Genomic DNA, 238,177 nt, shown 5'->3' with positions numbered 1-238,177 from the left:
AAACAAACATATTTGCAAGGAAAGGATACAGCAAAAAATTGAATGTATCATTATCTCTTTAACATCTCCATATTATGAAAAAAACTAAAATCTCTAATTATGGAAAAGATATTTGTTACACAAGATTGTGGTGTCATTACAGGATTTTGTTGAGAAAAATTCTAGCAGCAATATTTGCATTTAACTAATAACACACTAAGATAACTCTTGCATTTAATTTCGTTGATTAGAGTTTTCAAAATTAAATAATAAATAATTAAAAGCAATATGCCATACCAAAAATATCACCATGATGCTCCCTTACTAATTAGTGTGTTGGAAGGAATCAGTAAAAGCATGATTAAAGTAAGTACTATTTAGTTGCTATGTGATTAAGTTGGAGGCCACCTTTGTTTTATGAATTATCATTGAGTTCATCCGTTTGATCAAACTGTTGTTTTGTTTGATCCCAGGAAGTTTAGCGGCGAGACGCCATCTTGTAGTTCTTCTTCCGTAATTTTGTTTAATCTCTTCTCTCTGCGGATTTTATATAGACTCTAGTACTCGCTCGGATTTCCCTGTAGTGTCTAACATCCACACTCACGCCAGATATTCACGTTCCAGGATAACAGTTCATTAGTTCAAACGCTGTAAAGAAACATGGACTACAAATCCCGTATGCCCCTAGTCGGATTGGGTCATAAATCCCCTCCGCTACAGCTTCGCCTCGTCTGCATCCTCTCTACCTCGTCCTCCTACATTCCATCTTTCTGGTTATTGTTGTCCTCCTACTTTAAATCATTGTGAGTTTTCCTGCTTTGTTAAAATTTATTTTAAAGAATAAATTGTTTTTCGCCACATCAGCTGCAACCACAGTTTCATCATATTCTTGTTTATTTATTCAATTACTTAATTTATTACTTATTATTGAATTAACTATTTATGCAACTATGTAGATGTTTCTTTCTTTTTTTGTTCTGTCCAGCAGTTTAGCAAGCAGCATATCTTATGCTGAATGCCATATTGTGATGGACAGCTTTGCTTTAACAAGAGGAGTATATATATTCTATATATACTCTTCGTGATTTATGGTTTATTTAATGGTTTATTTAGCTAATCCAAAATATGTGTGATGTTGCTGTGTTGGTGGACAGGTTAAGTTTCTGCTTTAGGGTGTGTATGCGGGAGGGTGGGGGGTTAAGGGGTGCAACCAGCTGCTGAAACCAAGCAGATCTGTTAAGTAAACAATCGGAGCAAAGTAAAAAAGCAGGGATGTACCTTAGGCTAACACATTCATAACTAAAGAACTTTTGTACTGTGTTTTACCTTGGAGATTAATACGAATACCAATAATCGTGTTAAGGTATGTGCACATACTCATACAAACATATACATATCATATACATATACATATGTGCATTGTTATACATATCCCATACTACTTAATAAAAGTCATGACATACAACACCACAATTTCCATATTCACACATTATTGATATTGATAGTGATAAGTCTCAGTAATACTTACAGTTGGATTTGGAGCCTGCCAGGAGATGCCTCCGCGCCCAGAGTGGGGCCTGCCCCCAGTCCACCACCCCTACACGAGCAGAGCGGGGCCTACCCCATCGGCCCGACCTCATCCCCTGGCACCACACCGGCCTGCAGCACAAGGCCAGCAATTGGTGGGGGTCAGCAGAAAAGAGACCACCCAGGCAGACGATCATCGTACCCCGGGCGGAAAACCGGACCCCCCACACTCCAACCGCACCACACGCATACAAACTCACACAAACACAGATGCATACACCCACTCACATGTACAACACACCATAAAGTCTCTCACAACAAACTTGTCAATCATACGTGAACCAATGCACTCTCAGATACATTCTCGCACCCACACCATTCGCTTGATCACATTCGTGGGGAGAGTAGGTCTCCGGCCTGCTGCCCATGTGGCCCCAGGCAGGGACCGCAGCTCCTCCCGAGCCCCGCCCAACTCCCCCAACCCGGGGGAGGCAGAGGGCAGCGGAAAAGGTATCCCAGAACCCTGCAACCCAGCTTGGACGTGAGTGTGTGGAACTAAAGTGCACTGAAGGTGGGTGACACCTCCAGGAGCACAACCGCCGGCTGACGGTGTGTCCCCTGGACAGTGCCCCCCCTCACCTTAAATGTCTTTTTGCAGTTAAAACTGGGTGGTGATCTCTCCACCATGGCCAGTGGGCGAGGCCACAACTGGCCTCAGCCCCAGGCCCCAGTGAAAGAGCCCACCCCCGGCCCTAAATGTATGTGTATGTGGCTAAGTATGAGGAACTTTGGGAGATAGCCAATTCTCCGAGGGGTCCAGCAGACAGAGGCATCAATGGGAAGGCTCCGTCTACTGGCCCCCCCGGAAGGAGCCCCCAGATTCCTGGACGAGTGTGTATGACTAATGCAATTAAAACTGCAGAGCATCCCACATGGAAGGGACGGAACCACTTCCCGGTATCCCTCGTCCCTCCATCAGCAGGACGCCCTTTGCAGACCTAAGTGGATGAATGTGGAGAAATGTAGTTGGGAAGCAGAGCACCAGGGTCCGCAGAGCCAGGTTTCCGACTGGCTCTGCTACCCATCCCACCAACCCCCACAACCCCCAGCCAGGAAGAGAAAGCCGAGACCAAGGGACCGCAGTACTACTGCCCAGGCGCCACACGCAGCACAGCCAGAGCCATCCTCATCCTTCTTTCACACTTACCCATTCTCTCGCGCAAGTATGCCCATGCTTGTCTCGTGTAGTGCTACACTCAAACCCACACACTTACTCTGCGGTTGTGCATTGAGGGCCAACCTCCGCCCAGGGCCCAATGAAGGTTGTAGCCTGAGTAGTCCACCAACCCCCCCCCCCCCCCTGCAACAGGCCCGAGCTGTTACCAGAGGACATCGGACCGCCAGGGCAGGCAGCGCCCCACCCGAGCAGGGGCAGCGCCCCAGGGGAGAGACACCCCTCCGGGCACAGGCAGGCACCCCCGTAGGGAGTCCCCCGGACGCAGATCACCCAGGTCTCCACTCCCAGGTCTGCCCTCCGCACACCGGCAGGGAGGCCCGCCTCCGCTCCCCGGAGACAGGCACACGCCAACCCCTTTAAAATGGCCCTACTCCGGCACAGGACCGCCGGTCTCAGCAGCCACCACACCCCCACTGCAGGGCACCCATGCAGCCAGCCCAGAGTTCACCAGTCCCGTTGTACTGGTTTCTTAGGTAGGCAGGCACCCCCAACCACCAGTCACCCCCCCACTTCTGTGCCAGACATGACGCAGCACCCGAGCCCCACGCATCCTTACCTGGAAATGGAATCAATCAGAATATAGTTTTGGTCATTGATTTGATGAAGCAGACAATGTGTCTAAGGTGGTATAATCTAACAAGCTGTTCAGGTACTGAGTAATGCTTAATTTTTTTTAGTTTTCCAGTTCATAAGGATGATTTTCTTTGCGACACAGAGGGCAGAAAGAAGTGTGTGTGATGAGGTTTTCTCTAGATCAAGCCCACTTAGATCTCCTAGAAGACAAAGTGCAGGGGCCGCTGGGATTGGACAGCTTAACTGACAGGTGTTCACATACTCTTTGCCAAAATTGCTGCACAGGTGAACATGACCAGAATGCATGTAGGAATCTATCTGCTGTGTTATCTGTACAGTGAGGGCAAATATTTGAGTTTGTGAGACCCATTTGGAACATCCTTTGTGCTGTATAATGAGTTCTATGAAGAATTTTGTATTGTATTAGTTGTAAATTTGTATTTTTTGTCATTCTGAATAAATTAGAACATATATTATTCCAGAACGTGTAATTAGTGGTGATGTTGAGATCATCTTCCCATTTAGAGATCGGAAGGCTCACTGTCTGGTCTACATTGGAAATTAAGATATAGATTTTGGATACTGTCCTTTTCCCTGATATATCAATAAATCGCTCTATTACTGGTGGTGGTTGCATGTGGATGGGAGTTTTCTTACTTTTTGCATTAAGTAATGACTTTAGTTGTTGGTATTCTAAGAAATTGGCACTAGTGGTTTCATAGTGGGACACTAATTCTTCAAAAGAGGTAAACTGGTCTCTTGTGAAAACATGTTTCAGATGTGTTATCCCTTTGATATGCCAAGTTGGAAAGTGTATTGCCTTTTTGTTTTGTATGATGTCTGGATTGTTCCAGAGAGGTGTGTTTTGGCAAAGAGTAAGCAAAGACCCATTAATTTTAAGAAAATCCCACCGGGCTGTCAGAGATGCTTTTATGCTAATGCTCTGGTAACAACTATGATGTTTGATTTTGGTGCTGATAAAGGGCAAATCTGCGACTTTAATATTTCCACAAAATGTTTGTTCAATGTCTATCTAGGAGGAGTCTGCTGGCATGGGTTTTATTCATTTGTGGACATGGTTCAGTCTATTGGCAAGAAAATAGTGGTGGAAGTTAGGTAGTTCTAGGCCATCGCAGCATCTGGATTTTTGAAGAGTTTCTAAACTAATTCGTGGTGGTATGTAATTAATTTTTGGCAGGATCATCATTTTTATGGTGGCAATTCTTCCCATAAGTGAAATGGGTAAGGACTGCCATCTTTTGAGGTTGGCCTCTATTTGTTTTAATAATGGATTGTAGTTTAGATCAATAAGCTCTGATAGCCTAGACGACAATTCAATGCCAAAGTATTTAATGTTCCCTGATTGGAGTGTTGTAGAAGAGATGTTAGTCACCTTAAGGTTAAGTGGTAGCACTATAGATTTGGCCCAGTTAATAGAGTATTCTGAAAGTCCTGAAAATTCATCTATGAGGCTGATAGTTGTAGGAAGAGGCGTCTGTGGCTCCAGGAGAAACAGTAACACATCGTCAGCATATAAACTTTTTTTATGATTTACTGATTTGGTCGATATTCCAGTAATTCCTTCATGCTGTCTTATAGCTGCGGCTAGAGGTTCAATAAATATTGCAAATAGTGATGGGGAAAGTGGGCAGCCCTGTCTTGTCCCTCTATGCAGAATAAACCTTGGTGATATCTGGTTGTTTGTTCTGACTGTGGCGTTTGCTGAGCTTTATAATATTTGGATCCAGTCTATGAATGTTTCCCCAATGCCGAATTTGTGCAGAGTGGCTGAAAGAAACTTCCAGTTTACTCTATCGAAAGCTTTTTCTGCATCTAAGGAGACGATGGCTGACTCTAGTTTATGGGTGGTGACATAATCAATTAAGTTGATTAATCTGTTCATATTGTTTGTTGACTGTCTACCTTTAATGAAGCCTGTTTGATCAGAGTGAATTATATATGGAGTGATTTTTTCTAATCTTCTAGCAAGTGCTTTACACACTATTTTTAGATCTACATTTATTAGTGAAATTGGTCTATAACTTGATGGGAGTGTAGGGTCTTTTCCTGGTTTTTGGAGCAGGCTTATGAAGCCAGAATTCATATTTGTGGGTAATGAATGCTGTTGTTTATTTTCAGCTACCATTTTGTAAAAGCTGGGTGCTAGCATGGACCAGAACTATTCAGTTGGGAATCTATCTGGTCCTGGAGCTTTTTTATTGGGCATCTCCTGCAGAGCTTCATGTAGTTCTGCCAAAGATAACAATGAGTCTAGAGTTGTGGATTGTTCTTCCTTTAGCTTTGGCAGTTCTAGTTTATTCAGAAATGCCTCTATGGCTGAGGTGGATGGATCTATTTGGGACGTATATAACTCTTGGTAAAAGTTTTTAAAGGTATCGTTTATTTCATGGGGATCACGAGTAATATTCCCTTTCTTATTAGTTATTGAATGTATGATTTGTTTCTCTTTATTATTTTTTAATTGGTTAGCTAGAAATTTACCACATTTGTTAGCATGGTCAAAGTTCTCCCAGCGTAATTGATCTATCTGAAACTGAGTTTTGCAATCAATTATATTATTTAATTTCAGCTTTAGATTCCTTAGGTCTTCTAGGATTCTATCATTGGTTCCATCTATGTAGATGTTTCTAATAAATGTATCTAATACACCGCAAGTGTATAGAAAACGGAAATACAAATAAATCAACACTTCATCAAGTATTTTACTGCAAAGTTTTAGTATGCAGTATTCTAAATCTAAATAGCAGAGGGCACCAGTGGCTGTGACAATCCCAGTAATAGCCCACACAATGATGGCTCTGCTGAAATGGCATTCTCCAAGACCCCTGTAGGACTAACAAAATTTTCTGATCAAACAAATATATGACAAATATAAAAAGATACTAATACTATTTTCCAGACTTTGGCAGAGTAAATTAGAGTAGATATGCACTGTGGTCAAAAATATTGATGAATTCTTGTAGTTTGCTAAAGGAATGGTAAAATTAGAAACCATATCCCAGCATTAATAATTTAAGGTCTTGCACCGTAAACAGCCTAAAAATGTTTGTTTAGCCCTTGTGGTGTTGTGCATAGAAAACTAAGAGAAAACTACAGGACAACATGGAGACACTTAGAAAGAAAGATTACAACAAAGATTCAAGATGTATTCTTGATTTCTCAAGATAAGAGAAACTGCAGATATTTTTGATATTATTTCAGTCAATTAATTAACAAATTGATATATCGTTTGTTGTGGCTTCATTGTTAAAATGCCACACATTGCAAAAACTGAATGCATTCAGTGCATTAATTTGGCACTAAAACACAAACCTATGTTCAATGTCTCTTAACTGTAAACTCGAATCATTACGCATGTGACTGAAGTACTTTATTTGTGGAACTGGTGTTTTATATGTTTTAAACTACAGACTTCAGATTAGTTATTATCAATAATTAGTCTAAGTCAACAATTATATTCTCAGAAATAAACCTACCACTGCTGTCTCAGATTTTAGGCAGGAAAAATTTTATCATACCTTTAATTGCATATATTAGGAGTCAATTGTACTGACCATAAAGACCATTTATGAACTAATTTGTTGAAGTAATGTCACAAATATATTCCAGACTTCATGGTCTCCTTTTCTGTTGACTTCTGATAAACAAATATCTTCCACCATTAGTCGACAGACTCCAGAGAGAGAAAGCTGGTTCCTACCTACTTGACTTAGTCTTATCCTTATTATTTATTGATGAAAGCAATCATGTTCTAGTGTGACTGCTCCTTGACAGGATTTATACAATATGTATTCAAAACATATTTCAATTAGCAATCACACTAAATAGTGAGGGTAACAATAAAGTAGTGCATAAGTGAAGTACTGATGGTTTGGTAAGAAGCAGGACTATGGAAGTTAAATAATGACTTGTTTTGCTCTAAAAAAATAAAACAACGAATAAGCGTGGATTTGAAAACTGTTAGACATGCTCTTTGTGGCAACCTTCTCCATATACTGAAAAGTTACATGATGTGACCGTTCATTAGAATTTACTGTATTCGATAAGCTACCTGTAGAGTAGGTTTAGAAACTGCAGGAGGTAACTGAGAAATTGACAGCTAACATATTTACCATGGGCCATGTCAAAAACATACTGAAGCTGACCCCTTCTGGAGATATTTTTGATCAAGATACAGGTCAGTTCAACCAGAAAACAAAGTAGAGCAAAATCTCATCCTTAAGATGAGAAAGACATACCAGACATATAAAGAGGTGCAATTTAACTGCATCTCAAAATCTTCAAACATTGAAGGTTCTGTGAATTAAAATGGTTCAGCACCTGAAGCTGAGTAATTACAATTATTAGTAATTAGTTAGTTTTCAGTAAACACAATATTCAAATTTTCTTTCGGAAAAGGAGCATACTGAGTGTGCTTACAATGGTAATGTAGTGTTTGGGGGACTGAAGATGGTTATAGGCAGCGTGGCATTATCTGCACTTACATAAGAGCCACAAATACTGAACTAAGAAACATTCGAGTCATTTTGTTTAACTAGCCTGAAGCAAGGATAATGCAGAGGACAGGTGAACGATGTTAAATCACAGAGACCATCATGTCGGCATCGCATAAAACTCTACAGAAGCTGGTAAATCGGACAGTACTTGGCTTGATAACTTGTTTTGTTGTTGTCTGTCAGACATTTTACCTTATATAACGTACACTAACTTCACAGGAAAGATTGTGCATGGTCCTCTTGTCAACCATTGGTGACATCTACTGGACAAATTGAACTAACAGCTTACGATGCAACTGATACAAAACACAACAATACTATAGAGAACATTACAGTGTTGTTTTTAATTGGCATGGTTCAACAATACAGAAACTTAAAAACAAACAAACAAACAAACAAAAAAAAAACAGTATGAAGAAGAGTCCCGAAAAACAATGTGCTACTCACATACAAAGAAGGTTGTTTTTCCAGTATGGAATGTGTGTTTGATAAGGCATAGGTTGTGTTTGAATGACTTTGTGCCAGAGCATTAGTGGGAACCACACACGTATTGAGCTGTTTAAATGAATCTTGACTACAAAGAAAGAAAGGAAAAAAAACCAAAAAAACAAAAACATTTGCAGGCGAGAGTCTGCTGAACCGGAATTATAAGCAAGTCCTGAACAAAGTCTGATTTATTGAATCGTCTTTTTCCATCTTCAGTGCTAACATCCGTTCTCTACAACCCTCACCTTGCTGACTTTAAGTGCTAACAACACATATTCATCTTTTAACTATGCAAAAACAAAGTCCGCCTCTTCGTCACCTGCTTTGAGAAATGCAAGCGCCTGCCTGTCGATAGGCGTGACACAAAGCATCTTTACAGGCCAATGGTATAGGAGCGTCCTGCAGGGTTGTGGATGGCAGAGCACGTGGGCTCAGTCACAGCCCATTCATACCAAACTTTCTTCCCATTGTTGCATCGCCAGAATCGAACTGTGATATCTTCATCCCGGGAAACAGCGATGGGTTGCTTGGAAGGATAAGAGGAAGAATAATCTGAGTACAGTGTTTTTTTAATTCATTAAATTTGGCTTCTCTATTCAATTTTTATTCTATTATTATTATTCTATTCTCACTTACTTTGAGAGGGAACAAGATGGGGAACCAGGAAAACATTCCAGGGGAATGCGTGTCTGGTTTTATACCTGTGCGCGCACACACACAGACACACAGAGTATAAATATAACAAAATGTGCTTTCCATGATTTCCCCTTGAAGAGGCCGACTTACTAAGTGTGACATCTTTGTACAGCGTGGTCTCAAAGTAGCCAGCAAAACCGTGAAGCACAGAGTTACAACCCACAGGGAATCTGAGGCACTGATACCGATTGTTGTTCATATCTGTGGAACAGTGGAAAACAAATTCACAAAACACATCTTGTTATGGTGATGTTTTAGATATCATGTCAACCTGTTTACCCTTTGTAGGATGTGTGAAGGTAAAGCAAGGTTTGGGATCAGCCAACTGGTGGAAGTTATGGAGGCGCACTACATATGGTGTCTCAAAATGGCACTCGGGGTCCTTGTCACGTTCCCTGCACCCTCGCACTTCATTGTAAAGCTTGGAAGACGACAACGGCGCAACAAAAGACGTGTAGGAACAGGGAATGCTCACTCCGTCATCTGAGAGAAGAGAGAAAGTGAATTCAGAAGCAAGGGTGCATGAAAGGCAATTGCCTTTGTCAAAACTTGTCAAACGAAGATTATGGGGCATGTCGTAGCTCAGCAGCTACAGTGTGGGCTTATTTTTGTTTCCCAGACAACATCAGTGTGATGTACCTTTCAGAAAGTGCTGTGCTCCATCTAAGCACTCAGGAGAGAGTTCATTGTCGCCAAATGATCCGAGGAGCTCGCTGATGATGATGTCTGCTTTCTCAGGTGCTACCCACTCTCGCATGTCACATGACACCACTGTCACCTGATCACCCCACTCTTCAAAGCGCCAATTCTCCAGCCTGGATAAGTCGCAGTGAAACATTGGCACAACAGTGCAGTAACATAAGCATGTACTAAAAAGAGCATAACATCCAGTCTAAAAGGGCATTCATGATGTTTTCAGGCATTATGGACCCCTGACCATATTAAAAATGCTAATTATCAACAGACTTCAAACATCCCACGACCAACTCATGTTCCGCTGGGACAACTCATTTTTATTACATTTCTCTAAGCTTACATAGGAGGCAGAATTCTACTTACGTGACTACAGCATTGGGATTTTTCTCCACTGCATATACCCTCAGCTTCCGGTCTGCCTGTCTGGCAGCACGGAGAGATGCATTGACCAGGGGGCCCCTACCTGCTCCTAACACCATCAATACCCTAAGAGACAAAAAACACGATGATGCTGAGATCACTTTTCTGAGAGACACTGAACGTTACACAGAGAAGCTCAATCTATCACAAGGGGGGTAGAGTGCGGTGGTTGGGCAACTTGGTCTAAAACAGGGGTGTCCAAACTACGGCCTGTGGGCCAACTGAGCCCGGTGATCCATTTATAATTGACTTGCAGCAAATTCCAAAAATATACCAGAATATGGCCCTCGCACGAAACCTGCCGTTATTGCATCATTCAAAGTGACGTGGGTGTTGAATACGGGACCTGTTCTACCATTCAGAAGTGCATTGACTAAGTTGCGGCTAAGTTCAGGGGTTTTATTCTCCGAGATCAGAGGTCGAACAGCTTTTCAAGGAAAAGGGCCGACCACTTCACGAGTGATCCTCCATGGTTGGCAGACCTGGCGTTTGGAGGTGATCTCACTGAACACTGCAATTAAAACATCCCACAAGGCAAAGACCAACCCGTACAGCAGCTTTATGCAGTGTGAAGCTCGACAGTTTGAGCCAGAGTTGTGTTCCTTAAATGTTGAACTGTCCGAAATCTGTGTGTTTAAAGGCTGATCTACTGATAAAAGGGGAAATACAATTCTATAATTACATCTCTCAATTTTCTCAGCGGTTCCAAGATTTTTCTACCATTGGGAACGCTATCAAGTTGTTGGCGACTTCCCTTCCATTTTCTCTGATGACACAACAAAAGCAGATTAAGAACCAAAACGACCAACGATCATTTGTGCATCCTTTGCCTCTCAACCACAAATCTAACTCCAGGCCAAGGCGCAACTTCATTGTTCCCACTGTTCAAAATATATTAGATGTATTTGTTATTAGGCCCTATTAGTGCAATAAATGTAATCCTTTTATGTTGAAGCACCCACCCCCTCCAGGACTGTCAAGAAGAGGCAGAATGAACTGCAAAACTTTTTTTGTTCTAAAGAAAAAAAAATTGCGTTGTAGGCTGATTGATTTAGTTTACTTAAGTACATCAAGTGAGGCAATACGTACTTCACCTGGAGTGAGTGGCTTACCACATATGGCCCTTTGTGAAAAAGGTTTGAACACCCCTGGTCGACAATGATGATTTGTTTTAATTGTGATGTTTTATTAAACTTGTGAACAGGTACTTACTGGACATTGGTGTCTTTCTGCTCCTCTGGAACTCTGTCAAGTAGACATTTATACACAGCCTGTGGACCACAAGGCAGCAATTGTCTTGGTGTTATTTGAAAAATTTGTATCCAATTACAAATTTACCAAATCAATACGTGAGCTACAAATTAGGATATTTTACATTTTATAAGACTGTAGAATTGACCAATTGTAACATACACTGACAATGTGTTTATGATATACTCCAGCGTTTGTGTGATTATGCGATGTTGAGTACATAGTGCATGTTCAAAGTAGTGCAACAGACAGAAAATAAATGGTATTAGGTACATAAGTGGGCTTTATAATGTCAGTTTATATATTTTTTAAAACCACCTGTTACAGCTGTGTTGGTCTCACCTGTTGGTACTGTGAATATTTAACAGGATCCTTCTCAAACACTTCATATGTCTGAGACTCCAGGTTGTCCATGAGAGGCTGAGACGTTGGAGGGGGAAAAAAAAACCCAACACATTTAATTACCACCATCATAACAATACAATGTAGAGAACTATAAAAAAGGAACTCCCTTACCTGGAGAGGGGACTGCAGGTAGTCTTCATAGCCTTTAGCAAACAGTTCATAGGAATTGGGAGCAGGGCGATTTTGGTTAAGGTATTCCAGGTACTGCAGGTATGATCGAAAGTCCTTCTCAGTGTGCCGACTGGTGCCTGTGAAGATGAACTGAGCTTCCAGCTATGTAAAGAGATTGTTTTTTTATTAAAATAGGATTTCTACATTTGGCCAATAGTTAACTTTTAATGTTAATAATAATTTCATACCTTAAAAAGCCGGAAAACTATTCGCTGATGGGCCTTTGACAAAACTGGGAAGCCCTTCTTATTAGTAAGGAAGATGCTAGTAGGAAGTATGGCTGCTTTGATAGGTTCTCCAAGCCACTTATCCATCACCACGTCAGACGGTATGTCTGCTCCAACTTCAATAGCTTGAAGCATGCAGAAACTCATTTTAAGTAAGAGACGTAGACATAATTACTCCTTTATGCACTAACTTTGCCCCATACTGATGCTAAGCTGCATGCTTTCTCACCTAGATAAATCCTCTTGTTGTAATCACAAAGGGTTCTAAATGAGTGCCACCTGAAAGAAAACAGGCAAGTAAACAGAGTGAGTAACAATTTTAATAGTTGGTGACAATAGATTTATCTGTGGTTAGTATTTGATTGTTGAGGAAGTGGACCAGAATTAAACTAACCAGCTCCAGGTCTTCTCATCAACACTAGAGTCATCATCGCATGTGTTGGGCTCATTCTCAATCAGATCATCCTGCATGTCTTCTAATGCCATCAATGGGACACGTATCCAGAACTAATTACACACAGGACAACAGAAATTTACTGAAGACTCTGGCTATGTTTCTAAAAGTGTTTTGCATGTTAACTCTATAACACTGTCTTACATTTGAGGTGTGGTGTCCAGTGTGGATGTGGTTTAGCAGCAAGCGGGCTAAGTTGGCATTATGAGCTCCACGCAGTGGGATCATAAAGACAGGTAGACCCAAGTAGGCTGAAAAGTTAAGTTCCTGTGCCAGAGCCTGGAAGAAACACATTTAAAAAAACAAAAAAGATGATCATATAAAAGGGGGTGGTACATAGGTGAAGGAATATGCAGAGGCTGGACAAGACCACTTTGACTTTAGGACTTACAGCTTCAGAGTTTCTGCGTTTCGTCTCAATTTCTGAGTCTGCATCTATCCATGGAGAGAGCTTTCCAACAATGAGAGTATTCCAGTCTACACAAACACAAACCTTATTAGAGATAGCAAGATAGACAAAACAAAAAGGGCAGTCACATTAATAATTTATGTAAAAGGTTATTTTTGTATCATGTTAATTCTGTATTCATGTTTTAAGTAAAAAAAATCTATTACAATGTATATGTATTTTTTATCTTAAAGCATGAAACAACAGTTATACACCTCCAACATTTGTAGACAATGAATACACATCTAAAAGAAACTAACTCAGCCTTCTTTCGTATCAAAGGTTTAGTTTTGGTACCATATATTAAGTGCTTAACATAAACAGTGTCAAGTAAAACGCCAAACTATCATATTTTAAAACAACATTAGCTTTATTGTAATGACTTGCTACTAAGTCGATAAATTGGGAAACAGGAGTAAACGTTTCCTCAACTAGAATGTCTCATATTTAAACATGCAAGTTTACATGAAATCCATTATAACGCACACGTTAATTGTTCCTTTAATGGGACCACTAGCTTGTCTCATTTTAAACCACGGCGTTGACGACAATAAGCGGCAGAGGGACTAACCTCTTCCACACAGCAGCAGATCTGACCGGGTCTGGGCACCGGCTCGGGATTTGGCGGGTTCCAACTCATACTCTCTTGTGAACCTCGGGTGGAACAGGGGCATACATAGGAAGTCGAATCTAGACAGCGGAGAAAGAAATCACTTTAGACTTGCAGTTTCTAACGTCGTCTCAGCAAGAAACACAAACCCTTACATTTTATTTAAGCCCTCCACAGTCAGAATAATCAGTAGAGACGTATGTAGACAAGTATAAATACAGATCACCACTATCAAGCATCGTTGCTATAAGGCACGTGCTGGTAATTCACCGGCTAGCTTAGTTTCACGCAGTAACGTTAGCATTGTGATTGCAAACCACCGCGTTCTCCTGGAAAACAAATGTGTACAAAACGCCATTTCGCAATATGCTGCATTATCCTTACCCAAGTTTGGCAACCGCGGCTAGCGTGTCGGCAACCTCCGGTACGTTATTCATATCTCTCCCGCAGGACACCCTGCTCCCCGTACTGGCAGACGCCATGATTTTAGCTGACGGAATGGGTTGACAAGGACCACCTCAACGAGCTGTCTTATTGAAGAAATGGACGCCATCTTGGATCTAAAGTAGCGCGCACACTGCTTTTAAGAGCGGTTTAATGTAGATCCATAATGGCAGTTGGTCTACGTGATCTCGTCGCCAGTTGCATGTCTCGTTGACTATCGCGATAACTGCCAATTGAGAACATCAATTTATAAATTTTAAGCTGAACTGTTAGATTTTTATTATAAAGAAACGCATTATAAAATACATAACATACATTATAAAATGAAAAAATGGGAAAACATTATTTAAAAACCGGGACCCTTGTTTCCTATGATTAGACAATTAGAGGCTACTCTTTTGAGTCCTCCTTAATGATTTCATTGAACATACTGTCCACTGGCCCATTGACGAGTGAATGTGAAAACATCTGAGGTTTGCATAAAGTGGCGTCCATGTGTATCACTTTCACAGTATTGGGCTACACGCGTGGCTTAAGGTGTCATAGTTGCAATGCCTATAAAAGCAAAACGAGAATGTGAGGTGACTGTGGTCCCAAAACACAGTGGATGTGCACGGCTTCTGATACCTGATGGACCTAGTTCAACCTGTTTTTGAATGGTACTTTTTGTCTTCTGGATTGATTTTGATTTTCTGACCAAGGGACAGCTGTCTGTTTAACGCAATTGAACGAAATGGCCTTAGAAGATGTTTGCAATATTGGGGTCACTCCAGGACATCACAAGTGGTTTTGTACTTCACCCTTTGAAGATACAGCTGCATCTCTTTACATGACTCGCTATCACAACTTTGGATTGCAAACAAATTGTCGAGTTCCATTAAATTTTTTCTTACCAGCTTTACCTGACATCGTTTCCTCCAACCACAGACTTTCATTGCCTTATTCCCAAGCCATCCGTTCAGGAACAGTTCACATGCCTTTCCCTCTCACCCATGGAACCACAACTCTTGGTTTCATCTTCCAAGGTGGGGTCATTGCAGCTGCAGACACCCGGGCCAGTGCCGGAGGTTTGGTTGCCTGCCCAGCTGTTCATAAGATTACACCTATTCATTCACACCTGGTGGTCACCTCTTCTGGAAGCGGTGCAGACTGCATGTTGTGGGAGCGAATTCTGGCCAGAGAGATCAGACTCTACCAACTGCGACACAGAAGGCGACTGCCAATACATGGTGCAGCTAAGCTCCTATCATTTATGTTGCATCCCTTCAAAGGGACAAATGTGTGTGTGGCTCTTACACTGTGTGGTTGGGATAATGAAGCAGGTAGCATTGAGTGTACAAAGAGGTCAGAATACTCTTCACTTGGCTCCTCAGCTGGTGTCAGTATGGCTAATGCTACTGCAACAGCATGTTCTGCATCCCCTAACAAAGGTCCTAAGCTGATTTATGTGTGTAGTGATGGCGCTCGACTACAAGGGGATCTCTTTTCTGTGGGATCAGGTTCTCCCTATGCTTACGGAATCCTAGATAGAGGACTGAGATGGAACATGAGTAAAGATGAGGCCATTTCCTTGGCAAGAGAGGCTGTATTCAGAGCCACTCACAGGGATGCTTATTCAGGAAACAATGTGGACCTCTTCCACATCACAGACCAGGGATGGCAACAAAGACAAAGAGAGAACCTAAAGGAGGAGTATTATCAAGAAATGGAAAGAAGAAAAATTAAATGACTGAAAATAAGAGGGTTACAGAATATAATGTCTCTGGATAAAGTGATTCATTTATGTGTACAAAATTCTGATTTTAGTCATACTGTGTGGTATGAAGTCAAAGGAAGAGCCTGTGACCTAAAAAATAAAAATTAAATAAAATATTAAGATGATGAATATGACAAATAATAATAATAATAAAAATAGACTACAGACAATATAAAAATGTTCTTTGAAATGTAAACAATGACCAGTGATGTGCAGAACAGTGTGCCAAATGTAGACCATATGCAAATGAGTGTAAAAAGGGCTTGAATGGCACTTACCGGACGTCTTTAGAACATCATCAAGTGTTTTTCAATTTATCCTACCTGAAGTAGAAACCTGAATGTGCTACTCTATTACGCCATGTATTCTAAGATAATGCAGCACCGCGGTAAGGCGGTGCACCGCCGAGGTCATAGGGGGCGCTGTGCGTTTTTTGAATTACTCAATAAACAGTCTTTTCTTCTGCGGCGGGAGTTGCTTCCTGACCTCATTCTAAGATGGCTCTTGCTAGTGTGTTGAAGAGTGATTGTGCGGATTTTTTTGTTAACAATTGTCACCCTTTTGCATTTGCTCCTGAATCCGACCTGGCCGATGTGGGTTTTGATGCGAAGCCTAGAGACAGTCTCAGTTTTTCTATCAAGAACCAGCTGTGTCCATCGAACGAAGATGGCGTCGAGAGGAAAATAGAGTTTCTGCATGGAACCACCACTCTGGCATTTAAAGTAAGTTTACGTGTACTGCAATGTAGCCAGTCGGGGGCTATTTAAAGACCTGTTTAGTCGTCAAGTCAGGATTTGATTACTGAGGTTTCCATCACCACGAATAGATTATGTTGTTTTAAAGCTTTCTTCAATTAGCTAACATGCTAGCGCGACCAGAAAACGCTTCATCATCGTAGATGATGAACTGTTTCTCATATTTAATATTTCTGGCTGCAAAACTAATTTAGTAATTGTTAAGATTATCTCTAGTAGTAGTACATTTTGGACGTTAACACGCATCTTTGCCTTTAAATTATTTCTGCCATCACATAAATACATCAGTTGTTGAATTCATGCTCTGGAATTATATCTTGGCACATAATAATAATGCCATATTTGATAAGTAATGGCCATTGTCACGAGTAAGATTCTGATGGAGAATAATTCTGTCTGAAGGAGAATAATGTAAGTGTAAGAAAAGAAACTGCAAAATATTTCAATTTAGTCGTAATAACGGTTAAAGTGCTTTTCGTTCCATTCCGCTTAAACAATGGTACAAGCTGCCCTGGTAAAATAATGAACGAACGGTCCATTTTGGGTTACAAATTAATTATACCGTAAAATGAATTTTGTTTGTTTATCACAGAAACCCATTGTTCTTTAATAACACTGGGTGACATCTTGCTGTTTACAGTGAACAGTCAGTTTAGTTTTTTACTTTGGCAGTTTGAAGCACAGCATTGAATAGTAAACAATATTCTTGCAGGTTCATATTTTTCAAATCATTTGTTGATATAAAGAAAAGATGAAATTCATTAAACCCTGATTATGGTAGTAGGCGCTGCTCTGATGAAAATCCACCTTTTGAGGTCTATTGTCTTAATTTTAGCACTACTCATTTCCATTAAGTACAAGAATAGGAATTAACTTATTAGTCACTTATTTTTTGACTTAGTCCTGAATGTTCTTCCTCTGCTATTGCCTTCAGTTTCAGCATGGGGTTATTGTTGCGGTGGACTCCCGGGCCACAGCTGGTTCCTACATTGCCTCACAGACGGTGAAGAAGGTTATTGAAATTAACCCCTACCTCCTTGGTACCATGGCTGGTGGAGCTGCGGACTGTAGCTTCTGGGAGCGCCTGCTGGCACGCCAGTGCCGCATTTATGAGCTTCGGAACAAGGAACGCATCTCTGTGGCAGCTGCCTCCAAGCTTCTTGCTAACATGGTATACCAGTACAAGGGCATGGGACTGAGCATGGGAACCATGGTGTGTGGCTGGGACAAAAGAGGCCCAGGTAAATACATCTTGTCTGCCATAATATGTTAATATAGTTGTGCATTTAACCATGTTTATAATCTGAAAACTCGTTAAAGTAACTCACATTCAATGAGCAAGTTTCCCTTGTCTCAATGTCTAATGTGAAATTATATAATGTCTATTCGAAAGATATTAAATTGCTTACAAAATACATAAATTAATAATAAATTGATAGCCGAGGGTTTCTCAATTAATATTCAAATTGATTTTTTTAGAATATTAGTAAAATATTTTCTATTTAAGGATTTTCCTCCTATGTTTTAAAATATTTTTATGTTTTGTCTTTGAGTTTCAACTGTAAGAAAAACCTCTTGCCTCTTCAACCATTGTAAGGTTTGAAAAGCTTAGATTTGTGCTTTGAAAATGCTTGAAAGTAATGTAACATTTTTGAATCATAATTTTCACAGTTCCACAAGTCACGAAAGCAGTATGACTGAGTGTACCACAGTCAATGATTCGGATTCATGCCAGTCCCGCCCCCATACAATAGAATAGTGGCGCATGCATAGCAGCAGCCGGGTACTCTCCCCTGCCTTGCTTTGTTTAGTTCATATGGTTTATGTCTGTGGCTGACATAAGCTCCTTTTGAAATAGAAATTAAGTGCAAACAGACTGTTACAGCCAACGTTCTCTGGTCCCGCAACATACCCTTGGACATATCCAGGATGGATGACCCTAATGAGGCTGCAAAAGAATAAGCTATCGCTTCCCGATATTTTCTTTGCCAATACATATGAACAAGAGATGTGTGTACACTGTGTACTGCTCTGCCCCGAATGTAGACCACACAGACAAACACACAGACACTGTCGTTGTGGACAAAAGCCTCTGGGTTTATACTAACTAAAAATCCTAGAGGACCATGAATATACAACACCTGCTGCAAGAGAGGGATGGCATTCGGGTGTGGTGATAGGGTACTATACAGTAGTAGAAGATCCTCATTGTGACAAGGCATAAATATAAAAACCCAACATCATCACTCAATGATTTGAAACCTGTGGCAAAAACTCAAATTACCGTAATTTCCTGAATATAAGTTACCATGTATTTAACACACTTTGAACCCTGCGAATCTTACCTGGAGCAATAACACCGTAATGCTAGTCAAGAAGGCCCAGCAGACTCTTCAACAAACATTAGGGAGGTGCTTACTCCTTGCTACTCCTAGCTTGTGTATTGGTTAAATGCAGAGAAAACTATTTGACCAAGGGGATTAATAAAGTCTGACTTATCTTATACTGAAAAATCAAAATTTATAATTCTCCTACACAATGTGAGTGGGAAAAAAATTGAATCTTTTGTAGTTTGGTTGTTTTATTGTAGTATTTCAAATGTTTCTAATTGTTGTTTGCAATTTTCTTCCACATAGGAAGATAAAATGGCAAACAGATGATTTGGCTTCATAGAGATGTCAGTTTTTGTTAGCCTGTCGGTCTACTTTAGCGACTTGTGCTAACATTTCAATCAAAGCCAGAGATGGTAAGTCAAAAAAAGGTTAGCAGTTGCTGTTCCTGCTAATTTCATTCATCCTTTTTGTCTGGATCAGAAATGAAATATATTGTTTATTGGGTAAAGCCCTTTAGAAAGGGCTGAGAGCTTTTTGCTTAATGGAGACTGATGAGAGCTGAAGCAATGAACATTTTAATTTATATAGTATCATACCAAAACCTGTAGAGCTTTTGTCGAGTGATCTACTTCATTTATTTATGGTTATGGACAACCAGACCTATTGATTTGAGCTCTTTCTATCATATATTGACATCTGCTTGAGCAAGAGTGTGTGCACGAGTGACTGAGAAACAGCGTGAAATGTGAGGAGTACAGATAAAGTGTTATAACTCGTGGACAATAAAGATCATTTATTTAGTTTCCTGGTTTTGTAACATGGACACAGATTCTAGATTTACCCACTAGGTGATGCTGCAACCTCTCTTATGCTCAGTCTGTGTTTGTACTGTAAGCTGTGGTTTTTTGGATGCCATGCAGAGCAAGGCCATACATCACAGAAGGAGTGCTTAAAGAGTCTACCACTGTGACACAGTAATAGGAAATCAATGAAGCTGGGACTGCGAGCCAGTGAGAGCATGGCAGAATGATGGACGTTGGGTCTCACCCCTGGACAATTGGGTCACTTGCATAATGTCTGTACACAGTCTGGCATCAACGCCAGGTTTGTCACGAAAGTGGAGAAGTCTGTTTAAACAACAGTGGCCAACAAATGTAAATGACGTATCTTAAATCCCAGGCAATCAATTGTAAAGTAATGACACGTGTATAAGTTAATCACGGTAGCTTTGACGTAGGCCTGACAATACTAGTGATTGAATGCAGAGGTAAATGTCATGCAAATGAAATCGATTGCAAAGGTGGGAAGCTCATTAACTGACTACAGAAAAGTCAACTTACTAATTGTCCTGATGTAGTCAAGCCACATGCCAGAGAAAACAAACAAAAATGTTGAGCAGCTTGACAAATATGCCTTGGTGTTTTGACATATGTGGCAAGCAACACATTTTTAGTGCTTTTTTGAAGGTGTGAAGAGTAAATTAGTTGACTGAGAAAAGACTTTCTGTGCTGCTGCCTATGATGAACATCTGATACATCATGACTATTGATCTGGTACCTGGGCTAGGAGGACTCGTATTTGGTTAGTTTCACTGTCACTGCTATGAAACTGATCCAGTGGTTCCCCCACTTGCCCAGTTAATGTTAGTTTTACTCTCCTAAACCCACTGAATTTTACTAAAGGGAGGTTGATGGACAGATGCTGGCCTGCTGAATGCACCAACCTCCTCCTAAACACCGCCATTCCAGCAGCTGCCTATACTGCCTTTTTAAAACATCCCTCTTTCTATACACCTGTCTCTTGATTACAGCAATGACAGCCAGCTGAGGCTCCTTCCACACCAGTGTTCCTCAATCTAGGCAGTGTGCCTTCTGCTTTAAAAATGGTTCCTTATGTATTTCAACTTTTTTCTCCCCTAAAAGCACCATTTGTCTCCTGCATTTCTTGCATCACTGTTTAATGTGCAGAAACTGTTTAGTGAAAAAGCATTGCTGTACAAAAAAAACCCAGGAATAGATGTGGGTATCTTATAGTGCTGTTCTGTTTCTATACTTGGACCTCCAAGAGTCTTCATCCACCTCCGATAACTAGGCTACTTAACACAAGAGGCAGCCTTTCCAGCTCTGACGCCGCCTATTATGTTTTCAACTAGTCCCTTACAGTTTTTAAGAGGGACAGGCATAATTCAGAATGGCAAATTACCCTCATGCATAGGCAGACACAGGGTGATTATAATGGCACGCTAATGACAAACTGAGGAAATTGCAATTTATCAGTTGAAAGCAATGCTAACCTGCTTTTTAGTTCATAAAGTGGCCCTCTATTCCTAATAGACTGTCACTAGTTTAGGTGAGGCTCTGCAAGTGAGGATATGCAATCTGAGGGCATTTTGAAGTGTGCTCTAATGTGGGAGATTAGTGCTAGTGGATATTAGAAAATTTTCTATGCCTGTGTTTCACTGTGCAGTGTAATTTTCACAGTTTTGCTTTGTAAAGAGCTATGAAAAACATGCCTTTTCTTTATCATCTGCAGGCTGGGAGTGGGCGAGTGCACAGGCTGGAGCCACACGTCACTGTGGCCTAACAAATGTGTCATAGTACAGAACAAAATGTTTTTTTTGTGTCCCTCACGAGCAACATGGATTCCATGTTTTCCTCATAATTTAAGTACTTGAAGGTGAAGTATGCGTCTGCAGGAGTTTGTGTGGAAGGAGATGAATATACAGTGCTGATGTCCTTATGAACACACATGACCAAACTGTTTGTCGTCCCCTCTCTTAAGCGGCAAGGTACCTGTACCTGTACTGCTTGGGTTGTGGGTCGATAGTTAATTTTTGGTGTGTGTGCTGAGATCAATAAGGCCCTGACAAGGGCCCCTGGGCACACCCAGGCCTGCCTCGTCAGCAGGTCCTGCGACGGACTTTGTTTTACTTGAAGAGGATGCAGCTGTTCATATCTGCCAGCCTTGGAGAGGTTGCAGCTGTTCATATTCTCTCTCGAGGATGTGGTGTGGGTGTGCCCTTACATCTTAGTGTTTTTATTTATGAGCAAGGTAGTGGTGTTGGATGTTGGATGTACACCTTATTTTTCATTACAGCTTCATCAATTAATCAATGTTACAAAAATCGATAATGAAATTTGTTGTTAAGGACTGCCGTTATCGATTAGTTGGGCTGCCTATATTATGGAGCATTGTGATTGCAAGATGATACAACTGCTTGTGAAATGGTGGAAAGCACAAATCTACCTTCAGTAGTAGGTTTACTTCCCCAATCCCCAAGGAAGGGGAGGACTTTATATTAAACACAACAAAGAAGACTATAACCTACAATTTAGAAAAAAAACCACTGGTGAAACAGCCTAGTAACGATAGCTGTATGTGATCGTGAAGGTGATGGTGTTTATTTACAGTGGGTACAGAAAGTATTCAGACCCCCTTAAATCTTTCACTGTTAAAGGGCAGCCATTTGCTAAAATCAAAATTCCTCAATGTACACACAGCACCTCGTATTGACAGAAAAACACAGAATTGTTGACATTGACACAGACTGAAGTGTGTGTGTGTGTGTGTGTGGGGGGGTTGGTTTTCAGTTAGGATTTCACTTACTATTTCATCCAGCCTGTTAGTTTGCTGCATCCAACTGGAAAAACCTCATTGCTTGTTTTGTGTTCTCTTATATATTAAAGGTTTATTTTAAAAATTGTTTTTCATTTTTAAAAGCACACTTTTACACAGATACCCTGAATTGATGATTCTATTGAGTTATAATAAAACAAAAATTAATTGTGTGTTGCAGCCATAATTTCATTTTGTGTTTAAGCCATGAGATGGGTGGTTACTTTCATGCCTCCTTGCCCTTTACCCTTAACCATACATGTGTCCTTGCTTCTCAGGGCTGTACTACGTGGACTCCGAGGGGAACAGGGTGTGTGGTGATCTCTTTGCGGTCGGCTCTGGCTCCATGTACGCCTATGGTGTGATGGACAGCGGACTTCGACATGACCTGACCGTGGACGAAGCCTGCGAGCTGGGCCGCCGTGCCATTTACCAGGCCACATACCGAGACGCCTACAGCGGTGGGCAGGTCAACCTGTACCATGTTCACAGCAACGGCTGGACCAGGGTGTCCCAAGATGACGTACTCTTGCTGCACCAGCAGTACAAGGATCAGGCATAGATATAAATGGGGTTTATTGTAGTATGTGATGTTTGAGATGTTCTGAAATGTCAGTAGGGCTGACACATCAATAAACAGACTCGGCTACACATTGATTTATCTTGTATCGCTTCTGTAACCTACTTAGACTTGTTGCTAGCTTAATGCTTTATATAGTTCATTTTTAAAATGAGCTCCACACGCCTGCACAGAGTATTTAAGGGTCTTCGGAAGAGGGCGAGATGACTCAAACATGCTCTAATACAGTGTGGGAGAAGTGGAGTGCCTGCCCTACATACATTTTATTTAAATCTCACCCTGGAAACCACATCTTTCTTAATAAAACCTGTTAAGTACTCGCATTAACTCATCCTTCTTTATTGTCCTTCTTTGTTCATTCTTTATTTCAGTCTTCTGCTCCACAAGCTGTCTGAATTGGGATGTACATCCGGTCTGTTGTCTGCTGTATTTGTGCCGCAGTTGTTAGCACCAAGTAGCACTGTCTAAACAAGACTATTTTATTGCACACTGCCAGCCTCAATAATTATGCCTGAGTTGTAACCGTGTTTTCCTCTCCTTGATAATGTTTATTTCTTCCACATTGCACAAACACGTCTTTGGAAGAAGGAAATTTATTCCTTAATTCCTCCCTGACACACTTAGCTTCTCACGGTGCAGCGCTGTGTGCCACTGTGCCATGGTGTTTTATAATGTAACGGCCCGAGCTGGCAGTGTGTGCCCTCCAGTGGGTTTTATGGCTGGGCATAAACACTAATAAAGGGCACGGGGTAGACATGTGAAGCCAGCGCACTTTCAAACTGTGGTTAAAAACTAGTTTCACGGGTGATAAGTTACAAGATGGATTAGAAAAGGGATATCAATGAATGGAAATGAGAAGTTTTGTCTGAGATGGTGCCCCTGGTAAATGGAGTGACTGTGTATAGGAGCAGGTGACCATGACTGTGTGCCCATTGAGATCTGCTAATTATAAAATGCTAGGTGGGGTGGGGGGGGTTCACGAAAACTCTCCTCCAACCTCTGGTTTCAGGATGTAAACATTGCCCTGTCCTCCCCATCTCCAAAAGGCTGCAACACCATTAACTTACCAACATGCTGCTGCCGTTTAAGTTCAACCTTTTAGAGCTTTTGATTCACGTGTAGTAGGCTGAGTGTATAAAGAGAAGACTTGACCAGACAGCTCAAAACAAAATGCCTTGATTACACCGCATATTGCTGGGGACCACGCTACAATCTAAAGGTGGGGAGTAAGGGCAATAAGCCAAATAACAGCTTTGTTAAGCTAGTGTTTTTCAAATGCATGATTGCACTACAAATAAACACGACACATTTGTAGACACAGATGGCGTCTAACTAGTTAATGTTTGTGCGCTAGTGAGCAAAGGTGTTGAGGAATTGCAACTTTTGCTTCTAGATGTGTTCAGAAAAGACAGTTTGTACTAAGCTGAAACATGCACTTAGCTCATATTTGGGTTGCCATGTTTTGTTTGCAGGTCAAGGCTTGTAAATGTTTATTTACTGGTCTCCTTCTGGTATTCTGATCTATCCACTCATCCAAAGATGGACCAATGTCCAGCTGTGGCTGTTACCCTGGTTAGTCTGTGTGCGTGACCTTGGCCGTGGGCAGCGCACCGTTTGTAGATGCTTGAATGTGTCTGGCGTTGAGATTGTGGGTTGTCAACAGGTATTTTTAGAATAGCACGTATTGTCAGTAGTAGCTTTCAGAATATTTTCACAAAGCTTTTGCACTCAGGGCGAGGTGCTGGCACCCCAAGAAGGCATTACAAAATAAAGAAGATTGCTTTCCTTTTTCTCCTAAATTGGGTGGAATGCTATGAAAACTACCAACTGGTGAAACTAAAAGGTGCCAGCACATTGATTTTCACACTAGAAAATAACCCTTATGTCCACATCATACCATCTGCCTGATGGTCACGTGTGACTTGGCTCCCAGACACCAGATGATATCTGATTGTAATCCTACAAGGTTCACATACACTATATAAGAATTTTAAATAAATCTTCAAAAGGTAAGGCAGACACTTTACAGGTTTTTGTTTTTGATGACTGATGATCCAACAGCCACAGTTTATTCCTGTTTGCTTGATGGACAAAAACAAATGAGCAGTATGTTTGATTTGTGTGATGAATCCTGGCTGGCTGCCTCTTGTCCACCTGAAGTCTCTCCAGGTGTCATATTATCAGTAAACCCAAGTCTATACACGTGTGCCAGCTCTGACAAACTCACGGTAATTGCGTTTGTTCTCCATGTGCATCCTTTTCCTCACTGGTTCAGGAGGCAGCCACTGTGTTGCCATGTCTAGGTGTAGATTTTCTGTTCTTTGTGATGACAGCCACACTCTTGTCATTACCTCAGTGTTGCTGCACTCCAGACAGCTTTTCTCTTTCCAGGACTCTTCTCTACCACCGATGCTTTTGGCAATCGCTAAAGTTAGTGTCACGAATGAATACAAGCTCACAGAGTAAGCAGTGCATTGAGAGATCCTGTCCAGGCTCAGCCAGTACTTTTCTCTCTCTCCACTACTTACGGCGATGCTTCTGCCAACATTGCTTTTGCTGATGATGATCATAAGGATGATGTTATGGTGAGGATGATGATCTCTCCTGTTATTATTGTGGACTGTGGCTCAAGGGGCTTGAGGTGGTTGGCTGTTTACCCCTTGTCATGACACCTGACTGTAAAAATGGGGCCTGTCTGTTTGTTTTATTGTCAACAGTGCCAGACTTTGCCTTCCAGGGTCAGGGAGATGACAACTAAACACATGGTGGTATGAGTGAAGGTGGCTGCCGTGGTCACTCCACTGACTCCTACTGTATGTGGTTCCTAGCTTTTTTTTATTCTCAATACCTACGTTCAACATGTAGTGTTCCTGTTATTTCACAGTATCAGTGCAAAATGTTTTTCTTTTCACTGACATTTCACAGTGGCTGAAAATGTATACTTTGCTTCTCTAGCCTTCCTTGTTGAAATTGTGTCCTCATCAATGAGACTTGCCTCATTAGCTGTGTCAAATGCAGACTCCCTATCACTTTAATTCTAATACAGGACTACAGTGCGTCTTGTTTTTGGCAGTATCACTTAAAGCTGCAGGCTTTTTGATAGAAGAGCTGACCCCAGCTGCAAACCCACCTCACGAGCAACAACGCTGCCAGACACAGAGGAACGCAGCCCTTTTCCTTTCATTACTCCCTCCACTTCACCTTCATCCATCCATTTTACTATTATACATTTTGACTGGAGTCCCCTGTGGTGCTAGTGTTGCCCCCTGGACAATACTAACAGGGAAATAGAGGTATTGATTCTCCACCCCAGACATCGTTATTCAGGCTGTTCGCTCAGTGTCCTGACTCTTCACTGACTTTCAATTTTTGTAATTCAGTTGCTGTCCCAGGGATAGAAGGTAATGACAGATGATGCCCATCCAAACAGACGATCATCCACTGATAGATGGTTGGCCGGGCTGACGTGAAGAAGCTGGGAGTGGCTCAGAAGTGACTGACACATAGCTTTGGCATAAGTATTAGTTGTGAGAGAAATAATTTGTTACTTTCTCTTCTGTAGCAGAGGAGAATGCCAGAAATGAGTAATGATCTCCTGGAAGTTCAGCTTCTGCGATTGGAAAGAAAGAGTGTTGTGGAAACGAGAGAATTCGTAGTGTTATCAAAAGAAGCTAATGGACTAAAGTGTGGAAGTGGTTGTTTAATTACACATCACGACCCTGCTGTGAACAACATTTTATGCTCTCGCTGAACAGTATTATATACAGTTGTGATAATATCTGATGAAGATCAGTCTGTTTAATCACTTCCTGCTTCCTTTTTCGCTGACAGTTTGAGTGCTAGGTTGAGTGTCTATAAAGACAAATTGTGTTTTGTCAGTTGGAAAGGTAAAATTGAAAATGAAATGTTCTCGTGTGGGAGGCGGGACTAACTATCAAAATTGTTTTGTTGCTTATGTATGAATCAGATATTAAGCTGCCTTGTTAAAACACTATGAAAGCTAGTGCTTGTGAAGCTACAACTTCACAAGCCAGCCTCTACACTAACCAGCTGGGTCCATCAACCAGCTGTGTCTGCATCAGGACACTAATAGATTGCCTTCATTCTTCATACCAGCAACAAGCAAAATGCAATGTAGTCTGAGCAGAAAGTAGCTTAGATGATGTTTGTTTGATATAATAATCAACACCTCATATGGTTGTGTACATGTGTGATATCACATGCTGCTTTAAATCACTGTCCAGGGCGTACAATGAACTTATTGTAGTATCCAATATTGTTGAAATAGAATCACTACAATATTATTACTATGAAACGTACATAACAAATTATGTATAACAAATTCAAATAAAAATCTAGAAATGTATGTACTGTACATGCAATAATTATAACAAGCAGTTATTGAGCATTTTTTGTCAGAACTGGCACAAATTTATAGGCTTGGGTTTACTGAGGTTTGGGTTTACTAAGCTAATAACCAAATAATGATGAACAAAAAAGTGACCAACCTCCCTGAAACCGGTTTCTTCCAATAAAAGGAGTTTTCCCTCTGTTGCCTTGTGCTTGTTCAAGTGGGATTTGATGAGTTCTCTGTATAATCCGATAGTTATGGTTAGTTGTATTTTGAAATTCCTTAAACTCTCGATGACATTTTATGTGAATTGGCAGTTTTTAAAGAAACTTTTTAAATAGGCTAATTCTATGACCTATGGGAGAAAAGCGGCGTCCAGTGTCCTGGACATCACAACCATAATAATTGGCATAATAAATAATCTGTAAGTGGATGTAGGGATGCTGGCGGAAAAATAATAGGTTTGATGTTTGAATCATTAAGATAAGATTTTATTTGTCATTACAACAATGTACAATGGAATTAAGATGCCTAACATCCTATTCAACATACATTAATGGATTAATTGACAGCTTGGGAAAGAAGTCTACTTGGCTACATTGTATAACCTACGGAAAAATAGTAGGAATATGAGAGAGGAGAGTTTTTAGCTAAAGTTAGGGGTTGAATTCTCAGAGTTAGGAACATCCAGAATGGAAAGAATAACAAAAGCAGCCAAATAATGATTAGTTAGTTAGTTTAGAGCACTAAGTAACTAAGCACTGAGTAAAGTCCCCAAATGCATGTAGGAAATTACCATTTTCAGCCACAACACACATTACTTCAGTTTTCCCTGTTTTCTGGACATAGACCATCAATGTTAAATGTTGTTGCAAATTTTTGCTGATAAAATGTAAAATATTTATAACACAACTTGCTTTTGAGCAGTGAAGAATTGGTTTACTTAACTGAATTAACTGCATGAATTTTCTGCGATTAATCACAATTAACGCAATAATATCAGAACCATTCAGTAACAATTTCAAAAGTATTGCGCATTTTTAATATAAAACTACTAGAGCAACGTTCGGTGCATGTTGTAATGGAATAAACGTGCATTGTTGACGTTAACAAAATCTTGCGTTAACGTGCCCATCACTATTTAAAAATAAACTAAACACTACTAATACCTTAAATTCAGCTGCTATTACTGATAATTACAACACGATATCATCCTCCTAAAATCCCAGCTTGAGCAGTGATTTGGCCCCTATATGAGCCTAACACACCAAAACGTCCAGCCTGCACAAATGTCTCACGAAGCTGCTCGACTGGTAATGTGACGTAACAAAACCTCATGTTTGTTCTGTAATCTTGAACGTGATCGAGACGCTACTCAGCGAAACAGCTACAAAAGATGCTGAGTTGAGCTAGACCTTTCTAACCCCACCTCATCCATTCACCATGCTGCCATTCTGAGAGAGGCCCAGCAGCCTCAACCTTTAATCAACCTTTGATATCAACCTTTTTTTACTAAGCATTTATGTTAAATTAACTGATTAATTGATTTTGAAAGATGAAAAACGTTGAAATTGCAACAAAACTTGTTAAAAAATGGCTGTGTACCAAACTGTGAGTAAGCAGACTTAGACCTAGAGACTAGTTGCAGAACAGGCAATATTTATTGCTGGAGCTCAGAGGTGAAACGGCATCTATGGAAGCTCAGATCAGGAGCTAAAGAGTCCAAAGAGGAGAGGAGCTGCCAGGAGTCTGAGGCAGGTGTCTGAGCCGATGGAGAGGTGGAGGAGGCAGAGATGTCGTCAGGGGGTTAATCCGTTAGTGGCTGCAGGTGGATCTAAACGAGGAATGAGATGGAATTAGTAATTGAGAAATCACCAAATTAAAGCCTATAGTGTATTTACTGACTGGTCAGGTAACACGACGATGTGGATGCTCTGGTGTCCATGTGCCGCCTGATTGATGAGCCGTGCTTGTTACTCCTTATTTTCTTTTGTCATCCACCAAAATCCACCAATGTCCACCGTCAGATAACACACTAAGCATTTATCATGTGAAAAAAAACAAGTATATAAATTAATAAGCAACAGGAAACAAAGAACAAATCTTTAAAAACAATTCGTTTTTATAGAAGGCAAAGCTGGGGGGACATCTCTGTAGTCTGTTTTTGTGTATAAAGAACTTAGCTAAACACAGTACAGTATTAATACATAAATCATGTACTTTGTTGTTTAATCTTACACCAAATAATATGTCATCTTTAGAGAAGAAACTCATAATGGGCAGGAATTTATTTTTTAACCATTTGTGAACATCCAAGCAGAAAATTTGTACAGCATTACATAGGAGAAATGCATTTTGGGGGAATATGAAGTTTAGTATATTTGGTTCTTAATTTAATAACTGTGTTGTGGTTTTATAATTTGGTGTGTCATTATGTTCCTTGTTAGGAACACAAATTCTCGAGGAAGAGCATTATGTATTTTTAAAAATTCTGAGATGGGAGGATTGAAACAGAATTCGTCATAATCTAACAGATTACGGCTATATTATTCATCAGATCAGTCACCATATATTTTTCCCAAACCATCCAGCATAAAATAAGGACTTTTTGCGAAGCAGTACATATCTGTTGTTCCATATTATATTTCAGTGTGGTGAGAAATTATGTACATACAACAATTTGCAATATAACAAAACCTGCTAGTGAAACTCTGACAATGCTATAGGGAGCTTAATAATATCAAAATCACTAATTAGCAAAAACCACAATTGTAAGCCACCCATTTTGCTAAATAAGTAATTTGGGATACAGAACAAAAAGGAATAGCTGTGTCTGATCCATGATTTTAGCCAGTTTACTTTCAGGGTTCCAGTAAGGCAGTCAAAATCAATAACTCTGAGACACCATCTTTAATTTGACCATATAGTTCTTTTTCATATAATGAGGCCTGTTTCTCCAAATAAAGTTCAAGTTCATTTGGTTGATGGATTTTATTACTTTAGTTGGGATGGCATTAGAATAAGATGGGTAAATACATCTTGAATGTAAATACACAGGTATTGGATTTCGGATTTAACCGGGATGTGGTTGATTTGTTTCAGAGCTGTGTCATGGATAGCCAGGAGTTTTACCCTGTTTAGTCAGTTTAACCCTGAAACTTTGGAGTGTTTTATTTTTTTCGATAACTGCTGGGACTTGATGCTCATCTTTTGAAAACAGTGTTGTATCATCTGCTAGTTGGCTGATAATGACTTCTGTGCCCAGATGTTGAACTTTTTGATGTCATTATAATTGTTGACATGAATGGCGAACATCTCAGTAGCTGATATGAACATGTATGGTGAAATAGGACATCCTTGAGGAATTCCTACATCAACTTTGAAACTTGGGGTGGTGCCATTTGAAAGAATAACACAACTGTTAAATGTTTTGATATAGACCGTAAACCAGGTTTCTAAATTTACTACCAAAACCAAATTTTTCCAGTACTGTGATAATAAACATATGCCCCACAGAGTCAAATGCTTTGTAGAAGTCCAGGAAGAGAATGAAGCCGTTGTCTTCTATAAGGTGCTGGTATTCAATAATGTCCATAACTAGTCTTATATTATTATGAAATAAACGCCCCTTTAAAAAAACAGATTGTTTTTCTGCAACAAGCTCTTACAGTCCTGTCTGGAAACGAGAGGCAAAGATGTATGCTAATAATTTGTAGACGGAATTCTTTGATGCAATAGGCCTTCTGTTTTCTATAGATCTAGGATCTTTATTAGGTTTTGGGATGGAAATTATAACCCAATGTCTCATTGTAGGTGGCAGGGTGCAAAATTTCCAAAAAGACTTGATACAGCAAGTTTCTGATATCCTCCAAAAAGTGTCTGTAAAAGTCCCCTGTGAGCCCGTCTTAACCAGGAATTTTTTTAAGAGAGAGTCTGCTCATCACTGCGTCAAAGATTAAAGTTGATTATCACATGTTTGTTTAAATTTGTCATCTACTTTGGGGACGTTTTGTGCAATTTCTTTTATAAAAATGTCACAGTCTATTCTAGAAAATGTATAGCTGTAGAGTTGACTATGAAAACTAAAGCTTTCTGAGGATATGGCTTTTTCATCTGTAATTTCTACATTGTCCACAAGAAGAGACTTGATTTATATGACTTATTTCTTTTTTGTCTTCTCTTTTCGAGGCTGCAAAAATATGCTGAATTTCTTTCCCTATCTTTATCCATCTGGCTTTGGACCTGATATATGCTCCTTAGGCTCTGAGTGTAAAGTTCGTCTAATTTAGTTTGCAATTTAAAAATCTGTTGCCTGTCACTGTCCGAGGAGTTAGGCCTACCACAGTAATCTTTCAGCTGTTTTACAATGTCCAGCTCATTTCTTTTAAGATCTTTCTTTAATTTTTTACTGAATGACATCGAGAATTTGCAAATTTTGTACTGAAGGTATTTCCATTTTTTGACTGGGGAATCAAGTTCCTCAGATGTCCGGACCAGCATTGAACATTAAATAAATACAGACACAATAAATATGCAAATAAAAATATAAAGATAACATTTATGTCTTCACCAATATTAAAACTCACACTATCATTAAAATTGACATTCAAACTGACCATAAGTAAGCATGAATCAAACCAAACTAATGCCACATGTGAAACAAGTTACCGCCATTACAAATGAGAACCAAACAAGGAAATCACGTGACACCACAAACAGGGCAAACACTGCCACCTGGCTGCTGGAAAACAAAGTGGAACAGAAACACTTAAAGTTCTATCTTTGTTCCACCATCACCCTACCTCTCTGGTGCATATGTGTTCATTGTTTTCCATACTTTCGATGATGTAGTATCACCATTTAAAATAGTTTACCACACTTATCCTCTCACATGTCTGATTTTCAAGGATGCAGTGGTGACAATTACTGCACCCACAATGGCCCCAGCAGACTAGGCTGCAGTTTAATAGTGATGTGCATGTATGGGACATGTGCATGCGTTGATATATATAAGTATAATCATAAGAATAATAATAAAGGCATGATGAATACTAAAGTCTGGCATCATCTAATCACAACATACAGTACTGTTGAGTTGGTCCCTCTGACCCGGCCAGACTCCACTGATGGTGTGCTGTGGAATCTGGCACCATGTTGGCAACGGATCATTTCCATCCTTGTTAAAGTTGTGTTTCCCTTTAGCTCTTTGTGCTTTGTTTCGTTCATGTCCCTGATGCGTCTTCTAAGCCATCGCTTCTGCTTTCTTCCCCATTTCCTCCTTGTTAAAACATATCAAAGTAAGCCTTGCTGTTCTGAGCGCCTTCCTCTAATCCCTACAGCGCGCGTTACTACAATACCCTTCATCTGACTATGCAGTAGTGGGCCGTCTCATTGCTTCGGATGGTCTTCCAGTATTCTTGCATGTTGTGGTATTTACTGCTGCTCCACATTGTTGTTCAGCACAACCTTGTAAAGCTGTATTTATACAGTGTCTACTCCATAGAAGCTGCGCTGCTCTTGGCCCAGCACATAAAACATTTACCTGTTTTTTCTCACCTCAGAACACGGCAACACTTCCTGTTTCATAAATACATTTTTCAGGACCTTACTCATTATCTGTTGTCAAAATGGTCATAAGCCATTTGATGCTCAGTCTTCATAATAACTTTGGCTTTTTTACAGTTAATTTCCATTAATAACATTTTTCAGTCTGCATAAAAAAATTCAGAGTCATTTACAGACCTAAATTAAGTTTGTTTTTATGCCTGCTTTGTTCCATCCTGAATCTAGATAACCTCTCCTCTGCCTGTGATCTGGCAGCCCAAGTGCTGCATGCTCTTTCATCTTGCCTGATTCATTCTGATGGCCTTTGTAGGAATTTCAGGAGAGAGATACTGCAATACTTGGCAGGTGCAGGCCACAAAGGGGTTAAAGTGCACTGTGTGGGATTAATGGAGGGTTAAAGCGGCAGATAAGAGGAGAGGGTGGGAGGTCTGACTAGCTCGGCTCTGTAACCAAGCTGCTCCCCCTCTCCTGTCTGCTGCCAAGACCGCAGGCTCTGACTGTGCATTAAGATGCTTGTTAACATGGGACATGCTTTCTGATCACTTGCCTCCTTTTTGTTATGATTTCCATAATTTCTTTGTATCTGTGGATGTTGTGTAGGCATGTACATGTACAATATTTAATATTGTTTGTGTGTCCAAACACAATACATAATACAATTTAGTTATTAATGACAACGATATAGTCACATTACAAAATCTGAATTAGTAACAAGTGAGAGTGAATTTGGAACTCTGAAATCAACTGATGAAGCAAAACTGCACTCAAACAATAACAGACAAAAACTACAACATATATATATATATATATATATATATATATATATATATATATATATATATATATATATATATATATATATATATATATATATATATTATATATAATAATATAAACTATAACAAACTTTATTTATAACTCAGTCAGTGGATAATAATCAGCAGCACTTCAACAATCAGCTCTAATAATAAAAACAGTCCAACCATTAACTCTTTATGTGGCTGTGCCCTGGGATAGGTGTTAACTGTTAAAATGGTGTGCTATGACCCCCTACTGAGTGCGAGGCAGACATAATGATTGATAAACATGACTTGGACACATGGTCTTCCACCAGACGTGCTACGTAAAACAGCAGCACTGTGTGATGTGTGTGCATGTGTGCAAATAAACTGGCTACCACACTGTGTTTCATGCAGACAGAAAGGCTGTAACTAAACGAGTTGAGTTGGGACCCTTGTATGAAATGGTAGCAGCAGTTGTCATAGTTCGGTCAATTGTCATTGCTGCAGCAACAGATTTGAGATGTCATTTCGTCTCTGAAAATGGCCCTTTTGTACAAGTCTTTCAGTTTTGGTTTAAGCTTAGTGTGGGACATCATCATGACAGGCTGTGGGTTCAGGAATCGGCTGGCTATGCTGGTGCAGCTACAGCTAACAGCTATTGTAGCAGTGCAGTAGCTGCATTACAACAAGGCGAGGGGTGAGTGCACCCGGGTCTTAATCTCTGCAAGACTTCAGGCCGGTAGCAGCACCGTGCTAAGCGACAGGAGCTGTATCTGGTCTTGCTGCTTCCTTTTTTATACACACTCGTGGAGTGTGTACACCATCTGCAGCCAGTGGTTCAATCTTATCATTTACATGCACTTCAAATAGATTCAACTCAATATTTGAACAGTTCTGTCTGACTCTATCTAGCTAAGTATCAATGGCTGCGGATTTCGTAGGCGCATGTGTATTTTTATGTTTTTAAAAATGGTTGATTTTCATTTTGTGCTTTTCCTTGTTTGTGTTGTTATTGATAGCAGGGTGGGGCAGCATAAGAACTGTCTGGTGGTCAGTCTGTTATTTCCTATCTTTGCATCTGCGTCAATGTCCAGCATTTCTGTCAGACTTGCTGTTTTACCATTTTCCCCTCTTTGTTATTCTCTAAGCTGACTCTTGCCATATGTGTCTGAAGCAATCACTCCCCTCCTCAGGCTTATGCAGTTTATCTCCCTCTGTGCCTGATTGTGTCTTATGGCTTGTGTGTGTGCTTACATTTGTTGGTGTCTGTCCATTCACATGTGGCCTCGGGATGTGTGTGTGTGTGTGTGTGTGTGTGTGTTTGCGTGTCAATCTCTGTTTGTATACGGCTGCTGCATGCCCACCTGTCACTCAGACCTCTCTCGACAGGGTATTAGCTATCTTTAAAGACAAGGTCAGGGTGACTCTGACACGTAGACACAGGTAGAGCCACCACTGAGCCTTTAAGTCAACGGCGTAATGGAGGCAGCCTTGGAAGAGATACCCTTTCTTATTACAGCTTGAATCTGACTTGTGTAGTTTTCCCATGCAAGATGTTAATAATGAAATTGTATTTACTAATGTCATTTCAAAAAATGGGAATATTCTATCATATTTACTCATTTCACAAACTTCATTTAATGTACAAATACTGCATGTGACTCTATCCAGAACTTGCCATTATTCATTTCATTTTTGTGCTTTAGTTTTATGTATGGAAGATGTGGTTAAATAAAAAAATTAAAAATAATCACTTGGTGGTGGTGGTGTTATATTTCATATATTAGGTACATTCCCTTTTGCAGTTATTATTATTAGTTGAAGGTACAGGTAAGTAAACATGGTGATGGTATAGACTGTAATCACATATACACTTTCACTCAAGGAAATCACTTGAGTCCATAATCAGAGAACACCATCGAAATGCAGAAACAGATGGTGGATGTGCTGCATATAGATATATTTGGCTACCTAAGCAGATGTGTGTCCAAACACAAAAGCACATACACAAGAAAGCACATTAGTGTCAAGAAGATCAGTCACCTCAAACCATTACCCTACAAACACAAAAGAGAGAGCCACCTCAGTACCGTCAGAGGGAACTGGGGTTCCTCTGTGCACAGCACTTGGATCTTGACCACATGAGGCACAGAGCAGTGGGGGAATGAGACAGAGGAGAAAGAGGAAGATGGAGAGAGGCACGGAGAGGGGGAGCAGATGGGTCAGCCATCTGGTGGATGGAGCAAAAGCAAGGGAGATGGGAAAGAGAGAGCGAGGTGTGTTAGAGAGAGAGCTGGATGTGTGTGGAGAGGGGGGGTGAGTGGGGGGTTATCATGGATAATATTGGCGTGTGAATGGAGGAACGTGCTTTGTGTTCCTGTAGGAGTGTGGATGCACACAGGAGACCTGGTCAGCCAGCACCCAGGTGCCAGCTGATAATGTGGTTGAATAACTCTGGATTTTTTGTTACATACATTTGTGGCATCCGTGCACACACCAACACACACAAATTCACAAACTCACATAATGATCAGTTGTTTGGACTTTGTTTGTCGTGCCGGGGTTTGTTAATGTAAGCGTATTGTTTTATAGGTGTCACTTCTGGTTACTGAGCCTTTTGCTGCTATTTTCTGGTCTACCGTACATTTCTACACTTTCATCTATGCGTTTCTACCAGATTAACTAATTCAAGGTTCCCAACCTGCTCCTGTGACACTCAAACATTTTTCTTCTTATGAAAAATTTGTATGTTTAGCTCTGCTGACTTAACATCTAGCTGGACTCTTTCTCCTACTTTGCATGCTTGGCATGATGTGTTTATCTGATAATAATATTAAAATATAGTTGAAGTTGATTGAGTTTGAATCCTGGATCAAACTCAGTAAACTCTGAATATGGAATCGAAAACCGAGGATTCCAGTCTCCAGAACACTCACCATTGCTGAAGCGTGTGTGTGTGTGTGTATTATTATTATCCGTTCGGCTGTTTCCACCTCCACCTGACGAGTGAGTGACCAGTGAAGGTTCCCACTATCATGCAGCCGAATTGGTGGCTCATTCTTTCAGAGTTCACTAGAGTCTTGTTGTAAAATGTGACACTGACACTTACAGAACTGATACAGTCAATTTGTGGCTAATAATCTCTCTGCAGACTGCAGTCTGTCAATTACTGTATGTACATGTGATACATTTCTATTTCAGCTTTTAAATTGTAATTTTTCAAGCGTTCCTGTACTGTATCTTATCGTATCTTATATTATCTCAGCTCAGCTCAGCTCAGGCCATTAATAAACCTTTGCATCCTCTAAATATCCCTGGGCAGTGCTGGATGATGGATTTCATTGAGGTAAACATGGGTTAGGTCCATTAGAAATAACATATGGCAGAATGCCTCCAACAGGCCTCAAGCAAGTGAAGAGTGCTCTAACTACAGCTCTGTAAGCTCTCTCTGTCTGTCTCCCAGCTATTCATTCACAGTTTAAAGCTGCACGTCCAGTGCCTGCATCAGAGTCTTACACAATCTGAATCCAGGGGATTTAAAGCTCATTAAGAACCACAGGTGTAAGAACACGAGTCAGAGAAGGTTCACCACCACATAGTTTAGCACCTGCCATGTTCTCTACCATGAAATCACTGTTTGCTTGGCCAGAAGTTTTGTTGACTGGTGTGGACAAAACCACCTCCCCCTGATCATCAATAAAACTAAGGAGCTGATGATAGACTTCAGGAAATCTGGGAGTGCTGTTACTCCTCTCACTATTAAAAGGGAAGAGGTGGAGGTGGTAACCAAGTACAATCACCTGGGAGTGTACTTGGACAATAAACTGGACTGGAAAAAGAACTCCTCAACTGTGAACAAGAAGGCTTAGAGCAGGATGTACTTCCTGAGGAGGCTCAGGTCCTTTAACGTCAGCAGCTCCATGCTGAGGATGTTCTATGAGTTTCTGGTGGCCAGTGTAGTGTTTTACGCTGTGGTCTGCTAGGGCAGCAGCATGAATGTAGCAGATAGTAAAGGACTAGAGGTCTGGTTCTGTTCAGGGGGTGGAGTTCAGGGTTGTGCAGAGACATTTTCAATGGCAGTGGCAAAAAAGGGCAGATGCATCCATCTTGTAATCCGCTTTCATATCTGTCATATTTTTCAAGTTATTAAGCTTTTTTCAATTATTTTTCCTTATTGAAATGAATGGAAAACCTTTTTCAAATACTCTTCAGCTTTGTCTTCTTTCAGCTTTAACTACTTCAGCATACAGTACTTTAAGGTACAGACACCGTTAAACTTTAAAACAATCTTCTATTCACCTATGTATCTTCTGTTCAGCTTTTTGACATCTTTATGAGTTTCTGATTTATAGCAGTTTAAATATTGTGTGGTTTTTTGTAAATTTTTGCTTTTCATTTAGTGTGTATTGCGCAAGCTAGAGTGAGTGATGTCACAGCTAGAGTGCGAGGGCATGCTTTTTTAAGACAGAAATTATGTCTAATTTAATACACATAAATCTACTTACTGTATAGCAATTACCTGCACAGGCTTCCTCCATCCTCCATATCCTTTCAAAATAAAAGCACCAATCCAGATCTTTAGCTAAAAACACAATATTTCTGCTTTCAACTGATTTATTATGAGTAGTTAATAAGACTATTTTAACAATTACTTACACACTTCTACACAATTACCTGCACACATTTCCTCCAAAGCTGCAACTTTTTCCTCTGCAGCTTTTTTCAGGTATATTAAATGTTTCCATAACTTTATGCTATTCTTTTATCTCTTGAGCTTAAAACTATTTATTTATAAGATTTAGCTGTTTTTGTTACATTTACGTATTTTGTTTCTTCCTGTATTTTTACCAGTTCTGCTGCTTCAGGTTCTTCTACAACCATTCAGCTATGTTTAAACAACGCATTCTCTTTAAATACATTCATCTGTTCTTTACATGCTTCAGCTATTTTCAGATTTTCAGCTGTCTTAAGTCTTTACTTAAGAGAGCTACTTTCAGCAATTCTCCAGGAATACATTCCGCATGGCAGCATTCACTGTGCATTTAACTATGGAAATGCTTTATCTAGTTAGATATGAATGTGTGTAGATGTGTTAGCATTCTTATTTTTACCTCTGGGATTAATAAAGTTTTTCAATCTTTAATCTCTTAAACCCAGAAGAAATTCATTATGACATATTGTCAAAAAGAAGATGAGTGACAGTAGAACCAAGAATGTAGATGAGCTGGGCATCCATAACCCCTCAGCTTTGCCACAGGCTGATCGCCTCCATGCCACACCATGCATAGGTTCACAATCAGAATAAGAATTAGCTTTATTGCCCAGTTTGTATAGGACAAGCAAGGAGTCTGATTGGTCCTACTCTGTCTGTACTTGAGATTCAAGTATTGGATGCATATACTGTATGTTGCATACTTTTTAGCCAACATTTCACCAATAAAAATTTGTTTTCATTGGTCCTACGTATTATTATATAACCATTATTATGAGATGAATGAATTTGAATTTGGGGTTTTCATTAGCTGTAAGCCATAATCATCCAATTTAAGAAATAGATGGTGTGTGCAGTGAGTCTATATAATACACAAGATTTTAAATATATTCCAATTTTTACCAGATGGACCTATATGTACATGGTCTGCAACAATGCTTAGGTGGTTGGCCACATCCGAGATTCTCATCAGAACATTGTCGCTTGCCTTCATCCCATAGTACATCCTGGTGCCATATGTTCCCCAAGTACATACACCTTTATGATAGATACCGACCATCGCATTGACCAAGTATTACAAATGCACAGATTACCAGACAGACCACACTGTACATCTCAACAAGGATTCAGTGTTTTTGGTTTAGTCATTCCATTTGACTTCAGGTAGAAATACACATTGAACACAATGTCCTCTTCGTGGTGTCTGAATACCATGAGTCTGATGGTTTTAGTGAGGTGTCAGATCCAGTGGATCTTTTGATTGTAAAAGGCTTGAACCTCTACTGAATAATGCAGATCCAACACACCAAGTCTCTTAACACGTTCTTTATCCAAAAGGTTTTGCTCACACCTAGAGTCAAGCACGCCTTCAGGGACTGTGAACCCACAGGTCCAGCTGCTACCCTAGGTGCCCAGGCGAACTCGCTCTCGAGGGAGAAAGCAATGTCCTCAGCCCCAGGCTCCATTCCGTTGACCACACCTGTTAACAGCGATCGATAGCCGAAGGCAAGGTACTAATCTCCTTCAAAAGAAGCTCTGATCAAAACAGATCATCTTTGGCTTGATGAGAGCACTTTATATTCTTTCTAACACTGAATCTATGGCTGGGACACACTCCAGTGTGTTCTCCAACATGGAACCGTAGACAGAAAAGCTTGGCGGCAAACTTCTTCAAAAATCTTTTGCATGTAGAACAACACTGCATCTCTGTTCCAGTTCGCCATGCCCCACTCTAGCGCGCATACCTCCAGCACAGATATAATGAAAACCACCTTTTTACGAAGCCTGACTATACTGTAACTGTAAGCATCCCTCTTAGCTGCCTCCCTAACTTTCTGTAAGACATCCGAGTTTGCCTGCTGGTGCAAATTAAAGGTGGCACACTAAGCTTACTGACCAAGGTGAACAGAAGCACTTGGCTTTTTATATATTTTTTAATTGTGCCAGCTTTCGTATCATTTTGCCACTGGTTGCTGATCAGCAATGTAAAGAAGGCAAACTCTCAATCAAGGAGTGGAACCTGCGAAGAAAATTACAAGGGCCAGAGTAAAGGTGTGCTCTGGGCTTTGCTGTCCCAAAGGCTCAAATAAGGTTAACATGGAAATATGTAGTGAGAAAACATAATCTTAACAGCAACACTCATACGACAGGACACTTTCTTGCAACATGTCATGAGGACTGCAGCTAAAATTTACATTTTGACTGGTGTAATATGTGTAATATGAAATGGACCTGACCATCAGAAGTCAGAATAATGTTGCTTCATCTCGCCTTGGAGCCAGTTCCACTTCCACTGAAGCACATGAACCTGCAGAATGAAGAAAGCGTTTGCCTGGAACCTCTAAACATGACGGATCATAAACAAATTAATTTTAGTGGCTTAACTTGCAATTGCTCAGCCCAGTTTTCTTATAGTGGACAAAATCTGGGTTCATCATTAAGCATCCTACAAGTGTGATCATGTCCTTTTTTAATGAGTAGTGAAGTGGACTTCTATTGTTAACATGATAGTTTAAAGTATATCGTGTGTTACTGATTATTAACAGCCTTACGTTAAGACATTTTTACTTTTAATTGTCCACACTGAATGATTTATATTTGTAGCTCCCAGTAGGCCGTAGACTCATAGGGTTGGCCATCCCATTGAAGTAAGCGTTTGCTTCTGCCTTGGCAGTGTGCAAGGCATGCTCCAGTCCACCGTGACCCTGAGTGGTCTGTACTGTAACCTGGGAGCTGGTGGGTGTCACAGATGCCCAGGATTTGTGGTGAATGATGATGTTTTGCTTGATCACTTATGAAAAGGTTGCTTTTGTTGTATCTGCTCGTAGTGTAGCATAGCTGTCTAGCGTTGGGTGTATGTCTTTGATCATGCTTCATTTTGTTGTTGTACTGTTTGTTAGCCTTGTGCTTTGCTTTCATTTATATTAATGTTACCAATGGTATTGTTATTGTTGTAGGTTATTAATGTTATTGCATCTGTGTTTTTTGGCTGTTGGTTGATTTTCTTGTTGGTTGAAAACACAGTAGACAAATGCACAAAACTTGTTTGCAATAAAACCAAAGGCACAATTTACACTACGCTTTACACTAAATGACAAAAGTGAGAGACATGTAAGAAAGGTGGAAAAGGAAACATAGGTCAAAGCAATGTAAAGAAAAAGGATGACAGAATTTATTAAGACGATAAGAACAAAGACAGAGTCAGAGGTTTGCAGGGCGGTGATGTAAAATGGAAAACCAGAAAAACAGTGGTGCTGAAAAGATCAAAGAAATCATACCTCCAAAAAGTCTAGATGTCACAAAATGGAAATCAATTTATTGTGGATGGCAGGAAGCCTGGCTCCACCTGTAAATTACACTTTGTCAGCCGGAGCCGGAGTGGGGCAATATGGGCCCCTGTTGAAAGAGAAAACAACCATGATGGCAAATGACTTTACAGGAAGGACAGAGACTCCACATGCCAGCTCCAGTTGTGTTTGGCTAATGGAGTCCACCTTCATCACTATGCTCAACAAAACTCTGCTGTAATTGTTGTTTATGTGTTTGCTGGTATAACCAATTTAACATTGTTAGCTGCTTAGTCACTGCCAATTCACATCTTAGCAAGCGCTCGGTGAGGTGTGGGAATTAACGAGATGTCATATGAACTTGGATGGCTGCTGATGATCGTCATTACTGTTATAACCACTCACATGGCCCACATTATTGTTTATTACATGCTGTCTTGACTGTTTGTATTGGATGCGTCACAACTATCTTATGACTCTTTTCTATTTATGCAGCATGTCTGTTCTTTGTCATCTTAGTATTCCGGTGTGATCCTGTTTCTTTAAAACATGCTGATGCCATTTTCTTTTCTATTCTTTGAGAACATAGTGACTAGAAAGAGGAAATGCCTTCTATCAGTTGGCAGCTTGACATTGAGGCTGTACTCTTAAAGATGAAAGATGACAGCACACACACAGAAATACACACTGGATACATTGGCAGACATTTCATACATTAACAATGCATCATGAAAAAACACTACAAAATTCAGTTTGAAATTTGGGGAACTGCTCATTTATTTATAGTAGATGAAAGAGATGCTCTAAAGGTTCTCGCTTTCCTTGTTTTTGCTAAAGTGTAAAATATATTTAACAAGAGAAACACAAAGTTCTCTGCTGTGGAGAAAGTTAATTTGGTTTAGATGACGTAAAGATTTGGATAACACACCAACAAGATCACCTGAAACACTTCGCAACCACATATGAGCTAGAATTGCAAAACCCAGAACATTTTTTTAACATTTAACAATATTGGGTCAGTGGTTTTATTTTACATTATACTTATACTCTATATTGATAAAAGCTTAAACATCAGCTTTGATTTTGTGCCATTACATTGTTATCCTGAAGTCACAATTTACTATATATACAAACATTGTGGTATTTATATTTTATTTGACTTTTTTAAATTCAGTATTTAATGTTACTTTTATTCCATTACATACATTTTATTGGTCAGTTGTTACTTTTTGCAGGTTAAAGACTAACGATTTTCTTGTAACTGAAGTACAACTTTATTTTATTATTATTTATTATAATGAATTTGTTTATAGGTGTATATTCACTAAAGCACATGAAGTTTTGACTTTTATTTTGACTGTAATATGGACATTTGGCTTATGGCCCTGTTCTTAAATTCTTAAATCTTTGTCCTGTAGTAAAGGTTGTGTGTCTTCTGTCCCATAGTTGTGCCTTCCAACATCTGTCTCCCAGTCTGTACCCTTGTGTACCTGTCTGTACCTGTATGTACCTCTCTGTACACATCTGTACCCCTCTGTACCTATCTACACCAGTCTGTACCTGTCTGTACCCATCTGTACCCTTCTGTACCTGTCTGTACCTGTGTGTACTTGTCTACGGGCATAAACAGACTCTGAGCTTCTGTCTCCAGCTGCCTCTGTTGTGTTGAAGTCTGTTGTTGTTGCTCTTTTGTCTCCTGTTGTTCTTTTCTCTCTTCTCTATGCTGTCACCACAACTATCCGAGGCAGGTGGACGCCCACCCTGCACCTGGTTCTGCTGGAGGTTTCCTCCTCTAGAATGAGTTTACGCTCTACAGTTGCTATTAAATTACATGTATTTATGGATTGAATTGATGCTTGCTCAGGTGGAGTTTTAGATTTTTTATATAGGCATATTAGATCTTACTTGTATACCACCTTGAGATGAATTGGTGCTATATAAATAAACTGCACTGAATTGAATTGCATTGAAATTTAAAGCCTGCCTTTTTACCTATGTAAAAATGGAAGGGTACTTCTTCTCTAAACTTCTCTCTCTTACTCTAAAGTGAGTTATAATGTACCTTCCTCTGCAAACCTCCTAAAACCGTCTTAACTGTTTTATAACAATAAATCAAAATTTACAAAAAATGAACCAATGGAAATCAGACATTGTTTTTAAATTATGGCTCACAAAATAATAATGATTATTATTATTAATCTTGTCAATTTTAAGGTATTCCCATGATCATTGTGGGGTTTTACGACATTAACATTAACAAAGGGCTACCAACACTTTAGTATTCACCGTTCAGCTGCATCCCCACAACCCATTAAAATGCTCCTGTTGGAGCTGTGGCTGTGTAGGCTTCCTCTGTCATGGATCCAGTATTCTGATCATGTTTTGTGCTTTGCCTGATCCCTGTACAGTACCGTCACCACCAACTGAATCAACCTGTGTACTGACCTCAGCCTGTTTGACCATGAGCTGTATCAAACCTCCACGAAGACTAAATCTGTGTGTGCTGTGCGTTTAGGTCCTTCACCTTGATTCGTGACATCCTCTCTATGGGGCTGGTGATATGTAGCTAGAGCAGAAGCACCAGCAGCCCCGGCTGCTAACCTGCACAGGTGCTGACGTGGAGCTGCTGTAATGTACAGGAACCAAACTGAGAAGTCAAGACAGTTCCAGGGACAAGTCCAGGAAAGTGTGTTGCAATAAATCCTGAGATGACAAAAATAGGTTTCTGGAATCTACTTGCAACAACCTAATTCACCAAATACATAATACAGGTAATTATTTATTCATATCCAGAGGTTTAGGTTTACATGCATTATGACACTATTTTTTTTTTTATCCCAATGTGGTGTCCTGAAGAGAATGTTCCAGCCAGTAGGTTGTACAGTACATATTGCTTCTAGAAAATGTAACAACCTTGACTCATCACCGAACTGGGATCGGTAAGGATTAATTAACAGATTCAGTGTAAAACGAACAATTGGTAATAGACATAAAAACATGGATTTAGCCAGTAGGGTCTAACACAAGACCTGACTATGTTCCAGTCTAGGATCTAACAAAAGTGTTGCCAATTACAAGTCATGAGTTTAAAGACAAAATGGATGAATGAGATGAGTTCAATGCATTATCAACAAAAGAGGATATTTAAAAGAAAACTTAACCAAAATGATGTCGGGTAATATTTAAGGATGAAGGGACACTGAGATTGTTCCATGCTTTCTATGTAGTTATCATGTATTGTTCTGGTAAGCCGCATTGGCAGATGGTTTTTGGTGAGCTCACAAACTACAACTAGTGCTTCCTGGTTTCCTCTGTACCTGCCCCAGCAACGTTCAGGCTGAGAGGGGGTGGAGCCAGCCTGCTGGAGTGCAACTGCTCAGTCCGCAATTGTTCTTTCATCGCATACACCTACAGCACTATACAGCAATATTCAATTGCCGGATTACCTGCTTTGGATTATTAAGAACACAGTGAGTTCTATAGTGTTAGAACAGTAATGTGTCTTTTGTTCTTCATGGTATGTTCAGCACGTAAGGTTTACATTTGCTAAATGACCATCTAAATCAATCCAATTTCTTTCACATGAACAAAGCTAGCAAAGGGAAATCAATAAAGTTAAATCCAGAAGTTAATCTTGGCGTCAGAATACAGAAATGCTAAAATCTAAATTAAATTCTCATTAAATTAAATCTAGTGTAAATTACTTGGTCTTAAAGTATATTTGATCATTTCACATTTCCTTCTGACACCTGGTTTAAAGACATGACAATACATGACAGTAGCCATAAATTAGCCATAAAAAGCCATGAATTAACATGGCAAAAAAGCTTTATACAAGAAAAAGGGTGCGGGAGATGGCTCAGTGCAGCTGAGATCAGCAATTAAGATAAGCAATTGAGATTAAGAGCAATTGAGATACTCAACCTGAGAGAAGGTGATAGAGGTGAAAGGAAACCAGGTGAGTTGAGTAAAACCAGAGGTAACCCTTTGAAAACAACATGACCACAATAGTAAAGTAGGCTTAGCCTTAAGAGGCTATGTAGGCTAATAAACGGAATGTTGGACTGGGCTATTTCTAAGAAGAAACTGAACACACTGACTGTTTTTGGCATTTTCTGTGTGATTCTGAAGGTTAAATTATATACCTTGTTTCTTAATATTCTTGGCAGAATTATGTAATCCTTAACAAAGTTAGGATGCCTTTAATGCCACGCTGCTACTGAACCCCGTTATCATGATTGAGATGACAAATGTTGCTCTCAAGAGATTATGTCACTTCCAAAACAATGTTCTATTTCTATACTTAAGCACATTCCACCAGCAAATATTTTCAGGCATGTGAATGTTTGGTTTCTTGCAGAAATATGCATTTACCAATGAACCCAACAAATGTCAAACCATCTGGGCTGATAAAACCTGCTATATCAGACACACTGCAATGCTAGTCTATGAATACTTTCCACATGGGCCTGCGTGAACGATGATGTCCAGATATTGCGTAACAGAGCAGCGTCTTCATCTACACCTCCGTCTCCTCTTTCTTTTTCTCCCCAGTCCATGTCTTTCTCTGTCTCACTTTTTGTCAATAGCCATTTAAAGGCTGAATAATTTGCTAAAGGACTCTTTGCCAGTTGGATGTGTGTCAGAGAACAATGGGAGGTAGAAGTAGAAGCCAAATAACAATGCAGCCATATATGGTCATTTGAATTCAGACAATTGCTCTTGAACCCTCTCTACCACAAAGCTCCTGACATATTCACACATGGACTCATGCCACCAATGTGCACAATCCACATTGAAGGTAGCAGCAATTTCAATAGTAAATGCCAAAGACAAATAGGAAGAAAAGAGAACGGTAGAAAAGAAAAGGATCGGGAAGGAGATGAGGATGAGGACGGGAGAAAAAGAGAAGATGACAGTGCCTGAGGGAACAAACATCACCTCCCGTCTGGCTGCTTGACAGCAACGAGCAGACAGGTGGAGAAAGGAGGAGGATGAGCAGAGCAGAGTGTGTGTGTGTATGTGTGTGTGTTTGTGCACGCAGAGGTGCACAGGAGAAGGGCATCTGTCCGTCTCAAAATACGACATGTGGCAGCTGCCTGCATCTGCCCCAGTGTCCTGCTGTGTGCTGTACCTGGCTAGCATCTCAGTGGAGATCTGCGATACCTTTATGCATCTGTCCAGCTGTCGCTTCCCCTTATGCTATCTGTCTATCTGTCTGTCGGTCTACAAAGCTGTGTGCTCCGACTGTGGTGAGCACACTTTGTGTCCGTATGTCCACCTACTGTCTGTGTGTCCTCCTGTCACGCTGGCATTCTGTGCACATGGCAACACAGCCTGCCCATACTGCATTCTACCCACGCATCCTATGCACCAGGGGATGTACATGTACTGTACTAGGATGCAACGATTGCACCCCCTCTCTCCATTACAGCAAGCTAATGCTGCATGCTATTAAGCTGTGCACATACATGATGTACACCAACACACTGGTCACTGGACTGGATAGTAAGTGGATCAACTGTGGCCAACAGTGATTGTGACCTCATGCCATATTTTAGAGTTTTAGGTAAATTGACTCTTAATAAATACTATGACTATGACTGTATTCATTGTATTTATATAACCAAAGCCTGTACATACTGTACACGTCTGCAGCTCTAAAATAAATGCACCACATAGGTTGGCAAAATAGTACATGATAATTTTTGTCTGAATTTATTGATTTTATCTGTTTATGTCATTGCAATATTTTTATTTACATGTTCATATGATTGTTTTACAAGTTTTGATTTTGGAAACCACCTTTTACATTAGTGTCAGTTTAGTTATTATAATAGTGACATAGAGGAAAATAGGTGAACCTAAGGAACCTCGTTATGATGCTCTACTGAGGTCCAGCATGTGTCAGTCAAACAATTAAGTTATGTCCAGTCAAACGTTACCTCTGACTTCGCTGTTGTTCACCTAGTTGCTCAACATGGGAGCTGGGAAAATACAGTACTGATAATTCAAAAATGTGCAATTGGTGCGTTTTCATGTTTAATGGTCAGGTGTCCCCGAAACCTGCATGTTTTCTTCAGACTGCTCTGAAAATGAGGGTTGATTTCAAAACCTCCAACTTGAGTTTGAAGTCTATAAATATGTTACAATCTCCACCTTTTTCTGGGTTTAAAAGCCCTTGTAATATTGTCATATATATCATATATCATATTGGTGAATTCAAAGATGTATGTCTGCTTACTAAAATAAAACCTGTGAGTTCCTTGTTACTAAGAAGATCTGACTCTTTTTAAAATGTTTTTGGAGACTTTATAGTAAACCCTGGAGGAGCCCTAGATGCAGAGCAGAGAGGAGACCACTGTGGCTGTGAGCCAGTTGACCTGCTCAAGCACAAAGTCTACCTTGGCTCACATGGTAGATTGTAATTATCATCATTTCTTCACTGTCATTGTAGAATCAGTATCAGCACGTGACTCTCTGTAAGACAGTCAAACTGTGCACCCTGGCAATCAAGCCCTCAGTACAAAAACAGGTTGAAGCCGTGCAGTAATGAATGTACTGGGGAGGTTTTACTTTGGTTGATTTTACCCTAAACTATTTAATATAAAAATGGAGGAATTTGAGTGTCCCTTTATTCCTAAATACTGCCTGACATTGTTTGGGTCAACACCCATTGAAAGTTGGTGAAGTTTTCCTTTAATAAGTTATAATATAAATAATAAATACACAAGAGGGTAAATGCTCAGGGTAATGAGGAAAAGGAGACCCACCTGGCCAGGGAAGACAGGGGACAGGAAACACAAGATGAAACAGGTAGAGACCCTACCACAATATGAAAGCAAAGTCAAACAACGCCAGGAAGAAAAGAGCATCCTGAAGCAACAGTTCTCTGTAGCACATGGTGTTTTCTCAGTGATGGCCCAGAAAGCTTACTAAGCCTTAATGTGTTGGTTCTGATGTAGCTGCAGTCAGGGGCGCCACTGTCATCTATGGACCTATTGAAATAAGTTTGCGGTCAGAGCATACGGTTTATTAAGAACTGACCCCTATTTCCAACATTGCCTGGTTGGTGCAGCTAATTAGATTGCAAAGGTGGTGATTCATTATTTTTTGTTTAGACAATAACATATCAGTATTCCGTCAAAATTACATTAATTTCAATGTGAAAACCTTACACTAGTGAATTAGAGTGTGACGCCTTTCAGGTGAGGAGGGAAGTTCTTCAAATACAGATTCTGTAAACCTGTCAGAGTGAGCGCTCTGCATTTGGATCTTGGAAAGTAGTTTGAGTGAGCACTCTTACCGCTCTCGACTAATAGTGCACCACCAGGAGAAACGGTCAAAGCTTATGTTTTACAATTTGTAACATAATCCAATAAACGAATGCCTTGTGTGGACATTTTTCATTCTGTTCGCTGGCTGTCTCGCAGCACATAGTGCACGGGCTGCGAGGACAGTATGTAGAGGTTTGACTATAAAAGTAGTGCTAACATTATACTGCAAGCAAGCTTCATTAATAAACAAACCTTTCTTTTATAAAAATGAAAGTTATTGTGGGCCCTTCTCTTTCTGCTTTGTTAAACCTCTCTTTTTATGCCTGCTTTTTGCTGCTATGATTCATGCTTCTTTGACTGCAAGGACATTGCTGCTCTAACCGTTGACAATCTGACTATCTCACTCAGTAGCATCTATAGCATGGGTGTCAAATTCATTTTAGCTCAGGGAGCCACATGGAGAAAAATCTAGTCCCAAATGGACAGGACCGGTTAAATCATGGTGTATATGTATAGTACATGTACATCTATGTCATGGTGTAAAAACTTTAAATTGTTTGCTTTGTTTTAGTATGATCAATATAAAGATTAAGCTGGAGCCTGAGGATAGTGTGTCCAATATGGGGTGCCAAATGTAAAAGTAGAACCTATAACTAGTTTTCTCACATTTAACTAAATGACACAACGTGTTTTCTCACATTTAGTTAAATGTGCAAAAGTCTAAATGTAAATGTAAATGTTAAATATAAATGTAAATGTTAAATATAAATGTAAATGTAAATGTTAAATGTTAAATGTAAATGTTAAATGTTAAATGTAAATGTTAAATGTTGGCCGAGTGTAAAACTGAATATTCATGAATGGGCAAGTAGACTCTACCCCTACCCTCAAACAGCGCTGGTCTCAGATCAGAGACGCGAACTCAAATACGTCAAACAGTACGCATAGCTCCGCCCACATCTGACTCTGGATCGGTGCACGAAAATACTGGAGAGAAGCCTGAAGTCGAAGCCATCATGGCCGCCAAGTGGGTTTAAAAAGAATATTTCTGTGGCGCCGGTGGAGAATTAGTTGGCTAACTATACTAGCTAGCCGAAGTTACGTCCAGGCTAAAAACAAAAGTTTCCAGATCAGATGTGGGCGGGGTTTGCGCGCACTGTTTGAGGTGATTGAGTTCGCGTCTCTGATCTGAGACCAGCGCTGTTTGAGGGTAGGGATGGAGTCTACTTGCCCATTCATGAATATTCAGTTTTACACTCGGCCAACATTTAACATTTACATTTAACATTTACATTAAACATTTACATTTAACATTTAGCATTTAGCATTTAGCATTTAACATTTAACATTTACATTTAACATTTACATTTAACATTTAGCATTTAACATTTACATTTAACATTTACATTTAACATTTAGCATTTAACATTTAACATTTACATTTAACATTTAACATTTACATTTAGACTTTTGCACATTTAACTAGATGTGACAAAACATGTTGTGTCATTTAGTTAAATGTGAGAAAACTAGTTATTGTTACGGACAAGGGTCAAACTGGACTGAACAATATTCTAACACACACTCACCACGAGTGGGAAACAGGCTACAATGGCCACCAAACTGAACTGGGAGAGAAGACCCAAATGCAACGACCCACAGACAGGACTGACGACAAATGGTTTAATAATAAAACATACAGAAAGGACAATACAAACTAAGGACGCTGCGTATGCAGGATAAACCAGAAAACAAAACATGCAAACTAACACATAAAACTCACAGGTAAACTAAAGATCGCTGCAGAGCAGGAAACTAAATAACTATCCTAAAACACAAAACATGCAAACAACAGTATCAAACGTAATCAGCGAACAAACACACAAACCTGGACAGAGCACGATGGCACGGTAACAAGTAACACATAATGTGACAAGTAACGAGTAATAAGTAACAAGTAATGCACCAACAAAGACTGTGCACAAACTGAGACCTTAAATACAAGACAAGACAGGTAAACCCAATCAAACTAATAAAGGAAACACAAGACAGGAAACAAGGACACAAAACCAAAAGGGTGAAACCAGGCTGCCCCTGGTGGCGTGGTAGCCGAGTCCCAACAGTTATAGGTGCTCCTTTTACATTTGGCACCCCATATTTTTATACCTGGTTTTTGCTGCTATGATTCATGCTTCTTTGACCGCAAGGACATTGCTGCTCTAACCGTTGACAATCTGACTATCTCACTCAGTAGCATCTATAGCATGGGTGTCAAATTCATTTTAGCTCAGGGAGCCACATGGAGGAAAATCTAGTCCCAAATGGACCAGACCGTTTAAATCATGGTGTATATGTACAGTACATGTACATCTATGTCATGGTGTAAAAACTTTAAATTGTTCCCTTTGTTTTAATACGATCAATATAAAGATTAAGCTGGAGCCTGAGGATAGTTTGTCCAAAAGCACAACATCACTATTAATCATAAAACATCTCAAGTTTTTTGAAAATTCTGAGGACAAAGAACACACAACCACAAAATGCCTCAGTGATTAATAGATGCATATCATATACTGTATCACTGAACTACAGTATATCTCATGCAGCACTTTACACTAATTTGACTGCTGATTCCTGGCATCTTTGGAGCTTTCACAAGCGCATCAATATCAGGCATCACATCCTGAGTGGCACCCAAACTGCATCATGTAATTCAAGCTTTGTTTTATTTATGCTCATTACAGAGAACATTTGCTCCCAAAGATATGTGGTTCCGAACACGCACAACAGTTTTGCAGCGAGGACTGTCAAGTTGGAGTAACCTGGCAAGAGATTCTGATAAAACCTGCTCAAGCCAGCTGTGGTAAATGTGTGTTCAAATCACACTGTCACACTGCAAGTCTATTATTTCAAGTTGGATGCTGAGGGTAGATCAAAGGGATTAACAGTGAATGGCAATCAATAAACTTTGAAGTCTTTCTCCAGTTCACCAAAAACCTAAAAGGATTGCTTACACTCTCGTTACAGTCCCATTATTTTACCTTTGGACCGCTTCATGTCTGCCACATGTGAACTGCATCACCACCGGTGAGTTGTCACAATGACCATTTTAACGTGAAAGAGCGTATGCTGTCATAAAACTGTGTGAAAAAAAGCATCTATAGCCAGGCTGACAGCGCAGGACCAGTCCACTTCGACCATGTCCACGAGCCAACGAGTGTGGTGAAAATATCAGCTGCTGTCGTATCTGTCATCAGCACCAACTCCACAAACTCTTTGGTGACAGTAAATGTGTCATCAACTCTGCAGATGAAAATGACCAGTTGTGCCAGATCTGTAATGCCCATGCTTTCCAACTCCACTGAAAGATCGGGAATCCTGTCTGCAACTGTTTCGTGACAGGCTGATATTTGCAAAAGCCTGGTGCTTTTCAGGGCACACAATGTCCACTGCCTTTATTCTGCATGTTTTTACAAATGCACCCTCACTAAATGGTTTTGAAGCCAGTGCGATTTCATTAGCAATGAAATAGCTGGATTTCTCTGGTCTTTCTCTCAGCGTCACTGATGTAAGAGTAAACACAGACCTGCCAACAGTTCATTCACCTTCTGTCTTCTCCGCTGTCCTTGAAAATTGTCAAACAGTATTTATTGGCATGAAGACTCACATAATGGTGACGACAGTTATATTCCGATGGGGTGGACGAACAAAACCATGCAGTAAATGGGAGGGGGTGGAATTTGACTGGAGAAGCAGATATAAGTCAATTTAGACTTATTTGCAATTCTTTCATAGATAAATTCTTGATATCCCATATATTACTGCTAATAATGTTATTATTAATAAAGCTGTTTCAAAAACATATTTACTGCATTTCATTTTGTTTTTGCCCAAACAAATTGATTTTGCAGTTTAACATCCACTTCTACTTTCTAATTAAAAAAAAGGAAAATAATAATGTATTGTAGTAATTGAGTGATCATGCTACAAAAAGTCAGGGTTTTTTACAGACACATTAAAAACTGGGGCCTGGGAGGAGTTCGGGGAGGCCATGGAGGAGGACTATCGCTCGGCCTTAAAGAGATTCTGGCAAACCGTTCAACACCTAAGGAGGGGGAAGCAGTCCTTCACCAACTCAGTTTACAGTGGAGGAGGGGAGCTGTTGACCTTAACTAACTAACTATAGGAGGATCACACTCCTCAGCCTCCCTGAGAAAGTCTATGCCAGGGTACTGGAGAGGAGAATTTGGCCAATAGTCTAACCTTGTACACGGGACGAACAATGTGGTTTTTGGCCTGGTCGTGGAACGCTGGACCAGCTTTATACCCTCAGCTAGGTGCTTGAGGGTTTGTGGGAGTTTGCCCAACCAGTCTACATGTGTTTTGTGTACCTGGAAAAGGCATTCGACCACGTCCCTCGTGACAACCTGTGGTGGGTGCTCCTGGAGTGTAGAGTCCAAGGCTCTTTGCTGTTCGGTCTCTGAACAACCGGAGCAGGAGCTTGGTTTGCATTGCCAGCAGTAAGTCAGACCTGTTTCCAGTGCATGTTGGACTTTGATAGGGTTGCTATTTTTCACCGGTTCTGTTCATTATTTCCATGGACATAATTTCTAGGCGCAGCCTGGCGCCGGATGGGGTCTGGTTTTGGGACCACAGAATAGCTTCTCTGCTTTTTGCAGGTTGTCCTGTTGGCTTCATCGGGCCAGGACCTTCAGTGTGCGCTGAGTGTGAAGCGGCTGGGATGAGAATCAGTTCCTCCAAATCTGAGGCCATGGTTCTCGAACGGAAAAAGGTGGTTTGCTCTCTCCAGGTTGGAGGAGAGTTTTGCCCCAAGTGGAGGAGTTAAAGTACAGTATCTTGGGGTCTTGTTCACGAGTGAGGGAAGGAAGGAGCGTGAGATTGACAGACAGATCGGTGCGGCGGCTGCAGTAATGCGGTAATTCAGTGTACCGTTCCATCGTGGTGAAGAGGGAGATTAGCCGAAAGACAAAGCTCTCAATTTACCATTCAATCTACGTTCCTACCCTCACCTATGGTCATGAGCTTTTGGTCATGACCGGAAGGGCAAGATCACGGATACAAGCGGACGAAATGAGCTTCCTCTGTAGGGTGGATGGGAGCTCCCTTAGGGATAAGGTGAGGCGTTCTGTCACCCAGGAGGAGCTAAGAGTAGAGTCACTGCTCCTCCACATCGAGGGGAGCCGGTTGAGGTGGCTCGGGCATCTGGTTCGGATTCTTCCTGACCTAGGACATGCTGGAGAGACTATGTTTCTTGGCTGGCCTGGGAACGTCTTGTGGTCCCATTGGAAGCCCTGGAGAAGGTGTCCATGAAGAGGGAAGTCTGGAACTCTTTGCTCAGACTGCTGCCCCCGTGACCCGGCCCCGGATAAGTGGATGAAAATGGATGGATGGATGGATTTTTTTTAAACTGGACCCATCCCATCCATCTACCTATCTTCCACCGCTTAGTCCAATGCGGGGTTGCGGGGGTACTGGAGCCTATCCCTGCTATCTATGGGCGAAAGGCAGGGTACACCCTGGACAGGTCGCCAGTCCATCACAGGGCAACGCACATAGACAGACAACCACTCACACACACACACTCACACCTATGGGCAATTTAGAGAGAATGCATGTTTTTGGACCGTGGGATGACAGAGAACCTGGAGAGAACCCACGCAAACACGGGGAGAACATGCAAACTGTGAGGCAACAGTGCTACCCACTGTATCACCGTGCCGCCCAAAACTGGACCCTTTATAGGTGAATCTAAACAACAAAAAAAAATTTCAAATATCAATTTCCGTTTATGAGTTTTAATTTGTTTCAATTTGTATCATGTGTGATACATTGGTTCACAATGTTAAAACATCTTTTCCTTGGAAAGCCCCTTGGTTTATTATTTGTTGCACACTTGTCATTTCCCACTAATGCTGTAGAAGGGTCAAAATCATCATATATGATACATTTGGAGTTATAGGGTTAAGAGGGACTTAGTGGATTTCTTAAGGTCATGTGTGATTGAAATTTCCCATGAACAAGCAGATGACAGAGTTGTCTTTGTGTGATTTATTATAAAAAAATAAAGGAAAATAAATATAATGGGGAAAGCAAATCAAAAACATGGATGTTGGTTGTGCACGTCATGCCTCAACAGACAGAGGGAAACAACTCCTCAGCCTTGGGTTTGGGAGGTAGAGTCCAGAGTCTATCAGGCAGAGACAACCACTCAACAATATAAAAAACGCATAGAATAAGGAGGAAACAATTTTTTCATTACACATGAATTAAATGGTTTATATGAGAATTTGAATGTTTCTATCCATGAATCCATTGTCATGAAGACCAATCAAAGAGAGACAGTTAGTTTGATTATCAGAAGAATAACCTGGAGAAAGACAGGTGTGAGAAATGACCAACAACCAGACTGTTACAGCTTGTTGGATGTTCTGTTACTCACCTCAGCTACTTGAACTTCCTGTTCCTCTGCTTCGGACAGTCATTGACCATTACTTGCACCTACAGCCATACTGTATCTACTATAGAACATCCGATTTCGCATGTGCTTATATGAGTTGGTTCATGATTTGTTTGCTTTTGTAAGTTAATATATTATTAATTAGTGTGTTAGTTTATGTAATGAGTTTTATTTTGTATTTTTGTGTTATGAACTATTGTCCTGACTTACAGTACACTGAGTTTATTTTTGAATACTTTGACTCTTTAGTGGTTTGTTGCCATCATTTTTAGTGGTTTGTTGCCATCATTCAGTTTAGTTTTCTATTTTTGAGTTTGTGAACTATTCATCTTCTTAACAATGGTTTCGTGTCTAGGCTTATTTTGATACTTTGTTTTTAAATGTTCCTTCCATATTACGTTTCTTGTTTTCTATCAGTTGGTCTGAGTCTGTGAGATCAGGTCCAGGCCCCCCCTTGTAAGTGTAACGCAGACAACACCAGCTAGGCTATTCTGAGTCTATAGGCATCTTAGCCTGGGACTCATAACCCGAGGCTAACAGGCTAACAAGCAGTTTACATTTACTGTGTTACGAGAACAAATCTGCTGAGCCCTGAAGCTGCAGTTTGGGAGGGAGCTGGTGTTGGCTGAGACAAGTTTGACCGGCTTGTTATACTCACAGTAACAGTCTAAGTAACATGGAGCACACAGCCAGATCAGATCACGTCTACTGCAGCTGGACTTTGTCACATAGTACCTCAGAGATTTGTTGAGTAGGTATTAATCATGCACCAGAAAAGGATCAACAAAATCCAGCTGTGAACTGTTTATGTCTATGAACACAAATGAAACATTATAAAATATTACAGTAACTGAAACCTGAGAAATATATTTAAATTAAAGTTTAGATAGAGATCAACTTAAAACACATGGAAAATAGCTCCTTCAATTTAATAACACGCCATTAACTAGAACCTAAAGAATTGCATGAATTTGAACCTGTGACGTTGTGGGAACATAAGTTGTGGCTTTGCACAGAGAAAGCATCTTTTGTGTTACCGGTGTCAGACTCATCCCAGACATGTTTGGCTCTCCATCCAGCTGATTTCTGTCTGACTCTGAAGTGTGCCACATGTGGGCAGATGTGCACCTTGGCCAGTGAGAGGGAAGAAATAGGAAGCCCACACAGAGATCTACATGTTCTATTTAATTAGGTAGTGTGAGCATACACTCCATCATTCAGTAATAACGTGTGCAAAATCTCTAAGTATACACCTGTCCCTGCATTTTTTCTCTGTTGTATACACCAAGTCCCTCCCTGGTGGATGAATCAGGTCTTTCATGCCCTGTCATCTGACTGGCCCTGTTCTGCTCTGTATCTATAATAAAGAAGGAGCAGTCTGTGTCTTTTACTGTTCTAATGGTCACAAATACATCTTCCTCCTCCTTCTCCCTCTCTCTGTTCTTCAGAGGGCTTCTGCTGGAGTCGATCTACAAGTACTGTGCAGATGACAGGCTTGTGTGCATGTGTAATCACTGATGAGGATATATGACCCTAATGAAATGTGTGTGATATGTGTGTCCTAGGATGACGCAGTGTAATTTGTGCTTAAGTGATGGAGGTAATAGCTTTTTGAAATAGGACCACAGCGATGATGAAGATGCTCTGATTAGCAGGACTATAATATGTTATCACTGGCCTGTAATCATATATCGTGTTGATAATATTGAAGCTGGTGGCTCTTTTGAAAACCAGCTGTAATGATTCAAATGCTGACATCTCCAAGGCTTCATGTCTAAAACCTGGGCATCAACAAACCTGTGGGACAGTGTTTATCTACAGACAAATGTATGTTAAAGTTTGGGATTTATTGGGAAAACACATCCTCAATTCAATCAAGCGTGCGTAATTCCCTTCAGTCTTATAAAACATGGATAATATTTGTATCCATGCTGACTGGCTGTCAGTTTGTCACTGCATATATTAGCCAGCATGATTGATGATTGGTTAGCACACACACCATAAATCAGGAAGGTCATGGGTCAGATTTTTGGTGGTGCCGGTTAAGTGGCGATTGAATGCTAACTACAATAAAAATCTGAGCTGTCTCAGATGTCACAGTCATTATGAAAAACATTGGTGTGTAGCCTGAAAGCCTGATCTAAATTTTAAATAATTTTAAGTATGACGGACTAAAGCGTGTTTTAATGCCGATAAGCACAGTCGAACTGTCCAGTAGTGATTGAATAGCACTGGCAGCGGTGCAGACGTTTGGGGATGGACTCGTCCTTCCACCATGTAGAGATTTCAGACTGTTTCTGTCCTGTTAGTTTGTTTTTGCTTGTAAATCCTCATAATGTAGAATGACAATTAGCTGAAGCACTGGGCAAAGAATCTGAAGAGCCTAGCAGAGCAGGAAGAGTTAGGGCTGGTGGCAGAGTGCTCTGATGCTGCGTAGCGTACCTTTGTATAGCAGATAAAGAGACAGCAGCCAAATTAGGATGATAACTGTTACATAATTATACCGTTACAGCATTTCCTCCTATTAAGATATGAAGTCGTAACGTGAATATTTAGTGATGGTGATAAAGTACTTGGCGTTGTTTTTCTTAAGATGATAAAAAATGCATGACTATTGATATGTGGCAGCGCAAACTCATTATCTTAGTAAAAGAGAAACCCAATAATGTGAGTCCTGACTAATTAAGCCTTATAACTGATCAATACAGCATTAACTAATGACTACTTAACATTATTTAAAGTACCAATCACCAATACCATCTTTTAAAATGTCTAGTATTGTTATACAGAGATTTACATATGGTGACCCCCTTTAAGGACAAAAAAGATAATGCCACGATAATGATGGTGATGATGATCATGGTGATGACGGTGGTTGAGGAGGTGGTGATGATGACTGATGATCGACATAATAGCAGTGATAATCGCTTCAGAGAGACAGAGAGAGAGAGGGGGGGAGAGAGAGCAGTGATAAAGAGATTAAGAGAGGAAAACGAGACAAAGTCGTGTAAATTTGAGCGAGTAAACGTTCCGAGAGTCACGCTATCTTTGAAGAGCGAGAGAGAAGGAGAGCAAGAGAGAGAGGCGATAACACCGTTTGTTCTTCTTGGACTCAGTTTGTGAGCGGCTGACGGGCAGTGCGGACGGAGAGACACAATCAGTCCCTTATCCGACGTTCAGAGGTAAATCCACACTGTATTAGGCTAAAACCACATAATCCTGTCATTGTGGGCATGTGTGATTTCTTTATGCCGCGGTCGGACTGAGTGAAGATCAGATCGCTTTTCCAATCGCTTGGTATTTGGCTTTTGCGTCTCTCGGTCTGTTTGCTCTTTGGCATCACAGCTTGACATTCACCGGTGATTCACATTTTACATTACGGTACGTTAATATTTCTTTTCCAGTGTGTGTTTCCTTGTAATTGTAGTCTTTCATCTGAATGTGGCTTATTCTCAAGGTGCGGACCGAGTCCGTGCGTATTTGTGACATCCCAGAGGGATTTTTTGGATTCAGATCGGAGTCTATAGAATATCTCTTACATCTCTGCGTTAACATTACTCGTGAACTGTAGTTAGACCATAACAAATGTTGTAGTCGAGCCAATTTCATAAATAACTACGGTAAAACACTTAGTTGTAATTAGGACCTCTTAGGCAGAGACCTGTCGGCTGGCGCACACTGATGTGTATTTTACGTGGAGGAATTTCGCCACCAAGTGTAGCCTGTTTAATTTGATTAATTCCTTTATAATAATTTTAGTTCGTGTTTTATTTCAACTAGAAGGCGCGAAACAGGGGCTGTCACCTGTTTGTGCAAACTGAACTGGCGCAGCGCTTTTACGCTTGCGAGCGGATTTTTGACTACGTGCACGTGCGCAGTGCTGTGTGTCTGCAAGCAGCCGTTACCGGAGGACAGCCCGGGGCAGCGGCTGGCAGACTGTCACACATCGAGCAGACGCAGGAGGAAATGTTTCACCTGCATTCCGAGCGTATGCACAGTTTCCCGCGGTTCAGCGAGTCTCTAATAGGGCAGATCGGCTGGAAGCCGCTTAATTGTATCCGTTTATTACGAGACCGCGCGAGTCGGCGATAATAAGTATTTGGCGATTTCATGTTCATTTCGTTGATGCGTCGCGCCTTCTGCTGTGCACGAGCGTGATAATGTTTGTGCCAGACTTTGAACGTCTACTGCCTACACACACCTGCTTTATTTATGACCTGCCGTTTCAGGTTCTATTGGTTATTGCAACCTGCTGTGTGCCATAGTTTTGTAGAAGTAAAGTTTGAAAGAAAATATATTTTTAAATTTCTAGCGGTTGTAGAAAGCGCAGTCATCTCATGGGTTCTCTTGCATTTGTTAAAAGTAACACAAACATGACAAACACATGCCTGCACAGTCACATGATGTAATGGCTCTGATCAATCATGTCCGTGTTTGTGTAAATGGGAAGCTTTTGCATCACTGTTGTATGTCACAGGGCTGCAGTCAGTATATATGTTTGTGTCTGTGACTCTTGATGATGTTCCGAACTGTTTGCATATTTTTAGGAACGTTGTTTGCATGAGAACCTTTTTGAAAATTTCACCTAACCATCACTGACATTGCAAGATTTTTGGGTAGACACTCTCTCACTTTTTAGTCTATTAGTCATTATTTACACCATTTAGCACCTTTGATGTAGAACAAGGAGCAGGAGAGGGAGGTTCGGGGACATCAAGGGCAGAGAGGAATGAGTGAGCAGATGAAAGGTTGACAGAGGCAGAGATCGAACTAAATATGAGGAGAGATTAGAAGAAAAGCTATAAAATGAATGAGAGTGGGAGGATAAAGAGAGGAGAAAAATGAGCAGAGGTGAATGAGTGAATGAGAGAGACAAAACGCTTTAGTGAGTGAACCTGCATAAAACATGGCGTGGCTGGGACGGAGAGGAAAACGCCGAATTCCACTTTCACCCACTGCTTTTACATATTTCGCTGGCTCTCCTGCCAGGAGCGCCTCGGAAAGGTTTGACAGTAAGACAGATCACTCGCTAATGCTGTTCCAGAGTCTGCGCTGGACTGTTTCCTTTTAAAGGCTCCATCAAACAGCATCAGTGATGGCAACGATCTTAAAGAGAACTCCAGTCGTGAAAGAAATAATCGTGTCACGTGTGACCAGCCCAATGAGAAACACACACGTGTGACAAGGTAAGCGATCAGTAAGACTACAGAATGGCAGAAGCCCCACGATGAGCCCCCCCGGGGCTGCTCTCCTCTGGCAGAGTGGCAGTCGATGGACACGTATCATTCGTTAGCTGACAATTCAGTGAAATGACTCAGACAACCGGGCCTCCCAGGGATCCTCACGGAGAACAAGGAAATAAACGTTTACCGCTTAAGACACAAGGATTCCCCAGGGCCCTTGTGCACAAAGATAATTTAATGGCTGAACTCCCTCTCTGGCTGTTTCAAACAGGAAAGGAAACAAGACGCTCACAAGATCTAATGTGACTTCAGATCCTGCTTGTACTACCCACTTCTGGATCCCAGGCAAATGGAAAGTGTAACGAAAGGCGTAAAACCTTTGGCAGAGCGTTTCCCTTTGGTGTCAGTCTTCTGAAGGGGGCGTGAAAAGCCTGTATCTCTGCAGTGAACTGAATCTCTATGTTCTAATTGGAGCTTCCTCCATGTCATTGCGCTCTACGACACCATCTCCACTCACTTACTCGCTGAGTGGCTGAGAACGAGTTTTTCATCCATCCCCGGTGCTCCCTTTAAAAATGTGAGGGGTGATATGCTATAGCTTCCTTCAGGGCCCTTTGATGGTGATCATGCCTCAAAAGAGTTGAAGGCATGTGATTGCTCATAGTGAGTCGGGTTAGGAATAAGGATTCACAGCAAGCATCTCCTGGAGAAAAAGGGTGAGCTTCAGCCTCCGCTGCACCCTCTATCTCCCCTTGATGCTGCACCACGTCCCCAGTGTCCCCAGCAGAGATTGAGCTCGACACGACGACCCCAGCCTGAGCTGTGCAGTGTGGAGACATGAAGTCATTCTCTCCCCGGTGGTGATGGAAAGATGGGAGGCGAGTGGCCATTTAGAGGAAATGGCCGTGTCTATCAGTGCGGTGTTGTTCCTCGGTGGAGGCCTGTGGGATGCTGCTGCAGACACTGTCATGGTCTGATTGCTCTCTCACCAACTTCACATGCATGTGGAAATGCGCACACAGTATGAATGCACATGCTCAGGAGAAGCACCCAAAAAACAGACATCACCGTTATCTTTATACTGTTTAGAACCTGCACACATCTACAGTCATTATTGTGTGTTCAGGCAGCGGTTCTCTGTGCTGCCAGCAGGAGGTCTGCATTGCTGCAGCAGTGGACTAAAGTTTGCAGTGGGATGCTGGAGTATGAAGGCAGCGGATGGCTGTTTGAATGGATGGGCCTCTGGTCAAAAAGTACAGCAGCTCGCTCCACTGGAGACCTTATTATACAGAGAGACAGAAGACTGCCCTGGGCTGAATGTGCATGTAGGCCTGTGTACTTAAAGTCACACCCTACTGTGTAGAAACGAGAATGAGCGAGTCGGGAAGTGGCAGAAGCGGAAAGCAATTCTGACTGGTGCTTGTGTGTATGTGAGCTGGTCATGGGCTTGTTGTACTGGTGAACTGACATGAATCCTGCTTCCAACCCTGAATCAGGGCCAAGAACTGAACAAAGTTTATGTTTAGAGTTTACAGGATGAGGCTTTGTGTGTCTCTGGACCTTTGGGTCTCTGGACCGGTATGCGATGTCTTTATGTTGATTTTTGTCTGTTGTTGCAACAGCGACAGGCTTCTAAAAGCAGATGCACACACGTGTGTAGTTATTAAGAAGGTATTAAAACCAGCTCTCACACAGCATGTCTGCTCAAGGTCATCTCATAAACATATATAATTGGAAATACTTGAAATTCAATTCTCAATTTTAATACTTATTCAAATATAATATTGAATTGTAATATGTAGAAATATGTACATTCTGAGCTTGGTTATATTACATTTTTATTTTGTTATTTATGGCTTTAATGCCTTTTGCCTTTTCATTTTGGTTCTCTCAGCATCACCTTACAGAGTAATATGTGTTAGGGTCACAGATGAGCTTCATTGGGTAACAGAGTTTTTGTTGGAAATCATGTTTCAGATGAAAAATTCTTTGGTCCCAGTGGTTTCAGACTAACTATTACTGTGCATGGGCAGAATAGCAGCCACACACGGGTCCTAACAAAGGCTGCAAAGATGCAGAGCTTTTCCACAGAGTCATTTAATATGATAAAGTGCAGTGGCGTGCAGTCAGGGGAGGCACTGAAAAACATGATATGATTATGATAACGTCAAGCAGAAGTCTGTAATATCCCAGTCGTAATATGGGGAGAAACTCGATGTAAGGCAGCAACGAGCCCCCGTCTGATACTCAGACCTTCACTAAACAGGCTGACACGTGATGCGATTTCTTGTTATTGTCATGAGGAGCAAACCTGTATTAAACTCAACAACTTAAAACTTAAATAAAATTGATAGTTTTGTTTAGAATGAGTATAAATTGTAATCAACACATAGAGGATACAAATCAAATATGTTCCATTGTCTCTATAAAAACCCTTTCCTTCTAGACCAAACATTTTCCTGTGAGTGAGAGGAAGCTCATACGACATAAAACAGTAATCAATACAATTCCTGCCAGCTGAACAGTGAAAATGATTCTCTGTTTTAACAATATAAGTGTAAATCTACATTCAGGAGGAGTCAGTGCCTCAGCAGAACCACACCACACATCACTGATAAAGTAGGACTATACCCATGAACTCAAATAACTGGTGAACTGGGTACTGGGAGGCGAAGTGTTTAAAAACAAGACTATAGCAGAGATTAAACTAACAAGAACAGCGCAATAAACATACACACATTAGAATCAGACTTCCAGGTCACGCCTGAATCCATATTTGCTCAGAGTCATTGGACGGACTAAGAACAAGTGTATCAGGCACAGAGCTCAGCTTACATCACTTCCATGTGCAAGGATCAGGAGGCAGGAATCTATGAGCAGGGTCAAATCTCTGCTCATAGAGGAAGCTATACTTAGAACAGAAACATGTGGAATCAGTAATCACTACAGTTTGTCAGTGGTGACCTCACATTGAGGCTGCAGTACAATACAAATGTTTAATACTCACTGTAGAATTCCACTTTTTCAGCTTCCACTGGTTCTGACTGACGCCCTTATCCAGTTCGTACAGAATCGTACTAAATAGCTTGACCGGTTTAATGCAGTTTGGAGTAAGATGACTTTAATACGGAGCTGATGACTCCAACCAGCCTGTTGAAATTCAATTAACCATTTTCAGGAAAATAACTATTTTCTAAACAATTTCTTTTGAATATGAAACTGATCCTGGCATAACTCATTATATTTTACATTGTTTATTACTCGCTCATTTTTATCATATGTGATTACTGAACAACGCTGCTATGCTTGCGGGACAGTAACAGCATCTGTGGAGGTGTTTCCTTGGCCGATGTTCATGTCCAGGTCGCATAAACTGCACGTGTGTGGGTGACAATAAATGACCTAGCGTTTAATCTGCTGGCCCTAACGCAGGGGGTCCTGCAGGATCGGAGTAAAGCCTGTTGTAAATTGGCGACTCCATGACGATAATTGGCTTATTCCTGTGTTAAATAGCCGGTCCTACAGGGCGCCGCCTGGGCTTAGCTCGCTCTGTGTAGACACGGTGTCTTCTCCTCAGCCTCTGAGGGACTTAGTGGCACATTACATCCTGAATTAGTGTATGACATTGATGAACAGATAGCTGTAGCACCTGGTCCACAGCTCTTGAGCGTCTGCAAGGACATGGATTCAATCCCCACAAAGTGCTGCTCTTACAGTACAGTATATGACACTGAACAGTGGTTCCACAGACAGGCAACTTTAGGAACAGTCTGCACTTCCAAGACTTCTGAGCTACATTTCTCATGCTTCGTAAAGCTCACAATTTCACAATTTCTGCTTTTCATTTTCAAGTCTTCAAAACAGTTCCAGGCTTCTATTCAGCCTGCACGCAGAAATAAAAAAAAAAAAAACGCTGCATATCCTTACCTAAACCATTATCCACACATCAAACATCATCCGAGGTTCACTGTGTTACTTTGAACATTTCTTTCTCATCAACCCTGTGCCTAAGGGGAACGCAGATATATATGCACGTGTGTGCGAACATGCAGACGAGTCTACTCGTAGCCCTATTTTTTGGCTGTTTTAACCCGTATCTGCTCTGTTATTACACTACCAGCGGTCGCCTCTCTGTTTCTTGGCCTCTGGGCAACTGCTTAGTGAGGAGCGGGGCCCCAGCTGATCCCGCAGCTCTGAAGGGGGGAAAAATACTCAAACCAGAAAATGAGAGATTCAGAGATGGATGAATTGTCAATGGCTGTGCAGCTGTTTGCGTCTGTTTGGCACGTGTGTGTGTGTGTGTGTGTGTGTGTGTGTGTGCGCGAAGCAAAACAACCCTCATGATTCTGGGACGTGACCGAAAACTGTCTAGTTAGAGTGCATCAGGAAACGGATGAAAGAGAGAATTCCCTGCACGTGTTGAGCTCCGAAAGCTTCATCTGTGTGTGTCCTGACGATGACTACAGTGAAAAAAAGACAAACGAGACAGAGTGACTACAATATCCTTTCAAACCAGAGCTGAGACGACACGCTGGACATGCTGTGAAGTGAAATGGTTGAAAGCCTCTTTTTGAAGCTTGACGGACGATATTGAGCCGAGGAAATGGCAGCACCTCAGGGACAGGATTTAGAAGCTAAAAAGAAAGAAGCAAAGTGAATGTTTGCTCAGTGTATAATTGATAGACGAGTATAGATCCGTGCCGTGATTAAACATTCATCACCTGTTACGTGTTGCTGCTCTCGGGGACTGAGCTCCAGGTGTGTGTTTTTCAGCCTCTGCAGAATCACGAGGGAGCGGCTGCAGAGCGTGAGCTTCGTCAGTAGTGTAATTAATGTAGTTAAGTTTTCATTCTTGATATTTCTGCACTGCAATCTACTTGAGAAGGCTTTTTGATGAATGGCCAATTAGAAGCAGACTTCTCATGCCTGGTGGCTGACTGATCTCCTGCTTCTTTGATAAAATGCAAAATGAATCATCGACGCCCGGGCTCCAGGCTGCGCAGGATTTAATTGTAATAGGGGCACGTCGGCACTTTAGGGTTGAGGGTTGTGTCTTTAAAAGTGTGAGGGCACGTCTGCGACAATTGTAGATAGGTCCAATCGTACACGGCTGCCTTCCATCGTACACGGCTGCCTTCCAAAGCATTCTACATAATTCATTGGTTCTGTGCATTAATATTTATCTACATTGATATAGTAGAAGTAATTATCATGCAGTGTCTGTGAGAGCAGAGTGGTTCCAGCATTGTTCTTACAGAACCAAGCAAAAGTCACCTTAAGTTTATTTTTGAGTTTGATTGCTGTTAAAGTCTTAGAACATTTTTTTCTTCACATATGCCTGCACAAACTGAGCTGCTATGTTGTTGCTGCTTTAATCCAAAAAATTCATTTAATGTGCTTAATTAATGCAGACAAAATGTCCCGAAGTGTTCAAAGAAGTCTTAAAGAAGTCCAGCAGGAAGGTCTAGACTCTCAACAGACACAGAATGATCCATGTTTGAATTATTGTCTCAGTGTTATTCTCTAAGCAGTTTGGTGATTGGAGCCGTCCGCGTGTCACTGCTGTGCTGCTGATGTTATGTATGATAATAACGCAGCAGAACTGGCCTGGTGCTCTGGCCTCGGGTCGAAGCTCGGTCGGGCACCGACCCCAACTTGAAGGAACCTTAAATGGCAGTGCACGCAGCCTTTGGGGCACATGTGCAATGGAAGGGTTGGATCAACCCCCAGTTTGAACCGCGCTGACTTACCTTTGCAGCCCTGTTTGTGTGGAGACTAAACTGTGCAGAGCAGCACACTCTTAGAATACTAATCTGTTCCTGAGTGCATGACAAACGGCCCTTTATGTATTATGAGGCTTCTCTTTTCAAACATATCATCTTGAGACTAATTAACACAAATCTTTTATTATTGCTTTGACATCACGGTTGTTTCGGGCTTGGCCGACAGGGCAGCAACTTCAGATCACTACAATAGTGCAATCGTGTCTGGGGTTTGACAGAACGTGCCTCGGATAGCGGCTCTGGCACAGCGATGGCTAAAAAGGTTGTCTCTGCACTTGTCTCACTGCAGGTGGACTGTGACTTCTTTCTTCTTGTATGTGCAGGACAGCTAAGCATTAAATGGAGTTTGGAGTTAATTAATTAGCATCACAAAAGATTGACTGGGAATAAACATAATTCTACTTAACTGAGCACGCGTTTGCAGAGTCACTGTGATGCTGGGGAGGCTTCTTGGGACTTCTCGGTGCGCAAAGGTCAACAGTAGAAGCCACTGCTGAATGTTTGTGATCTTTTAGCCTCAGGTGACTTCTACGAGACACCGCTGTGTTGGCTGATGAATAAATCATCGTCCCTGAACACGGCTTGTTGTTGAATCCAAGAACTCAGTCTGAAGTCGTGTGCGAGGCCTGAGTTCTCTGGACACCATCATCACGTCGAAGCCCAGTGAAAGCACCTCTCTTCCTGTTCAAACCATCAAATCATCACACGCTACCACAAGCATCAGGTCTAAACTCGCTCCACACCAACAGATTGTCCCTGTCGCTGGGTAAATACATCACAGGTGCATCCAAATGTAGGAATGACACCTTACCTTGTGCTTCACGTACTCCAGTGTTTGCTGAGATTATGTGACGACATCGCTGATGTTCAGTTCACTTCCACAGTTCATTTTGCTGGATGTTTTTCTAACATTTTCCACATGACATCTTTGGGAATATGATTGGACACGTGGCATTCCTCCTGTCAGACGCGGCTGCTGATGCCTCCCTATTACTAGAATCAGGCATGAGCTCTGCTCTTCTTTGCTGTCTGGAGTCATTCACACTGTTTTGAAAATACATACAAAGAGTAAAATAAAAGTAAATGTCATTTGATAATGTCATAATGAATAATTCTTAATATTGGTTCAGTAGGTGCACACACGTACACACTGTGTGTAAGGCGGCGTGGGGGGTTCCTGAAAGACGGGGGTGAGTGGGAGCCTCCATCATGCTGCTCACGCCGTTTGCATAACGCTCCTGATGATGGCGTGTTGGACTCTCATCCGGCCGAATGCTCCAGCACCAGTCCACTGTGGCCTTGGAAACGTGCATGACACAACACGAGGTGCCACAAAAGATGGATAGTGAGAAATTAAAAGGACACAGCAGAGTGTGAAGGAGAGGGATGGAAGCCGCTTTATGTGCAGGCATGACTGAACGTTCACGTGATGAATGAAAGCATCAGTGTCATCAGTTCATCGATGTGCAACCACAGCGAGGCCTCGGCGAACAAAGCTCCTCCGTCTGCCGTTAGCTTCAGTTTCTCTGCTTTCTTTGCCACCACATTCCTCAAAGCTGGCTCATTTGTTAGGCTTCACATGTGCGTGTACTGAAACCATGTTGGTGAGCTGCGTAAAGCGGGGATTGGCTTTCGATCGGTCAAGCCTGACAGATAGCAGCCCACCCCACTCCTCGCACATTATGGAGGCCACTGGACATTGATCAGCTGCAGCGCTGTGCATCCCTGCTTCTCCTCTCGCTGCTCCCACTCCTTCCTGTGTGTCCTCCATCGCAGCCGTCCCTCTGTGGGACCCCCTGCTGCTCCCAGCCTCCCTCCCAGCCTGACGCCCTGCACCTTCTCCATTTGAGCAGCAGGCTGGTGCAGGAAGCCGAGGCGCCTTCGTTTCATAATTAGCGCTCGCATTATTCCACTCTTCTGCCACGCTCTTGTTCTGTCGAAGTTGTTGTTCCACAGTGTGTCAACACACCTGACTCCTCTTCCCCCTCAGCCTGCACAAGAGACTAAAAGCCGTTTTTCACCCCGCTCCTCTCATCACCTAAAAATCCTGACTCCGGCTCACCTTTGATCGATCTCCCTGGGAACTCTTCATTGCAGAAAGGCAAGTGTTTCATCTTTGTTCTTGCAAAGATCCAGCTTGGGAACAGGCCACGTGCTGCCAGCCAACACAGACTTCTGCACCCATACATGCAGCGCAGGGAAGAAGAAAGCATAATTTGACTTCAATTCATCGCGGAAAGATTGCCCTGCATTTATTGATAATTGCTTTTTCTGTTTAAAGGGATGTCGTTTAAAGCGTCAGTCGTGTAAACATGAGAGATGCAGCTGTTGCCGCAATTAACTTCTCACTTTCTCTAATGAAAGGACTAATCCACCAGCAAATCTCTTGGCTTCCTTTCAAATGCCGAGGCTCCATTCAGCTCGCTGCCTGGGGAAGAAAGGCAGCCCGTACTGAACAACATGCTACTATCTATAACACGAGTCAAAAGTCCCATTCGTCGGCTCAGCCTGGTCTCCTATCATCAGGCTCCTTTTACGGCCGCTGGGAAACAAAAGACGCCCTCAACCGACCGCTGTTTGATGGTTTCCTAAACACAGCTTCTGTAAATGTCTGTTTTCTCAGCCGGGCCTCTTAACAGCGCCACCTCCGCCTCTCCACCCTCTCTCTCCACCTGATCGAGAGTTCCGATCTGTGCTCGGCCCCCCTGAAAACACCTTGTCGCTTCTTGTCAGAATCTTTTAGAATGGACAACAGGGACTGCTTTGCTTCTGCAGACAGTTGAAAGCAGAAAGTGAATAGCTGTCTCCTGCTGGAATAAGACGTGTCTGGGCAGCCGGCGGTGAATGACAGCCTGTTGAGACCGCAGGAGCTCTGACTGAATCTTTGAAGCCATCGATTAGATGTATTGATCATTGTGCTGTAGCTCAGAGACAGAACAGGTTTGGAGATGACCGATTATTCAGGTCAATTATAAGGTGCCATTTATCCCTGTGAGAATGTCTGGCGACGCGTCAGGACCGAGCTCCTTGTCAACATTTACTCAAGCTTGTTCTTTAGATACATAAAAACTATTTCACACCTTTTTCTGATGTTTCCCCTTTATGATCTTTTTCTCAGACACTATGAGCTCATTGATATAAACTCTTACGATAAAGATAATCTAGACCCCGTCACGGGTGGCACCATCGCCTCACACTGAGAACAGTGTTTTTTTACAGTGTGGAGTTTCTCCCTGTTTGTGTGGGCTCTCTTTGGGTTCTCCAGTTTCCTCCCACAGTCCAAAGACATGTGGTCAGGTTGACTGGTCACTTTCCATTCTATTTCCACACTGTAGGTGTGAGTGTGTGTGTGAATGGCTGTCTGTCTCTATGCGTAGCCCTGTGATGGGTAGTTAGGCGCCAGCACCCCTGTGACCCCTATGGGGACCAAGCGGTAGAAGATGGATGAATGGATGAACTCCCTTCATGTCAGAAGTGATTCCTGAGACATATCATACGATACAAACTAATTAGTGTACATTGTTCTGCTTTTGAATGTGGTTTTACCTGCTGTCAATGCATCTTTTAATGGTTTGACAAGCATTATTGGTCATGATTCAACTTATCATTAAGTTGCTACAAATTGTTTTTCATCTGTTTTTTATTTACATTTCTGTACATTTGACTCTTGTGCATGGTTTATTGTGCTCAGACGCAGCATATGAAGTGATGTTTACAGTCTGCAGACCCATAAGCAATCACCGTCCTGCTCCCCAGCTCGTGGAACCCTTTATCCCTGTCTTTGTTAGTGTCTGTATCTCTGTCTATCCGTCCCACAATCCCTTGGATATAATCTCAATTTAGAACTCCTCGTCTGACACCAGCGGTAGCCGACTCATTTTATACCCTGAGATTACACAACCGCCCTTCTCCGTATCTTAACGTCTCCCTCTTTCACTCGCTAATCCACGTATCTTATCACTCAGCTTTGACTGTCTCCCAACTGTCCACCTAATTCCTTCTCCCCCCCCCCTCCCCTGCCTCCCCACCTGGCTTGCCTGACTTTGCCTTTGTGCTCTCCACTCTGAGCCCATGTCTTCCCCTGTTTTCACTTTCAGGCCTTCAAACTGAGTTCATGGGCATGACAGGCGATCATCAGCAGAAGCTACAAAGCGTAATGCGTGCAAGCAAGCGCTCACACATGCAGACCAACATTCGTGGTTGAGAAAAAAGGAAGGCGGGCAGTGGATGATGATCTCGGTCACAGCTGAGTGAGCATCCACTCTCTTTCCCCTGTCTGGAAAAGAAGAAAGAGTCCGGAAAAGTGTCTGGCTCTGATGTCAGCAAATAGAAACTAATGACCGTCTGATTAATAAATTACCCAAACTGAACTGCTTATCTGCAGGAGTCATAGCTGTTTCCTTTTTTATTAGAAAGCCATGCTCCATAAACACTGTTCCCTGCTCTCCATCTTTCTCTCTCTTCCATTTCGTTCCAAAGCTGAAAAAATAAAAGCTAAAATCATGCTGTTCTGAGTACACCAGACCACGATGATAGGGTGCTGGAGTGCTCTTGAGCTGGCTTTAGTATTTTCAAATGTTCCTCAGATGTCTCACAGACAGTCTCTGGTCTCAACTGGCCACCTGGTAAGTCTTTGGGCTGGACCCACTGCGTCGCAGCGTTGGTGAATTCGTTTGCCGATTGGCGATTAGCGTCATTCCATCCTTAGTTTAACCCGGAAAACAAGGTACTTTTCTAAGCACTTTGCTCTGATAAGGAGTTTCAAGAGTGGCAGGAAAGAGCGAGCGGCTGTCAGATGGGCCCTCAATCATAACGCTAGCTAACTTGGCACCAAAACGAGGAGAGCAAATGGATTTGAAGAGTCAAAAAATGAATGGGCTGAGCAAAGTGGAGGGAGATGGAATGGAGCAGTCCTAAATAAGAACAGTAACCTGTGGCGAGTGATAAGAGCTGGCAGATGGATGGAGCGATAAACAGACAGATGGGTAGTTAGATAGATGGAGGAGGCTGATTTGCCAAGATGGAGAGGTTGGGAGAGATGACGGGCAGACGGGGAACAGAGATACCGAAAAACTTTGAGGCTCTGAGGCTCGGGCTGCGTTTCCTCATCCTCCTATATATACATCCTCCCCCCCCCCCCCCCCCCCCCCTTGCCGTCTTCATCTCAGCCACCACTGCACTCACGGGATATTTTTAATAGAATTAGGCTACTCTTATTATCAGCGGAGCGGGTTGCCATGGAGTGAAGCGAGATTGAAACAGCGATTTCCAATTTGAGATTGTGTCACACACGTCCTCCTGTGCCCAGATAGCATCATCGAAGCGCCGCCACCGTCCCTCCTGCTCACTCCGTCCCACCTTCCTCCCGCCCTCTCACCCTTTTAGACGACTCATGCTGGATATTTTAGCCTCGTTCGTGCCTCCTGCACATGCAACACTAACATCTTAATGCACACATGCTCTGTCTTTTCTTGACACTTTGTCTCCTCGTCTCCTTGGCTCTCGTGCACAGCTCATATAGAAGCGCAGCTCTTTCTCCTCTCGAGCCTCTCGAGCTCAGACTCACTTAGTGCCTCTACTTTCGCACTAATGTTTTTTTTGTATCTTTCTCACTCTTCCCACACTTCTACGTTCCACATACCTCAACCTCTCCCTAGCTATCGCTACGCTCGTGTTTTTTGCATTGCTCCTACACCGCCTACGCGTCCTCCTCCCACTTCTATCACGTTCTGTGTCACTTTTTCTTTTTATCTCATTTAGTGTCACTCTCTCTATCCACCATGAATACTTCTCCTCCCTGCCGTCTTCATCTTCTTGTTCCCTCTCTTCATCCCCTCTTCTCTCCTGCCTCAAGGTGCTGGGTCTCTGACTTGTCTTGTCAGGTCTTTGGATTTCTGTCTAACCTCCAGAGTTATAGTGTGTGTGTGTGTTTAAGCAGTACAGTTCTTTTTGCTCATGGCAGTGTGTGCATGTGTCTATGAGCCTGTGTTTGAGAGATGAGACTGAAGTCAGTGCTGCGTATGTGCGTGTGTGGATGTTTGTCGGGTCCTTTACGGGTTCCTGTGGCCAGAGGGTCCTTACTTTCTGCCACAATGCCACAACTGTGCCTTTCGAAACAGCCTTAACACACAGCCGCTCTTTAACATCCTCTTCCATTAGCCAAGCCATCCGTACAGCCTTGGTTCTCAACTCCATTTTTTTTCAAATTCTTCATGTCAGCTTTTTTCTCATTACAATCATTTTCAAATTTTCAGTGTGACCACTTGCTCTTACAGAGCCTCTCCATGACTTTGTTGAAGAACCGTAGTTTAGTACTTATTTTACTAATTAATCAGCAAAGATTGAGATCTGCACAGAAAATGTGTGTTTGCCCTTTTCTGCACCTTTTCTGCACCTTCTAACATGCACATGAATATCCATGAGGTAAAGTAGTAGTAGTAGTATGCTTAAGATGAAAAATGCATGCGTTTGATGAGTGGAAGAAGGGCTAGCCGTTAGCCAGTAGCCAGCAGTATCTGATGAGGTGATAAACGAAACAAGTCATCTATTACATTTCAAACACATTGTTCCAGACTGGTTCATGTATCTGAATTTTTATCTGTATCAATGTGCCCTTAATGTGGCTCTACATGAACACACAAACACTTCATGTGATCAAGTGTAGGCTCTGATAACTTGATTTGCTTATGCCAGTCAAAGCCCTTTTTCTACACTTCCCTGTGTCTTTCAATTCATTTCCCTCTGACAGCGGTTTCGAGTTCCAGCAGTTCAGATCAATGGTAGGTGGCGCATGGCGTCATGCTACTACATGTGTCTTAAGATATCAGCAAAACAAATCAATATAGGTTTTGTTGCCAGCAGATGATCCCCTGGTCCCTGTAGACAGGAAATGAAACACCAGTGGCATGTTTCAGCTAGCCAGTAGAAAAGGTGAATATAAAAGTTTCTGCAGTTATTTAGTTCAACATTTACGACTCAACATACGACTGACTATTTCTGTTTTTTGGCCAGGGAAATTCCTCTTCCTCAGTGTTTTTATAGCTATAAAGTTCTTCCAACAAACTTTATTTTGCAATCAGAGCTTTCTCTACCTCCTTTGTTCTGCTCATTGTCCTTGAACAAAGTTGCACTGAAAATGGGCTCTATTTTATTTTGACAATTGCTGCTGAGGTGTGCGGCTGATTGCAACAAGCTGAAGATGAGGCCGATATGCAGGAAAAGTCTCGCTGTGCTCAGCCTAAAATCTGTGTGTCTCTTAGCAACCCTGTTGTTACTAGTTATCTATCTGTGTCCAGTTGATCTCCCGCTGAGCCCCTAAGTGTAGGACCCCCAGCCCTCTCCTGCTCGGCTCTCAAAAAGCTGCCTGGGCTCAGAGCTCCGCATGGATGGATAACTATCCAGGAGCAAAGCCCGCCTTGAGGTGCAGTGAGCAGCATGGGGAAGGGGGACCACATGCCTCCTGGAGGTTTTGGAAGAGGAGAGCAGCCAGAGCAGCCTGCCAAGCTGGTTTACACACTGGCTCCACACACCCCTGGGCCTTTCACACGATCAAACCGTGGAATCAGACACAAGTAGCGGGGACAGACACAAACATTTCCACATTAGAGACAGTGTTTTCAGCCCTACAACTTTATTCTCCCATTCACATGTAGAGTATCAGCAGCGGTGTGAAATGGCAGAGCTGGGATTGGGCTGAGTGTGAACAGCATAAATATTCATCAGTCAGTGAGCAGCGGCGTGAAGGAGAGGAAGCGAAAAATCTCAGAGGGGAAACTGAGATTTCCTATATTCTCACTGCTGTGAAACAGAGTATTATTGTGTTGGAACACTTGCTCCTATTGCTGTTGGAAATGTTATCCTCGTAACTGTAGGTTAAATCTATAACCACCTCTTACCACGAGAGCTCCCCTGGACTCTTAAAAACTGTACTCCTGGCTCTGTGAAGCCCCTTCTTTCTCTGCTTCTGATAGGCCCACAACATGAAAACACAGGCTTTTAGTCCACTTTCACAAATCTCTGACGCGGTGCCTCCTGCTGATGGCCCCCTGCAGGCACTGGATTGCAACCCAGCACGCTGGATCTCTTTTTGTTTCTTTGAGCGTGCTCTTATCATATCTCTCCATCTTCTTGAGTCTTTATCACACAAACACAGCACACCACGTCTTAATCATGCCCCCGAATATAATTTCAAATTAATGGAACTGCCTCCGTGATGCACTGTGGCTCTGTGAATCCGCAATGTGCAGTGGCTCCAATAAACCGCCACCGCCGCTTGATGTATGACCGCCTCACGAGTTTAGAATGTGCAAAAGATGGTTTTTGAAATAGAGAAATTTGTGCTGAATGAAAGCCTGGGCCTGAAAGAGGGGAAAGTGATGGAGTAATGCTCCAGTGAAGATGCTGAGTGGATGTCTGTGGTCCTACTGGACAGGCTCTCAGGCATGAATGTATGGGACTGTATGAATGTGAAGCGGGGTGTTACTAAAAGGAGCATGCATGCTCAGCAAAAACGTGGCCCGGATAAATAAGAAAGGGTCACAAACCCTCGTGATCACTTACATTGTGTCATATAAAATTAGATCTATTGATGGGTCACTCAGTCACAGCCAAGGGCCCATGTTATCCTTCCCTGACAGGCACTGAGTTCTTTTTAATGAGTCAGTGACTTTAAAGAGAGTTCCTTCGCTTAGCATCATAAACAGTGAATGGAGGCTTAGCAGTAAATGGAAGTGTGGCAGAGTTTGACTTGCTCCTGTACCGGAGCTTTATTTCAGGGATATCTCTCCCAGCATGTATTTATAACTCTTTTCATTCCAGCCTATACAGGAATCTATCACTTTCCCCAGCATCAAAGACCACAAACACTCAGCAGCGGGGGAGACACGGTGCGTGTGATTATATTTGGTGAGAAGACATTTATACCTGAGCCTGTGTATGTGTATGTGTGTGCTGGTCTACGTCTGACTCAGACATGGGCTTCTTTGTGGATTCATATACTGTATTGACTTGCTCTCCCACTTGATCGGTGAGTTAGACAACGATCATCAGAAACCAGTTCATGAATGTGTGTGAAGTGAAGCACTTCACTTGGTTCTTCTCAAAGAGTATAAATTGTAATAATTCTGTGAATGTTTTTGCCATTGTGATATTGTGAACATGGCTTGAGTCATCAAGATTATTACTGGCCCCATCCCAACAAGCATTTTCTGGAGTCACCACTGAGCATTGGGACTGACCTGAGCTCTGCTACGGTCCGGTCCTTCAGCAAGGAGAAGTGGAGCTGGTCAACAAATATTAGGTGAAGGGCCTGTAAGACTGACGTGGGTAAACTTAGTTCATTGCTATTTGTCATGAATGACAGGTGGAGAGCCACAAACCCAGCACCTTTCTGCATGAGCAATGGCGCTGTTGCCACAGTTAGCCCAGCGGGCTCACACTGAGACACTGTTGCAGGTCGTAGTGTTGTTCCAAGCAGGCGTCTCAGGCTTTCTGGATGTGAAAATTAAAGTTTTCTGTTCTCCAATTGGTGAAAGCATAAGACTGTGAATTAGAACAGGAGTGTGAAGTACGGTTCTCCGATTAAAGGGATATTGTCTTGCACATCAGTAGCTTCAGTAAAACACTGAGCAAAATCAACAAGACGAATGAACGGGAAGAAGGGGGAAAGTGGATGAAGGCAGCGTGGGACAGAAAGAGATAAACAAAGACAGAGTAAGAGAGACAGGTGGTAAGAGGACTGCGAGGTCTCCATTTCCACCGAGCCACATCCCAAGCTAGTTTCTACCAATTACATTCATGTCAGTGCGCATCCGGGATTTAAAATGCACCAATAGCCTCCAGCGGCCATCACTCTCCTGATACACACTCGCGTCTCCATGCCTGCCCGCCTGCCACTCCAGCGCTGTCTACACACATGCACACGCAGGCCTCCACGTGTGCACGTCACGCTCAGATGCATAATAATCTCATCACTCCAACAATCTAGCTTTGTCTCCTTTGTCCCACACACACCCACACAGACAGTCACATAGTCACACACACCCATCCACCAACCACCCAAACACATTCCCACCCAACATCCATTGATGCAAATGCTTACTTAGTCACGCACTAATCTCCCCTGTCACACACCTCCACTGCCTCGCAGTGTCATTTCTCTCTCTTTTTCTCGGGTTCTCCATCCATCCATTCACCCCTGACTTGTCTCATTCTGTTTACACATTCATGTCTACACACAGCTGCATGGGTTTGTGTGTACCCTCCTCTGCTCTCTCAGGTGACTGCCAGAGATGGAGATGAGAGATGAGTCTATTGATAACTGTGCTTCTGAGTGCCTGGCAAGCTGGACACAGGGTATCCATATTAACATGTGGGCTTGAATTGAATGAGTATGACCTTTGGCTTATGATTTGGGGGTGGGTGGTTGACTTGGTAAAAGCTAGATGGACAGGGCTGGGGGTGATGGTGAGGTATTGAGGAAGACAGATGATGACAGAAGCTGGAAAAGGAAAAGAGGGAGAAGCAGAGGGCATGAATAGAGAGAGAGAAGTATCCAAATGGGGACGTGAGGTGAAGTGGAAAGTGTGAAAGGCAGTAGTGCAGAGAGGCTGAGAAAGCTGCACAAAAACGAGCTTTTGGGACATGTGAACACAATTAGGGCCGTTTTGGGCAGATTGATAAATAAATAAATGACAGCACTGTTTTTGAGTGGAGGGAGGACAAATGAGGGACAGGAAAGCCATGCTACCTTTTTGTGATAAAAACATTTGACGTTGTACAGAAGCAGTAATAGTTTCTCTACCTGGGATGATTCCCTGAATTTGCATCCTTTAATCTGTGTAGCAGCGTGTCCTGCCTTTTATTTAACTTCTCCTCAGAAGGTACAAACAAAAGCACGTTTTATGGTGTTTTGTAGGTGACATTGAAATTCAAAAGCTACTCACAGTTCATGGTCTTTCATATTTCAAACAGTAATTAAAAGACCTTGTGACTTTTAAGTGACTGAGTAATAAAGCAGATTTTTTTCAGCATTTAGGAAGTTTTAAAAGCAAACTAAGAATCAGGTGTCTTTAATGTGTTCACCACATTAACTCACTGAGCTTCTTTCTTGATTTTCTTTTTAGTTGCAAAACACAAATTACACCATTTAGTTTTTACTTTCCTCATTTTCCTTCTTCCTTTAAACCCCTGGCTAATATTTTAGTGGCATCAACCTTAGCATTAGCATGTTCTATGCTAATGCCTGAAACAGTAGCTAGTTCATTAGCATATAAAAGCAGTCCACTGTGAGTTATTCTTGTTTTTCTTTTTCTTCTTCTTACTACTACTGTTACTACTACTACTACCAAAATAATAATAATGATAATAATAACTATTATGATTTATTTAGCATGTGATATGTTGATCAGTGTGTTGATACCTTTTTTCATCATTGTGACTTTGTGTCACAGCCAGTCTGTGCTTTGCCCTCTGTGACAGACTTGATTTAGCAGTTCAACATTGCCACATTGAAAAGATGATTCACACACATGCTAACATGTGAACACCGTGATGAGACAGGTGTGAGGATCACATTAACAACATCATCACTCATGTTAATACCACTGAGGTTTTCCTGATGCCCTTTGTCTCTAAAAAGAGAAGAAAACCACAAGTGAGAAAAAAATCTATTTTTGCATCTCTTTCTGCTTCAGTGTGGGAGAAATACATTAATCACACTCTGCCTGACATACGAGTATGGAAAAAAATAGAAGGGAGAAAAAACGAGGAATGATTGGGAAATAGGGTTGAAAAAAGGTCAGAGTAAAGAGAGCAGCGATCTGATGAGGTGAACCTGGTGAGTATGAACCAGGACAAAGGTGGGGGTTGAATATTGATAATGTAGTCATAATGCGGACCTGTGGTGGAGAGATGGGAGATGAGAGATGAGGAAGCAGGCAGACAGGTGCATCAGGCTGCACCTGAGGTGGCTCAAAAACAAAGAAAAGCTCTCTGGTGGAGACAGCGGCACATGTCTTGAATATTTTATGTCCAGCTCCACGGTTAGTTGACTGAGAAACACAGTGCCACAGTGCCTCACCCATGTTCCTTTGAGAGAGCCTTTCATTAACTGCCCCCAACCCTAGGTGAGAGCGATGGAGCTTCGGAGGCAGGAGGAAATGAAAGGCCACATTTATTTGCAATTTTTGCGAAAGGATGTAACTGCACTATGCTTTGTGAGTGTATGATCCTAAAAAAAGCCCCAAGCATTCAGTCAGTGCTGTAGGTTTGATGGATGAGTCTGGCCAGCGGTAGAGTCTGAGTGGACAGTGGGAATGAATCCCCACACTGATATCTGCCCACCATGAATCTCATGCTTCTGGCTCTAAGCTCAGTTTATACCCTCTAGTTGTTTAGGTGCCATACTGAATACCTCAAGATGTTTTATAAGCACTATAAGACAACTGCAAACCCCAAGAGGCAAAACCACAGGGGAGCATCTGAAATCACTTTCCCAGTGATCTCAAGCATCCAGAAGATCCCTTTGGTTCCTTCAAAGACAGCAATGAGGCTAATATCTCCACTCCCCTATAAACATTGCCGTTAGGATCAATTAACCAGCGGCTAATGAGCAAAGTGGGGTCTGCCTCAGTATTGCACCATTGTTCATTGGCAATTTTTAATTAATGGGTTTTGAAGTAAAAATTGCAAAAGTTTTTAATTGTTTTCCTTTTAGAGTGAGGTGGGGATAGGAGAGGGTGGGGACAAGATCACAGCACTAATTATAAAGTAGGGGCTTTAAAGTGAGTAGGATTTTGGACTTCTAATTAAAGAGGAATTTGACGCCACACAATCCTCTGTTATTCTCGCTCGCCCCCCGTCCTCTTTGTTTTGCAACCTTCCATCTTCTGCCACTCATCTTGCTCTGCCCCTCTACAGTGTTGATGTCTGCCTCCTTGCACGGTCTCACTATCAGAAGCCGCATTAGAGCGCTGCTCTCAAATGGTGAAGGAGAAGGGGGGGGGGGGGGGGGGGGGGGGGGGTCACTCGATCGGATTTCCAAGATTGAATTAGTGAGCCTTAGACAAATCAGTCTTTTTGGACAATTACAATGTTTCTTCCTCCATTCCTCTCCTTTCTTCCCTCTCGGTCTCTGACAGGTTTGCCTCCTCTGCCTCCTTCTCCATCTGTATCCTCCCTTTCCTCCTCTGCTCTTCCTTAATAGGGTGTACGATTGTTTTCAAAGCAGTGATAAATTCAACTGAAGTGATTAGTGTGGTGTGTAACATGATTACATACTGTAGTTTTGCTGATTGTTGAACAGATGTCCTCTACCAATGAGACCTTGCTAAACTCACCGGCCCCCTGCAGCTGCAGATCCCTGCAGACGCCTGCAGGTTAATTGCCTTGATTGTGGATATAGCTCCGTCGTACCACTGGGAATGCAACCTGCAGACCAGTTGTTATTGTGTACACTTACAGTTGTACACTCCTGTTACGCCTACACAGATGAACACACTCACTCGCACAAAATCCTGTTTGCAATGCATAAAATAGGGTGGACTGAAAAATAGCACCAGCAGAGACTTGACATGATTCACTGTTAAAACCAAAGAAAGAGTTGTTCAAATTAAAATATAAGACCACACTACTGTCTGGTGACAAACTTTCCTTCAGGAAAATGCAAACGAAAGGTGCACTTATCAGCCACATCAGTAGGGGTGGCATAACATGAAAGATTAATAAGTAGAGGAATGGCTGACCTCCTATTGTCTCACCCTTTCCGCCCGTGTTGTTGTGATTATGCCAATCACTGTCATTAGCATTCCCTGCGATTAATGTGATTTCTCATGCTTTGTTGCATGCATGCTAATGACTAGTATCCCGCTCCTGTCTCTTCAGCAGCACAATCCAGCCACAGCTCTCTTTCAAAACACTAATCTGGCACTGAATTAACCCAAGCTGCACTGTATTAATACGCAGCTGGCCAATCCTCTCCTGATTAAGACAGCGCCATGACCTAGAATTCATCATCAATTTTTGTGATTCTCATCTCCCGTATATATTTCTCTCTCTCTCTCTCTCTCTCTCTCTCTCTCTCTCTCTCTCTCTAACTTTCCCTGTTTTTGCTCGATATTAGAAGAACGGGAGGTGGGATTACCAGGCATCAGTTTGTCCACTCATCCGCTGCTTCTCAGATCTAATGATTGTATCTATCTCTTGCTAATTTTGTATTTGCCATTCTACTATTAGCTCAGAGTTTGCAATAATGCCTGCAGATGATGTTATCTGACTCTACACCTGCGTTTTCTGCTTTGACTTGAGGACACTCCTTACAGTAGGGTACAGTTTTTTTTTTACAAAATGACTGCATATAACTGGTGGAATACATTACTGGACGGAATGATATTTTGTAGGAGCTGGTAACGTCAGGGTGAAAATCACAAATGATCAATCATATAGTTTCCGCTCAAAAGCCAGGATGAGGGAAATCATCTTTAAAGACTCAAATTCAAAACATTAACAAATATACATATTTTCCGTCATTGATATGAATCGTCACACTTATTCCATTACAGACAGTAATGCTAGAGCTTCTGAAATGTCGGTAAGTTGGTTTTAATCAATACTGTAGGTTATACGACCAATTATTTTATATTTTAAATTACTGCTTCATGTAAACAGGCATTTATAAAACAGTATAACAGCCAGATGAGTGCAACTATATAATAAATGGGGCGATATTTCTGCTATATAGCGCTATATAGTTGTTGTCTAATCTAATAGACGTGTTGTACCATCAGTGCATAAAGTCTCTAGAAATCTGGAGAAAAGCTCATTCTGAACAGAAGGAAAACCAAATGAACTGATATTATGGATTTGTATTGGCCTCTGTGCTATCAGTGTGATTTTATATTATTTAAGGATTTATTACCTAATTTCATTGTTCATCCTAGCAATATCCTGCTCTCTGAGATATTTATTGGCTCATGTTGGGTTAAGTCACTGTAATATTGAATTAGACGTAATTGTAGGTAATAGGTTTTCTGGTTTACAAAGAGATGTGCGTGTGACCTGAATACATGGAGGATTTGGGCTCTATTAGCTCTCTATAAGTACTGTAGCTTCAGTTTTATGTAAAAAGCAGCAGCTCACAGTTAAGCTATCAATAATAACCTGCACATACATTGTTAACAAACAACATTTCTATTCTTAACACAGGATAGCCTCTATCACCATAACAATGAATATGAGCCTGAAAATGAAAAGCATTCTTTTGTTGGTCTTCATCAACTACAGTATTACTACAGTATAAAATGTAAATGAGTGCACTCTATTTAAGGTGAAAATGCATGGCTCTACTTTTTATTTTGACCTACTCAACTGTGCAGCAGTTGTTAACAAGCTTAGAAGGCAGATATTGTGCATCACTGTGGTGATAACCCAACACAGGGAGCGTTTAATGCAAAGGGATGAAGGGATGCTGTTTTCCCTCTGTACCATTTGTGTTCAAGGCATTTTGCTAATTAAGTGGAGTAGTGTTTTACAGACACAGACACAGATGAGTTTTACTGGCACAACCTGAAAGAAAGGAAGCAGCATTTAAAGTAGCTAATTATAATGGTGGTTGCTCATGTGTTGCATTTGTTGCTGTGTTCCCCAGTTTGTGTTTTAAGTAACATGTTCCACAGGAAATTTCAAGGTGAAAATAACGTCAGTTTCCCAGTGGACGAAATGAGAAAAGGCATGAACTCAAACCTGAAGAGTTTCTAAACAAGTTGTTGTTGTAAATAAGAAGCAGTTGTTGTGTTTCTAGTTGTTGGCTTGTCTAAGTTCTTCCTTTTAGACTTTGTCCCCATGAAGGGCAGTAAGCCGGTTAATAACATAACTTCGGGGCTTCGGGTTGGTCCACAGCATATGCAAAATAGTAAGAGTGACGGCAAAAACATCTCAAAGGTGAAAATGAAAAGAGAAGGCAATGAAGAGAGAGGGAGACGTGAGTGCAAAGCAGAAATGACCTCTGCGGTTTCTGATGACATGAAACAGAATGAGAAGAGAAACCAGGGAAGAAACTGAGCAAGGAGGATTAAGAGAGCAGCTGGAGAGGATGATCCAGAGGAGACTGAGAGGAAAGGCGGCAGAGACGGAGAGGGAGGATGAGGTAGATAGCAAGACGTACAAGACGGGGAGGTGCAGGAGATTGATGAGGGAAAGTGAGAAACTAATTCTCACTTCACTCTAGGCTGGAAGATTAAGGAAGATTAGAGAGATAGAGTAAGAGAGGGAGGGAGATGGGGTGATAACTTTTACCACATGCCACAGAAAGATCTTTGAATGCCTAATACTGTACCACAAAAGAGAGACAGAGACGAGAGGGAGAGAGAGAGAGCTAAAGAAGAGAGAGAGAAATTACTGAGAATGAAAGAGGGGAATGTATGGAGAAGGAGGAAAGAGACAAAAGCTGGGGCGACAGGAGAATGGACAGAGGACAGGAGCCAATAATAGTGATTGGTGAGGTGAGCATGTCTTTTATATTAGAGGCAGTTTCTACTGTAGTGTATAATCTATGCTATGGGAGTGTGCTTACAAAATCCAGGTCATCCATATACCTCTACAGAACCCACTGGGATTCAGTCGCTCGCACGGTGCACGGCTGCGTGAAGATTCCTTTTATATTCTGCTCTCTGAAACCTATTTTACATTCACTGCCATTGACATCAATTTATTTCTTCCTTTGACTGCTAATGCAAAATTTCAACAGACACAGCTTTGGGCAAGCTTTGGGTTCTTTTTTAGCAAGGGCACACACGCACACACGCACACACACACACACACACACACACACACACACACACACACACACACACACACACACACACACACACACCTAGACAAACATTAGGCCTCCGTGATGAAGGTGTGTGTGCACGTGCCCCCGCTGCCACAGACGAGCGTAGAAGGAGGAAAATGAGAGGAAGCGGCTGCAGTGGCAGTCTCAATCCGTCATGCAGGATTACAGCGTAAGCTTCTCCACGGCCATATATGTGCTTTTTATGGGTGGAATACAGGGCTTTTCTAAATTCAGCAGCCGCTACTGTCCCTGCTTCATATTACAGACAAAGGCGGAGGGGTGGAGGGGATTCTCCCCCTGCCACCTCCATGGAAAAGCGGTTCCTAGGTAACAAGAGGACGACCTTGACTCCCACCCGTGTGGCCTCACACTCAGGGTGGCATCATTACGGCACTCACATCAGAAAGAGCTGACCTTGGAAGGTGACTGGACTTCTCTTTCTGATAGAAAGTAAAAAAACGTGCTTGCCACGTTGTTTCAGCTGATGAATAAAAAAAAACACTGCTGATGCTTAGCTACATAGGGTACAGTATACTCCTTGTTTTGACCTTTAACCTGCTAGAGATGGTGACCTATAGGCGGCTGGACAGTATAACAACAAACTGACCCAAAACAAGACAGACAACAGCAAAAGTAATTTCACACAGGTTTGATATAACCTGAATTATAAAAATAGGCTGGCAGTTGTGGTTCAGAAGCAGGAAAAGACCTATCTGAAGGGGTGGGGGTGCTAACAATGGACAAGGAACGTTCAGGATAAGGATTAAAAGCTGCGACATTAGGCTTCCAGGCGCAGCACAGACAGCGCAGCACAGGCGTGAATGCAGCAGGCTTCGATAAGGTAAAGGACACAATAACTGGGAACGATGGCTCTGACAGAGATAACAAACTGTGTCATGTTTGATTGGATGGAAAGTTGCTTCAGCAAGAGTGGGCCAGGAGCCTCCGGCAGTCTGCAGACCAGGCGATATAGGCGACAATAATAACTATGAGTCACGTGTGTATGTGTCATACGTAGGCTTTGTACACGCGGAAAGCAGAATATGCTGTAGTGTCAAATTTTTAACCATTTAAGTATGGGTCTGATAATAAGTATTGTCGTTTCATATTTTGCTAGATTTTACTGTACCTACAGTACTGTCTAGAAACAACAGTGATCCTGGGAGTTCGTCAGGGTTGTGCTGTATATGTACGATGGGATCTTTACAGATGGTGAAGGGGTGATGTCTTCACACGTCAGTAAAGAACCAGGAGTTGGTTGATTGGAGTCATTTTGTCTGTCCGTCCATCTAAACTGCTTAACGGTCACTTACTGAGTTACTTAAGCCATATTTTTAGAGATATATTATATAGTCATAATTTTTTTAACTTTAACTTAAACACACGATCACTCAATCTCCCATTCATACCTTAACAGCAGACTTTAGCATGTGGGAAACCTGAATACAGGCAAACGGTGAACACCGCACAGAGAGGCACCTGGGTGAAATAACTGAGCACAGTCACGTTTATTGCAGCGTGAACATTTAAATGTCCTCGTTAGCCGCTAGGGCGCCGCCTCACAATTTAGTATTCTGCCCGGTATCGGCTGTGCTGCTTCATGTTCAGTGGGATTAGCGAGTCCATCTCAAAAGCAAACAAATGAGTGAATAGCAACGAGAACATTGATTGTTTCATTATCCGTTTTATTGGCATAACCGAACCCCAGCGGAGCAGCTAACCCTGACCTGGGCGTGCGTCTGCGGCGGCTGCAGATGCTCTCACCTCCGTCTACATGTTGTTTATCTGATTGCAGAGAACTGTGCTTGATTTTATTGGCCTAACACCACTATTAGCAATAGCCCAGAAAATATGTTGCTTGTAATAGAGTTTTCTTTTTCCTGTGTTGGATCCTGAGACGTGCAGACACAGGTCACAGTGGATGAGAATCCAAATTCTGTACATTAAGCTGGCTGCCAGCATCTTCCAGGGATAATGCACCATAGCCATTACTGGAGAGAGACCACACTTCTGCTGCTTTACTCACCTCTGAGTGGGCCACGGAGCTTCCAGAGTTTCATTCATTCATCATTTCTAAAATGAAGCCTGTTACCAGACAAACCTTTTGATTTTCTCTGACCCATGGAAAAAATCAAGGTGCAGTCCAGGTAGCAACATACAAGCGTTGCAGATAAAGCCCCAATAGAGATGAATATACTAAACATAATGCATTTATTGCTCATTCTTCCTCTCTAAGGGCTCAGGTCCAACAGAGTACATCCGCTGTGAACACAGCTGCAGCTGCTCTGGCTGGCTGTGCTAGCGGCGGCTGAGTGTTTCACCCAGTGCTCAACAATCACAAGCGTAATATGTCGCAGCTGATTACAGCCAGAGCTCAGGCCACGGCCACCACATCATGGCAGAAATGTATCAGTGTAAATGGAGTTGAGTCAACCACAGCCATTAATCGAATTATTACTCGTGTTTTCATACTGCAACTTACTCTGCTGAAAATATTAGTACAAAGCAAAACTCATTCAGAGAAAATCTTCAGCCCACTGCATTTTTCCTATTGATCCCATCAGACAGTTATTGAAGTTAAAGCTCAGTCTTTTCATCACGTGGCTTCCTGCATGTGTGTAAAACATAAAAACAGGTTTGTGCCACATTAGGATGGCCTTTTCGTCATTATTCATCCTTCTTAGCCAAAAGCCTTGGTGCTATTGTAGAACGTACCATCTCCACCCAGGACATGGATCACATGCAGGGCTATCACACACAACCTTGGGCACACTGTGTTTATTCATCTCTGGAAAGACCCTCTCATACTTCACCTTGTCAGCCCATCATCTCTTTGTCCGGCTTCTCGAAAGGGATGCCCTTGAAAGGTAAACACGGCGAGTGGAGGCAAAGGGTGTCATGAACTAAAGCTCAGCTAATACATACATATGTTAACTTTATCCATCAGACATATGAGGCAATATAATAGATATTGGTTAATTTTCTTTCAAACCTCCCTAACAGCTTCAATAAATAAAGAATTCTCCCACACCCAGCTTTGATTAGACAAAGCACATGTGTGGTTTCTGAGGACTTTTGCTCAAATGTCAGGGTGTGCGCTGAAAGGATCAGATTGCTTTTTGATGTTGACAATGCAGCGAGGCGGAAGCAGAGGAGAGGCAGGCTTGATAGGCGTCAGGTGTAATTTTGGTAACTGCTTTGGCAGCAGATGAATCACTGTTGAGAAAGGACAGGCTGAGCGCCTCTGAGAAAAACGTGGAATCAAACCAGACGCGCTGTCTGGAACAAAAACATCCAGTGACCTTTGTGCGTGAAGATCATTGAAGCTGATCAGCTCCTTCAACTTCTCAGTGGTAAGAAAGCGACAATTGTAATCATTCATCACCGGTACTGTCTTTTTCCAAATAAGCTTATGGTGCATGTGCCAATGTACAGTACATCATAGAAAGGAACTGAGTAATCAGACCAGATCACATTTTTCTCACAGGGGTCTGACTGGTCCACTAAACCCAATACACATCACATAATACTGATGCGTCTTGATCATGGGCAGCATTAGCTTCATTAAAGCCCACAGGGAACCGTTCAGTCCCATGAATCTGTTGTTCCTTTCTCATCACACTCTTGGTCTAGTTATATTCAGACATATATATTCAGACAACATCCCAGCGATGTTCTCTGTTCATTAACCTCTAAGCATCACCACCAAGAACTGACCCTTCACCAGCAGCCTGACATGTCCTGCCTGCCATTCTTTCATTCAGTTGACTTGTTGGTAATTTAATGACTGAAAAGTAGCTAGAAGTGTGATCGTTTCAAAAAGGTATGTGGCTCCACTTCAGTGCTGATGTTGAAGAGGGAAGGAAATGAGATCAAATCAGCCTTTTTAAATAAAAAACTTCACTGCTACTTAAAAGCAGACAGGACCACCACCAAATTGAATTTCTGATATTTGTTTACTGAGATGAATCTTGATAAATGTCTTATTTCCACTGCTGAAATCAAGTGGCTTCCCATGACTTGTTAGTTTTAGATGCAGAGTTCTGTATGGCTGAAGATCAGAAGAGCAAAGCATTTGATTAATGAAGGTGGGGATGCGTGTTACAACCACTGGGCTCATTATGTTTCTCCTAATTATTTAGTTATAAGAGATGGGACTAAGTCGGCCTGTTTGGGTCTGGGTTGGTTAGTGTTGATGGACAGGTTAAATCATCTGGAGTGGGCTGATGGAGAGTTCAGAGAGGATAATTATTTGGACTCCAGCTCATAACTTTTGCTTTTATGAAAATCACAGTGCCCAGTCCCTGCAGACTTCAGATTCCATGACTCATGTTACCCATCAACCCTTCCTGACTCATTTATCACAAACATTATAAAAGATGTTTTGGTACTGTAACTTCACCCACAGCATCCTATTCTGACCCGACCCTGGTCATAGACTAACAGGAGTGTGTCTGTCACGTGCTCTGCATTTAAAGATTTTTTTCTGTAATTAATTATTTGTATTTATTAAACATTGAGCACGAAAGAAGAGACGTTATTAGCATATCAGACTTCGACATTAATGGTGTACTGTAGGAAATGACTCAAAGCCTCTGAAGGACTCACCCGGACTTGTAATAATGTAATGATTTCTGCCGCTCTACCAATAATGGACACACTCTGCAATGCATGCATATTTTATTGTCTTGGCCTCAGGCCTGTGTAAGGAGCAGTAAATCACAGCTGTTCAGTGGGTCAGTGTTGTTGGAGCTGCAATATCTAATACTCTCCATCCAGCACTTTACCTTCCAACTAGACAATCTAACGGAGGACCGCTTCAACTGTGGCCAAGGAAGTAAAATAGGAGCCGCCACTGCTCTCCCTGTCGCGACTTACTGGCATATTGTGATTTTCTCAACTGTCCTCCGTCAAGATTTATTGCATTTATATGGCACCTCTCATAGTTTATATACTGTGGACTAAGGCAAAGCCGCAGACTCCAGGAGCCTGCATGGTCTGAGATCTGCTGGTGGCATCAGGTCTGCAGTCCTAAGTAAGTAATGAGTGACATTTCCAAACCGCTAAGTAAAAGCCGGTGGGAGCCACATCAAGCTGCAGTGCATTATGGGGATTTGTTGCTGTTTCAGCTGCATCTTCTAAGCTAAGATTTCCTGTATAGGACACAGTGAACACTCGCAGGAGGTAATGGCAAAGCTTGACAGTACAGATTTCACATTTTGAAATTTGGCTTATGAACATTTTTACTATAAAGTTTTAACAGGATTCAGTTTCTCTTTTTGATTTTTGATCTTAAAAAGCAGAGCTGATGCATGTTCCACAAGCTGACTGGTGCCATTTAATAAAACCCAACTGATATAACTGGAAGGCAAACAAATCCACAGCCCACTGTCGATGCTCTGTTACAGCCTTTCAGTGTTAATCTGAGCTCCTGGCAAACAGCCACCTTTAACTGGACTCTGGTCCACAGCACCTACTGTACAACATGCACAGCTGGAAACTCATGCTCTGCTCTTCTCTGAGCTGCTGCTCCCTTGTTTACGTTCACACACCTCCAGCTCACGTCCATAGGATGGTGTAGACGACTTCCTAAGGGACTTTGGGACATTCTGGCAGTTTATCAGTGGAGCAGCGATAGAGAAGAGGCTGAGGACATTAGCAGATTCATACATTAGCAGAGGACAGCTCCAACTGCTTTCTCTCTCCTCAGTCATTGAAAGGTTGGCTTTTATCTGCGAAGGTTAAGACAACGGCCAATCTGCTTCACGGTAGTTTGCACTTAAAAACTACTGGCTCAGTCTCCTGAGGGCGGCCTGTTGCTCCTCGGCACCTCCCTTCTTCTCGTGCTCACGCACCCACAGTAATTCCTTTTCCGGCTCAGTTTTGTTACACCGTGCATAATTTTCTAGGCGTACTAACCTTTTCTGTTCTCTCTGGGTGTGAGGAAGTGCTTGCTTTCTTTTCTTTGACTTCGGTGTGTCCAGAGAGTCAATCCCCAAAGCTTTATTCTCATTATTTATTTATTTTTTACCAGCAGAGAAACACTATAAGTGATGGAGGAGAATTCTGTGTTTGGGGATGTTGAGTAAATCTTTGTGTGACGGTGGATAAATGTGGGTTTGACTACACACTTTTTTTGGATGTGTGTAAATAAATGTTTTTTGTGGGGGCTGTTTTGTCAACAGGGCTTGAAGTCACTTTACACTGAATTGTGTGCATGTGGGTGTGCTGCTACTCTAGTGGCGTGTCCCTCTTCAACAGAGGAGAATAAGGAGGTAGAAAGCAAGCAGGTGAATCACCCAAATCACCCAAGTTTAACCTTGTTGGTAAAGTAATTAGAAACTAATCATCAAATAATTTGAAGGTTTCAGGTTTGTATGTTTTGTATGTGAATTTCTAAGCTTAGTTACATTCACATTTAGGGAAATTGGATACTTATAAAAAGTTATAAAAAGTAATAAAATAGCAGGTATATATATATATATATATATATATATACACCAACTCCTGGTAGACAGAACAGTCGCCCAAGACTGCAGAATGCGACACACCAACCTGTGCACAGCCTGGATCAACTACAAGAAAGCCTATGACTCAATGCCACACACATGGATCACTGAATGCTTGGAGCTGTACAACATCAACAGAACTCTAAGGGCCTTCATTGCAAACTCGATGAGGTTGTGGAGAACCACCCTTGAAGCCAATGGGAAGCCACTTGCCCAAGTATCCATCAAATGTGGCATATACCAAGGAGATGCACTGTCCCCACTGCTGTTCTGCATAGGTCTGAACCCCCTCAGCCAAATAATAAACAAGACTGGCTATGGATACCGACTCCGGAACGGGGCCACCATAAGTCACCTCCTCTACATGGATGACATCAAGCTGTACGCCAAGAGTGAGCGAGACATCGACTCGCTGATCCACACCACCAGGATCTACAGCTCGGACATCGGGATGTCATTCGGACTCGAGAAATGTGGGAGGATGGTGACGAAGAGAGGCAAGGTAATCCACACAGAAGGGGTCTCACTCCCAGAAGGAACAATAGCGGACATTGAGGACAATTACAAGTACCTTGGAATACCACAGGCAAACGGCAACCTTGAACAGGCAACAAGGAATGCGGCAACAGCCAAATACCTCCAACGAGTAAGGCAAGTCCTAAGAAGCCAGCTCAATGGCAAGAACAAATCCCGGGCAATAAACAGCTACGCTCTGCCAGTGATCAGATACCCTGCGGGAATAATAAGGTGGCCAAAGGAAGAGATACAGACCACAGATGTTAAGACACGAAAGCTCCTCACCATGCATGGAGGGTTCCACCCCAAATCCAGCACCCTGGACTAGTGAGCGTGAGAGCCACTATCCAGGATGAAACATCCAAGATCCATAAGTACATCAAGGATAAGGCCCCAACAGATGACGTGCTGAGTGAATGTCTCAGGCAGTGGAGAACAGAGGATGAGATGCTGGAAGAGGGACCATCATGGGAGGACAAGCCCTTGCACGGGATGTACCACCGGAACATAACTGAAGTGGCTGATCTCAACAAATCCTACCAATGGCTTGAAAGGGCTGGGCTGAAGGACAGCACAGAGGCACTCATCCTGGCTGCACAGGAGCAGGCCCTGAGCACCAGAGCCATAGAGGCCCAGATCTACCACACCAGACAAGACCCAAGGTGTAGACTGTGCAAAGAGGCCCCAGAGACGGTCCAGCACATAACTGCAGGGTGTAAGATGCTGGCAGGCAAAGCATACATGGAACGCCATAACCAAGTGGCTGGCATAGTATACAGGAACATCTGCGCGGAGTATGGACTGGAAACCCCAAGGTCAAAGTGGGAAACACCTCCCAAGGTGGTAGAGAACGAGCGAGCCAAGATCCTGTGGGACTTCCAGATCCAGACTGACATTATGGTAATGGCGAACCAACCAGACATTGTGGTGGTGGATAAAGAGCAGAGGAAAGCCGTAGTGGTGGATGTGGCAATACCAAGCGATGGCAACATCAGGAAAAAGGAACATGAGAAACTAGAGAAATACCAAGGGCTCAGAGAAGAACTGGAGAAGGCTTGGAAGGTGAAGGCCACAGTGGTGCCTGTGGTGATCGGAGCACTAGGGGCTGTGACCCCCAAACTGGAGGAGTGGCTACGACAGATCCCTGGAAAAACATATATATATAATATATATATAAATATATAATTATATATATATAAATATATATAAATATATAAATATAAATATAAATATAAATATATATATATATATATAGATATATATATATATATATATATATATATATATATATATATATATATATATATATATATATATATATATATAAACTGTATATAACAACAATCTTAATCCATAAAGCCCAAAAGAAATGAGGTAAATGAAGTACTTCATATTGTAACAGCGTGAGTAAAAGAAAGGAATGGAATCCTTGTGGCTGATAATGAGTTAACTGTATTACAGTATACAACACTCTAATGAGGCAAAGTGATCTTCGAGCTCTTCACTGACTGCATCACTGCATTGGTGCACACAGGGTAACAGCATTACAACAACCCCCCCCCCCCCCCCCCCCCCCCCCACACACACACACACACACACACACACCCCCAAAGATGCACAGGATGTGGACAACTGTGACAAAATCAATAGATTGACAAAACGCCTTAACTCTGTTCTGAGAGAAAATCTGGCCTTGAAACTGATGTGTGAGACAAAGGAGATGCGCTATTGACAGAACCTCAAACCACAAGAATACTATCAATGTCTTCTTATCTGGGCTCCATGCCATGTTTCTATTCCTGCCTGCATTGGTCCACCTGCTACAGGCTGGTAACAAGGTTCCTGTTTCAATGACTGCTGGACTTTCTATCAGGGAGGTCTGGAAGAGGGCATGCCAGAGTTGGGGTGGGGACTTGATCCAGGATAGCATGAATCTTTTCAGCTGGGGCCCATCACCTTTGCACCATGTTGCACCGCTGGGATAGAATAGCCCCCACTCCTGCGTCGGATGCATCCACTTGCACCTGTTTAGCAGGATCAGAAAATGTCAGGACAGCAGCTTTAATGAAGCTTCCTTGGATCACAAGAACTTCACCTTTCATTAGGTTAGATGATGTAAGAGTCTAGCAATGCCTCGTCTTTAATAAACCAGCCCAGCAACCTTTGCAGTCTACAGCCATTTATAGCAGTACGTTAGTCTCTGAAACCTTCTACTTTGGGAAGATCCGTGCAAATTCCAGAATAAAACAAAAGAAGCAGTCGCCGTTGAGTACAGATGAGCAGTCAGGGTCTATCAATGTCACTGTGGTCTCATCGTGGTGCCATTCTGAGCCGATTCTATTCTAAAAATAATCAGAATTTATGTTTCATTCATCATTCATACACTTTTTAGTCGTGAATAGTTTAGTTGTGGTATTTAGAGTATTTCAGCTTTTAGATTAAATGTGTATCTTTTATTTGTAATTTTATCTTCCAAACTCACAAAATGTGACCTTGATTTTAATTCTCCTTCCCAAACACAGCCGTACTGATCAAAAGAAAGATGATGTAAGTTTATCTAGACAACACAAACTTGTCGAGTTACAGTGTGTTTTTAGTAGTATCAGATTCATTGTTGTTGTTGATGCAACAGGCTGGTGACCTGTTAAGGGAGGACCCTGCCTCCCGCCCTCAGCCTGCTGTGATAGCCTCCAGCCCCCCCCCCGCGAACCCGCACAGGATTCAGCGTTAGAAAATGGATGCATGGATATTTCTTGTTGCTGGCCTAGATATGGTCCCCATCAGAATCGTGGCTAACAAAGTCAGTTACGTATCTGTTGTTCTGAGGTAGGAATGAGTGTTACCAAGCGCCACAGGAAGAGCTCACAGGTGGTATCCAGCCTGAGAGAGTTAGAAGGCAGAGACCACCACCACCGCCTCCACGTGCACACAACCTTATATGCGGCACATATAGACCCCTGCACCAGTTACCCCTCACAAAAGCTGCAGTGTGATTGGGTCAATTCACCAATGAGATCCAAACCAAGATTGGTAATTTTGTTTTCAGTTTTGTTTTTTAAACTCAATGGGAAATTCCGCCAGCGCACATATTTTGAATACAAAAAAATATACAAATTACATTTCTTCTTTGGCTTCCTATTAATTTGTGAAATCTATCAAGGAAGGTGCCCCTAGTCTTATGTAACCACTGGATTTGCAGTATCCAGTTTGCAGCATCTTCCTCATCCTCTGGTGACTAGATTCATACGTGCGGTTATGGTGTTGTACCCTCCTGTCAAAAAGGTAACCACCAAGACACCTGTCACTTCCAATGCTGCAAAAAGGAGGAAGTGACTGTCTGCATGATTGAAGTTTCACAGTGCATAGAGGGTGATGGATGCGGTGACAGGTCTGTGATTGACACAGATGAAAGTGAGGAAAAGAGTATAGAAGCAAGTAGAGGAGAGGACACGGCAGTACAGCAAGAGCAAGTAAAAGAGAGAGGCTAGGAGCAGTTCTAGGGAGAAATATAGGCCAAAAACACGACAGGTGGTGAGTGGGAGAGGTGGGAAAAGAGGGCGCGGAGAAGGGGGAGGGATGAATAATCGGTTTCTTCTTCTCTGTTCATTTAAAAGCTTTGCTTATAGAAAGACAGGCTGAGACAGGGAGGAAGGTGAAGGCACCGGGGAAAGATTAGAGAAGAAGGTGAAAGGTACAGATTCCAGCAGGAATGTGCCCACTTCAGTCATGCCCCGGTGAATGTGCTGACAGGTTCTGCACGCCACAGCAAGGGACAAGTGTCATGAACCCAGACACAGCGCTTATGCTGCATTGGACCAGACGGAACCGCCCTAAAACATATACAAACATGGGTTTACACAGGTTACTATTAGCTCCACAAGAAAACTAATTTCAAAACAAATCATTACAATACTGTAATACTTGCCTCTGCCTTCCCTGACATGTTATGTAGAAACTGAAGGACTCAGCAAAACAGTCAACGGCACCGTTTATGTGGTATAACATTTTCATGAGGATATTGGTGACGTATTTATGTGTCAGATGTGTATCTGACTCACTGAAGAACTGAAGTATGCCTGCTCTTACCTGAACACACCCTCACTGACTGATATCTGACATTTGGGTTGGATTTCCATTTGAAATCCAACGTAAGACACACTCCAATGTCTCCGTAGAGAAGCGGCAAGAGGAACCGTTTAGACTCGAAGCGTTGTGTACAACAAAGCACTGCAGCTTGTGTGTCTATTGACGTTCTAACTGATCAAAGCCCCATATTAATACAGCTGATTAATGATGCATCAACATGATATGAAGCCGGTCCCTCTTCACAGCTGCTTCCTTCTACAGTTCAGTCACAAATCTTTGACGGTGGTTCCTGTTAACGAACGCTCAGAGTGCGTTATCCAATCTTTCTCCGAGTAGAATAGGATAATGATAGCTTTGTCCCCAGCTGTCTGATACATGTCATTAGGACGGTGTGGTGGATATGTGTTGGCCTGACAAGCCCTCTGTGCTGTTAAAAGACTGCTCTCTTTTACCTGTCTGTGCTGCTCCACTTTTAATTAATTAACGCTGTACAACAATTAAATCTTTACCTAATTACCTTTATCTTTTCTTTTAAGGTGTTCAACCCTCTGTGGGAAACTGAATGAGACGCTTCGCAGGGAAACTGGGAACGAATCAGCAGCGAGAGAGCAAGAACAAGGAAGATATTAAGCTGCGCGAGGAATAAAAAAAGAGGAGTGAGTGACACCTGCCCTCCAGCTCAGTGTGAAGGGCGCGGAGTGGAGGAGAGAGAGGAGGAGCATGAAAAGAGGGAGAACACAAGTAAGAATGAAGCCAACTGGAAAACAAGTTCTGCCTTACAGCAAACCTCGCTGAAATTAGGATATCTTGCAAGTAGACACGATGATTACAAGAAATCTGCTCCTATTAGTCTCCCTGTGCCTGTGGGAGCGGCTTGTGGGGGCCTCGGCCAGTAAGGCTGTCCGAAGCAGAGCAGTGGGCAGTTTGCACATGTTGAAACTAGGGAACAGCCGAGCGGTGGACCAATGGGACGTGAGCGTGGATGCAAATGCGGTGCCTGTGGTGACTCTAAGAAACCTGATTAGTCATGAGCAGGCTGGCGATACCGGATCGGTTCATCACTCCAAAATGCAGCAGAATCACGCAGGACCATCTGCCGACAACAAGAACAGGCAAGTTTTCAAGCCTAAGCGTGAGGTTGACTCTGTCAACAAGAAAGAACTGCCCCCACACGTAATATCTAGCAACAATGACGTAAACCAGGACGTGAGGAAAGTCAACAACACGAAGTTTCCCGCCAAAACAGAAAGGTCAGACAAAACACTGTCCATCCATCACAAGCCAGAGCTACATTCCAATAAAACCCGGTCCAAATCGGGCTCTGGATCCAGGAACAGAGCGGATTCAGGCGCCCGTTCTTCGGCTATGTCGGGAAAAGGAGCTGGCGCAGAGTCCAACCGAAAGCTCAACCTCACTGGCAGCTACGAGGTTTTGAAGCTGCTGTCGAAGGAGAACCTGGTCAGGATCGTCAATTCCCAAATGCAGAGCGTTCCCAGTCTGAGCTTCCAGAGTAAGGGCAGCCGGAGCAGGAAGAGGGATTTGATTGACGTTAATCGTGGACAGTTAGAGGCCCAGAAAGGCGCCAGACAAGATGTGGCTGTCACTCAGCTCCACACAGGACTGGATAATCAGACCGCATTTCCTTATGTAAGCCCCGTCACCACTAGAGATCTTTATCGAGACCAGCGTGCTGACACTCGTATTAATCCTCTAAGTGGAGTCAAGTCGGCTCTAAGCAAAGGGCAGGACAAAGTGGGGATGCAGGGTTCAAACAGCAGCGATAACAAGAGCAAACACCTTGTCCACGTACTGTCAACACCTGGCAGCGAGCTAAGCCTCAGCCCCGACAAACAAGCAATGATCAGCCAAACAGAACCAGCATTTACATTGACAAAACGCCTCCCACTGCATGTTTCCTCTGAGACAAATGATTCCCCCTCGTCTGTGCTGACAACGCAACCCCTGGGAGTAAGAGCAGCGAGCAGAGGAGCAGATTCCCACGGAGACCCATTAACGGAGTGGGTTCACGCCGCTCACACAGAACCCAGCACAGCTCAGTACTCAGCAGATGAAGACAACAGGCTTGTCAACAGCAGTCATGTCCTGAGGCTCCACCCGGCGCTCCAATGGAGCCACGATGCAAAACAGGCCGAGATGCGAGCTGTGGATGCAGAGGACGGGAAGGGCCTGGTGTTTGAGGAAGCAGAGGGTGAGGTGGAAGAAGACGGGCGTGAGCGTATGGAGGGCAGAGGCTCCCGCTCCCGCAGCAGGAGGAGCTGGATCTGGAACCAGTTCTTTGTGATTGAAGAGTATGCTGGACCAGAACCTGTGCTCATCGGACGGGTAAGGACAAAGCTTTAGACACCTCAAGTCCTCCCATCTCCTGCAGGAAGTCCTTCACCCTGTAGTCACGCCTCCCGTGCTTTATGTGCATTGTGCTGATTGCATTGATTTACGTTTCTTCTGTTACGTGGTGGTTTCCAGGTAGCTGTAAAAATCTCAATGAATCAGTGGTGAAGCGAGGCAGGAAAAGCCGCGGTGGCTGGCTCAAGGGGCCAGTCATGATCACTACCAATCTGCACCCGCCGATGGAAATTGACATATCCAACAGAATTAATGGCTTTGCTCTTTTCTTCCACCATTGATTCTCGCCCTGAGGATAAAGCGCACTCTGAGTGTTCCCTCGTTTTTTTGTAGGTCAGACTTGTCGGCTCTACTCCGTCATGGTCAGAGGTCTCACTAATGCTGTCTCGTTTGGCCTGGACTGGGTTTGATAGGAGTTTCCCAGTGAACCCACTGGAAACACGCTCAGCTGTGGTGCTTCGCAGTGCTTTAGTGGAATCATGCAGGAGGTCGTGTTGGCTGGGCTCTTTTGGACTCCTGCATTGTAATGGCTGCTCTCGGTACTCAGCATGCGCCGAATGTCTCAGTACTCAGCTGCAGTAGATGAGCTAATTTATAAGCCTGTGTGGCCAGTTCACTGAGCAAATGAATAGTAATGATCCCTGTGTGACTGCTGCCGGCTGTTGGAGGTCGGAGTGTGTGTGTGTGTAGGAAGCGCCTCCAGTTCGTGTATGTTGTAAGATTCTCACATTCAGACGCACACAGGTGGACACGGCCCTGCAGCCTTCAAGCACAGTCTCCCTGAGTATGTCGCTGACCAGCCAACATTTAATTGGGCTGTTTTTGCCTTTGTGCTATGACGGATGACGCTCTCAACTGAATGCTGTGAAGCTCTGTTAGTGGCAATAGAGAAGATGCAAGAGCTAATGTCCCACTTACAGACGGCACAGTGTGTAAGGCCATTAGTGACAATCTGCTGTGTCAAGCAGGTATTTATGCCAGCACACTGTATTGCACACACACACACACACACACACACACACACACACACACACACACACACACACACACACACACACACACACACACACATACACACAATAGGATTTTGGGTGCACTCCAAGTGTCAGTATGCCGTGTGTGTGTGTGTGTGTGTGTGTGTGTGTGTGTGTGTGTGTGTGTGTGTGTGTGTGTGTGTGTGTGTGTGTGTGTGTGTTGGATTGGAGATGTGTATGATTAGTACCCTACTGTATTAGACAGCGATGGCACACATGAATAATGCTCTTATAGATTTTAATATGCTTATAAATTTTAATCCCACGCTTTGCTCCAGTGTAGGCTGCTGCTTGTCTAGGTAGAGATCAGTTCACCTTCTATCCCTAACTGGGCCTTGACTTTGCTGCAGTGGAGAGAGCTGACTCTGACTGTACAGGCCGGAGCAGCCCAGCCCAAGTTAAGGTTCCATTATTTGTTGTCTTTGCTTTTCTGTCAGTTAGCTATACCGTGGTTTATCTGAGCACCTTAGCCTCAATAGGTTGTTTGCCACAAAGAAATGATTCACACAGGGCTTTTTGTGATCTCTGTGACAAATCTCTGCTAAAACTAATACAAGAGCCAAGACTTGACTCTGTGATGTCAGTGGGGGGCGGATGACGCTCTGATGATGAATTGATTGTTAATTAGAGGCCAACTTCGTGGGCACAGTGGCAGCACCACCTGTCATCGTCTGTGCGTATTTATAGGCAGTGATTCAAACTGTTGTAAGAAAAAAAAAAACTCATTTAAAATCTATAGGCAGCAGTTGATAACGCACGCAGGCTGTGCTACTATAATTTCTCATGCTGGGGTGTCTCTGTCCCATGATAATTGTGATTTTAATTGATGCTGTCACATGGTCTATAATGGTGTTTCAAGTGATTGCTGAGGCAGTGCGAAGGGAACACAGATTTTTCTAGAGGAGAAAAGGCGCCTCAGCAGCGCTGGGATTAAGAAAAAAACACCCCTTTCTGATTAGCAGACATGCACGCACGCATGCATGCACGCACGCATGCGCGCACACTGACACACACTCCTCCCAAAATGCAAACTTGCCAACACCTCATGTGGAGGCAAAATGTGACATTTCTTATTCTGCCAGAAAGATTCAACCTCCACCATTTTGGCTGGTTTTGCATTTATGAAAACATAAGCACAAGAACTTCCTGACAAGTCAGAGAGCAAGCGGTTAATGGGCCATCATTATCATTAGCTAAGAATTTTCATCAGTATCAACATAACAATATTCATAATCAGTAAAATATGCTCGTCAGACACAATTAACAATATTGTTATAGCCAAATATGACGTACAGTATATATTCATTATTTCATTATATGACAATATGACACTTTGAAGACAGACCAGTTCAAAAATTTCTTCTTATAAACATGAAACATTCATTAACATTCAAAGATGAAAACGGCTCTGAATCTGCTGAATTATCCGCCGCCTGAGGCTGTGAGGATACATAAACGACACAGTTATTGACCGCTCTGATATTGATAGATCTCACATCTCTGCAGCGCCGCTGGCTGCAAAGTGTGCACACATGATATGGGGAGAGGCTGCACTGAGCCCTGGTGTCTCTAAGTCGCATTCTGGCTAAACCTCACCGTCATTATGCTACAAGGCATCAGCGCAAAGTCACAAACATAGTTGTTTATATGCAGCTTTTGCATTGTGCCCACTTAATGTTTAGATTTCACTTTGTAAATCTGCTTCACTGACATCATTGCAAAAACTACCAAACCATGGTACATGTACTGTCAACAAATGCATTCACAGTGCAATTCACCCTAACTCTTTATTTCACACCAGAAGCTGCCCGGTGAGTATAAAGAGGCTGGGACATGTGTAGTATATGTAGTATATGTATATATACTAGAGAGTTAGTATTGTATATTATATATATATATTCCTTCAGCTGTCATCTGATCCACTTTAGTATGTTCAGGTTTGGACGTATTTATTTATCTGTCATTTAGATTTAAGTTCCTGCTTGACAAGAATGAATCTGTTTCATACTTTACACACACAGGAGAGATTTGTGTCTAACTGGAAAAAAATCCATGTTGTGTCTGCAAACAAACCCGCTATCACACAGAAAACCTCTATGTCCTGCTTCAAAGCCATAAATATCACTACTGCAGATAAAAAGGAGAGAGCTGGAGGAATGGAGAGGAAAACATCAGAAGAACGTGTGATGATGCAACACTTTGTGTAAACACAAACTACTCCTGACAAGGAGCTCATCAATAATTATAAAATAAAGTGTTCCTTCACAAACAGCTCTGATTTTTTCATGTGCTTTGACTTTTACTCTCCCTGTAGAAATCATTTAGCCTCCGGGGTCCCAACACAGCAGGGGTGAGACAGCAATTAGAGAGTGACTACAGTGCTGTATGAAGGGAGGGATGGATAGCAAGACAGTACCCTGCAGGATGAAGAAGGGATGATGGCGAAACCAGACCGAGGTTCACACAGAAAAGGCATGTGTAGCTTTGCAGAGCAGCTAAAACGGGAGAGTGATGAAAAGTAAGGGAAGGTTAATGGCTTACAATAGCAGAGAGCGGATGTGTGAGGCAGTTAAAGGAAAAGGACAAGAGTGGAAGTGAGAGATCACACACATTTCAAAGCTGACCTCACAGCCTATAAAGGCTTGAAACAAAGCAAATTATGAAGGGAAAGAGAGACTATCTCTCTTTTCTTTCATAATTCGTGGAGCTTATAAAAAAGGTGGTTGAGAATCCAGGACACGAGCGCGGGGGAAGGTAGTAAACTCGACGAGCGAAGAGGAGATAGTAAAAGAATAAAGAAAGTAGTTAAATAGCATTTTACTGCAAGGCCCAATGTGGAGTCCACATTTAAATGTGTCTTTGTGACAAGTGGGTGCAGAGGAAAATAATAGAGGGAACAAGGCTGGGGTGTAGGAAAGTAGGAGGAAAGAGAGAAAGTAACATTTCAAAGAAATGCCTTTCTCTCTTTACTCCTTTTTCTTGTCTGTAGTTTTGTCTCTGGCTTTTAGAAAACATCAACAGAACGTTAGTGTGGAGATAACCCTCTGGACTAGTGTACTTAACCATAACAAACTGAGGTAATGCTGGTTCATAGCCTGAGGTCAACGATGATGAATGTAGTGTGTTTAAGCCACTGTGTAGTCAGAATATGTAAAGTGAAGCTACTCTGGGTTAGGAGCTCATGTTTCTGTATGGGCCTGAACCGTGTGCTCTACTGTACGTCTTCCTGTGAGTCATCTGGGTGAGAAGGGGAACAGTGGAGGAACCAGGCATGTGACAAAAATGTCCAGTAATAAAATAAATAAAAACACAGATAATTCTTTTTTTTTTCATCAGAAAACCACAACCAATGTCCGCATATACAGGACATGAAACATTTTGTGCTCCTTGTGTATGATTTGTCAAGTCAGAGCCTGAGCCACAGTGTCGCCTCAACAGAATTATTACATAGACACATGTTCATTTATGTGACGAGTTGAGAAGCAACCATTTGCATTCAGAGCAAACCTTTTCCCAACTCTGTCCCATTTTGCCTCTGGGTCTGCGGAGCCGACTGTCCTCCCCCACTGACATCTGAGTTTACAGCAACTTCCAGTGAAGCCTTGACAGAAAATGTTGACGTGATGAATTATTGCTCACCTGGTGAAATGCTTAGAAACGTAGACGTGACCAATGTTGCCCACTTTGCATTTCTTTCTAAGCACAAAAGGTTCTCTGAACTATGTGTGTGTGCAAAAACGTCCATCTAATAAGGAAAAGACAGACAAGTCAAAAGATAACAGATAAATAGGGAAGAGGAAACAGTGAGGCCTATTGGGTGGTAGTGGCTCAAGCGGTTGAGCTGTTGTCTACCAACCATAGGGTTGGTGGTTCGATTCCTGGCTTCCCTGAGTCAAAGTGCCCTTGAGCAAGACACTGAACCCCAAACCCCAAGTTGCCCTTTGTGTTAGTGTGCATGTAAGCTGTATAGGAGCTCTGTCACTGGTGTGTAAATGCATGAACGCTCAAGCGCTTTGAGTAACAAAGAGTAGGACCGTTTACCATTTCACTGTAGCACCTTCATCTGTTTAGTAGTTGTACACTCCAAAAAATAATCAGGCCTAAAACGTGGACTTCATGTAATTTAAATACATGTCAATTTTCCACGTAATTTTATCACTTACATACCAGAAGTAACATGTAAAGTCTTTCGGTCAGGTCAGGTAATACTTAAAAATTACAAATATGTTTTATTAGGTATGTATCTGCTCTCCTTAGAGTTGTTTATGCGGTTAAAAATGTTTACTTTCATCAAAGAGATTAAAACCAACTGGTTTAATAGGTGTTTTCCAGCAGATTTGATGGATTTGTCCATGTCAGGAAGAATTTCCTCCACAGAGTACAGGTCTGCATTTCTGTCAGAGCACTCACCAACAGACCGGGTCTCTGACAGGAGTCAAACTCATCTTCCATCACTGACATCTTAGTGAAACCATCTAAATTTGTGTAACTGTATTGAAATCAGTGAGGCTGCGGCTCCTCCTCTTTGTCAGACTGACTCTCTTTGCCTAGTTTCCATACAGTCATGGGCTTCTTTGGCCTCAGAAGGCACAGGGCCACCGCATCAACAGCTGCACCTGCCAACAGATGTTTGTGCTGTGAACACAAGGAGAGAATAATCACTCTCATCACATCAAACAAAAGGAGGCACCGATTATGTAAAGGTTCACAATGGTGCTTATTAGCCATTAACAATGATAATGATGCAGCAATGATAACACAACAATCATGACACAGTGGTGAGAGCTAATGGTTATCAGCATTAAGCTCCTCCTTCTTTCGCTGCCAGATGACGTCGCCTTTTACTGTACTTGTTGCTGCTAGTCTTTTGTTGAGATTAGTGGTTTTTACTTGAGGTGTTTGAACAAAAGTCACAGCTTGAGCGGCTTTTCTCACACTGTGGGAGTGGGGCTCTCTGAAATCTGGGAACAGCATGTGTCCAGCATTCCCACTTTCAAAGCAATTGTCAACTACATACAGTATACTACATATACTACATGTATGTGACAGAAACAAGGAGACAAAGATGACAAAGATACAGGTCACATAAAACAACCTGTGTATTTTGGTCTAAATTAAATGCACTCAATATCAATTGTGCCAAAATACTTAATTCAATTCAGTTTGTCCGTTCAGTTTTAGAGAAAAATCTCACAGCAAAGAGGTTTAAGACGTACGACTGCATGAAAAGCCAACAACAACAACACATCAATTAGCATGTAATTCAAAATCAAAAATAATAATGCTCTGCTTTCTGTAGATGTACTCAAACACAGATTTCTGGCTACTGCGAGTCAAAGCCGCTCCTCCGTGGTACGTGGTGACATATATGTGGGCAAGTTGCCCTTTAAATGTACGGCAGTGACTAAAGCCTCCAGTGGCCTTTTCCAAGCTTGTCTCCCTCAGCTATAAATATGACGTGATGTATTCACCACCAGTGCAATACGACTGGAGCAACAAAATACAAGCAGTCAGTCAACAAACCACCGCCGTTCACACGTGTTGTCATCATAAGCTGAACGTCAAAACCCAAAGTATTCTACAGCACAGTTTAGTCCTGAATACGTGTTGGTGAGAGAGGGAACACTAGTGAGGCGCACTGAGCAGCTTATGGAGTTAAAGTAGAAGCTGAATAATGAATGTTCTGTGAGGTCTACTGTACACGAGTGTGAGGAAGTGTCTGAGTGTGACAGAGGGATTTGGTGACGTGGAACACACAATGTCTCGCCAGACTGAGAACACACAAGAGCACACCAGCATGTTCACACCATGATTGTTGCAAAACAATTAACTGTGCTCCTCATGTCATATTTAAGGCGTGACACGATGAAGCCAAACAGACAGAGAGTGAAATCAGACGTTTAGTATGTACAACACACACACACACACACACACACACACACACACAGAAAATGGATTTGACTGAAAGTTTAAAAGGAAAACTTGTCACAGTACAAAAGGGCCGTCTTCTTAAGTCACAAGTGCTACTAAGAGGCTGGCTGCTTTCTGAAGGAGCTTTACGTTTGAGTGCCTCTGCATAATTGAAAGGTTTTCATTATGTGTGTGACAGTGGTGATCTGCATGCTTGTAGTAGACACCTGGGTGGCTCTCGGTTAGCATACGGTCAGTGCTACAGTGGTTTGGCTTAGCGTGGCTGCTTGGCGCTGGATGTAGTCAAATGATTTAAGGGTTAAGGGTGAGTTACAGTGTGGAGCAGCTGGTTGAGGCTCGGGCGACGGGATTGCAGTGCCCTGATGGTAAACATTGTTCTTGGTCAGAGAATTTTTATGTGCGAGAGTGGTGTGTTTTTTAGGAACTAGAGCTGGGCAGCAATTAAAATCCTTAATCGCGTTAACTGTATAAGTTTTTTGTGAATAATCGTGATCAACGCATTAATATGAGAAGCATTCAGTAACAAATTCAAAAGTAGTATATTGTGCATTTCTATTTAAAACTACTACTCTCCAGTGAGAGCAACAGTTGGCACACGTTGTAACGCCGTTGTCCTCTTCTTTTCACACAACTCGTGTATTCTTCCTGTGATGGTGTGTCTGGAGGGAGGTTCACAAGTGCCGTCATTTGTTGTGATTCTATTAACATTCCTCAGACCGACATCTTCCAACACTGATCGACCTGCAGTTTACCTGCAGCTAACCACTTAGCTATGGCATTTGTTAGCTTGCCTTGCTTTTGTTTATTTTTTTCTCACACGCTACATCTAATGTAGTCTGCTGAAGTCTCCCTCCGTTGTTTGTTTGCATTGGTGATTTGAGGCCATGAACTGTGTCTATTGCATTTAAGTGGTACGTCATACTCAAAGTACCACGGTGATTCAGTTGATTCAGATTCACCTTTGCCATGAATGACTTGTTTCCACAAACTTCGCTATTCGTAAGAAATGTGTGTGAAAATTAAAATGTGTGTGAAATTTAAGCTATGCTCTGTAAGACATCTTTATTCTATTCAGTTCCAGTTTACTGAGTGCTGAAGCTGGCGTAGGCCCCGCCCCCAAAGGCTCTGATTGGTTAAAAAGCGTATCTCAGGCTAGTACTGATCAACAGCCCATTTGTCTGTATGGGTATTTAGAGCCAGTGAGCAATGGACTTTCCGAAAATTTATAATGAAAATAAACTGCGTTAACGCGCATTGTCGGCGTTAACCAAGTATTGTGTTAACGTCAGATTAGTGTGCCCAGTGTGTGTTAATGTGCCCAGCCCTAGTAGAACATAAACATTTGGGAGATTTTATTTAATAATCATACATCAAAAAGAAATCTAAATCCAACTACAGTAAAGACTCCTAAACAATTCTGAGTTAAAACAGAAGACAATAAAAAATACAACAATGTACTATTTTGTATAATCAGAGAACCCAAGATGGTGTCCTGCCACAAGGCATTCTGGGAACAAACAAATCTAAGCACATGGCCTATACAAATAAACTTGAACACACAATAGACCTCCACCTCATAAAAACGTCTCATTCAATACGCCTCGAGAGATTTAAAACAACATGAACTGAAATGGCCAGACACGAATATATAAAACTCAGAAAACAGGAGCCAAAGGTTCGGACATGAAGTGAGGAAGTGAGCCTTTCAGACAGAACACCAAGCCACCGCCACTGTGACAGTGCTGAGTTGTATTGTTGTGTTCTGGCTGTGGATCTACCCTGTGGTCAGAAGTTTGAAGTCCACCACGGTCTCCAACAAGTCCAGCCTCTAAATAATGGAGGCTTCATTCAGAACGTAGCACGTGTGCATGTTGCCGACAGCATGGACACAGTTGCACTTTAATAGGACTCATAGTTTCTAATAAAGAATTATTGTATAAATATATCTACCTGAGGTAAAATTAAGCTTTTCCTCTAGTAGAGACCTACAGTATTTTTACCCAGAGCCCATACCAAATTATTATCCCAGAAAGTAACAACACTTATAATAATAATAATAATAATTGTGAGCTCATAAATTAAAGAACCCTTAATGCAGGTTTGTATGTGTGGGACATTTATTTTAGTGGAAAATGGAGTGTATATTATAAAACCATTAATACACTCTCTTCCCTAATCATTCAGATCGATTGTCATGAACTGTTGTTGTGACACTCTAGTCAGATCTTTTACAGAAGTTTTTAAAGCCGTGTCACATCTTCTTTCGAGTCCAGATGGGATGTGCTTCTATACATACGGGACAGAGTGAAGAACTGTGCTGATGGCAGCCAGATCACAGAGCACTGAGCTGTCTGACTGACTGTAATTATTAGCTGCTGTGTAGACGACAGCCTCAGCTTGATGCTGCTCTCTATTAACTGCTGTGCACACTGGCCTGCTCCTCTCTCTCCAGGTCAGGACACACACACACACACACACACACACACACACACACACACACACACACACACACACACACACACACACACACACACGGATTCTTAGTCACGCCTTGGCTCCTTTTACGTTCTGTGCCATGACTGTGCCAAGTGGAGATTCAGCCAGGAAGGAGACTCAGAGTCATGACACCTAACACACACACACACACACACACACACACACACACACACACACACACACACACACACACACACACACACACACACACACACACACACACGCAGTGGGAAAGACTACTTGTTAAAACTATCACGTATAAAACAGTCATGCGCTCACACAAATATTTACACACACCTTCAAGCAACAATAATGATATCTTGGTAGCACGTAATCCAGCCACGGGGCAGGTTTAATTTCAAATGGGCCAAATTAATGTTGCTGCCCGTTTCTTTAGACACCTCCCTGAATTAGTGGGCCTGATTCAAATCGATCGACCGGCCCCTGTTGGACGCTCCCTCGCTGATATGCAAGCGCCCGCTCCGTCCCAGGCGATAGATGGAGCCAGCTTTGTTGTGGAGTCTGAGGTGGAGGGACCTGCAGTTGTCCTGTAGCCATTTGATTCTTTTGAAGTCGCCTCACAGTAGATAAATAGCTTTGCCTCCTCCAGAGGAAACTGGGGGATATTCCTCCACCGGCCCGTCTGACATTGCAAACTGTTCTCATGTGCTCCGGGAATTAAACCTGCTGCTAATCGCAGGGCTCAGCGGTGCCCTGCACGGATGCTACACACCTACCGGCATTTCATGTGCGCTGCCAGATGATTCCTCACCCCTTTCAGCCTCACATGAGCACAGAGACCACACGCACATGCTGAATATGTAAGTTGATAAGGCTAATGCAACGCTGTGGAAATAAAACTAATTTTCCTGGTGCTTTTATGATTTACTGTGTGGCAGAAAGGTGAAATTGTGTGTATGGGCTATTAGTTATTTAAGTGATTTAGAGGTTGGCAGAGAGTGCTTTTCCTCCTCGCTATATGATTTATAGTTATTGCAAAAATGTGAAAGTGAGTATATGAGTATAAGCATATTAGCTTATGATAATATAAGTAATTGAGGAGATTTAGGTGTCTGGGAGGGCTGGGGCCTTATCAGGCTGGAATCACTCTCCAAGCGCGGTGACACATCAGCGAGTCTGGCTTTTGTGGCCAGTGGCTCCATGTTGTTTGACTCTTGATATATTTGATGTGTATCAGGGGGATATGAAATGCAGGAGTTATGAGATGTCACATTATTCACTTTAAGGGGATGTGAATTATGGTGATAGTGAGTTGTTTTATAATATTACATATTACTGTATTGCAAACTGAATATATTTGCACGCTGAAAGGTGGCTGAAGGATGGTTCAGATCTGTGGCAGCCTCCGGAGGCATAAACCATCCACACACATTATACATCACATTATATGTGTTTATGTGCGTTTCCTTTTCCAAGGACCTACAGCATTTATCCTGGTGGGGGAGATAAGTGTGAGAGGTCAGTCTTAAATGGATTTGGTCTCCTCAGGCTGGAGTCCTGCATCAGAATGACTCTCAGCAGCTATTTCAATCAGCCCCTCTACTACTCACTGTGGTAATGATGGTCAGAGCTTCATTAAGATGCTCCTTAAGTCCTCTCATTAGGTTGCAGGGCCATTAAGACTCTGATTGTTAATAGCGCTTTGTTAAGGATAGTGAGAGTCCTGCTCCCATGTTGGTCTTGGCCGGCCTGGTGCTTTGGTGCTGTGGCCACGTAAAGTAGCCTCCTTAAAGGACGAGAGGCCTCAAGACAGTGTAGCAGCTGCAACCATAATGTTTATTTTCATAGACAATCCAGTAGGTGTAAGTGTCGGTGAGGATTCCTATTCATGCTGGTTATTTGAAAGTTGAGTCGTCTTAGCTGGACTAAACACTTCAGTACACATTTAAACAGCTTCTAAAGTCGTACAGAGAACAAATGCTCCAAAATAATAAAACATCACCTGCACTGGTTCTCACAACAAAACAGTAGACATAGTTGTTGCTCCTTTAACCTAGGGACCCTATTTTATTATTATTTTTATCTTTAAAACAGAGTTTTTGGCAACTTAAATAATCACTGACACAAAACAACTGCAAGGCACCAGCTGTAAACAAAGCCCACGATATAGGAATTTTATTTTTAGTAGCGCAGAGGAACGTGTGTTTTTGCGCCTCTGAGCTGCTTTAGTTATATTTGCTATGATATGGTGATGAATTGTGAAAAAATGTGCTTTTTAAATCGTGAACCATGAGCGTGAAGAGAAATAGACAGAGAAACGTTGTGGTCTGTTGTTTGTATACAGACACAGCCGCTGATGACTTGGTCAAGAGGAATATAGGGTTTAGTCCATACATAATGCTTTAAGTACTGCATACATGGAATGGGACAGACACATACCATACAATACAGTAACAGTAACCAGTCACAGTAAAAGGCTTAAGGTTAGTTAGACTATAGTATCATCATCATGAGGTTCATTCTCACATGGTCACGTTCAAACCTTCCTTGGAGTTGGAGGAACCGGTGTGTGTGTGTGTGTGTGTGTGTGTGTGTGTGTGTGTGTGTGTGTGTGTGTGTGTGTGTGCTTGTGTGTGTGTGTGTGTGTGTTTGTTTCAGCTAATTGTCGCTGATTGAAAAAACAGCTTTCTTCATTCAAATTACAGCAAACATGTAGTAGAAGGTGCTTTTCTACACAGCAGAGCCTTTGTTAGCAGTTCTTTCATTATCATATTAATTAAGAATAATGATTTTTGAAGGTGAAGTGTTTCATTTTTGGGTTTGTACAGTTTCAGGTTTTAACTTTGAGATGCTCGTTTTTAGCTACAAACAAGCTTGTGGATGTTTTCTCATCGCCGGTGCATTCATGCCTCTAGAAAAACGACGATTCTCATTGCACATTAACATTTCAACACTATCCATTCTCATTTCATTTAGCAAATGTGCTTCTCTGTTGCCACGCAACGATGCTTTGCTTAGCTAAAGCCCTGCCCGGCCCCCAGCCAGCGCTCCGCTCTCTTGTATCTGTCGAAAGTCACAGTGTCACACTTTCTGGTGAGTGGAGGATAATTTAACCCTCTTTATTGTCACAGTTGCTATTCAGTCCACGTAGGCGGAGGTAATGAGATTGAATCTTGATGCGCTGGGCGCGTCTCTCTCACTAGGACGCAGGGCCGCGCCGAGTCTTCCCTGATATTACTTCTCCCAGCATGAGAGGACACTGGTCTTTCTGCTGCTCTGCCTTCCCGCCAGGCGCTGATCCAATAAAGCTCAACGCAGGGCTGTGATCAATACCGCATGTCCCACTGTCATGCAGCCCTCCTCTCTCATACACACACATAGTTAGGGAATAATTGATCGGCCTGCAGTTCATTATTCCTTTGATTTGGTGCTTTCATTAAACAGCCTTGGCTCTGCATGTGGCAGCTGGGAGGTGAATAGAGGCTTTAAGAGTGAGCAGAATGGCACAGCGTCTGCTTCATAGCTGTTCATGCTGCAGAAACAGAGCAATGACACCAGGCCATGCAGTTGGTGGAAACTTCATGTGTGAAAGGCAGACGTTGGGAGTATTTCTTGTGTTTGCACAGGATTATCTGCTTGTTTTGTCTCTGAAAAGACAGCCTAACTCTTCTGTCTCTCTTTCCCATCATCTTCTTCTCTCCTCCTTTTCCTACTTCCCACAATCCTCCACCCATTTCTCCTCTTTTTCTTGTTACACTTCTTCTCCTCACCCTTGATCACCTAGCTCCACACTGACATGGACAACAATGACGGACGCACAAAATATGTCCTGAAAGGTGATGGGGCGGGCTCAGTATTTGTGATAGATGAGAAGACGGGTAACATCCATGTGACCAAGCCACTGGACCGCGAGGAGAAGGATGAGTACCGACTCATCGCCACAGCCACCGACCGGCAGACCAACAACGCCCTGGAGCCCTCATCACAGTTCATAATTCGGGTGCAGGACATCAACGACAACCCTCCGGTCTTTGAAGACGGCCCGTACAGTGCCACTGTGCCCGAGATGGCCAATATAGGTACTAGACCCTGGGTGGGCGATGGGAAGGAGAGTTTACACTGTGGTGAAAGTATCATTCCATTCATTATGGTGAAAACTACACAGATTTTATTTACACTTTAGTTACTGAGAAAGGAGAATTATGCAATCTTTTTTTTTTATATTCTTCTCATCTGGCTCCAAAGGGACACAGATCCAGACACACTGTGTTTAAATGCTGCACATTTTGCATGATGTTATATTTACGCCCACAGACCTGTGAAAGAGAACACAAGTCACTAATTACACCACCACAAATCCAGTCAAATCCAGCCAGTGTTGTCCACTGTGTTTCCACTGGGTGTTTACAGTATTCATTCCGTGTCTACTCTGTGTTGACTAGGTGTCCACTGTGTGTTGTCCCCTGGGTTGTCACTGTGTGTCCATTTGATGTCCACTCTGTGTCCTCTGGGTGTCTACTAAATGCCCCTTGGTGCCCACTGTGTTGTCCACTGTGTGTCTACTGTGTGTCCACTGTGTGTTATCTACTGGGTGTTCACTGTGCGTCCATTTCGTCTCCAATCTGTGTCCACTGGGTGTCTGCTGTCTGTCCACTGTGTGTTGTCCACTGGGTGTCTACTGAATGTGTCTGGGTGCCCACTAAGGCAGGCTCGCCTCCATTGGCCTGTCTGATAATGTGCACTTCAAGCCCTTTGACATTTTTAGGACTGAGTCATGGTCTATACTAAGATAGAATTTCTTATATCTATACACAAAAGGCTGCCAACACGTTTTTGTATTTTCACTTAACACAAAACACCACACAAATCCAGACCAAGGAAACAAGACTGAGAAGCAGGAAAATCTGTTCCATTTACTGAAAGTAAAAAATAGCTGCCAGCCAAAGAACCCAAACACTTTTGACATTTCAAGAGTTAATGGGGTGTATTGTACTTTACTGTATGTAGACACACTCAAAGTAGAAGTGTAGTCACTCCCTTCTTGAATGAACCAGCCTACAAATAGTGTAGAACACAGCAGTGTATACTTCTTTAATAGCTAGTCTGGCCACACCTCCTCAGGAAGATCTAAATTCTCTTCATACAAGTGGTGGTTTGATTTTCACCATCCACCCTTCATTTAAGAGTGAAACATCCTTTCCACATCATCCATTCCTGCTTTAGATTCAACTCCTGGCACTGAATGTTATGTAGGAAACTTGTTTCATTCGTTCAACCTTCTCTAGTGCCGGTTTATGTCTTAATGTGTTTATTTAACCAAATCTATAGTGGTGATTCAATCAGCATACGTCAATTCATCCTATATTTAATATGTCCTACTTCAGAAATAACTTGTCTGGTCAATGAGCTAAAGAAAGTCCTGGAAAGCTGCTTAGTAACAAGAATGTACAAAATGAACCTGGTGCAGGAGTGTGGCCAAAAAGGCAGCAAAGGTATCCCACCTCCTCATCTGTCCTCAGAAAAAAAATCTTCATATTAGCTTAAATCGATTTTGTGCAACTGAGGCTGTGGCTGAGCTACTAAAGGCTACACAATCACACAACAGGCAACGCTAGATAAATCTCTACAAAATTTGCTACACTAAAAATGACACAAAAACTTGTTTTGTGAGTTCTGGGTGACAGGGATGCGGTGTGGTGTAGGACCTCGTGGTCAGGCAGGCAAAGTTCGGTACACGGAGTAGCAGGATGAAGGCAACCGTACAGACAGGGATCAGGCAAGACACGGTCAAAAATAAGATCCAGGTCGGTACACAAATGGACTTATTTAAATTAATGCTGGCGAGTAGACACAGGGACATGCGCTAACCATCTGGCAACAAGTGTGGTGAGTGCTGGGGTTTAAATGAGTGACTTGATTACAGATTGACAATAGCTGATGAATCATGTGACTGGAGAGTGAAACAGGAGGAAACCAGAGCAGACCAGGAACTAAACAGGAAGTAGACAAAATAAAACAGGAAACCAGACAACGATGCTGAGACTGTGACACTGGGGAAAATCACCAGCTCGTTGGGCGCTCCTATGAGTAGACCTGTCTTATGCTTGTCACAATACTTTACAGTAAGAAGAGGAAGAAATAAGAAGAACAGACCTCAGCTTATTGACTCTCAACAAAACAAAAGCGATAAAACATGACACTGCTTGTTTTCTTGTTAGTGGTAATTCAATATGACTCATGTTTATTACTGTTCTGTTGATATAACTAATATGTTCCACTTTGCATAGAAGATAAAATGTAAAAACTAATAGTGATATCAGGAAGTGGGTGTAACCACCTGCTGCTGGCCAAACATATTGATAACATCATGGACGGTGAACCCTGCAGTACGTGTTCTGTAGGGTTTCAGTTCCAGGCAAGGCTTTGGGACCTAGTTAGAACTGTCGTGTGATGACTGGTTTCTGACCCAGGTGCATCGTACTATTGCTATGCACATCGGCCTCCTTCAAAATAAAACCAAAACAAACAATGTTTTTTTTACCACTGCTTAAACTTCAGCACGTGGGAGGATTCAGTTAAAAGCTAGTGAGGATTCTGACTGAATATGAGGTCATTTCTCATGACTGCTTTTCTATATGTCTGTTTTCACTCGTATACCCTGTATTTATACAGTACATAATGCTACAGTACATATGTTTATTTTCATTTGCTGTTGCCAGTTTACCAAGGAAAGACACAAACTAAAAATAAATATAAACCCACGCATGTACCCAAACAAAATGGTTCAATGCTACTGTTTGCAGCCAACACTGCATTGTATATTGCATTATCTACTAATAAGTCAGATTTACAGCACAGCTTTAGCACTATTGCTTCATACTAAAGTAAATTACAAAATAATATTTCAACACTCAATATTTGTTTCAATGTCATGGAACAACAGTGATGTTTTATTCAAAACAGGCAATAGCTTTTGCCTTGAGCAGTTGCCAAATTATACCGCTTAATATAGTGAGATATAATTGAGTGAAAAACAGAGATTAAGTTGCTCTAGGCTGCATAAATTAAAATAAAAAAAAATCATTGATGCGTGCCCAAACTATATCTTACTATAAGGCCTATTTGATCCTCTGCATTGTTTCTGTTCAGGTCTGGCAGGACTAAGCAAAGTGTAAGTGTCAAAGGAGCTGTGTGCCTCTGTAGAATATGAGGATAGGAATATGGGCACACTTAGTGTAGCTGCAGTCATGTGCAGGCCACCCCCCACACCTCTCACTTGCTCTCACCTCATGCACCCCTGTTTACCTTTATTACTTCTTTTGGCACGAAATTGCATCTCTGTCTCTATCCACTCTGAGCTAACGGAGGAAATGTAATGGGCAGAGTTGATATTCATATGCGCAGACAGGTTCAAAACCTGAAAATAGAATGCAAGCCTGAGCAGTTTAATGCAATGCAAGCAGAACCTGTGATGGCTTGGATTAATGGATGCTCTTTATTGGTAATGTCACCAGTTGTTTGCAGGATATAGACACTTCTCTACAGCCATCACACACTAATCTGAAACTGTAGATGTTGTAATTAGGCACAGGTCAAACAGTGCAGGTTTTTAAAACATGGTTATTATAATTATATGAAACTCCTGCACTATGTAATTATGTAAATGACTTAAATACGCTTGTTTGTATCTCACTACTTAGAGGTGTAGCTTGATCATCTGCATGTGAATTTATAATAAATGCCTATATTCTTTAACCAACTTAACATTATATGTTTTTAGGTTGAGCGCAACACATTTCTTTATGGAAATAGAACCATATGCATATATACTGTACAGTAATGCATATTGTACTATATTAAGACAGAATCTGCACTATACTTTGCTCCTAATTTGTGCACTTCTAGTGACCGGTGAGCTCAGCTCATTAGGAACATGAAACCAACTGAGTCCACCTGATAAATGTCTACATAATAACAATGTATGTAACTTCCTCTATCATCTCTTTTCCACACTGCACTAACCGACATTCATAGTCCTGCCCACCTGTTTTCATCTGTGTTGCTTCCAGACTTCTTCTTCTTCTTTGTGAAGCAGTATTTTGTAGATGAAATTTATTATTCAACATGAATAAATTAATCATCATAACATTAATAGAGGATGAAAGTGTGTTTTCACTGCAAACACCTTAAAATCAAAAATCATTTTATGATGCTTCAATTGTTTTTTGTCATTTGCAAGTTGTCAGTTGCAGCTGAAGGTGAAACATGGTATTTGTGCAAATGTGAGCCAGGAAATGGTGTTTGAGACATTTCCAAGGTGGTGACAGAGCCCATGTTACAGTCACAGTGACCTGATAATATTTCTGTGACCACAGAAAGATCATGTTCAGTGTAATAAGGCTGCTTGGAACATCAATGAAATCGAGCTAAAGGCAGCGATTGGAGGATCATGTTGCAGCAAGATGCTGGAGTGACAATTACCGTGTGAGATTGTAATTCAGAGTTTGGCTGCAAAGTGCCTTTAAGAAGCAGTTTGTATACTCTAATCTCAATTCAAACTCACCCGTTGGTGCTGAAAATGGCTCATTTCTGAGAAGCACTCTAGTCTTTTAAAAGCAAGGAGAATTGCTTTCAAGGAACCATGCAATTTGCCAGAAAAGAGGGTTTTACTTTTAATATTGCACCACTAAACTGGGCAGTATATTTGGCCTGAAGCCATTGGCATGTGCCTCTTAAATACTTACCCAAACATCAAGGTCCTTCTTGAGCTGAATTGTTTAATTCAAATCAGAATAATGACCATGCCAGCAGCCCAAGGAGAGGGGATGATGGAGACCACTATTTAGTAATCCTATCAGCCTGCCCTCATGGCAGCTCATACAGGATTCTGTTTACTTGATGTTTCAATATTTACTGAGGCGCTTTGCAGTATGTGTGATTAAGTAGATGAGAGGGTGCTGCAGTGAGAGTCCCATCAAAGACTTGTTACATGATACATTAGAGGGTGAAGGGTTGAGGGAGATGAAACGTCACTGCCTCATTGACGGGATGACGGCGGTGATGCACTAACACGAGGTTCACTGGAAGTGAGCCAGGAAAAGTATAGGTTTTTAGTATGAATATTAAAATCCTTTGTTTCAATATTTGTGTTTTTGCAGCATATGTTGGAGAATCATTGCTTTTCCCTGGAGCACACATTCCCTTTTTACTGGTGTCAAAAACAAACTAAAAACATGTCTGCATTTATTTAATGTGCAAAAAAGAATAAAACATAAGGACGCTCAAAGGCTTTGCAGTGTGCAAATTTGGTGAGAAGACCCAATAAAGAGTTGTTATTCCAGCAGGTTAGACCCTAACTCACATCTGAACCCTGCCCCGTCTCATTCCATGTGGTCTGACTAGCTACAGTTCAAACATATACAACGCCTCAGCACCATTAAACACATTATAACCCGTTTTATTTGTAAGGACTGGATCAGACTGGTTTGCTTTATGAGGCAAACTGGTCAGTTAGTCGTTAGTTGTGTTAGTTTGTGTTTGTTTAGAACCAAAGCAGGTCTTATACAGTACTTACATCCATCTTATTAATTGTCTGATTTTAAGTAAGTATTTTGGATAGGCAGCCACACAATGCCCTGCCCCACTCATGATTTACTTGCACATGCACATATCGTCATATTGTTGAATTTATATTTTATGTTTCATCGCAGACCAAATGACAGCAGCTCCATCAACTTTTCTGTTTTGAGAACTGCTACAGTGCTGCACTTATACATCAAGTCATAGATAAATACATGTGAATAGCGTTTACTGTGTTTTGTATTTCCACCATTTGGAAAGATTTGACACTCCATCAGACAATAGAAAATAGATTCAAATGAAGAGAGAGGATCGATGAAGAGACGTTCCGATTGAGAAACGAAGCAAAAGAGAATTGTAGATGGAGATGAAAAGCAATGAAGTGAGACTGAGTCAATCGAGAGGAGAGAGGAGGAAGGCAAGCACAGCAGGATGCATGAGGGAGGTGGTGGGGGTGCAGGTGGAGAGGAGGGGGCGCAAATAAAGTATTTGTCACAGTGCTGTCGCAAAGAGATTGAAAAAGAAGCAGTGGAAGAGGAGAGAGGAGGTTGTCTTTATACAAAGCTGTCTCATATTCTTAGCTCCTCTTTTGTTTTTCTGACCTTTTTGCTTATTTCCTTCGTTTATTGACTTTCTTCTCTTCGTTATTTCTCTCCTCTTTTCCTGTCTTCCCTGCAGGTACATCTATAATCCAGGTGACAGCGACAGATGCTGATGACCCGACTTATGGGAACAGCGCCAAGCTAGTCTACACACTGGTGCAGGGCCAGCAGTACTTCTCAGTGGATCCACAGACAGGTGAGAGAGTTTATATATAGGTGTACTTCAGAATGTAAACACACACGCACACACACAGCACAGAGCAAATATACCCAAGATGTGGAAAGGCGAATGTTGGAGTCCATGATGACTCATGGATGAAACACATCACTGCTCAATCCACACACACACACACACACACACACACACACACACACACACACACACACACACACACACACACACACACACACACACACACACACACACACACACACACACACAGTGTTTCCGTTGCTTAGTGTGTTTCATACAGTATGTAGTGTTCATAATAATAATCACCTGGAGGAGACATTTACAGACTGAGATGTATTGGACTAAGCACAGAACCCTGTGGGACACCAAAACTGATTGTTTTGCATCTGGAAGATTCACTGGTAGCATGAACAAATTGGAGCCCGTTCAATAAAAAAATGTAAACGGTGCAGTGGTGTTCCTTTAATCCTGATGCTCCAGCTTTTCTAATAAGATGTTGTGAACTACTGTACAGTGTTAAAAGCAGTGCTAACAGTGTGTGGCTACTGTATATACAGTAGTGTTGATACCGTAGGCGTGCTGTACTCTACTGTACAGGGTCTTAACCCTCCCTGGTTCAGTATAAGCTGTCAGGACTGTATTCATGTTGCTAGTTTAATACACAGCGGCAGCAAAGTGTTATTTTTGGATGAAGCGTGTTGAAAGAGAGACGTCAGTGCAGGTTTGTGAATCACTACACAGGACAAATTACAGAGGGCTCAAAGGACCTGTCTGCTGTGTGTTCGCTTAGTGCGGGTGATGTGTCACACACATCACCCGAGGGCGAGAAGTTCTGTTGAAGGTGGGGAGTGTGGAGGTGTTTTGTTTATTTATTTATTTATTTATTGACTCATACCTTCGAGGGGAATCATCACTCAGTAAACAGAGTTCCAACTTTTGATGCTTTAGATGCTCTTTTGATTGACAGTTCACAAACAAACGCTTTATCTAACAATGAGGGTATAGAAGATGCCTGACTGAATGGCAGTGTTTAACAATTGACTGCTTTGACATGCAAAAGCATATACAACTTTACCCTTTGTGCATTATGACCATGATAATGAGACAGAGGGATGCAATTATGCTCCTTGTGGTTTTGACATGGACCCAGGAAGCCAGGCAGCAGTATTGGTTCGGCGTTTTTACTTAACCACCAGCTATTTGGGAAAAAATAAGGAATAAGGACAGGGTTCAAACCGTGTAACACCTGAAGTGGACGCTTAAGGTAAGTAGCGGAAAGACTACTGTAAAGAAGTGAACTGAAGAATAATCAGGAGAGTGTTGTAGGAGGCTTGAATCCACAATAACAGGGCAAGAGCATTATTCTCCGACCTTGGCCACCAAACAATGGATAAAACCCTCAATGTGGTCAACGTCCAGTCGGAGTTCAACATGCATGATGTAACCAGCAGTGCCAAGCCTCAGAGCATGAATAAAGTCCAACAGGGCCAGCTTTCGCATGGCGCTGCAGCGCCTAAGACAGATGCCACGCTCTCGCTATCATGGAGGCTTTGTGACTTTGCATCAGCTGGAAAATGGGTTTCCTATCCATAATTAGAATGAAATAAAAGCCAGGCATATGCTGGTGCGGTTGAGGCTAAACAATCATTCAGAATGCTCGTGTAGTTAGCGTGAAACAGGCATCTACAGCCCACACACAGGTGGCAGGCTTGTCAGAGAGAGGACAGAGAATGAAGGGAGACATCTGCTGTAGCTGGATGGGAATCTCCAAAAACAGCCCTTGACAAGTGTGACACGGTCATGATGAGCACAGACTAAGTCGTCGCATAGACCAGTATCTGCCTAATCTTCTACTAAGCCAAACAGAGACGTCCAATATGTAATTAAGAATTAAACATCTTTCATGTCCTTCTCTGTTGATCAGCATTAATCTCAAAGCTTCAACCCAAACAACGTACAGACTTCACGCCTGGACATCTGTAAGGATTAAACCTCCATCACTGAGTTCATGGAGTTAGTTAGTGAGTTACAGTAAGGTAAAGCAGCACTAACCATACAGTATGACCAGTGGTAGCCTGTGTGACTAACCAGTCATCATCATCATTACTGGGGCTCTAACTATTCTTCCTTCCAGAAAACAGGTAACTGATGCAGTGGAGGGGAAAAGAAACACAAACAGCAGAAACTGTTCTTAGTTGAAAAACAATTAGAAAAAGTTTTATTATATGTGAGGAAAACAAACGTTTCTAAGCTATATATATATATATATATATATATATATATATATATATATATATATATATATATATATATATATATATATTTGTCACTAATCACCAGCAAAAATGCTACCTTTATATTTTGAAATTCGAATAAGTCAGTTCCACAAATCAATCTTTCAATTACTAAAGACTATGCTGGGAGTCCCCATGCTGCAGGACATAATGAAAATGCTTCTCACAGAAACTTTTAATAAATGAGATTTGACTGAGCTCATTTATCGAATCACATCATAATTTGTTGCTATTCTCTGTGCATTCGACCTTCTTTCATGATCAACACTTTGCCTTAAAGTGATCCATGATGTCGCACATCCATCACATGTTCTGTCCCATAATTGTCAATCGGTCTGGTTCTGTGTAGAATCTTTAGGTCACCTTTTGTCCTTCTTCTGTTTGGGACTGGTGGACAATCACATGTCTTCTTCAGGCTTGAACAGAAGCAACTTCCATCTTCTCCTTCACTATGGGACGGGGTGGTTTCTCTGCTGGTTTTCCAACTCTGCTGATAACCTAAATCAGGTGTGTTCAGTCAATCAGCAGCTGGAAAACCAATTGACACACCTGATCGGGGTAATCAGTGGTAGCTGGGGCAGGGGGGAGTTGGAACAACCTGCTAAAGCAGTGGCTGTGATTGATATTGTGCTTTACTGCCTCACATATGATTTAGTTACTTCCCCTTCACAAACTGCTTCTTTTCCCATCATTCTCCTTTCTCCTGAATTCCATCGTCCTTAGGTTGTTTCTTCGAAGCAATTAACACCAGCAAATGAGCAAGTCTACATATTTTTGCCCCGAAAACATAAACAGACAAACAGAAAAACATACTGCAGGAGTCATATGACACAAACAGCAAGTTTCCTCAAATTTGATTTATGTATTTTTCCGTTCTTGCGTTCTGTCCAGCAGCTCAGTGTGCAGCTGCTGAGGTGGACAGCTTGTTTTCTAGGGAAGGATGGGCAGAGATAGATGAACACCACCAACATCCAAAAGAATAGTAACACAATGACAATGACAATAATATTGTTATGCAAAGCAAAAACCTACCTAGTCAAACATCTTTCTAATTGCAAACATAAAACATATGCAGTACCTACAAGCCTCATGGGTATTAGAGAAAACACAGGTTAGGAAATCATAGACCGCCAAGGTGAAACTTGCTTTTAGTAGTGTTTGTGTGCTGCCCATGGGTTAGGTCATCGTCCTACATTACTGTAGGTCCTTCAGTGCAAGAACAGACCCACACAGACCCCCACCCCAGAGCACAGAGGTCACATACTGAGTGGCAGAAGGACCAGCAACAGTAACTACGTTGGAGGCAGGAGCAGACCCTGTAAGACTCAAACGCTCCACAGATGAAGGTGTGGTTATAGTTGAACCCCGAATATATTACATGAAATGTTTGAAAATACATACAGTGCACTCAGTTATATAAACCACCTTCACAAACTTGAGTCTAAGTGAAGGTGGATCCTCAAAACTACTGCTGGTACACTACTTCTCTCTTGCAGGAAGTAAATTTATTTGTTTTTCAAAAGTAACAAAGGGCATATATTTTGTTTATAGTGTGTCAGATGTTTATGCTGTCAGGGGCTGAAACGTCTCTGCAGGTGCTAGTTATGAATCTGTAACAAATCTGTCACTGCAGGAGAGAGTGACAATAAAATCAGCCTTTCTGATCAGTCAACAATACTTCCGTAATAAATAAAAATATGAACTAATAAAAACATTTTTGAAAAAAACGAGGAAGTACAGGAGTCATAAATCCTCTTTGGAAACCTGCGTATTTGTCAGGATTCCGACCGACACTGAACGGGACACACCTTGAGCTGCTGTCCGTTCAGGCTGGTGTTCTGCTTCGTGTAAACGCGAATGCAGGCAGCGCTTGATGTGCGACATCCAATCATACGGAGCAGAATGAGGTCATTTGCGCAGAGTAGCTGATCAGTGTTGAATGCGTGTAAGTGATGCGTCCTGGTGGGCTGGGAAAGAGAGTGAGATCCAGAATGAGATTTTACGCTCTGTCAGCACGTCTGGCTGCTGGTGATTCATCATTTCCATACGAACCTCTTCACATATCTGTGTTAATATACGTGTGGGTGTCTCTGTGAGTTTCTGTGTGACTTTAACGGGACATTAACTCCTAAATTGTTGCTGTCAAATGGATCCTGAGTCCGACATGTCTGAAAGGCTGTAACATTATCCACAACAGTAGCCAGGACTTCACCGTGATGCTGTTTAACTATGTCCAATAGATTTAAAAACGCCTTCAAACACTCATAAGATGTAAGAAGGACTTTCATGTGTCAATTAGAGAAAAATACATTTGAATTATTGAAAATGAAAGTTCAGCAACATCTTGATGGCTTATTACTTTATATCATGATCAAACAACTGCTGCGTTCACTGGCACTTTCTTTCTTAGTTTACAGCCTAATTGTATAAATTAAATTAAATAACCAAATACACAGGCCTCATGTAACCAAAGCCCATATACCTTATTAGGCATTCTAGGATTTACTGTTACTTACTAAAATATTTATCATTGCATCATGACTGGTAGCTATAACCCAATGGTTGTGTGTTTCCTTGGACCCATTGCCTCATGTCTGCTGGTCGGTTTTGTCTTTTACAGTACATTTGCATTTTGTTAGTTGTCTGGTTAGTGAGTTTTGTTTCTATTTTGTTCCTGCAGTGATTTTTGTTCAGCAGAAGTTTAGCAGTGGTTTTGTGTCTGAGCTCCTTTGTTTGTGTTTCCAAGTTTGATTTTATACTTTGTCTAGTTTAGTTTCCTTATTCAGTTGTCACTTCTTGTTTATTTGAAGCGTCTTAACAAATGGGTCCAGCCACAGTGTATCTTAAGCCATTAGCAGCCGTTTCTGTTACTTGGTGGGTTTTTGAGTGAGCGTCTGTAACAATTCCTCGGCTGATATGTTATTCAGGTTAGACAATAAAGGGGATGATTTATAGTTAAATTTATATAACACATTTTTATATTAGACTGTAGAATAAGTATTTATTAAATTGATGTCTTACAATGCACATACAAATACAAATACAAATACAGTAATCTCACTTTGTACTCACTTTGTTTGGTGCAGTCACCTTACATCATTGTTATGTGTACATAATGTTGATAACCTGTGGAGTTCTAAGTTCTAATTTCTAATTTCTTAAAATAACTGTGTTATTATTATTATTGTGCTATTTCTACTGTTTATATGTCTATATGTCTCTGTGCTGTTTCAACAGGGTAATTTCCCCATCGTGGGACAATAAGGGTATTCTATACTACAGTATACTATACTATACTATACTGTAATATTACTTGCTAGGGCCAAGAAACACAACATAGTGTATGGACGTCTGTGGAAAACAGACACTGATGAAAACCTGCAGAGCTGGATGAGGTCCTAAAACGCATGAAGCTTTGTTCCAAAACACAGCAAAGGCCAGAAAGAGTATTTTAGAACCTGCTCAGTTCATCTTTTCTCCTTTGACTCTGTATTTTCTCCAGGTATTCTGCGCACCGCTATACCTGACATGGACCGGGAGACCCAGGACCAGTACCTGGTGGTGCTTCAGGCCAAAGACATGGGGGGCCACCTGGGCGGCCTATCAGGCACCACCACTGTCACCGTGAGGCTCTCTGACGTCAACGACAACCCTCCTCGCTTCACCCAGAGTGAGTTAGTCAGCTCCCACATCCACCCACAGACAATGAATAGCTCCCAGGAATAGAATGCAGGGAAGTGCTGCACCTGTCGAATGGTCCCAGCAGCAAACAGTCAGGGCTTTACACATGAGAGCAACAGTGAGTTGGCTGCTAATCACTAAACGCTGACTGTATTCAGTTACTTTGCTGCTCGTGTTAACTTTCTACACTTTCCTCACTTTCTCAAAAACAAAGAGTAAGGCAGTATCAGAGCTCCAACTGATAGACTTTCTATTGTGCACCTGAAGGCACAGCAGTGTTCAGACCTTTTCAACCCAAAGGTCCTGTCAGGATTCCCACAACAGCGGTCTCCTGCAGGGTGCAGAGCGGCTCATCAAACATTCAGCAGCAGAGTTCACGCATCTGTGTCTCCGTAGTCCCAAATTATGGAGTTCAGGTGCACAGGACATACAACAACAGAACACATGGGGCAAACAAAAATAGTGGTGAGGAGCAGAGAAGGTATACAAAGGTGGGGAAGTCACCGTGTGGGGCTGAATGCATCATACAGTGTATGAATATGCAACACATAAACACAGTGTTGGGGAGGTGCCAGGACTGAACAATATACAGTAGAGCACAGAAGGGAGGAGAGAAGGGCACATGTGGTAATCATAATAACAATAATAGCATTTAGATCAACCGTCTACACCCATAAGTGACAAATGTGTCTGGAGGAGCAGTTTGTCACATACAATAAAGGAGCAGAGTGTTGGCAGAATGAGGTGCTATTGTTTATGGCTTATCGGAGCTATACAAAGCTAAAAAATGCAACTTCATTGGACAGTCCATACGTCCTGTCAAGAGACTGTAAACAATAACAACATTACCTATTAAGAGCATAAATCAACCAAACTTCAACTCTGGGGTGAATTTACAGTATTTTTAGAACACACACGGTTAAAGTGTGGAGTGAAAACACTGGTGACATGTGCAGGGTTTTTGATTTAGAACTCATCAGCTGTAAATCTACATGCAGCTAATTACCAGCTACAAACGCTGAAATCACTGTCTGATACAGACAAGTCGCACCAAATGATTTCCTGTGTTGACAGTGAAAGTCTCAGGGAGATTGTTCTCTTGTATTCTGAAGGCAAACGGCGAAGTTGTTATGTAACACTCCTACATGCGCCTAACAACAATACAGCAGCACAATGTTCCACGATGCATGATCCCAGCCTGCACAGAAACAGCACCCATCACTTCCTGCTAATGTTTTTGATTAGACCGGGATTTGATTCCAGTCTCGTTAAAGTCACAGTTACATCTCAGCTGTTAGTCTCCTGTCGTGTTATTAGTGGTAATGATTACAGAAGTTGTGTCAAACCAATGCTCCCAATGGCTATTGTTGCGGTGAGACGTGGACAAACTGAAATTTACCACAGTACTTTTATTCTGATCAGTAACTGGGTACAGTTAATACCTGTGAATGAAACTACAGGCACAGAGGAGCTCTACTGTACCTTCAAAGATGTGAGCCAGGACGACATCCTGTGATGGTTTTCAGTCTGTCCAGTGGGCAAAGACACCACCCGCCCAGTAACATATACATGTCTGTCTTCCACTGGGGACTGTCATGTATTAAATGGCCCCACTACAAAGCCATTGAACTGAAACAGTGTGTAATACAGCCCCAAACCCCTGTTGTGAAGCAGCGTGCTTCACTGCAGCTGCCTCTGTCTTGATAGGTCACTCTTGTTACGTCCAAACCTGATGTATAGCTTTCTGAAGACAGAGGGGAATGCATTAATTAAAGGTTCCAGTACAGAACTATTCTATACTTATTCTACAGTTCTTACATTTCTACTGTACATGGCTGTAGTGAAGACACAGTACTGACGCTATAATCATTAGCTGCTGGTGCTGCTTTTCAGTGACTACAGATATTCTCCATAGTCTCCACTTTGTAGTGCTGCTTCTAGTGTTGTACAGTACAGTATAATGTATTATGGTTTTTTATCCAATCACATACCAGTAGCTTGTGTTGTCAGGTCATGTAGATCTGCCAGAGGCTTCAGAAACAACAGAACGGGTTCCCTTGGTTTTTAAGACTGGCCTCTCATGAAAATCATCACGACTTTGTCCAACCTGTGCTACTGTAGCAATGCACAGTTTATTGGACAAATCTGTTTATGCTCACATACAGTACTGTAGTTTAATTATGGTGGACATATTTAAACATTGTTGACTAATTGTCTGAAAATCAGCCTTTATGGTTGAGGTTTGACAGCATCCGTGTCTTAGTAATCTACTTGTGACTTGTGACCACTAAGCACATTCACATAGTGAATGTGCTTAGTGGTTTTAAATGCTCAGGAAAAGTGTTGCTTGATTATGAGGTAAATTATTATACATTTTTACACTGACTCAATGAATTGATTTTTAGTGATTTTTTGTGTGTTTTAGTGTTTACTGTGCACACTATATTTAATTAATGCTGAACTACTGGGCAGCACACAAGACATTAGATCCCACTTCAAGTTCCATGTGAAATAGCATAAGCACAATGCGAATGTGAAAGCAAACTAATCAAACCCAGTGATCAAGGGTCTGAAGAAGCTGGGAAGCAGTTTTCTGTTCAACAGTGCCCAGTTAGGGTCAGGCTTAGTTCAGTAACCCCATCCAAGCAGCAGTTATCCTGCAGGGAGTGAGGCTCTAGTGTGGGTATATGGAATAGGCAGTTCTGATGATTGTGGAGCGCAGCTGAGTGGGACTGAGGGCTGTAACCAAGGGAGGACAAGACTAATGCAGGGCAGGTGCATCTGTGGAAGGAGAGGGAGGCAGCAGGAGTGACATATACATGTGTAATCAACTTAGATTATTATTATCCTAACTGGGGATAATACAGGGAATGATATTGATTTTCATATCCATCTGTTATTCACCTGTTCTATCCAGTGGGGGCAAGGCAGCAGGGGGATCTTCTAACATAATATAGAGAGATAATGCTGTAACACGTCTGAAAGTTTAAGCCTGATTGGTTTTTCTAATTCTATAAATCACTAGTGCTAATCACATTAGCAGCTACAGTTAGCTTTACTCATGTTATCAACAAGAAACAGCCAGAAGTCATTTTTTATGTGCTCTACATTTATTTTCCTGGCATAGATGAAAATGCATTTACTGCTGAACTGAAAAGATTAGATCAATTTATTAACGACTATTATTAATGATGATTATTATTAACGATTGTATTTTGGGTTAATTCTGAATTGTATTCTATATATTTTCATCATCATATATAGTTTATTTACCATCCGTGCCTGATCATATCATCACATCATGATCTAAGTTCATTTCATCAAGCGCAGGTTTGAAAATTTTCAGTTAAACATTTAAATGGCTTAGACAAGGTCAAGGCAGTAATAGATATATTAATAGTGTCTATAAATTACCCTTATAGTCATTTCTTTGATAACTAGAAGGAGCTTCCTTTCCTGTGACACAGAGCTCAGTAATGCAGCTTTCACGACTTAGCAGATACGACCATTTAAAGTCGGGTATGTCTTTTATGAAGCTATGCACCAAAAGGAGAGAGACATGTCTCATGTGTATTTCAAAGAAACACAGGGTGTAACTAGTGCTTATGCATAAACTAGTGGTGCACAAAATTATGTCTGCAAACCGCAACAGACTAACAAGCCATATATAGTCTAATAACTACACTCTATAATTATAAGGAATATTTTGACTTGCATTTTAGATTTGCAGCATTAAACAGATGATTACAAGATAACGCAGGCTGCAGCGGGAGCAGACTTGTCAGGAGTTGGAGGGGCAATAAGGCTTTATATCCAGTAGACCACTGGCTTTAGTGCCAAAATTGAACTAATGATGTCCTGGGGTGGGAGGTTTGTTGCTTGACTTGAACCCCTATCAAAGCTATTGTTTTGGACTGAGCTGTGTTCTGGACTGGAGGGCATCTGGGAAAAAACTGGACTTATTCTGTTGTGTCTCGGTGATGAGGAGACTCCCAGCGCCAGCAGCTGCATGGAAAGCGAGCAGACTACCAGACCTCCGGGCTGTTTGCTCCACGAGCCTGCGATCGCTGCCTGCATACAGCACGTGCTTTATAGTGGGCATTAACCTGCAGTCATATGTGTGGTTATACTCTCTCTCTCTCTATGAGCAACCCACATACATTACTCCCACATGTAAAATATACTGTAGTGTTCACCCTCTGCTTGACCTCTGTGCTTTGCATGTGTTTCCTCATGCTCTTGCTCCCTTGTGCATGAACACACGATCAAGGTCAGCAACCTCACAGCTCTAGTCAATTACACAACCAGCCTCAATGACAAGTCAAGACATCAAATCCTGTCCCTGCGTCCGCCCGTCCGCCAAGGTCAGCGCTGCTTATCCTTCACACTGCACCTCGTAGCAGGTATTAGCTGAACATGTTGACCTTTAACACTTCAACTTTATTGGTTTGTCTTTTCACAACATTCCTAGAATTTCTTCTTAACCAAATCACGATACCACAAACTAAGTGGGTTTTCTTTGTCTACGGTTGGAATGCTGTCAGGGGATTTCTTAAGCTCGGAGATGGCAGCGCAGCAGCGTGAAAGTAGGTTACCTCACATGCTGTAGTTGTTCTCTGGTTAAGTACAGAGAACGTGGGATATTTTCAGACGTTTCATTGGCAAACACCACTAACCACACTTTCCTTTGGGTCTAATTATCAAACAGCAGACACTGCTCCAAATGTATTTGGACAGCAAAACGGTTTTTGATGTTTCGGCTCTGCATTCTTCGCTGCGACAAAAACTAATTTGACTTTTTGTCCAAATTAAATGAAATAAATGAGGTAGCATGTGTTTTAATGTGACAATTATCTAAATGCACAGTTGGCAAAGTAATCGTTTTCTGCATTTTGCTGATGAATATTCAAAGATAGTTTGTAGTTTCATTCCAAAAAAAGTCCTGGACATTTCTCTGCGTTTTGCATCAATGCTCACTTTTATTAGTGGAATACATGGTTGTGTATTTATCTGTGTGTAAACAGGAATGTTGGATATAAAATCACTACTAATCAAAGTTGCAAAGCATCAGGACATATAGGACATACAGAGTAGATGACTAAAATATAGAAATGAAGATGATGTGACTTCCTCAGCATCATACTGTACAGCTTTGGAATAGGACATAGTGTTGCTGTTGGGCTGATGGGAAATTCTATACGCTTGTTTCCATGTAGTCATTTACTTCAACATGTTTTCTAACGTTGTAGCTGAATAATTGAAGAATCTGTGTGAATTCTCTCTGGTATATACTGTAAGTCAAAACAGAGGCTAGAAGCTCTAGCTGGCTAAGAGAAGATGATCACTTTATTTAAAAAGTGTCAATTATTAAGAAGGACAACATTTGTTGACTACTAATAAGTGTATTAGGGAGGCAGAACATAACAACAGCAAACCCGCAGGAAAGGCAAAGCAGAATCAGAGGTCAGAGAGCAGCTCATAGCTTCTGTGCATGTCTGACACGTTTCACAGACAGGTGACAGGTAGGAAGGATGGAAGGGGCTGAACTGGTGGCTGAGGTGAAGTGAATATGTGAAACTACTTAGACTAGGATCAGAAATGACTGGGGAGGGAGGGGAGGGCCTATGTGTGGTTAAAAAGAGCAGAGGGCAGATGCAGTAATGAGGCAGAGTGATGGGTGAGGGGCATCGTGGCGGAAGTCAAATTTTTAAATTTTTTTATTGCAGCGTTTCTGACTTGGCGATTGCTAAACTCGACCCATCAATGTTTTATTCTTCCTGTGTTACCGGAACCTGTCAAAAACCCGTAGCCCTGCTGTGTTTGGAGCTCCGTCAGGGTGTAGCTGTTATTCATGGCTTGTGTATTGTATAGTGATGAGTCTGGAGACCGTAGCTTGCTCCTGAACTTGGTTTCTGTTGCTCCGCTCACAAAAACAGTTTGATTAAAAAGTTCGCAGACAGAGGCACAGGTGCCACTTTCCTTCTTTTTGTAGTTTCCAAACAACCTTGCCTTTGCCAGTGGTGCCACATAAAAACGTTGAGGGAGCCATCGCTCTCCCAGAGGTTTGATGGGTGGAGAGATAGACGACTACACAGCTAGCAGTGATAAGATCAGTCAGTGTACGCGCCGGGGAGGAGAGGGAGAGAGCTTCATCACAGATATTACTAATGGAACGATGGAACGAGGGAGGATGATCATGGCACATGTGCCCTTAGTGGCACGGAGGCAGACATGGTGAGTGAAGCCATAAAATAGACAACACACAGTAAAGACAACTGAGGCCGACGAGCACTCACTGATTGGGAGAACGGTTTAACCTTGAGTTCTTTATTGCACACATATACACACACACACACACGCACGCACGCACGCACACACACACACACACACACACACACACACACGCGCACACGCACGCACACACACACACACACACACACACACACACACACACACACACACACACACACACACACACACACACATCCTTGCACTTTGATCCGTCAGGAGACAGAAAGGTGACAGACGTTGCCATCTAATGTCGGACCCAGTGACACAAACACACTCCCACACACACGTCCCTGACTCTCGCTCTTTCAGTGTGTGCTCTTCACACACCCGGTCCCCTCATGTCCCTTATCACACTCCCTCCCATCTGTTACTGTTTTTAAACACCCTCGGTGCATAATCATTTTAGTCAGTGTGGCAGAAAGTGTCTGTGCTTAGAAATCCCACTCAGACCGGCCGCTTTCACAGCTTCATCGCGAACCACCGATGCTTTTGCTGATGAACATCTCTGTTCAGTGTTTGTAGTTTCTTTAAATCATTGGTTTTAATAATTAACAATGAATAATTATTTTAATAGAACGTGGGTAGACACAGCAGGGATAAAATGGCCTGTATGCTGGCATCAGACTCCATCATTTGCTATTCCAGCCTGTTTAACAGTCCCATCACATTCAGTGAAACCTTATGCATATTGAAAATAGCTTGTGTCCTCTTCAACAAGGCATCGATAATGAATTTAGTCAAATGGCATGACTAATGTGCATTTGCGGACTAGTAATGGGCTCATGGAAGTTAAGAGACACATACGTCGGCCAATCTGGTCCAACGCAGCCTCCCACGTCTGGCCGTCCTGTCCAATGACGCTCACCCACATACTGACGTCTCCCATTGTGTGAACTGGCACGATAAACACAACAAGACGGCGCTCTTTAGAATGCATGAAAGCAAGTCCCGGGGGCAAATTCACCAAAGCGTGAAGGAGGTAGGAGGGAGACAACATGACGGAGAGACGGAGTTGGGGCAATAAAGCAACGGACTAAAGCTAATGGCTAGATGATGACAGTGATAATCAGTCCAGCTGAAAATCACTTCGTCTCCCGCCGCGCTGAAGGGTGCAGGGAAGTGGAATGACGAGGTTTCCAGGTCAAGACATATGTGCGTCTGCTCTGCGTGGCGGCATGTGTGCTTAACATGAGCATGCGTACGTTCAGGGCTGGTGCAGTATATGAACGTCAGCTCCAGCTTGGATCAAAACAACCTCCCCTGGGAATTCACACACAATACGTATGCAGAGCCCTGGAAATGCGGCCGGCTCGAGGGCAGAGAGAGGCATGAACGGCTCCCTCGTATCACAACGCACAATTGGGCCTCTCCCATTGCAGCTGCTGTGCCCCGGAGTCAGCGGCGGCAGCGTAGAGCCCTGCTCATAAGAACTCCTCCAGGCGTTGTGGGTCCGAACGCGGAACCCCTCCACCGACTCCTGTGTGTCCAGCATGGAGGGTCAGCCAGCTGTTGGTTTCTTCTTCTCATACCCACACGTGCGCACACGGGGCTCTACTCTGACGTTATGGGCGCATCAAATCGGCGGCTCCTGTGAGAAATCTGCAGGCACAGCTCTCCATGATGAGCTTCTCTTGCACGATCCAAAAGAGTCTGCGAGGGGAGATTCATGGTGCGGTAATCGCCCTACACAGCACAAGGCTTCCAACAGACCTACATGCAGGCGATGCAGCCTCACGGACGCCCACGAGGCTCTTAAATACTCCACACTGAGACAGTTTCCACTCTCACAACGGCCCCTGCAATTACAAAGGGAGAATGGAAAATTTAAACCTTCATTAAAGCCAGTCTCCCAAATGAGGCCATTCCTTCCTGCTTTTTTATTTTTTGTGACTCCATCACACTTTCTTCAATACTGCTAGAAGAGAACACATAGTAAAGGCAGGCGACCTGCCCTGACTATTGTTCAGTTTCTCTGTGTTACCGTTTCATCTGACCTGGCAGTCTGCTCCCTTATGCAGAATAATGGGAGCTAAAGCTGTTCTCTCTTTGCGAGCCATCAGGAGCCATGAAGAGCCAGGGAAGGGGAAGTGATTTCCATGTTAATGGGAATCTTCCCGACAGCCTCTAAACCTCTCTCTCTTCGTTCTCCAGCTTTGCCTCCTCCCTGTCTGTTCTGTGCTTTCCCCACCTTTACCTGCTGTCGACCCGCGTTCTTCATCTCGCCACTGTTGTCTTGCAACATTACTTTTCACCTCTCCGCCTCCGTTTGCTTCTGCTTTCCTTTTCTCGCCTCTCTCGCGCTCTCATTCTCTGTCAGGCTTGATGAATGGAGGCGCTCGGCTGTGAGCGGCACATCCTCAATGGCGTGTGGCGGGCAATTGCTAGCTGTCTCGCATTAGTGTGTGTTTGGTTTTCACAAATGTAATTGCTTCAAAGTCAGGCCTGTGAAAACGAATTCTTAGGAAGACGTTGGACAGAGAAGAATGCCCTGAAATCCCACATGGAACACAGAGGAAGTCCACTGATGTCCACTCAGCTGAGCATGTTTAATCTTCACCCAGCCCTCTGAAGATCCCTGAGCAGCCACATAAATATGCTCTCTGGTGTCTTTGCCCACTTCTCCTGGTGTCCTTGTACTGCTGACCTTCAAAACACCAGCATGTCATCTCCACCGATACGTTAACCATCTCCATCCATAACTGACCACTGGCAGTTAAACAGCGGTGGGTGAGCTGCTTTCCTGCAGGATCGATCCACTCAGCTCTCTTAAGTTTCATAACATTTGTAATAATCGTAATGTAGCTCGCCATATTGTGTAAACAGATGTTCATCCTACAGAATGTTACTGACAATGACATGATGCAAAGATGGAACCTGCTGAGCCTCGTGGGATATCATGGCTCCGAGCTGTTTAAAAACTTTCTTTGGAATAAAAACTCTGTAGAGTGGACAGAGGGCAATGCAAAAACATGAGGAAGCAGACTGAAGCAGACAGACAGACCGCCCTGGACTCAAGCAGAAGTAAACAAAGTGTCACTGCAGCTCTGGACTTTTCATTGTTGCTACAACTTGAAGCAGCAAACAAAGCTTTCACACGTGTTTCAAATGAAAATGTCCTTTCACGTGTTTTTTCTCCTGCAAATATTGAGGTTGTGCACCTGCTCTGTCATTGTTCAGTACCAGCATTCCCGTGTGGCTTAGCACTTTGCTGCACTTGCATTTACACGTTGCGTTTTCACCAGGCTCGAAATCACTGCAGTGCATGAGTGTAGCGTGTTCTGCTTTTCATAGAACATGCTAAACAACAGAACTGTCAGGGATCGTTCGGAAGAGGACCCACATGCACAGCACAATACACGATTTTCTGGCGTTAAAGAGTGTGGTTAATTCCAGTATGCGGAGTAAAGTCCAGGCAGGGTCATACACAGGTGATCAGACGGGTTACATGGGATTAGGCAGCGACGTAGTCAGGAGCAGGCACAGATCATAACCGGGAGGAGAGTACAATACCAAACGTCAGGCGGTGAAGCGTGTTCAGGCAGGCAAACAAGGTCGAGCATCGAAAAAACCAGGAAACACGAAGACACGGCAGGAACAATGAACTGGGGAAACCACAATGACACACGAACAACGATCTGGCAAGGGACCTTGGCAACAGGTGGTGGCTAAATACAAAGTGACTTAATTACTGATAAAGTGCAGGTGTGGGTAATGACCAGGACAGCTCTGACAAGACGTAAACCGGGAGTGAAGCTAAAACAGGAACAGAAACAGGAGACTACCAAAATAAAACAGGAAACAACTAGACCCAAGACCCAGATCGTGACAAGAACGTTTGCAAAAGGAATCTGGTACAAAATAATATATATATATATATATATATATATATATAATATACATACTGTAGGTGGAGCAGTAATCTGTTATCATATCCGTTATCTGCTGAATGAAGAAGCCACAGCAGATCTCTGAGGTATGGTGTGTTACTGTAGATGAACAAAATGCATATGGAGAATATCACACAGCTCATCACTGGGGACTCAGTAAACTCACCATGAAAAACACCAGCAATAACAGGAAGAGAACCGTGGAAGCGGAAACTAAGCACAGCTCCTCCTCAGGCTGGAGGGCTGAACTGTAGTAACTGTGGGGCTTGTTGTTGGGAAGACTTTGGTAACTTGAGTTACAAGCTGAAGCAACTTGACAGCAGCTCTGTGCTCATTTTAAAGTACTACACGTCCTCTGATGGATAGAGGCACATGGGAGCCACAGCCAGCGTCTTTTCTGTTAAACGTACTGTGGCTGCAGAAAATGAGTAACCCAGTGGTCAGAGAGGTCATGCGTTAGTGTCTAACACACATCACCAGGGGTCAGTGCCCTGTAACACCCAAAAAGTCATTTGGAGCTGTTTTTCACGAACCCCCCCGCTAAAAGAGAATGAGTTCTCATTCTCTTTTAGCTACTTCCGTAACTAGAACGATAAGAGCAAAGATCAAACTGCGTCAGATTGCGCCTTGTAAAACTGTGGTGACTGTTTAGATCGCATACAGTACAGACGACAGAACATTGTCAAAGCATCGGCGAGGACCGCTAACTTGCTTTTCTTTGCTTCAAACAGCTACCGTAACTACAGTAAGAGCAACCAGTGCATCACCAGTCATTCTGGAAACACGTTCATCTTTAACACCAGCAGCGGTGAGGACACTTTAGGAGGAGCGCAACAGCGGCAGCTACTGTACTGCGATGCGATTTTGAGACAAAAATTTCAATTTGACATAAATTTGAATTTTTTTCCCTCTGGCCGCGTTTGCCAACCAGGGGCCATTCCTTTTCAGATCATTGGTTTATGTGTGTTGTTTGTATACAGTAGCTTGTCTGTTCATTGTCCAGCTGGTTCTGTACCAGTCAAAACACTTTGATCAATAGATCAGCGGGGAATAAAAACACAAATTAGAGTCTTAGTGTTAACATGAAGCAGACAAAAGGTATAGAGGAAGACAGTGAAAGATTTAATGATTCATGGGAAAGTCATTTTATTGCTAGAACCCACATTAGTTCGGATTGATGCTTGTTTCACTTCAGTCCCTGTTACTGTAGTTTTCTGCCTCAGCAGTCTCCCAGTTTATCCACTGGGTTGTACAGTAGCTCTTCTCTTTAAAGCCTTCACCTTTTGTCACACTGCTACTTTTCTTGTTTTTGAGTTCTGATTTTGGTTCTTGTCCAAGCATTTTTATTTCTTGCCATGTATGTTAAGTTGTAGGCAACTGGTCCAGTCCCTGGTCACAGACTGATTATGGCTCTAGTCCACCAGAGGTGAAACTGGGGTAATCAGGACAAATGGTGAGTCTGTAAATAGTTCTCCTGGGTCAGTGATCACCTGATGCTCTCTGTCAAACTGAAACCTCAGGACCAGAAATCAAATCGGGTGTCCTGGAGTCAGTTTGTGCCGCTGTTTATTTTTAAGGTAGTACTGAAGTTCCTGACTGACCCACTCTTCAGGCTTCTTTGGTGCTTCTTCAGATCAGTCTGCATGCTCCCTGGGTCTACATGGGCCCAGGCTCCACTACGTCACAGGTTATTGACTGAGCGATTTGTCAGCCATTAAAACCAAACCATGACCCCCAAAGCAGCCAAACAATGTTCAGATCACACACACAGCAAGTAAACGCACACTGTTCCCCACAGAGCGTTTGTTAGACACTGCAAAAAATAATCTAGGACACAGCATCCAGGGCTTTGGTTAGAAAAAAGGAAGTGTATTTAGGTAAATGCCATTTACAGACTACACTCTATCAGTGTTTCCTAGAGTTCCATGGATTATTGAGCAGCATCGCAGCAATGACGTTTTGCAGCAGGAAGCAACTTCCTGTTCTCGGCTGAATGTCCTGATGATGTTGCCCACAAAGAACCTGCTTAAATTGGATTGGACTCTCTGTCCTGCCTCCTGAACAGGAACACACTGTCCAGATGACTCCAGTGGCGATTGCCGTTGGTTTGCCTCATCCTCTTCCTCCTGGTCCACTGACTCTCTCCCAGACTCTTCCTCCTCTGCTTGTCTGTGTGTACATGAAACCTTTACACGACAAATGCTTGTTTTATCAGCTGAACTCTTTGGTCACGTTTCACCTCAACCTTATTCCACGCTTCCTGGTTCATCTGCTCTCATCAAGGGCAGTCACTTACCCCTGGACTGTGTTTGACATATTTCCTCACCATTAGCACCTTGTCGGTTCATCTCCCACATGTGCTTGGTTTGTCTGTTTTTCCAAGGTTCGATAACCTTTAGGTTTTGTAGCGTAGCTTTGTTAGATTCCATTACATTAATTATTGGCATGTTTTTAGCTCTGCTACTGTTTGTTTGACGATTTGTATGAGGTCTAGTGTTTCAGAGAAGGGCTGTATATGACTGTAGGTCACAGAGTCTGTGCTGAGAAAGGCTCCAGCTTTCTGCTACACTACTAATCTCTATAATTTTATATCACTTAAGTTATAAGAATTCTGTATTCTGTCCATATTCCTTTTCACTATTTGATATTTCAAACTGTAATTCACAGGGAAACTATTATGATAATTTGCATTAATGTGAGTCTTGCAAAACTATGGCAAGGCTCTCTCACCAACTGCAACTGTTTTAGCTCCGGGTTCTTCATGTAGACGCTTTGATTGCATTCCTCACCCCTGTGGTACTGTATAATATATGCAATCAACATGAATCACTTTGCACAAACAAACCTGCAGAAATATTTCATTTTGTTCCGGTTGGATTGGTGTTCGGTTCTTGCTGTGACGATTGTTTCCCCCCAGCTTTGTCACAAAGCTCCTGCTTGGAGTCTTAATTTCATCCATGTCCAGCGTTCCGTCGGCCTCTGGGCTGGACGGCACCTTGCCTTAATTACAGCTGGCTTCAGGCTCTGTCTGTGCTGCACCAGTGCATCGTCAGGGGAAATGCAGCTCTTGATTCCTGAAACCAGCTTTATCACCTGTCTCTGGTTTGGGTGGCAGCTAAGCAATAATGGTGTGATGATAAGCTAAACAACTCGGTAACGTGCAATTATTTGTAATGATTGTTAGAGCAGTTTAGACCTTCAGAGCTCGAATAGAAAATGAAGGAAAGGGACTGAAAGAATAAATTAATTTGAAATCAGGTGGCTCATACCAACATGTTTCTATTTCTCTGTTCCCTTTACTCTATATTAGTTTTGTGCCCACAGTTCGGTGAGTTCTGTGTCAGCAGACAGTAGAACCACAGCTGTCTTCATCTCTCTTCACTTTCTGCCCCACATCGTATTTAGCCTTTATCGTTCCACAGGTGGAGGCGAACGTCAGCGGTGAGTTGAGCTCCACTTGCCTTTCTTCTGCTCACATCAGTCAGTGGTTCAGTCAAGCAGGCAGGCTGTGGGATGTCACTGTGAAGCTGTTAGTCACCCGGCATCATGCGTGTGTCGGGCCGATGTTTGCAGTTTTTTTACAATTATGGATTCAAGGAAGAGACGCATAGCACATTTTTCATAACACATGTGTTAAAAGCTTTACAGATCTACAGATCTTGGTGTTTAGTGTTTATCTTGACCCTGATAGGTGTGTGAACACCCAATCAGAAGCGAGTGTCAGGTTCTAAAATGTACGACAAGCTTTTAGCGTCACAGTAACAAAAATGATCAGAACTAGAACGTGGCAGATTCCTGCAGTGAGGAAAGTGCAGCTTTGTGAGAAGAGGAGATAACTGTGTGACGCAGGGGATGAGGATGAGCCAAATGAGAGGAGGCCGTGACTATAGGCTGGCGCGTGACTCAGTGACTAAGAGGCCGCTGTTGTTTCCAAAGGCTGCTGCAGAACGTTCCATTATGGGACTCACATTCCTGCTTTTCTTTGGGCGCGTCTGGGAGGAGCTGCTTCAGAGCCCATGCAGTGTGCTGGAGTCGGACCATTGTGTAGCAGGGCTGCCCACCCCAGCGTATAAGCTGGGCATTGACACACACTGCTAATGGACTAATGGATGAACGCTCTCAGGCACACCCTGCCTTTCTGTCCCACTTCATACGGCATTAGGAACGGACTGCGTAATGGCTAATGGCCTACATCTCTGCACAAGGCCAGTAAAAGTACGACATGAAGGGCTTTACGCTACTTGCCCTGGAGCATGTAAAAGATCGACACTGCTTCACAAGCACCGGGAAACAAGGCTTCACCTCCACTTATACATGCGCCATGTGCGGGCTAATTTAACCTCGTAATGCCTCTGGAAGCTTAACCAGTTTTGCTTTGCCAGCAGCTTTGTTTTCATCCCATCACTTCATCGCTCACGTTCTCCTCTGCCTCCTCTACCTCTAACCCTCTCGGATACGAGTGTCGGCGGATGGACTTCCCCTAAACAGATGCAGATTTTATTCAGGCTATTTTCAAAACCAGTGCGTCTGTTTTAGCCAGCTCGGCATTCTGGTAATGACTCCTCTAACGCGGGACCTTCCACCGCTACCAGACACACTCAGTCTCTGCTTCAGATAAGCTGTGGCCCATATTTATTTTTCTTTATCCCCTTCAGCCTCCCCTTTTTCGCCTGCTCTGCCTCTCCAGCTGCGTTAGCAGCACCGGCCTCAAAAGGTGATTCCCGCTGGTTTCTCACTCTCATGTCCGTCTGTGATTTCACAGTTATCTGTTCTATAATGCTTCTTAGCCACCCTCCCTGTTCCATTTATTTCCATAAATTCTTCTTTATTAACACTGACCACCTGCCATTCCTCTTTATTATCACCTTTATCTGATGGCTGCGGTCCCCAGCCACTGCTGGCATCCCTTAGAGGGCCTGTTTGAAATAGGTGAGACATGAAGCAAGTCCTGTGGGCTCTGAAGCCGTGGCCAAGTGCAACACAGGAGGGCTTTCACTCTCCTCTCTCTGGCGCCATCACAGCAGCTCAGCGGGCAGCAGCCACATTAGCGAGACATGAAGCATCGGAGCAGCCGTGCTCTTTCTTCATGGCTCGCTGTGCATTTTACCTGTTCAAACACAGAAGACAGAGCCCGTCTATTTCCATCCAGTGTGTGAGATGAGACTCTCTCCCTGTTATTTACCTTTTCACTATCCTTTTCTCCTGTTCCCCTGTCGGCTCTTAGGCTTTTTTTCTCCTAGTCCATCACAGGTGGAAATGATGTCTAACCTGTTGCCAGCTGCTCTCCTGTGGGGCCGGGGAGATGATAATGACTATGCTATCCTATGACGCACCTCACCCCCTTTGTCACTCTCTTCACGAGCGTCTGACACGTGTGTGTGTGAGTGTTAGTGTTCGTGTGAGTGCGTGTGTTTGCATTTACTTACACTTTAGCACGTCTCGTCTGTTTCTCTGCCTTCCAGTCATAGAGACTCGCACAGCCCTGTCTGCAACACAACCCTGTCTGCAGCACAGCCCTGTCTCCATCGCAGCCTGTCTGCAGCACAGCCCTGTCTGAAAACAGCCTGTCTGCAAAACAGCCTGTCTGCAGAACAGCCTGTCTGCATCGCAGCCTGTCTGCAGCACAGCCCTGTCTGAAAACAGCCTGTCTGCAAAACAGCCTGTCTGCAGAACAGCCTGTCTGCAGCACAGTCCTCTTAATTTACAGATTCCTCTGTGACACTAAATGTTTGTGTAATTAGCCATTTGATTGAATAATTTGCCAGGCCCACATTGGTCATCAACATGGACCTCTCTGATCTATCTCGTTGTGTAACTGCCTTCTTCTTCATTCAATCGAGCGAGTGAGGTCAGGCGCTGAGGGTTTGTGATAAGGCCAAGCTCGCAGTCAGTGCTGTGAGGTTTGGGCACTGTACATGACGCTTCCTCCAAAATAGCTTCCCCGTATGCTTCTCTAACACAGCCAGCATCACGTGTGCCCTTTGAATAGACGGATGTGTGTTTGCTTTGTTCTTTTAACCCAGACAACAGCCACTGTCTGACCCAGAGTACAGTAGCTTCAGTCGTAGCCAGAGCCGATCCTACCACAGAAAACATCACATCTGCTCTAATTTAGAGATTTGGGGATTGTAGACGCCTGGAGGTGTTTATATTCCAGACTCTCACATGGAGGGTATTTGTTTTGCTGATGCTTGTATTTTTAGAGTCAATACAGTTTGTATGAAGATGATTTTTATGTTAGTATAGGATTCTATTTGTGGCAAAAACATCACTGAGACCTTGTGGTTCTGCAGTGACCCCTCTGTGGGTTTACAGTAAAAGCTAAATTATATTTTTGACATCAACAAACTTTGAAAGGCAACATTCAAACACTGACTGATACATTTGGTTGCCGACGCCACTTTGATGTTTAAACTACAATCTCGATCCACAAAGTGAAATAAACCGGCTGTGATGTTGTCAGTTATACAGAATTCATCTCACTGTGTGTTGGCCTAGATACTATACGGGTGAAACGCTGCCCATCTTTTTTTCTGTCAGCTCATGTTGTTCTCGTACACATTTACAGGTCTATCTGCTCCCTTTGCTTTAACTGGCCAGATAACAGCTCTGCCTGTTCTACGTGTGGGAGCCAAACACTGATATCTTACCTTTCTCTCTTTCCTTTCCGCTGTTGCATCTGTGTTAGAATGAAACTAAGTGCTATAGTAGGTGGTTGCTATTTGTTCTGCATTAATACGAGTCCATAGACGTTCCACTTTGCGTCTGATCTTTCATTTCAATCTGATAGGTGCATCAGGTGAATTTTACTGTACGTCTCTATGATATAAACTGCAGCGCCAGCAGAACGGAATGGTGCTGCTTTGATTGGAGCACCTCTAAAAGTAAAGGAAGCATATTTAAAAATAATGGAAGCATGGCCTGAATGTGTGTTAGCTTGATATTTTTCAGAAGGATGTGATGGATGAGTCAGAAGCTAAATAGACAATATCTGTAAATGCTGCAATGGACACATGTACTGTAATCTTTACTCTGCCACCACTGGCGCCTCTGTATTTAACCATCCATCTTTCATCTCTGCTTCCTGCTCTCAGCTCTGTTGGATTAAAGGCTGTCTTATCTGACAATGAGTTATTATAAATATTGAAATAGCACAGGTGGAGGACAGAGATGTGAAACATTTGAAAAGACAAAATGAAATCTTTAACTGACAAATGCTGCATATCAGCACTAATGAAAGAATGAATACCACTAATGGGTGCCACTGTGTGTGTGTCCAGGCACGTGGTCCTTCTCTGTGTCTGAGCTGGCCATCCCTGGTGCTGAGATCGGGCGAATCTCGGCATCGGACGCCGACCTCGGTGAGAACGCCAGGCTGGAGTACACGATACTGGAGGGGGAGAGCGGGGAGACGTTCAACATCACTGGAGTAAACCAGGAGGCAGTCATCACGCTCAACAAGGTGAGGACGGAGGGAAGCAGGAGCTGAAGGTATAGAATGTACTGAACAAGTACTAATGTTGGCTTGTTTAGGTGAATTTGATTGGTCAGTGGTCCCCCAGCCACAGAACCTGTGTCCCCTTGTTCCAACAGCACTGCAGAGGTGCAGTGACATGTTATAGACTATATTGCATTTTTATATTTCCACATTCAGACTGTTGCGTATTATATCAGGTTTACAGGCAGTCCCTGACATTTGAAGCCTTTCTACTGGCAGCTTACTTGTGGAACGTTAAACTATAGGGTGGATTATGTAGCCACAACCCTAGTAAACGGAAGCAGTGATGAATGATCATGAATGAAGTTGTGCAGGCAGCCTGTGGGTTTGCAGTCTGTAGCCAACTCTCCAAAGGTGATTTGCAGTACAACATTAAAGCACATTAATATTTGACTTAAGTTATGAAATATGAATAACTTCTCTCACCTTCACCACAAATCAAGTCATGGTTTGAACTGATCGATAAGACGACACATTGAAATGAACATCTGGAATCACTCATTGTCAAATCTGTGCCCTGCATTATACTGTTGATCTTTATTCCCAGTGTGTTTCACTAGAGAAATCTGAGCTACACTGTTACATTCTGTTTACCAGTTAACAGGAAATTTTATCAAAATTGAAGAAAAACTGTATGCTTCTAAGTATTTTTCAATATTCTTTGTAGTACCGTCCACATACTGTTCATGTGAGCTGATCTTAGACCTTTGCAGTAGCTGCTCTCCCTACTTCATGCCAGTTGATTTGCTTCATACTTTGGATCTTCAAAATATTGCAACCCTAGAATACAATTCAGTTAAACTAAACCAAATGTAGTATAGCATCTACAGTGGACCCAAAGAAGAAAGGCTTGTATTAGTCTTGGATATAACAATTGTTTATTTATTACTTTATTTGGGTGTATACTCTATTAGTCATTTTCTAAAGCACTGAATGCAAATGCGAGCAGACTTGTTGTGTTTCAGCTGTTCCACATCATTAGTCTGGTTAAGAGGCTTTTAACACTTCCATGTCAAATTCAATCCAAGACACAGCACAAGGCATAGATGCATTCTGTTCCTAAGCCCTAATGTTCTCGTATTCAAAAAAGCTTCTGCTGTTTTTTACAAAGTACTGTAAATCCTGTAGTGAAGCGTTAGCTCCCAGCTCGATTCATGGCCCACAGACCTGCGCGTGGTGAAAACCAGGGTCACACCACCAGCAACAGAAATCACAGACTGATTGTCCTGATGCTCGTCAAATGCTGTGTATGGCAGTAAAAATCGGGTTTGATTGGTGAAGTGACTACCTTTTTTGAGGTACCACCTGGTGTCACATCTGCTGCACAAAATGAAATCAAAACTGTGTCTACACATTCCCATTCCGAGTACCTGCCCATCATCCTGAATGATCACAGTGTTTTGAAAGTGTGTATACATGGTGTCTGCAGGCAGCCACTCTAATTTTTTTGCACTCGTGTGGAATATTGTGCAGAAGCGGTGCCATATATTTATTGTGCAGGTGTCTGTGTGCACGTGTCTCTGAGCATTCCTTCTTGGTTCTACTTTGAATCACTTGGGTCCTTTGATAGTCTTTAGGTACATGACGCTACCACATTTTGGAGCCTCAGTGAGGCTAAAGTTGCATCTTACTGTAGATGCTCGCACCGAGGCTAAATAAACTTATAGTGACGTTAACTGTCATGTCAGGGCCCTCAGTCGCTTCCCAGCCGCTGTCTCAGTCTGTAATGAAATTAATTTGCTGCACTTTACCTCATACTAACATACATCGCCCATGAGCAGCAGTGGGCAGAGTGTTCGCTCTTTAAGCCTCTAGCTCTCTGACTGTTTGGGCACATCATTATTCAAACTATTACAAATTATCTGCACACTTTGTTGTGTGAAATGCGGCATATTCGTACGTACGTCATTGAGTAGAATTATCTACCTCTTGGCTAGTAGCAGGAACATTTCTGAGCACATAGAAGATTGTGCTTGGATGATAATAAAAGGGTTCTGTGGATTGTGAATGATATATTTAGATACTCATTAGCAAGAACCAACTCACAGATTAGCAGCGTTGTCAAGGTCTGCTCACCTGCTGAATCCTGCTCATAGAACAAGTCAAGCGAGAAGAGATCATTTCTTACTAAGTTATACGTAATTAGTTACTCATCAAGGCTTTCGAGGAACAGATTCTATGGGATGTGATGTGTTTGTGACGTATCGTGTGCTTAATCATTACATAAAGGTGGGTGCAAATGCTTTAAAGAAAGTAATTTATCATCTGAGAATCCCTCCTACAATCTGCATATCTGCTGTTTAGTGTGAGCACAACAAGCTCCTTAGAAATGGCTGACTCCAACCTAATAGACGACTGTGCACACTAACAGACTTGAAGAAAGGTATCCTAATTTTTACATTTTTGGAATAACTTGCTGTTGTAGAGGCTCCTTGTTGACAGTGTGCATAGCATTTACAATTGCATGTCTATACTGTACTTGTGGACACAGGTGCACAACTCTAGATTTGTTGCAGCTACAGTGTGTATCATGAATGTGAGCAGTGTGTGTGAGTAGGTTCTCACCTGGGGGTGCTACTGTATGGAGAGCAGGGTTTTCTAGCCTGCTACAGGGCGAGTGCCTTTGAAGAGGCACATGGACAAGAAGAGGACGAGACACTGTGAGAGATGAAGAAGAAAGAAATTGGAGGTGAAGACCCAGGAATGAGGGGAAGGAGCAGGGATGAAGAACGGGGAGAAGAGGGCAGTGTTCAAAAAAGGGCCTGAGAGGTAGTGACAGAAGCAAGTAGAGTATAACAAGGCAGTGAGAATATGAAGGAGGCAGAAGGAGGAGGAGACATGAGCAATGCAGAGACAGCGTAGAATCAGTGACAGCTGCAGAGCAGCACAGCTAGAGGTTGGGACGAGAAGCAGAGAAATAAACAACAATAAAAAGAGAGGTAGAAATAAAAAGGAAGCTTGGAGACGGGAGGCATGGAAACAACAAGCCGAGTGAGAGAAGAAGCTACATGTAATGGGAGGATCCATTAGTTAGTGAGGGACGAGAGGCCAGATGGGCGACCCCCCCTCACCCACTGGACCAGCAGAGACAGTGGTACTGTACTGTATGCCCCCACATTGCACATCTACTAGGACAGAGCAGGATTCCATGATTCCATGATGGGAATCTCACACAAAATCACAGGTTGTTACAGTAGTGCACCCTGTGAGGTTGCAGCAGCTGCAGCCTCAGCTCTGTTGGCTCTGTTTCCAGGTGTGTGTGCTCAAATAAACCCGTAAGACAACAGACTGGAATGGGTTAAATGGGATTCAGCCCTTCAGGGAAACCGTGCACAACTAATGAAAAACATGTAAGAGAGGCTGTAACGTAAATAGACTTAAAGAAAGCAGAACATGAGCGTTAAGCTTCCCCTGGAACCTACAGGAAACACAGTCTGTCATGGCTGTGCCTGCTCGCGTATGTTAAGGTCCATGACCCATTCTCCATCTCCATGAGTCAGACAGATTTCAACCCGTGAAGAATTTTAACAGGAGATGGAAACGATCCGTGCCCCTGGAGCAGGAAGGATTTCCGAGCTGAACAATTTGTCTTGGCCACAGAGTTGGCCTTGACCTCACAGGTCATCTCACTGCTGCAGGCTGCATCTCTTTAGCTGTTGATCTGAGATGCATAGTCTCACACACACACATGCACGCATGCACACACACGCGCAAATGCACACACATGCACACACGTGCGCACACACACACATGCATGCACACAAACGCACACACATAAACTTCCCAGAGACACACACATCGATAGCACTTGACCTTGCAGCTCCGTGTTTAAACTGTATGGAACTGCACAGAGGCGCCTCCTGTGTGCGGAGGGATGCTGCGTGCTGATGCTCATCACATGGGAAATGGGTACGACAGAGAGAGAGGAGAACTTTAGCAGAAGAAATAGGTAGAAACAGGGTCAGGAGGGGCAGCGTGGAAGGATTTGAGAGGCTGAGTTAAATGAAGGCAGGGTGAGTTGGAGGGAGGATGAGATGAAGACATTGAGGATGTGCCTGAGAGCAGAGGGGGAGAACGCAGCATGGGCCACAGGTTAGACAGGGACACAGGAAAGCTGGGTCATTAACAGCCTGCAAGACTGGGTGCTGCCTGCTGCTTATCACTGCTTATTTACTGTCAGTCCCACGGAGACCCCCAGCAACAGAAAGAACTCTGGGCGTCTCCATTATCCTTCCTCTATCAGCCTGCCAACCCGACATTACCCTCCTCCTCATCATCAAGCTCTGCCTCGCTGCAGTTTCTGCTCTCTCTCTCTCTCCCTCTGATCTCCCCACACATACAAATATGCAGGGCAGTTTGACACAGCGCGCTAAACTGTGAGTAAATGCACACACACACACACACACACACACACACACACACACACACACACACACACACACACACACACACACACACACACACACACACACACACACAGCCTCTAATAGCTTACTCGCTCGCCCCGCCCGTCCTCACTCTGTTTTGCCTCTGGAGGCCGTGTCAGTGTGTTGTTGGTCTGATTCAGGTCAGCTCTCTCCCGCTCACACACACACACACACACACACACACACACACACACACACACACACACACACACACACACACACACACACACACACACACAAACACACACACACACACACACACACACACACACACACACACACACGCAGGCAGACAGATGGAAACAAACAGTGACTCCAAGTGACTTTTATGATCTCTGACTTGTTCTATTTGTCTTTGAACTCTGACCAGTCAGCTTAGCTCCAGTCCAATTATTTTCTTTTGGCATATTGCTGCTAATGGATGTGCACGTTGCTGCTAATAGATTTTTGATGCAGCATGTGAACAAGGCCACAGCGTAAGTAGCAGGTAATTGAAGAATTTGCATAACACACCTTGGGTGCAGTGACTTCTTGACATTGCTCTGCAGCAGTGCCCCCTAATGGCCAGAGGTTAACATCTGTCCCAGGGGATGGCCGAGGCCTGGGTCTGCACAAATCAACTAATCAAAATCTAATTATAGCCTGAGTATTTATATCTCTAAATCAATCAGAAGAAAAGGAAAAAACACTCACCAGCTGACAGATACAGATATTATAAATGCTAATCAGACAAGTGATGGTTTAATAAAAGCTCGATATGTTTTGATTGTAAGAACATTTTTAGCCACTGATGCAGCAAACAAAACAAAACAAAACAAAACAAAACAAACTGGGACAATGTCTCATTTTTGCAGCACCTCTTTAATGTTACTGTATTTAGGAGCTTACATATAACAAAGTGGATCAGTGGCATGTCAGAACACCATTAATATGGATCCGCCAGTGTCCTGATTCAGGAGGTTCCCTTTTGAGGTGTGTGTTTGGGCTGCTGTGATCACTGTAAGCCTGCTATTTGTGTGCCTTTCATTCCTGGGGGACAAGCGAGCTCGCACATGTGTCAGTTTGCTCTTATTATTTCCATATGCTCTCACTTAAAACGACTCGCTAATCCTCGTCACATGCCAGCAGCGTGCTCAGGATTATCTGTGTTTGTTTTCTCACGCCGGGGAGAGATTGTGTTAATCTCCTCAGAGGGGAGAGAGAGGAAGAGGGAGAGAGAGAGAGGGAGAGAGAGAGAGAGAGAGAGAGAGAGAGAGAGAGAGAGAGAGAGAGAGAGAGAGAGAGAGAGAGAGAGAGAGAGACGAAGACCAACCTCTTGTTCATAAGTTGAAAAAGAGAAAAAGGAGAGGATGGGAGGACGGGACATCTGATGGTGAAGACAGAATATAAGTGACACGTAACAGAGGAAAGGGAAGAACAAAGTCTAAAGGGAGATTCAAGAGTCTTTGTTCTCTCAACTTGCAGGTGTAGTTGGCAGAAGTGTCCAAAGTTGCGTTTGTCATGATCTAGAAGTAATATATGAGTATTGTATGTATAATGTATTCTGGGTTTAGAATACTGGAGGGTAAGAAGCACCAATCACCCATGTAATGCGTTTGCTCTTTCTCAGTCGGGTGCTTTTCCCTAAATACTCACCGTCCAGAATCAGATGCTAACGCATCGTCATCAGACGAAGTGGGCAAAGTGCAGTTTTCACAGTCTTCTTAATGTTGCTTTGCTGTTTGCATTTCTGTCCCAGCACAATACTGTAAGGAAGTCGCCAGTCTCCTGGCTGGACGTTCAGTCGGTTGGTGTAGGTGCAGTAGTTACAGGGGAACAGGAGCAGGGTGGCGTTTGCCTCAGTTGTGTGTGATCCCCAGAACAGCTGTGTCTGCAAAGGAAATCATTTTCACAACTCACACTGAATATGAGACAGAACAGTGCAGACTAATGGGGGAACCGTTGTGGGCTCTGCGTGATAAGTGCTTCCTGTATGGGCTGCAATGAGGAAAAAGGCTGCTGCCGTTTGTCAGAGGTGGCGGTCGGTTGCACACACTAGGAAAAAAGATGGGTGCTGGGTGGGGAGCCAGCGATAGGACGCGCAGTGTGGAGGCGAGAGGGGACAAGAGTGATGGGGAGAAGAAAGGAGGGAGGGTGGTCGGGTGATGAGTGTGTGCTCACAGTGTAAGTGACACCTCTCCTCCTCAGACAGATTGTCTCACTCTCCCCGTAATAGGAGAACGTCAGCAACACACACACACACACACACACACACACACACACACACACACACACACACACACACACACACACACACACACACACACACACACACACACACACACACTCCTTCTTGCCCTCTTGTTTACTTACAGATGCTCCACAGATTGCCCACATTTTGTAGTTCATCCATTTTGTTCGTGTTCTGTAATAAATTATGACTTATTTCTGAACAAGTGACACATGTGCTTTGTAAAGCAGTTTACTGTGGCTTACAGCTCAAAGACGAAGAAAAAAGAGTGAGGAAAAAAGATCAGAGAGGGGTAGAGAGCATGAGCAGGGGAATCTGAATCCTCCCTGCGCTGCTGGCGTCCTCAGAATGAGTTTTCTCCCGCTCAAATCTGACAGCGAATACTCTGCGTGGCCGGGGAGCCTATTTATCCTCTGTCCAACACGGTTCTCTGTGCCAATCACACTGAGACGATGCATGTGCACACAGACCGGCAGAGGATCTGAGGACTTGGACTTGATCCTGCACGTGAACCCACACGACTCACTAATACCTGCTTTTATGAAGCGGGCCTAAAATGTGATAAACTGCAGGCGTGCATTAGTGTGTGATTACCTGTCTGAGCCTCTGCCCTCACTTACTGTAACAACCAACTCCACAAACCCAGGCTCCACTGCAGCACACAGCCCCACGGACGCTTTAGACAAGTGTGCTTCATAAGTTCTGCTTAACAAACGATCCGCGATGCCAAATGAAATCTGTACTGCCTGCGTGGATGCAGGCAGACAAGGGACCAGGTACAGGTCTTCATCGCCATGGTGATGGAGGTGGACTTCTACTGAAATGCATGGATTTCTGTTTCAACAGAAAATCAAAAATCTATTGAGGATTGTGTAAACAGTGTTATTCAGTGGAGTCTGCAGCTCAGCAGAGGTTCTGCAGGGAAGTGTCAACTCAACATTCATAATGTAAGAAAACAAGTTTGACTCCCACTGAGTTGTTCAACTACAACCATTTTATGTTAGTAACATCATAGTCGACACAAAGATTTTGCACAGGTTCTCAATAATGCAACTTCAGTGGCTTTTTTCACACGCTGGGCGTCAAAGCCCTGATCCTGAGTCACTCCATGCTACAACACCAGCACGGGCAGCAGAACTCCACCAGATACGTCGTAGTGTAGTATTAACACTTCAAATAAACTCACAACATCCAAGTGATCTTACAAAAATGTCCCAAAATACTTACTTCAGTCTTGTAGCACTCACAATATCAACTCTTTCAGTGCGCATCTGTTCCTACTTCACACAAACCCACAACTCCAGCATCCACCCACAACAAACGTCAAGTTATCATTTCAAAGAGCATCCAACCGTGACAACATGGGGTTTTATACTTGAATCCATGTGCAGCCGACTCTGGGTGCGACCATTCAGGAGCTCCTTTGAGCCGCTACCTGTTGGATTGATTCCTTATTCTTATTTGAAATGGAGTTCAGTGGTCAAAGAATGAATTTCTTGCCAATAATATGTGAGAGTTCATCCTTGAATGCTCTCACCAAGTGTTTCTACTCTGGTCCCCAGGCTGTAGACTACGAGAGCCGGAGCTCCTACTCATTCTCCGTGGAGGTCCTCAACCCCATAGTCGACCCGCGCTTCCTGCGCCGAGGCCCATTCAAGGACCGGGCCTCCATCAGAGTAGCGGTGCTGGATGCGGACGAGCCACCGAGGTTCTCCCGCTCCCGATATCACATGGACGTGTCAGAGAACTGTCCGCCAGCCTGCACCGTTGGCCGAGTCAGCGCCGTGGATCCGGACACTGGCCTGACCAACAACATCAAGTAAGTTCCTTCTCTTCCTCCTAAAAATGTGCTTATCTCTAACGTTAGTATAGTTTTGTTGGAAATGATAATGATTCACAGCAGAATGGAGGAACCGTTAAAATTAATATTGGAAAAGAGTCCAAAGGGGTTAGCGGCTGAATGAGGCCTGCAAAATACCCAAAAGTTTCTAAAATCTCTACTGCTGTAAATTCATCTGATTCCTGATTATTAGATCCCTTATTTTACCGTTCACCTTGTTTGGTACAGGTTAAACAAACTTTGCTCCTATGAGCCCTACTGTAACTCGTTTTAAATGCAGGCAGACGTGACAAAATAATATGAATAATCTCATCAAATATTCAGTGAAGTTCTGTTGTTTTGTTTGTCATGAGTTTCCAATCAGTTTTCCTTTGTAATGTTGAAGTGAAATCTCAGGCACAAACGTACAAACATCTTTGAGACGCCGTGGGATAAAAGCGTCTTTGCATTGAAATGCAGGCTTGGCTCCGTAGCTGAAAGGAACGACAAAGGAGCGCTAACCAAACACGTCTAAGCCAACCAAATGCCCACTCACGGCGCTCGGTGCCAGGCAGTAACCACGGAGCTCGCTGCTTCCATGCCTTTGTCTTTGTTTAAGTTGGGGGTGGTGAGTAAGAACCACAGAAGACTGTGTCCTAATTAGCACAGCCTATAAGTGTAAGTGTTAAGAGTAAGTGTGTGGGGAAATGATAGTTGCTACATTCATAGAGATATGGTGATAATGGGTGGCACTTCAAAAGAGCCCCTATCAGCTGTGATAATCTCCCTATATTAATTCTTTGGCCATTTTAATGCCAGCCTCCTTATCGTGGGCTCACACACTCGCCCTGGCTGCTTCCTTCACTCTCCACCCTGCTGCTGGCTCCGCTTGCCTCCTCCCTCCGCTCTGTGCTCCTTCACTTATGTTCACCTTTCTCCTTCAAGCGTATTTATCCATCTCCGTCTACTCTATTTTCTCTGCTTTAGATTCTCCATTGATCCTCAGTCAGATCCTGAGACTCTGTTCCGTATCACCCCAGACACCGGCCTTATCACCACAGCCATGGAACTGGACCGTGAGCGGGAGCACTGGCACAACATTACTGTCATTGCCACTCAGAGAGGTCAGATATTATGCTCAACCCTGTCACATCATTACACATTGTTTTCTATTGTATTTAGAGCTAAAAGTGGTCCGTAAACCACCTTTACCTCTAACACCTGCACACACTGATGAGCTTTAGAGGTTTAGGGGAGTGTATATTGTATGGTGTCTGAAAAGCAGAGTATCCAGTGTGTGATGCAGTTTACTAAGCGGCTTAGCTCCGCTCAGGTCCCCAAGCTCAAGCCGAGGCCTTGTGGTTGTGTGCGCCACCACAATAATGCTCCTCAAAACCAATTGATCATGAATTAGAAGATGATCTGTTCTCAAGGGTTCATCAAATAGAACAAAAGCAACTTTTAAAGCACAACATTACAACAAACGACAAACAGTGCCTTTAATTCAAAAGAAAAAATAAAACCTTCCTAAATTAAAAAGCTCTAAAACCTCTTTGGCAAAGAAATGGAACACGTCAACTTACATAGTTGTTGTAAAGGACGTCACCTGAAAACAAAGCATTGCCTCAAATCAAAAGGCTGGAAGCTAACGTGGCTTTAGCTACAATCCTTGGATTTACTTTGGGTCCGGATCAAATTAATGTCGTTCTGCTACAATGTTTAAGGTCAAATGTTTACTTTGACTCTCTAAGACATTATATTAATAATAAAAGACAACCAGGCACTGACCCTGTCAAGCGGATGCATTTACAGAGGAAAAGATGTGGAGTTCCCCCATGGGAGCTGCTGTACAGTGCAGCTGCAGCCTTGATGCTGAATGTGGGGATGGTGGTGCTATAGTCAGCAAAGACACAAGACAAACATCAAAAGAGTTCTGTGGATCTTTTTATGCAGCATGTGATGAGAGAAGCTGTCATCTGGTATACAAACGTATTAGTGACAGATGTGCTCTTCATGAAGCGTCCTATAGTCAGTGAGACCAAAGTTCTGAGCTGGTTGTTCAGCAGCTGAGAACAGTCTGTGGTACCTTGACATAGTACAATGATGTTTTAGTATCAATTAAGATCACACTGATCGAATCCTGTGTCCTTGTCAATGCAATCCATAATCCAGCACCAGTTGGTCCACACCCTGATGCTCCAATAGCGCTTCAATAGAAAACGCATTAGAATATAATTTTCATTTTCATGTCGTTCAAAAAGCTGCAGCATTCTGCCAGGTTGTAAGCAAGTATTTGGATATTCCTTTTAGCCGTGAAGCTCAGTCAAGCCGGGTGGTGGACGTACTGTACAAGCATGGCTGGACAACGCTGTCCAGCGGCTACGGTGAGCGGAGGAGAAGTCGATCTGCTGGCAACGGCTGCTCTGGACAAACTTAATCTCTGCTTCCAATCTGCTCCGGGCTTCTCACGGTAGCAGTGTCGGTGGAACTGTGGAGGCAGCTCAGCGAGAGCCTGTCTCGAATAATGAGCTCTGCCTAATAAACAGGCAGTTGTAGGCAGTGTTGACAGTAAGAACAGTGGGACCCCTGCCATGGCTACGGGCAGGCCAGCTCACCCGGCGCCATTACTGCAGGAGCTCATTTTCAGCTTTGCAGTGACGGCACCCAGTCGCTGTCATCTATGACACAGAGTTACTGCACCGAGCTCGGGAACACTGTGTGGGAGTATGTACCTGTGTGTGTGTGTGTGTGTGTGTGTGTGTGTGTGTGTGTAGTGAGTGAGTAAATATGGCTGCCTGCTCACATAAGTGAGTGGAGGTGTGTGTGTGGTGCTACTTCGTGACTGAGCAGGCTAACTGTTCAGCTTAGGAGCACGTCGCCGTGCATTTCAAGCACAGCTGTGACGACTTCATGTTCAAACGTGTGTGTGTGTGTCCAAGTGAATGGTGTGTGAGACCCTGGGCCAATCCATTTACTGTACAAAGCAGAGCCACTGCTTCCTACATCCCTCCGTTTACTCCCCACTTCTAGACACTCACACGCTTTTCTCTGTGAGATGCTTTGGCTAAAAACGGAACAGATGATGTCAAACTCTGTGACTGCGATGGAGGCATCAGTTGTGCTCCAGCTGGGAGCTCGTGAGCTGTAGCACGAGCCAAATGAAACCAAATGTACTACTGTATACTCTTTCAACCGTGTGCTGCTAATGTGATGGGAAGGCTGTTGAAGTTTTTGGACAAAGACTCAAATGTTTGAAGTCGGCTTTGAGGAAAAAGAAATCTAATTAATGGAGTGTTGTGCCCAGTTTAAAATCCATACGACTTCTTCATTAGATACATCAGCTCCTAGAAATCTGGTCAGAGACGTCGGCAGAAGCTTCACCGATGCTTAAAGGCTCTGTTCACGCAGCTGCACACGACTGGATTTAATCCTCTTGGATTCACTAACATGTGCCTTTAACATGTTCACCCAGGAACCAGGCAGTCACAACCACTGACATGTACATGCTCTGCAGCACCTTCATACGACACACCAAAGTTATTGAGACATGACTGGAACAGACAGAAAGATGACCAGCATGGGCGTGATGCAGAACTGGTCCATCTATATGACTCTATGTTAATGTTTACACACCAAGAAGTGCAGGTGCAACATACTGTACACCTCAATTTCATTTTCACTCAAACATGAATGTTTCCATCCAAATTCCCAATGCTCTTTATCTTGAGAAGCCTGAAAGGATGTGTAGGAGCTTCTCTTAGTCCAGTGTTGTTCGTGTGTAGTGTGCTGTTGTCTGTGTCTGTGGATGAGACAGATGGACTTCCTTTGTATCCGTTAAAGTATGGTGTGCATTGTTTACTACTATTACTACTATTACTATTACTACTATTATTATCTTATCCATCTGTAAACTTTCTCTTGTCCACCCTATTGTTTTAGTTTTACAGTACTGTACTTTATTTTTTGTGTTTTTTTCAGGTTGTGGTTTCTAGAGCAGCTGTCTGATGGATTATATGAAAATATTAAAACATTTTAATGATAAATCTACTGTAAAGTTTCCTCTTTGTGTGGGTGTTTATCAACATTTTGTCACAAAGATTTTCATACAGTAATTAGTAGAAATAAGAAGCTTAATTAAGCTTAATATTGACTTCTGGTATGTAATTAAATGTTGCCATTAACAACCTAACTAGTAAATGTCGTACGTCTTTCCATCAAACACTAAAAATACTCTGAACCCAAGATCTTCTATTTTTGTTTTCAATATTGATTGATATATATATATCATTTATAATATAAACATTTGAACTGGGGTATTCTGAAAATGACATCTGTCTACATTATAGAGCCTCCCTTACTGTATACAGTAGTTGTAATGCAATCTTTGACTCCATATAGTGGCGTTATAGTAAACACTTTGGCTAGAAACCATACTGTACATTCTTGGAAAATGAGAAAAAATAGTCATAGCTGGTATGAGCTGAGTACTGTATGAGTAGTTTGACATTTGAAGTGGCCAGCAGGTAATCTGCAGGATGGATGATAGGTGGGTCATAGACTGATGATGGATGGATGCATGGATGGATGGGTGTGTCTGAGGCCTCTACAGTATCTTTGTAGATGGACTGGTGTTTATTTACATATGCCAAGCAAGTCTCATCGCTCTTTTCTTGTCTTCATTTTCAAAATGTGAACATTCGGACATTCGTACAACTCATGGTCAAGCGCCATGACACAACACAACTTGTGAGAAGTACACTGAAATTTGCAGCTTATTGTTCCCAATAATTGTTTTGGGTTTGAATGCGAGAGAAAAGGGACGTGAGAGAAAACGGGTGAATGCATGAGCGTGGGAGTTGGCAGCTTCAGCCCGGAACAAGTTGCTAAAGAAACAATCGCAGATTAACCAATTTTAAATCATCCCAGAGCCTCTCAACACATTCTGTACACATTCCGATGCTCAGTTGCTGTCTTCTTCCTTCCTTTTCAGACAATCACAGCCAGGTGTCCAGAGTTTTGGTTGCAGTCGAAACGTTGGACCTAAACGACAATGCACCCGAGCTGGACAGGCAGTACACAACGGCTCTGTGCGACTCAACCTCTGTGGGGCAGGTCAGTGTGTGTTTAAGTGGCTTTTCTTCAAGTGGACTGTTTAGTGCTTAGTACAGCATCTGTAGATGCTGAGAGTGTGGACACGCCCAAAGGAGCTGAGTCTACGTTGTGGGGAGAGACGTTTTATACACTGTCATTTATATTATCTCTAAATTTCTAATAGACACCTTGTAACATTTGTGTGTAGTGTAACACAGGCAGATGATGTATGTAGTAATTGTTGGCCATCATCTCTGTTTAACCCTTGTTCCATTAAAATCAGGTCTGAACACACTGAGAGATTGAGATGAAAGCTGTTCTTCAACCCTTTGGAGCATACACACTCACTGTAGATCTAAATGGTAAATAATTATACACTGTAGAAGAGAGAGAAAGAATTAATCTGGAGTTTTCCCTTCTACTGTAAATACAGGCAAATATATCAGGTGTATGGGTAAACACGCTAAATGACAAAAGGGATCCAAATAATGACGGAGAAATGAATCAAATAGTGTTAAATACGCTGTAACGTTGGAGAAGCCATTCTGGGCTCTCTCAGAATTTCTGGTTCTGAAACGAAACCTAAGCCTTACGACCTTCATCTTGAATCCTCACGGATATAGCGTGTGTTTCGGACTGAAACGCTTCATTTGATTCGCTGGGTCGTAACGGACAGAATGAGACCACACACGATGTGATTCAACAATGTTTGGGTCATGGAGATTTTTGGATTATGGTTATTGTTATCGAGTGACAATTTGGTGACTGCGCTGTGATGGTTGTTGCCGGAAATTGTTTATACGGTCGGAAGGACTGGAGTCTAAGCTTTCGGGTGATATGCAGCATATGCCGGCGTAAACACAAACGTTTCTGTCGACTCTCAAAACCCGCGGGCCCTCGGAACATCATCAGAACATATTATTCTATACCTTGTGCGGTTACGAGCCAGTATTTTGTGCTAAGGTACGTCATATCCATGTGTCGCCTGGATGAGGGCTGCTATTATTATGTGGTTTGTGTCCAGAATAAATGTAGTACAACAAACACATAAGGAATTAGACAGTTTCACGCTGGCAGACGTCAGCGTTGGATTCATTCATCTCAAACCAAGAAGCCTCCTGTAAAGACACAGGAAGCACATCAAAGCGGTTTCCTTTCAAATCAGAAAGCATGCTGTATGATAGGGAGCGAAGCCGTGGAGCAGCATAATAGCAGGCAGCGAGCATTGAGAGCGAGCAGCCTGCAGCTCCAACACGCCCCAGCACCAGGAACGCAGGTGAATCCTCCACGGCCTGTTATCACAACACCGCAGCTATTCATATTGTAATTAAACTGGTCTCATCTCCTCCTCTGCCTCATTCCCACCGTCTTTTGTGATTTTTTTGTGTTCCTCTGTATTTTTCCACATCACGGTGTTCTTACAGGATCCTATCTCAATTATAGAAATCATCTCTGGTCTCGTCAGTCTCTCGCTGGAAGCCTCGCTCCACGCTCGTTCCTCCCTCGTTGTTCCACGCTGACTCCATCGTTCGGAGTCGTGGCCCATCTGTTGTTGTTGCGGGTTTTTCTCATTCCGCTGCTGTGTTTTTGTTGTTTTGCCGCTAAAATCTGTGATTGTGCGGCACAGCCGACGACGGTGGTGAGGCCGCTGCTTCCTGAGCAGGCGAGTGTGGATGGAGGAGAGATCATGATATCCTTTAATGTGTCGTGCTGGTGTGTGCGGACTGAATAGTCACACACGGCGACTGATGGTTTAGTGAGGCTGTGTAACAAACCTCAAGGCCCAGAGACACTCAGTGAACCACAGAACACGCTGCTGCCTGGCACTCGAAGCCATTGTGCGAAGGACGGCTCGTACAATGACGAGCGGAGCTTTTCATCAAACAGAAATCTCCCATCGGCTTCGTAGGTTTCTTTTATATTCATTTAGATACAAAAGACTCGTGCGCACGCTTTTAGCAGATTGAAAGCCACCCTGCGCTACGTAAGAAGCGCTTCACCACAGACGCGCTTATTTATTGTGTGTGAGTATCACACACAGTTTGCTTATGCCTCCAAACTAATTGCTGGGCTAGTTTTGATTCCTGCTGACACCGGTTAATGGTTTGTAGCTCAAAGCGCTTTCTGTGTAAATGTTTCTCCCATTACCTTATTTTTCTCCTCTTCCTGTGCTCACGCACACACACACGCAGCCTCCTCTCACTCAATCTTCTCTGCTCTCTCTATCTCTGTGTTTCAGGTGGTGCAGGTGTTGCGGGCGATTGATAGAGATGAGGGAGGGAATGACAGCACTGTGTATTTTAGCATCCCTCCGGAGTCCAGCGCCGCCCTCAACTTCAGCGTCAGGGACAGTGGAGGTGTGCTCTCCGTCTTTCCTCCCTGTCTTACTCTTAATGCATTTTTCCCTTAGCAGACAATCATACACACATCATGTTCCGTTTTTCATTCTTTTCTTTTTCATCTACCTCCTTGTCCTTTTTCTGGCTCAGATTTGAGCCCCATCCGTCTGCCAGCTCTGGTGACCCCGTTGATTTGCATTGTCATGCTCCTCTCTGTGTCTGTCCCTCTTGTTTGACAATCATCATCTGCATCCATCTGCTCCTCTACTTCATTCCTTTTGAAACAATCAAAGCTGCTTTATTTATTCAATGGGTTCCACTCAATTGATTTTAGTGACATTGTTATTTTCTTGACCTTCTTCTTCTGCATACTGTGAATAGACAGGGGTGTGTCTACATAATGTGAAGTATACACTAAGTACACACTAACATACACTACAGTAGTCAGTGTAGGACAGGTACTGTACATGGCAGCTTAATGTATCGTTTCACACATGTCTTCTTCTTTAACCTTTAGGCCTTCTTGGCCTCTACTAGCACAATAAGCCAAAAAGACCAACCCTGAGCTTTGAGTCGGTCTGAACCTGACTGGTTAAACTTGAATCAGGCAAGGAGCCAAGTGGAGTCAGTGAAATGACTTACTGTCAGTCTGAGTCTAGAAGCTGTTCACCATTTGTTACTATTGTCTTGTTTATCACCGTGTTAGCAGTGACAAACCCACTAAGTTTTGAACTCGGCCAAAGCACACAGAGCCAACCTGCTATAACTGGATCATGTGTAATCACGTGTATTCAAAGGGCTCTTTGATGTGTTCTCCAGCACCAGAACAGAGGATGACAAGGACGTGTTCTTTCGTCACACGGACAGCTTGTCTGACAAAGACATGCTTTGTTAAGAAGACAGCTAATGACTTGGTCTGTGATCTGCATCACAGGACAGAGGTCTGACAATTAAATCACAGCAACACATCAAATGGGTTCCTCTCTGGAGCTCTGTTGCACAGTACCTTTGTTCATTCTCATAAAACTGAGATGGGTGGATGATTTCATCCATCATTCTGTACACAAGATGTGAGTGTTTGTTCTTTATGCTGATGGATACAGTACACTGTTCTTTCATTCACTCAGAGAGTAAATCAGACTTTATGTTTTGTTTTTGTAACCAATAGGAGCCATAAATCATAAAACATGCCCACACTGAGAGCACACTATCTGGTGTAAGTGAGACACAAGCTCAGAGTGGCATCGTTGTGGTTTGAGCCACAGTAGCTCTAGTGGTGATAAAGGTTCTCAAATCACAGTGTCATCCTGCCTTATTTTTGGCATAATTAATCTAAAGTTGAGTGGAATCACACATTTTGTCCCTCTTTGGTCCTTCCAGGCCCCACAGCCAGCATCGTGCTGCTGTCCCAGCTTCAGCCTCTGTCTCGCTCCCTGTCCTCCATCCAGACGCTCTACGTGCCGCTCGTCCTGAGGGACGGGACATCAGGCCTCACCAGCACCGGGACGGTCACCGTGTCTGTGTGTCCCTGCCTCAGAGGAGGGGCGCGGGCCGGGGACAAAGAGAAGGACAAGCCGACGGAGGGGGAGTGGGACTGGGGGAGAGAGGCTGTGTGTGTCCCTCAGCAGTCCACCCTGCCTTCGCCTGGACTCAGCACCGCCGCCCTGCTGGCCATCCTTGCCTGCGTCGCCACGCTGCTCGGTAAATATGCAGAGTGACAGATACAGAACTGAACACAGAAAGCATGTTTTACTACAGCACTTACTGTTGCATATACAGTGATCATTAAATTTAGTGCCTGTAAATAAAAAATACAAAAACAAATAAAAAGTGAAGTAGTTCAGGTGTCTGCTTAACCTGCCTCTCAGCTGCTCAGTCATGTGAATTAGTTTTCCTTCTAATGCTGATCCTTTTATCTCCTCTGGCAAGGTCAAGTGTAATCACCACTAAACAAACAGTTATTATCTGGGCCTCTGTTCCTTATATTCACTCAATAAAGTGCTGTTGCCTTTGGAGAAACTTTCAAATGCTCGATTGGATATTGTCTCGCTGCTGAGAAGTTGTTGGCTCACATCAAGCCTCACGTCAACTTTGTTCAGCCGTTGGATCACTACTTAGGCCTTGCTGATGGGGACATTATCATGCTGGAAAAGACCAGTTCAATCAAAACAGAAAGCCAACGTAGCGTGAAGGTGATCATGCAGAGTGTGCTTTGATGCAATTTAAAATTTAATTCCCTTGGAGTCAAAAGATTCGCCTCAACTTTCTAGCTTTAAAAAAAAGGGGTTAACAAATCGTAGATAGTTTTATTTTGTATGAATTAGTTTTTCTTCTCTATATCAGGTTATAGTTAATCTTTCATAGTAAAACTGAGCAATCTATAAAAATGTTGATTGTTTATAGAGAAGCTCAGGCAACGGCTCCATCGGGATCCCATGATCACACTGGTAACTCCCCTCTGGGCAGACGACAGAAATACATGTACATCATGATATTGTTAAGGACAGATTAGAGTGTTCTCACTCCTTTCAAGCATCACTGGATCCATCCGTGGCACTAATACAATGCCACAGTATTAAGACTGTGGATGTGCTTATTGTAGCAGTTTAGCCTCCTACGCAGCTTCCATATACTGTACAGTACATACACACACTTGTGTGAGATGAAAGTAGTTCTTTCACAGTGTATTTGGCCAAAGCTCACATCCACTCTCATTGTTCAGTCATAGCTTAGCAACCACAAATAGGCACCAAGAACCTGTCAAGGTTTAAACGTTTCCACTTACATTACAAACAACTTGAACAAAATTCTAATCAGATTTGGAATCTTTGTTGTTTGGATGATAGTGTTTTTTGATTAGATAAAAGAAAAACAAAGAAGTGAGAAGGACTGAAAAAGAGACAGTCTGTTATTCAGCTGCAAAAACCAACACATGCTAACGATCACAACCATGAGAGTAGAGAGACATCAGAGCAACAAAATGGAAATAAACTGGTCACTAGATTGTGCATGAAGTCACTTATTGTATTAAAAACTGAACATTAATTATCTCAACATTAAAGACTTTAGCTTTTATTTATCGCATGGCTGGCAGAAGGTAAACGTTGTTTAGATTCATACATCTTCTAAGAAGGAATAACAGTATAAAGGATATTTGCATTGCATTAAAACTCTTTATTTTTATTATTATTCCCATTTTTGAATATTCAATATTAAGTTTAGCTTTAGCTTTAACAAAGCTCGTTACCGGTTGAATAGAATAGTGTGGTGCTACAGTATCTCTGATTTAGTAATGTGGAGTAAGATCTGTGGAGTCATGGCAGAATGAAGCGGCTGCAGCTCGTCGTCCATTACACAGTGGAGGCATGCACCCGACTGGTATCATAGATCGTCCTTTTAACCCAGGGCCTCCTTTGGATTCATTTGTCTCTGCGTGTGTCACCTTTTTGTCTGTCTGGATTTTTCTCCCTTGCTCACTTTCTGTTCCTTCCTCCTTTATTTCCCCTGTGACATTTGCCCCTTTCCTTCCTGTTCATCATTCTTTTTTCCAATTTCTCTCCAATGCCTCAATAACCTTTGTTCCCATCACCACCCCTGTGCAGCCGTGAGCGCCTTGTCATTGTCACTGCGCCGTCAGAAGCGTAACTCCCTGTCGACGCTGGAGGAGGACGACGTACGCGAGAACATCATAACGTACGACGACGAGGGCGGGGGCGAAGCCGACACGGCCGCCTTTGACATCGCTGCACTTCAGAGCGCGCCTCACAGCTCCCGCTCCCGAGGCTACCGCACACTGGACAGCAGGAATATGTAAGTGGGCAGAAAGAGCGTGGTGAAACATGTAGAGACACACTCCAGCAGTCCTCCGCAGGAGAGCTCCAACTTTAAAATCAGTGGCCAATCAAAAAATGGTGACGAAGATCATCAAGTCTCAGTCTCGGGAGTTAATGCTCATTTTGTTCGCTCATTTACGTTCGGCTGCATCAGAGACTTGTTTACACCCTCCTTTGATGTCTGACAGAAACACTGTTTTTGCCTTTGGACTAATAATTAAATCCAAAGGCTTCATGTAAGCCATATGCAGCCGCCCTGTGGAGAAAGGCTGGCGTTATCAGAATTAGCTTCACGCAATTTATGGAAGTAGACAAAACAAAACAGCATAAATGTAAGATAATCCAAATGCAATAATCCTACAACTATTTATACCTTTGTAAAGCTCCCATTTTGTTGCAGATGCTGAATCTGTATGAAAGCTTTGTAGCTTTTGGTTTCTATTCAATTCAGTTATTTTTATATTATATATTTTTATTTAAATACTGTACAACTTCAAACAGTTATTATTTTATATATAGGGACTGTGAGGCAGAAGAGACAACGTTAATAACGTGCAGAACAAGGTCAAATCATTGGATGGAGGGGTTGAACGTATCAGGGAGCTCGCCCAGCAGCTTAACTCAAAGATGCTTCAGATGATTTCATTACAACCTACAAATGAACTTTATTCAGCGTCGCTTTGGGAACGGATGCCTCTAATGTTACTGTAATGAGCTTTCGGGTGGGGAAACGAGTCATGTCTGACTTTCTATGTATTGTGCTGCTGTGGTAAATGAGTGATCAGCAAATCCATACATTTTGCCAAGCATCCAGTCTTTGGTACTTAAATGGTGACTTTGCTTACAGACGTTACGCTCATCGCAGCCAAGACAAAGGTCGCACTTACAGCTGGGCTCAGAATCCTGGAGTGGACATCAACTACTCTGGACCGGGAGGACCTCTCTACGGCCGTCTCTGCTACAGCAGTCACACACTCCCTGTTCTCCGCCGCACACCAGCTGGAGCGTTTGAGTCAGGCCTGGCAGAACTGGGGTATCGCTTCCCTGAAGGCCAGCCAGACCACTCTCTGGTCATCCAGAACCAGGGGGCCATGGTGGGGCCCATGGAGTCCGGGGCCGTGTACATAGCTCCTATAGACCTTAGCACCGGGAGCCGCGCAGGCAGCCGCGCAGGCAGCCGCGACGGAACGGCACCGCAGAGCGGGGTGAGCACCTCGGACGGGGGGACGCCAAGGACGAGTGGCAGCCAAGAGAGAGGGGGAGGCACAGGGACCGCCAGCAACTGCACCGAGGCCAGCAGCGAGGAGAAGGTGAACCACAGTCAAGATGGGGATTGGGTAAGTGAAGGTTTACACATGCTGTGCATTGAAGTGGGAATTTGTCTCTCTGTGATGGGATGCTGTCACTTTCTCTGCACAGAAAAACAAAAGAGAAATGATTTCATAACTCAAAGATTCCAAGACAAGAGAATAAGATCAGCAAATGATGTGTTTGCCTAAAAGCATGTGAACCAGCTCCAGCACAGCAGCACAACTGATTATACTACGGTAATTGGTAGTAAATGCTTAAGGCTGATGGGAAACTGCTGGATTGATTGATTATTCAATTAAATATACACTACCGTTCAAATGTTTGGGGTCACCCAGACACACAGACTGGGATTTCCATGAAAAGTCACACTTTTATTAACACCATAAGTTGTGAAATGAATAGAAAATATAGTCAAGACATTCCCAAGTTTAGAAATAATGATTTGTATTTAAAAAAAAAATTTCCTTCAAACTTTGGTCTCGTCAAACAGACATTTTAAAGTGATCCCAAACCTTTGAATGGTAGTGTATAAACAAGTTAGCAAGAAATCATAAATGACGTAGTCTGATATCGTGCAGTACATCACTGACCCTAAAACAAGCACTGTAATAATCAGAGCTACTGTACTGTAGCAACACAAAGATTAAAATTCAGACGTATCAGAACCTTTATCCTGCTCTTCATTATCTTGTATTTATTAAGCCACAGCAGCTCTCTGGTCTTCCCTTATTTAATTTTCAAATATTTTATCTCTCCATCACCCTCTCCCTCCACTGCCCCCCTCACAGTGCAGTGTTAGCTCATTTTAGTGTTGAATTAATATCTATGACTTCTTCCAACTCTGCTTTCTCTGTTCTGCCTTTTCTTCTTCTGAATCATTTTATCGTCCTCATTATCTGATTTTCCTCCATTTGGGCATTTTGTCATCACACTCCCAAATCTTTCTGCCTTTCTGCCTCCAATTATCTTGTTCTTCCTATTTGGTCAATTTGTTCTCATGTCATGTTGCGTTGTTGTAACCAAACCTAACACTATCCCACCCTTCAGCCCCGAACTGAAACCCCTGGTCCTCACCTACGTTCCTTCCAGGTGCAGTCGGAGACTTTACCCAGAGACCACAAGCTGGTCATGACCCGATCGGGCTCCATGGTTGGCCAAGGTCACGGAGGAGGAGGATGGGTGTGCGACTCAGCCACCCTTCCCATGGCAGGACACAGGGCCACCCGCGCTAGCTTGTCACCAAAACGCATTAGTTCCAGCCAGACTGAGACTGAATCCAGAGGAGCAGGTGCTGCGGGAGCAGGTAATGAAGGTGCAAATGGAGGTGGGGGAACCACCGCGGAGGGACACCGGCCAGCTGCCAGTGCACGCAGCTTTGCCACAGCACTGCAGGGGGAGGTGTCTGGACCGAGGGACTACCCTGGCAGCCTGGGGAGAGGGGGGCTGGAGATGGGGAGCAACTTTGTGGTGGTCAGACCAGACAGGGAGAGTGGAGCTATAACATTGACTGGACCGTCATCCGTCTACCCAGAAACTGGCTTCATCGGGGACTGGCGTGATCGCGTGGACCTTGGGGGATACATTGTGGGTAGACGGGATATGACCCCACAACTTTTGCCCTTTCCTGGCCAGCCTCGAGGAGCGTATGCTGGAGTGATGGGATTTGGAGCTGGCTGGGTACCAGGGATGGAGGCAGCCAGAGGGGCATCAGGGCCTGGTCCCTCTTTGGCACTAAGGGTGGGTGAGTTCCTACGTCTGCGTCTAGCACAGGTTACGTTTGACCCCTCACAGCCACCGTACGACTCGGTGCAGGTGTATGGCCTGGAAGGCACAGGGTCCAGGGCTGGCTCCCTCAGCTCCCTGGAAAGTGAAGGAGAGAAGGATGCAGAGAAGGAGGATTGGGGGGAAGGGCTGGAAGAGTGGGGTCCCCAATTCCAGAAATTATCTCAACTTTTCAAAGAGAAAAAGAAGGAACGAGAGGAGAAGGATAAAGCTGAAGATGGCACCAAGACAAAGATAGAAAAGAAAGAAGAAGCAGTGAATAAAGAAACGGAGGAGAGCGTTTTGGAGAGGAAGTGACTGAGGAAGGATAAAAGTGAAACTAATAGGGGCAAAGGGGGTAAGAAACGAAGGAAGGGAATAGGGTGATGATGAAAAGGCAACCAGAGCTAGAATAATATGAAGGGAAGTTAAAGGGGAGAAAGATGAAGAGGCAAAGTAATAAAAAGAGACAGAGAAAAATGAGCCTGGGGAGGACGGAGAATGTGAAAGCAGGGGAGGGAGTGATTGATGTAATTTAAAGCAATAAGTGTTGAAACGCTGATATGGTTGAGCACAGATACTGAGACAATGCAGGGGCTGCTTCTGCCCGGGGCAGCAACCATTTGTTAAACGCTTTGGACAAAGAAAAACAACCCAAACATCCAAGACCCAGTTTAATTCAACTCCCGTGCACGGAATAAGAAACAGGAGGCGAGGAGGAAGACGTTGCCTGTCACGTGTCTGCTCGTTCTCTGGGTTTGCATGTCTGTTCTGTGCCTGGGAGGGAATATGAATATGGATGTTCAAGCATACAGTAGTGCACACACACACACACACACACACACACACACACACACACACACACACACACACACACACACACACACACACACACACACACACACACGTGAGTGCATATTAACAAAGTCTGAGGTAGAGAGGCAGAGAGACACACAACAAGAAATAACAGGTGTGAGAGTAAAACTGGACATCAGGCACAGTTGAGTACATAAGGATGAGAAGGATGTACAGACGTAGACTGCAATAAGAGAAATGACTGTATAGAAAATGTATAGAAAACTTTTTATTCCATCCAGGTAGAAAAGGGACTGACTCAGCTCTTTGAATAACTTCAACACTGTCCAACCAGGAGCAGAAGAAAATATTGTGAAAACGTTGTGAGACAATTTAGGCATGTGACCCCCAGACCCCACAACCAGACCCGAGATCCCAGACCCCCGACTCCAGACCCCAGACCCCAGATCCCAGACCCTAGAACCTAGAACCAGACCCCAGATCCCAGACCCCAGACTCCAGACCCCAGACTCCAGACTCCAGACCCCAGATCCCAGACCCCAGACTCCAGACCCCAGATCCCAGATCCTGACCCCAAAGCAAAAACCCCATGGCCAAGACCCTGACGCCAGAACACCAGCCCAAGGACCAAATTCCAGACCTCAGGCCGCAGGCCCAGACCTTGACCCCAGGCCCCAGACCCAAGGTCCCAGATCCCGGACCCTCCCTCTCAGCGCTACAGTAGTTTTTAGTTTAGAGACTCACAGAAAAGCTTAACACCACAAAGCTTTGATTGTACAACAGTTCATGCTAAAAGTAAAACATGATGACTTGTATTATTTATACATTTTATGAACATCTTTATTTCTATTTTTTAAGCACAACATGCACCTTCCCCGCCTCCCACAACCTGTGTTAGGGACAATGTATGCATGATTTTTGAAAAACAACAAATGAGCATAAGACGGCAATCGGTTCCCACTTTGAAAATGTATCTGATTAAAGTTGCCACAGACCTGTTCCAAGAGTGAACAGCACCAGAGACGTCTCTAGTGTAGGGAGGATGTCTTGTTGTTGCTAAAGGTCAGGAAGCAAATGAGCTGGAGTTTTCAGCTGGAATGCACTTTTATACTGTGTGATGTCCAATAATAGCTAATGAACAATGTGAAAGATTACAGATGTTTTATAAGATGTCAATGGTTTGACTTACAATGTTTGACTGTATGTAAAAGCATTTCAGATGTAAATACCACTGAATATTATTGCTAAAAGAGAGTATATAAAATGAAAATGAGTAAAAAAACATCCAAATGTTCAAATGGAGCACTGTTAGAACTATCTGTATGTACTGTAGATTAGAAATGGATTAACTGAGCTGGACTAACAGCAAAAAAACAAGACCGTGTTTTCAGCATCTGTGTACTATGTGAACAGGTCCGGGTTCGTTTTGTGACAGCTCTTATCTGAGACAGACACACCGAGGGTTCACTTACACATGTTGGCCTGTGGCACATGCGTGTTGTGCTAAATATTGGTTTCACCAAAGCCCAGCAGCTAAACTGCCCCAGTGAGGAGGCCGGTTGATGAAAATCCACTGGAGTGAGCAGAAATTTCCCCAATGGGCACACAACAGAAATCTAGATTATTATTCTGCAGAACTACAGCAACATGTTATTAATCTGGAAGTGGTTTCTCTCATTATGTTCACAGCCTGGGTAATACTGACTGTAAAAATATCTTTTATTCATAATATAATATACTTTCTAACGTAAACATGGACAATCATCTTCTCTGTCATCGTGGTAAAATACGCCTGGTCTTCTGGACCATTCTCATGTTGCTAATTTTGCGGAATAATAACTAGAATTTAATTGAAAAGCGGATGTGAATGCCTTGAGTGTGCTGTTGCAGAGTGTCAGCCTTTGTCACGAGTTCACTGTAAAATCACCACATACAGTACGTCAAGCTGCCAGCTTTTGCTCGTAATCATAACGTTGTTGAGGTGAGTCCACCATTCAGGAGGCTGAAGAATGAACCCATACACGCTTCTGTTCTCTCTGCTGTACCTGAGCCACAGGCTTGTTGATACAGTGGTGATCGGACCAATGTACAAATACAGCACAACAGGTGGTGACAGCTTTGGGACGGGGGGTGCAGAACCTTGGTGGGACTGGAGCTATAATACATACTACTGATGGTTAATACCTCAATACAATAAAAGCAGTAAATGCCTCCATTAAATTTGTAAGTGTAGCCCAAAACCCCAACAGCGAAGGAGTTTACCTAACATAATTCGATTACAGTTGTTGATGATGTGTCAGAGCACCAAGTAAAAAGCCCAGCTAAGATGCACATTATTCGTCTCTGTCTAACCTACAGTAAGACTTGTATGTGTCATCAGATTACTGTTACTCTGCCAAATCTTCATGTCATCAGTTCACAAAACATCATTCCTGCTACTTCTCACACATCAACAGCTCCAGCATCGCTACAGCTGTTTGACACCCTAAGGCATTTATGTATAATGTAATTTTAAAGATATTAATTTTTACCATCACGTTCTATATCACAAAATACCAAAACATTCAACTTGCTGTGTAATAAAGTAACCTGACTGTTCCCATATTCTCTGGTTTCAAATGAAAGACATCTTCGTTCCAACTACAAAAACAGAACCCAAGCTGTTAGTTCCTAACAAATCTAGAATGACGCTGTCAACTTCTTCTGTTGGAATAAAACGCTCAACTATTCAGAGTGAACATCATGAATAACAGTTTGCCAAAGAACTTGGAGGCATTATCTTATGAGAATAAGTATTGTTGTAAAGACTAATGTGTTGCTGTGCCAACGCATCATCTGGCAAATATTCCTCTTAGCAGTTTGTGAAATGTGCCAACTCTCTCTCTGTGTCTCAGTGTGTAGTGGAAGCAAAGTTACTCCAGCTCCATTGCAAACACAACTAGCATGAGACACCCATGAATGAGCTCTCATTGTCATCTATCTGCTGTGTCCTACAGCCTTGATTGGCTGCAGGTGTTTCAGCTCTTGTGACTGGCTAATTCTAAGTCCTGCTCTGGCTGATTGGTCCAAATCAAAGCAATGATTCGTCCTGATGTCTTGTTGTAGTGTCCCAGACTGGACCACTCCATGGAGCTGATTATCCCACCTCCTGACCCGAATCAAAGGCGTGATTAGTTGATTGAGGCTTGTTTGAGGCTTTTTAATTCTTATGGGACCAACACATCTCTACTAAACTAAACTAACTAACCACAGTGGTCTTGTCAGCTGGTGGATCATTAAACCCTGCACAGTAATTGAGGATGCATTACAATAGTATCTTAGTACGTTATATGTAGCTTGGGTGTGCACAGTGAAGGTCACGACCTCTGGCCTCCTCTTGAATCCAAACCATCCGTCCCACTGGTTCTGCACCCCCCTTGTGACTTCATTGCACTTGCACGATGCTAATTCCACTGTGTGCTGAACAAAGTCTATTTATTTCCGTTGTACTTTTTCTTTTTGTAAATTTGAATAAAAAAGCAACTATTTCAAACAGATGAGTCAGACCTGCTCAGTGCTCCAGTGTGTGTGTGTGTGTGTGTGTGTGTGTGTGTGTTAGTGTGTGTGTGGTGAAGGAAACATAGAGAAGTTGCGCAGTGCATACAAATGTGTACAGACCTTGTGAGCATGTGTCTCGTTGTGAGGAGGTGGGTGTGTCTCGTCAAATTGGCCCCTTGATATTTCTAAGCATCAGACAGTGTGTGTGTGTGTGTGTGTGTGTGTGTGTGTGTGTGTGTGTGTGTGTGTGTGTGTGTGTGTGTGTGTGTGTGTGTGTGTGTGTGTGTGTGTGTGTGTGTGTCTGACTGACTGCAGATTGGAGGAACACCTTGTCTGGTCTGATCCAGCCCAATGGAGAGATATGAGGTCAGTAATAGAGGACAGACTCAGAGGTCTGCATAGCAATCACGCTTTTAGATAGAGGGTGGGGGGGGTCTGTCTGTTTGTTCACTGGCACAAAGAAGAACAGGAAAGAAAGGACGTTTTAAACAGCACAGCAGCAGCAAATAGAGCAGACCTGACAGCTGCAGCCAAATGATACAAGGCGTTTCTCCCAGCCAGTTCAACCCGTCTGCGTCTCATCGCCGGATGATGGATCTGGAAGATGTGCGCCGTCGCTGTGTGACCGAACGGCTGGTTAAAAAGATTTATTACAATAATCAAATACGAAGGGAGGGATTATTTCTACATGATGGTTTGGAGAATGATCGTGTTAGCGGGCTCTCTGCTTGATTACAATGATAATACGCTCCTAAAGTCAGTTCATATATGAGTCTGTTGCATTACATGAAGCTATGTTTTTGATTGGTTTACAGCTGATTCTGTAGAAGGAGCTTTGGTCAACTCAGGCTGTCTGCGCATTCCCATAATTACAGTAGAGCATCCAGCGCCTGATTAAGTCTCTGCTGTCATATTGTACTATATCTCAACAGGGTGTAAAGTCGGTGGAAGAACTTTGACCTGCTTGACCTTCCATTAAAGAACCGCTTATCCGTCGAGCTCAATCATCGACGCTGCAATGCAGCAACCGGCTGTAGGTGAGACGCTGTGATACTGTCAGTAATTACTGTATGCAAACAGTCAGTGATCACAGCGTACAATGGAGGAGCTGAGGTTCTGTTAGAGCCTCGCACCTGGAAACCCCATTCGCTGTACTAGAGAGCTACACGCACGCACGCACGCACACGCACACACACACACACACACACACACACACACACACACACACACGCACACACAGACAGACACTGGATGTGCTGCAGTATTGCATCACGCTGCACACACACACACACACACACACACACACACACACACACACACACACACACACACACACACACACACACACACACACACACACACACACACACACACACGTGTGGACGTACATGGAGATTCCTCATTCTGTTTGAACCGTACTGACACACACCATCCCTCTGGCTGTTCAGTGCAGCGAGCGCTGACGCCTGCATGTGCGCGTGTGTGTGTCTGTTTCGATATTCATGCCTCTGCAGGGCTGTGAGGGCAGCTTCTAAGCACAAGCTTAGAAGTTCAGGACAGCGAGGTGAATTCCAACAGCTGTACGACTCCGGGCTGGAGCAGCTTGCTGGACGTGACACCTTCCTGCCCTGTAGTTAAACGTCTAACCACCTCCAAGGAGCTTTTAACTCCTCCTGTCCCTGCGATTTATGCTCACTTTCTCGCCTCCTCCTGTCTCCCTCCTTCTCCCCCATGCGCTCTCTCGCCCATGCATTTTGCTCGGCACGCTCTCAAGAGTTCACAGGCTCATCTGAAGTGGAAAATTAAATCTTCATTAACAATCTTAATTAGAGTTCGATCTGCCCATAGCAGGCCGACAGGGAATCCATAGTGTAACAGGGGGAGACCTGGAGCAGGAGCTGGTTCTGGTGCTGTGGCGGTGGCGGTGGGTGGAGGATTAGAGGAGCTAATTGGTGAATGGGAACTTGAGGGTAAATTACACTGGGGGTATTTACACTTCCGTAGCAGAGGGAACGAATGGAGGTGGTGGATAATTAAAGTGACCCAGCTGATTGATGGCAAACACCACAACTGTGTAAGATGGATGTTGTTGGTGAAATCTTATTTCTCAGAGGCTCAGAGAGAAGCGGGGGACTTAGAAGGGGGTAATTATTGTTTAGAAATCTTCCTTGGAAACGCTTCTAGTCGTCCCTTGTGTTACTTCAGGTGATGAAAAACCATTCTCAGTGAACTGCCGTTCTTCTGGACTTACCTTTCCTCCAGAAACCGGAAAATCCTTCAACAAGTCTCTTTGTTGAAGCTATGAGAACAGGTGATTGCTGCTTGAGGGAAAACAGAGAAGTTAACTCAGAGCTGATCCAATGATCCAATGACGTGACAACACGTACTGTAGCTCCCTGATTTCTGTCCCCAGAGAGGGGATTATTTGTTTAGTCGTCCAGCTGCTGCTTCGTTGACAGAGGCCACGGGGAACCGCAGATATGGAACATGTGGCTGTGAACGTGCGAGTCTGGGCTCCCACTTTATCTGCTTCGCCCCGTGGTCGGCTGCTCCGAGCAGGGCGATCATATCTGCAGCAGTGTTGTTGTGGCAGCTGAAGACTCGGGAGAGGAAGACAGACTCTATTTGCACAGCTGATCATTAGAGGCAAGAATAAAAGGAGAACATGATAGGCAATTACAGCAGCACAAACAGAGGCAGAGAGAGACAGACTCCAGTTCATTCATTAGCGCTTTGTGTAAGATTGGTTAATTGTTCAATGAAGTGAGCAGAATGACAAATTGGGGGGATTTTTTTGCCTTTGGTGAGATGTTGATGAGGATTCATACTCGTCAGCTGAGCCTCTTACTGTCCTAGATCCTGAAGCAACGTAAACAGCTGAGGGCTGCGGAAACGCCAGAGCCAGCGTTTGCTTGACTGACTCTCCCACTGTGAGTGAGACCATTAACAAGCGTTCCGTCATCAGACAGTTCATGAATTCATCCTACGTTCTGGCGCCACATCTTGAGCATAAAAGTAAGGTGAAATTTGTTTATTCTACTAGAAATTATTCAGAACAAATAAGCAGCAAATAAAAGCAAATAATAGAAATGTATTCTTTCAGCCGGCGCTGTTCTGTCCATTGGGTTTCTTATGCTTCTATTATTTCAAAATCCACTGAGACTCCTTGTCTTTTATACTATATGCAGTGCATTTTATCATTTGACCCTGTTGCATCCAAATCAAATCAATTTCCTGTGCCATCAATTCCATGACATAAATATTTAAACTAGAATGTGGAGCCCTGTCATCACACAGCAGGAGGAACCTAGATGCGGCAGGTTTGCACCTTCTCCACATTGGTTTGACGGTGTGGACCCCCCCCACCAGTCCAAAGACGTGCAGTCAAGTTAAGTAGAGACTGCCCGTAAGATGGAGTGTGAACATGGATGTTTGTCTGTCTGTGCATGGAGCCCTGTGATGGAACGTGACCGGGGTGAACCTGCCTCTCACCCGACTGACAGCTAGTATAGGCTCCATCACCTCCACGAGCCTTTTGGTGGATGGATGTCCAGCATATTATTTTCATTTCACTAGTATATAATCACACTCTGGGTCTGCAACATCACTACTGGATGTGTTTGCAGGTTGTATGTAATTCTGCTATTGCTGGTAGTGGTCTGAAGTTCACCAGTGTGTGTGTGGACACCGTTCAGCTTCGTGAATATGGAGCACTTTGTTGGAATATGGATGTAATCCACAGCATGCCATTGATTTGTGTCTGCTGCCACCTGCTGGAACAAGAGCTGCAGTAGGTCTGTTCTGTCATCCATCCACTTGATCACTTCTACAACTGTCACTCACATTATCACAGCTGTGGCTGAACTATGAGGGGGAAAACTCCCAAAGAGTCTTAATGGAGAAAGAAAGAGTCAAACCTTTAAAGAGTCCAATAGTGTGTTAAAATGGTTTATCGCAGTAAACGAAGAAAGAAATCATACCCGTCTAATTTAATGGTCAGTAGGATGTTTACCTAATTTTAAAAAAAGTTGCATCTATTTATGGTTTGTGAGCTGGAAAACACTTTAACACTTCCTGATCATCTAGGATTCTATGAGCTGAAATGAAGCAGATTTGAAGGCGATGCCACAAATGTTCACCAGGATGCTGCAGATGTGCAGACTAAACCTCAGGGGACTCCGATCCACACTGGACTTTAAAGGACCACTGTGCACTCCTCACACTCTGCCTCTCACTCATCTTCGAGGCCACTCATACCTTTTTAGTAGAGTAGGGTTGGGAGATGATCCAGGCTCACAATCAGACGGGAGGTGGGTTCTCCAGGACAGGTCTGCAGTCCATCCCAGGACAACCTCTCTAATTCTCCACAGTCAACCTGAGGCCACACTTCTAACCAGAGCCCCCACTCTTCTGAATGCTGCATATATTTAACTATTCACATTTTACTATTACATCTAATGTTATCTACTGTTATCTCTGCTGTTTTAATCTCTCCCTTTTTTCACCCAGGCTAAATAACATGTAATGGGAAACACAGTGAAGTACAGTTGTAATACTGCTTAAACTGTGTGTTGTGTGCCTGTCTAGCATCTACCACACAAGTAAATGTGTAAATGTAAAAAGCATTTTATCTGTCTCAGGTTTCCAGCACGTGAATTATTCCACAAGAAGAAATTGATCTTGTGTTGTGTTTGTATTGTTGTCTTTGATTTTGGTCTCTGTCTTCTCATCATCTCTGCAGCAAACATTGTCTTGACGCTCATTTCAAACAATCACATGTAACATTTGTTGCCAATAACATGAAGCAGAGTGTGTTGAGCTACTGATGTTAGATTCCTTCAGACCTTCCTCATAAGAAAAAAACTTCTTGCACTCAATGAAATATTAAAATTTGGCATTGGCAGATTTTTCACTGAGAACTACTTCAAACTTTAGAAGTTTTTGAACGAGTGAAAGTATTTGTTATTTGTTTTGTATTGTTCTGGTCCTGTTCTTGTGTTCATTAGGCCCATGTGTTAGAACCTGAGTGCTACGTATTTTGCACCTCTCGATTTTCCTGTTCAGGGCTTGTTGGAGGTTACTTTCAGTTTCTTGTATGATATGGTTGTACGTTGTTTGAAGTTGTTGTTTTTTTTTCTGTGATTCACCAATGGCTTTGATTCTGACAGATCTTGAGGTTGATGGTACGTTTTTCCTTCTTTCTTTTGAGAAGTATATGTTGGCGTCCCCATGCTGAGATTTAAACTACGCTAGCTTTGTTCTCTGGCTTTGAATCTCATGTTTTGAGTTATTCATCACTGTTATCTTGTCTAGTAAGAGTTCCTGTCACACACTTTCACTTCTCTCTGGTCCTGGCTCTATCTTGGCTCCATCACTAGGAGACAACAACTGTAGTGATTTTCGTGACTTGGTTACCATTGAAAATGGCCTGAAGGGCTAAGGTTTTCTAAAATGTATTAGAAAAATTTACTTCACAATTTGTACAGTGTAGTTGTTGTACAGTATTAATTAATAATAATATTATGACTATCATAGAAGATAAATAAATAAATACAATAAATACTTGACTTTGCTACTGTCCAAATTTACTTCTACTTTCAAAATATTTTCATGTTACATGTAAATATTTTTAAAATGGAGCTATTAAAAAAACACTGACAAAAATAATGTGTGAGAAACTAGACGTACAGAAGCTGGGTCATTCCTCAGGGACACTGCTCTGGGTTGTGTTGTTCTGGGTAATCTGGTCACAGAGTTTCTACTGGCCTTTTACTGGTTTAACAGCGCTGTAAGGAAATGATGGAGGTTTATCAATTACCATTTAACCACAGCTTAGAACCGTCTGCCTGTTAATAACTGCTAATGATAACAAACTGACAACATGCCATATTTACTTTTACTGTAAAAACATTTTAACATGCAAGATTTTGTAGATGTTTTTGCTGCTGTTCAATTCAAGACTCTGGCATGAGGTTTAGTGTCTCCTTGGCCTATATCCAACAACGCTTAATTAATAAGTGCACTAACGATGACTTGGACAGGAAGGCTGTAATTAAATACAACATGATAAACACATTCCACCATAAAACAGTTCCAGATCGTTTATATTAGTTCCAAGGACGCAACTAATTATCTTGGCTCATCTCATAAAATATTTCTTTTTTTCTGGAAACACATTGAACGAAGGTGCAGCCGTAATCTGACAGTAGGAGGCAAGTCCTTGAATAAGTAAAAAAAAAAAGTCTTCTTGTCTCAGTGATTTATTCTCACGTCTTCTCTCCTTTCTACTTCTGCTAGAGTCAAACTTCAAACAAAAGGGAGAAGACATGTCCTTAGTTCAAAACCTACAAGATAGGTTCATCCTTTGGTTTGTAGCTCAATGTTTACTCGAAGGGGGTTGATTTGGTGGCTCTCATTGCTTGGTGCCTTCATATTCATTTGTTTGGTGTTGTTCAGTATAATAGAAACCAAACTATCAACTGATTTTACTTCGATAATATACCACAAATATGTTATAAATATAAAAAATATGTTACATGATATGGTGTGATTAAAATGACTATGTTTTTTAGACTAGATATCACTTTTAACATTTGAGTTGAATTATGATCAAGGTGAAATAGAGAAGGCTACAGCTGACCAATATCTATATCTCTATATGAGTTAAACTAGAACAAAGCTCCTGTGTCCCCTACATTATACCTGCAGATTTCCACCTGCCACAGCCTGGAGCTTCCATTAATGTAGGTGTGGTACTGGAGCTCACTGGGAAGCAGTGACATAAAACTAACACACTGTAGCTACACCACCCCTGAGGAACCAAACACTTTGGAGATTGAAACAATTACATGTTGAAATGTATTGTATGTTGATGTTGATGTTCCTCTAATAAACTGTCAGGATAAGTGATTTACTGATTAGAGTCACCCACTGAAACAGTCAAGCATGCTGTATGTAATTATTTAGGTGCTTTATTTATTCAGAAAGTATGGACACTGTAATTTTGCTAATGAATAATGAGAATTTCATTGCACTTAGTTTACAGTATATTATCATTATCTCAGCTTTACAACATAAATGGCAACTGTTACACATGCCTAGACTGCACATGACCAGACAGACACAGAGACGGTGGACAGATTAACTACCTGGATGTTCACCTAAACCAAAAACTGGACTGGACTAATAACACTGATGCCATGTACACAATGTAAGGGCCAAAGTCACCTCCACCTCCTGAGGAGACTGAGGTTCTTTGGAGTATGCAGGCAGGACATTTATGACTCTGTGGTAGCATCTACTATCCATTATGCTGTGGTCTTCTAGGGAGCAGGCAGGGAATGAGTGAACAAGCTAGTGAGGAAGGCCAACTCTGTCCTGGGCTGTTCACTGGACTCTGTGGAGGAGGTGGGTGAGAGGAGGATGTTGGTCAAGCTGACATTCATCATGGATGATTCCTCTCATCCACTGGATCAGACGATGGAGGCTCTGAGCAGCTGCTTTAGTGGAGACTGACCGATCCATCCAGTGTGTGTGTGTGTGTGTGTGTGTGTGTGTGTGTGTGTGTGTGTGTGTGTGTGTGTGTGTGTGTGTGTGTGCGCGCGCGTGTGCATGTGTGTGTGTGTGTGTGTGTGTAAATGCTGTATCTTATACTGTATGTTCCTTTTGTTTTTAATTCTTCAATTCATGTCAATTCTGCTCATTTGTGTTGCACACTGTTTTTGTGTACTGCTGCTTCTTAGGAGCTCTGTGAGAGGAATTTAACTCATCTTATTCGTGCCAGAGTTATAGTGTAAAGAGACATTGAAGTCTCTCTGTTCAGATTTCATCTTTGCTCTGGTTCATTTGAACACATGTACCAAGAAGCAGTTTAAACTGAACAGCTCTGTACTGTGTGTACATAAAGGTCTCTTCAAACACTCTGTTTCTGTTCCAGATGGTGTACGCTCCCTTAACTTACCTACAGCATGCTGCGACGGACACCAACTCCCTTAACACACAAGAAGCAGATGGATGAAGAAAATTAGCGAACAACGGCAGGTAAGAACTCCTCACTGGTTCTTGACGTGGGAAGCAACAAAATGATTTCAGTAGCTTTGTCTTTAAATTAATTTTAATTTGTCTGTAAAATATTGGTTACAGGTCGCTTTGACCGGTTTTGCATAACTAGGTTCCACTTATTTTCATCATTACTATTCCAGCAGACCATCAGACACATCTAGGAAATGTGTAAACCCGTTCTCATTAATTAACACATTTTCTCCTCCCTTTTGCAAAATAGTTAACACTGACGTCATTCAAACAGTCCAAATTCCATTGTTTTATCTTTGGTTTCTGTTTCTAAATATCAGAAACCAGTAAGATCAATAAATCAGAGCATTTCTTCATCTGGGTCCAATTCTTTGCATAAAAGGTAAATTACATTACCTGAAATGAACTACAAAGAGAGCAAACAGCAACAGGCTCCGAAGACGATCAATGAATCATCCTTTAGCAAACAAAATGTGTCATTATGACATTGGGAGCGGCTTCTGACGTTATCACACCATTCAATGGTCATTATCAGTGGTTATCAGCCCATACGTATGAGCCGGTAGGTGCCCATCTACCTGCTGGCAGCGGTGAATAGGTGCAGTAGGTCGTCGTCATTTATCCGTAAGGTTGATCAAGGCTCGGATGATTTAACCAGCAGAGTCAGTAGGGGCGCTGTTGAGCAGTTGTTTTTCCGACTGGAGGATCGAAGTTTTGGATTTTGATTTATTAGCGAGCATAACTTAGCAAGTAGCTAGCTATATTGTCTTAGCTAACTGTAACCTGAACCCCCACCCGTTATCCAGACCTAACCCTAACCACAATAACCTCTAAAGCTGCTTAACATAGCAATTTAGCTAGCTGTTAGCTGTTCGCGAGTAGGGAGAGCGGGCACCTACTGGCCCATACGAATGCGCTGATAAGTTCTGATCAGCCCATTCGTAATGGCTGATAACATCCGAAGCTCATTGGAGCCACTGTTGAGGCCTGTGTGTGAATTGTTAAGGCAATGTGTTGTTTCATTGGACGGCTGCGTCAAAGCAATCGATAGAAACTGTAATATGGCTTTAATCAGCAATTATTAAATAACCAATTGCGATATCTAGAGTTCATGCAGTTTGTAGCATTCTGTCCACATTTCATGATCCATGCTAATTGTGGGGAGCTCCAATCAGTGGGGCTAAAGTCTGTACCAGAACATGCAATAAAAGTTTTGATCAAATGATAATGAAACTTTTTCTCTATTATTAAATCATCAGATTAAGCAGATTTCAAGTGTAGTGAAGTGGTGAAGTGCACCAGTCAAGTTGAATCTATTCCTCGTGTAACTAAGCTAGTGAACATGCTTTATATTGATCCTTGACAAATTCAAGAGTCGTTTAAACTATTATCTAAGTATAGTCCACTGTGTTTTTCACATATTGGTGATTTGTACGGTACATTTATTGTTTCATTTCATTTTTTTTATATTAAATTGTGTATGTATATTTCTTTGAATTAAAGCAGCTGATTGCACTTTGCATTATAGGTGTGTTTGAACTGAAAAGGTGAAACACAACTGAGCATTTTATCTGAAAGTAGAAGAAGCTGAGCATCATTGTTCTGGATAATAGCCACTCATTAACTGCTGTATTTGTTCTTGTTGCCAATAAGGGCTCTTTATTCTATGGGGTGCCAAATGTAAAAGGAGCACCTATAACTAGTTTTCTCACATTTAACTAAATGACAAAACATGTTTTCTCACATTTTAAATGTGCAAAAGTCTAAATGTAAATGTTAAATGTTAAATGTAAATGTTAATGTAAATGTTAAATGTAAATGTTAAATGTTAAATGTTAAATGTAAATGTAAATGTTAAATGTTAAATGTAAATGTAAATGTAAATGTAAATGTAAATGTAAATGTTAAATGCTAAATGTAAATGTTAAATGTAAATGTTAAATGTTAAATGTAAATGTTAAATATTGGCCGAGTGTAAAACTGAATATTCATGAATGGGCAAGTAGACTCCATCCCTACCCTCAAACAGCGCTGGTCTCAGATCAGAGACGCGAACTCAATCACCTCAAACTGTGCGCGCAAACCCCGCCCACATCTGATCTGGAAACTTTTGTTTTTAGCCTGGACGTAACTTCGGCTAGCTAGTATAGTTAGCCAACTAATTCTCCACCGGCGCCACAGAAATATTCTTTTTAAACCTACTTGACTCCTCATTAATGGTGTTTACGACAGAACGGCAGTTTGAAGCGGAGCCTCAGCCCGCACACCTGCCGTTATGCCATGATGGCTTCGACTTCAGGCTTCTCTCCAGTATTTTCGTGCACCGATCCAGAGTCAGATGTGGGCGGGGCTATGCGTACTGTTTGACGTGTTTGAGTTCGCGTCTCTGATCTGAGACCAGCGCTGTTTGAGGGTAGGGATGGAGTCTACTTGCCCATTCATGAATATTCAGTTTTACACTCGGCCAAAATTTAACATTTACATTTAACATTTACATTTAACATTTAACATTTAACATTTAACATTTAACATTTACATTTAACATTTACATTTAACATTTAACATTTAACATTTAACATTTACATTTAACATTTAACATTTAGATTTAACATTTAACATTTACATTTAACATTTAACATTTAGATTTAACATTTAACATTTAACATTTAGATTTAACATTTAGATTTAACATTTACATTTATATTTAACATTTACAGTTATATTTAACATTTACATTTAGACTTTTGCACATTTAACTAAATGTGAGAAAACATGTTGTGTCATTTAGTTAAATGTGAGAAAACTAGTTATAGGTGTTACTTTTACATTTGGCACCCCATATTATTCTCCTGCAAACCCTTCCAGTGTGGTAATTCTTCTCAGGCTCCATTATGCTCATCACAACAATCGTTCTCCACCAACACTGTTTACAGAGGAGGCAGAGCTGTTGACCTTGGCTGGAGCTGTCATTGGACGGTGGGATCTCCTCGAGCCCACCCACACAGCTTCTGCTGAGGAAACAAGAATTCATCATACAAGTTAAAGTCACTGTTGGTTGTGAAAATCCTCGGTGGCACTGGGAGTTGGATGAGATCCCAGGCCTCATGTCCGTGGATGTCTTGGCTTGGGTGTCCCTTGTTTAGGAACAGGGGGTTTTCCAGTCACACAAAGAATAAAACCTCTCAGCTTCTCTTGGCAGCAGCAGAAGTTGTCATATCAATGACTATAGTATACAGTAAGTAGAATAACTGATTTGGAAAAAACTGAATGGAGTTATGTGTGAAAATAAACACTAGTTTAAACAGCTCATTTGCATGTGTTATCCCAACGATACAGCAATAATTGAGATGTAAAGGACTGTGCACAAATAAAGTAAAACAATGATGAACACCAACCACTGTCCCTGGAATCAAACCATAACCATAAGAGGGCAGTATATCACAGCTCTGCACACAGCCTCACTGCACAGCCTCGCACACACAGAACCAGGCCTGATGAATCGGAAACGCATTGAGGACCTGCTTTGAAGCATGGTCTTGCGTTGCTACTGACATGAGGATTAGCGGTGAGACAGCAGCTGCTAACACTTTCATATCCACTGGCTGCTGGGACTGGATTTGGTTGCCAGTGAGTCATCCGCTGTTACACTTCCTCTCCTCACTCTCTCAATCACTGCCTCTCTCATGCACAGATGTTGTGTTGTCTGTGTACTCCAAACCAAGAATTGGCACCAACAGGTTTTGTATGAATGAGTGTTTCCTTTTGTTTTTTGTTGTGAATGTGTCGTTTGTGGGCTTATCTGCTTTAAATTGTCTGCCTGAGAGCCAGAGCCTTTGTAAAAGCTTTTCTTCCAGCACTGTTTAATGTAAGCAGATCCATGCACACACACACACACACACTCTACCTAGACAGACCAGTAATTGAGCGCATATTGAGGATCTTGATTCATATCCATGAGATGCTACGTTGATGAATAAATAATGGATGATCCTTTCAAGTCCTCTTTTGAACAGTATTGAAGTTTTCAATCGCATGAAACCTGGAGATGGCTGCACACACATACACACCCCAGACTATAAACCTCTTATTCTAGTCTGTCTCCTTCAACGCCCTGTCCTCTCCCTCGCTCCCTCCCTCTCTCTCTGGCATGATGCCCCCCACTGCATCTTCTTTCATCAGACTGAAATATCTTTCTGAGCCACAGACATAAAGTCTCTCACACACATACACAGCAGATTACATTTTTGCTAAGGGCCTGTTTTTGGTGACGACACCAGACGCAGCTGTGCCCGAACACATTGGTGTTTTCATAAGCACATTTGTCACATTAAGACATAATATACAGGGTTAAGAGGGAAAATTCTGCTCTAATTCTTAGCTGCCGCTATGAGAAATCAGTCGAACTGTGTGATGTCTTTCAGATGCAGAACTTTAATTCAGATGAGTGTGTGAAGGTTTATGACTGTCTCATAAAACGTAAGCTCGAGTTCTTCATCCTAAATCCTATCAGTCAAGTGGTCAACGGCTTATAATTGGACTTATGATTGTGTTTCTTCAGTGTCCTCACATCATTACAAAACCATGGCCATAAAAACAGATTCATCAAACACATCAAATCAACTTTCTGCTCTGACATAATAAAACATAGCTTTTCTGTGATAAAGCACAACATTTCTACATGATGTTTTGGATTAGGTATTTATTATTTTTATTATTCACTGTCTGCTACCTTGCACATTTATTTATGTGCTTAGTGATTAGCTTTCATAAGAATCTTGATTTCATGATTTCACATTCTTGGTTTTTAATTATTTGCAACTTTGTAATTGGAATTAGTGTCATTGATTAATTTCTGATTAGTGTCACCAATGATTTTTTGCTTGTGTATTGTCAGATAGTGTGTGCAAGAATTCAGATTTGTCCAAGTAAGATGGTTTAGGATAAGATACAGTATAAGTACAGTATAAGATAGGATAATATAAGTTATACTGTAAAAATATCAGGTAAACTTTTCCATTTTTTAGTGGCAAGTTTCGTTTAATATTATTCAGTGAAACCTTTAAAAAACTATACTACTTTTTACTGTTTTGCTGCAGAGAACTGTTCTAATGCTTTCACGTTACCAGTGATGCTGTAGCAGAACTGTTATGTTCATGGGCCCTCACCGTGCCGCACCTCTGCTCTGGGCCACGCCTGCTCCCCTTCCCAATTCCAGGACAATTCCACACATCTGGGCCTGTTTCGAGAATGTTTATTTGCTTTGATCTTGTCATGTTCACATTATTATAAGACTTGCGTTGGTACCAATCACTTAGCTCCATGTTTTCGCTTATCTAGATTGGGTCTGGTTCTGTCATTTTTGCATATTGATTTACTCCGACATGTTTGTTACGCATTGCTCGGCTTATAAGTCATGCGTTGGTGCCAACTATTAGTTCCATGTTCCCGTACGTTTTGTCTGTTTTTTGTTTCCAAGTTTAACCTAGTTTCATTTCATTCATGCCAGGTCTTAGCTCCATGTGTTAGCTTTGTTTTGGTTAAGTTTCGTTAGGAATGTTTCTTGTTTGCATCCTGTTTTATATACATTATCTGGTTGACTAAAAGAACTGATTTTCATTTATTAATGGCTTAACCTGGCTCTGACTTATCGTTGCCCTTAGTCGTAGTTACGGGCCACCTTCTTGGGTGGCGAAGCCTAAAAAGAACAAGATCCTGCCATCCAAGAAGCCCAGAGCCGACATCCCCCGGACGACCCAACCACAGGAAGCTCTGCTGCACCATCACATGTAGTAAGAACGAGATGTTCCAGACAAAGAGATCTCCCAAATCTAGGCACATCAAGTGACTGGATCACTGCTTCCTCTATGCTGCTGGGTTTAGGAAGCTCTTCACACAAACAACAGGAACTGACTATAGCTCTCCATCAGTGAGCAGAAGACGATCAAGAGCCAGCATTTGATAGATGATGCAGAAACTGCCATAAAAAACATTTAAAGTGAAATACAGGTGTGTCTTTCACTTTGTGATGCATCATGTTTAAGTTCCACTGAGATTCTGAAGTTGTTGGTTAAATGGTCAAACTGTGTGTTTTGGTTAAAGAGTCCTACGAGAAGTAGGACTCTTTAACCAACTCTTTAATTAGCAAATATTATCAAGTTGAACACACCACACATCACAATTTAACACACAGTAATCAGATTCTTCAACAGATAAATAAAAAAAAAAAAAAATTGAGTTATGGAACAATGGACCATCATGAGACACGAAGAAATCGGTAGAACAGGACGAGGAGACAACTCGTCTAAAACTGGAGCCACTGTAGTTGACCATATCCACGGTGACTGAGGGAGGCTGAACGTGCAGCCACATCTGAGTGGCTTCAACATGGCCTCCATCATTAGAACCTTCAGGGTCGGGGGCCATGCAGTCAAACTCCCCTGACAGTAATGTGTGTTAGTGCAGACACTGTGGAGCAGCCTCCCTACGTTGTTAGTTGGGATAATGTGACTGATTTACAGATAACATCTTTCTGCTGCGTACTCGTCATGGCGGTGGAACCTCATATCTGTGCTCACCTCCTTCAGGCCATGAAGAAGCAGCCTAGACATCTCTGTAGATGCCTGCAAGGGCTGGATGAGGCATGAGAAGGGTTTTACCCCCGCTGCCTGGCTACAGCTAATATAGGCTGTGATGTGGACCAGAGTCTCTGGCCTGACCCAGACCATCACGCTGAGGAGGAACAATGTCTGTTTTTAACAGCTGTGCTGTTGAAATGTAAACGCTCCAACATTTACATTGTGTATTTTGGGTTCATGTGACACACTTTATAGAGGGGGAGACTGACAAAGTTGCCAGAATTATTGCTCAAGTTTTGAGCACCGGTGTGTTAGACCAGGTTGTAGTGTTTGTATGTTTGAGGGCTTGTGTGTATTTGGTTGTAAGTGTACATAATAATTATAGCGCTGGATGTGGAATAAGAGAAGATAGATAAATAGATAAGATAGAAGGACCTAATGGAAGATTAGCATCTTTCAATGAGACCTGTCTGCTAATGCACATATAATACATGTACAGTAGCTGCTGGCCAAATGGTTACAGAGCTTTATAATAATACCCAAACACAAGGGCTACAGTACCTCTACTCCTGGGTTGTTCTGGTTCTCTAATTAATTTAGCTTGTCTTGTGGTTCTGTTGTAAAGTTGTTCTCACATTTGGTAGTGAGTCAGTTTGTTTTTACGTCATCTTTCTTTTTTGTTGTTTCATTTCTCCAGTGTTGTTGTGCTTGCAGTGACTCTGCTTTGTTTTTTGGGGGCTGCTGTCAAGAATGGTTTTACATTTACTGGTAAACAAATCACTAGAAGGAGGTAAAATATTAGGTAGGAGATCCCTGAGAAAAAGGAAGGTTTGCAGCGAATTCAGCAGAAATATAATATTTCATAAATGTCCATTTGTTGAAATAGATTGTATAAAAACACTGATCGTAAAAAATATATATATAATAATATAATAAGGTCATCAGAGAGGATGACATCCACTACTAATGACGTGAGCAGACAGGTCTGTGTTTAAAACCACCATGAAACCATGATTTCATATCAGTCCTGGGTTATGGTGGTGAGGCTTCAGTGAGTCTAGTTTCCCCATCAGTACCAAACCAAGGTTCATTTAGTGTAACATCCAAACGTAACCAACCTAGTTAGTTCAACATGTAATAAATGAGATTTCTATGCCTTCAGTAAAATAACTAGTCTGAATTAATAAGAAAACAGAAAACCTGTTGTCAGTTTGTTTGCTTTACAGTAGTAAGGAAACAGTATGTAAACTAAAATATAGGGAAAGATGGTAAAATATTAAATATTAATTATGACTTATGTATGACTTATGAGCTATTCTAAAATTTATTTAGATTATAATGTTTCAAACTCCTCTCTCACTAGTGCTGTCCTCCTCACATTAACCTCAGCTATAGCTCAGAGACCTGACAGATTTATACAAAATCATTAGACAGGAAGTAGTGAACAGCCTCTGCATGAGTATTGAAATAAGTAGCTGTTGTTAGCATAAGCAGCTAACCCCAGATAACTAACGTAAGCTGACTAGCTACTGCAGCAGTGTATACTGTAGCAAACTAGTTCATAATTAAATAGTGTTTGCAGCATTAAAGCTCTAAAGTGGTCATCTACGCTGCTTTTTAAACAGAGAGCAGGTAAAACGACTTCACGCGATAAAATACAGATACTTAAAAACTACTTTCAAATAAAAACAAGGTATCATTTTTACTATCATTTTAGGTAATTTCTAAATAAATACTGTATAATTAGGTTAAAGCTACTGTATAATATTCTATCAATTTAACTGATTAATTTGTAATTCATTATAGAAATAGTAAAATAGTAGTAGTAGATAGTAAAAAAGGTTGACACGTGCAAAATTATATCTGTTTAAAATTACTAAATTGAAAAACTTTGAATAACCTTGATTTTATGCATTTGCATTTATAAGTTATGCTATCAATTAATTTCTAACTCTGCTGATAATTAATTAATCAATCTTTAGCGTCTGTGGCGTCAACTCGTGTCCCTCTCGAGAGCACCCTTAACTCTCTCTCTCTCTCGCTCCCCCTCTCTCTCTTTCACGCACACACACACACTCACACACACACACACACTGAGCGCCGAAGTCGGAGGCGCTCTTCAGGTTTGGCCAGTGCGTCTCGCGTCACATCACCCTGCCGGCCGTCTGCAGGCGCGGAGCGGAAGGCGGAGAAGTGGGCAGCGAAGGTTTGGGTGAACGTTCGAACTGCGCAAAGAGAGGACAAGTGGCCGGAACGGCAGGTGGAGCGCACCATGGCCTCAAAGGACACCTCGGCGGCGGGATTCGCCTCCGTCAGCAGGGAAATCACAGGTGAGGTCCAACGTGAGTTTTTTCGGGGAAGTGTGTTTACCCTACAGTCTGACTGAAGCCGAGGAGAGGGGAGAAGGAAGGCAGGCACGTCTAGTTTCCCAGCAGATAGTTGCTCTTTGAATCTGCGCTTTGCGAGGCGTTATTTAGGATGAATAATCACCGCGGCCGGGCGAAACGTCTCGAGGGGCACAAATCAAAATCAATGGCTGTTTAGGCTTTTGCCATCGCTAGAGTGCTCGTTTTCCGTTTTATTTAGCATTAAGACCTGCTTTGGAATTTTGTAGCACACGTATAATGTGGCGTCAGGAGTTCTATTTAAGCGCCGAGCATGTGTGGCTGTGATGCGCATTCACCCCGCTCTCCGTGCGTGGGAGTTGTTTTGCGACTGGAAGCGCTGCGCGTGCGGCAGGCAGCGCGAGTTGAGCTTCACACAGTGTGTGAGGTTGGACAGTGCAGCAGACCCAAACGCACACTCGCGCACCATAACATATTGGGCTAATCAGGTGTTAAATGAGGTGCCTCTCGCTGCTAATCATCCCGAGGGGGCAAGTTAAATCCCGCTGTTTACCAGCTCAACCCGGTCAAGCCCCGTCTGTCTAGGAAGAGCCTGGCGATGGTAGTCCATTAGCACACCTGCCCCTGGAGGCTGTAGGGAAGTGGGGAGACTGGGGGAAAGGGATGGGCATGACCTTAGCCATCAAAGTGTCAAAGGGCCGCTGGGACATGGGAGGGAATTATAGGGGGACAGCGGGCTGACCCAGTTTCCTCACCCTGAGAGAGCAGATGCCAAAGTCACACCAGCAGGTGTTGGGTGGGGCCACACAGTGTGTTAAGGGGTTTAAGTGATTGGGTCTTACCCAGCTTAATGTCAATAACTCTAAGTTTGACTTTGGCTCATCCTGCCTTCCAGTCGCCTGTGGTTCAGGGAAAATTAGTCTCATCCGTCGCATCCTGGTTCTGACCACATCAGCTGCAGCACGCAACGCGAGGGCCAACTTCATGGTTGGTGCTGGATGTGGAAGATGGTGGGAGTGTTCCCTGCTGTGACACAGCAGGACGTGTCGTTTTCCAACTGATGGGCTGCACGCGTGCACATTTACGTCTCTCAGACGCATGAACGGTTTCGCTTCGACTGGGAATTTCACACAGCTTTCAGACATATGTGCTAGTTTACAGTCTGTGGTTATAGGTTGACATTACGTTTGCTTATAACTGCTTTATGTTGGTTTGTGTCTTTATAACTGTCTCTGACACCCTTCACCTCTGTGTGCATCTCTGATTAAATAATAAAGTGTGGATACTAGATATATGACACAAGAAAATCCCAAATGAAAATAATATGATCCAACTTTTCAGTACTCGTCCACTTTCATACGCTAAAGTCACTGTCAAGTCAAGAATGTTTACAGACGAGTGACAAATTAATTAAGAACAAAAGGTCACCTTTCCTGTTGCTGCTTGGTTAAATGACGCTTGAATGGCTTTTAGACTCACACACTGCAACATCAGGTTTGTGATGCAGATGCTGTCAGTTGTCATGTGTTGAAGTGTACTGAACCCCACGTTGTGTCAGCAGCTCTGCTCTCTGAGCCAATGGTTGGAGGAGCTATGGCGTCAAAGCGCTTCCAGCGCCAATAAGGTGGAAAAGCTCCCAACCTTCACCTCCTGCTGTGAATCCCAGTCTGGCGTCTTAAACTATTGAATGTTGAGTTGACAGTTTCTTCTTCGCCTTGAGCTACGTTTGCCTGCTGATGAAGACCAAAAGCTTTAGACCACTTAGAGTAAACACTGTTATGTGGTTACATGCTGTTATTTTACTCTAGCTGTCATGTTAAACGTTAAACCCGGTTCCTGGCGTGGATGTAGACGCAGTAGTGACGTGAAGAGGCTCTGTGCAATAGCTCCTCACATCCTAAAGGTTCCACCTGAAGTCAAACTGTCAGGAAGGACCTATTAGTTTAAGTGGTGTGTTCAGTTTCTCTAAGTAACCAGTACTGTTTCCCATGTATTGATTTATTTGTCTGCACTGGCTCCACATAATGATTTTGTATTTTATTATTTAAAATGAATAAAATGTTATTTTGTTGTGGGTGCATGATGTGTTTCCCAGAGAGACACCAATCTTTTAGCCATGTTGGTGATTTCAGGTTGTTGTAGGTCATCTGCTTTGTTGTGACATAAAGTAAAAGCCTTCTCAGCCCATGAATCAGACATTTGTCGTTCTGTCTCCTGGCTTGTTGTGCAACTCTTATAGTCTTTTTATTTTATCAGTATCATTTGCTGTAATGGTGGGTGGTGTCTTTCAGCTGCTAATTTCTTTTAAAGATGCCAATAAAGAACAAGATTCCAGGAGTAGGATGACAGAATCTCCAGCTCCATGGCAACGTCCTTATGCACATTGTTGTCCTCATCATAGTATGCATGTAGTTGCTAAACAGCACTGATGGAACAGGAGCCTAACAGTTTTCTGTTCTACCTTCCTGCTGCTGCAATTAGCTTATGTCACTGCGTGAGTAATGGCTGAACCTATGTAGAGTTATGTGGAAGTATATACAGTAGGATGTTACTACAGAGTCATGTACTAATGTATACGTGTAATGTACTAAAGCATGAATTTCTGCAGGCACATATTTTTACATGTGCACGTACATGTAATATAATATATTCCACAGTTTAACCATTTGCTGTTCCCTCCAGAGAGCATCAAGAAGCTGCTGGATAAACAGGCCATCAAGTTTGTGCGAGCTGTCAAGCAGGACACGAGGAGCGGCAAGTCAGAGGACAGAATTCTGGTGAGCAACACCCTTACGCTGCACGTCGCCTTTGAAAGACATATTCATACTGTCTTCATATGTGAGCTTGTCACAGACCTAAAGGAAATCAATGGGAGTTTACTCCAGCAAATTGTAAGAGCCATAAGTCCCAGGTTCCACTTGGTAGACGCTTTGCAGATCAGGCAGGACAGATGCTGTCTCAGCAGAGTGAGGTGGACGCCGTGCCCCGGCCCTCAGACCTTATTAGATGTGGTAGAATGGCCCTAATGCTACGGGCGACGGTGGCTCGTGTGCGGGTGCATGGCAGAAGGTGTGTGGGCTGCCTGTGATGTGTTCAAGGAGCATGTGTGAAGCACAGCCACGGCTGCAATCCACGAAGCAACAGTCAGCTGATCATGATGATCAGTTCCTCACCTGCAGCCAAAGCAGCAGCTCATGGGACACAAAGACAGTGATAAGTAAATAAACTGTTATCTGCACACCTCATGCCATCTTACCCTTGCCCCCCAACACACACACACACACACACACACACACACACACACACACACACACACACACACACACACACACACACACACACACACACACACACACCCCCCCCCACACACACACTTGTCATATTCTCTTTGTTTCCTCACTCTCCTCCTCCTTATCTGTCTATCTCAATTATCTTCCACTGTGCTAGCTCCCCCCCCACCCATCTCGCCACCCCAGTTGCCTGGTACTTTACTTCCGTTTTTTGCCTTTGTGCCCTTTCCTCTTACCTCCTCCTTTACTCAAACCTGTGAAAGGGTATTGAGCTCCCTTTCTATCAAAGGCAATTCAATTAGGTCTCTGTCTTATGAGACTTTTTCTTCTACCCAAATGAGCTTTTGGCTGCAGCCACTGGTCCAAAAAGGAAGATAGAAGGGGGGGGGGGGGGGGGTGTAAAAAGGAGTTTTTACTCTATTGGCTTCATTTGCTTGGATGTATAAGGTATGAAAGGATGAGGGGCTTTGTTTGTTGCATTCAATTATTACCCAGGCTTGAAAACGTCCTGCGTAGTAAAGAAACCTGAACAAGCGTTGCTTTCGATTGTGGAGCTCATGTGGCTGGATTAGATTTAGAAACACAATCCTAGCTTGGTCCTGATCCTGTGGTTTGTTTAACTAGTGAAAGAAAGTTTAAAGTGTTAGGAACGTAGTTTATGTTTACTGTTCTGTCTATGAAAGTCTTTGTTCTACATCTTGCTCTTCATTTTCCTCTTTGCCTCTGGAGACTGCTGATATCCAGCTGTCTGTGTGTGTTTACTGTACCAGCCATCACACACACACACACACACACACACACACACACACACACACACACACACACACACACACACACACACACACACACACACACACACACACACACACACACACACACACACACACACACGACCCCCGTCTCAGACAGACGCAGGGCTCAAGCGTGGCATCCTAACAGCACCCAGGGCAACTAGCTGGAAAACATGCTTGGGTTCCTCACAATGTGTGTACACAACCGCACACTCGTGGTTTGACATGTACGCTACAGACACATAGCTCAGTGTGCATGCATACACACACTAACAGCCTTTATTAGATCACCCAATTTGAAGATTAGGAGCTGGGAAGACAAAGCATCTTCAAAGGCAAAGTGGGAAGAGGGAGGGAGGTTAGGGGTGGGATGGAGGGAGGGGAGGGCACCGCACTAGAGGGATGAGAAGGAAGGAGTGAGGAGGAGAGATGGACGGAATAACCTCTGATGTGTTGCAACGCCCCAATTGCTGATTTGACTCCACCACTTATTTATTTTGAGTCTTCTCCTCAGTGCTCCCACCTAATAATGAGCTCAGACCGTCACTCACATACTTAGCTCCACTTACTGCAGCTCCCCACTCATATGACTCCAGGGTCTCCGGTTTGAAAACAAATTAGTTCTGGCGTTGTTTCCGTTTTGAAAGTGTTTGTTTCTTATTATGAGGACTGCAGGACTCTGTGAGCGACTAACAGTCGCTAGAAAAAGTTTGATGTTGCTTTATATATGTGGACATTGTTTGTCGTTTTATTGCAGGTTTTTTCTTAATCTAAATCTCTCTCTCTCTCTCTGTCTGAGACAGAGATCAAGTCAAAAGGAAGAGATGCTTGCTGAATTGCGTAAACAATGTAAACCTCATGGGTCTAGGGTAGATTTGGGAGAATCCCATGGGATGCAAGCCACAGCCACTGACGGGTGAAGTGAAGGACACTGACTGCTGGGTCTGTGGTGGCCATGCTCACCCCCGTCCACCGCTGCAGGCTCTCAGCCGTGGAAGAAAGTCATCTGTTCTGGTGAATGTTAAACTTCACATGAACGACTGATCCTCAGTCATTTGAGGTTTACCTGACACTTCAGACAACCTCATCTGAACTGCTGACCAGCTAAGCTTTGGTGCAGACCATCTGCACTCAGCAGGATTATGTGTTGTGCCACAAAGCAGAGCGGTTCAGTGATAGTTTGAGGAGTAACAAAGTTTGAATTTGCAGGTGGGAGGGAATGCATCATTTTAGTGGTATCACCTCAAAGAGGTAAATCACAGATTTCTTTATGTGTATTCTTTAAGTATTCAAGGGGACAATTCACCTGTATTTGGAAGGTGAATATCGGGCCCTACTAACTGATCCCTGCTTTTAGGTCAGATGACACTTTTCTCTTTCAGAAGGTTTAGAACTCTTGTAAAATGATCAAAGGGATAAAGCAATAAAGCAGAGACGGCCCATCTCTACTTGTTCAGCATCAGCTGAGCCTTCAGCTTTTTGTGTAGCAAACATTATGATGCAAACATCATCACTTCATCATACCCCATTTTTCTTCTGAGATGCTGCGTGGAGTCATATTCTCTGCCAGCATCAGGGATTTAGCATCTGACGAAGCACAGCATGAGCTGTAATTAGGAGTAATTCTGCTATCTTTTATCATTTGATCGGAGGCTACAAAGTGTGACTGCCGACCTTCTTTTCTCTCTCTTATGAATTAGACTAAGCACTGTAAGAATTCATGAGTTCATGAGTTTGTTTGTCTTCCCTCTCTCTCTCTCTCTCTCTCTCTCTCTCTCTCTCTCTCTCTCTCTCTCTCTCTCTCTCTCTCTCTCTCTCTCTCTCTCTCTCTCTCTCTCTCTCTCTCTCTCTCTCTCTCTCTCTCTCTCTCCATCCCTCCATTGTCTTTAATCTGCTGGATTCCTCCTCACTCTCCCGTTCTCCTACCTCGTCTATCTGGCCTTTCATCCACTGGTCGTTATCTCCATGTCTTCTCTGTCTATACAGCCCAGCAACCACTGTATAAGAGGCCCTGTGAGCTTTTAGAGCTCCTTCTTGTCATTGTTGATTTGATTTAGGATCATTTGTGGTTTTTCTGCGACAATCTGGAGCATGTGTTTTTAAACCCGGAATATTTCCCCTATCTTTTTTTGAACCACTTTAAAGTCCACTTATAGAGCAGGACCTGGGGCAAATATGCTTTCAAACAGCCCCCCCACACACATTCACATTAGCTGACATGCTGAGTGATGGCAAGGTTATTTACTTATGATGCTGAGTATCCTTGCGTGGCCGTGGCTTGAGCGGCTGTGTATGTGACAGTTATTTGTGTAGTCAAAGCCAGCTTAGCAGGCTATTGTGTATCATTATACGAGCCCCAATGTCCAAACTGGTGGTTGTGCTGCTTAGCCATGCACATGACCGTATTGGAATGCCCCTGACTTTCAGCTGTATGCACACGCTTTTAAAATGCCCTTGTGGTCGAGCCAGAAATGCAGAGGGCAACCAAATCTGGCTCTGATCCTCAGCTTGTTCCCTCGGAGGCAACGCCGCAACACACTCACACACACACACACACACACACACACACGCACCAGTGCAGTGCATCTCGTTTGAAGTGCAAAACCCAGGGCCTGACATCTTATGATTAATATAAGCCCCCGCCCTTTGCCCTCCCGGCAGCGCGTGCACAGCATCACACAATCACATGCATGTTGTTTCTGTGGATGTACAGTACATGTGTCACAGCTGTGTGACACACAGAGGGCACCTCTTTGATATTTGCCCACTGGTCCTTCTCACTTGCCACTTTCTTGTCACATTTGAGACTTTGCTTTTGGGAGTTTAGACTCCCAGAATGCCACCTACCAGGCTATTAGAGTTAAAGGTAATAATAATAATAATAATAATAATAATAATAATAATAATAATAATAATAATAATAATAATAATAATAATAATAATAATAATAATAATAATAATGAAAGTGAACTTTTCACTATAACAGCATCGTTTTCTTACATGTCAGGGCGTCATAGAACAGATCTAATAAGGTGCACTAGCTCTGCTGTTATTTACTAAGGAACATAGTTAAAACTGTGAATTGATGTTACATGATTTAAAAAATATGCTGACCTTACCCTGAAGTATTTTAGTCGGTTTGCCTTTTGATCAATTTTACTGTTTTGATGACTGACATCAATGTTTACTTAAAATTGACTTGGCTGTTTATACATTTATAATTTGTATAATATATTAATAAAATAAAAAAATATATAATATATTAGACCTGTCCAGGGTGTACCCCGTCTCTCGCCCAGCTGGAATGGGCTCCAGCCCCCCCCGCAACCCCACGTACGGGATCAAGCGGAATAGAAGATGGATGAATGGTATAATATATATTTTAAAATTATAATTTTCTTTTGATTAATTTAACTGTTTGATGACTGAAATCAATGTTTACTTAAAATTGACTTGGCTGTTTATACAACTGGCATAGTTAAACATAGTTAACATTCAGTATAATAATATACAGTAATAATAATGCAATAATATCTATGTATAACAAACTCGGGCTTTGGTCAAATAATTATTTTACCTGTAAATGCCTTCTCTAATCATTATTATTGTTACTACTTTACTTGCTATACAACACACCCATGAAGGCACACACATCTAAAAACACTTTGAGCAGACACGAGAACTTTTCAAGACTCTAATAATTAGTTACTTTAACAACAAAGGTCCAGCAGAGACCAAAGCAAGTGACTGTCTGACTGACTGCTCATGTTTGGGAGTGAGTGGGAAATACCGGAGCGGAGTAGGTGGAGTAACTAAAAAAAAATAGGGTAGGACCAAAGTGGTGGCACTGCTAAATCAATGATACCAAGCAGAAATCGTAGGATCACATCTGTCAGGGATGCTGCTCCTCAGAGACAATACTGTACATCCTGTGCATTTTTGAGGATTTGGGTTTATTGAGTTACTGTATGTTGAAAATGCTGATCTGACTGATGTGTTCAATGACAAGTGTAAACCCACATTTGGCTGATCCTTCAGTCCCATTTACAATGTGCAAAGGTGTATGTGCCCAGATCCTGCATATAGATTTGGTTCTTTCTGTTTTGTAAGGGGCTGTTTGGCACAGGGCGGTTGTAGTAAAGGACATAAACCCTATCTGCTACATCTCCTGTGTTAAACAGCTCTGGATTCACATACACAAGAAACATCTGTGCTGAGTATTGATTGACTCTAATGATACCTCAATGGGCTGTAAACGATATATTGGGAGGAAAAACCTTTGGTACGAGGCTTGTTCTGTGTCAGGGGATCAAATCGGCAGCAGTCAGAGAGTCTGCATTATTGATGCCTCTGTTTACATTAGACCTACCATTACAAAGCCAGTGAAGGGAGAAAACCTCACTTTAATTCACTTATTTAATGAATGGAAGTGATTTCATATACTTTATACGTAGTCCCTGAGTGGGGCCATTAACCCTTCCCCCTGTTGGGAGCAGCAGGGGAGCCATCTGAACGACGATGGTCCAATTCTCTGCCCGTTGAGCCACCAGGCTGATAAAGCTGCTATATTTATCTCTCAACTTTCTTTCTCCTCATCCTGTGCGTCTCCAGGTCCCATCCCACTGCCCCCGCTCCTCTCTGCTTTTATATAAGAGTTTTCAAACTTGTCAAGATTATGTGATTGGACTAACAATCTTCTGCAAAGGATCCAACACCAGCTTAGTTTTTTCTTGGCAGGGATCTCATTCTGTCGTCTCCTTTTCGTCTCTTGTTTTCGTTCCTGTCCCTCTCCTCTGTGGGAGTCCGCTATGGATGTCTACATAGTTAAGACGGAGGGTTGATCTGCGAGGCCAACATCGCAGGGACTTGGTGTATTATAGTGGAAGGGAATCTGAAGACTTCATTATCGGGAGGGAGATCTGGTGTCTCTGTCCTGTCTTTCTCTTTGCATGTTTTATTTTCTTTCCCTCACCACCACTCAGTGGGGCGCCATTAGCCATTCAGCACAGAGGCCTTGAGGAATAGAAAGCGACAGAGCAGAAAAAAGAATAGAGAAACTCCAAGGGGAGACGGGGGAGTCGAGAGGGGGAGGAACAGGAAGGGAAGGAGTGAGGTTCTTAGGTGGAGCAGAGCAGACAGGGCACGGTGGCGCATGGGGAGACGGAGGGATTAGGGATTAAAAGAAGATGTGCTGGGGCACAAATAGTGTTTAAGAAACTGCTGAAAAGAAAAAAGAATAATAATAAAGAAGGTCTGGGGGTTGAAATGCACTGTACATGCATGGAGTATATCTAATTATGGTTTATTGAATAATGAATGAGATTAATTGCATTTTTTGCCTCAAACACTTTCAGATGGTAATGTTGTTCTCTCGTCTTTGTTCTCCGTTCTCCCCGTCATCACTTTCCTCCTGCTGCAGCGAAGCGTCTGTTGAATAACCGCTTGTTCTTCTAGCAACGCAGCGATAAACTGGATCGTCATGTGACTTGCAATTCCACTGTAATAATTCCTCCACACGCGCTATCATCGTTAGCTTGCTAATGTCTACTGTCTGGATGAGCTGCAGAGATGATTTGCTCTCTTTATGAGCTGCTTGTGCGGAGCTATTTTCTGCTGTGATTTGCATTTTGCATTTCCTGTTTGGTGACAGAAAAAATAAATGTTCTCCCCTCAGGTCCTGGCAACATGGAGGCTGTATCTCTTTGCTGTCAAAGTGCCCACCAAGGTAAATGTTGCACTGCTCTCAGAGGAATTTCACGGCTTTCACGTTCCATCTTTGATCTCATGGTAATTCACAGGAGACGAGACAAAATAGTAACAACACACTTTAGACAAGAAGCGTGATAACAGTAATGGTTGTGTGGAAGTTTGGAAATGACACGAGTGATAATGACTTGAGTTAAGCTACGATGGCAGGTGGCGTCTAACAGCTTAAAGCCATTGTTTACAATGTTTACACTTCGCTCTTTTGCCAAACCTTAGATGAGACAGCTGGAAGCTAGGTGTTTTCTACTGTATCTTTATGCTAAGCTACACTAACTGCTGCCTGTGGCATTATATTTATCCTTTTCAAACCCTGGTGGCATTAATCTTCGCATCATCTTATCTCGGGGGCTTCTCCTTAAGAAGAAAGTCTGCAAAGTCAGAGTATTTAACACTTGTGATATGATTGTTCACATCAGTTCAGTTTCTAAATTACTGATGGTGTAAAAGTGGAAAAACTGAATTGTCTAGCATTCAGTGTAATTCTTGTATTTTTAGATGGAAGTCACTTTCAATTTCTTGGAAATCAGAGCAATGAACACCTACCCAGAGCACCAGGTACAGCCCTTTTGCTGCCATTCATTTGGTGCTAATGCATTTTGAACATTACATTGAAAAGCCTGCGTTTGTCATCACAGGTTGTCATCGATACAGACAAGACAACCTTCTCGCTGCGACTGCAGAGCCAGGACCAGTTGAATCACGTGGTCGGCCACGTCAACCATGCACTCTCCAGAGTCTTCAACAACTCCATTTATGCGTGAGTGTCTCTCAACTTCCTCGCTTCCAGCTAAGACTTTGTATTTGGTGCTGAGCAGCGAGGACGACTTAGCCGATGTTAAGGGCACTCGTCACTGAGTTGGCAGCTTCGCTCCACAGCAGCAGAATGCATTTTTGCATGGCTGTACTGTGAATGCGGTCCATTTCTGTGTCACAGTAGACTTTAACACCCAGAAACCACTGGGAAAGCGGTCGGCTGACAGAGTTGTAACCTGAAGGCATTCTGTTGCTCTTTCTTATATTCTAAAGCACTTTATGGAGTTCAAGCAAAGAGTAGCAGCACTCAAAGCCGCTGCCAAAGCTGGCGTCTCAGGGGGGAAAGTGGTTCTTAGACTCGGTTGTAACAGTCTTCGGGCAAATTGTAGAAATACTGTACTTACAATCCAGAATAATCCACTAGGAGTGAACTGTTTCATTTAGTGGTATGCCAAAGCAGTTCCTTGATGAACCTACGTTGCTTTGCACAAAAGGTTTATTAGTCTGTTTCTAGTTTGTTAGAATGTGGCTGGAAAACAGTAGAGTTTTCAAAGTGCTGTGACTTCTACAGTATGAACCTTTTAAAGAAAACAAAGGCCTGGGAGGTGTTTAAATAAGGGGGGGTTCTGTCCTCTGGTGTGGATGTGTTGGTGAGAGAACGATAAATAAAAAGTAAATGGCCTACACTTGTGCAGCGTCTTTCTACCTTATCGCCACTCAAAGCGCTTTAACGCTGCGTCTCATCGTGGTCTCCTCCCTCTGTCTAAGAGCAATAGGATGGACTGGATGTGACCATTGAGCTGCACTATCTCTGCACTCCATCATCCTTCACATTGGCTGCCTTCCATTATGGCCACAGAGTGATGATTGCTTCCAGTGATCACTTGAAGGAGGGGAAAAGTTACTGGAATGTGGCTGTGACTGCGCTGCTCTATAAATGCTTGGTGCCATGTAGTGAGGACAGTATGGAGATAATGCACATGTGGATGACGATGGCTGAGCTCAGGTGGGGATTAGGGTCAGCGATGGTAGGTTGTTAGGTGATGCGTGTGTGATTCGTTGGCAAACAGGATTAAGGATGCAACAGTATAGTGGTGTAATCCTTTAAAAAATCCACAGCAGGTACGACACAACATCATGTACGCACACGTTTACCCTGTGGTCACAGTCACAGTGTGAGGCCTCGTCGATGCCATGTTGAGTCCAGTGTGATTCTTTTCTATAAAGCGGTTTGTGCTGTTTATCCACAAGCTCACAAGCTTCATTTGCATCTTAAATCTGACTGGAGCAGTATAAATGATGTGCCATAAAATTAGCATCATGTCAGTGTAAATAAGTATTTTTATGTGATTATGATTTTTATTTTAGTAGGAATGAGCTGGTTTCCAAGTCAAATGACCTTTAGTCTAATTTAAGTGGGAGTTGTGTGAAAATTCCCAGCGAGGAGGACAAACCCGGAAGCAGCCAGTGCACTGTTACAGCTAAGCACCAAGGAGTTTAGAGCCTCCCTTAATAAGGGTAAATAGGGACCAGAGGAATTTTAATAACAGTGATAAATATGACAATGTTAGACTGGCGGCATGTCTGTGAGTCTTTGCTTGGTCTACTTCCACATTTCAGACATAATACCACATACTGTACAGTAATAGCCCACAAGGTAAACTGGCACTGGATGATGAGGCATCTGTTAATAAATGGATGTTCCTTCTATCAGTGAATGTAGTAGTAGTAGACTTGTACTTCTTACAAATCACACATCTGAGGTAGCCATGAGTCACCTGAGCCAGTCAAAGTAAGGGCTGTGTTTGGATTTTATTCACATTAGACTTTGGTTGAATTATAATCACTTCAACTATCCTTTACTTGTGCTATAAAAACACTTACTGATGGGATTCACTGGACGGAACCTGAGAAAGTACGAATCAAAATCAAATTTGGTAAAAACTTACAAAGTAAATCTCAAAGCAGAACAAAGTACAGAACAGAAAAGTGTGAGAAAAAACTTACTAAATGAATAATCAAACGAGAACAACCTGACAGGAACTAAAGACTCAGAATAACAATGGATGGTCACAGTGACAACCAACCAACAAAAGCATGAGGACATCAAAACAGGTGAAAGTATTAACATGATTTCCAGGAAACAGGAAATGACATAGGTCAAAAAAAGAATCCGAAGTACTAAACCAAAACAAAGGCGCCTCCATCAGGCTGGAGGCCGAACAGCAGCAACGTTAGCTCCTGTCACCTGTTTAGTTCTGTTCAGTACTTGTTACTGTTACTGCTCTTCCCTTTGTCTTCTAGTCCTCCAATTTGTAGAGCAGAGGGTGATCTCCATGATGGAAGTCACAAGCTTTTACCAAACTCTGACTCATCAATAGAGCCTCAAAAAACCTGCGGTGAGTCCACTAAGGTTCTGTGAGCACTCCCACATAAACACGCTTCATGCTGGTTCACTGACAAATACTTTGCAGTCTATTTTTAGGAGTGGGGTTGACCAATATTGTTACAGTAGATTCATCCTATTAATCTGTCCCTTTTTTCAATTTTTCAGTTTAATAACAATTAAATTAGTTGTGGAAGAAATTCATCAGTTGTCTTGCTTTCAGGAGGTTTTTCGGAGACCTATGCAGCTCTCTGTGACTATAATGGAATTGGCTGTAAAGAAGAAGTACAATGGGTAAGGAAGCCTTCAGCATGGAGAAGAGAGCTGCTTCTGCTTGTAATCCTCTTCTGTTTTATATAGTTCATAAAACTAGGATCTATTTTATTTCACTACTTACTTTCTGTATCTTTTCTCTCTTTCCTTCTTTGTCTGTTTGCGTTTTAGGACGTTGACACCATCTACCACTCTCAGGACAACAGAGAGTTCAATTTACTGGATTTCAGCCATCTTGATAGCAGGTGACAGTATACTGAGTCATGACACAACACCTTTTGAAAAGACTCGATTAGCTGTTTCCAGATTTAGTCTCTAGTATTCAGTGGCGCATGGTGAGGTTTATGGCTGGTAAGGCACTGACTCCTACGAGGTCAGCTTTACAGTTATAAGAAATCAAATTAGTAATTTCTCACTATTCGATTTGGTCTAGAAGGAAAGAGCAAGAGATGGATATTTCTGTTTGTTTTCATGTATTGGTGACAAGCTGTGAAACAGAAACTGAACATGTCTGCCTGTTTAGTGAAGGTCTGAGTATCAGGCGGAGGCTTGTTGTAAATCTATTGTCATATAACTGACCCAATCTGATTGTTGTCAGTTGTGTTGCAGCCAGATGTTGGTCTGCAGATGTGCAGATGTTTGGTTTGCATTGCCTCGCTTTTGAGATCATGGTTTTCGTGTTTATTTGTTGCCTTCTGACAGTGGGAGTTTGATGACTGACCAGGGCAGTGACCTACTGTACTGTACAGTATATGGTTTCAACACAAATGGCTCAGGTCAAGAGTAATGTTAGTTTGGGCTACAACAAAAGTCATGTGCTGTCTGAGAGCTGCTCCTAATGTGACCAAAGATGACTTTTCATCCTGCCCTAAATGCTATTTCCATCAGATGATGCCTAATTGTGAGAGTTAATGAGAACCGCCTTCTGGCAGTAACTAACTCACTACTGCTGATTTGTCACGTCAAAGAAACACGCTTCATCCTCATTATTCACTTTGCGTGAATCCTAAACAGAACCAGACACATGAGATCATCACATCTATCTGCCTAAAGAATGTTTAATATTAAAACACATCCATCATTCCCACCATCAACCACAGGCTTCATCCAGGATAGAGAGTTTTTGGGATTAGCACTCAGGCAAAACATTAGCATCTTAGTTGTTTCATTATAATTCTATTGTCATATAACTGACCCAAAGCAGTAAAAATGCCTCGATGGGCTAATAGTTTGTGACTGCTCTGAATGCTGGACTTTATTATACCTCATTATAGCTCTGGAAAAGCTTTCCTGGCGAATACTGTGTCTCTTCAGCACATACATCTTTGTGTTTAATGATGTTAGGGGGTTTTTGTCTAACAAGGTGAAACATATCTTTGTTCATTTGTGTTAGAACTTTGTGGAGATCATCACAGACGAGGGGATTGATGTTTGTCAAAGGTGCAATCTGTATAATGCCATGTCACCTCCTCCACCTCACTGCTGCTTCCCACCATAGATATATCCCCCAAGTGGTGCTGATCATGAAGAGATTTGACAGCTGACAAGTAAATGGAGTCTTCATCCCAGTTTACTTGTCTTTTTTTGTTCCTTAGATCTGACAAATGACTCTTATTTTTCAATGTAGAAATGATCATTTTTCATAGTAAAGGAAACACATTTGCTCTTTAAGATGCATATTTTATCACAAGCTTCGCTGTGCTCTTAAATCAAACATTTATTCATCGTGGCGTGATTGCAGCAGAACCCATGAATATATTAATGTCTGTATCTTATATTGAGACATACAGTCGCTGCATCACTGTTGTTTTTCCTTCCAATGTTTTATGTCATTTGGTAATATTTGGTTCAGATTCTGAATAAAACAGATTTTATAAAGTGAGACTAAACTTTCTTGGTTCTAACCAACAGAAGCTGCGTAGCTGCACCAAAGCAAAGTTGATGCCAACATAAACAAACTGTGCAGGATCACATGATTAACACACGGCCCATAACATGAAACCATTCCATATTGATGAGCTGGATGTGACACCTACCGTTGTCCCACACGGTCTCTGTCTGTTACTAGATCAGTTTTTCTGCTGACTGCTGTCTGTTCGGACGCCGCCACTGAAAGCAGACACCTTTCCTCTGGGCCCGTGTCGCCGTCTTGTTCTGCTCCTCCTGCGTTTCCTGCTCTTTCATCTTCCTCTCTCTCTTCCTTTACGGTCACTCTCTTTGGCCACAGTGTTTCTGCAGTCTTTGTTTATTTGTGAGGAGAATTGTGATGCCTTCTACGCTGTCTCAGCCTCTTGACAGTCACTCCTCTGTGTGTGTGCATCTTTTTTCCACCGCATTTCTTTGAATTCTCTTACTGTCAGATTGAGTCCCTTTTGATGCTGAAGCAGGGCAGCAGCTCCTTTGCTCACTGCTACCGTCTGCCTCACCTGTCACAGGATGGAGAGCTTAGCAGTGGAGTCAGGTTCTCTGGAAAGTTAGACACTAGCATTTAGTTTTCACAATAAAGTTTGGGCAGGATATCAAAACCCAACCTCATGATTAATGTAATGAACTCATACCCCATTACTCTAACCCTACAATGGCGTGGATTCAGAAGTCTAAACGACAGAGCGTTCCCCGTGCCACGCCCTGAGAGCCTCTGTTTCGTCATACAGACTATAAGCTTTGGAATTTAAAGCCGTTTTCTTTTTTTGTGCTTTTAATTTAGGAAGGTTTTACTTTTTTATATAAGTTTATAAATTATATATTTTTTTCTAATGGTAAAAAGAAACATCCAGTGCATACCTACAGGCCACTGTACTGTAAAATGTATTATCCGTCTTTAAAATGATTTTTGACAGAGTTGGAGTTCTCTAGTCTTTTCAGCTATCAAGCTGTGATATTTCCCCAAAGAGCCATAAATATTTATTGTCCCCTCAGGGTGAATATTAATAGGCACTGACCCCTGCTAACCTTTTGTCATCACTGCTGTGGAGATTGGATATAAGAAATTAATACATTTCTTGGTGATAATTCTTCACATATTTCTGCTGTAGAGGTTTAATCTGCACTATTGTGGACAGCTCATACCTGTCTCAACTGAAAACTGAAGCTGATAGGCTCACTTCTATGACATGTTCTGATCACGCTTAGGAGTCTTTGGGTTGAATTACTTTATCTTTGACTTAATTGGATTATGTTCAGTGTAGTGTGAGCTGTAGTACTGTAGCTGAGGAAGTTGTTTATCTCCCTTTCTCGCTGTGCTTATGGTTAATGGTAATGGTTAGTCATGCTCCAAATCAGACAGTCACTGTGAGTGTCTGGGGTGCATTGATTTTGTGGGCACCGAGTGAATTATGCATGAGCACAATAACTCGATTTATGATGCTGAAGTGTGGATGCAAGGAGGCTCCGATATGCGGCATCCAGAACGCTGAAACCCATCCTCTCTGCTCCCTCCAGAACATGCGTCAAACATCTCTAAAACACTGATAGTTGCTCGTGTGATGCTTAATTATAACAGTCACTAACACGCGTTAAAGCCATGTGCAGAAGGAAAACAGTCACACTTGACCTGAACTGACCTGGGCCCAGTCGCACCCAACACACTGCATGACGAAGTGAGACGGCACAGAGGTCACACATGAATCAAGGGCTGCCGCTGATGATGCGTGTCTACAGCCTGGCTGTGTTAGTCAGGACGGACTGGCCTGGTGAAAAGCAGCCCTGCTCCTTACGGCCAACAGGACCTTGTCTGGCTGCACCTTCTCCTCCTCTGTCTTCTTTCACCAGGTTCCTGTTTGTCATCTTTTCCTTCCTCTCTCTGGACTCTAGACTTTCTGTGCCTCACTTTTGCTGCCGCTGCTTGTTTGTCTGATGATGTATAATGACTAGAGATGTACTGTGACTTTAGTTGGACCATGGAGGATTGTGAAACCTCTCTCTATACTCTACAAACACAAAATCGTCTGTGGACTCTGTGTAGCAGAGGATGTAAAAGTATTTGAGGTGTGTAGTTGGTATCAAACTGTGGCTTTATTGAATCATCCACTGACCCAGCCATCGATCTTGTTGTACAGCTCTCTCTTTCCTCATTCCTCCTCAGTGGAGCTGTAGGATCGGTCATGTTTTAGAAAGCAGCCTGAGCCTTTTACCAAATGGCAGCTAAGAAAAAACTTGCCTGGGAGACTTTGGAATTATAGATCAGTGACATCAAATGGTTCTGAGCAGATGGAGATGGCTAATTTAAACATGTGAATTTGGTCTCACTAATGTTTGTGTGTGTCTGTTCCAGGGACTTGGCAGTGATCGTGGCATCCATCGCATACAACACCTGGTTTACCAAGCTGTACTGCAAGGACATGCGCATAGTAACTATCTGTTTACTCCGGCTCCTCTACTATAAACCCTTCTCCCAGATGTGGACACCAGTGTGTCCTCTGCTAGCTCCTATGTCTCCTAAGCAAATGTGTTTTGACCCTTGTCACCTTGTATGGGCTCCATCCCAGGGGTAGATCCTGTCCGTCACAGGGCCACACATAGACGGACCATGAAACCTTTCTCTTTGTTTCTCACAGGGCTCGGAGGTGGTGGACCAGGTTCTGCACACAATCAGCAAGTCCAACAGTCTGGAGGAACTCACTCTGGAGAATGTAGGACTCAAATCGTAGGTTTTCACCTGCTCGAAATCATCATCCTCCTTTTGTCACCTCTAAGTGTAATTTTCTCTCAATCTTTGTCATCCTTAATCTATTCACATGCCTCAGTCTTGTATTAAAACGCTGTGGATGATGTTTTAAATTTAATCACATACTTTAGCTCAGTTTTCTTCTTTATCAGCTTGCTTTAGTTACGTTACGTATCAAGTCACAGATCCTGCCACCTGATGCCTGGTGTGGTGTGTTTATTGGAAAAGCAGCTGACTGGTGTGGCTGCAGCTGAGTGATGAGAGGCGAGAAGGGGCTAGACATTAAAGTTGTGGGCTGTAAAACCCAAATAATGAGCCAAACTCAGCGGCTTAATGTCCGTGTAGAGCTGAGGGAAGACACATGATAATTACCTGCCAGTTCATCCTCTCCTCCTTTAGATCGTGCTCAGACATTGAATCCATTAATTACATAATGGTATAGTTCATTTCAAAGCCACAATTTAGATGTAACATGTGCTTTGATTGGACACATAACCTTCTTTCTCATTACATTTTACGTATAGTTTATTTAAACTCAAAATGATTATTTGTAATTTTAGGGACTATGTCATGGATGGAATCAGCTGATAATGAAGTATACTATATAACATTCTTTATCTTTCTTTTATTTTTGTTTCTTGTCTCCAGGGACTTTCCACAGAAGATGGCGTCGGCCCTGTCTGAAAACCCAGCCTCTGTTATCCACTCTCTCAACCTGGCTCACAACACACTAGACAATCAAGGTATCGCCTGTGAACCTGTTTCCTCCCACTGGTGTCTCTATCTCTGGGCATCACCATTTCTTTTTGCTTTTACTCTGCTGCTGCTTTTGTTTGTCTGGTGGAAGTTAAATTCAAAGGACCTTGATCGCTTTTCTTTGCTTTTTGTTGATCTCTTATGTTTTATCCGTGTCTCACAGAAAAAATTAAACCTATTAATGGTTCTCTGTAGACAGGGAGAGATAGAGAGAGAGACAGACAGACAGACAGACAGACAGACAGACAGACAGACAGACAGACAGACAGACAGACAGACAGACAGACAGAGAGAAAGGGAGGGAGGGAGGGAGGGTGCATCAGAGTCAGACTTTGCCTGCATGCCACTATCACTCATTAGGTAATTTCTGTCCCTCTGTCTGACACATGTCACTTCCACTCACTTCAGTAAAGTAATTGTTCTGTGTGTGTGTGTGTGTGTGTGTGTGTGTGTGTGTGTGTGTGTGTGTGTGTGTGTGTGTGTGTGTATCTACAGTAGATTCGGTATTTACATATAGAAATTCTCAAGGTCATTGTTGCAACATGCTCAGTAAATGTTTCACCTTCACCGTGTCTGCCTTGTCTGGTGGGGTTCTACATATGTGGGTGGAACCCAAAAAAACTGGTGCATGTTGGTTTGGTGATGGAATGACCTCCCAGTTTTCCAGAGCCAACAAGGCCTCGTCAAATAGATCCTTCAAGAGTCCAGATATTTCACCCCCTGCTCATTTGTGGTCTGTGATTGAAAGGTTCTCTCCACCATTTCCTCATCACAGGAGTCTCCAACCTGATCCAGCAGGTGTGTCGTCTCAACAAGGGGCTGCGCCTCCTCAACCTCTCTAAGACCTCGCTCTCCTCCAAGGGTAGGAGTCCTCAGACCTTAATTGCACGTTTTACTGTGTTACCCAACATTTTAAGTGCACCAGATAACAAACCTGGATGTGACGCATGATTGCTGTCAAAACAAGAGCATGGGGTTTAGTGCCTCCAGTGAGTTTCAGTGTATTTTTTGTTGTGTTTCATATAATCATTTTTACACATAAAACCACAACTCACATGTGGCAACTCACACAACTGGACCCAGCTTGCTGGCCACCCCCAGAATTCCCCCACAACTCTTTGTCCTGTATGGAAATGCGCCCATCGCTGGCTGGCCACCCCCAGAAACCCACAGATACCACTTCTTTTGAACTTTTGAGTTCTGACTTTAGTGTGTAAAAAAACTTTTAGTTCTGACTTAATGTAGGATTTCAATTGTATTTCGCTGTAACACATACTATAATTTTTACAAATAAAACCCTAACTCACAAGTAAGAGCGTGAGGGTCAGTGAGAGAAAGGGGGACCTGAAAGTGTTTCTCTCACATGCCTTTAATTCATTGCATATGTGTAAAATGTTTTTGGTACTATTTTTATAAATAAATTTGTTGTATAAAAGAAAAAATTAAAAAATTATATGTCATAGTGAGGCACAGGTTCAGCGTGCCTCCCCCCCTGTGGTTAAGCAGCAACGGTCCTCTTTGTGCAACAAAAGCAGCTGTTCACAGATGATTTCCGATGTCAACCACAGCACGCGGGGTCTGACTTCCAGGCCTAGTGGTTCTAGGTAGAAATAGAAAATTCCAGTGGCGTGCTAGTGTTAATAGAACTTCAACATGTGGAAACATTCCATCAAATGAAGGTTCAGGAAACACTCCAAGCAGACAACTGCTCTGCTACTGTAGCTGAGAACCAGTTACTGTACAGTATATGTGGGCCGATGCTGACACAGATAAACAGTGGTCCATCTACCAAGTCATCATCAGGACAGAATTTAAGTAGTTGATCTCTTCATTTTCTAAAATCCTTCATGGGCTTTACAACAGTGTCCCTGACAATGCCTCCCTTACAGCCGATTTAACAGGATGGTGTTCTTGCTGCCCTTTGTCTGTAGCCATATGTCAAAACATTTGATGTTTTGATGGATTTAGATGTTGTATGCATCTAATACTAAGTGGCAACAAAGGACTCATTGTTAATCTGTTACTACACAAAGCAAGACACGATCTGACTATTTCTCATTTAATATGATATAAAACCACCTACAAAACATAAGGAAAGTTACTGAATGTGTTACATTGCTGCTGCTCTGGTTAAAGAAGCAAATCAATAACTTACTTAAATCAATAATTCACATCTTTAACATTAATCATCATTTTTTGTGCCTCTAAATAAAATAAAAATCAAATATTGGGTTATCTCAGAGTAACTTACTTCCAGCAGTGAGAGTGTAAATGATGCTGATGGACACATGATGTTAGTGTTGAAGGCCTAATGATGCTGATGCAGAGATTCTGACCTTGAGCGGTTGATGCTGGTGTGACTTTGCAGATCCTAGGCATTTTCTGCTGCATATTTACAGGTCTCTCCACCTGCTTCCCCCCCCACATTCGGTAAAATGCCTACACATATAATATGCTGAGACAAGCGCGTGCAGACTGTAGATGATCATACGCGTTAATGGGTGATGATACAGTATCTCATCCTATCCGGCTCATGCTTATACAGGCTCACGGTTTAAACTTTTTCTCATTTCTCTCCTAATCACTGTAAATTACAGATGAAGTGCTCTGTGCCCGCCAGCTTCAGAGCAGCACCTGCACCCGCTCGCTTCCTCCAGACACTCTCACTTCCTGTTGTTGCTTGCTGTAATTAATGCTAAATGAACAGCCCGCTGAGTTATGAGTGGTTGTTTTCTCCCATGTTGTTATTGTTTTACAGTAAGCTCATGAAGACTGTAATGAGTGTCTTAACACGTCATCGTGCAGCGTTTCACATTAGATCATTGGGAACAGAGGGAGCGGTGCCTAGCAGGTGATATGAGCCAAGCAGCCTGATGCCTCATGGTGCTGCCTGGCTTCATTCTCATTAGTGCTAATGGGTCGTGTCCGTAACATAAACTGTCTGGGGTGATAACAGACTGATTATGGGATATTTCAATGACTCCATATACTGTAATATATTCATCCATACCTTCCACCCCTTGTCTCTCTGTCCCTCTCCTGGTTCCCCACTAGGTGTTGTTTCTTTATCCCAGGCTTTGTGTTCAAGTGATGACTACTCCAACTCTCTGCTGCATCTAGACCTCAGCAAAAACCCTGGAGTTTTGTCTGGAGAGGATGCCACGGTGAGGGTCTCCACACACACACGCACAAGCATGCACGCACGCACGTACGCACGCACGCACGCACGCACAAACACACATACACACACACACACACAGTCCATAAAGTATCCTGTTTCCAACCTTCTATAGTTATTTAGTTTTACTTGTTCCATTTTTAGACCTCAGTCTTCGTGCAGAAAAGCCTGAGTGGGCGTATGAAAAGTACAGAGCGCAGTTAAATTATTGGCAACGTTCTTTTATGTTTGCCTGAGTTTGAAAACATGGGAAACTGATAAAAGCAAAATGTGCCGCAGCGTGAAAGAAATAGATCTGCCAAATATTTTATGACACACAAATACCAAGAGATGTCAATAAATGAATGTAACATAACAGCAGAACTTTGTGGATGGACACAGAGAGTGTACGTTTCCTCACATTGATATATAAACAAACATCATATGTCCATGATACAGTTCCATCTTGTCCTTGTTTTTGGTTTGATGGGGCTCAAACAGTGACCATAGATGATTGTCATCATCTTGACACCCGTTGTCTGTACATTCTCACCAAGCTGAGCCTGTATCTACTGTGGTGGTGTCCTGCCTCATACAGTACTGTCCATGAACAACTGTACATCCTAGTGCTTCACCTCCCACATGAAGGGTTTCCTTACTGTGCATTAACTAAACTTCCAGACTTCTCTTATGTCTTTAATTTCCACCTCATGGTCGACTTTTAATCAGACAAATACTTCACATAAGATCTGCCCGATTTTGCAGCTGTTCATTGCTCATGTGTACGCAGGCATATTACTGTATTTGTGTTCTCTGTGTTCTCTGTATAGAACCTGTACCTGTTCTTGGCTCAGCCCAACTGCCTGGTCCACCTGGATCTGTCCGGGACAGACTGCACCGTGGACTCGGTTTGTACCAACACTCTCTATTAGAGTCATATCTACCCATCAGTGTCCAGTCTCATCTCAAGCATTGGATTCAGGCCAAGAAACAGAAGCAGCATCCAGAATTTGAATTGCTCACTACACCAAAACAGTCTTAGTTTCTTCACAACCAGTGGAAACGTAAAGTCTGTTATGGAGGCGCTGTGTATGAACAGCACACAGGAGCTTTGTCACTTCAAAGGGATGACTGGGTCTATGTTTAGCATCCTCGTCATGGTGACAGCACCGTCTTGCTGCCATAGCAGACAAGTAACAACTGAAAAGATGACAGAGCTTTGTCTGTGAAAGGTTCAGTGACCGTGTTGGATGTCTGCCCCTCTGCTTTCTGCTGAGACGGCACTTCGTCCCGCTTCATTGTGACTGTGTGACACGCTGCTACAGCTGCATGCATGTGGGCTACTGTTGTTTGAGCATATCGGCTGAGCAGGAGGTTCAGTTGATCTGTACTTCTGAAGGATGCATTGAGGGGACATGCGGGTTGATGGGTTTTTTGTTTGTTGTTTGTTGTTTGTTGTTGTTGTTATTTTCTCTCCAGTAAAGGAATTAAAAGGAGAATTAGTTTTTGATGCCCGTTGGACTGAGTTATTGATAGATTCTCATTTTAATCTGCACTGACCGTTGACGACGGTCAATTAGTCCATTTCGGTGATGGATTGCGCTGCCAGGGAAAAATGGATTTGTCTGATCGTTTAATCTCTCACAAATGATGAAATGCTACTTAAAGGTCTCACAAGAAATTGGGTTTTCATATTTGGCCAGAGTTCTAGATCTTCATATCCAGATTTTTTGGGTCACAGATTCCTGTCCATTAATTCTCGTAATTTTTCCAGAGCCGCATAATTTGAAAGTAAGCCAGAAGATAAGAGCTTGATTTGATATGCACTTTGGAACGGCTTCCCATCAGTCATGTAGATGGTACGGTAGATAATGTAGCATGCTTGTCCAGCGCTTTTTGTGTTAGTTGATAGATTTTCAGTTGAACCAAATAAAACAAACAGATCCATTAATTTTCTTGTACAGTCGATGGGTCTGACTTTTATTCAGTGTAACATAATGACTCTTCTCATAAACCATTTGGCAGGCAGGCAGGCAGGAAGGAATGGCTTTCTCAGACGGAGCATTTCCCAGACGCAGAGAAAGATTGCTGTTTGCTGCATTTTAGTTTGCTGTTGTCTAAAACCTCAATTAGGTGGCCGTTCCATCTGTCAGTTGTCTCCATCATCATGTAATGTGGGTCTAGTTTTCGTGTGCATAGTTTTTTTCTGCAAAAAGTATAATACTGGAATAGTTTAAACATTTCCTGTGCTACAAGAGAAAACGTTCCAAGTCAGCATCTCAGCATTTCAATGTCCACTTTTACATGTGTCCCAACCTTAAAAGTCAGTAACTCCATCTTAGAGCAACATCAACACAGTAGCGTCATCAATGATAGAAAGAAAGAAAAGAAAATTGTCTGTTGATGAGTCTACGGGACCATTTTATTGTAATAAATGTAAACAATCTAACAAACAAGTTACATACAGATGTAACACTGCTAAATACTTATAATACAGGGTTTGTGAGTGTCTTTAAAGCTCTAACCCTGAACCAGGTTTAGAGAACCCTCCCCTGCTCAGCCTCCAGGCGTCGCATCCTTGTCCTGACACTGCTGTAGCGTACCACAGTGTACTGTTTTCTGGATGACATGCACAGCACATGGGAGCTGGCTTGTGATATCAATGCAGGTGTTGTACCAGTGAGTGCGAAGTGAGCGCCACCTACAGATGCTATAATGTAACACAGGCTGTGCATCCACAAAGTTGACGAAGGTGTACTGTACTGTAAGTGTCCAAGAAAAGACAAGCATTACAAGCATGTTATCATTATTATTATTATTATTATTATTATTATTATTATTATTATTATTATTATTATTATTATTATTATTACATTGATGTTGTTGTAGGCTAAAGGTGCTGACAAAGCAAAAGAAAGCAAAAGGGAAAATGTACTTGGTGGCAATATTTGTGCTTTTTTTGTAAAATATATTGGTTATTGGTTTCTTTTAAATATGTACCTGATACATACAACTATCCAGTGTTTTCCAGAATCCAGAGTCACATCCTACAGTATGTAATGTATATACTGTATCTTTTCCAGACTGCTTTTCTGTGGGCTCACCTTCAGCATGTCACAGTACAACCATGTGCAGGAGTAAATAGCTGTTTGTGTCTCTCTGCTTGTCCTCCAGCTGTTTGGGGCCTTTCTGCGAGGGTGCTGTGCAGACCTCTCCTACCTCAACCTCTCCAAGAACTCCTTCTCTCACAGGTGGGCTTTCACTTACGTGTAACCCCCTTCGTCTCATGTGGCAGGGCACAGACACGCTTGTTTTTGGCCTTGGACTCAGCCCAACAGCTCTGGAAGAATTCCAGTGGGAAGCAACGGAGCCGAGCATCATCATCATTTATTTTCTGCTGCAGATTAGTGTTTAGCTCTGGACTTCACTGACAGAATTGAACACGCTTGAAGTGCACTGCGATTACCCCCATTTGCATTTGCTGTGTGTGTGTGTGTGTGTGTGTGTGTGTGTGTGTGTGTGTGTGTGTGTGTGTGTGTGTGTGTGTGTGTGTGTGTGTGTGTGTGTGTGTGTGTGTGTGTGTACGTGTGTGTGTGTTTGCGTGTGCATGCATGCTTACTTAGCTTGTGGGCAGAAGCACTCCCAGTTTCCCCCAGGAGCCCGGGAGCTTCCCTGCTCAGCATATCACATTACAGAGTTACAGAGAACTAAGTTGGTGAAAAATGAGCCTAATTTTAGACGGAGGTTATTGTTGCCGTCTCCAGGCTCCCAGGCCTCCACTTTTTCTCTCTCTTTGTATTTATGGAGCCTCTTTATCAATGTTTTTTCATCTTCCGTAAACGTGTGACAGCACCCTTTGGTCTTTCTTGCACCTCCTTTTAATTGTGTGACTTTCACACATCCACTCTTCATCCAATTGTCTGTTATTTATCTTCCCAACACATATTTGCTTCTTTTTCGCTGCCTCCTTCGTTCCTTCATTCCTTTCCTCTTTTCACTCTCTCCCTGCTCATGTTCCTGGTCACGAGCTCCCTGACCACAAGACGCAAAGCTGAGCCCAGCTGATAAAAACCTGTTATTATGGGATGCAAAGCCCATCCTGTCACTCATCACACATACACTGCAATGGAAATCACATGCTGTACATGAGACCCAATATAATGTAAAAGCAGCTAGAAGAATGGTGGCGTGGCAGCAGGCTGCTGATGCAGCGCTGTTCATTCAGTGATACTGTATCTACTTATGAAGAAGCTGCTGTGTGTCCTGAGCCTGACAGGCTGCCTGCTAATCATTACAAATGGGTCAAAGAAGAGCTGCTGTCCCACACTGGGAGCAGTCGCTGCCTGTTTTTCCCTGAACACTGTCTCAGTGTCTTGATCTTGGTATTTAATCTTTATTCTTCATACCATCACTGTCTCCTTTCTAACCTTTTCCATATTTTAATAAATTTTTTCACTACTTCCTTCTCTTGCTGCTTGTTAATTTTCTATCACAACGTACAGTTATAGTTAACTGTTCGCATGTTATACTGTATGTGACTGTCTACTTAGTAGTGAGGAGGTGTGACTCAGTCAAACCTACGTTTACCCAATCAAAGGGAACAAATCATAGACTGTAACTGGCCCAACAGAAAAAATCATGAGTTACTACTGGTTAAAGCACAGATGACCAGTGGATTTGTCCTCTTAGTTTACATCTTTACTTTGTGTTTCAACAATCTCAAAAAGTTAATTGATCACCACCCCAGTCCACTGCACCTCCACTCACTCCTCTCCTGTTTAGCGTCTGAGGCATTTAGGGTATATTGAATGTTGTAATATATAGAATGAACAAAACTAATTTCGCATACTCTACAGTAGTCTCTCACATAGGTATTATGTTTATAATTCAGCTTGTAAATGTTTTAAATTATAATTATGGGTTTAATTGTGTCACTTATCCTGAGAATTAATTAAGCTTAAGAAAAACAGAGAGAAACGTATAAAAACAGAGAGTTTTAGTGGTGCATACAGCTGAAGCGTCCAACCTTCTTGATGAAAAATAATAAATGGCTGTTGTTTAGAAACAGCATTTTAAGACATGGAACAAGGATAGCGAGGAAGAGAGAAAGCTTCATGCACATGTTTATGGTTTGTCGCACCACACGACGGTGTCAACAACCTGAATTCATGAAGCCCCAAAGAATTCTCCTTCTGAAAGTCTTGTTTTAATGGCGTTATTACTCAACAGGGCGACATTAGAACATTAAATCAATGCAGTGAATTGTCCATCCATCCGTCCATTTTCTACCGCTCGTCCCCATGTTGGATGCTGGAGTCTAACCTAGCTGTCTTTGGGTGAGAGGCAGGGTACACACTGGACAGGCCACCAGTCCATCGCAGGGTGCAGTGAACTGGACATGTGGAAGCACATTAAGACACCTGGCAGTCATAGCATAACTTGCATCCATATTTTCATAGATATTATTTATATATAATATTATAATATTTAGTTTTGGCCCAGTGCAGGAATGAAAAGCCAGCGGTCCTGTGCTGCACATATGCAGATGACCCTTTATTACATTTCTGGTTTTAGATGTCTGTGTGGTTTGGGATCAGTTTGCATGTAAGGACAAGAATGTGAAAATCTTGTGGCTTCATAGATTAGATCACATCGAAACATATCTATTTTGTACAACAACAATACTTGTAAAAGATGTGTGTTTGGCTTGTTGAAGCTCCACTTGTATAAACATTATTATCATCAAGCTGATGTTGCATGTTTAGCAGAGTAAAGTAAGTAAACAACACAAAACAAGAAGCAGAAGATAATTCCTTCATTATTCGGCTAGAGGACCCCCCCCCCCCCCCCCCCCCCCCCAACACACACAAACCAGCTACTGTACCCAGCTCATCTCCCACCGCCCCCTGTGGTGTAGCACACAGAGGGCAGAAATAGCAGGTTGGCTGCTCTGACGTATTCTTCAGGCAGAGCTGATGCCAGCGACAAAGCCGTCAGTCGTGTGTCTTGATCCATTTTGTTTCCGGCCTGAAGGCACGTTCTCTGTCCTTAGTCTCATGACAGGCTAACGTGCCAAGCAGGTGGCTGGGTAATTTGTCAGCTCTTAGCCTTCTACTGTAACTGCTGGCAGTAATTCATGCTGTTGGGTGGATATAATACTGACCTGAATGTCACAGCCAGCATCTGTTTGCTTCAACCTTCTCCTGCTGGCTTCCTGTCGTCTGACGTTGCCTGGGCCTCTGTGGGCATCACTGTTTATCAGCATATCCCGTCCTTCTGTCATCCCTTCTCTCATCCCAGCCGGTTGCTTCTCTGTTTATGTCCTGCTCTCACCTCCAGTCTATTTTGGTCACACTGAAGTTCTGCCTGTTATCTGCCTTTCATACTCACCCACTCTCTGCTGTCGTTTCGCAGGAAAGTGAGAGATACTCTGCCCACCTTTCGACAGTTCTTCAGCTCCGCGTTCAGCCTGACCCATGTCAGCCTGGCCTCCATGAAGGTCCCACCTGATTCACTGAGGTGAGCCACCGTCACCGGCCTTTGAAAATCACTGAATGCTGTGTTTGTACTGTAGAATAAAAATCTTGTACTGTAGAAGATTTCTTGTTTACTGTCAGTAATTAAGAAAATGTGAAATTCAATGACAGTCCTCAATGACAGTTTAAAGCCTCCAGTCAACAATTCACACATTAATTTGTAATATGTTATTATAAAATAATAGAAATCTGTAGCAAATAAATGTGGTATTCCTTTTGTGGAACCTCTGGATCGTATGTTTTATCAATGATCTGCACTAAAAGAGCATTCCTTAACATAAAGTACACACAGTGTGTTTTACATTGTACTATTACACACAACCATCCATCGAGTTCTGCAGTGTAAGCAGAGAACCCGCATCCTCTGCCCTGCTCGCTTCCCCCAGCTTCCATAGTCCTGGCTCCTCCCCAGGGCTTCTTCCAGGTGGAACATTTTGGGAACACCTCCCCAAGGAGGCTCCATGTGGAGAAGCAGTGACATACTCCATGCTCCTCACACTACACCCGAGAGTCCTCCTTTTGAACATGACCCAGAGCTCATGCATTGTTGAAAGTAGATAACTGCTATATCAAGAGCTTACCGGGGCCTCAGACTAGAAGGAGCTGATTCTTCACCTCGATGCCGTCAGAAGGCCCCAGTCTGATAAAGCTATGACCAGCCCCCCTGTTGCACAGGGACCGGACCCCTGGACCCCAGCTCCTACAAATGCCTTATCCAGATCCCCAAAGGACACATGCACTTGCTGAGTGAACTCCCACAAACCCTCAGGCCCTGTAATGAGCAAAACATGCTCCAGTGTTCTGCATAGAAACACACAGTGAGATAATCAATAATAATAATAATAATAATAATAATAATAATAATAATAATAATAATAATAATAATAATAATAATAATAATAATAATAATAATAATACAACAATAATAGTAATAACGTACAACATACCAACAGGTGCAAGCCTTGCTACACTAAGCCCTGTAGGACCATGGACCACCCACCTGTTTTACTGTGAAACCAGTGTTTTTCAGGACTGCTGCTGTTTACTCGTATGTAAATGTGAACTTTATGTGGAGAATGAACCTTTCACTTGCTGCTCTGTGTCCACTGGGGCCACTCATGCTAAAAACGCCACACGAGATTTTCTTGGTGCTTTCGTTTATAGAGTTATCCATACACTATGACGTATGAGTGCAGTCCTTTAAGAGTAGAAACAATAAACCCAGGACTCAGTACCTGTAACTGTACTAAAGCTGATGCTCAGTGGCCTTGAGAGCCCAGTGCTGTTCTATGCCTTGATTTGGAGTGGAGGTGCTAAGCATTCAGCATTTTCCTATTCTAGTTATTATATCTCAAGAATGACTATTAATAAAGTTCATACCATACGGGAAACAGTTTGCTTCAGTGGGATTTTATCATCAAGGCTCACATTAGGTTTCCAACGGTTCTGTGCAACCTTGAAACCATGTTCTGCTCCTGTTATGTTAGAAGACTGGCTGTCAACCAGAGGACACAGGCTGAAGCTCTGTGGGCAAGTTACCACTGTCCTGGTGCGTCCTGCTTCCCCACCAAGACTAAACCAGCTCATTAAGAAGCCAAAAAGACACTGAAGTATGACTGAAGCCAAGTACAGTTGCATCACAGTCTCTCTCTTAGGTGTGTAACCTGCTCTAAGCTCCTCATAGCCAAGAAACACAATCAATAGCAGATTAAACAAAGCAAACTGGCAAGTGCTGTGTGATGGATTGCAGCCAGAATGGATGGAGCGAAGTAATCACTTGGCACTTTTGCTCATTACCTCTTTATGGTGCACAACTCTTAAATGGGAATTCACTGCGCAACAGCAACCTCCAGCAGGGCCTTGATGTGCAAATGCAGTTTTTTCTGCATCCAGCTGAGCTTGTGTGAGTGTGTGTGTGTGTAATAATTCAGGACACTTCTACTGAATAAATACTAAAGGTATCTGAGTAGATTTCCAGTGGGGGCTCGGTGAGCTGTGATTTTTTTTAAGCTCCTTTTCTTTAAATCCTTTAAGTTGGATTTCATTTTTAGGTGCCTAGGATGGTCCTTGGTTGGATGATCCTTTGAAGGGGGAACAGAATCGGTTCCTTTTAGCTTTTATCTATTAACGGCCCTTTGTTTCTCTTCTCATCTCTGCTTACGCACTTACTCACTTACTTTCTTATCTGCCTTCCCTTTATTCCTTGTGTTTGTCTCTGTGCTTTGACATATTGCTCCTGTCTTTTATCTCCTTCAGGGCTCTGTTCCTGGGTCTGTCTAATAACCCCCATATCAGTGATTTGCACCTGGACATCAGCGGCTGTGAGGTACGTACTGTATGTCAGTCAGTGCTGCTGTAGCTGTCTGGGAGACGCCTGGTTGTAGCTGTTCCCCCCTCTCTCTGATCTCACACAGTTGAGGTCGGCAGGTGCTGGAGTCATTCAGGAGCTGTTTCCTCGAGTGTCCTGCGTGGGGACGTTGGACATATCTGATAACGGTAGGAGATGTTTGCACACACCAACAAAGAATAAATGGACAGTCTGTGTAATGAACAGGTGATACAGCAGATTTTCTGTCCTGCTCAGCTTCGTGTTCATTAGGAGATTATTTACTAAGGTTTTGCCTTCGGATTAGATTGTAGCTACAGTAGCATTTGTAGTGCAAAGATATTATAGAAAAAAATTAAAACGATGCAAACTGAACAAAAAATAAAGTTTGAAAGGCAGAAATGTTAAATCAATCACTCATCCGACAGAAAGGAAACGTCATGTAGACCTTTTCACTTGGCTACTTCAGTCTCATTAAACAGCCTCCGTCCTGCAGCCTTTGCTCGTGAACATCAGTGATGTGTGGCGCGTTGTGTGCAGGTTTGGATGCTGAATTGCTGGCTGTGATCCCAGCGTTCTCCAGGCACCCCTCCCTCAAACACCTGATGCTGGGGAAGAACTTCAACATCAAGGGCAGGTAGAGCACGCGAGGAGCCGGCTCTGCAGATGGCTGAGACCGTGATGCAGATGATGAATGTTTTCTTCCCCTCTGCCTCCTCAGGGTGCTGGAGGAAATTCTGCAGAAACTAGTTCATTTGGTGCAAGAGGAAGAGTGTGTGAGTTGGATTATTTAACATATTCTACACACAAACACACACACACACACACACACACACACACACACACACACACACACACACACGCACACACACTTGTCACCATTTAAATTCTCGTCCGCATGCGTGTGAATTTCAGCTCATTTTCCCATCTGCCACGAGGCACGAGGTGCAGACACGCATTGGCGTCATGTTTTCTGGGAGCTGCAGACTGATTCAGTTTATTCGCAACCCTCGTGAGCATCTCTCTGCTGTGTGCTCTGCAAACCTAGCATGACAAGTAGCGTTCTCAATTATTTACCACTATGATGATAGTAGCTCACAACGGCAGCAGCAACGGAGCGCACACGAACCCATGCAGATTAGCAAACACGCCGATGGAGAAGCAGATGGGCTGAAACGTGTGAGAGTTTGACCTCTTACCATCGCGTGTTGGTCTGTGCTTCTTTTCAACGCTTGGCCCAGTTCGCTTATAAAAGAACACTTAATATGAGGATGTAATTAGATATTCTGAAGTTGTTTTCCATGAAGACAAACCTTATGAGTTTAATAAAACAAATACAGCAATAATATTCTGTATATAAGTACAACCACCGCTGCTTTTTACTGCTGAAAGTCTGGTCTTTCACAGAGACTCTTTTTAGGTTTTCGTATTGATCAGTGTCATGTCTAAAAAGAGAGACTAAGACTATTGCAGATTTATTTTGCCTTTGTAATAGTTTTTCATTATGACAATAAATATATTTACATATGTTTTGAAAGCTTCAGCTTTAGATGTTGCTCCTGTGGACTCCTGAGTATTTCTCCTGAATCTCAGACCCTACAGTCCCTCTCTCTGGCTGAGTCGAGGCTTCGCCAGCGGGGCATGGTGCTAGTCAACACCCTGGGCTCCAACGCCTGCCTGCGGAAGGTGGACCTGAGCGGCAACCTGCTAGAGGACTCTGGGGCCAAGATGCTCAGCAAAGCCCTGCAGATCAACACAACACTCAGGTGTGTGTGTGTGTGTGTGTGTGTGTGTGTGTGTGTGTGTGTGTGTGTGTGTGTCAGAGAGAATGAATGTGAGCGAGGATCCACTGAGGTTGCTGTGAGACAGAACAGTGTGTTCAGTACAATGCTTCAGAGATAGAAGGAATGTGAGCCGTGTAGCACATAAGGCTGTAAGACAGAGCGGTTGCCAGGATGAAGAGCAAACCGGTAGGAGGGATGGAATGAAATGGCCTTCAGGCATACGACGCGTCTTACAGCCCTTAAGACGAGAGAATGATGTGTGCGTGGTGGAGAAATAGGAGCAGATACAAAATATAACAACAGGATGAAACTCAAGGGCCCAAACGAGAGCAGAGGGGTGAGGTGGGACTAGGATGGGAGGATGGATACGGAGAGGAGTGCAACGGGTTCGCTAGAGGCTGAGATCTGCTAGCTGATTTTCTAGGGCAGAGAAATGTGGGGGAGAGGATCGAGATGAAGGAGGAGAATGAGGGATGAAAGGAAAATGACTGATGTGTTGGAAAACAGGAGTGAGACGCTGGTGAGGGTAGGAGGAGACGCTGACTGGAGAACAGAAGCTCATTAGTGGGAGGGCAGTTGTTGGTGTGACGTGTTTGTGCAGCGGCCGTGATGCACGTCCTGTATGTTCGCCGTGTTAGCAGCACTGATCAGCGTCCTCTGAGCCTGTGTCCGTCGTCTCCTCTGATCCTCTCAGGAGCGTGACGTGGGATCGCAACAACACCACGGCAGCCGGCTTCCAGGACGTGGCCAGAGCATTAGAGCAGTGAGTCGGCAACAACACACCCAGGACGCAGCCTGGAGGGGGAGCGCACGCAAACAAGTCACTCACACATCACATGAAAGACAGAGAGGCTCTGTTTAATGTGCATGTTACAGTGCGTTACATCAGGCTGCTGACGCGCGCGTGTGTTTGTGGCTGCATCGCAGCCATTGAGCTGGAGAATCAGAGCGTCCTTGCCGCTTCCTGTTTGTTAATAACGCTCTTCTTCTCTCCACCACAAGTAACTTCACCCTGCAGTACATGCCTGTCCCGCTCAGCGACGTCACCCAGGCGTACCGCAGCGCCCCCGACCGGACCGAGCAGGCGCTGGCGAAGGTGAGAGCCTGGTCCTGCAGAGGCCGAGCGGAGCCTCAGACCACTGCTGCGTAGGACGCACAGCTCCACCAGGACTTAACAGTTGGCAATTAAATGTGTTTGGTGTAAATCATAAGGCATTGTCACAGTCTGTCGACTGCAAAGCAAGTGAAGTATGTCCCGTAACCTACAGCAGCCGCTTTGAAGGAGAGTTTTACTAAAGCATTAGTTGAATGTAGTCACGGAACAGCTAACAAGTAGCCGCTGACCAACTTTACAGTGTAAAGAGTGCAGACGTTACAGTGTATAGTTTAATTATTAATGCATTTCTTAAATAAATTGTGCTGTTTTTGCTTTGAGGTCATAGTTAATGACAGATGTGTTTTCCTTTGATTAAGTAAAGTGACACGTTAAATGGTGAATACGTGTCTGATGCAACTTGAACACGGTTCACACTCCAGTAATTCTTGTGTATAAAGCTCCACTTTAATTGATTGTTCAGAATTCAGAAGCATGTCAGTATTAAGATTTGTGGGCATGAACACGTGCGCAGACGAGGAAGCGCCACTAGACGCGCCGCGTTGCACTGTGGACCATTGGCCTGAAGCTTTAAGTAATTGCAGACATCATGATGTGCTGCTGTAGATACTGAACCACGGTTCGTTCTCTTTGAATTCTGTCACTCGGCTTTGAAGCTGCAGGTAGAGCGAGTTTCCAATGCTCGTCACACTCGTCCCACATTCAGTCAGTCACACATTTATTCCTCCCAGAGGCTCAGAGGAACAAGAACCATTCTAAACAATAACACATCTATCAAAATGACTGCAGTCTCTGATAAAAGTCAAACACATTGTACTAACACTGTATATGTACAGTAGAATACGATGCTGTCATGAAGCTTATTTGTCTGTGAGTCTAGGGCCTTGAGTCCATCTTTCTCCACATTGGCTGATGGAGCAGTAAAGCTTCTTTCTGACAGTCTCCACTCTATTACCGTGTATGTGGACTGGTCTCACCTGTGCGTCTTTGTGCGTCGTGTGTGGTTTGCCTGTTACAGATCCAGCGTGCGCTGCTCAGGAACAACCAGACCCAGCGTTTCTCTCAGAAACAGGCCCTGAGGCTGCACCAGGGCCTCGTCACCAGCACGGCCGAGCAGGTGCACGTGTCATTTAATGACTGGACCAAGTGTCTCATACGTGTGACTCACCGTTTGCATCCATGTCGTGTGTGTGTGTGTAGTTGATGGAGCGTCTGTGTGTGCGGGTGCAGCAGCAGGTGTGTGTCCTCAAAGGCTGCGAGCAAGGAGAGGAGGTCCAGACGGCCAGACAGGTCCTCAAAGAAGCCCGAAACTCCAGAGCGGTGAGAGTTTCTGCACTTACAGTGCTGTGATTGTTTGATAGTTTGATTGACTAACGTGCCCCGCGGTGTGTGTGTTTGCCAGCTGTATCCCTCTCTGTGTGAGCTGGCCCACGTGCTGTCGGTCGACGGGCCCGTCAAACAGCGCCTGGACACGCTGGCTGGAGAACTGGCCAAGGCTGCTGACAAAGAATTACAGGTTAAACCCTGCACGAAACCTCTCCACCAGCCTGTCTGTGGCATCTGTCCTTTCATTTATATGAACACGTGTGGTGACTGTGGTGCAGGTGCACAGACTTCACAAAGGGAGCAGAACATTCTGAGCCTTTTTTCATTTCATGCCCGTTTCACCGGGGTGTGAATAATCACAAAGCAATAGGTCACAGGTCACAGAAACAGACACACACAATAATTACATTACAGCGTGTAGAGGGTTAATTGTCCAGTATGAAGCGCTTCCACTGACCTTGGTCAACTCTGTCCAGGTGGTGGTGGACTCCATGGTGTCTCTGTGCCGCGAGTTGTGTCCCATGTCCTGCTCAGCAGCAGAGAGACTCAGCCCTCCTCTGTCATCCATCTCGGAGCAAGTTTCAGTTCCTTTCTCTTCCATTCAAAGCGCCCTGATGGAGAGAGCAGCCGAGGACATCAACAAAGCCCTGGAGTAAGAATCAGCAGGGAGAAAGGTTGGGCTCAGCAGCCAGCGTGCTCTAACTGCTCTCTGTTTGTCTCAGGGAGGTGAAGTTGTCTGTGGTGTCGTATCTGACCAACTCTATTGTGGATCAGATTCTGCAGGAGCTCTACACCACTCATAAAGCCCTGGTACTGGTAATGTCTCTTTACTGCATGCTCTCTGCCAGTTAGTAGAAACTAGAATATTGTGTATGCATATGGAAAGAATAGCTATTCACCTGTAAGGATGTTGCCACTAGTACATGTAGTACATTATTATTGACTTCAGAATATTCAAAGGTTTGATTTTCACTTAGAAATGCTCTTGTTACTCTCCTATGTTTATTGCAATAAGTACCAAAATGCTATAATACGGCACCCTGCATGAAAGGCTCCTTCTAGCATGTCTGGCACCAGGCGTTGGGTCAAAGGTCAAAAGCTTCTGCATTTCATTTCTTGTTTTTATTTGTTGTGAAATTGAGTTAAAATTAAATGGAATAGAAGATGATAATCCATGCCCCATTCAGTTTTGCATTGCAATTTGTGTAACTTTATAGCACATTAATCTTCTGTTTTGCTGCAGTGTCAGCTTGTTCAGCCTCAATCACACATGGGAGACGTGTGATGGAGTCTCTCAGACTCCCGTCCAGACTTTTCATTCATATTCTTCATAGATTTTACAACAAATACAACAAAGTCGTCTTGTTCTGGTTCTTCACCTCCAACGCTGTGTTGCAGACACTGTTTGTGCTAGTAATCCCAATCTGACACCCTAACATAAGCGTGTGTGCGTGCGTGTGCGCGTGTTCACATCAGCTGCGGCAGGTGTCTCAGGTGAAGCGATGGGATGATGTGGGGACAGGCAGACGCACCATCAGGCAGTCCAGAATCGTGGAGTCTCTGGAATTCTCTGACGATGACTTCGGTGTCAACCTGGGAATAGTAAGTCTGTTTATTATGTGTGATCATTTACTGTAACAGTCAGCTTGTTTCCATCCCCAAGTTCACACGCGCTTATTTGCCACCTCATTAACAGAAAACTTGTTTTTTTTTCTTATATTTTTGTAAATTAAAAGAAAAAAAACATTAAATTGAATGAGTTTGTCGGTGACAAAGAGCAAATTATCAAACCTCACTTACCTATGTAGCTGTACCTCTATTAAATGAACCCCCAAATCTGACTTCAGTTCACTACATGCTGACTTAGCAAGTGACTCACTGAATTTAATTCACTGACTCTCGCATCATGGTCCTGAAAATGCGCATTCATGAAGGAGATCAAACATTGTTATGTTTAATTTGCACAGTGTTGTTTAAATGTTTAAATGCAATGTTGTAATTTAGAAAACAGTGGTTGTTGCGCGTCACTGAGTCACACTGGTGAAAACCAATTCATTAGTTCAACACTTTCAGTGTGAAGACGGAGGTCTCTGCCTCTGAAACCTCACACTAGGTCGCAACTTTGAGTGATCATACGCAATAATATTATAACGACTTCACAGGCTGCAACAGGGAGAATTCATTTGCTGACAAGCATCTTAAAGTCAATGAGGAAGTCGTGTCTTGGTTTGGTAAAACATTGTGCAGCAACAAGTTAGTTTCAATGCTGAAAATTGAAGTTAATGTAAAATTCTCTGTGTAGGAAGTAATAATAATTCTGAAACTAAAACATGTGTGAACAAAGTCCTTGCTCCTTTTTCATTGAAGGACACCATTGCTATCAAAAAGCAGAGCTCCAGGACCAGAAGGATTCGTCCCGTCTCCACCAGGCTCAGTGAGTTCGAAGCTTTGATTTGACGCTAGTTGCCCTAAAGCAGTATTAAACCATGACACCTAAAAATAACGGTAGAGTTTGGCTGAACTGACTGTTTTCCATCAGATAGAGTGCTGTGCTGTTAGTACCATGACCTACACACTGTGTTCTACTGATAATGTCTATGCGAGTTTCATTTTGCATGTAGCTGCTGAAATTTGAGCCACAATTCAGGATCCAGCACTTAGACCAAAGTCGCCTTGTTTCTCCACTAGTGGCACCAGAACAGCCAGAGCTATGGCTTGTTTTCATAGTTGTACTCAAAGCATTTAGGCTAAAGTTCTCATAGCACATCATAGTTATAAAAGAGCTTCACATTGACCTGAAAAAAATCATATTGAATTCAAAATCAATTCAAGTGTAGCTGAACACGACAATCATTTCCTATGCATCACTGTCCTTTGCTTGGTCTTGTGGCAGGTTTAGGCGATGAACCAAGCTCGTCTCCCACCCCCTCTGCTCCACCGCACTTCCCTCCCCTCACTCACTCTGCATCGTGGGAGTGTCTGTCCACTCTTCCAACGAACGGCTCGCCTTTACGTCACGTGACCCACGTCAGGCCACGGCCCCCACGCAGACACAGAGGGGGACACGTCCCTTCTGAATCTGTGAGTCAATGCCACATGACGGGCCGTGATTCTCAGAACGTCAGTGGAGACTCAGGGAGAAGCCTAGTCAGCCTCTAAAGGGAACAAATAATGGGAATAAAGCTGATCAGGTGGTGCTCCCTTGGTGGGAAGGAACACATTTACTATGGTTTTAAATGTTAATCATGCCGAGGCACCTCCCAGAGGCCACAGGGCAGCCTTCACCTGCAGCTCTAACGCAGTACAAGCTCACTTATCACACACTGACCAACTTGTTTTACTGTGTGTGTGTGTAGCATTGCTCAGAGAACGGAGGGGTCAACATGCTTGAGGACGGGCTTCCTGATTTCTACAGCAAGAGAGTTCTACATGACAGGTAGTTTTTTGGTTGAAATCTCTTTTAAAAAGTGAAAATAAAATTGATTCCTTCACTGCACCTCACTGCTTGTTAAAGTCTGCTGGCCATAAACTGGCTCAAACAGGGGATTTACTAACAGTTTAATGATTAAATGTCCCTGATAAGAATAATTACATGTCACTAACAACTTAATTTGTCCAAACCATTAAAGCGTCAAAGAAATGATTGCCAACAGTAGCGCTGTATAATTTATCTGAGTTCAGGGTCTTTTTTCTTAATTAAAGGGACATTTGATTACATAAAGTTCTATCACCCACTTTCAGCGCCACTGTGTAAAAGAGTGATTGTGTACTGTACAAATACTGATGATATAAATTACTTGTCATTCTGAAGCACCATGAAACAGATCATGCTACATACACTACAACCTCACCATGATTATAATGTGCATTGTGCCATTTACACAAAAAGAAAATGGAGCTCCTGGTCAAGTATATTGTATAAAAGTACATATTTGTGTATTATGTTTTTCAGTTTTCCATAATAAAAAAAATAATGGCTTGACTACTAGAAAAAAACCTAAACTGCACAAACAAACTTTGTTCACACTGGACTTTAAGATGCTGGTTTGCTCCGTCTGTTTCTGTCAGTCAGTTGTCGTCGCTCCATCAGGCCCAGTCCCTGCGGAGGAAGAAAAGACGCAGCATGTTGTCCATTTTCTCCGGCTTCCGCAAGAGCCGCAACTCCATGATCTCTAACCAGGACTCAGAGTAAGTAGAGGGAGGGATGGAGTCGTGTTTAAAAGCAGCCAACAGTTCAGCACTGGGCGTTTACAGCACTTCATTTATACAGCTACAGTAGCAGAAAAGTTGGATGGGCACAAAGCTGTAGGATGAGAAAACAGCTCAGTAGTTAGTTGGAGGAGAGAAAAGGCTTCAGTCTGCGAACTCCACCAATGGGAAAAGAGAAAGTAGGATTTGAAAACAATGCAGTCAAAGAAAGCTGACACACTAAGCTGAACAGAACCTTCTTTCCTGAAGGTTCTGTTCTGTGGCTACGGGACCTTTTTTTCTTCAGTAGCTCATTTTAAGGCTTCATCAGTTCTGTTTGACTGACTGGAGAGACAGGGAATGTTAAGTCACCTGTATTTACATGGTTATTTACATGGGCATTTGGATAGAAAGGTTTCGAGTTAGACAAGAGACGTCCAGCTGCCTTTTACCACAGCTTCTGTTCACTGCTGGCTGTGCGCTGACGTCACAGACTACGCAAGTGGTTCCTGTGATTCCTTGTACCAAAAGTGGCCTCAGGCTCATTCCCTTCTCCATTCACTGCACCCTCCAGCAGCAGCCTGTGAAACTGCATCTCAGTGGCATCAAACATTGTATCTGATCCACTTTAACCTACAGTATACATGTAGTTACACATCTGCTGTGTAACAGGATGACAGAGATAAAATGGGCTATTGGCTTGAAGGGATGGGTCATTAATGTGTATAGATAACGTGCAGATCTAATCAAACAGGGTTTTATGTAGCAGACCTAATTTCTTTTGGACTTAATGCATTTAGATTGTACCCTATATTTAGAAATGTGCAGGTATTGCACATATTCAGAGGTAAATAGGAAATTAAACTCTATTTTGCTGGTGTGAAAGTCAAATGTGCCACACAATCAGAGTCATGGTATGGCTTTAATGTCTTAGTTCTCCCTTATTAAGGTCGAAAATCTGCCCCAAATTCCAGTAAGTACAGCCATCACATCCTTGACCACATGACCTGGTACATGTGTTGATCAACGTGCTGATCGCCACCTACAGGTCATGAACATGTAACACAAGCTGTGTGGATGCAAGTGGAGGATAACTCCACTAGATGCTGCAACCTGTACTTCCTGCTTCCGTCTTTCGCAGTTTGTACTGCACGGTCCAAGAAGACAAGCAGGGACCGTTCACTGTGCCCGAACCTGTGGCTGGGTGTAATGTCAGGATCACACATCAAAAGCTGGGATGCTCATGACACACACAGGGTTTATACTGTAAACGCTGCTACTCCAGCCAGTCAATCGGGACTGATGGAACCTTTTGGTTGGAAGGTGGAAGGTCTTGAAGAAGTTAACTCCCAGCAGTGCCTTGACCTCTCATGCGTACCAGTGTTGCTGTAATTACTGGTGCTTGTTGTTTATGAAGCTTTTTTGAAATTCTTATTTTTAAGAACACAGGCTTGTGTGTCACAGATGGAGTGAAATACTTTTTACAAGACCTTTGAGCTGATGCTGCCAATAGTTCTAAAAATATGTTTAAATAAATTCAACCCAACCAACCCAGTGTCAGGTAGACTGTACCTGGTGGAGGTTTGTCACTTGCAGGTTGAGATGGTTGGCATGCTGCATGAAGAGCTCACAGAAAAACTCACATTTTGGTGTGTTTGTTCCAGCAGCGCCTCAGAAAACGTGTACTCCATCATTCAGCACCCCAAGGACGCTGCGAGGCCAGAGAGCACGATTCCTGGAGCAAACGGGACGATGCCTTCGCCTCAGTCCACACAGGGCATGAGGGCGGCCAGCCCCCCCAGCCTTCAGAAGCAGGTACAGTTCAGTGTCATGGACAGGTCAGTGTGTTGGAGCCTGTGCTTTACCTTTGATCTTTGAATGCATGGAAGTCAGATTGAGCTTCCCAATAAAGCAATACATTAGCAATTCTCTGTCTTCTGTGGTGCAACAGTAGATCTTAAGCACCAAAAGCTTTGCGGTAAACACATTTTAATAATTGATCTAAATTGTTTTCAGTGGTGGCATGAATAGATTCCAGGTGTGGTATCCTCTCTCAGTTCCTACACTCTGCTGACACGACACACTGAGAGTTGAATTCACCTAAATCATTTTGGTTTACAAAGTGAGATTCATGGGTCCTTGAGGAGATTTATGGCCAACAAGGTCATGGCCTTGTAATATTTGCATAATCTGCTGGAGCTACTTTGCCATCACCACTAGCTGATACAATTAAATGGTTCAGTAGCTCACATGGAGCACATGCATCTGTGTGAGGTGCAACGTTTGACTGTTAGCAGACCGGATCGCTCACCTGTCCTTCTCCTGTGCCTCTTTATAGTCCACAGACCTGGTCAGCATGGTGTACAGCTGCATCGGAGCAGAAATCGAGGACTCAGATGGGAGCAGCACCTGTGACATCAAAGCCGCAGACCAAGATACCGACAGATTGGCCACGATCTCCGATGCCTCGGCAGGATCTCAGAGCAATGGCCACGCGGCGTCCTGCAAGCAGCAGACAGACAGACAGATGGAGCGAGGCAGGCAGGAGGGGATCACGCCCCCGACAGACTCAGCCGGCGAGACGGCTGACGAGGACGGACAGAGCGGCGGGGGGGGCGCGGCCTGTGGGAGGAGGCCAGAGCCACCGGCACAGAGCGCGAAGCCCTGCCTGGCCGTCACGAGGCAGAGACGCCTGCAGGAGAGTATCGGTATTACTACCAGGCTGCTTCACACACATACAGCTGAACTTCATGACATGCGTGAGCGCTCAATGCTCCGAACAGAGACACTTTAGATTCTGTTTAAACCACTGGCATGCACTGAGCATGAAACTCCTATTATTACTGATTAATGCTTTTGTTGTCTGTAATATGACATATATGTTATAATAACTTGTTTATAACTACATTTAAATGTTTTTATTTGCTAACAATATGAAGCATTTGAGACATTTGGAGAAAATAATTACACTGTAACAGGGAAGCTGTGGAAACAAATATTTGATGATGCAGTAACGTAAACAGGCAGCGACTGGTTTTGGCTTTGGATTGGTTTCCAGTCAAAGTTCAGTTCATGCTATATACTGTACCTATAGCATAAGCTCAATAGATCTGCAGACTGGCAGTAACACAGAGCAGGATGGGTGACGGGAAACCTGCTGCTTTGTTTGTGAGCCGTCACTTTAACAACATGCACAGAAACATTTTCTTTAAAAGTCTGTAGGAAAAGTATATCATCGTAAAGATGTCTTGTTTGTTTTTTTACTAGGAGAGGCAGGAAATCCTGAAGACGACCAGAGTGAAACACAGAAGGAGGGGCAGCGTCGTTCTGTTAGTAAGGTGTGTACAGCATGTTCAGGAAGAACGTGTCAACAGGTCCAAACATTCAGTCTGCGATAAACCACCAACATTCTCTCACACTCAGGCCAGTCTTGACCTTTCAAAAGACAAGACCTCCCCAGAAAATGCTAGGACCCCTCCCAAAACCTCACCCGTCATTGTGGAAAAAGAGCCAACTGGTGAGCTGAGGACCTTGTCTCCTGTTCAGCCAGTTATTCAGCACAACGAACCCACTGAGAGGAAAAACACAGGAGCCTCTGCCAAGAGTGGGACAGAAGACACAGACCCAGTGATCAGTCACGGTACGGAGGAAAAGACGAAGACTTCTCCTTTACCATCAAGATTCATGCTGTGTAGAAGTCAAAGTTCCACTGATTGATTGATTGATTGATTGATTGATTGATTGATTGATTGATTGATTGATTGATTGATTGATTGATTGATTGATCAGATGCTGCAGAAGGACATAATGGATTTCCAGCAACGCCCCAACACACCAGGAAGTCCAGCTCGTTCGATGCAGGTATCTGTCTGTGTTCACTACAGCCGATGTGCATGTGCTGTTTGTTGGAGACAAACCTCTTGTTGCTGTTTAGGTTTAAATCTTAGAACATCAGGGGTATGTTTGTCTTCTACTTGATGCCTGTAGTGCCTGCTGCTTCACCTCCCACCCCTCCTGTGTGTGCGTGTGTCTCGTCCCGTTTCCTTCAGGCGTGGAACGGGACGGACCCTACGATCTGGAGAGGTCCTCAGATCGCAGATTCCCTGTGAAAAAGCCTTGTTTCCCCCAGTACACAAACAGATCTCTGGACTGCCCAGTGGGGACCAGGTGTATGTATCTGTTTCACTTCCTGCTCGCATGTCGGGTTCGACAGCCATGTGGATGGATATGTTTAAAAAGCTTTTCCACAATTCATTCTAACACGGTATTAATATTACTAGTAGCTTGTGAAGTATTTGCAGCTTGAAAGTTGTGCAAACCCTCTAATAGCTCTGCATGGATTCGTCATTACTCAACATACTGAATGCGTGTTTCTTTCCGGTGTTAAAGAGCAAAAAGCCTTTTGACTGTTTGCAGATGCATCTCTTCACAGCTGGCAGAGGAACCTGCCTCTGCCTCCATGACTCAAATGAGCCACACCATGTTCCATTGTAGCACTAGTGCTGGTCTATGCTGAGCCTTTTTTCAGTGGAGATGAACATCCTGAAACAAAAGCTGTGTCAGTTCCCCTGTAGCACAGAACGACACCTGCAGCAGAAAGTGCTGATCTGCAGTCACTATTTGATGAATGCCAGTCAGATGTTCACTCTGTTCAGCTGCTTTCTCTCCAACTGAAGCTTGAGGGAAACATCTGGCTTGTTCTTAATATTCCCTCATCAGTTGCTATCCCTGTCTGTGTGATCAATCCCTCACTACACGGAATATTTCATACATTATTATACTGTATTGACAACATTGTTCTCTGCTCTTTAGGCTTCGACACTCCCCAGCTCAGTAACAGAGATGCCTTGTGACACTACAGGCGACTGGAGGGACGAGCGTTTTACAGCTGTTTGGGTCCAAGCGACAAATATTCAACAGCACTTTTATTTTTCTTTCCTCTTGATTAATTAATGTAAACATTTGTTGCTGGAAACGCATGTACATGCTTTGATTTAAGTGGTTTCCTCAGGCAGAAGGGAAAGCTGGCAGTACTTCATCCAGCCCCAGTAGCCTGTGTCTCTAGTAAGCAATGAAATTCTTGTTTTATACATTGTGCAAAATGCTTTGACGTAGAAAATCCCGTTCTCCCTGTCTTTCGCTGACAATCTGTGTAAAAGTGGGTTTGTACTGTAACCAGCATATTGTAATGATGTACATATGGAAAATGAGGCTCCACTAACATTCCAGGTCTTGTTTTGATATGTGCTCCTATTTAAGGTGTTAGTTTGCTTTACATGTGTGCTGAAAGTAATGATTGAGGTGTTGTGTGTTTAGCATTCCCCTCTCTTCAGGAGTATTTAGACCCTGGGGCTTAGTCCCAGCTTTAATCTGCTTGTGCAGGTCTAAATAGGAGTATATTTTCTAAAATGCTGCTATGCATCAGAATAATAAAACTGACTTTACATAAGGAGCTGGAGTTGAGTTCTTTCTCTACATGGATGTACCGTCGCATGTCCACTGGGCTCATGAGTCATGATGATGATGACTTTCGTGCTAAGTGAAATGAGTCCAGCGTCTCTACGTGTGACTTTGGGGTCAGACAGGCTTTTCCATCGTGTTCCATCAGGGTACACTGCCTCCAGATTTTCATTGTTTTGAACAAAATTGTAATTGTAATTCTTGTAAACTTGTGTATGAAGATTCTGTAGTTGAATAATATTAATTGAAACTTTATCGATCCAAGCAGTGCAGGACAGAGATGTCCTGCATTGGTGCATTGGTGCTGCTGAGCTCACAAATAGGAATCCACTGCAGCTTGACCTAGCTTTAACTTAGCATAAAAACTAGTCTGGCTGTATCACATTCTATACAGCATAAAGATAATTGTTTTTTTTTTCAGTTCATGTTTTAGGTAACAGACAGTCACCAGAGACTGATGCAACTTCATGGAGTTGTCACTCACGGTGCCACCCTGCACACAGTAAAGGTTAGTTAGATAAGTTGGTCAAAAAGTAGTCAAAATATTTCTCTAACACAAGCAGCAAAACGAACTTTTCTTTTTGGAAACTATATTTTGCAAGTTCTCGACATTTATAAAATTTTAATTGTAAATCAGGGGAACACAATGAAAAAGGGTTTTTAAACTTTAGAAATCTTGTTTTCTCATTTCAAATATTACAGTGCATTAAATGGGTAGAATTCGGCTGTTCAGTCCAGTAGAGCCTCATGTAGTGACTGCAGCCTCTCAGCAGATGGCAGCAGAGGCTAAGCACTTGTCTTAGTCCCCAAGTCCTGATGCCCTGTGGTCACTGTGGTCATGGTTAGAGCTGAGGGAGTTTTTAGGTTAGATTCAGTAATGAGCACGTTTCTACCTATTTGGTAGTAAACACAGTGTGTGGGCTCATTACTCACTTCTGTGTATACATGAGCCGGCTCGTCTTGTGTCAATGAGAAGCTTTTAATTCCCTGTGCCAGCCACCTGATCTCCCTCGCTGCCAGGGACACCTGCACTCTGAGCCGGTAGTCGTATTTATAAGCTCACTTAATCGTATTGTCTTTCCATTCTTACAGTGTCACACACGATATGCCCACCTGAATGTTTCATGACATGGGTCAAAGAGCCCACACTGTGTTTTTATGTGCACCTCAGCTTGATCGGGATGTGCATCATGTGAATGTGTGTCATTTGAGCAGCTTCCATCGTCCATCGTCTGATCCAGTGGATAAAAGGAATTATCCATGATGGATGTCAGCTACCAACATCCTCCTCTCATCCATCTCTTCCACAGAGTCCAGTGGACAGCCCAGGAAAGAGCTGGCCTTCCTCACCAGCTTGTTCAGTCTTTCACTGCTTGCTCCCCATCAGACCATAGTGTAGTAAATAACAGAGGCTACCACCGAGTCATAAATGTCCGTAGCATGAGCCTGAACACTCACAATGGTAGGCAGACCCAACTGCAAAGCATATGTTGAACATGACTAATGTACTGGAAGAAAAACTGAAGACCAGGAGCCCAGCAGCCCCAGTTAAAGTGCATTAGATGTTGAATCACAGTACATCAGCTTCAAGGGCAAACGGGGTCAAGTGGGTCAGTGAATACATAAGCCTTTCTCCATTTTTCATGGTGACACCTTTCTTTAATGTGAATATTGCGTTTGGTGGATTCTCCTGAACGCTCCATGACTGTAATGATGCAGCTGTCGTTGCTTCCTCAGAGCTTGTTTCTACAGTCTGCAGAGGTGTGTTGGACGCAGTCATTCATCTCTGTAGCTGCTGTGCTTTTAATGCTCTCTCACCAGCTCCTCCCTGTGGTGCTGCTCGCTCTATTTGTCTTCTGTTTGTTTTCATTTTATAATACCCACTGCCAGTAATTAGTGCAAAATGTCTCGGTGTGTCTCTGTGCTTGTGCGTTCTGTTTTTGTACTTTTCTCTTCAGGTGTTTTAGTTGTTTAAGGAGAAAAAAGTAAGAGTGAGGTCAGAGTCAGAGTTGGAGGAGCTGAGGCAGTTACTGTAGCTGTGAAGATGAGAGAGTGCTTTTAAACTGTGCACATATCGACTGCATTCACCTGAGCTACAGACATTCTAACCTTTCAACACTCTCTGCTTTCCCTGACATCTGTTGTGCTCTTAAATGAAGTGGCTCAGTGACTGTAATTGAATGAATTTTGAAATCTTGCCTCTGATGTTGGGCAGTTTAAAGGTTGTTGCTTATTTCGAAACAGGGAACCCAGGGAACAAACGCACATCCCTGCACACCAGCTCAGCTGCAGCACATCTGGCTCTAGCATTACGGGTGAGCCTGAAGGTGCCTGCTGAGCCTCAGGCCTCTGCTCTGTGTGTGTTTGTCCTCTCCCCTCAGCTGATGGTGACCAGCCTCTCCCCAGAGCAGCTCACTGCAGAGAGGCACCAGCATTTCATATTCTTTTTATGTTCCCCTGTGACTCTAGCCTTTTGACAACTCTGCACTTGCTTTTTATGAGAAAAACTAGGAAGGAACAGCAAGAGTCTAGAAATGTGGCAGGAATAGAATAGAGATAAATACTGAGCAAGTGAAAATGGTCATCTCCAATTAAACAGAGGAAGAAGAGGAAACAAAGCAGGGGGTGTGGGGAAAATCCTGACAGATTTGTCTGGTAGAACTAAACAAACAGTAACTAAACAGGCAGTGGTAAAAATAAAACAGGAAGCTAGACATAACAAGACTACGAGGCAGGATCCGTGACATATACACAGTTTTCTGGATTTGCACTTATGCAAACTTTAGTAGGAAATCTATGCAAGTCGTTGTACATGAGGCCCCTGGTGCTCTTTCTTCTTTTTTATATTCTCTCCAAGCTGCTGCTGTAGTAATGAAGCCAGAGTGAAACATATTAACGATTAAGCTCAGTCATATACAACTACTGTATGTAAGCAAGAAATAACATGACTATACTATACCAGACTAATTATCATTACACAACCTTCAGCTGGCACCACTCATCCGAGTCTCATCCCAGTCACCACTTGACTGCCTCAATTTCCATTTCAGCACATTGATGTGGTTGAGACCAAAGCAGGTACTGTCTAAATAGTTATTAAACATTTTATGAGTGAGAGATCACATGACTAACCATAAACCTACACAGAAGTAGACAAACAGGAACTAAGCAGGAAGTGGTCAAAATTGGCACACAGGAAAGGTGAAAGACCTGTAGAGGAACAGGGCAAGGTTTTATGAGCGTATTCTACCCAGATGAGATGCTGATTTGGTGTAGCATGGTTGCTAGATCACAGGAGGCTGAGTCTAGCTTTCAATTTTCCTCTCCCTCTGGCTGTTGGATGGCTAACCGGAGGAGAGACTGACCTGGGCTCCCAGCGTATTGCAAAACTCATGCCAGAACCTAGAGACGAACAGGGAGCCATGATCGGACACAACATCCCTGGGGAATCCATGGAGACAGAGACATGTTTCAACATCTCCTGAGCGCTCTGCTTGGCTGTGGGTATTTTGGGCATGGGAACAAAGTGAGCAAGACAAGACAAACGATCTTTGACAATCATCACCACAGTTTTATCTTGAGAAAGGGTAAAGCGACCAGGGGCAATGCAGCACCGGCTGAGACTGGAGGAAACCAGGATGTTGTTGGTTTGAACCCTTGTGGGTGGAACAGGTAGGAAAGGCCACAACATAGTCTCTGATATCCTTAAGGACTGAAGGCCACCAGAACCAGACCAACAACGACGGTAGTCCATTGGGCTCCTGGTGAGGTGAATGACCTCACCTTGTATTTCCAGCAGTTGGGAGGGCAGGCTGTAACAGGTGGGAGCCCCTGGGGCCCCTTCTTTCACCCGGTTCTCCACCGACCAGTTGACGGCTCCTATAACGCAAAAAGCAGGTACAGTAGGATGGGTTCAGGCTCCTCGACGTCCTCCTCAGACTCGTGTTCACGGGGCAAGGTTTGGTGTTCTTAGACCCTGGTCAGTAATATAAAACATAAACATAAACATAAAAATTTAAGCAACTCAAGAGCAGTAACCAACGAGCCTGATGAGAGTTCAAACATTTGGCAGTCTTAAGGTATATTAGGTTCTTGTATTAGTGAAGATAAGGAAAGGCTACTCGGCTCCCTCCAACTAGTGGCGCCATTCCTCCAGCGCCACCTTGATCAGGTGTGTCAGTTGGCTTTTCCAGCTTGTCATTGACTGAACACGCCTGGACATGGTAATCAGTAAGAGCTGGGGCAGGGAGAGGTGGAAAACCAGCTTCTCACAGTCCTACTGTAACTGCAACCTGATTACATGTATTTATTACACAAGTTTTCTGTACATAGTTATAGTATTTTCTAAGAGTTTTTTTTTCCAGATCCAGGGCGAAGGCAAACAGGTTTTAATAACACACAACCTAATACAAAAACAGAAGTGCAGAAACAAAGAGAAACCAAACCATAATAGCACAAGGACAAAATGACCCAAGTCCAACATGGCTTGCACTCAAAAACCTGCTTTTACTCAGAGTACACAGGAGCATATAGGCACAAGGCAACTCTCTTAACATGGCAGTGATCAAACATGGGAATTCAGTAGAGCTCTAACAGAAACATGGCTCAGTCAGGGACACGGCAGAAAGAACCCAGTGTTCTCTCACCAAATGTCTGGACAAATGGTATCGTGAACAAATGATCTGACCTGGAATTGATGAGAAAGAAAAGTTCACAATTAGGCATCAGTCGCATTTATTTGTAAAAGTAAAACAGTTAAATTGAATATGTAGATTAGATTGATTTAATTTCTACTCAGACTTTAATACAAAGACATTGTCATTGGATCAATTAATCTGTCCTATGTCTCTATTTAATATCCACAAACTTAATAGAGTCATGATAAAGTATGCTTTAAGCTTTTTAAGCTTATGCTGTTACAATAAACAATTTAAATAACCACGTAGTTAAATTAAATGTCAGGCAAAAGATGGCCTTTGAATTATAATTGCATTTATGCATTATTCAATAATAATATTAAAAATTAATAATAAGTATAAGCAATGCAAGAAATGTATATTATATAAAATACATACAGTAGGAGGTACACATTCCATGTGTTCCAGGACACGCTGGACAGAACATGTCTCTCAGTTGGCCTTGAAACGCCTTGGGGTCTCACGAAGAACTGGAGTGGATAGATAGGTAATGTGGAGCTAGTTACCAAAGCTGGTGCTGGACCCCCTACATGCTGTAGTTGAGAGGAGGATGCTCTCTATAATAAACAACACCTTACCCTACACAGTGTGCTACACAGTGCGCTTCAGCCAGAGGCCGGAGCTGCTCCTCTAGAGATCCTTTTTACCGGTGCTATCAGCCTGTACAATTCCTCCTCCCTCTGTAAGGGTTGATCTTCATCTGTGCAATAACATGTATAATAAAACTTTAGCTAGTAATTAGATGTTAGTGTGTGTAGATGTGTTAGCTTTCTTATATTTACTCTCCCGTCCTTCTTGTGTGTACCTCCAACTGTGACAGCGATCAAAGTGTGCTAAATAATTACCCCTTGGGATTAATAAAGTTTTTTGAATCTTGAACCTTGAAAACAAATAAATTTAGCTGCAATTATGTTACAGCTGAATGTGTTCCTTCTACAGATTGTGAGTTACTGGCATGTCCAGTTAAACAAATGAGCAAAAATCACAAAGAGAACTTTCTCCCACAGGTCGTCTTTATAATCATTACATTGAGCTAAAGTTTTGGGTTTGCCTGTAGCCTTTGGGGCGTTGGGTTTCTGTCCTCCAGGCTGATGGCGGTGCACGTGCCTGTGGCGGTGTGTGTTTGTGAGGTCATGTTGTGTCATGTTACACGTACTGGCCACAGTTTTGTGCGTTAAGCTCTGCTACTGATTAGTTTCTGTGCCCTTTATTACCCTGTGGAGTCTGCCCAGCTGTAGATGCTGCCTTGTACAGTCACTTGTGCTCAGCTGTATTATTTTTTTTGGGCTCAAAGTGATTATCTGTGAGTTTATGGTCTTAGCATTTTGATCTTTAGTTCCCTCAGTCTTCTTGTTTTGTACACCTTAATTACTTTACTGTATTTACCTTATAAAACCCCAAGGGTTCTTTGTGAAATCCTGGACGATTGTCCAAAGGACCAGAGCCTAACAACATAACATATCATGAGTCTTCCTCTCCCACAGATTGAACATACGACTGGTTTTACCCACAGTTACTGTACATCAACTTAGACAGTGGTCACACATGCTCAAAGAGCCACACATGTGCTTCCCTCTAGTAGCTGCTTACTGTATGTGTCACTCATGTGATTGACAAGCTACGGCTCTGCCTTCAGTCTCATGGATCTGAGTTTGACCTGGATAAGTGGGTTAGACATGAGCCCTTTGCTTTGACAGAATCCTCTACTATGTCTGCTGAAAGACAGATAAGGGTTTGGACTGAACACGTTTTATTAGCATGTCTCACTCTATCATTGAACCTGTCTCTCTACTTCCTCTGATTCCAGCAGTAGTAGGTGAGCTCAGAGCTCTGCTGCCATCCTCTCCACCACGACCACAGCTTCCTGCACACTCACTCATCATGCACTGACTCCTCAAAGAACTGTGCTCAGCCCCAGAGCCTCATATGCATACAGCCTCTTTGTCCCTGTCCCTGATTCACCGTTTGGGATTTTTTAGAGAATATGTGCAAATGTGAAATGACTTTTTTTCAGCTCCCAAATGGGATTTAAACCTTTAATCCTTTCTGTAAAAGTCTCTCATAGATGGAAGGACGTCTGGTGAGCCGCAACCCATTCAAGCAAACAAAAGCAACCTCCCAATGGAGCTTTTAGAGAGTGGCTCCGGAATGGCAATGAAAAGAGCATCTGATATGTACTGTAGCATGACACAAACTAGTGGACAGCAAGCAGTACAACCTCAGAACCCCCTCACTGAGTCTAAGGGAGCAAAGATGACCCTCAACACAAAGCTCCGTGCTGCTGCATTGTGCTCCACGCTCACCCTCATTCAGGACACTCAACACAACTTATCACTTTTAGGAGCTTAAATACAGGGCAGTGCTTATTAAATTGGGGCAAGAAGGACCACGTCACAATAAGGCTGAGTTAAAGGTACGTGATGGACTGCAGTGCTCAGGGGCTTTGACAGACTGACTGAGGGCAAGTACAGGAAGTGAGTTCTGTGACACTAGTAGATGAGAAGAGATTTATATTTACTGAAATGCTGGAATTCTGGTAATAGGTTAGTTTTTCTAATTGAAATGTTTCAATGCGAAATATAAACAGATGTTTAAAACAAAAACCATTTAAATAGAGAAACAATCATACAAAAATGACGCTATAAAGACACAGATTGGATTTGGTCCATGTTGCTCTCCCAGACAGCAGTAATTCATGTAAAATATCAGGCTGCCTGTAACAGGACAGCTTTACATGTTCACACCTACATTCCCTTAAAGGTAGCTGTTCATACAGTACGTTACAACCACACACAGGATTGTGAATTGGAAGGGAATGATAAATCATTTATTCCCTGCATTTTTATTCAGCTACATTAAATCTAGTGGAACTCATGTTTCAAAAGTCACCTACAGTATGTGAACATCTCAGTAGAGATGCAGCCTCGAACCCCTCTCAGAGCACTGCTCCATCCAGTGTCGCACTAGGGATCGCTGTAGTTTGAATGAAACCTGTAGAACTAAGTCAAAGAACAGACTCAAACTTAGCTTTAATGTTAAAGTGACTGGCAACTGGACACAAAGGAAACAGCAGATAAAATGGGTTAAATGACGCAGCTAAAGCTTGGAGACGAGGAGCCACTAACAGAAGGTGTCAGGTGATGAACACAAAATGGTGGAGCAGGAAGGAGACACAGGGAGGCTGAGAGGAGGGTGGAAGCACTAACCACAAGGGTTTCAGGTTCACTCAGTGCCAGTCCACAAAGCACAGACATACATGTTGACAAGCAAACATGTGATGTGCCATGTGATCTAGTGAGCCCTGATGTCCCAATGAGACTTCATTAAGACTGTAGACTGCCGAATGCTTAAATATACAGTGAGTGATGCCCAGCAGGCCCGTGGAGAGCACCCTTCAAGCTGCTGAGACCAAACCTGACTGTAAACTGAGGCAGAAAAGAGATTGATGTGTTGGGGCTTCAGGAGGTTGTAACAGAGGACATAAAGCCTGGAGTAGTATTGATCTGTTAACATTTACCACGTCTGTTTAATACAAGGAGCTTTGGAGAAGTTATAAAGCAGCAACATTTCTCTAGTAGTATCTACATTAATACTGAATGGTTCCATGTCAGTGTTCCCTTTATTTCCATCTGGCTGCATCAGCTCCATTTGGCTGGCCTTCTATCTCTGCTTAGCCTCTGTGTCCGTCCTCACCAGTTGCTGATGGAAATATCTGGTTCTTTATCTGCTGAATGGTCAGCGACCAGTGACTAAACTAACTCTGCTACCACAGCTCACATCTTGGCTGACATTGATGTTTGCGTTTTGATTCATTGTTATTTTTATCTGATGAACAGTACGTGTACATTGGCTCCGGCAAACAGCAGTCATCTTGATTAGGTTATAGAACACAGTATCCTACAGAGGCATTAAATATTCACATGCAGCTTATTGAATGTTGTAATAAATAACAGACTCCTGTGGTTCAGGGAAACAGGCTCATCAATACTAGCAGTTCACAGCCCCTGGCCTCCAGCTCACTGCAAACGAGTGATGTTCACTTACACAAGATTTACATTTTATTAAAGATGGTCGATACTGTAATAACATTGTATTTGCAAGCACCACTCTTTTTTTCAACAACAAAACCATCACTGCATCGAGGGAACAGCAGAAAACAGGAACATCGAAGGTTTGTGTGAGAGGTGGTGGACTATTTTATACCTTGTCCTAATTGTGGTGACAATGAGGGAAGCAGGACAAAGAATCCAGCCCAGTAGGTTCTCATCACTATCAGAGAAAGCCTTACTGTGCAAAATTATACATACATCAACTATACTTTTAATACTGTAACATGTGTTAATATACTCTATACATCTGTTCTTTAAGTGCATTTTCTTCTTTGTTCTCCTACTGATACTGATGGAAAGGTCTGTGAGTGTAGATTGAATTTTGGATTTGTGT

At 42.9% G+C, this 238,177-nt stretch overlaps 5 protein-coding genes and 1 long non-coding RNA gene across 17 annotated transcripts; 4 read left to right on the top strand and 2 right to left on the bottom strand.

Moving 5' to 3' along the window:
- Nucleotides 1-8,155: 8,155 nt before the first annotated feature.
- Nucleotides 8,156-14,283, bottom strand: prmt5 (protein arginine methyltransferase 5). Its single transcript, XM_029132692.3, has 16 exons — nucleotides 14,082-14,283; nucleotides 13,659-13,777; nucleotides 13,031-13,116; nucleotides 12,784-12,918; nucleotides 12,580-12,692; nucleotides 12,415-12,464; nucleotides 12,147-12,310; nucleotides 11,899-12,060; nucleotides 11,725-11,802; nucleotides 11,344-11,402; nucleotides 10,075-10,197; nucleotides 9,655-9,830; nucleotides 9,295-9,498; nucleotides 9,106-9,216; nucleotides 8,956-9,020; nucleotides 8,156-8,845 (listed from the first exon to the last, which is right to left on the bottom strand). The coding sequence occupies exons 1-16, from the start codon at nucleotides 14,177-14,179 to the stop codon at nucleotides 8,693-8,695; spliced, it is 1,896 nt and encodes a 631-aa protein (XP_028988525.1). The 5' UTR covers nucleotides 14,180-14,283; the 3' UTR covers nucleotides 8,156-8,692.
- Nucleotides 14,284-14,748: 465 nt separating this feature from the next.
- psmb11a (proteasome 20S subunit beta 11a) lies at nucleotides 14,749-16,175 on the top strand. The gene has a single exon (XM_055503832.1). The coding sequence runs from the start codon at nucleotides 14,875-14,877 to the stop codon at nucleotides 15,868-15,870; it is 996 nt and encodes a 331-aa protein (XP_055359807.1). The 5' UTR covers nucleotides 14,749-14,874; the 3' UTR covers nucleotides 15,871-16,175.
- Nucleotides 16,176-16,348: 173 nt separating this feature from the next.
- On the top strand, nucleotides 16,349-23,507 carry psmb5 (proteasome 20S subunit beta 5). The gene is made up of 3 exons (XM_029132097.3): nucleotides 16,349-16,619; nucleotides 17,587-17,893; nucleotides 22,879-23,507. Exons 1-3 carry the CDS (start codon nucleotides 16,395-16,397, stop codon nucleotides 23,160-23,162), a joined length of 816 nt encoding a protein of 271 aa, XP_028987930.1. The 5' UTR covers nucleotides 16,349-16,394; the 3' UTR covers nucleotides 23,163-23,507.
- Nucleotides 23,508-58,548: 35,041 nt separating this feature from the next.
- LOC114843888 (cadherin-24) lies at nucleotides 58,549-179,011 on the top strand. 6 transcript variants are annotated; one of them, XM_041067999.2, is made up of 15 exons: nucleotides 58,549-58,813; nucleotides 95,076-96,882; nucleotides 110,110-110,404; nucleotides 116,583-116,702; nucleotides 122,496-122,663; nucleotides 140,133-140,314; nucleotides 148,570-148,826; nucleotides 149,814-149,950; nucleotides 153,817-153,938; nucleotides 156,157-156,274; nucleotides 157,637-157,957; nucleotides 159,859-160,066; nucleotides 160,937-161,426; nucleotides 175,451-175,554; nucleotides 178,479-179,011. In XM_041067999.2, exons 2-14 carry the CDS (start codon nucleotides 95,362-95,364, stop codon nucleotides 175,529-175,531), a joined length of 4,020 nt encoding a protein of 1,339 aa, XP_040923933.1. In that variant the 5' UTR covers nucleotides 58,549-58,813; nucleotides 95,076-95,361; the 3' UTR covers nucleotides 175,532-175,554; nucleotides 178,479-179,011. The 6 variants fall into 6 exon arrangements, with proteins under 6 accessions (XP_040923933.1, XP_055359620.1, XP_028986549.1 ...); XM_029130716.3 differs by lacking the exons at nucleotides 175,451-175,554; nucleotides 178,479-179,011 and adding an exon at nucleotides 162,448-167,513 and having other exon boundaries at nucleotides 58,550-58,813; XM_041068000.2 differs by lacking the exons at nucleotides 175,451-175,554; nucleotides 178,479-179,011 and adding an exon at nucleotides 162,189-162,483 and having other exon boundaries at nucleotides 58,550-58,813.
- A 5,181-nt stretch (nucleotides 179,012-184,192) lies between these two features.
- Nucleotides 184,193-229,029, top strand: carmil3 (capping protein regulator and myosin 1 linker 3). Of its 7 annotated transcripts, none has more exons than XR_008693051.1 (40): nucleotides 184,193-184,450; nucleotides 187,148-187,242; nucleotides 194,221-194,271; nucleotides 194,808-194,867; nucleotides 194,948-195,069; nucleotides 197,370-197,464; nucleotides 197,675-197,745; nucleotides 197,896-197,969; nucleotides 201,998-202,073; nucleotides 202,281-202,369; nucleotides 203,039-203,133; nucleotides 203,922-204,008; nucleotides 206,201-206,310; nucleotides 207,134-207,211; nucleotides 209,478-209,554; nucleotides 212,718-212,822; nucleotides 215,096-215,165; nucleotides 215,254-215,335; nucleotides 215,706-215,802; nucleotides 215,887-215,941; nucleotides 216,759-216,931; nucleotides 217,644-217,712; nucleotides 217,952-218,045; nucleotides 219,082-219,180; nucleotides 219,264-219,383; nucleotides 219,466-219,579; nucleotides 219,866-220,041; nucleotides 220,112-220,205; nucleotides 220,866-220,991; nucleotides 221,757-221,823; nucleotides 222,283-222,470; nucleotides 222,746-222,825; nucleotides 223,458-223,577; nucleotides 225,242-225,392; nucleotides 225,916-226,285; nucleotides 226,845-226,915; nucleotides 227,001-227,217; nucleotides 227,367-227,438; nucleotides 227,565-227,746; nucleotides 228,390-229,029. XR_008693051.1 is itself a non-coding variant. In XM_055503793.1 (40 exons), exons 1-40 carry the CDS (start codon nucleotides 184,393-184,395, stop codon nucleotides 228,428-228,430), a joined length of 4,206 nt encoding a protein of 1,401 aa, XP_055359768.1. In that variant the 5' UTR covers nucleotides 184,193-184,392; the 3' UTR covers nucleotides 228,431-229,029. The 7 variants fall into 7 exon arrangements, 6 of the variants coding, with proteins under 6 accessions (XP_055359768.1, XP_055359767.1, XP_055359769.1 ...); XM_055503793.1 differs by having other exon boundaries at nucleotides 225,245-225,392; nucleotides 227,627-227,746; XM_055503792.1 differs by having other exon boundaries at nucleotides 227,627-227,746.
- Nucleotides 219,004-222,489, bottom strand: LOC129603291 (uncharacterized). The gene is made up of 4 exons (XR_008693052.1): nucleotides 222,351-222,489; nucleotides 220,922-220,982; nucleotides 219,847-220,000; nucleotides 219,004-219,559 (listed from the first exon to the last, which is right to left on the bottom strand). It is a non-coding gene; the product is annotated as an uncharacterized LOC129603291 (long non-coding RNA).
- Nucleotides 229,030-238,177: the final 9,148 nt, after the last annotated feature.

The sequence above is a fragment of the Betta splendens genome, chromosome 17 (genome assembly GCF_900634795.4).
Source record: "Betta splendens chromosome 17, fBetSpl5.4, whole genome shotgun sequence".
In the NCBI taxonomy this organism is placed as follows: Eukaryota; Metazoa; Chordata; class Actinopteri; order Anabantiformes; family Osphronemidae; genus Betta; species Betta splendens.
Note: the sequence above shows the minus strand (reverse complement) of the source record. Positions and strands in the feature narration are given on the sequence as shown.

Bases quoted from the DNA above. Each gene is read 5' to 3' on its own strand.
- prmt5 (XM_029132692.3), bottom strand. From the start codon at position 14,179: ATGGCGTCTGCCAGTACGGGGAGCAGGGTGTCCTGCGGGAGAGATATG. The intron at 12,693-12,783 runs GTAAGACAGTGT...GTGTGTAATTAG, and splicing joins CTGGACACCACACCTCAAAT to TTCTGGATACGTGTCCCATT. The intron at 11,403-11,724 runs GTGAGACCAACA...TGTGGTCCACAG, and splicing joins AATATTCACAGTACCAACAG to GCTGTGTATAAATGTCTACT.
- LOC114843888 (XM_029130716.3), top strand. From the start codon at position 95,362: ATGATTACAAGAAATCTGCTCCTATTAGTCTCCCTGTGCCTGTGGGAG. The intron at 157,958-159,858 runs GTAAATATGCAG...ACCCCTGTGCAG, and splicing joins CTGCGTCGCCACGCTGCTCG to CCGTGAGCGCCTTGTCATTG. The intron at 161,427-162,447 runs GTAAGTGAAGGT...CCCACCCTTCAG, and splicing joins ACAGTCAAGATGGGGATTGG to CCCCGAACTGAAACCCCTGG.
- psmb5 (XM_029132097.3), top strand. From the start codon at position 16,395: ATGGCTCTTGCTAGTGTGTTGAAGAGTGATTGTGCGGATTTTTTTGTT. The intron at 16,620-17,586 runs GTAAGTTTACGT...TATTGCCTTCAG, and splicing joins CCACCACTCTGGCATTTAAA to TTTCAGCATGGGGTTATTGT. The intron at 17,894-22,878 runs GTAAATACATCT...CTTGCTTCTCAG, and splicing joins CTGGGACAAAAGAGGCCCAG to GGCTGTACTACGTGGACTCC.
- carmil3 (XM_055503792.1), top strand. From the start codon at position 184,393: ATGGCCTCAAAGGACACCTCGGCGGCGGGATTCGCCTCCGTCAGCAGG. The intron at 218,046-219,081 runs GTGAGAGCCTGG...TGCCTGTTACAG, and splicing joins CCGAGCAGGCGCTGGCGAAG to ATCCAGCGTGCGCTGCTCAG. The intron at 226,286-226,844 runs GTATTACTACCA...TTTTTTTACTAG, and splicing joins ACGCCTGCAGGAGAGTATCG to GAGAGGCAGGAAATCCTGAA.
- psmb11a (XM_055503832.1), top strand. From the start codon at position 14,875: ATGGCCTTAGAAGATGTTTGCAATATTGGGGTCACTCCAGGACATCAC.